Raw genomic sequence first — 243,793 nt, 5'->3', positions numbered from 1 at the left:
AGAAAATCCTGTAAATTCTGCGATGTTTTAAAGTATCGTAAATTAATCTGTTGTAGGTTTGGAATTAGTGTCATCTCTGCATTGTTTTGAGATAAATCAGACATATAAGATATACAGCAACCTGGCGAATACATAACAGGGTCTTTGTTAATGCCTCATCTGAAAGGCAGCACCTCCAACAGTGCAGCACTCCATTATTACTCTACTGGAATGTCAGCGAGATCTTGTACCTGGAATGAGGCTTGAATGTACAACTTTCGTACTTAGAGTGAATAATGAATTACTGTATAAACGTTAGCTAGGTCAATGTTGTAACTCCCAGTATGGAAAAAAAGTGACTTCTAAAAACAGGTACCAGACTGAAATGAAAGGGATGGCTTGCCATGTACAATTTGTCAAAACCAGGCCTCTGTGGAGAAATCGGTGTGTCAGCACCAATAATGATTGATACCTCAATTTTACTATTCTTGAAAAGTTGGAGCTAGAAGATAAATGGAATCAATCAACAGGACACAACACAGAATGGGCCTAGGACAGTCATGCATAGTTTACTGAAATCATTGGCATATGTAGCAGCATTAAAAAAAAACACGATCTTATCATGTATAACCAGTGGAATGGTGCATAATTCCCAGGAAGTAGGAATGAACTTGTAAAAACAATGATCAGGCTGACCTGCTGGTATCATTACTGGAATTAGCAAGAATATAATGAGGGTAAATTAAAGTTGATTATGTGTACGCTAAGTAGAAGAATGCTTAGAGCAGATCTTACTGAGATTTTCAGGAATCTAAGAGATGTGGATAAATTAAACTTTAATGAGCGGGATTTTCAGAGGCCAATGGGTGAGAACAGAGGTGGGCAGGCATGTAATTTCAGGTTGCTGGTTGGTATGTCAGTTTGCTGGCAGCAAGATGTGGATAGCTAACTAAAGTAATTAAGGGCCTATTAAGGTCCCTCTCCCTTTCCAGTCTACAGCCAGGCTCCACACAGCAGCTGAAACATGGCTAGTTAAGAAAGTCAGCCTTTGGCATGGGGTAAAGGGCCACATTTTATCCTGTTAGGGATCCTACCTGCACTCGCATAGCTGTCAGGCCCACAACTACAGCCACTGACCATCCAGTGGAGGAATTGCCTCTCTGTGATCACAGCCAGGCAGCTATGGCCTCCGTTAAATTAAATATTTTGATCTGGCCTTCAGATGATGCCTCCGTTGTGATGTGCTGTCTCTCTCTGCAGGCATCAGCAGCTCACATGCTGGACAGTTGGCACCAAGAATGCCTTCTGGCCACTAATTGTCCAAACCAACCAAAATCAATGTCAGGTTACTGTTTCTGGCATGGTGCGGAGTCGAGATCTGCATTTGATCTCAAAGTCCAGGTCCCAACCCAAAACACAAAATCCTGCCCAACATAGTAAATATAATCACTAATTCTACATCAAAGAGACATGGACTGAAACTATGAAGAAAGAGTTTGATGGGTGGCAATAATACCCTCAATCAAGTACTTGTTTTTTTATGTGCATGCTGCTTTTGCCATTTATGCCATTTTCTAGAGGGTTCTTTTCCATCTGTGTTGGAATTACAGGATTGCAGACATAATAGGTTGTGCTGAAATAAATCTATCTTCACTATAACTTATTGTTTTTTCAAAATGGAATGCAAATGAAATGTACAACATCAGAATGAGAATAATGAAATTGTAAAGTTAATTCTCAGCTTGAACTTTATATACAATGGTTTTAATCTACATTTATTTTTAATATGGGCACACAAATTTCCTGGTGAGTTCCTAGTCCATAATAATGCTACAGTCTGTCATTTTACAAATAATTTTGCTCAATCAGTAAGCTTTAAAACTTGATTGCAAGTCTTATAATGATTAGATGCAAAGCAGCAGAGTTGGTCTTTAAAAAGTAAAAATGTAACTGTCGTGGTCTGGAATTGCAGTGTAGTATTGAAAGCAGGATTCAGTTAAGAAGCAACTGCTTGTTGACACATATCCCTTTCAGGTGCTCGACCCGCAATTGAGTATTTGATCCCAGCTGGTTGTTATTGGACGCTAGCCAAAGATTCAGTTGCTCTTCTCGTTTTTCCCTGAAAATATACAGATTATCACAAATTAGCACTGCTGGGAATAAACATGGTGGGGTAGAATTTTTGCAGGTGTTCCCTGACTTCCCACATTAACTTTGGTGCAAAATCTGTGGAAAACCTGAGGAAATGGTTTCTCTGGGGTTTCTGCTGATTGTCCGCCAGAGTTGCTGTGGAAGATCGGAAGATCTTCTAGGGTGATGTCACTTTAACATTAGTAACTTACAATTAATAGCATTCCAATGGAATGAGTTAAGAAAATATTGAACTTATTAGCTGCAAAATTCATTTGCTTCTAACTTCTAGCGGCATTGTGCAGGCCCACCTGCAGGAGGCACCACTGGCCACAGTATGAGCCAACTAGAGTGACACATGCAGGGGACAGACCCATGTATGCCCAAAGAGATAGAGATCATGTCGGCAAGCTGATGTCATGCACAAATACTAAAAGCAACCAAATAATGTGAAGGGAAATGTCTTCCTTATTCACTCCTGAAATAACGAGCATATGCAGCAAGATGGCCCTGTTCTGAGCCTATGCAAAGGGCGACTCAACAGATTGCACCAGAGATGGTCTTACAGCTCAGGCAATGTTAGTAGAAGCACTGTGGTGAGTTGCTGGATGAGATGCTGACCAAAGAGAAGCAGAGAATTACACTGTCTAGTATAAGTATGGGGGCAAAGACTGCACTACCACACATTCTGCAAATTGAGCAGAACAGGCAGAGAAGGAGGCAGAGAGGGGAATCTTCACGTGGGGGGAAGAGAAGGAGGACTCTCTTTAGAAGGTTGTATGCTGAGAGGGCATCCACTTCTATGTTGGGATTAAGAAAGAACAATGGGTGGAATTTTCCATGCCCACTGGCACGGGCGCTTTCAGTGGAGTGAGCGGACAATAGGGCAAGAAGGCCAAAAATCAGTTTCACGATGTCCTGAAACCAGTTTGCAATCATCCACTCTGCTCATCAATGGCGATCCATGTTTCCCACCGTCAGATGTCGGGAACCTCATCGCAAAACATCAGCATATTGTTATAAGGGCAGCCCACCTGAAACATCCTCCCATGCTGGATCGTCTGCCCACATTGGTGGGAAAACATGCCGGTTCAGAACACGTCTTGACAAGAGTGATGTGCAGAAGTTGGGCCTTACCACCAGGGCCTTGCTCACATTGTGGATATCCGAGGAGCAGAAGGTGATGGAGCCCGACGATAATGGGACCCTGGAGGAATGTCCATGGCATGCTGGGTGATTTATCATGGACATGGCTCCACTGCGAAGCAGCTTGCAGAAGGTGGAAAGTCACCGTTGAGGGTCTGCTCACAATGGATGATGGTCGAGGGGGTGGAGAGGAAGGTCCAGCAGTGTTTGGGAGAGGAAGATGTACCGGGAAGAGGGAGAGGAAAGTCTAGGATTGACTGGGAGAGGAACAGCTGTCAAGAGGATGAGGTTGGGAGGGGGAAATGGAGGTGTCGGGGGGTGAGGTTGGGAGGGAGAAAACAAAGGTGACGGAGCTGGGAGGGAGAGAACAAAGGTGACAAGAGAGGGGGGTGATGTTGGGAGGGGAGGGAGGGACTATGGTAAGGAGGGGGTAATGGGGGAAAAGACGGCAACTGGGGAGGTAGGTGTAAGGGGGTGGAAGGTGTAAGGGAAGATGTTCGGAAGGGGGAAGGAGTCCAGAGAGTGGAAGGAATCCAGGGAATGGAAGGAGTCCAGGGGATGGAAGGAGTTCAGGGGAGGAAGGAGTGCAGAGGAAGGAAGGAGTGTGGATGGAGGAAGGAGTGCGGAGAGGGGAGTGAGTAAAGGTGGAGGAAGAAGTAAGGGTGGAGTAAGGAGGTGGGAATGGGGAAGGGGTAAGGCTGGAGGAAGAAGGGTGTCTGAAGGAGTCAGGAAGGGGGAAGGACTAAGTGGAAGGCGGGAACAGAATAAGGGGGAGGCTGTCAGTGGGAGGAAGTAGTTCTGAAGATCCAAGGGGGGAAGTAGTTCCAAGTGAGGAAGGAGTCCTGAGGGGGCATGTCCTGGCAAACATGCAAGGGAGGGCTCTGATGAATCCATGACTGCCTCCTGGGGAGTGAGCTGAGAGTGGGCGTGATGCAAGGGAATGGTGAGAATGACCAAGGGTGGAGTGAGGCGGTAAGGTGGGAGGGTGAGGGTACGATGGTATCGATAGAACGGACAGTAAGGATGGTTAGTGGGGACTCGGAGGCAGACACAGACCCAAGGTGTGGAAAGGAGGAAATTGGGGAAGTTAATGTGGATGGGGGTGCAATTTTCGGGAAGGAAGTTCACCAGGACATCCCCGAAAGAAAAGGGTTTTGGCAGGTTGTGGAGAGAAGGTGGAAAGTGATGCTTAAGGGGTCCTCAGTGATGACAGAAAGGAAATGGATGATTGGGGGAGTTCAAAGGATGGCAAGCAAAAGAAAAACTGTAGCACTACCATGCTGGCTAAATTGAAAGTGAAGCGAGAGTCGTGGTGGGCGAGATCAGGTGCTGCATGGGAGTGTGATGAATGGGTGGGCAGAGATGCAGGTTAGCTCAGATGGTCAAATGAAAGCGAACCCCAGCAGGCAGCACTGAAAATGTTCAGGACATTGAGATGAGTGTGATATGGGAAGAATCCACATGCATGGGAGAGTGCTTGTACGAGACTCCGAAAGCCCTGCCACACACACTTCTCCCTCCAGAATCACTATATGTTATATATGTTATATATCCAGACACCATTATATGTTATTTAGTGCAAGTGAATATATTGAACATATTTCCAGATTGCAAAGGGACAAAATATGTTCACCCAGGCAATCAACTGTGATCAGAATTTCTTAACTTTTAAACTCCTTAGGCTGCTAGTTGCTGCCCTGACATCTACAGCAGGGATGGAGAGAGCCTGTAAAATGGTTGGCCCTGCTGCCTCTGATGCCTTCGGCATGGGTCCTCTGGAGAGGCGAGGCCTTGGGAGCCCGGCTTGCTTTGGCTGTCCTCCTGTGCACCAGCTGCTTCCTCTGTGATGACAGAGGACGAAGTTGAGGGGGTCACAGGCAAAGGGGACTTGGATGGAGTGGGCAGCCTCTGAGATTCCTGTGTGGATGACGCAGGGGTGTCCAGCTGCCCAGTTTCCCTCTTGTATCGCCACTGCAGGATCTCACCCATGGCTACCATGATGGAATGCAGGTCTGCACATATTTCCGCGTTCTGCTGGACCAGGATCTCCATGGTATCAGCCATCCTTCTCATGGAGACCTCTATACATGCACATGTGGGCACCACTTCATCAGAGAGCAGGCGGATATACACTTCTCACTTGTGTGCCACTCTGTTGAAGGCTTCAAATACCTCTGTGTGATGTTCCCCTGCCTTCTACTGACTCTCCACAATGAGTGTGAAGGCCAAATCCAGAGGCTGGTCATCTGACTCAGACCACACAGATGCCTCTTCCCCAGCAGTCCTACGAGTTCTGGGGAGCTCGGCTAAACCCGCCTCCTCCTCCACCACCACTCTGGGACCTCTCCCTGCTGTTGTAAGCAGGCTTATCCTGTACGATATATGGCACTGTGTGGAATGTTTGTGTGGTGAGTGGAGATAAGGACAGGTTGAGGATGCGGGTTCCAGAGGATATAAGCCTGAGGAAGATGTGAGTGTGTGTGTGAGAGTTAGTGGTGTTGTCCCTTGAGGTGTTCCCTGTGGGTGTGTGATGGGTTTGTGAGTGTGAGAGTTGAGAGTGATGAGAAGAGTGAGTTACCCTGGCAGAATTGATGAGACCATTCATCCTGTTGCAGCACTGGGTGGCTGTCCTCTTTTGCAGGGCACTGCTGCTGACCACCGCTGCCACCGCCTCCCATTCTGGATTAGTGATGCTGCTGCCCATCCTGCAACCAGAGCGGAGGTAGAGGACATCACAGAGGGCCTCCACTAAATCCAAAAGGCACTCGAGAGGTGCGTCATTAAACTGGGAGTCTGCAGTCTTCTTGCCTTTTCGGGGCCACATCTTCTTTGCAGCAGTCGTGTGCTGGAAACACTGGGAAGTGTGTGCATGGCTGCATTTTAAATATGGCGTCTGGCGTGATGAAGCGGCGAGGTGATTGCATGGTGGGCGAATGAGAGCCTGCCCGTGATTGAATTGGTGTGTTTCCTGGGAATGGATAATCAATGCTGTGGGATTAGGGTGATATGGCATGGGAAGCCACTATTACGAGTGGCAGGTAAAACGTCGTTTCTCTCGTCCGCTACCGCATGTACTACATATTTGGGACGATTTTGCCCAATGTCTCCGGAGGCTTTGCTTCAGTAAAGGGGTAATGATGGTGTCGTGTCATCTCCTTCATGAAGATCTGGAGCCTCAAATCAGGGTGAGGACAACCCAGTGATTATGAAGATAACTGTCAGCCTTTCATTCTTCACAGAGATAAAAACAAAAACAAAAAACTGCGGATGCTGGAAATACCAAACAAAAACAGAATTACCTGGAAAAACTCAGCAGGTCTGGCAGCATCAATGATGCTGCCAGACCTGCTGAGTTTTTCCAGGTAATTCTGTTTTTGTTTTTCATTCTTCACAACTGGTTCTTTCTAGGGGCTGGCAATCCGCTGTCCACAGTAGTATCTGAGAGGTGGCAGAGGCGCTCTATAGGAGGAGAGGGGACTTTATCCTCTTCTACCTGAGCAGGTAAAACCAGAATGAAAGGGCATGTTTATTTGCTAGGATAGCAAGCTTCCTAATGGTGCAGGACAGCACTGACTGCATGCAGTTGGCTTTGCAGGCCCTCGTCAAAGGGAAACAATACTGTAACAGCAGGGGATACCACTCAGTCAATGTGCAGTTTGTGTGAGACCACACAAAGAAATTCATTTTGCTGAATGCTCGCTATACTGGCAGCACGCATAATGCTTTAATTCTGTGGCAGTCAGCAATTCATAGCATCTTTGGGCTCCAAAATAGACAAGAGGTTGGCTATTTGGAGACAAGGGTTACCCACTCCACACATGGCTTATGGCTCCCTGGACATGGGGGTTACACATGAATTAAGTGGAGTCCTGAAGCAGAGATTTTGTTGCTTGAATTGCTTGGGGAATCTCTGCAGTACATGCCAGAGATGGTCTCCATGCTTGGTCTAGTGCTGCTATGCAGTGTTAGTCCAGTGGCTGCAGCAGAGCTGGTGGAAAGCTGCTGACTTTCAATACAAAAACAGAATTACCTGGAAAAACTCAGCAGGTCTGGCAGCATCGGCGGAGAAGAAAAGAGTTGACGTTTCGAGTCCTCACGACCCTTCCACAGAACTGAGTGAATATAAGGAGAAATCACCCCTCTCCTTATATTCACTCAGTTCTGTGGAAGGGTCGTGAGGACCCGAAACGTCAACTCTTTTCTTCTCCGCCGATGCTGCCAGACCTGCTGAGTTTTTCCAGGTAATTCTGTTTTTGTTTTGGATTTTCAGCATCCGCAGTTTTTTGTTTTTAATTAGCTACACACTGCTTGCGGGTGAGTAGCCATTCCACCCCTGACCTGGCCTTCCTCAGAACATCCTGTGGTGATGGCGCTGGTAAATTGGCACGCAGCCGATGTGCAAAGTTACGAGCATGCCCGCTGCCTGCCGGCCTCCATTCTTACTCATATATCAGAGTAAAAACTCGGCTCATAATGCATTCATTCACCTTGATCACCCGGGTGAGGTCCTGAAACTTTAATGGCACTGCTGTCAGATTCATGGTGTCACGCTCCGGTCATTCAAGACCCTCTCTATCTGCACTCTCCCTTCATTGGGTTAGTTTGTAGGGCTTCCTGCTCCTTGCCAGAAACATGGCCTCCTTTCTGACCAGGTGAGTACAGGATGGGATTTCAAAATCTGGCTGCCCTCTCCTTCCCCTCCTTCTTACTGGCATTGCTTCTCCATGAATGGCCACAAACAATGGACTGGATTTTACATGGAGCCGTAATACCTGCATGTCCCCATCCCTCACCCCGGCTAAAACATCAGTCTGCCCACAGTTCTAACAGCTGTCTTTCAGCAATTGAATGCTGGCAGCAGGGTTAATTGCTTTACGGCTAGACTCTTGGTAGGGTAACCCACCTTCGAGAGTTGCCAGACAATCAGAATACAGACAGCTCTGTCGTCCCAGCAGCACCACTGGGAGTGGTGCCACTGCTGGGACAATAGGCAGTCCCACCATACAGAGGAACAGAGGTAAGACTGGGGTTGGGGGTCTCACCTAAGCCTGCCAACACGTCCTGGTGAGAGGGTGAGATGGATGGGGAGCTGGGTTCAAGAGACCGGGGTGGGGGGCGGGGGGTGGGGGGGGGGGGGGGGGGGGGGGGGGGGGGGGGGGTGGGTGCTGAGCATTAAAGGAAGACAGTGGTTGGCCTCCGATGGGCCCAGGGGGCCCAAAAAGGAGGTTCCCCCCCCCAATCCTTGCCCGACACCAGACCACACTGCTAAAGCTGCCGGGTTTCCCGCATGGCCACTTAAGGGCCTCAATAGGGCCTAGGGTGTGGGCTGCCTGACACCTCCCCTGTCCCCTGTAAAATTTTGGACAGTTCGAGGGTGGGCGGATAGCTGGTGGGAAAGCCACGAGCTAGATTTTACGAGCTCTTATCCAACCTTAAAACCCATCGGTGAGGTAGTGTCAAATCCGGCCCAATTCTCCAGCAGCTTGCAGCGCATTGCTGCAACTTCCCTTTGATAGGGGCTGTGCCTTCAAAAAGGAAAGGCAGCCTGGTTTCTGAAAATGCTATTCAATCCCTCGGATTGTTCAGAGGAGATTTGCACAGGAATGGAGACTGGGTCTGCAGTGGAACCCCTCACTGGCACGTATATCATGGAAATGAGGTGCGTGGACAAATTTTGTGCCTTACCCACTCTTTTCAACAAGCATGGGCTTGAATCAGGCCCCATGCCCAAATATCAGAGCACAAAAAAAATTCATGCCCATTATTGTTCAGCAGACAAAGCTGAGTTCATAACAACAATGTTGGAGACAGAAAACAGTCCTGAATTTTATCACTGGGAGATCTTTTCCATTTTCAAAAGCACAATCACTATTTAAAACATTTTATCACCAATTTGAAGAGCAATATTATTAAATAATGGATCTTGTTTGACACCCTTCATCCACAAAAGAGCCATGCTAGAAGCAGAACAAATACTCCGCAGCAGCAATTTATGTGCCAGTAACTTTCACAAGATTTATCATGATCTGTATCTTTGGCAGAAACCCCAGAGGAACAGTGTTCATGATTGTTTACATATTTTTTCCAGGGTTTCTGCTGATCTTCATCTAAACATATGATGGGAGATGTGAAACCTCTGGGACGACTCAGTTTTCATTGTTGCGCTGGTTAAAAATTTGTAGAAAAATACAAAACAAACTGCTGTATGAAGTTATTAGATATTTTAGACAAAGGACAGTTAATTACCAACTGTTTATGCAATAATTACCTTGGAATGGGTTCAACAGCAGAAAATATTTCTAAAGGTTTAGTCTTTGAGAGCTCACTGAAAGAAAATGAAACAAATCAGTGATTAATATTCTTTCGAATACTTTTTGAAGAATTGCAATTTCCTGCTTTTTGTTTTGTTTTGAACCTGTCCTCCCAAGTCAGGAAGCAAATGAATGTATTACTTCAATATGCAGAAAGATTTCTAAAATTAGGTTACAATGAATAAAGGAATGAGAGCAATGAGTTACTAAAACACAAATTTGTGATTACTAAAGATACAATCCATGTAAAGGTGCACTATTCTTTTATTACTGTCAGATGGCACTAATTTTATGAATCTGCTGCTGGTGGGAAGTCAATATGTCAACAAGGTGGGGTTCCCCAATCGGAAATAAAATTACCTAATGTCACTTGCAGATAAAAGCTTTCTAATATTGATTGCTGGAGTCGGTATTGCACAAACTTAAATGAAAGAGAACAATTGTGCAATATAGGGGAGAATTTTCTGGTCAGTGAGCGGGAGCGGGGCCCGTTCGCCGACACATAAAATGATGCGTGGTGAGATCGGGCGGGTGTACCAACGTCACTGCGCTCATTTAGATTTTCAGTTCGGTGGGCGCGCAGCTAATTTAGCTGCACAGCCGCCGAACTGTCAAAGGCCTATTAAGGCCTGTTAAAAACTAATTGATATAATTAAATGAGCTTGCCCGTCCAACCTTAAGGTTGGCGAGCAGGCGAAGAGCCCGGCGGCCTTTGCATTTTTTTTCATGGAACCTCATCCACAGGCGGGATGAGGTTTCATGACATGTTTAAAAGTTCAATTAAAATTATTTTAAGAATTCATTGACATGTCCCAGCTCATGTGACACTGTCACATGGGGGACATGTTTTAAAAGTTTTTAATTACTTTATTCAGATGTTTAAAACTTAAACAAATATCCCTGAGGCAGCTCTGTACCTCAGGAAGATTTCTGTGCTCTTTCGCGCATGCACAAAAGAGTGCAGGCCCAGACTCAGGGAATCCCCCCCCACCCACCCCCCAATGCCTGCATAGGGAGCACTCAGCACTTCTAGGTGAGCGTCACGTTGGGCAGGCCTTAATTAGCCCGCCCACATAAAATGGCGGCACGGACCCGATCGTGGGCGCTGATCGGGTTCGCACTCGCTCCCGTCCGCCCCCGCACAACCCCCCCCCACAATGGGGGGAAAAGTCAGCCCATAAAGTAATCCTCCTCCAATTTATATAATCCTAAAATATAGTGGGAACATTCCCTACTTAACTGCAAAGAAACAATTGCTCTGTGGTGTTTCTGTGGCCTAAGACCCTTTAAGATAAGGAAGCAAAAAATCCAGATCAATGTCACATCAGAATCTTTGGCTGGCTGGAATTTTCCAGCACCACCCCCCCACCCCCCACCCCCCACCAACCCCACCCCGCGGCAGTCTCTCCCGCAGCGGGGCTGGCGAGCCGTTGAAATCTCCATTCATATCGGTGGGTCTACAAGACCCTGCTGGCATGAGAGGCTGAAAAATTCTGGCCTTTATTTCTAAATGTAACCCCAAGTACAGGAATCTATTTTTAATCGTGTATTAACATAGCACTTGGAAAATCACAACATAATTAAGCAGAGTCAACAAGGCTTTATGAAAGGGAAATCATGCTTGACAAATTAGAGTGTTTTAGATGGGGGTGTAGCTAGCAGGGTGGATAAGGGGGAAGCAGTGGGTGTACTATATTCAGATTTTCAGAAGGGATTCGATAAGGTGCCATGCAAGAGGTTTTTAGCCAAGATTAGGGATCAGTGAAGGCCCTTGTGCACTCTGTAGCTGAGTACTGTGCACTGTAATGGACCAGAAGAAGCCACAATTGACTTGCTGATGTCCAACTAAACACTGAAATGCAGTGCATGGACCGGACCCTTCATGTCAACCCCAACACTTTGGCTAACCGTGCTATTGTACATGATCCACCTCCCAACTCCCCCACCTTGTCAACCATTCACTTCAAAGGTGTAATCTTCCAGCAAAATTAATATCTCCCCATCCACCAGTACTTATGGTCCTTAATGGCTCTTGAAGTCATAGGTGGGGGTTGAGGAGTAGGGGGTGATGGAGGAGTGGACCAAGGTGTCACGGAGGGAACGATCCCTACAGAATGCCGCCGGGGGGGGTGAAGGGAAGATGTGTTTGGTGGTTCGCCAACTCCAGCATGATGCCACCACCAAACACATCTTCCCTTCATCCCCACCGGCGGCATTCCATAGGGATCGTTCCCTCTGTGACACCCTGGTCCACTCCTCCATCACCCCCTACACCTCAACCCCCGCCTACAGGACCTCCCCATGCAAACGCAAAATATGCAACCCTTACCCCTTCACTTCCTCTCTCCTCATTGTCCAAGGGCCCAAACACTCCTTTCAAGTGAAGCAGCATTTCACTTGCATTTCCCCCAACTTAGTCTACTGCATTCGTTGTTCCCAATGCGGTTTCCTCTACACTGGAGAGACCAAACGCAGACTGGGTGACCACTTTGCAGAACACCTTCGGTCTGTCCACAAGCATTACCCAGAACTCCCTGTCGCTTGCCATTTTAACACTCCGCCCTGCTGTCTTGCCCACATGTCTGTCCTTGGCTTGCTGCATTGTTCCAGTGAAGCTCAATGCAAACTGGAGGAACAGCACCTCATCTTCCGACTAGGCACTTTACAGCCTTCTGGACTGAATATTGAGTTTAACAACTTTAGATCTTGAACTCCCTCCTCCATCCCCACCCCCTTTCTGTTTCTTCCCCCTCCCTTTTTTTTTTCCAGTCATTTATATAGATTTTTCTTTTCCCACCTCTTTCCATTATTTTTAAATGTATTCCATCCATCGTTTATTTCACCCCACCCCCACTAGAGCTACCTTGCTTGTCCTGCTCTCAACTCTTAATTAGCACATTCTTTTAGATAATATCACCACCTTCAACAACTCTTTGTTCTTTTGTCTGTGACATCTTTTGGTTATCTCCTCCTATCACTGCTTGCTTGTCCCAACAATCCCCCCATCTTAAACCAGCTTATATTTCACCCCTTTCCTATTTCTACTTAGTTCTGTTGAAGGGTCATGAGGACTCGAAACGTCAACTTTGCTCTTCTCCGCCGATGCTGCCAGACCTGCTGAGTTTTTCCAGGTATTTCTGTTTTTGTTTATAATTATGTCGCTTAACCACCTCCATGTAAATTTATCGTTGTTGCTCTACCTCAGCTATAAGAAAGAGAGCGAAGGCTGATAGGATCGAGTATGATAAACAGGTTATTTTCAGAATGGCAGGTTGTAATTTGTGAAGTGCCACAAGGATCAATGTGAGAAGGACACAAAGAGGCTGCAAAGAGATATAGAGGTCTTAAGTGATTGGGCAAGACGATGGAGTATAATGTGAGAAAGTGTGAAATTACCCACTTTCACAGGAATAATGGAAGAGCAGATTATTTTTAAAAGGTGAGCGACTGGTAGATGTTGAAAACCAGAAGGGTTTAGGGGTCCTTATACATGAATCACAGAAAGTTAACATGCAGGAAATGCAAGGAATTAGAAAAGCAAATGGTTTGTTAGCCTTTACTGCAAAGTGGTTGGTGCATAAGAATGAATGGATTAAAAATTGTTTCATGCTGTTTTTTGGGCATGTGGGTCACAATTCGCAACCTACCCTACACCTGTTGAAGTTTTATGCTGCCACCTCATTTAACAGGTTGCAGTGTAGGGCTGCACTGTTGGCTGCCCCTGTACTCAGTAGGGAGCTAAGCAGTGCATGCCAATAGCAAGACGTGCAGCCAGCCTTCTGTTCTTAAAGGCAGTCTGTTCCTCTTAGAGGTAAGCTGCATTGAGCTAAAGAAGGCTGCTGCTGAATACTATTGCTACAATTCTAAACCAGAGCAATGGAACACCAGGGCAGAGATAGGGTTCCAGGGTCACGGACAGGAGGAGAAATATTGTGTTCCTTTGGAGGTGGGGGGGAGTGGAATGGAGGGAGGGCACGTGGCCCTCTAGGCACACCCTCAGAAGGAATTTAGAGTAGGTGGCCAGGGAAGGCAATTCCCGGTGTCTGGCCCTAAGGACCTGACACCAATGCCACAAGAAGTGTAATGATGTGTATGGTCAGTGAAAACATCTCAGATGACATTTCCTATCCATTGCTTGGCCAGACTACTTGATGCATTATACCTCCATAACTCACCCAGTATCAGTCCCTAGCACTCAGGACTCTTACCTGGCAACCAATATTCCACCTCACCCTCACATATTTACCGATGCTGTCAACCTCACCCACCTCTCGCTGCCTCCACATACTTCCAGCTATTCAGCTGTGGCAGGCACATCACTCAAACACAGTGCTATAATTACTGACATTCTTCCCTCCCTGTTGCAGGACAAAGTGGCACACATTAGAAAGATGCAGAGCAGAACTGATGGAGGGCAAGGATGCCTGTACCTCCTGAGCCCTGCAGTGGAGATAGTTCTCTGCATCATGAGATGAGCAGCGACAAAGTCCGTATCATCTGGCATTGCTGAGAACATTGATGAAGACAGTATGTTCCTGCCTAATGCCCCCTCTCCACTCCCAGCATACCTTCCCGCTATCTGGCATGATGACCAAGCTGCGGATGGTATGAACTTGGTCCTCTTGCTTCCTGTCCTCATAACAACCTTTCCCTTCTTAATCTCTGCTTTCAGACATCTAAGAACTGATGCTTGTCCAAACACAACAGCCTCAGGAGGAAAGACAGCAACAGTACAGGACTGATAAATAGGCCCAGTCAGTGTGCAGTGCACACTGTAGGAGGACGTTCAGTTCAGTGCTGGAGATGGTGCATCGGATCTGTATTTTATGCCCACGGTGTTTTGGTTCAACTGTGTAGAACTTCAGTGAGACCACACCTGGAATGCTATGTACAGTTTTGGTCTCTATATCTAAGGAGGGATATACTTGCCTTGGAGGGAGTACAATGAAGTTCATCAGACTGATTTCCTGGGTGAGAGGCCTGAGCTCTGAGGAAAGATTGATTAGAATAGGCCTATATTCTCAGAAGAATGAGAGGTGATCTCATAGAAATGTTTAAAATTCTTAGAGGGCATGACAGAATAGCTGTTGCTTCCCCTGGTCTATAGTCTCTGGATAAAGTGTCAGGCATTTAGGACTGAGATGTAGGGAAATTTCTTCACTCAGAGGGTGCTCTCAATGAATTTTCCCCAGTTAATTATTACATTCAAAACTGAGATTGATAGATCTTTGTGCACTAATGGAATCAAGGAATATGGCATAGGCAAGCACAACAGTGTATTTACATACAGCAAGGTCTCAGAGACTGCAACTGAATTATCTAATTTATTTTTGATTGTGATGGGCAAGGAAGAAATTTAACCTGGAGAATTCCATATTCTTCTTTAAATAGTGCCATGGAATCTTAAACAGACAGACAGCACCATATGAAAGTATGGCCCTTCAACAACGCAGTACTCCCTCAGTAATGCACTGAAATATCAGCTTTAGATAATGTGCTCAAATCTACAGTAGAGCTTGAACCCGCAATCTCTTTTCTCTCTCCACAGGTGCTGCTGGACCTGCTGAGTATTTTTGACATCCTTTATTTTCATTTCAGAATTTCAGCATCCTCAGTACTTTTGTTTTGGACCCACAATCTTATGACTCAGAGCCTAGAGTGCTACCAACGGAACCCATATCATTATAATTATTAAACCTGTCTTTAATAAATAGTTAGGCAGCTCTTATATAATCAGAGTTTATTAATTCATTGTCATTCGTGGGTTCATACTCAAGGGGTAGATTATTACTTTCGGGTGGCTAACTGATGAAGTGCACTGGTCAGCTGCTAATTCCTTTGGTGAAGAGGCTTCTGTCATTTCAAGGCGTCATTTTTATTTGGTAGACGAATTATAATGTGCCACACAAATGTCCTGATTCAGCTCGCCAGATTGAAGCTTGAAAAGTGGACTGGAGCTGATAACAGCCAGGTAATTTATAGGGTGGGGCAAGGTGGGGCTTTCATTTGGGGAGAGCTCACGAAGGCAGTGGTGCTCATTATTTAATTGAAGACTGATCTTTTGAGGGCCTCATCTCTTCTATCCCCTATGGAACTGAACGAGACCTAAACTAAGCAAGCTTCAACCAGTTCCTACCTAAAATGGCAATCAGGGCGCTATTGATGTGATATCACAGGATCTTGATTTCTAGAGCAAAAAAAGACTGGCAATACCCTATTAACATCAGGCGATTACACACAAAAATCCACCCAAGCTTTCCACAGAGCTATGGGCAAACTGGGCTACTAGCTACTTCATCATAAATATCTGGTATTTGCTTCCCAATTTAATGAGTGTGTGTTTACTATGTTTTTAGGCTTATTTTAATGATGCAAATTTTAACTGACTCAGCCCCACAACACTTCATGCCATGATCAGAACAGGCTGGTTGATCCAGAGGAGTTCGGATGAAAAGGTCATTGACCAGAAACGTTAACTCTATTTCTCCCTTCACAGATGCTGCCAGACCTGCTGAGTATTTCTAGCAGTTTCTGATTTTATTATAAGTACAAGGTTGGGATTCTTGATGTAGTTAGGGCTCCAAGACCTGTTGTGTTTAACATAAAGCTATGTCAGGTTTGAGCCCTAAAAGTGAGGTTAGGCTACTTATTAAAATATTGAAGGAGCCTAATGCCTTTTTTAGGGACAGTGGGTGAAAAATAGATGCAATGAGGTCCAATTTTATCCCCACCAACTATAATTTTCAATATCTCCATTTGGTCTCTCCCCAACTTCTCTGTTATAGTGAAGAGACTCCCAGTTTTTCTAATATCTCTCATAACTGAAGCATCCTCCCTGGCATAGTCTTAGTAAATCTCTTTCATTGTCTCTCTCTCTCTCTTTGGATTACTTACAGTACAATTTGTCCTATCATGGAAGAAGAACAACCCTATATCCCAGATGTGCTGACATTATTAACAGGTTTTTATGATTGCTGCACATAATGACTAGAGGAATTTTTTCCTATGAAATTCTACTCAAGTTCAAAATCCTCTATGAAATCACAGCTAAAACTTTCCAGGAGATAATGAGGTTAAATTCATCGACAGTATCAGATCAGCTGTCCACTATACATGCTGCTTGATTTTCCTTTCCATTAACATGGGTGAATAATAGGAGATCCATCCAATACCACCACACTTTTTCTGTCTCTGCCTAAATTGAATGTTACTCCAAACAATTCTTCCAATTTGAAGGATGTGAGAATTCCCCTCATCTCAGACAATATACATGTGGTATAAAATACTTACCCATTCACTTTTACTGTTTCATCCTTTGGACCCTCTGGTACTGGGAATGAACTTTGAATCATTCTGAACTCAGCTTCCAACATTTCTGGTGTTAGCATTACTTCTCCAGAGCTATGATGCAAACAACAACAATTATTGCAAATACCATGGGCTGCATCTTACCTATATTGGGCGGGCTGAGTGGGAGTGGACAGGGGTGGGCGCAGAGCCGATTGCAGCCCGTGATCGGCTGTGCACTGCCATTTAACATGGGTAGGCCGATTAAAGCCTGCCCAGCGTAACGTGTGGCTAGTAGCGCTCAGTGCTATCTGTGTAGGCCAGGGGAGGAGGGAGAGTTGGGGCGTGCACTCTTTCGCACATGCGCAGCAATTTCCCTGAAGCATGGAGCTGCCTCAGGGAGATTAATTTGATAGTAAAACTTTTTAATAAAAGGAGGAACAAAATTATTTAAACATGTCCAACAATGTGACAGTGTCATTTAAGCTGGGACATGTTTGTGAATTTAGCAAATTTTAATTCATTATTTTATAAAACAGTCAGGAAACATCATCCCGCCTGTGGATGAGGTTTCCTGAAAAACACAAAGGCCGTTTGGGCTCTTTGCCTGCTCGCCAGCCTTAAGGACAGGCAGCGTTGCAAACAACTTTAGTTTTTTTAATGGCCTTAACTGGCCGTTGACAGTTCAGCGGGCACACAGCCGCCTCTGGTGTGTGCCTGCCAAATGAAATGTCTAAATGATGCACGATGATGTCGGGATGCACGCCCGACATCATTTTGCGCGTCAGCGTGTTGGGCCCGCTCCCGCAAGTCGACGGCAATATTCTGCCCCATATTTTTAATGCAACAAAGGTCTAATTTTGTTCAGTTTGTATTTTTATTTCTATGTTTTGTATTTTGTCTATACTATTGCTTTCAGGCCACAGGTTAGACATTTCATCTGAAGGTCATTATTTTGATTACATGATATACTAAGGGTTTCACTGCTTCTGATACTCCACTTTTCTGTATTATGCAAGATTTTTCAATGCATTCTTTCAATGCAGGAATGACTGATATTTATATAATTTATAACTAAATTTCTTTGATTTATGAATCAAAACTAAAATCATCTGTTTTTTGCGAGGCAGGCAAAGTAAAGTAATATATTTTATAAACAGATGTATCATTCTTTGAATGAAGGATTAGATCAAAATTACTTGGGGCTTACACTTCAAAGCTCAATCGAACATATGAGTCTGGGTCAACAGCTTGAGCACAGAACATATTCCGTGAATTATACCATAAGATAGAATTTTAAACATGGAAATAGGCAGTTTGATTCAACTAATTGAAGTTTATTTGAGAAAGGTAAATGAGATCATTAATTTTACTGATATATTTAAAAATACATATTGATTTAAGTAACTGAATTGGGTGGGGGTGGGGTGGAGTTGGGGAAAGACTTCCAATTCCACAGTACGAAGAGGTGCAAAGGCAGGAGAAGATAAGAACTGAAGAGTAAATATCTAGGGTAAAGAGGTGACAACTTAGAACCTAGTATTTTATTAATAAAAGTTGAAAGACTAAATAAAATAATGTTATGCCTGAAAGTTTCCCCTCACCTTAACAAAGTCCTTAACTGTTCGAGATTTCCTTCACAACACAAGTAACCTACTTATTTTCTGCAATCAGCCAACTTCAATAAGTTACAAGCATTCAGAAAACAAAACTCAGAAGCTATTTACTTTCCATAACAATATTCATCAAAGCTGTTAACAATTCAATTCAATAAATATGTTTTAAAACCATGCTAACTATGTTATCTAAGCTTTGTGCCAGATAACTTACTTGCTTCTACTCTAGCTTCTAATCTTCTACTTCTATGAGGTACAGCCTGAGTGAGATCATGCTGAGAAGATACTCCTGGTGATTTAGTGGCTTGTGGTGCCTCTAGTTTCAATGAAATAGCTGACCCAGCAGGACCAGCTTCTGGCAATCTTTTTCTTGCTCTAACATGGATAGCAGGCCCATTTTCTCATCCACCAGTGATAGAAGCAATCCTAAAGATTCATAGCCTCATCCCCAGAGAGGTGGCAACATTTATGACACTCCTTGTCGCCCACTGGCATGGGGCACAAGCTCTGAGATACTAGTGGTCAGTGTGGATCTAGACAAATAGTGTAAATCAGATCTTCCACAGCCTGTGCAAATATCATGCTCAGGTTCAGCCTCAAATGATCTTTTGGAGCAGTGTAAACTGCCACTCGAGAAAAGTAGGTAGTGTCCCTAGAAATACATGCTCCCCCTTTAGTAGCTAAAGGGATCCTACACAGCATAAGACCCAGATTTAGATATTTTGATAAGGTTCCAAATGTTCTTTTTAGTATGAACAAGGTAGTAGGCAGACAAAAATGGCCATAGTAGACACTTGCTCAGTGAGGGTATGTACTGGTTCTCAGAAGGAAACAACATTTCTACCAATTGAAGCCTGAACTGGCATTAATTGGTGCTAATCTGGTCTCAGCTTGATTTTAATGGAAGTAACGAATAAACTGGCAATTCTACTGGAGCCTTTGGAAATCAAGTAGGAGCTTCCAGATTCTGAGTGGTTGCCAGTTGAGGCACCAGTACTTCTCAGCCAGTTTGTACCCGCTGTCAATTCACTGAACACCAGTGAATGCCTCTCTCTTATCCCTCTTTATTCAATCACTGACTTTGTAATTCCGGCAAGAAGTCCTTACCTTGCCCCTCCCCCCTCACCCCCTCCCCCTTCCACCCTCACCCCCTTCCCCCTTTGCCCCCTCCACCTCTTCCCTCCCCCTTCCTGACCTCCCCTTCCCATCCCTTCCTACCCGCCCTTTTTCCCTCCCCCTGCTCTCCCCACTCCCCTGCTACATTACCACCCTGCCCCCACACTCCCCCTCCACCTGGCACCTCCACACTCAGAAAAACACACAATCAGCAACATGATAACAACCAGATAATCTTTTCCTTTTGTGATGTTGATTGAGAGATAAATATTGGCCAGAACCCAGGAATAGTTACATGCTCTTATATGAAATAGTTCCATGGGATCTTTTACATCCACCCACATAGATGGATGAGGCCTCAGTTTAACATCTCAGAAAGATAGCACTTCCAACAGGGATGGCAGCCTTGATGCTTATGCTTAAGCTTGGAGTGGGACTTGAACCCAGAACTATGAGGCTCATAGGCAAGAGTACTATCAACTGAGCCATGGCTGACACAAATGCATTTGCAAATTTCCTTTAATCGGCTCATGCTATTTATTCTTGTGTTTGCTAATTATGAAGATAACCAAATATGAATTTTCCCATTTTGCTCTTGATACATATGTAGGTCTAACAGGTGTTTGCTCATCCATAGACAATGTACAGAAAATCTTTTCCAGTGAGTAATGGGCTAGTCTCTTCAGCCATCAACAAAAGTGCACCATTTGAAGATATCCCATCAGGATCTAATTTACTGCACTTCCATCATCTTATGTAATTGGAAGGATATGGCTAATATAATGTAAAGATAGATACTTTTACCATACCTTTCCATGGTTATGTTTTCCTTGTCTTTATCTGACAGGCTATCCAATTGCAAAGGAGCATCAACAGGAAGCATATCAGATGCAAATCGATCATGCCTAGGGAAACAGAAATGTCTAATAACCATAAATGCTTAAATATAAGCAATGCATACATTATCTGATTAATTTCTAATGCAGTATTTGCTTCCTTTTAGAAGCAACACTGAACACTAGTAAATCAGTTGGATGACAACTTGTCTCAACGCCCCCCCCCCGCCCCGGCAGAGAAAGTGAAAGTAAAAATCAGTCAGGGTTCCTACTTTCGATTGCTATCTAGTAGCTAATGATGGACTTGGGCCTGTGTAGTTGCCTTCCATGTAAATTAGCAATTAATTCTGATAGTTTGAAGTCATTTTTTTATTTTCAGTTGGTAATATAAATAGCATAGAAATGTGGAAATTTTGCATTCAAAAGTATTTGAATGATCAGTTAATTTGAATTAGGTAGGTGGCTTAGTTAAGAGGAACAGAATTTGCTCCCCATTTAGGCTCATGTAGGATAAAAGTCAGTTGGATGAGATAGTGCAACTATATCCCAGCATCCATCAACACCATCAGTTGAGGCAGGAGTAAAAAAAAAGGAAACAAAATAATAAGTGGCTGACTTTCATTTCTGCGCTACTTTTCTTGTACTCTTGTAACATGCCTAATTGACTATTATTCATGTGAGTCTTAGCAACAAATGTTCACAGACCATATGTCTAAGGTTGATTCCACCTTTTTTCAATATCTACACACATACATTTCCAATAGAAGCTACTGGATAATAATCAGAATTGGGAACCTTGGCTCCTCTCCCCCTCTCCAACATGGGTGCTGAAGCCAACTGTTAGAACCTTACCCCTGCCTTGATTAAGATCAGCTAACTGGGGAAGGGTCAAACCCAGTGCTTAAAGTTCTTATTCAAATTGTAATGTAATGTAAAATGTGTCAGAAACCCAATTAAAATCTGAAAATACTGCCAATGAGAGGCATGGTTTCAAGTAATTATCAGATATATCTGATTGTAACTTTTTAAAACATTGCTAAATTGAATTGATAAATGCTATAAACAGTATTATCTTCATTGTTAGGATATCTGTACTTTTTAAATCCAGTGCAATAGTTTCCTGACATATTTAAGCCAAAGAAAATAACGGGCTTAAACTTGGTAAAATAGTACATGTCTTCAAATAACCTCATCTCCCAAGAACACAAGTGAGAATGCTCTCAACCAAACACTGCTTCAAAACATCTTTGAGCATAGCTTGTCCTGGTTATCCAAAAAGGCTACTTTGCAAATAATCCCACAGCAAGATAAAAAGAAACCATTAAAGCAATGCAAACATTCTTTATAAGTAACCTATTTTTGTTTAAATCAAAGCATTGGAATTATCTTACAAACAGAACTGTAAGCAGACAAAGTAAAACGGCTTGAATTCCTAAGTGGGGAAACTTAGAACCGAAAGTTAAGTTAATACACAACTTCATACTCTGAAGATAGAAATTGTTAGGCATTTTATTATTTCTTAAATTTTGCGAACTATCCTAAAGTGTACCATTCAATAGTAGTAAAAGAAGTTAAAAGTGACTTCAGGGCCTGAATTTTATGATCCCCCACCAACGGTTTTTAGGTGGGGGTGGGGGGGCGAGGGGGGCTGCTTGAAATTGAACAGTGGGATTCCCTCCGGGTTCCCGCCCGTCCCGAACACAAGCGATTCTACGTGGGGACGGGCAAGGCCTTGGACAGGAAGGCTGCCCTTGCCCCATTTGAGGCCCTTAAGTAGCTAATTAATAGCCGTTGCCCCCCGAGACTTAATTTTTAGGCTGGCGAGAAGAGTGAACCTCCACAGGGGAAGCCCGAAATACAACAAAGTTACATCGCGGGCGGGAAGGGGAGGTACCTCCATCAGAAGTCCCCTTCTGAAATTGGATGCCCGCCCCACCCCCTTTAAGGCCTGGTGGCCTCCGGACATTCATGCAGCCCCCATCCTCTCCCCAGAGACCCCGATTGCCCCCCTCACGCACCCGACCCCCCAACCCCCAGGCCTTCTCTACCCTCCCATCCTGGGACCCCTTCAACTTACCTGGGCTTCTGGTTCCCGGACTTAGTCTCCAATGTCTTCTTGAACTTCCTCTTCTGTCCATTGCATGGACTGGAGAACTGCCGGCCAGTAAGATTGGCCGGCAGCTCTCTAAGGCGGGACTTCCTCCGGAGTGAGGGACAAAAGTCCCACCTTCTGCCAATTAACATGTAAATTGGCTGTGGGGCAGTTGGAGTCGGCAGGGATGTGTTCCTTGCCGACTCTTCAGCTGGTGAGAACGAACACCCCGCCATCTGAAAAATTCAGGCCCAGATTTTAAGCCCTTACTTGTCTGGACAGGATATTTGTCATCTGAATTTCAACATTGATAAAATCAATCATTTGCATTTATATGGTACTTTGAATGTAAAAACAAACCCCAATGCTATTTTAATCCCAGTATATTAAAGTCCCAATTTTGCTGGTCAATCATTGGAGTTGAACTGATCTCTGGTGTAGGCTGTGTTGGGAGGTTAGAAGCTAAGCCAGGCAAATGTTTGTGTTGATTATCTGCTTATCTCTTTCTAGTTAGACTATTTTTCATGTAAAGTTTGTCCAGATAGATTGGTCTATAACACACACGGTTGAGAAACATAAATCTGGCCAGTTTTGCAGCTAACTATTAAAGGGGAATTGTGATGGCAGAAAAGTTAACTACTTGGGGCAACACTGCTCCACAAGTCATTATGCTGAAATGTTGGGAGTTCCTGCTGTAGAAAATTGACCAAATTATTGAAGGTTACCCTCCAGTAAAAGCACAGTAGGAAAGACAACTGCAGAATCTTTGTGAAGACAAAGTCCTGTCTTGAGGATACCCTTCCATTGTGCTGTATGGCACTGCCACCATGCAAAGTGGGATAGATTCAGATCAGATCTAGCAGCTCAAAACTAAGTATCAATGAGGCACTGTGGACCATCAGAAACAGCAGAATTGCATTCGACCACAACCTGTGACCTCATGACCTGGCATATCCCTCACACTACCATTTTCATCAAGCCAAGGGATCAACCCTGGTTCAATGAAGATTGCAGGAGGGCGTGCCAGGAGCAGCACCTGCAGGCATCTACCTAGTGAATATACAACACAGGACTACTTGCATGCCAAACAGCTGAATCAGCATGTGATAGACAGAGCTAAGCGATCCCACAACCGATAGATCAGATCAAAACTCTTCAGTCTTGCGACATCCTGTCGTGAATGGTGGTTGGACAATTAAATAACCAACCAGAAGAGTTGGCTCCACATATATCCTCATCCTTAAATGATGAGGGAGCCCAGCACAACAGTGCAAAAAAGAAAACTGAAGCATTTGCAAGTATCTTCAGCCAGAAGTGCCAAGTGGATGATCCATCTCTGCCTCCTCCTGAGATGCCCACCATCACAGTTGCCAGTCTTCAGCTAATACGATTCAATACACGTGATATCAAGACACGGCTGAAGGCGCTGGACATTGCAAAGGCTATGGGCCCTGTCAGCATCCCAGCAATAGTACTGAAAACGTGTGCTCCTAAACTACCTGGTCCCCTGTCCAAGGTGTTCTAGTACAGCTTTAACACTGGCATCTACCCGACAATGTGGAAAATTGTCCAAGTATGTACTGTCCACAAAAAGCAGGACAAATCCAATCTGGTGAATTACCACCCCATCTGACTGCTCTCGATCATCAGAAAAGGGATGCAAGGTGTCACCAAGAGTGCTATCAAGCAACACTTCTACAGCAATAACCTGCTCCCTGATGCTCAGTTTGGGTTCTACCAGTGCCTCACAGATTCTGATCACATCATAGCTTTGGTCCAAACATGGACAAAAGAGTTGAATTCACAGAATTGTTACAGTGCAGAAGGAGGTCATTTGACTCAATATGTCTGCACCAGCTCTCCGAATGAGCATTATGACTCAGTGCCATTTTCCTGCCTTATTCCCATAACCCTGCACATTATTTCTATTTAAATAATCATCTAATACCGTCTTGAATGTCTCGATTGAACCTGTCTCCACCACACTTCCAGGCAGTGTATTTCAGACCCGAATGACTCGATGTGTGAAAAAGCTTTTTCTTATGTCGCATTTGCTTCTTTTGCAAATCACTTTAAATCTGTGCCCTCTTGTCCTCGATCTGGAGCGGGAATAGTTTCTCCCTATCTACTCTGTCCAGCCCTCTCATGATTTTGAACACCTCTATCAAATTTCCTCTTAGTCTTCTCCTCTCCAAAGAGAACGGTTCCAACTTCTCCAATCCATATTCATAACTGAAGTTTCTCATCCCTGGGACCATTTTTGTAAACATCGGGCTGAATTTTGAGATTGGCAGGCAGGCAGGCGCAGTAAGTGGGACCGGGAACGGCCAGGAAATGGCCCACTGCTCACGATCGGCCCCTGACTGGGATTTCACTCTGGCGGGCCAATTAAGGCCAACCCAATATGGTATGCGGCTCTTCGCTGGTTGGGAAGAGCCGAGAGGGGGCAGGGGCCTGTCAGCCGCTAGGTCCATTGGTGACCCAGCAGTCGGATTAAAAACAGTCCAGGCAGCCGCCGAATGGCTCTGTGCTGCATTGTTTTGAAGAAGTTGAGTGTGGCTGGAGATGCCAGATGGGAGGGCAGTTTAGGTGGGCACTTGGCCCCCAGCTTTCCGGATGAGTGCCTCGCAATCCTGCTGGAGGAGGTGGCTGACAGGAGGCACACCCCTGTCTCAAGAGATGGGAGGAGGCCACCGCACCTCAAAAAGAAGGCATGGGGAAAGGTGGCAGCACTGGTGAGCAGCCATGATGTGGTGTGGAGCACATGGATGCAGTGCCGGAAGCGGTTCAATAACCGGCTGCGCTGAGGAAGGGTGAGTACTGTGTTGGCATGGGTCAGTGTGCAGAAATGAAAAGATGTGGCCGTCCCCTCCTTAGGGGCGTTAGAGTATGAGTGCCTGCTGTCAATGACGCTGGAGCCGGTCAAAGGGGTGAGCCCTGGCTGCTTGGATTGAGTGCCTTGTGGTTCAAGGGCCACAACTCAGATGTGCCCTGCGAGGTGTTCCTCAGCTGGGGTTAGCCAGGCTGCAACGGTGCTGCAGGTAGAGAGTGGGCTAACCAATGCTCCTCTGTCATTTCAGGAGAAGACAAGCCATAAGCAAGCAGAGAGGTCACGTACTGGCAAAGGTCTGCCTAACCTGCTGCTGCTCACCAGATTTGAGGGGGACACCCTAGAGTTTGAGAGCTCCCTGTGCAACCGGGAGTGTAGAGTCGGGGGTGCCAGATGAAGGTAAGAGGGCAGTGCACAGAGGTGAGAGTTTCAGATTGTGCAACCATTCTTGTGTAGTCTCTTCATTGATGGGAGCCTTGAATCTAGAGTCCCCATTGATCATTCAAAGACGATGGCACTATGATGCAGATCTCCTTTGTCTTATCAGGGTGCCTGGCATGCACAGTGACAGTGTGGTGACTCTAACTAATGACATGTCCTTGTTCTCCCCTTTAAGTTCACCAGCACGCACTCGGTTTATGGACCCAAAGGGCCATCCCCGACGCCGGAGGAGCACCGGGCTTCATTTGCACCTGCATCACACACGCTGTCTGAAGTAGGCACCAGTGCAGAAACCAGCACCTTGGTGGGCATTAGATCAGTGGCTAGAATGTTGTAGCACATTGGTGAGGGCACTTTACACTTGCTTGAGGTGGAGACAAAGGCAGAGTGCGCCCAGGGCGTCAGCAGTCTGAGGGCTGCTGGGGATCAGGACAATGCTCAGTCAAAGGCAGATGATGAGCCTCTGGCGTTGTCCATTGGGTGCATATGCTGGATGTCCAGCAGGATATGCGGGAGGATCTGGCAGAGATTCATGAGGGTGTGTGTGCCATGGTGTCTGTTGTGGAGGAGTCCATGTGGAGCATGAGCACTGCGTTGACCCTCATGGCTGAGCGCACTGTGCCTCCTCCATTGAAAATGGACAGGCAGCTTCAGGGACAGAGTTAGGGGTCCCTGGGGTTGCGCTCAGACCTGCAAGCCCTTACACAGGCCTCAGGTGGTCAGTGCCAATGTGGGAAATGGATGAGGCACCTGGTATCCCAGCTAGGCGCCCAACCATCAGTAGTGAGCAGGGAGGTCCAGAATGACCTCACGTTGGCACACAAGCTGCTTGTCATTTCTGCGGGCTCCCCTCAGGGCACTCTGGGTGACAGCAGCAACTCCTCCGCCCCTTGGCCAGTGACCGCCACGGTCAGATATGACGATACCACATCTGATGAAGCAGCGATGACTATGGAGATGCCAGATGTGCTACTGGCTGCTCCCTCCCAGGCGGGGCCAGCACAGGCTCCACTGGCCAGAGAACGACTGCCAAGGTCACCTGTCCTGCCACCTTTAATGACTTATGCACATATACACCCAGGTCCCTCTGCTCCTGCACACTTTTAGTGTTGTTTCCCTTATTTTATATTGTCCCTCCATGTTCTCCATACCAAAATGAATCACCTCACACTTCTCTGCAATGAAATTCATCTATCACCTATCTGCCCACTCCACCAACTTGTCTATGTCCTTTTGAAGTTCTATACTGTCGTCCTCACAGTTTGCAATGTTTCCAAGTTTTGCATCATCCGCAAACTTTGAAATTGACCCCTGCACACCAGGATCTAGATCATTAATATATTTCAGGAAAAACAAGTGTCCCATACCGATCCCTGGGGAACTCCACTACAAACCTTCCACCAGCCGGAAAAATATCCATGAACCATTAATCGCTGTTTTCTATTACTCATCCAATTTTGCATTGACATTGTTACTGTCCCTTTCATTCAAGTTTAGAGATGAAAGTGACTGCCCTTGACATCAACAGAGCATTTCCCTGAATGTGGTATCAAGGAGCCTGAGTAAAATTGAAGTTACTTGGAATCGAGGGGAAACTCTCTGCTAGTTGGATCATACCTAGTAGACAAGAAAATGGTTGTGGTTCTTGGAGGCCAATCATCTCAGTTCCAGGGCATCGCTGCAGGAGTTCTTCAGGGTAGTGTCCTGGGGTCAACCATCTTCAGCTGCTTAATCAATGACCTTCCTTCCATCATAAGCTCAGAAGTGGGGTTGCTCGCTGATGATTGCACTATGTTCACCATTTGCGACTCTTCAGATACTAGAGTCCGTGTCCATATGCAGCAAGACTCAGACAACATTCAGGCTTTGGCTGATGCGTGTCTAGTAGCACTATATCTATGCCCCACAAGTGCCAGGCAATGATCATCTCCAACAAGAGAGAATCTAACCATCTCTCCTTGACATTCATCGGCATCACCATCGCTTAAATACCCACCAACATCTTGGGTGTTACCATTGATCAGAATTTGAACTACACTAACCATTTAGACTGTGGCTACAAGAGCAGTCAGATGCTGGGAATTCTGCAGTTGGTAACTCACCTCCTTACTCCCCAAAGCTGTCCTCCACTCACAAGGCATAAGTCAGGAATGTGATGGAATACACTCCACTTGCCTGGATGAGTGTGGCTCCAACAACATTCAAGAAGAACAAAGCAGCCAAACTGATCACCACCCTATCCACCAACTTAACATTGACTTCCTTCACCTCTGGCATACGGTGGCAGCAGTGTGTACCATCAACATGATGCGCTGCACCAACTCACCAAGGCTCCTTCAATAATACCTTCCAAACCTGCAACATCTAGCACCTAGTAGGATAAGGGCAACAGATGCATGGGAACACCACACACCATCTCAACTTGGAACAATATCACCATTCCTTCACTACCACTGGATTAAAATCCTGGAACCCCCTTCTTCACAACACTGTGGGTCTACCTATACCTCATGGACTGCAGCAGCTCAAGAAGGCAGTAAAGCTTCTCAAGGGCAATTAGGGATGGGTAACAAATGCTGGCCTGGCCAGCAACGTCCACATCCCACGAAATTATAAAATAGACAAGAGAAAGGTCAGCGATCCAGTCAATATAGTCAACCAGGTTCCTTCTGCTTGGATGCAAATGAGGAAGATGTTTTCTGGTTTAAAAAGGGGGACACAGGCCAGTGTGCTCCTCACTTTTGCTCAAGAGGATGACACAACCCTTAGTTGGGAATGATCACATCTTTGAAAAATTCAATTTTAGGCAATGTTCACACCGTTGTCTTTACACATAAACTCTTTCAATATGTCAAAACTGAACGGAACACTTTCCTGTAACAGGTGATCACAACAATATATCAGCACACAAATTCTTGTTATTCTAGTTCAAGCCATTCATCTGCTGTTAGGAATTCCAACACTGAGGTCAACAGTCATGGGTACAGAAATTAACCTTAGTGTCCAAAAAACCCACCCCATTGTATCTTCTCTGTCTAAAACGTCAGCATATCTGAACTGCTGTACAATAAAACATGAGGGCGGCTTCCTGGATAGCAGCCATTGACATGAATAATTAACTTTTTTCTGTGATTAATTATTGCCTTAATATTGAGTGCAATCTCTCAGGGTTGGATTTTGCCATTCCGACTCGGCAAATCTGAGTCAGATGGGAGGAGAAAGAGGTGGAGCAACCTGATTCCAAGATTCTTGGTGGAGGGGTTGAGGGAGCATGGAGAATGAATGCTGGGTGAGGCGGCGGCGGGGTGGGGGTGGGGGGCGGGGCGCAGTTGTCAGTGGTGAGGAGTGAGGGGCTAGGGTGCTAAACACTCATGTACGGTATGAGCCGATGTCCCAGCAAATGGAGGAGGGCCTTCTAGCCTGCCTGCCTTGGTATCTGCCTGCCTTCCCACCTCGGGAGGTGGTGGCCCTGACTCCAGCCTGTCCCTGCCAACCCACCACGAAAATATCTTGGGAGGGCACTGCCAGGCAGGAGGCAAGATCGCAATGTCACAAAATCTTTGGACTCGTGGGGCTGAATTTTGCCGTCGGTGAGCAGAGTACGGGGCTCGCTCGCCGACATGCAAAATAACATGGGATGACATCGGAGGTTCCCCCCGACGTCATCCTGCCCCATTTAAATCTTCAGGAAGGCGGGGGCACAGTGAAATCAGCTGTGGGCCCACTGACCTGTCAATGGCCAATTGAGGCCATTGACAGGATAATTAAAAGAATTAAAGGACCTGCCCGCCCAACCTTAAGGTTGGCGGGCAGACCAGGAGCCCCAGCGGGCTTCTGAAAAAACATGAAACCTCATCCACTGGCGGGATGAGCTTTCATGAAGGGCTTGAAAAAATTTCATAAAGTTTTAGTGAAATTTATTAACATGTCCCATCTCGTATGACATTGTCACACGAGGGGGACATGCTAAGGATTTTAAAATTTTTCTATTTTTAATCTTTGCACAACTTTCAGCGATCTCGCTGAGGCAGCACTTAGCTGCAGGGAGATGTGCACTCTTTTGTGCGCATGCATAGTGCTTCCCACCAGGCATCATGCTAGGTGGGCCTTAATTGGCCAGCACACTTAAAATGGTGGCGGGGCCCGCTTCTTCGGCGGGATCGGCTCCCCACCCGCCGGAGATTGGGTTGGGCCCACCTGCCCGGTGGGCAGAAAACTCTGCCCATGATTCCCAGTTCAAAGGAGAAAATCTGGTCCCTGATGTCCATGTGGGTCATGGCGTTGATTTCAGCACCTGAACAACAACAACTTATATTTATATAGCACCTTTAGCATAATAAATTATCTCTAGGCGCTTCACAGGAGCATTATAAAACAAAATATGACACTGAACCACAGAAGGAGATGTTAGGTCAGATTACCAAATTTGGTCAAGGAGGTAAGTTTTAAGAAGTGTGTTAAAGGACACAAGTGAGGTAGAGAAGCAGCGAGGTGTAGGGAGGGAATTCCAGAGATTGCGGTGTGGGTGACTGAAGACATTTCCACCAATGGTGGAGCAATTATAATTGGAAATGCACAAGATGCTAAAATTAGAGGAGCACAGATGGCTCGAAGGATTGTGGGGCTAGAGAGGATTATACAGATAGGGAGTGTTAAGGTCATGGAGGAAATTCAAAACAAAGATAAGAATTTTACAGTCAAGATGTTGCGTGACCAGGAGTCAAAGTAAGTCAGCAAGCACAGGGATCATAGGTGAACGGGCCTTGCTGGAAGTTAAGACATGAGAAGCTGAGTTTTTGATTACCTCATGTTTACAGAGGGGAAAATATGGGAGACCAGGAGGACTGTGTTGGAATAGTTGCTTTTAGAGGTAAGGAAACCACGAATGAGAGTTTCAACAGTAGATGAGCTGAGACAGAGGCAAAGTCCGCCGATATTACGGAGGTGGAAACAAGTGGTCTTAGTGATGGCATGAGTATGTGGTCAGAAGCTCCTTGAAGGAACCCTACAGTTGGTGAACAGCTTAACTTCCAGAGGTGCAGTAGAGTAGGACCACTTGACTTTGATTGTTAAAGATGTTGACCCTGTCCCAAATGGCAGTGACAGGTCATTTACTGTCACTGGGTCAAAATCCTGGAAATCCCTTCCTAACAGCACTGTGGGCGTACCTACACTACATAGACTGTAGCAGTTCAAGAAGGCAGCTCACCACCACCTTCTCAAATTTAACTAGGGATGGGCAATAAATGCTGGCCCAGCCAGCAAAGCCCACATCCCATGAACGAATAAAAAAATAAATTGGGCTAGGCAGCCTGTATTTGCACTGACACAATAGAGGCACTATTCCTAACTGCTGGGTGAAAAATTGGGAGTGGCATCCTGTTCCCCCAATGGGGTACCAGTATCTTTTATTGAGCTGACCAGGTACATTTTAGCAATCTTGATGGTCACTGGCAGCGCCGTCCTCACCCTGCTCTGCAGTTGTAGGTTCAATTAGAGAAGTTCAGTGACAACTTTCTTGGTGAATTAAAGCAGCCTCAGATACTGATCCTGGCTGAGATGTAGATAGAAATGCTCTCCAAATACTCTAAATGCTAGGTGAGTATGGTCTTCTGCTGGGAGCCCTCCTTTGCCTCCCTTTGTGCACAGCAAACCCTCTATTCCGACTGTGTTCCATTTCCCTGTTGTGCTGCTGCCCAAAGGAATACAGTGTATAGGTCCCAGGAGAGCAAGCTTTCAGAAGTGTTCAAACTCTACTGAACATCTTCCAAGGATCCAGCATCACTTCCTTCAGACGCCAACAACTTGTGAGAGCTCTGCCAACAATGTAGTACACAGTACTTCTATCCACTAACTCTGCAGAAGCAAAGGAAGTCAAAATAGCTTCACTTGAAAGTCCCATGCTGATCTCTTTAAATAGCACTAGTGATGGTGGTGGTTGGTGGGGGAGGGGCACGTGATGGGGTGCAGCATGGGTGGCAGTGGTGAAAGTGGGGGCGGGGGGTGGGGGGGGAGGGGGGGGGTGGCGACAAAATCACTCATGCACCTGAACACATGCTTAGTTGTTTGTGCTTAAGAGAAGGCACTAACAGGACCTGAGAGGTCCAAAATAGCAGGTCATGCACCAAATCACTTTGCATCTTTCTGGTGCATGCATTACAGCCCACGCTACCGCCCTCCCAAGCATAGTAATCAGCACAGGCAGCATTATTTTTAGCCTCACCATCCTCCGGTGCCACTAAAGCCATGGCATTACAAGGTCTAATTTTGTGATTCATAACTTATACACCACCAAATAAATTTTAATCTTTTTACTTCCCTATTTTATGCACAATGTTTACTGAGTTGGCTGTCAAGTGTTAAATACAGGGAGGGAGCAGCAACAAGGCAGTTCAGCCATTGTTCAGGAATTGTGTTGTCTTTGGGTGCAGCAAAGGGTGGAGTTTCATAAGTGTCACAATGTGGATTGGTGATAGCTTGGCATTTGGAAATAATTATTTCCCATAGGGCTTCTTCCGAATATCCCTACATTGACATTGCCTCTCTTGGTGTCACATTTCTTCTGCCATTGTTAGGCCATATTTCCCAAGGTTCTATTGGCCAGCTACATGTTCAGTCCTCCTATGAATATAAATTTGTGAAGCATAGGATTTCATAGGATGTATGGCCAAAAAAAATGTAACAGATGGTATTGATCATGGAGACTTTGGCTGAAGCTGTAGTGTAGTATCCTGCTTGGGTGGTTCAAACTACAAACTTCAGTAACATTGACCTCATTTTATTTCCTGTTTTTCCTTAGTTCTGTTGAAGAGTCATACGGACTTGAAATGTTAACTGTGTTCCTCTCCACAGATGCTGTCAGACCTGCTGAGTTTTTCCACATATTTTTATTTTTGTTTTGGATTTCCAGCATCTGCAGTTTTTTGCTTTTATCTCATTCTATTTTTGTTCTGCTTTTTAGGTATTCTAAATAAGAATCTCATGGAACAGAAGGAGGGCATTTGTTCCATTATGCCTCTCCCAGCTCTTGGAAACAGATATCCAATTACTCCCATTCCTTACTCCTTCCTCATATGCCTGCAACTTTTTCCTTTTTTAAGGTGTTACAGTCCCTGTAGAGACCATACACTTTAAAAAAGGGATGAATTTCCTGATGACGGACGATGCCATGCCAGCTCGAAACTCCCAGTATCCTTTGACAATCATTCCACTCCATATGAGTGTTCCAGGATATAATTATCATCAGCAAGGCACGTTTGCCTGGTCATTAACACACAACAGTACTCCCTGTTTTTCCACAGCAGTAGGTTTTTCTGAAATGTGTTGAAAGATGTTAAAACTGTCACTCGATACCTCAGTGAGTTTTTGTTTGAGTTTATCTCCCTGTGGCAACTGGATCACATGGGCATTTCTCTGAACTGAGGTGTTTAATGGGGACATTTAAAAGCATAGTTATCCTGTAAAGTTCACCATTCATGACAATGTTTATATCCCATATGAAAATTAATATTGAATCAGCTTCCACTACCCTGTCAGTTTGTGCATTCCAGATCCTAACAACTCACTGTTTAAAAGTATTTCTTCTCATCTCTCCCTTGGTTCTTTAACCAATCTCTTAAAATCTATGCTCTTTAATTATTGACCCTCCTGCCAGTGGAGATGGTTTCTCCTTGAGTACTCTAACAAGTCCTATCACAATTTTGAACACTTTGACCACATCTCAGTTTAACTTTCTCTGGTCTGAGAACAATCGTAACTCCTCTGATATCTCTACATCATTGAAGTCCCTCAGCATAGGCTGCTCCAAATGGAAGGTCAGAAAGCTGCAATCCTGGCTCTGGGATTTAATTGTGACAGGGGCCTCCAAAGAGTGCTAAACAGCCAGCTGGATCAGACTGCTGCAGCCAAGAGTGAGATCCACAAACTGCAGCCTGACCTTCAAGATCCAGAGCTGCTTGAGATCATCTAATACAGCCATCTGAAGTGTACTCAAAGGAAGTTCTGTAGTTTTCCATCTTCCAAGCTGCAGCCACTGAGGAAACTGTTCATAGGAACTCTTGGAAAGGAGTATGCAAAACAGGCACTAAGAGCTGGCAGAAGGAAGATTCTTCATTATTTTTCGTAACTACTGGATAGAAATGTAATTGAGCTGATGGACAAATTTGTTTTTTGTTCTGGAGCTGGTGTTGGTAATTTTGTCCGATAATATTCCTGTGAAGCACCTGGGAGTAATTTTACTACATTGGTGTCGCTTTATAAATTAAAAGCATTGTAGTTAGTAGTGAAGTGAGGGCAAAAACCATAAGCCTGGACTGAAGGAAGGCAATTGGATGGTGCTAGTAAGGACAGTAGGAAGAATTGTGGGACAGTTGGCATATTGGTGTTAGAATGGCTGATTTCAAGAAGTATTCCTAGATTTGTCTGCTGGGGACACCGACGGCTGCTGCTTCTCTTTTTCCTGCTCCTTTTTTTACTTGTTGCTGCCCAGGTGGTGGTAAGAGTTGGTTTCTCAAGGTGGTGAAGTGGGCAGCAGTTGGGAATGAATCTGCATACCACCTCAGGATGTGCTGCAAAGCTCCTCTGGAAGGGTGCAGCCAACAGCAAAATTGCTTGACCTTGCTGATCGATTTGCTCAATAATGTTTCCTGTGGTGCCATGGCTTTTGTTGTAGATCAAATGTGCCTGGGATCCTGACATGCCTGGAGGGATTGCCCTTGTCATTAATTAGCCAGCCTGCAAGTTGCCCATATGGTTGAAGTAAAGGTGACTCAGAGGATGGAAATGATAATCAACAATGAGCCGTTAAGATGGCTTTCATTGAGTGCCACATATATTACCATTTCTCAAAACTCCAAATCCTACCTTTAAAGTAGCCATGCCCAAAATACCTGTTCCTGTCATTCATTCTCAGTTTTTAAAATGCCATCTATTTCTGTCTTATGATTGGCTCCACTCTTACCTTAATAGGTGACAAATAAAATGATTAAATCAACTATAGTGCACTTATTTTATCCATTGTGTGATGCGTGAATATTGCCAGCTTTATTTAACATGGTGCCGCCTCTTTGTAAAGGAAGACCTTGCATTTAATCAGCTAACCTTATTTAAAATGCTTCAAAATAGTTTAGAGCCAATTAATTACTTTTTGAAGTATATTGACCATTTTTATGTGGGCAATCAATTTGCAAAGCCCCACAATGTCAAATATAGGAATTACCAGGTGGTAAAAAAGCAGAAAGTGATGGAAATACTCAGTAAGTCTGGCAGTATATATGGAAAGAGAAACAGAGTTAAGATTTCAAGTTGAATATGACTTTTCTTCAGGCCTATTTCTCCACAGATGTTGCTGGACCTGCTGAGTATTTCTATCACTTTCGGTTTTGCTTTCAAATTTCCAGCATCTGCAGTATTTTGCTTTTAATTACCAGGTGATGTTAGTTGCAGAGACAAGCTTGAGCAGGACAACATGGGAACACCCTGCTGTTCTTTGACTTGTGACATAGGATCTTTTATGCCCATTTGAGTAGGCAAATGGGTTTTGGTTAAATCATTAAAAGAATTCTTTGTAACTAAACTGGAAATTTGCATGACTAAATAAGGAGTCTATTTGAAGCATGCATTTATTTTTGGTGTTGCTTCTTGTAAATGGTTAAAAGTAAAATTAGAAGTTCCAGCAAATGCCTAGACCTAAAGTTTTATTAATACATACCATCGTGGCACCCACGTACTAGTTAGAAAGTCGGAGCTGGATAAGGATGAAAGAACAGCAGAAGGAAACTTCTTCCAAGTCATTAGACCTTTCATTATTTCCTGTTTGATCAAGAACAATACGATTAGTAGGTTTGGTAATACGTCACATTCTCTACCTGCCGGGAACCCACTCACATTATGCCAAAGAAGTTGACGCTTCAAAATCAGGTGGGGCTAGCAAATTAACAATCTGGCAAATGCTCAACTATGTTCAATTAAAGGCCATATAGAAAATCTAGCCAAGTGAGTTTTGGCAGGCTATTCAAAGGTACTTTCATTACAGCTGAGACTGAACCTACTTTCACCTTTCTTCCACACTTTGTCACATAACTCATGGGCCAGGATGTTTCCCTTGTGGGGGGGCTTGGCGGGAGCGGTTGGGAAGCCGACCACCGCCTGTGATAAGGGCCCCGACTGCGATTTCATGCTGAGCAGGCTAATTAATGCCTGCCCAGCATGAAATGCGCACTGCATGGCTCAGCACTGCCTGTTGTGGGGTGGGTGGAGGAGGGTGAGTTCACGCAAAAAGTTCCTTGAGGAGCAGAGCTGCCTCAGGGAGGTGAAGAGTTTGAAAAATAAAAAAGGATTTTAAAAATGTTCACAACACGTCCCCTCATGAGCAGAGACATGTTAGAAATTAGTTTGAACATTTTTTATTTTATTTTAACGACAGATAGAAACCTCATCCCACCCATGGTTTTGCAAAAAATCCAAAGGCCGCTTGGCTTTTTCACCTGCCCACCAAATGGGCAGCGAAACATTTAATTCAATTAGATCTTTAATGGCCTTAATAGGCCTGTTAATTGTTGGCGGGCGCGCTGCTGACTCCCAACCGAGATATCGCCTGAGTGTGTGACGACATCAGGATGCTCGTGTGACGTCATTGTGCGTCATTTTATGCTCATTCAGGTCGGGTGCGTGCCCAAAATTCTGCCCATGAATAACAAGTAGTGGTTAGAGAGGCTGCTTGATGTTCTTTTTTTTTCTCCATAGCCTAATTCAGCAGAATAATGTTAACTAAAAGTAATGCAACACTACAACAGAAATTCATATAAAATTAATAAACTTATAAAAAATAAATCACCACAGGGCCTTACATCTCGATCAAGAAATTTCTTCTGTGTGCTGTCAACATTGGTTCCTTCTATGTGATATCTTGGTAGAGGACAAAGGTAATATTCTAGGTCTGTTTCAGCATATGAAAAAGACCTCTTATGTGCATAAAGATCAGGAGCAGCGTTCTAGCAAAAGACAAGAATAAACATTTTGAACATTGCTGAGTGAAATATAGGCTTAATTTTCTTTATGTTTATTCGCATATCTATTTTTAATATATCTTTATGCAAATATGTGTCTAGTATTTAACCAACTGAAGTTTCATGGTAGGTTTTCTGATCACTTCAGCCAATCCAATGCTACTAGAAATGTTTTTCTTCACCCACAGCACAACAAACGAAATGTAAGTTACAAATTGTAACTTATCACATATTAATGTTCATCAGCATATTGCAGACCTCTTTGTCACCAGTATTGTCCGTGCTCCCTCAGTGAGTAGTTCCACTATCAACCTGCATTTTCCTTACTACTGGTTACTCTTTGTCTTGGGCTCTGTAATGGGTCTTGGGGAAAAATAATCCGCCATTGGGGGGGGAAGTGCGGGAGCATGCACACGAAGGAGCGCACAGATCTCCTTGAGGCTAAGTGATGCCTCAGGGAGATCAGTTCCGATTTAAAACTTCCAGCATTTGTTGCCCATCCCTAATTGCCCTTGAGAAGGTGGTGGTGAACTGCCTTTTTGAACCACTGCTGTCCTTTCAACTTATTTGAAGTGGTTTGGTAGGCCATTTCAGAGGGCAGTTGCATTGCTGTGGGTCTGGAGTTACATGTAGCCAGATCAAGTAAGGATGACAGATTTTCTTCCCTGAAGGGCATTAATAAACCAGATGGGTTTTTACAACAGTCGATGGGTGAAATTCAATAACCTGCCCTGTGGTGACTTTTATGGGAAAGGCATTTAATCAGGCAGGTGTTTAATGGGTAGGAAACCCGCCATCTTTCCACTTCCACTCAGATTAAGTACTTGATGGGAAGGCTGGAGGACAGACTTCCTGCCCCGCCACCAATTGAGTCCCTTAAGGGGCCTCCATTAATGTCCGCTTAAGATCCTTATCCTGCCGTCGCTGGTTTTAACATAACAGCAAGCGGTAGGCTCACCATGTGGGGACTATGACAAGCAAACCCTGGCCAGAGGGGTCCTGTGTTCAAAGGCACGCAGTACCTGATTGAGGGACCTGGCATTGGGAAAGAGGTGGCCCACGGAGAGCCCTTGCTGCTGACCCCCCCAACCCTCCTCCCCTATGAACCCCATCTTGCCATCACTCACCTGTGCCTCGGTCCCACTTCGATCCTTGGGCTCAGGTGGGTGTGGTACTGACAGCAGCCATTGCCTCCCTGGTGGCGGCCTCGCTCAATAGAGCTGACAGCCTCTGATTGATTGGCAGCTTTCCCCTTAGCGTCCTTGATCTCAGGAGACTCCGCCACTGGCCTGTCACGTGTCTGAGTGCCACTTAATTCAGTGGGCTTTCCCTAAGGGAGGTGACAAGGGGTCTCACGGGGCAAGACATCTGCTGCCTCAATTAAATACCACGTGATGATAGTTTACCATTAATGAGACTAGCTTTCAATTCCATAATTTTTTGAAAAGAATGAATTGAATTTAAATCCCAACAGCTGCCACAGTAGGATTTGAACCCATGCTCCTAGAGCATTAACCTGGGTTTGGGATTCCTAGCCCAGTGACATTACCACTAGGCCACCATCCCCCTGGATAGGTAGTGATATCTACTTTAATATACATTCAACAAAAGGCTTCCACTTGATGCTTTCCTTTTTAAACCAGTGCAAAGGCTGCTTGATCTACCACTGAGGACACTTCAGTTGGCCAATGTGGGTCATCTTGGGCAGCTTTGGCCCTTGAGGACCTTGCATTAAACCTAACACTTAAAAGCAACTTTTATTTCAAATCATTTATATGGAATAAAGGTAAAACAAAATGCTGAAATATCATAGACAACTTCCTCTGAAAGCAAGGGCCTAATTGGCTGGATGGAAGTTGTACAGAGACTGGGTGCAGTTTCTCAGGTTTATAGAAAGAGGTTTTCTGGTGACAATAGGAGGGCCAAAATAAGTGTGCCCACCTTGTACACACTGAGACTGTAATTCCACATGTGGAACTGATCCACATGGCAGAACTCGAGCAGGCTGTGTCCTAAGTGCATCTCTGCATGAAGACTCTAACCCCATGCAACTCAAAAGGATGGGGTCAACATATTCAGAGAGTTTCTGGTACCTGCTGATGTGTTTCAGGGGTATTTTTTCATTTCCATCCGAAGCTGCAGATGCCTACAGCCATTGTGCTCGAGGCCTTTATTGTGCCAAAGGAAAAATAGCAGCCAATAAATATATGATGCAGCTAGTTTGTATTGGAAAGCCAATGTGCAAAGCCCTTTTAGGATTTTTTGTGAGAGATGAGTTCACCATCTTCCATTTTGTTACAGATTCGGTGGGTACTTATGGCAGTATTTACCTGGCTTCCAGTTTCTGCCAGGTTTTGCAGTACACTCCGTCCTTCGAAAAGGATGCCTGCGATGTCAAAGAAAACTTACCTCCTTGCATCTGTTTTATGCAGCAGCACATCCACTTCGTTATCTAAGGGGTAAATTGATTTCTGCACCATATGATTAATCATCAAGACAGCAGGAGTTGTCTTTGCAAGATGAACATTTTTTTCACTTATTAAAAAGCCACTTGTCTTAAAATGACTGCTTCCCTTCAAAGAGCTGTAGCATTGATGAAATTCCACCTCCAAGCAGTAACCTGCTGTGCAGGTGGCAAACCTATGAATATGTAATGAGATCCAAGCTCAGTAGTTCAGACAGGCACAGAACAGTGCAGTACATTGAACCGATGTTCAGGTGTGCACTACTCCAGTTTCAGGTGTGCACATTGTAGAAATTTTACTCTTAATTCATGAAGTTTACATTAAATAGTATCTTTCTAAGCATTTTAAAACAGTTATTTATTTTATGTAATATTCAATGAATCAACTCAACTTCCTCAGTACTGGCTTACCAAAAGGTTTGGCAGGGATTGCTTCTATGGCAAATGTTATTCTGAAGGGTGAGCTTCCATCATTGCAAGGGTTTCTTTATTTATGTCGAAAATCCCAAGCAGATCGATAGGGTTAATAAAAGAGCTGGGGCTTCTAAGTGAGCCACCTGTCTGAAAATAAAATTGGTGCCTATTCTACATATCTGGCTATTGTTACAGTCTTGGTAAAGACCAGTAACTTTAACCTGCCCAAAACAAAAATTGGTCTCAATTCTACATATCTGGCCATGGTTACGGTCTTGGTAAAGACCAGTAACTTTTTTTAAAGTGGGCAAAATTCAAAATCCCAGTTATTCCCTAAAAGAATAAAGCCACAAGATTCCACAGTTTAAAACAGAAGAACTTTCACTGCAGAAGAGTCAACAAAGTAAACACTAAATAGTATCTATACTATACTCTAACATCCAGAATTAACATGAGGTAAACATGATTTAACAGGTAAGTCATAGATGAATATAAACTATAAATTGCAACTTAGATGGCAAATACATCCAAGACAGATCTTACGAATTGGCTCAACGGTCCACTCAGATCTTACCGATCAGAGTGAATCACAAAGTCCTTCAAGCTCTGTCATCCTCATGCAGAATTTTAGCTCCTCTCCTTTAAAGCTGTAGCCTCTGATTACCATTCAACAGCAGCTCCGATTTAGCCTGGAGGCTCTTTTGCTTCTTCTACTTGCAAGTAGTTGTCAGGCAACAGGACTCAAACTCAGAATGCCCCAGTGACTACTTGCCACCCAACTGCTCAATCACTTCTTCCGAGATTGCGTCCCATTGGTTTGGCCAGGCTGCGATCCAGCGTCTATCCACAGGCATGGCACCAACTGCGCTAAGCTAACAATTTCTCATGGCAAAACAGCCCACCTGATTTAAAAGTTGAATCGCATGAGCAATTTTTCCATACCATCCCCCCAACACAGACGCACTGCTGCCTCTGGCTGAGCCTGTACTGATCGCCATCCTTTCACATCCTTCAACCAGGGCTCATACAAATTAAATTAAAAAATATTGATTCCCTCACACTATGGGCAGAATCATCCCACATTTGCACTAAGTGTGGTAGCGGGCAGGTAAAACGACGTTGCTGGCCGTGGTTTTTCACACCATATTGTCCCAAACCCGCCGTATTAATTATGCCTTCCTGGGAAACACACCGTTTCCATGGCAGGTGGGCTCTCATTCGCCCACCATGCCATCACCTCACTCCTTCATCACGACAGGTGCCATATTTGAAGTCCAGCCATGCACACACCTCTCAGTGCTTCCAGCCCAGGACTGCTGCACAGAAGACAGGATGGCACTGAAAGGCAAAAGACTGCAGCCCCCAGGTTTAGTGATGTGTCCCTCGAGTGCCTCACCATGGAGGCCCACCATCATGTCCTCCAATCCCGCTCTGGCCGCAAGAGGGGCAGCGGCATCAAAAATCCAGCATGGGAGGCGGTAGCAGCAGTGGTCAGCACCAATGCCCTGCAAAAGTGGGCAGCCACCCAGTGCTACAGGATGAATGATCTCATCCATTCGCCAAGATGACTCACTCTTCTCATCACTCTAAACTTACACACTCTCAAACCCATCACACATCCACAGGGTTCTCACACCTCAAGGGACAACACCACTAACTTTCATGCACATTCTCACATCTCCATCAGGCTCATATCCTCTTGAGCTCATGTCCTCATCCTGTCCATGGCTCACTCACCACACAAACATTCCATGCAGTCCCATGTGTCCTGCTCACACTCTCTCCATCTGTTTCCATGCAGGAGAAGCCTGCTCATATCAGCAAGGAGAGCCCCAGACCTGGGATGGAGTGGCCCACATTAGGCCCCTCATTCATTTTGAGGAGCATGTGATCACGCTGACTGGTGAGGACGTGCACCCTGTCTGCGGCGACAGTGAGGTCAGTGGCAAACACCCACCTGAGGATCCTGCACCACATCATCCCTCTCTCAATGCAACTGAGTGCACTCTCTGCTGCTTTTGACTCTGCTGCCATGCACTAATTATCTCTACTTCGGTTCACAGGGAGTTCTGCCAAGTAACCGACACCCTTGGCCAGCCAGTCCCTCAGCTCCATCCATGTCCTCACCTCAGGCTCTAATGAGGTCTGGAGCCAAGTTGCCCTGGTGGAACATAAACTGAACACTGGTGAGGAGGCAATGAGCTGGTGGGTAAGTACCACTTGATAGTACTATTGACAAGTCTTTCTATCACATTGCTCATGATTGAGCGTAAACTGTTGGGGCAGTAATTTATTGCATTGGATTTGATCTGCTTTTTGTGGACAGGATACATCTGGACAATAGTCCACTTTGTCAGGTAGATGCCAATGTTACAGTTGTACTGGGACAGCTTGGTGAGGGGTTGGGCTAGTTTTGGAGCACAGGATTTCAGTACTCCAAATGGGGTGTTGTTGGGATCTTGTCTAATTGAAGCAAATCTTTTACATTGAAAAATCATGGTTAGTGTCAACTTTACCGAACATTAAATGGTTTGCCGACACTAGCCCACCCTTTGGCCATTTTCCTGGAGGAGGGATGGGGACCAGCTGAGCTCTACTTGCCCACAAGTGGTAGGTTAATAATTAAGGGAAATGAAAAGCCTTAAGTCCTATTGCCAGAGGTCGACTGGAATTTTTCAGTTGGCCTCTGACACCTTGACACACTGGGGACCAGGCCACTATATGGAGGCAAACTCCTTACGGCAGACTGTGGGGCCAGTGTTCTAGGCAGGCTTTGAAGCTCTATCTTCCTACCCGGCCACTAGCTGTCCTGTGAAGAGGTTTCCCTCTACAATGGTGTCCCATCTGCTGACTCCATTTTTAAACTTAAAACATTTAAAAATTGGAGAGAGGGTGCCAGAAGATGGAAGTACCCCCTCTGTCTTATCTGAAAAGCCAGACTGCTGTGTCTTCTTTGCTGCGATGGCTCCTATTGACCCTCCAGCTTCGAGAGCCCACTTGCTGTCCTTAATTGGATGGCTAGCCTGTCCTCTGGCCTCTAATAGGCCAATTCAGCAAAAATCATTACCGGGTGACTGTTTCTTGCACTGTCAGTGTTGTGACCTACATTTGACCCTGATATCTGGGTCCCAGCCCAAAACCTAGTGAGGAGACCGCATTTTATAAGTTTGCTTGACTTTTACATTGAGAGCAGACACTCTAATTATATGTCCACTTTTCCAGTTGATGTGCACTCAAAACTGCTTTGCGTAAATTGCAACTTTATATTCTATAAAGTGCTTGCATATATTTAAAGTAGGGCAGGAACATAAAGAGGAAATAGTCCTGTGACAAGATATAAAGTTATTTTTGCAAGTACTACTTACAAATACATGTAGTGGATGATAGTCAGGCTGTTTGAATAACGCTTGGGGGGGCAATAAGGTTAAGGGGCCAACTTCTGTTTTTGTCTGTTTTTCTGAGCCTTCAAGGTGCTGATCCATCACAGGCTGCTCATCAAAATGTGTTTCAATTTTCATGTCTTTTTTCTCATTTGGTGTGACTAAGAAGTACTCATCCTGTATAATGAACATTAAGAATAAAATAATAAAAAAATTTGTATTAGTAAATGTCACATACATTGGCTGTGAATAATTGTGAGAGCATCAGCGATCATCATTATTACCAGGGAAAACTGACAGTAATGTCTGTTGTCTGTGCCTGTGCAGTTAAACCTGGAAATCTGGAAGTTGCTGTGAGAGGTGCCCTGCTTCTCAGATTGTGCTGTTACAGCCTTTGCACATAAAATCAATCTACAAATCACCAAATTATTGTGAATTTAAACTAAGTATCCACTGTTCTCATTGACTAAAAAGTAAAGTCTTATTCAGTCAGAAATGACAGAGTTTTCAATAAGTCAACAGCTTCACATGTGGTGCTTAAAGAAGAGCCCTAGAGGTAAGCTGGGTGGAGAAAAGAATTAACAAAGAAATACTGAATGAGGCTGGAAGAACAAGAGAACTCTTAAATAATATCAAAAAAAGACAAATGGAGTTCATTGAACATGCTATCTGTGAAAAGGGTTGTTGTGCCTGGCAACCAGGTCAGCCAGGCAACTGTCTGAGGCTGAACCAGACTGTTCATGGTATTGGTGTCATACTTGAACTTGACGTGAGTTTCCAACCATATATTTGTACCATCACTAAGACTGCCTCTTTCCACCTCCCTAACATTGCCTAACTCCGCCCCTGCCTTGGCTCATCTGCTGCCAAAACCCTCATCCATGCTTTTGTTACCTCTATACTTGGCCCTTGGTCAAACTCTCACATTCTGCCCTATCCTAGATTTTAATTTCTCCACCCTCCTGCCTTCAGTTACCAAGGCCCCAAGCTCTGGAATTCTCTCCCTTTCCTCCTTTAAGAAACTCCTTAAAATCTACTTGTTTGACCAACCTTTTGGCTATTTGCCTTATGTGGATAGTTGTCAGATTTTGCTCATAATGCTCTTGTGAATGTTGTAATATGCCTTTAAGGGATAGCAGCATGCCATCACTAAAAAGGTGTGTTATATGATCCAGTCTCAGTTTTCACTTTGGCCTATGAGCAGAACACAGCACACACATCCCTGCTGCTGATGTCTTCAAGCTTTCTATCTATCGACATATATTCTCATGTGCCTAGTTTAAATAAGTGAATCCACAATGTGTCTACACAATTCCTTATGAGTGATTGGTACCTTTATATCATTATAAAAACATAACATGAAGCACCTTGGGAAGTTTTATTATGTTAAAAGTGCGATGTAAATACAACTTGCTGTTGTTGACAGACTTCTTCTAGGACTGCAGTGTGTATCATTCTTTTGATGCTGACTGTAAAATCTGGGCCATTAAGTTTAATTTTATATAAAAATAGCCCGATGAAGCACTTTAGCACGAAAGGGGCTGTGTAAATGTAAGCTGTTATTGTGGCAGATGAAATAGTAGTTAATGCATATGGAGGGATTAGACTTGCCAACTCTTGTTGGAGACTTTGCTGGAGGTTTGATCATGTGATGGTCTGTGCTCTTGTCATCTTACCATGCAACATGTGGTCGCGCGTCCCCTGCAAATGTTATTGCATTTGTCTCATAGATTTAGTTGTGCTAAAGGCTATTGTGTGAGAAGCTTCGAGAACCACAAAGCAACAGGTAAAGGAGAGAAACCTAGGCAGAGGAAGATGGGAAACAAAAGGTTGAGAAAGGATTCACAGTAGAGAAGACAGAACTGCAAGGAACTTTGATTCCACCAGTATCTAACAGTAATTCACTGAAATTTCACTGAATTAATTGTAATACCAGTAATAAACGGATTCCCCTCGTAACCAACATGAATGCACCTCACTGATGATCGATATATAACAAGAACTTGCATTTATATAGCACATTTAATCTAGAGAAATATCCCAAGTAATATGTGTAATGCCCAAAATCTCATTTGTAAATCGTGTTAACCAATTAACCTGCTGATATTTACCCAGAAAATACAACCAGAATTTTCCTGCTCTGTACAAACAGGCTCCCCAGTTGATGCCACTTTTAACAGGCCCCATCTTTCTCCTTATCTCCTTGGATCTCAGTATGAAGGTGTTCATCTGTATCTGGACTTTTCACATCAACATCTGTCAGCACAGATCGACCTGAACCAAACTGAGAGATCATAAAAATGGCAACGAGCTTGGTGTCCAGCTCATATCTCCCTAAACTCAGTCAGCGTTAGCTGAAGGTGCGTTTTCACACAATGCTATAAATTACAGCACGGAAGGATGCCATTTGGCCCACAAAGCCTTTGATGGTACTGGTTGTCTCTTAGATCTATTTATTTTCTCCACAGATCCTTTTATTTCTCTCCTTTTCCTTCACCCCATTAGCAACTGTACCATCAACCATCTAGGCACTAATGCCTGGAATTTCCTCCACCTTTCTGTCCTCGCTTCTTAAAAGTCGTTTCTCAAAATCTACCTTTTTGATCAATTTTATTGTCAACTGCGCTAATATCTTTGGTTTTAGCTTGGTGTTAACATTACGCTCCCTTGAAGAGCATTGAGATATTCATTATATTAAAGGTGTCATATAAAGGTAGGCTGTTGTTGCTTTCAAATATTTATCTTATTCCCATCTTTATCAAGTTGTTTTGAAAGTTACTATTGAATCTGTTTCCAATGCCCTTTCAGGCAGATCATCATAAGTCAGTGCATTAAAAATAATTCCGAATTTCACCCACTGAATTTTTTGCCAATTATCTTAAACCCATGTTCTCAGGCCTTGCCACTAGAAACAGTTTCCGCCTGTTTATTCTTATCCAAACCCCTCATAGCCTTGTGCAATTTGCTCAAAATTTGAATGCCTTATAAACAATTTTGGAGAATTAATTACAAGTATGAAAGAATAAAACTCAAAATTGTAGAAATGTGAAACAGCAGGATACACAGGAAATACACAAAGAGGTCTCAGCAAATGACCTTCCTTCCATCATAAGGTCAGCAGTGGGAATGTTCGCTGATGATTGCACAATGTTCAGCAGCATTTGCGATTCCTCAGGTACTGAAGCAGTCCATGTCCAAATGCAGCAAGACCTGGACAATATTCAGGCTTGGGCTGACAAATGACAAGTAACATTCGTGCCACACAAGTGCCAGACAATGACCATCTCCAACAAGAGAGAATCCAACCATCACCCCTTGATGTTCAATGGCATTACCATCACTGAATCCCCCACTATCAACACCCTTGGGAGGGGGTTTACCATTGACCAGAAACTGAACAGGACTCGCCATATAAATACTGTGGCTTCAAGAGCAAGTCAGAGTCTAGGAATCCTGTGATGAGTAACTCACCTCCTGACTCCCCAAAGGCTGTCCATCATCTATAAGTCACAAGTCAGGAATGTGATGGAATACTCTCCACTTTCCTAGATGATGCAGTTCCAACAACATTGAAGAAGCTTGACACATCTAAGACAAAGCATTCACAAACATCCACTCCCTCCACCACTGATGCACAGTAGCAGCAGTGTGTACCATCTACAAGATGCACTGCAGGAACTCACCAAGGCTCCTTAGACAGCACCTTCCAAACCCATGACCACTAACGCCTAGAAGGACAAAGGCAGCGGATAGATGGGAACACCACCACCTGGAAGTCACCCACTATCCTGACTTGGAAATATATCACTGTTCCTTCACTTTCACTGGGTCAAAATCCTGGAACTCTCTTAACAGCACTGTGGGTGTAACTACACCACATGGACTGCAGCGGTTCAAGAAGGCAGCTCATCACCACCTTCTCAAGGGCAACTAGGGATGGACAATAAATACTGGGCCAGCTAGCGAAGCCTACATCCCGTGAACGAATAATAAAAAAGAAGACTTCAACTGGTGAATTAAGGGAAATAAAGCACTGATGAATGGGGAGATGGTGGCACATTGGTAACATCACTGGACTAGTAATCCAGAGGCCCAGTCTAACGCTCTGCGGACCTGGGTTCAAATCCCACCATGCAGCTGGCGGAATTTAAATTCAGTGAATAAATCTGGAATTAGAAAAGTACTCTCGTTAATGGTGACCATGACAACTATCTTTGATCGCTGTAAAAGCCCACGTGGTTCACTAGTGTCCTTTAAGGAAGGAAATCTGGCATCCTTATCTGGTCTGGCCTACATGTGACTCCAGACCTAAACAATATGGTTGACTCTTAACTGCCCTCTGAAATGGCCTAGCAAACTACTTAGTTTGAGGGCAATTAGCGATGGGCAACAAATGCTGGAGATTCACTGCTCAATACTAAAGGGAACCCAGCCATCAACTATGAGCTGTGTGTGGGGTTGATAAAGAATATTAGGAAAGTAGGGAGATTATGTTGGAGTTGTATAGAATCTTAGTGAGGCCACAGCTCGGGTACTGTGTGCAGTTCTGGTCGCCTTATTATAGGAAGGATGTGATTGCACTGCAGACGGTGCAGAGGAGATTCACCAGGATGTTGCCTGGGATGAAACATTTATGTTATGAAGAGAGGTTGGATAGACTTGGGTTGTTTTTGTTGGAGCAGAGAAGACTGAGGGGTTAAAAAACAATAAGCACACAAAAGATGTAACACCTGCCCCTTCACTTCCTCTCTCCTCACCGTCCAAGAGCCCAAACACTCCTTTCAAGTGATGCAGCATTTCACTTGCATTTCCCCCAACTTAATCTATTGTATTCGTTGCTCCCAATGCGGTCTCCTCTACATTGGAGAGACCAAACGTAAACTGGGCGACCGCTTTGCAGAACACCTGCGGTCTGTCTGCAAGAATGACCCAAACCTCCCTGTCGCTTGCCATTTTAACATTCCACCCTGCTCTCTTGGCCACATGTCAGTCCTTGTCTTGAGGCATTGTTCCAGTGAAGCCCAACGCAAAGTGGAGGAACAGCACCTCATCTTCCGACTAGACACTTTACAGCCTTCCGGACTGAATATTGAATTCAACAACTTTAGGTCTTGACCTCCCTCCTCCATCCCCACCCCCTTTCTGTTTCTTCCCCCTTCCTTTTGTTTTTTCCAATAAATTATATAGATTTTTCTTTTCCCACCTATTTCCATTATTTTAAAGTATTTTTAAATCTTTTATGCTCCCCCCACCCCCACTAGAGCTATACCTTGAGTGCCCTACCATCCATTCTTAATTAGCACATTCATTTAGATAATATCACCAACTTCAACACCTATATGTTCTTTTGTCTGTGACATCTTTTGATGATCTGCTTCTATCACTGCTTGCTTGTCCCTACAACAACACCACCCCCCTCCATTTCTTTCCCCCCACCCCCACCACCTTAAACCAGCTTATATTTCACCCCTTCCTTGGATTCACCTAGTTCTGTTGAAGGGTCATGAGGACTCGAAACATTAACTCTTTTCTTCTCCGCCGATGCTGCCAGACTTGCTGAGTTTTTCCAGGTAATTCTGTTTTTGTTTTGGATTTCCAGCATCCGCAGTTTTTTGTTTTTAAGACTGAGGGGTGGCCTGATCGAGCTGTACAAGATTGAGGGGCATGGACAGGGTGGATAGGGAGCAGCTGTTCCCCTTAGTTGAAGGGTCAGTCGTGAGGGGACATAAATTCAAGGTGAGGGGCAGGAGGTTTAGGGGGGATGTGAGGAAAAATCTTTTACCGAGAGGGTGGTGACAGTCTGGAATGCACTGCTTGGGAGGGTGGTGGAAGCTGGTTGTCTCACATCCTTTAAAAAGTACCTGGATGAGCACTTGGCACATCATAACATTCAAGGCTATGGGCCAAGGGCTGGTAAATGGGATTAGGTAGGTAGGTCAGGTGTTTCTCACGTGTTGGTGCAGACTTGATGGGCCGAAGGGTCTCTTCTGCACTGTGAGATTCTGTGAACTCCCGTTTTAAAATTATTTTATAGCCTCTACCTCAGCAACCACTTATGGTGAAGCATTCAGGAGCTAAGAGCTCTCAGTTGAAGAACATTCCTACTCCCTTGATACTCAGTCTCTACCATCTTGCATCCATCTGCCCACTGGTGGAATCCCATATCTAATTTACCCATTTACTGGCTGCTCCTCTCACAGCATTGTTTCCACTCAGTACATATCTGCAGAAAATGCTGATCTCCATGACATCATTCACGTTGCTACTGTCTCTTATATTCCATGAGTTATAATCTTTCTCATAAGTCTGTTGTGTGGCACTGTATTGACTGCCTTTTGGAAGTCCATATACGCCACATCAAGAGCATTACACTCATCAACCCTTTCTGTTACCCCTTTAAAAAACACCAGCCCGATGGTTAAACATGATTTTCCCTTAAGAAATCTATGCTTCCTAATCAACCCCCATTTTTCCATGTGATTATTAATTCTATCCCGAATAACTGTTTCTCGAAACTTCCCCACTACCGACATTATACTGACTGGTCTCTAATTGCTGGGCTTATCCTGACAACCTTTTTAGAACAAAGGCATAGGCCTGAATCTTTGGCTCGGCGAGCGGGAGCGGGGTAAAATGACATGCGGTGACGTCAGAAGGGCGTCTCAACGTCAATGCACATCATTTGGATTTTAAGCTCGGCGGGTGTGCAGCCAAACTGTCAAAAGCCTATTAAATCCATTTAAATATCAATTAAACTAATAAACTGAGCTGCCTGTTCAACCTTAAGGTTGGCGGGCAGGTGAAGAGCCCAGGCAGCCTTTGCATTTTCATGGAACTTCATCCACAGGTGGGATGAGGTTTCATGACGGGTTCATAAATTAAATAAATTTTTTCACTAATGTTCATTGACGTGTCCCAGCTCATGTGACACTGTCACCATAAAGGACATGTCTTAAAATTTTTTCTTTTCTTCATTAAAATTTTTAAACCTTAAACTAATCTCCCTGATGCACCTTTGTGCCTCAGGGAGATTTCTGAGCTCTTTCATGCACAGGCAGGATACAGCGCAGGCCCAGACTCAGGGAACAACACCACCACCACCACCCCCCCCATCCCCCCCCACCCCAGCCCGCACAGGGAGTGCTCAACGTTTCTGGGCGCACGTCATACTGGGCGGACCTTAATTGGCCCACCCATGTAAAATAGCAGCGCAGACCCGATCAGGGGCGCTGGTCAGGTCCACACCCGCCCCCGAACGTCCCCACACGACCCCCCCACTGGGGGGGGTGAAAATTTTCCCCATAATGTTTGCAATTCTCCAGTCCTCTCACATCTCTCCTGAGTCTAGGGAAAATTGAAAGATTATGGCAAGTACCCCTGCAATTTCCACTCTCACTTTCTTTAAAACTCTTGGGTGCATCTCAATTTTGAGTACCTCCTCCTTATCAATTTTGAACCCTTGTAGTGACAGAGTTTCCTCCTGACACTGTAGCCTGGGTAGCATCTGCTTCCTTGGTAAAGACAGATGCGAAGTATTAATTTAACACCTCAGCCATGCCCCCTGCCTTCATGTGTAAATCTCCTTTTTGGTCCATAATTGGCCCTACTCCTCCTTTTACCACACATTTACTATGTATGTGCCTATAGAATACTTTGGGATTCTTCTTTATGTTGGCTGCCAGTCTTTTCTCATAATCCCTCTTCACTTCTCTTATTTGCTTCTTCACCTCTCCTCTGAACCTTCTGTATTCAGCTTGGTTCTTAATTGTATTTTCTACCTGACACCTGTCAAAAGCACACTTTTTTTCTTCATCTTAATTTCTATCTCCCTTTTTATCCAGGGAGCTCTGGGTTTGTTTGCCCTACCTTTCCCTTTTGAGTTTTTCTGCCAATCTTTGGCTCCAGTCCGACCCAGTTCCATTCTTGCCCCTTTGAAGTCGGCTCTCCCCAGTTAATTGTTCTTACCCTGGATTGCCCATTGTCCTTTTATATCATCATCCTAAATCTTCTATTTCACCCTCAGCACTTAAATGCTGAAAGTCTCAGCTAAGGCTTTCAATGGGTGATTTGCCACAGATGACATTCATCTTCTCTGGAGCTGCCACTGCAACATCAACTGGATTATGCTTGGCCTAAATAGCCAAGTGGTTATGGTACTGGGTTTGTAACCCTAAGATTAAGAGATCAAGAGTTCAAATCTCACAATGGCAAACTATGAAACAATGTAACTTCATCTGAAACAGATGGAAACAGGTTTACTCAAAAGAGTATCAACTGGATTATTCTTGGAACCACTGATTAAACTTATCAGGAGCTCGTTGTGGATGCTAAATGACCCTTGACCTAGGAAACTGATTGAATGTAATGGTGGAGTTGATGCAGCAGGATCAAGTCTCATTCTGACCCTGTAGCAGCCATTAGATTTAAATCCTTAAAAGACGTGGGTCTTCACTATTAAACTCCTGCGCTGACTTAATAGCTGAACAGATGTTTAAATATGATGATAGACAAAAAATTTGGTGAGGTTGATCCCTGCCTGATTTCCTCCCTCGTTCCATCCCTCATCCCAATGTCCATTCCAATTAAACATGCTGCAGCTACCCTGATGTGAACCAATGGAAGGTCAGTTCACCTGAACCTCTGCATCATCTTTCAACTCGTTACTCTTCCAAGCGTTTATGAGGAAGTATGTGCATTAGTAATCGGTGGTAATATTACCTTTGTTTCTGTTAACACTGGTAATGCCAGAGACTTTCAGTAAATTAGTTTTGATAAGTTCAAATCCATATTTTCAGGGAATCTGCTAAAATATCAAGTCTAGTCACACCCATTGGATATAATACGATTGTGTTCTTATATTTTGGACAGTTATGGTAGCTTTACTATTTAGGTACAAATTTCCAGATCAACAATGTCTCATTTAGGGACATAAGAACATAGGAGCAGGAGTAGGCCATTCAGCCCATCAAGCCTGCTCTGCCATTCAATATAATTATGGCTGATCATCCACTTCAATGCCTTTTTCCCCACAGTGCCTCCATATCCCTTTACATCATTGCCATTTAGAAATCTATCTATCACTGCTTTAAACATACTCAAAGACTGAGCTTCCACAGCCCTCTGGGGTAGAGAATTCCAAAAGCTCTCAAGCCTCTGAGTAAAAATAAAATTCTCCTCATCCCAGATTTAAGTGGCTCCTCCCTTATTTTGAAATTGTGTCCACTGGTTCTGGACTCCCCAACCAGGGGAAACACCTTACCTGCATCTACCCTGCCTATCCCTTTAAGTATTTTGTAGGTTTCAATGAGATTTATAACAAGAAAAGTAGATCAGGGAAATGGATAGTCACTGAAGATGCAACATCTTACAAAGATGTTCTCCTTTTGAAATGGAACTGTCAAGTGTACAGGATAACAAAGATTCTTATTTAGCATAGAATATTTAATGACCATCTCAGTCTTCTAAATTTAGATCATAAATCCATTTTTGAAAACAAATAACAGCTCTCAGATTTATATTTGAAGATAGTATACTAAATTAGATAAGATTAATTACCTCTGCTCCTGTCCTAATGGGTCTTGACAATGTTAATGGAAGATAACTGGATGAAGCATATTGAGTAGAGAATGGTTTATATTCCATTTGCTTGTAACGTTGATATACCTGTAAAATTTATAACTTACATAAAGTAAAATGTTACATTAAAGAAGAGACCTAAAAATAACTGAAGATCATTTTAACATAAGAAATGCAAGACACAAAAATGAATAGTTTCAGGCATTATTGTTTCACACATTATCTTTTAGCACTACTTCGGATGAATTAAAGACATAATTCTGACACTCTGGGCTGGATTTTCAAATGGGTTGGGGTTAGGACTGGAGGTGGGTGGGTGTCAAATTCACACTGCTGTCCTCCTTACCAGTTTGCCACCATGATCCTGACTCCAAGCTATTTTCAATGAGGGTGGCTTACGGATGGATTGGCTGCCCGCCTGCCAGCAAGTGGTGGGCAAGCAATTAAAATAAGGCCAATTATTTTAAATAATAGGATTAAGGCTCCTATTATGCTAACATGGTGGGCTAAGGGCAGAAGGGGGTGCAATGAAAAATCAAGCAAGGGACCGCCACCCACCCACGCCAGACCCATAACAGCCATTGGGCCACAGCTCTGGCCACTGGCTGTCGCCTGGAGGGACTGCGACTCTAGGATCATGACCAAGCAGCTGTGGCATTTTGAAAACTTACCTGGGTTTGTCTCTAACAATCTCCATGCTCAGACTGGCAGTTCTCACTTCAGCCGGTAGGGCTGCGAATCCCTGAGACCTGTTGAATTCATTTAAGGCTGGGATAGACAGATTTTTGGTCCCACAGGGAACTAGGGTATATGGGGAGCAGGCAGGAAAATAGAGTTGAAGTCCAAGATCAACCATGATTGTACTTAAAGGTGGAACAAGTTCGACGGGCCAAATGGTCTACTCCTGCTCCTATTTCTTGTGTTCTTGATGGACAAATTTTCATTGGTCCTCCAGTTTCGGGAGTACGCCCACCACTCTGATTGGACAGCAAGCCCACTCCTTGGTCTTTGATTGCCTGGAACATTGAAAATTGCAGTCGGCATGCTTGGGGTTGGAACCCAGAACTAGCTCCCTTTTCCAATTCCCGACCGCTGATTGAAAATCCAGCCCATTGAGAGTGACATAAGAACTGGAACTTAAAATATGTAACCTTTAGATTGAAGAATGGTACTATTTGACCGATTACTACTTTTGAAGGCTTGACAGACACGGGTCCGAGTGCATCAGCGGCCTAAAAAAAAAAATGTAGATGTTTATTCATTAGGCATGGTGTGCTATTTTGAATACTTGTTCGATTGGTATTTAAGTTCTTACGCTGGGTTAATTTTAAACTGACCTCCATCAGTAATGATACATTTCATTATTACAGCCATCAGCCAAGATGCTAAGACATTATGCTGCCAGAAAGTGTGTGAGCTTTTGTTATTGCTAAATTAAACTAAATTAAAAGCTAGCATTAAATACTGATAACATAACATATCTTTTTATCCAGCATATTTGCCAAATGTCAATCTACATTTAAATGTAGAAAAGCCCATGTGCTAATCTATATGCTTATGCTAGACAGAAAATATCAGCCAAAGCAACAGAAACATACAGAGCAAATAGTGACATTAGTAAAATGACAAATACAGCAGCACTCCGAAATTCATCCTTTTGCCCTCAGTTCCCCCAAGAAAATGGGTATAACAAGGACCAATTTCTATCCCTAAAGGTGACACTTAAATTCAAGTTATTGTTGTTGATGCAAATTAGGCCTTTAAAACTTGTCCTTGGACCCGACCCAAATCTGTCCTGTGTAATGGAGGCAAAAACTCTGATGTTATTCAAGAAACAATTGAATTTTCTGCAGAGGTTTACTGGTTGATTGAGTTTAGTTGGGCCAAATTACATTCTCCATCAATGTCTGTCTTATCATCTTGAATCTAATTTCATTGTTCCTTACCATTTGACCTGCATTTTAACCTACAGAACATTACCTGACTGTACTGTCTCCAAGACAAATGCTAAATTCATGCTACATGTTGTAATTCCCCTCTACAGTAGACTGCCAACAAACATAATAATCATCAACCAGGAACATTGGGTGGAATTTAATTAAAGCATTGGGGGTCCCGCCGGTGGAAAACCAGTGAGAACCCTATCCAAGGGAGGCCCAAAGCTATTTAAGTACAAACAGGCATTTAGCTGGACAGCATCAGGCTTCCCACTCAGTCAAGGCCCCAGCAAGATGGAATTCCATCCCCAAGAGCTGCCCGCCAATCAGAGGGCAACAGCTCTTCAGTACTGGCAGTGACCCCAGGGGTGGTGGCTGTTGCTGGTAATGCACTGAGACCCTCACCAGGGGTTGTCACTAGGTCCCTGGAGAGAGTTAAGTGGGATGGGGGTCATGGGGAGGGGAGGGAGGGGGGGGTTTTGATCTAAGGGAGGGAGCTTTAAGCGTCCACCCTTTCCCCAATGCTGGGTCCCTCGATCAGACACTGAGTGCTTGTTAAAAGAGGTCCCTACGCTCACCACCATCACACACACCTCTGCAACTCCCAACAAGGCTGCAGCCAAACCCAACAGGGTTTGCTGGGCGGTTTTCAGGAGGTACGGGAGACTCATGCAAGTCCATTTAAATCCAAGGTACAATTAAATCCCAGTGGGCTCAGAGATAAGTGGTCTTGAAGGACTTGTTAACAAGCCTAATAGCCTTCCTGTACCAACGAGTGGGATTCCTATGTCGGGCCCTTCCCGTTCTTCCATTAAATGCAGGACAGTTTTCTGGGAACTAGAAATTGGACACATGACCTTCTGCCCAATTTTTCTGGCACCACCCCCCCCACAACGCCTTCATGCCTGTTCCATCGGGCTTCATTAAATTCTGCCCATTAACTCCGTTTCTCCACAGTTGCTGCATGAGCATTTCCAGCATTTCTGTTTTTGTGTCAATAAACAAGATACTTGCTATGAAGAACACTAGGTAGTCAATATAAGTGAGCTAACAGAACTGCTTTGTTGTTGTTTTAACTAGGTGATGAATATATTAAAAATGCATACATTTAAATCTTGATTTGATTATCATTAAATATGAATAATTCAAATTCCCAAAACATTTATATTTTACTTACTAATGCATCCCTCCAGTCAGGAGAGACATAATAAGGGAACATAAAAGGCTGAATGTCTCCCATTGCAAAATCCACACGGCATTTTTCTTCACTTTCCTGAACCGTCCCATCAACGGAAAATATGCTGCTTTCTGTCAAGAAGGAAGAATAACCAAAAACATTTTAGTACAGAAAAGTGCAAATTTGTTAATTTTTTTGGTCAATGTTGATCCACAGGATCCAATGTTCTGCTTCAGTTCAATAGTGGAGAGAATAGATATGCAAGTAGAAACTGGAACTTGGGACTGGACTGGAATTTTGGGCTAGACCTTCTTTTCATCAGGGTTCCTTCCTATTCAAAATTCTGTCTTAAATTCTGGTGGAACAGAACTACCATAGGCCTACTGATGTCAGTCAGTGGGGCAGATTAAGCGGGTCTTCTGCTCTCCAATGCCATATCAAAAGGACAAGTCAGAGAAAATTGCTGGAATGTCCAGGGAACTTCATCCAGTTTGCTCTTACAAAGGGATCATGGAATTCTCCCCAGCTGAACGTTGGAGACAATTCTTTGGAGGCTGCAGGAATGGCTTCAGACCTTGCCCAGACATGTAAATGATCACTGAGGAGACTGATTACCTTATAATTGACATCTAAAGGCTTGCTTAAAGTTGAAGATATCTTTAACTTTTTAAATCTGCAATCAGTAATAGCCCTAGTAATCTCTAAGTAGCACAGCTTTGGGCTGTTCTCTCTGCCAACAGATTATAACATGAACTCCTGATGCACGCTTATGGGCACAGAACATCTACCTGGCCTAATTACCCTGTCCTCAAATTTGGATGGGGTCTGAATTGGCTGACGTCGGTGGATTTATGGTTATTCTGCTGCATCTCTGCAGGGTTAGTGTTAAGGCCTATCATTTGTCTTCTCAAATGATTGGTGATCCTTATTAAACACTAGACTGCACACAGGAAATACAATATTTGTCCTTGACAGCATAGACTGAAACACACACACCTACAAGTTAAGAATCAGTCAAAAAACAATTACTTAAAAGTAGCACACTGCTGAAACTTAACCGCATTGCTAGTTCTTAAACCATAATGGCAACGACACAGGTAAGTCCTCATAATGTTACATACATGCTGATCTGAATTCCTAATTGGAACAAATTTTGCTATTTTACCAAGATTCTGTTCAGATAAGTTACAATGATGCATAATTTGCCTTTTCTTTTAAATAAAGACATATAATTACTAACTGATTTTGAATATTTCAGAAATATAATTTAATAACAAAATTAATAATTAATGTGAAGTACTCACTGTCTAAAGTGAGTGAAAGCATAAAATATTATTCAATTATAAATATATAGCTACTGGTATATATTGTATTAAAATGTTTATAGAATCCTTTAAAAAAAAACAAATGCATACCTTTTAAACTGAGCCCACTTTCTGTTTGTCTTTTATAGTTTCTAACAAGTTTATGCAACAAACTCAATCTATGGTTTACTCGGCATTGTATGATAACCTAAGATTAAAAGAGACATTAGCCATTAAAATGTTGGTAGAAAAGAATGATGCTGGACTTTGCTAAATATGTTGAAAATATCGAAGATAGTGACAGATTATGAACTAAAATGTTCCAGAGGAGAGTTCCAGAGGTCTATAATGTAGGCAACATAATTACTAGTAGGTACCATAGATTAGGCAGGAATTTAAAACTGATCAGTAATTAGAAAATGAATTGCAGATTTCATAACTTTAAGAGCAATAGGTGAGAGTTTGAACACTAAATAGAATCAGTCTCCAATAGAATAGAAATAAATTAACAGGGAGGAAGAAAGGTCGAATAAAAACAGAAAATGCTGGAAAACTCGGCAGGTCTGACAGCATCTGTGGAGAGAGAAGCAGAGTTAACGTTTCGAGTCTGTATGATACTTCTTCAGAGAAAAAGTGGATTTTGTTGTAATAAAGTTTATAGAGAAGACATTATATGCTTGTTTAAAAAGGGGGAAAGGAATAAGTTGAGTAATTACAGGCTAGTCATGGGTGGTGGGAAGATTATTGGAAAAAGTGCTCAGGAACAGCATTAATTATCATTTAAAAAGGTATGAATTTTCAAGAGCAGTCAGCTTGGATTAGTTAAGGAAAGGTCAAGTCTGAATAACTTGATCAATTTTTTTGAGAAGGTAATGGAGGGTCAATGAGGGTAGTGCATATAGTCTACATGGATTTTGCAAGGCTTTTGACAAGTTTCCACATGGCAAATTGGTCAGAAAAGTAAAATCCCATAGAGTCCAAGGGAAAGTGGCAAGTTGGATTCAAAATTGGCTTACTGAAAGGAAGCAAAGGGTAATGGTTGCCAGGTGTTTTGCGACTGGCAGGCTGTTTCCAGAGGGAGTTTGCAAGGCTCAGTACTTGGTCCCTTGCTTTTCGTGGTATACTATCAATGATTCAGACTTAAATGTGGGGGGTTTGACTAAAATATTTGCAGATTATACCAAAATTGGTTTTAGTTGATAGTGAGGAAGAAAGCTATAGACCGCAGGAAGATATCAATGAACTGGTTAAGTGGGCAGAAAAATGGCAAATGGAATTCAATCCGGAGAAATGTGAGGTAATTCACAGGGGGAGAGTAAACAGGATGAGGGAATACACAGTAAATGGTGGGATACTGAGAAGTGTAGAGGTTCAGAAGGATGTTGAGTGTAAGTCCACAGACCCCTGAAAGTAATAGTACAGGTAGATAGGTAGTTAAGAATGCTACACAATACTTTTCTTTGTTACATGAGACATAGAATATATGAGACATAGAATATAAGAGCAAGGAATTTGTTAGAAATCTATAAAACATTAATTAGACCACAGTTAGAGAACTGCATACAGTTTTTATCACCACATTACAGGAAGGATGTGATTTGACCAAAGAAAGTACAGGAGGAGATTTCTGAATTGAAGTTCTGCCTGAACTTGAGAACTTTAGCTGTGAGGAAAGATCATTTATACTAGGGCTGTCTTCTTTGGAACAGAGGATGGTGAGGGGAGATTCAATTGGAAATGTATAAAATTGAAGGGCCGAGGTAGAGTGGATGGAGAGGACCTATCTCCCTTAGCAGAGTGGTCAATAACCAGAGGGAAAAGATTTAAAGTAACTAGAGGGGAGTTGACAAGAACTTTTTTTTCACTCAGAGGGTTGTGGATATTTGGAACTCACTGCCTGAAAGGGTGATAGAGGCAAAAACACTTGTGGCATTTAAAAAGTACTTGAATGTGCGCTTGAAGTAATGTAACCTACAAGGCCAAGAGCTGCAAAATGGGAGTAGGATGGATAGTTCATTTTCTGCTGGTACAGACATAATGAGTCAAAGAGCCTCTTTCTGTGCCATAAATTTCAGTGATTCTATGATTCCAGGTAAAATGTAAGTTTTAGGATGATGGAAGAGATACCATCAAAATCACAAGGTGAATTATTTAGTGTAGGTCACAAATCATTCAACAGAATAGAGCAGGGGAAAGAGTGTCTCTACCAAGCTTACTGAATGTAAAGTTGGAGAAGAAAAGCACGACATCAAGATCAACTTTCTCCTTAGGATAGATGGGAACTGGATGGTCAACATGGAAGACTGATGGGAAGGATTATTCACAAAAGAGCAAAGTGATGCCTTTGGCAAGGGATCTAAGAGTAGCTGTTGAGGAGCAGGAGATGCTTGTTTTTAGGTTAAATTTGACAATATAACAATGGAAATCATGAGCAAAAATAAAGTTGACTTTGGATACTTCAGACTGATGAAAACTGGTCACTGGAACAGGAATGGCCTTCTGTGGGGGGTTGGTTTTCAAGCAATGGAAATCCTACATTTCCAATCTTGTTCCCATCTTCAAAATAGACAGTAGTGAGTGAGAAGGAAGTAAGAAGGTCAGTAAAATGTTTTCTATTTTTCAATAAGGGTTAGAGAATAGGTTGTACAGAGAAAATAGACTAATATACTCAAAATTGTGAGAAAATGAGAAAGAGAGAATATAATTGAGAGGGACAAAGCAGAATTATAAGTTTTATTTGTAATTAAAATTGTGTTTTAATTACTTATGTAATTCAGTAATGGTTAATAGTAAATTTGACATTTGAGTAACTTTACCACTGTAACAGTTTCTTTTGGCAGCTCAACATATGAACTGCAATGATACCACATGAGTCATCCCAAGAGACAGGAACTTACTGCTCCTGCCAACAGTCAAAATGTCATACAATGCAAGAACGTCTACTAGTTACAAGCTGTTTAAAAGATGTTTGAGCTACTCACTCTGAAATCATGACATATATTTTTCATCACTTTAACTATCAAGTGTAAGCATTTTATTATTTCCAAATTTCACCTGTACGCCAGGCTTCTAAAAGTGTTACCGAGCTCACATAGCAAGCACTACTCCCAATAAACTTTGCATGTAAATAAAGGAATATTAAGTAATTTCATGTTTCTCTGACTTTTTAAAACATGTTTGCGTTGCTGACAACTGCTTAAAGTTTTTAGCTTATTCTTTATTTTAAACATTTTCTTCTTCCTCATATCAAGCAGTCATTTTAAGCATTTAATCTGTTTATGTAGATACCTAAAAATGAGAGTAAATATCCAAAAATAAATTACCTGTGTGACGATATTTGCATGTGCAATCTGATCACTTAACTCAGTATACTATAAAGTCATAATCTAATTATTTTCAGTGCATATGTTGGGTATTTATCATATATTAAAACAGTAGGTACTCAACTTGCTACTTTTAGTGGGGCAGGAGGAACCTCCAGATGGGTCACAGACAGTGATTAAAATGATACAGAACCCTGCAGTATAATATTGTATGTCTTCAGGAAATAGAGCTGTTCCCAGCAGTATCCTCTAGCTGGCAGTCGATCAGGAGAAGAAAATGAAATTAAGAGAGGAGCTCAAGCAAAGGAAGAGAGCAACAGAAGTGGGGGAGAGAAAGAGTGGAACTATGGAGAGAAAGAGAGAATGAAAAACAAATTTAGAGGAGGCATCTTCGGATTTATCTGTACCAACATCTAAAGCTGGCTGGTTGCAACAGTTATGAAAACATTTTGGTGGAACCTAACCAGAAACCATTTGAGGAATTGGGGCCCTACCTAAACTAATTTCAGAATCATTGTGTAAAATACCTCATTACTATGAAACAAGAAGTGAAAATACTTCAATATGTTCCATTTTAGTGGTGGCCCTTTGGATCAAAAAGAATTCATAAATGTACCTCAGCATATCATCGTTATTACAGGTAACATAGTGGTCATGTTATTGGACCTCTAATCCATGGGCCTGGACTAATAATCCAAACTCACGAGTTTGGATCATACCATGGCAGCTGGAAAATTTTTCAATTAATTAAATAAAATCTGGAATAAAAAGCTAGCATCAGTAATGAAGAGCATGAATCTACAAGTCACTGTAGTCCCAGAGGACCATAGGCTGCTGTCTCATTAGAGAAAGATGACTGATGGTGAGTTTAACCTGGGGCTCACCACACCTCAGGTGAGAGGTGAGGTTGAGAAGGCCATAGATGGCCTCAGCTGGTACAGGAATTGAACCTGTGCTGTTCGCGTCACTCCGCATCACAAACAGCTGTCCAGCCAACTGAGCTAGCTGACCCCCAGTGAAACTATTGAATTGTTGTAAAAAACACATCTTGTTCATTAATGTCCTTTAGAGAAGTAAACATGCCATCTTAACCTGTCTCAATTATATGTCATTCCAGACCCACAGCAATGTGGTTGACTGCCTCCTGATATGCCCTAGCAAGGCACTCATGGGCTATTAGGGATGGGCTGGCAAAACAGAGCTGGTGCAAAATGAGACAGCACCAAAGACAATGGCTTATTACCTCATGATACCAACCTCCGAAAATAACAATGCAGTATGCCAAGACTGAAGCAGAACAAGGGGACTTGGTAGCACAGTCAACCATTACTGTCACAGTCAACTCTATGGTACATATTAACTGCAGATGGCAAAGCTCTGTTTCTGGTTGTGCTGACCCAGAACTGTGTAGATATTACTGCATGGTTATTGTCAATTAAGTACACCCAATTAGATCAGAGGCTAGGAATCCTGTGGTGAGTAACTCACCTCCTGACTCCCCAAAGCCTGTCAACCATCTACAAGGCAAAAGTCCCCTCACTGGGAGGGTTCTGCTTCCTGTTAGCCAGCCAATCTTCTATCCGTGCCAATATGTTACCCCCTATACCATGAGCTTCTATTTTCCACAATAACCTTTGATTGGTACTTTATCAAATGCCTTCTGGAAATCTGAGTACAGTCCATCCACCGGTTCCCCTTTATACATAGCACATGTCACTTCCTCAAAGAACTGCAATGGTTAAACATGATTTCCCTTTCACAAAACCACGGGCAGAATTTTATGTCCCGTGGGCGGGTGCAAGCTAGACCTGAACGGATGTGAAATAACTAGTGATGATGTTGGGCGAGCATCCTGATGCCATCACATGATATTTTCTTGGCGGGTTCACACAGCTGTTCGAAGTGCGCCCACCAACAATTAAGCGGGCAATTAAGCCCATTAACAATGTAATTAATATCAACTTTACGTGGCTTGTTCACATTTATGGTTGGCGGACAGGACATTCTCCCAGGCAGCATTCACATTTTTGCTCAAACCTTGATCCAGGGTGGGATGAAATCTCCGTGGGGAAATAAAATAAGAGATTTCTGGGGGCTGTTTTTTTTTTGATGAGATATGCTTTCAGGTATTTGACGTGCTGAATGGACATATTTTGCAGCATTTTTGTCATTTCCTTTATTCTGTGGAGGTCTGCAGCTCCCTAGGGCAGCTGTCTGCCTTCAGGGAGCTTACTAGAAGCCTTCACCCACACCCTCAGTTAGTTTGGCACCCGACCTCTTCCCAAACCCCACCCCAGCAGCACTGAGCATTTCTCAGTGTGTGTTTCAGGGCTGGCCATTAATTGGCCAGCCAGTGTGAAATCGTAGTCAGGGGCTGATCGTGGCCAGTGGCCCTTTTCCCGTCTGCTTCTGGGCCCGCTAATCATGCGTGCCTGACAAAAAATTCAGGCCCATGTTGACTCTGCCAAATTACCTTGAACTCATCCAAGTGCCCTGCTATAGCTTCTTCAATAATAGCTTCTAACACTTTCCCTGTGGCAGATGTTAAGCTAACTGGCCTGTAGTTTCCCGCTTTCTGTCTCCCTCCCATTTGTTACTTTCTAATCTAGTAGAACCTTTCCCAAATCTAGGGAGTTTTGGAAAATTAAAACCAATGCACCAACTATCTCACTTCAGGACCGGGCACTTGTCAGCCCACAGCTCCAACAATTTACTCAGTACCACTTCACTGGTTTTTGTAATTTTCCTGAGTTCCTCCCTTCCTTCCATTTCCTGATTTATAGCTGCTTCTGGGAAGTTATTTGTATCTTCTATAGTGAAGACCGATGCAAAATATCTGTTCAATTCATCTACCATTTCCTTGTTTGACATTATTAGTTCTCTAGACTCACTTTCTGTAGGACCAATGCTCACTTTGTTAACTCGGTTCTTTCAAAAATATTTATAGAAACTCTTATTATCTGTTCTATATTTCTGGCTAGCTTTCTCTCAGAGTCTAACTTTTCCTTTCTTATTAATCCTCTAGTCATCCTTTGCTGTTCCTTATATTCTGTCCAATTTTCTGGTCTTCCACTTATCTTTGTCACAATTATATACTTTTTCTTTCAGTTTGATTCTATATTTAACCTTTCTAGTTAACCACAGATGGTGTGTCTGTCCCTTGGACTTTTTCTTACTTGTTGGAATGTATCTATTCTGTGTATTCTGAAATATTTCCTTAAATGTTTGTCAGAGCATCTCTGTTGAACTATCCCTTAACCTAATTTGCCAATTCACTTAGCCAGCTCTGCTTTCATGCCCTCATAATTGACTTTATTTAAGTTTAAAAACAGTCTCGGACCCACTCCTCTTTCCTTCAAACTGAATATAAAATTCAAGCATATTATGGTTGCTGCTATCTAGGGGCGCCTTCACTATGAGATCATTAATTAATCCCAGCTTGTTGCACAATATCAGGACCAGTGTAGCCTGCTCGCTGGTTGGCTCCAGAACATCCTGTTCTAAGAAACTATCCCAGAAACATTCTATGAACTCCTCATCTAGGCTACCTTTGCCCATCTGACTTTTCCACTCTATATGTAGATTAAAATCTCCCATGGTTATCACCATGCCTTTCTGACAAACTCTCTTTGTTTCTGAAGAAGAGCCATATGGACTCGAAACGTTTTAACTCTGTCTTTCTCTCCACAGATGCTGTCAGTCCTGCTGAGTTTTTCCAGCATTTTTTTGTTTTTGTTTCAGATTTCCAGCATCTGCAGTATTTTGCCTTTATCCCTTTATTTCTTCCTTTTTGCTCCATTCTATCATGTGGTTACCATTAGGGGGCCTGTACACGACTCCCACAAGTGACTTCATATAGTAAATGCCTTTGTTCATGTGGCTGAGTGGAAATAAAGGCGATTCACTGTGATGAGATTGAGTGAGACTTAATGACAATGAGGAACAAGATGGGAGATACTTGGCTGGAGTGTTGCAGGACCGGGGGGTGGGGGTGTGTGCTGGGGTGTCTTCATTTTGCACCCTTGGCTGAACCTGAGGCTTGCACATAACATCGAATAGACTCAATACCTGAAACTTGGAGAGGGATAAATGTGAAAGATATCCGCACAATAGTGCAGATTATGCACAGTGATCAAATCCCTGTGCCACTATTGTGCATTCAAATTTTCTTAATTTTCCTAACTCTGCTATGACCTGTTGTCTGAGTTGACATTGGCGGGACTCCTGGCCTCGGCCTGCTAAGGATGTCCTACTCTGGGGCAGTTGCACCTTCCTCAGCCTGAACTGCTGGAGTTGGTGGGGGTCACAGGCAGTAAGGATTTAGAGTGACAGAACACCCTTAGAGTGTTCTAAGTGGATGTCCCTGGGATGTTTGGCTGGTGCTCCTCCTCCCTTTGGATGTCTGAAGGCCCCTCTCCGATTCCTTCAGGAGAAGGGGCACCTGGAGCAAGGTTGTGATGACTCATCCTCCTCTCACCTAGCCACTGCTGGAACGCACCAATGGCTAGAGCAATGGTGTGAAGGTCTGAGCACAAATCCGGCAGAAAATGATGGACCTGGATCTGTAAGGCAGCCACCACGCTTCCCACTGAGACTTCGATGCATTCGCATGCCGGAGCCATGACATCAGACAGAATGCAGATGCTTCCCCCATCCTTTGCTCCACTCTGGTGATGGCCTCTGGCAATGCTTTCTGATGTTCCTCTGCCTGTCTCTGCATCTCCGACATTTCTCTCCATGCCAACTGCACAGGGTCTTCATCAGACTTGGACTCTGCAGGGACGTAGTCTTCAGCAGTCTTTTGAGTGTCAGAGGTCTCAGCTGTCGCTGCCTCACCTGCTGTGGGCACGTGCCCATGAGGTGATCAGTAGATTGGGACACCAAGCCTACTCTAGAACTAGGGCCTAATGAGGTACATGTATCTGCGCTGGTGGAGGGCGCTGGTGAACACAGTGACTGGTCTTCACCTGGTGCTCCCTCTGCCTCCTCATCTGAGGTGCTCTGGGGGAAGGGGCCCAGGCGCTTGCTTGGTGCCTTCCTCTGCCTTTTCTTGTTAGTGGCTGGAATAGAGAGAAGGGATAATTAGCGATTGGTTAGGCAGGCTTCTACATTGTAGGTCACTCACAGTCATTGTGTGCATGCGGCTGACGTATACTGCATGGAGCCACACAGGCTTGTTGGGGGAGGCCGATCTCCCCATTTCACAGGAGCGATCTCTGTCTTTGCTAGCAAGCTCTGCTGCTTGCTTCTCGTGGCAGGAGAGTGTCCTTAGTATCCCCTCCGTCTGCACTCTCTCCAGTCGGTTATGGGCAATCTCATCCTGCATAAAGACTGATGGAATGACTGTGAGCACTATGGATGAAAGGGGATTTCAGAAGCATGTATGCCTGTTGTGCATGCAGAATCCTCCCCAGTAAGGGATTAAGAGGCTGTCTGTGCAAGAACTTACATGAGATGGTGAGTTTCAAGTGACTGCAACACATTCAGTACTGATGACCCATCTGCTGGCCATGTGTGACATCCCTGTTGACCCCAACCCTTAGACAGTCTGGTGCAAACTCCAAACTCATATTTTGCCATTTTATAATCTGAAAGCATATTTATTTTCACTGAATAAAGTGTAATGTTTCAGCTTCATTGACAGGCTTTGTGAGCCCTCCCAATACAACCCCCCAAGTAGCAGTTCAGCTGCATGTAGCCAGGCCACGAGTGATTCTGGAGTGAGAGATGTGTGTGTGGCAGGGTATCTTGGAGCCTCGTGTAAGCACTCTCCCATGCACCATGCACACAGAGCCTTCATCCATCAAACTGATCTTACTGTCCTGAGCATTTTCAAGGCTGCCTGCTGGGGTTATCTTTCAGTTGTCCATCTGAGCTGAAAGCATTTCCGCCCACCCAATGATTGCACTCCCATGCAGCACCTTAACCCATCCAACACGAGGCTCCGCTCACTTTCGATTTGTGGGAAATGGTTGTAGTTAAGTTTTTGATTAGTTCCTCATCCTTTCTCCTCCCCTAACCACCCTTGTACTTTCCCCCATTACAGTCCACTCCCCTGGCATCACCTTCCACCTCCCCACTGTTACCCTACAGCCCAAACCCTTGTCATTCCAGGACTTCCACATGAACATGGACATTCCCTACCTTCCTGAAAATCCCATCCTCCACACTGACCTTCTCGACATCCTCCTTCTTACCCGTCAGGTTTCCCCAGCAACAGCTCTCGCCACCCCTTCTACTGGTACTGACATACACTCACCCTTCCACCTTACTGGCTTCCTTTGTCCCCTCTCACACTCAGCATTCCATCCTACCACACTCACCCACCCACCCTGGGTTCGCTCACCAGGAGGCAGTCATTGACTCCCCAGACTTCTCTTTTGCATGTTGTCATAAAGAGAGATTAATGTTTATAATGTTATTGAAAATAATTTTAAATTGGACTTGTAGTAGGCTCAGTGTCTGTGGGAGCAAGTGTGTGTGCCTTGATTGGATTAAAGCCAGCTAGTCTGGGTGCTTTGATGTATAGTAGTTTTGAGATGTTAAACAGTAAGGTAGAGGGTACATTTGCATTTTGTTGAATAAACATTTCAAAGACTGGGGGCAAAAATCTTGCATCTAGCTAGGAGATACCAAGTTATATGTTTATATTACTAATAAAATTGGTACAATGAAAGATGTTTTATTGTTAGAAGAGGTGGAGTTCAAAGGGCCTGGTGATATAATGTAAATTTATATTCAAAGGGAAGGCTAGGTGTATACAGAATAAGGGTTTTGTGTATGAATCAGAGGCACGTGAGGTCTAAGCAGCCTTTGTAAACCATACCATTGTGTCGGCGAAGGAACAATGTGTAAAGAACCTCATTTTGAATACGTAAGATAAAATGTGCTTTGCCTGGTGTCTGTTTAAGTCTATTGGTTATTGTTGGCCTTGGGGAAGAATACCTGGGAGTGATTAATTTGGGGATTTGTTTAATAATTATTATGGTAGTAATTTGTAGATATGTGTATATGTTTAATGCCTTGTTAAATTAATAACTGTTTAATTTAATTTATATAAAAAACCTCTCGAGGCCTGTTGGTTTTATTCATGAATTCCGAGCTGCATCTCAAACATACCAATTGAAGATATTAGTTATGACAGTTGTTTACCAACTGCTGTATCATAACAATTGGGAGTTCTTGGCCCGACAAAATTTTTAATTCCTTGATTGGCTTGGGCTTGGTGAATCTTAAGGTTACAAGTGCGAGAAACACTCTCAATTCAGGAGTTGGTGAGGTTTTTTTCGAAGTGGTGTGATTGCAAGATGGCTTTTGCAATTGCTAAGACTTGTCTGGGAGTAGAAGATATAACTCTGATTGGGTTGCAAAAAATAATCAAGAATAAGTTAACAGAGTTGGCAGATAAGTTTGGGATTACCTGTTAGGAAAGCAAATATAATTAAAAGAATAACACAGAGTCTACAGTTGGAAGTGATACCTGACGCCAGTGAGTCACAGCTAGAGGTAGTGAGACTTCAATTTGAAATGATGAAGCTTGAATTTGAACAAGCAAATGAACTGAAAAAACTTGAATTAGAAGCAAAAGAAGGAGAAATGACATTTAAAAGGGAGCAAGTAGAAAGGCAGGAGAAAGAAAGGAAGCTGGAATCGGACTTTCAGAAAAGAGAGAAAGAGAAAAAGAGAATACCTGCTTAAAAGGCTGGAAGTTAAAAAAGAATTTACGGATTCTGAGGAGAGTTCTGATGATGAAAAAACTTTAACCTAAAACCCAGTGAGGAGATGTTTAGATTTGTACAAGCTCTTCTAAAGTTTGAGGAAAAAGATGTTGAAGTATTCTTTATTTAATTTGAGAAGATAGCTAAACAGATGAAATGGCCACAGGGGTACTGGACGTTATTATTACAGTCTAAATTGCTGGGTAGTGCACATGAGGTATATGCTTCGCTGTCTGAAGAGGTATTGGTGAATTATGATGTGGTGAAATATACTATTTTGAGTGCCAATGAGTTGGTTCCTGAAACATACAGGCAGAAATTTAGGAATATGAGAAAACAGCCTGGACCATGTTATATTGAGTTTGAGAGAATAACACAAAGGAATTTTGACCGGTGGATACGGGCATAAAAATAGAGATAATATATGCAGCTCTTAGGGGAGTAATTCTTTTGGAAGAACTTAAAGACTCAATTCCTTCGGTAGTGAGAATTCATGTGGAGGAACAGAGGGTTCAAACTGTAAGACTAACAGCAGAGATAGCTGATGATTATGTGTTAGTTCATAGAGCTGAACCTTTTTTTTGTCACCCTTTCAAATCGGAAAAGGATAGAAAGTGGGAAGGTGGAAGGAAGGTAGGTAGTCAGGGAAGAGAGGGAGTGGCTCAGAATTCCCAGCAAGTTTTTTTCTCAGAATAAAAAGGAAGATGCTGAGGGTAGGAGTGATATTTGAAAATTGAGGTGTTTTCATTGTAATAAAGTGGGGCACACGATGTCTGTGTATTGGAAATTGCAGGAAAAATCTGTTGGAATTATTGGGGCACAGAAAAGTTCAGGAAGTAACAGTGCTGTGGGTTCTGAGGTTCAAGCACAGGAAAAAACAGTGGTTTGTGTACAATGAACAGGGAAACCACAAGCAGGGATTAAGCAGACGGTTAACCCCAATACCAGCACCGGAAGAGCCTTTCACTTGGGTCATGATTGATTGTGTAGGATCCCTCTCTAAGACTAAAAGTGGAAATCAGTACTTACTGACAATAATGGGTGTGTCTACCAGGTTTCCCGAAGCGATGCCTTTAAGAAATATTACAACCAAGAAGGTTGTGGAAGAGTTAATTAAATTTTTTACAAGACATGGTTTACCTAAGGAAATACAATTAAATCAGGGGTCAAATTTCATGTCACAGCTGTTTAAGGAAACAATGAACAGTTTGGGGATAAAACAGATTAAGTCAACAACTTATCATCTGGAGTCACAAGGAGCTTTGGAAAGATGGCATCAAACTTTAAAAACTATGATGAGATCGTACTGTCAGGATTATTCACGGGATTGGGTTGGAGGAATTCCATTCTTGTTATTTGCTATTAGAGACGCTCCTAATGCATCGACTGGTTTTAGCCCTTATGAACTAGTTTATGGTCATGAGGTAAGGGGACCACTGAAATTAATTCATGAGAAATTGATGGGTCAAAATTCAGAAACTATTCTCTCGGATTACGTATCAACTTTCAGGGGAAAATTGAACAGAGCATGTGAGCTGGCTAGGGAACATTTAAAAATATCACAGCAAGTGATATAAGTGAAGGGAGTTAAGAAAGCTAAAGCTTGCAGTTTTGGTTCTGGAGAGAAAGTATTAGTTTTGTTATCAGTACTAGAGATTCATTAAATGCAAGATTTAGTAGGCCTTACAGGATTGAAAAGAAATTGAGTGAAGTAAATTATGTAATAAATACTCCAAATAGAAAAAGGAGAGGGTGTGTCATGTAAATATGCTTAAAAAGTACTTTGACAGGGAAGAGGAACAAAAATAGGTATTAGAAATGGTGGATGATGAGAAAGAGGTAGGAGTGCAGGACTCTGAAATTGATTTTCCTCTGATCAAATTGGGTATTGAGGGGGTGATTGAAACTTTAAATGAAATATTGAGTTATCTTCCAAGCAAGTGTCAAAGTGATTTGGAAAAGCTATTGTAGTCACACAAACCTATTTATGGGAATAAATTGGGAAAGACACATTTAGCCATACATGATGTCTCTCTACAGGTTTCATTTTCAATAAAGCAACATCCTTGTAGATCAAATCCGGCAAATTTATCACAAGTACAAAAATAAATTGATTTCATGCTTCAAAATGATCATTGAGTCTAGTTGAATTAACTGGAGTTTGCCTATTGCGCGGGTACTGAAACCGGATGGAACACAAAGGCCAGGATTTTCCTTTGGTCAGGTGAGCTCGGCAGGACTGGCCGTGGAGCTGACTGCCACCCGCAATCAGCTCTGCACCACGATTTCACGCAGGTAGGCCAATTAAGGCCCGCCCAGTGCGGATTGTAAATGGTAGCACTGAGTGCTACCTGTGCGGGCGGGGGGAGGAGGGAGAGCTGGACCTAGCATGCAGTTTGCGCATGCACACAAACGAGTGCTTCAATCTTCCTGAGGCAGGGAGATTGAAGTGCTTTATGAAAAAATTAATAAAGAGCAGAAAAATTCAATGAAACATGTCTCCTCATTTGACTATGTTACATGAGATGGGACATGTTTTTAAGTTCAAATGAAACTTTTAACTTAATTTTCAATAGCTTCAGGAAACCTCATCCCGCTTGTGGATGAGGCTTCATAAAAAACGTAAAGGCTGCTTGGCCTTTTCGCCTGCCTGCCAACCGTAAAACTCAGGTTAATTACCTGGTTAATGGCCTTAGTAGGTCTATCAATTATCGGTGTGCGTGCGTGCCAGATATCACGTGTCTTCGCGATGACGTCAGGACACGCACCCAGCGTCATCGTGCATCATTTTACGTTCCGGTATGTCGGGTGTGCAAAATCCTGTCCAAAGACTGTGTATGGACTATTGAAAGGTGAATATGGTGACAAACATGGATACATCTCCTATACTATGGTTAGAAGATTACAGTGAGAAAGCGGGACAATCGAAATTTATCACCAAGATTGACTTGTTAAAAGGATACTGGCAAGTACCATTGTCGGAGAGAGCAAAGGAGATATCGGCTTTTGTAACGCCAAGTGGACGACATCAGTTTAAAGTCATGCCATTTGGTATGAAGAATGCACCTATGACATTTCAAAGACTGACAAAGAAAGTAATTGCAGGCCTAAGCAATTGTGCTGTTTATATTGATGATCTAATCATTTTCAGTCCCATGTGGGAGGAGCATTTACAGCATCTGGAAGGATTATTTTCTCAATTACAAGAAGCTAATTTGGTGATGAACTTGGCTAAAAATGAAGTTGTGAAAGTGCAAGTTATGTATCTAGGCCATACCATTGAACATGGTAAGGTGGCTCCAAGAGACCCGAAAGTTAAGGCTATTGTGGATTTCCCAATGCCTACAGCAAAATGAGAAGTTTTGAAATTTCTGGTCATGTTGATTTTATTGGAAGTTTGTACCAAATTTTAGCCATGTGGTTGCTCCATTGACTGAACTATTTAAAAAAAACAAGGGGTAGAATCTTTGGCTTGGCAAGTGGGGGCGAAGCCCGCTCGCCGAGGCGTAAAATAACGCACAGTGTCGTTGGGCATGCATCCCGACATCACCGGGTGTCATTTAGATTTTCAGTTTGGTGGGCGTGCAGCCGAACTGACAAAGGCCTATTAAGGTCTTTTAAAAAGCCAATAAAGCAATTAGCTGAGCTGCCCGTCCAGCCTTAAGGTTGGCGGGTGGGCGAAGAGCCAAGGCAGCCTTCGCATTTTTCATGGAACCTCATACACAGGTGGGACGAGGTTTCATGAAGGTTTTTAAAAGTGTTTGAAAAATTTTTGATAAAATTAATGGACATGTCTTAGCTCATGTGACAGTTTCACATGAAGGGACATGTCCTTAAATATTTTTTTTACCTTTATTCAATGCTTTATAAGTGAAAGTAATTAGGTGCCTTAGAGAGATTTCTGTGTTCTTTCGTGCGTATGTGCGAAAGAACGCACTCCCCTACACTCAGCACCCCCTCACCTCCCCGATGGGGAGAAAATTCTCCCCAAGAAGTTTCAATGGACTCTGGAGTGTCAGAAGTGATTTGATAGTTTGAAAACTGTATTAACTACGACACCAGTTTTGGCAGCATCCAATTATGCCAAGCAATTCAAGTTGCCCTGGTGTCTGTTTAAGTCTATAGGTTATTGTTGCCTTGGGGAAGATTACCTGGGATCATTAATTTGGGGATTTGTTTAATAGTTATTATGATAGTGATTTATAGATATGTATCTGTATTTAATACCTTGTTAAACTAATAAATGTTTAATTTAATTTATATAAAAAACTTCTGGAGGTTTGGTGTTTTCATGTCTGAATTCAAAGATGCATCTCAAACATACCAATTAAAAATATAGGTTATGACAGTTATTCAAAGTTTCCCTCTGGGATTTTAAATGACTCAGCCTTTACCAACTGCTGTGTCATAACACGTGTTCACCTGGACATTCCAACCCCCTCCTAATCCTTCCTACATGCTTACTCCCTCCTGCCCCCATATTCCCTCCCACCTCCGGACACCTTCCCCCCTCCAAACTCCCTACCTTACACCTTTCTCCTCCCTTACACTTACCTCCCACTTGCACCATTCTCGCCAGTTACGCCCTCCTTCTCCCCATACTTTCTCCTCCCCTGTATTCCCTCCACTACCCAACAGCCTCCTTCTCCCCCACCCTCCTAACTTCACCCTGCGACACCTTCACCCACCTCCTACTCCAACCTCACCTCTCCCTCCTGGTACACCTTCCTCTCCCACTCACATGTAGATCTTCCTCAGCCACCGTCCATCCACTTCACTGATCATCTGTACCAGCCCATGGTGAAGCCCATGAAGTTCCGTAGCATCTATGGAGACCATGGAAGATGGTGTGAGCCCATGGTGAAGTCTGTGAAGATCCAAAGCCTCAGCGAAGTTTAAGCTGCTGCATGGAGACTTCCCATCTTCCAAGAGCTACTTCACAGCAGAGCCAAGTGCATGAGGATCCACCCAGGATACTATGCATGCGTTTCTCCAAGGTCTGGTTGCAGTAGGGCTCCAGTATCTTCTGCTCCTTGGATGTCTGTGATCTTAGCAAGGCCCTAAAGACAAGTACTGACTTCTGCATGTCACGCTTGCCCAGACATGTTCTGGGCTGGCATGTTTTCCCAGTGGCGTAATGGTAAATCGGGCATGGAGGGACGATTCCGGTCAGGCCTTACTTTGCAGTCCATTAGCGGAAAGCAAGTCAGCACGCCGGCCTCTAGTAGGATTCCCGATCCGCCATGGCAGACACCATCAGGTGATCCTGCTGTGGTTTCACAACGGCGTGAAACCGGTTTCTGCCCCTCCTGCCCGCCATGACACCCGCCACCAACAGGAATGGAAAATTCTGGCCAAAGTCTCCAGAATGAAAAATCCACCGGTAGGAACAGAGGAACATAGGACTTAGGAGTAGAACTAGGCCATTTGGCCCTTTGAGCCTGCTCCGCCATTTGATAAGATCATGACTCATCTGGTTGTGGTCTCAACTCCACCTTATGCCTGTCCCCAATAACAGCACCAATGCATGGCAGTACCTTGCATATGCACATAGTTATGGGTTAACATTAAACTGCCTATGTTTAACCATACAAGTCTCCAGACCTCTCCGTGAAATACAAAACAATCTTTATAACACTTGACTTCATTGTCTATCAAAAATCCAATTCAGCCTTGAATAAATTCAATGATCCAGCCTCCACTGCTTCCTGGGAAGAGAATTCCATAGATTAAGAAAAAAATGATCATCTCCGCTTAAGAGGGAGATCTCATATTCTTATACTGTGTACCCTAGTTCACATTTTCCTCACAAGAGGAAATATTCTCCCGCTATCCTCCCTATTAAATCCCCTTAGGATCTTATATTTGATGCAATATGATCACCATTCTTTTAAACTCCAATGGACATAGGCCCAAACTGTTCAACCTTTCTTCACAAGATAAGCCTTTCATCCCTGGAATAAATCGAGTGAACCTTCTCTGAACTCCTTCTAATGCAACTCTTTTTCAAATAAGGAGGTCAAAACTGTACACTGTATTCCAAATATGATCTCATCAAGACCCTGTACAACAGCAGTAAAACTTTCCTACTTTTATATTCGATTCCTCTCGTAATAAAATTATCCTGCAGGCAACTGGATATTCCAGGCATTTTTGTTACACAAATACCTTTGCAAAGGCTGAACAATGCATTACAATATTGTAACTTATGTAATTGTTACCAGCATTTTTACTTACTCATGTGGCCAATTACTACATCCTATTAAATTTACCCTTTAATCCTTACAAGCAATCTGTCATTGGAAGAAAATCACTCATAAACAGCCCTAACGAGCTGCTCATAGGCAATTTCCACATCTCCAGTGGACTCAAAAGCTGCAGCCCAACATGGGTCATGAAGTCACCCATTTTACGTAAATGAATGACCCCACAAGAACAGATGGGACCAGCACACTAATAGATTGCACTGATTGCTTGTTCAGAGCCTCAGTTGAAAAACTACCCTCCTGTGGACTATAGGTCTTACTGTCTGGGTCACATAAGGTCAACTATGTTTCTTTAAGAAACAATTAAAGCTATCCTTGCAATTACTAGAAATTGTTATTTCCTCAGAGCTCTTGCATTATTATAACTACCCAGCTATGGCTATAAAGCCAGCCAGCAATAGAAAAAATAATAAGAAAAAAATACAATATAATTCATTAGCACCTTTTAAGTAGAACATCACTCTCTTGTTTTGCGAGAAAAGCTAATACAGAATTTATTAATTGATGTATTCGGATATAATTTTGTACCTTTCGTCCAGCTTGCTGAAAGAGTTTGAGAGCCTTATGACGAACTTCCCAAGGATCATTAGAATAAAGGTCAAATCTTGGCGTGCATCTTGGAAACTAGAAGCCATAAAACAAGAAGTCGGATAACATATTTAGCCACTTTCATTGCTGATGACTGTAACCAAGCCGATTCTTCTGTGAAATTTAATTTATATACCATTATCCTACAAGAGCATTGTTTCATCACCTTAGTTTAATTAACGTTGAAGATGATGATTATCTCTCCTGCAACTACTTAATTCGGTATTTTTGCAAAGTATCTTCATAATATATAAATAATTACTACATAGAAGTTAATTTTAGTAAAGCTATTAAATATATATATATACATAAATGAAATAAATATAACATGTTTTTTTTTTTCTTTTTTTAACCTGCACAATAAATATTATTTTCAACAGAACACAGGACGTGTACAAAATTATTAAGGGTTGGGGGACTTCAATGTCCACCATCAAGGGTTGCTTAGCAGCACAATTACAGACCAAGCTAGCCAAATCCTGAAGAACACAACTGCCAGACTGGGCCTGCGACAGGTGGTGAGAGAACCAACACAAAGACAAAACTACTTGACCACAATCTCACCAATCTGCCTGTTACAGATGCATCTGTCCATGACAATATTGGTAACGGTAACCATCGCACAGCCCTCATTCATGTTGTCTGGCATCACCATTGTGCTCAATGATATAGATTCAGAACAGATATAGCAGCTCAAAACTGAGTCATCAATAATAGAAGAATTTTATTCTACCACAATTTGTACGTTCATGGTGTTATGATCCCCATAAGAGACCAATAACTTTTAAAAAGAGATTTTAATTCCCAGTAACTGATTCAAAGGATCACACAACTAGATTGCACATTTTAAAACTTTTACTGTAACAAACAAAAATAAACATCAACTAAACAATATCTAATAAGCAAAGAAAACACTAGACTACAGAAAAAAAACACCCCCTTTAGTTCCCAACAGAGCTGATAATCGCACACTGTGTTTATACATTACACTGCACTCTTTATAAAATTGTAGTCCTTACAGGAACCAGTCCAAAGTTACTCCCAGCTTCCAACAGGCTTGTTTCTCCCTATTTTGCTGAGCCATAAAGTTCAGTATTCATCAAAAGTAATTCCCCTCAGTCTTCTGAGAATTCTCAAACCCACTTTCAGCAACAAGGCCGACTCCAATGACTCCTTCCCTCGGCCACATGAGAGCAAATTTTCCAATGTCCTTAAATCAGTATAGGTTCTGTCTCTTCTACCAGAGAATGAGCTCCCACCAGCATTCTGCCAGGTGTCTAACAGAGAACAGCCTTTTCCCCTGCTGTACATGCTAGCTGCTGTTTCCCTGTCTCTCTCGCTTCAGGAATCTCTCTATTTCTCTGTTCAGGTTCTCTGAATCAGTTTGCATGAGGTCTTAGAGTTTCGAATCTCTTGGAAAAGATAGTTTACTACTGGTAGCTTCAGTTTCTGTCACCTGTTGCAGCAAATCTGCTTTTCCATTTTGCATAGTTTGTACAGCTTTTCTATATCCTGTGTTAGAAAATTGTACTCATGGTGGTCTAGTTAACTTTGTCAAAAGCAACATTACTGGGGTTTATTGTCAGAAATCAGCACATTTCTTGGGGAACACCACTCGTGATAGACAAGTGGAGAAGTTCCTTTTACCCCTACTGTCTGATTCCTATCTCACAATTACCAACCCAAGTTACAAGTTTAATTTCATGCACTTTCATTTTTGCTAAGAATTTTTTTTATGGTGAATCATCTCAAATGCCTTCTGTAAATCCATAAAGATAATTTCCATGGATACTCCACATGGAGAGATTATTCAATTAGATTAGCCAAACATGATCCACCCTTACAACTACATGAGGACTGTTATGGAGATTGGGTGATATACTTAATGGGCTGGATTTAATGGGTTGCCAGAGTCCCCGCACCACCTGCCCCTGTCCAGCTGGAAAACAAATCCTACCTCAGAGAGCAGCAGGCCAGAGGTTAGCACCTCCCCAGTATTAGTAGCGCCAGCGGGAGCTGTGGCCACTGCCAGCACTGCACTTGGGCACAAGGACACATTCAGCAATGGACCTGGACTTCGTAAGGCTTTGGGGGTCTCACCAGGGCCATGATGGCAGGTCATGGTGAGGGGCTGGGGTGCTGAGGTTTGAAAGGCCATGGTAAGGAGGGGAATCTGGAGAGATAACACTTGGATGAGATCTTCTGCATCAAGGAGGGACCCACTGCCACCCCACCCCCACCAGTTTATGCCGGGAAACCTTGGATGCTTGGTGTGGGCCACTCCTGCTGTTGGTTAAATCTCAGTAGTGGTTGCATGAGGCCCTTATGTAGGCATTAAATGTCCATTTAAGGGCCCGAATTGGCCCACTGATGGTGGTCTACATGATGTCATCCCCGCTTCTGGTAATATTCCGGTGGGGTAGGGGGCAGCCGCCCCTGGATTTAACATGCCCCCATCTTCAAATATGTCAGCAAGGGAACTTAAATCCAGCCTCATACAAATCAGGAGCAGGATTAGACCACTTGGCCCCTTGAGCCTGCTTCACCATTCGATAAGGTCATGGCTGATCTAATTGTAACCTCAACTCAACATTCCATCCTACCCCTGATAACCTTTCACTGCCTTGTTTAAAAAGGGCAGAATTTTCCCATTGGCGGGTGGTGGGGGGCCCTGCATGCACACGTGTAAAATGACGTGCAGTGATGCCGGGTGAGCGTCCTGACATCACCGCGCGCCATCATGATATTTCGTTGGGTGGGCGCACGATGCTCTCTGACACGCGCCCGCCATTAACGGGCCACTTAAGGCCCTTGAGGCGCCAATCGATGGCGATTTTTCGGCAACTGTGCAATCTTCGAGTCGGCGCATGGGCGCAACGCGGAGGCGGGTAGGACACATTTGTATAAACCTCATCCAGGCGTGGGATAAGAGTGGGTTGCAAGTGCGCTCTGTCAAATATTGACGTTTCAAAGTTACTGACACTCGCCTGTGTGATCTGCAGTACTTTAAAACACATACCAGCTGCTTGGTCTGGGCTCACAACCTTCAGGTAAGCACTCTGCAGTGAGGAATCTTTTTTGGGCCTGCATGTTTCAGGAAGCCTTCCCTTAGCCTGGGAATGGGAGCTGAACTCTCCACCGGAGGCACCTCCTCTGAGGAGAAAGGGAGGGCTAGAAGGGGAGGAAGCCAGAAGTGCACATGCAGCCTCCAGGGGAGTCACCTTTGGGAGGTCATGCGCAGGCACAAGGGGTGCAGGGCCAAGAGGTAGTCCAAGGCAGAAGGGGCCACAGAAGATGCCATTATCCTCTTGCCAGGGTATACAGGCGCAAAGCAGCTACTTCAATCTGTCTGAGGTGCAGTGCCAAAGGAGGCTCCGTTTCTCAAGGGGGTCATCTATATCTGTCAGATGATTGGGCCTGAGATCTCTGTGAGCTGTGTGGGTGGACACCCAATGCCAGTGGCTCCAAAGGTCACAGCTGCCCTCAACGTCTATGACTCTGGCTCTTTCTAGAGCTTGGTGGATGATCTTTGTAGTGTCTCCCAATCAGCTGTCCAAACTTGTGTCAAGCAGGTTACAGATGCTCTGTACAGGCTTGCATTGACCTTCATCCCCTACCGTTGGGACCAGGCAAGCTAGAGACAGCGAGCCAGAGGCTTTGCAGCCATTGCTGGCTTCCCCCGCGTCCAGGGTGCAATAGACTGTACACATGTGGCCATCAAGGCACCAGCAGGTGAGCCTGGTGCCTTCGTCAGCAGGAAGGGCTTCCACTCCATGAACGTGCAGATAGTGTGTGATCACAGGATGCTGATTCTTCAAGTCTGTACATGGTACCCAGGCATCTCCCACAATGCCTATATCCTCAGACATTCCCAGGTGCCGGGGCTGTTCAGTGCTCCATCCTAGCTGGATGGATGGTTGCTGGGTGACAAGGGCTATCCCCTCAGAAGGTGGCTCATGACACCTCTCTGCTATCCAAAAACAGAAGTCGTCCCCTGGTTAGTGAAGTCTGTACTAGTCCCGCCTGGGAGGGAGCTGCCAGTTCCACAGCATGCATCTCCCCAGATGATACAGTCACTGGTAGAGGGGCGGAGGAGCTGCTGCCCTCATCTGGAGTACCCTGAGAGGAGCCCGCAGAGACAACTGGCAGCTACTGGGCCGATGCGAGGTCGCTTCGAACCTCCCTGCTCACTGTGGGTGGATGGGCACTGAGCTGGAAACTTGGTGCCCAGACCATCTCTCATACTGGCATTGAGGGCTTGCTGGTCTGAGTGCATCCCCAGGAAGCCCTGATGGGTCTCCTGGAGGAGGCTCTCCATGAGAGTCACCATTCTCTCCATTGAGGATGCATGGCATTCGGACATGAAGCTCTGCTTCAGTGATAGTCTGCGTAGACTCCTCCACCACGAACACCAAGCCAAGCAAAGGCTCATTTATCTCTCATAGCAAGGAGGCACAAGCACCTTCCATAGCAAGGAGGCACAAGCAGGTGGAGTGCAGAGGGTAGCAGATCAATTGGTGCCATGCCACCTTGAGTCTCCCCTCCCAGCATGTCATCACCTTGATTTTGACATGTCCTGGAGTTCCAGCACTGCACCTAGGTGCAGCTCCTCCAGGTTGCCCACAAAACAGTAATGTAGTTCTCAGTGTACCACTTGCTGCGGGGGTAGAACCCATCTCTTCACCACCCTCTCAGGGTGACCTCGGCATGGGCAATATCTGCTGGCCCACTCAGTTAAGGACACATGCCGTCAATGATTCAATGCAGTCATTATACTCAGACTTGGGGGGCGGGGGCAGCACCAGGGAGGAAAGCCTACCTGCTGGGTTAAGTGACCAATGCCAACATTGTCCTCACCCTTCCTTAGCGCAACAAGTCATTGAAGCGCTTGCGACACTGGACCCAGGTGCGCCACACCACATCATGGGAGCTCACCACCTCTGCCACCAGGCCCGTTTGGTCATGTGAGGGGGCCTCCTCCTCCTGTCCTGGGGAACCAGGACCTCCAACCGTGCTGCCACCTCCTCAAGGAGGGCAGCAAGGCAATCATCAGAAAAATGAGGGGCACAGTGCCCTACCCTCCTGCCTGGCCTGCTCATCAGCAGTGCTCTGGGAATCCCTTCCACTGGCCATAATTTGCAGCCTTGGAAAGGCTGTAGCAATGTTTTAAAACAGGTTGCCGGGCCGACATTGGGCCCGGAGGTCATTGCAGACCCACCGCTGCCCGCCCATTCCCGCTGTCTTCAAGAGCCGCGAATCATGCTGGGTGGGCCTTAATTGAGCCGCCTGCATAAATTGGTGGTGTGGGCACAATCGAGGGCAGCGATCGGGTCCATGCCCGCTCCACCCTCACGCCAGCCAGAAAATTCAGCCTCAAGGATCTATCTAGCTCTGACTTAAAAATGTTCAAAGACTCTGCTTCCACCTCCTTTTGAGGAAAAGCGTTCCAATGACTCACAACCCTCTGAGAGAAAATAAATCTCCTCAGCTCTGTCATAAATGGGTGACTCCTTATTTTTAAACAGTGACCCCTAGTTATAGATTCTCTCACAAAAGGAAACATCCTCTCCACATCCACCCTGTCAAGACCCCTCAGGATCTTAAAAGTTTCAATGAAGTTGCCTCTTACTCATCTAAACTCCAGTGCATATAAGCCTAGCCTGTCTAACTTTTCCTCACAAGACAACATGCCCATCCTAGATATTACCTAGTTATATTAGTCATATTCTCTGTGATCTTTTGGAACATGCTTTATTTGACTTTGGAGGGCAGAGAAATATTTCCCAGAATTCTTTTCCCCCAAAGTGGCCCAGGGTTTTATTAATCATTTTCTTTTGCTTCTGCCAGGTGATTAGGTGGCTGCTGATGAATGGGATTATTTGGCTTGATGAAGCTTAACTGCAGAATTAATTATTTAACAAAAATGATAAAAAGTCATTGACCTAAAAAAAAATTGGGCAGAATCTTGTCAAATTAGTTCCTTTTTGCACTATTTTTGGGTTTGGAACTTCACCCCTCAACGTGTGCGCTTTGTGCTTGCTCCTTACCAGAGCAAACGAACTCACAGCCTATCTCCGGGTTCCCCGATCAATTAGAGGCAGATGCAGGATGGCACATTGATTCTGTCAAAGGAAGGATTTCTAATTAAAGAGAAGACAGCATGTTTCAAAGAAGCTCACCAGCGCTTAGATTTTTCAGGCTGCAGGAACTACAGGATGCGGATGAGGCCACAGCTAAGGAGAAGGCAGCTGGTGCTATTGCTGGTGTTGCTCCTCCTGCACCTGTTGGCCATGGTCTGATGTTGGCTCATGTGGAGCTGCTCCCATTCTGTTATGATGGATGGCAGCAGGGAAGTGCAGCATTAGACAGGTGAAGTGCCTTCCAAGCTGCTGACAATTACCTGTCAAGCAGTAAAAGCACCATCTGAGAAAAGGAATGCTTTGAATAGCGGTTGCAATGGTCTTGGCTGGAGCTATTCAGTTCAACTGATCAAAGTCTTCAAAGCTTGTCAGTTGCACTGAAGAAGCTCTTCCTGCTGTCGGTGACCATGGTGTGTTGCTAACAGTTGGGAAACAGGTTTCATGGATGGGAAATTCAGGATTCAGTGTTAAAACAGCTAAGGGCAAAATTGTCCCGTTGGTGTGAGGGGGCAGGCCCCGCACACACGTGCGTAAAATGATGTGTGGTGATGTCAGGCGAGTGTCCCGACGTTGTCACACACCATCACAATATTTGGTTGGGTGGGCGCGCGATGATCTCCGATGCACATCTGCCATTAATTAATGGGCCACTTAAGGCCCTTGAGGCACAAATCAATGGTGATTTTTCAGCGCCCGTGAAATCTTCAGGTCGGCGCAACAGGCAGGTGGGTGGGACACATTTGTATAAACCTCATCCACGGTCAGGATAAGAGGGCTCAGTGGGGTCACGAGTGTACTCTGTCAAATATTGATTTGCTAAAGTTACTGACACTTGCCTGTGTGATCTGCAATATTTCAAAATGCATTCAAGCTGCTTGGTCTGGACTCACAACCTTCAGGTCAGCACTCTGCAGTGAAGAATCGTTTTGGGACCTGCAGGTTTCAGGAAGCCTTTCCTTAGCCTGGGAATGGGAGCTGAACTGTCCACTGGAGGCACCTCCCCTGAGGAGGAAGGGAGGGCTAGAATGAGGAGGCGGCCAGGAGTGCACATTCAGCCTCCAGGGGAGCCACCTTTGGGAGGCCAGGTGCAGGCATAAAGGGGCGCAGGTCCAAGAGGTAGTTCAAGGCAGAAGGGGCAGCAGAGGACGCCACTATCCTGCTGCCAGGGTACACAGGTAGCGAAGCAGCTACCTCAATATGTCTGAGGTGCAGTGCCAAAGGAGGCTCCGTCTCTCAAGGGAGACAGTCAACTATATCTGTCAGATAATAATGCCTGAGATAACTCTTAACTGTGTGGGTGGACATCCAATGCCAGTGGCTCTAAAGGTCACAGCTGCCCTCAACCTTTATGCCTCTGGCTCCTTCCCTGGCTCGGTGGGTGATCTTTGCAGTGTCTCCCAATCAGCTGTCCACACTTGTGTCAAGCAGGTTCCAGATGCTGTTCAGACATGCGTTGACCTTCATCCTCTACCATTGGGACCAGGCGAGCCAGACACAGCGAGCCAAAGGCCTCGCGGCCATTGCTGGCTTCCCCCGCATCCAGGGTGCACATGTACACATCTGGCCATCAAGGCGCCAGCAGGTGAGCCTGGTGCCTTTGTCAACAGGAAGGGCTTCCACGCCATAAACGTGCAGATAGTGTGTGATCACAGGATGCTGATTCTTCAAGTTTGTGCAAGGTACCCGGCAGATCCCACAACACCTACATCCTGAGACACTCCCGGGTGCCAGGGCTCTTCAGTGCTCTGGCTCGGCTTGATGGATGGCTGCTGGGTGACCTCAGAAGGTAGCTCATGACGCCTCTCCACCATCCAAGAACAGAAGCTGAGCAGTGGTACAATAGGAGCTACGCCTCCATAAGGGCTGTGGTGGAGAGAGCCATTGGTCTTCTCAAGATGTGCTTCCAATGCCTGGACCGCTCAGTACCCCCAGATCGTGTCTCGGTGATAGTGGTAGGATGTTGTGCTCTCCACAATTTTGCGCTGGAAAATGGGGGTGCTGTGGACGATGAAGATGTGGACGCATTGGCTGAGGCTGCACGTGATGAGTCCAGCAGTGAGTCCGAGGATGAGCATGCCCATGGAAGTGCTGAGGGGGTAGGCACTGACCCGGGCATACTCCAGGAAGGCAGAACACCCGGGAGGATTTGATGCAACGAACCTTCAGCTAGCACACCACATATGGACCTCCAGGACAAAACTGCTCCATATTCGAGACCAAATTGCAAAATCTGCCTGGTTAGGAACATTAACTTGTTAAAAAAGCTGAATGTCTCACAAAGCACTCGTTACATCATTGGAAACCATCCATCTGCAGAACAAAAGAGGCAACCTCAGCTATGGTGACATGTCTGAATTTAATATTGCAACCAAAGAAACTTAATGAAACAAAATGAAAACGGTGTTAAAAATCACACCAAGCCTTAAAAACCTCATTGTGGGCCAATACCAAAGCACCACTGATAAACCTGTGCTGTGCCTAAGGGGCCTTATGTTTACATTTTCGGGTGCTACGTCTTGGTGCTGACCCCTTGCTGGGAGTGGCATCTGAGACAGCCTGCTGACTCTGCTGTCCTGTTGGCCTTGATGACCTTGGTGGTCATTCTCTGGCCAATGGAGCCTGTGCTGGCTACACCTGGGAGGGAGCTGCCTGTTCCACAGCTGGCATTTCCCCAGTTGTTGCAGCCTCATCGGATGCAACGGTCACTGGCAGAGGGGCGGAGGAGCTGCCGCCCTCTGCTGAAGCGCCCTGAGAGGAGCCCGCAGAGACAACAGGCAGCTGCTGCGCCGACGTGAGGTCGCTTCGGACCACCCTGCTCACTGTGGATGGATGGGCACCGAGCTGGGAAACTTGGTGCCCAGACCATTGCCCACACTGGCTCTGATTAGCTGAGGTCAATACCAATGTGAGGGCTTGCTGGTCTGAGCGCATCCCCAGGAAGCCTTGATGGGTCTCCTGGAGGAGCTTCTTCACAAGAGCCGCCACTCTCTCCAAGGAGGACGCATGACGCTCGGACATGAGGCTCATTGCTTCGATGATAGTCTGGGTAGACTCCTCCACCACGGACACCAAGCCAAGCATAGCCTCATGTATCTCTCCAAGATGCTCCCACACACCCGGCAGTATTTCCTGCACTTGCTGCGTCGCGGGCCGCTCCATAGGCACATCATCAGGCAATGACTGAGCATGTGCCTAATCCCCTGCAGTCCTCCGATTGATGGCGCCATGGGCACTCTCTATCTCTGCCAGCTCCTCCAGCAACTGTGAAGTGCCCTCACCGCTGTGCCGTGGGATATTAGCTGATGTTCTAATTCCCACCTAGGTGCTGGTATCTGAGCTGCTGCCTGCCTGGCAGAGATGGTGTGATGCTGGTGAGACTTCTGGGCCCTCAGGTGTGATAGGAGGCCCTGTTGCTCCACCGCCTGGCTCTGCTGATGCTGAAAGGAAGAACAAAGACATTGGATCAGTTAACTTGGAGACAATGTCAATGTGCATCCCTGTCCTCCGGATCAGTAAGCGCTCATCCTTCCATAAGCAATAGTCAAGCCATGTTGCAAACTTCAATCACTGAACATTCAGCACTGCCAGGGCTGCTGAGAGAACAACGGTGACCTCACTACTGGTCATACATATCTGCCCGTGGCACCCCAGCCTCACTGACACCAGTGGACCTGGGTGCATGGCCCCTCTCCAAATTTAGGGCCTCCTGCTTGAAGCGGCTTGAGAATCGCTAACTGTGCAGGCCCGCTACCGCTACTCAGCTGCATTATGTGCATTCTTCTACTGAAAAGGAGAGAAGAGCATTGATTAGCGTTACTTGTACCTGGACTCTCTTCACGGATGGCCCACTTCAACCAGAGTGGGACACTGCAGGGCTCCAGTGTCTCCTTACCCCGCTGCTGCTGAACACTCACACAAAGATGCCAGTCCTGTACCACGCACCTCCCCCCCACCCCTGCCAAATGCTGCCTACATTTAGGCACCACATGGTCTAACCTTCCATAGCAAGGAGGCACAAGCACGTGGAGTGCAGAGGACAGCAGATCGATTGCTGACACGCCACCTTGAATCTCTCATCCCAGCATGTCATCACCCTGACTTTCACATGTCCTGGAGTTCCATCACTGCTCCTCGGTGCTGCTCCTCCAGGTTGCCCCTAGAACAGTAATGTGGGTCTCAGTGTACCACATGCTGCAGGGGCAAAACCCATCTCTTCACCACCCTCTCAGGGCGACCTCGGCATGAGGTCAATGAGTCAATGCAGTCACTACACTCAGCCCTTTAAAGGCTGCAGCAGCTTTTTAAAACAGGCCGCCGGGTCGCCACTGGACCCAACAGTCATTGCAGTCCCGCCGCCGCCCGCCCACTCCCGCTGTCCTTGGGAGTCATGATTCACACTGGGCGGGCCTTAATTGGCCAGCTTGCATGAAATGCCCACCCATGCCCACTCCAACTCCGCCCACCACCCGCCCCCCCCCCACCCCCACCAACACCCTCCCACCAACAGCTAGAAAATTCTGCCTAATAATTGGCTTCTGAATGACCTCAACCACTTCTTAAATATTTAGTTGACAGATCAAAGAGGATTCCCCGCTCTCCCTGAATCTTATCCTGGAAAAAACTAGCACAGGGTTGAAATCACATCAGGAACCCTATCTGACCTTGGTTTCTGGAACTTACTAATGCTGCTTGTCCCTAAATCTGCTACCAACGGCTTGGGAAAATTCCCACGATTCTGTTTCTCTCCCCACTGATGCTTGCCAGTCTTGCTGAACTTCCAGCATTTTCAGTTTTATTTCAAATAAATATCCACTTTTTTGAAAGCTTTTGTAATGTTAACATTCTAAGACATCCATCTTGCCCGCATCCTTTCAGTTAAAAAGGCAAACATCTGCATGGATGTACTTTCTCTGCCAGCAAATTCCACTATTTTTCTGTAAATTTTGATCTTCTCATAATCTACCACATTTTCTGACTAAATTGTAATCAAAGAATCTCTGTCTCTGCCTTTATAGGACCAGGAATCTAATTTCCACCATTTTGTAATATTTAACCATGAGTATTGCTCTCTTTTATGATTGGTTTCTATTTTTTTGGGGGGTTCTATTGATTTATTTAATGCAAATGTCAGATGGCATTCTTTTTTCCTCAAAACTGATTAACCATCTGCCCAAAATGCACTTCTGCTTACCAGTTGGGGAAAAAAAACAAATAAAAAATATTGGAATATTTTGTATGATGTTTTTGTATGGAAAAACATAACTCACCTGACTAACGGCTCGCAGAACACGGTTGGATGAAGCCTCTGTTTTCTGTCTTTGACATTCTTTTTCTAGTATGGGGTAATCTAGATACATCTATAAAGTAAAAACATTAATGATATTATGCATGTTGGACATCCTAGGCCATGGAGAAACAAATTTCAGATTAATTCTGAACGGAGCCATCACATGGATGCATAACGAAAACACAAATAGTCAATTTTCTTTCTGTACTGACAGCGTCTACAACTTTTCAAATTTGGCAACGTAGTCTAGTTATTCAGATACATTTTTCTATTTAGGATTGTCATGAAAGTATAACAATTTTCATAATATTTTTCTGGTTTATTGTGAAATCTGTTTATCGGGTTAAGTATAGTTGGGTCTGTGTGTGATTTAATTACGTTTGGAGTCAAGTAGACGGGAAGCTTTAATTCATCAAAAGAAGCTGTGTGCTTGACAAGCTAATGAGTACACACAGATGCTGCTTTAGCATGTAAGGTACGAAGGAAATTTGCATTTTTATGCAGATGAAGAGAGATTTGGATTACAAAGGCATTTTAGTATGTTTACAACTAGCCAGATAAGCAAGGCTAAGGAATGTGTTTATTTTTCTCAAAGGTTACTGGCAATAAATAGTAGCAACATGAAAGTTTTTATATTGTGAGGAAGATACAGTTTCAAAAAAATGAAACCGTAGAATTTACGTATTAAAAGAGAGAAACATATTTAAAGGAGAATTAGGCTATGTGTCAGGAGGAGGCCATGTGAGATCTAACAGAAGTGTGTGAAATAGCCTTAATGAAGCCTCTAGAATTTGTGCATAAGTCTGCTGCTTACCAAAACTGAAGCTGGAGCAAAGCCATTTGGAATTCCATTGTCCAGGGTATTGTGTTAATTTGCTGATCTGTTTAAAATCTAAAATCTATATTTGGACTGTTGCCTTAAAAGGGGTGTAACTGAGAGACATGTAAATTAGGAATTTAAGGAGATATTACAGTAGAAATTTGTAGTTTTATGCATGTGCTTGAAATCTTTGGTTAATAAATATTTTAATTAAATTTTTTAAAAAATCTCTAAAAGTCTGGGTGGACTTATTACTTCTGAATTCAGTGTACGCATCTCGAAATAAATACGAATTGTAAAACTGCTGTCATAGTGCAACCAAGTTTCTTTCATAGATTTGGTCTGCCTGGCACACATCATCTGCCACGTCATAATAGGATCCTCATCATAACAGATACTCATATCGCCATATGACTATAGTAGGATATTAATCCGACAATTAAAAGGAATGCAACATCCTAGATCTAGTAGATATCATAAAATATGGTGGGAAAAGTTCTTACATGTGCCACCGATAAAATTATAAACTTATTTATTTTAAAATGAAAGAAGATTCTTCATTCTTAACAGCACTTTGTAATGATGGCTTTGATACTGATTTACAATATTGTGTCTTCTAATGTTAATAATAACTGGACTTCTGTATAAAGATCTCCAGTAACCTTGTCCATAAGCTGTTTATAAAATATCCTTTATTAGAGAAAAAAAAAATTCTTTCCATTTTCCTTCCTTCACCTGAAAGCACTAACGTGTGTTGGAGTATGGTTCTTCAGATACTAACAGCCCTATCTTACGCCAGTGATCATTCCTCATGTATGAACCAAGGACGTTATCAGATTATTTTGCTATGGTTGAAGAATGAATCTGATCTTCCCTTCACACATCCACATGTATGTTTTATTACAAGGGGTTACCTTTAACATTAGGAATCAGAATGTTGGCTACCTTTTCACTTACTATCCTGGAGGAAATAAAGCCAGTTGTAGCAACACTGCTGTCAATGCAGTTGGAATTACCTACTTCTATACAAACTAGGGATTGAATGCCAACATTTTTAATCATATGGTTTAGTACACTAACATTTAACCCTAACAGTACTCTGGATCCACCTACACCACACAGACAGCAGCAATTCAAGAAGTTCACCAATACCTTCTCAATGACAATGAGGAATGGGCAATAAATGCTGGCCTTGCCAGTGACACACACATCCCATAAATGAATACAAAAAAAAGTACTCTCTGAGTTATCATGATGCCCTTAGAAATTGAAATAAAAATATCCCAATATGGACCTACTGAGCAAGAACAGAGCCTGCTTCCTCCTGGATTGTGCCCCATACGAAATAGGCAGATTCTGGCCCTGTTGTCCAGGATTCAAACACGTCTTCTACATGAGACTGTATTTTATTTATCTTTCCTCTATTTTAATATACCATGCTGTCTGCTTACTGTGCAGTCTCCTCAAAAATGTACTTGGGGAGGATGATTTGGGAAGTCAAATTCGAATTAAGTGATCATTTTGCTGGACACTTGTGTTCTGTCTAAATTACTTGTGGTTTGCCTTTTAATTTTCCCTTCATCCCCATTTTGGCCTCACGATCATTTTTCCTTGTAGCGTTCTAAAGGTGCTCAACTCAACCTTCATGAACAGTTACTCCTATCACTCCAATGCACCCTGCAAATCCCTGCTGTGAACACTGACTTCAATAATTTTAAGCTTTAGCTTTTTTAAAATTTTCAAACCTGTTTTAATGTCATATGGGCTCCCATCTCTTCCATCTTTTTGCATTCATCTCAGATCACTCACTCTTAAACATTCAGACATCCTTTGGTTCTTTAATGTCTGAATACTTCAATTACTGTACTTGATCCAGATGATATGTTCTATCATTCCGCAGAAAAATGTTAAGTCCCATACTGTTGTCTAGGACACAAACATTCTTATGGGAGACAGCAATTTATATGCACTCCATTGAAAATGGTATATTGTATTATCTGTTTTTTTCTGTGTATTGATGTCTACTTGTTTTGTTTAAATATAAATGTTCCCTCTCTTTTTTTCTAATGGTATTAATAAACCTTACCCACTCTTATTTTTCAGTTTTTAGTAAAACTTAAAAGACACACATTTTATAAAACACCTTTCAGAATGCCTTCCAGGACATCCAAAAGTGCCAAATTTATAGCCACTGAAGCTCTTTTGGTAGGGGCCAGTAAGCTCAGTTGGCTAGAATGTGGTGCAAATGGTGACAATGGCAAGGGTTCAGTCCCTGCTCCAGCTGAGTCTTGGGGCCTGCTTCTTCTCTGCTTCAGAGAGATATCATGGCACACAGAAGTGTGGAAAGCCATGGGGCTGAATTTTCCCAGAATTGCGCTAAGTGCGGTAGTGGGTGGGTAAAATGGAGTCCTAAACGTTGATGAAAATGGTGGGTTTTCACGCCTTATCTTCCCAAACCCGCCTCAGTATATATTCACTCACAGAAAACATGCCGTTGCCATGGTGAGTGAGCTCTCATTGCCATCACCCCGCTGTTGCATCACGCCGGCCGCCATCTTTAAAAGTAAGCCACCAGCAAATTGCTCATCGCCACCAGCTCACCACCACTGCCTGGGAGACATGGCCAGAAAAAGAAAAAAGGCTGCAGCCCCCCGCTCCAATGACAGGTCTCCCGAGCAACTGCTGGATGTTGTGGAGGCCTGCTGGGATGTGCACTATCCCTGCTGTGGACACAGGATAGGTAGCAATGTCACCAACCTGGCTTGGGAGGCAGTGGCAGCGGTAGTCAGCGCCAACGCCCTTCAGAAGAGGACAGCCACCCAGTGCCGCAAAAGGATAAATGATCTCCTCCATTCCGCCTGGGTAAGTCACTCTTTTCATCACTCCCAGCTCACACACTCAGAAATCCATCACACATCCACAAGGCTCTCACTCACTGCCATTCACCATTCACTCTTTCACACACTTTGCCGTTGTCCTCATCCCAACCATGGGACCACTCACCAGGCATACTTATCATCTGGCTCGGCAGGCATCCTGATACACTCTCCCCATCTCTAAACATGCGGGACAAACTGGCTCACAACAGGCGGTAAAGGTCACAGATAGGTTGGGGGATGCCAGAATTCAAAGTTCTCAGAAAATTTGAAAACAGAGCCAACCAGCTGGCTAGCGATCACCAGGACTGTTCCTGAGCCGACGGTGAGTTCGATGCTGCTCTACCAAGTGAGGATCCAGCAGTGCAACATCCATCAGATAACCATGCCTTAAGTGATGCGTCCTCTTTCAAAGGCCACTGTCATGCACTAACTATCTCCCCTTGCTTTTGCAGGCACATCTAGGAAGCAGCAGACAGAGTTCACGACCCAGGGCCTCCAATCAAACTCTGAAGAATCCGCCGAAGAATCTGAAGGCACCCTCCCTGAAGACCCGTCACAGCGCTCACCCACACCCTCCACCAGCGCAGAGACACACACCTCTGTGGGACCTAGGTTTACAGTAGCCTTGGGACCACAATTTGGATGAGCTCATCACACTGTCTGATCCACAGCAGGCGATGGCAGGGACTTCCCAGGTCCCCGGCACTCGGAGGACTGCTGAAGGCCAGAACGTTGCTGAGTCCGAGTCAGATGACGAGCTTCTAGATTGGGTCTTGTCACAGTTGCTGAAGCTGCAAAAGCATGCTAGGGAACATCAGGAAAGGTTGACCACTGCTGTCCTCAGATTGCAAGGCACAATGGAGGAGTCCGTCAGTCTTCAGGCTGAGGTGATAATGCCAGCATTGCAATACTGCTAGGATGGCGGCTGCCATGGAGACCTTGGTCCAGGATGTCACTCCTGCACTGCTGCACAGGTTTAACTCCATCGCTGATGCCATAGTTGGCCTCCAACAGTGTGTACATAAGAGGGGTGCTGGGCAGCTCGATCTCATCCAGCTACCCCTTCCATTCACAGAGTCAGCTAGGAGTCCTCAGGTGCCCATAGGGAGGAGGATCACCAGGTGCACGCTCCGAGGCCATCCACCCAGGTGAATCTGGGAGTGACTGGCCCATCTGACTCCCCTCTTCCTGTGAACCTCTGCAGATCCAGCTTCACAGGCTGAGGAGGGTGCCACTGCCTCACAATAAACCACCCCAGTCCCGCAGTGCCCACGGAGCACAGAAAGCCTTGGCAGTGCCGGGAGACAGCGTATGCTCCTTCTCCAGGGTCACCCGGGCACGAACGTAGCTGCGGAAGTGGGGCAGACAGTCAGGTCGGACGATCCCCTCAATCGCCCACTGCCTGGACCTGTTAATGGCTAACTTGGCCAAGCCCAGGAGCAGGTTCACAAGGAGATTCTCCTCCCTCCCAGCCCCCACTCCGCACTGGGTGCAGTTAAGGAGAATTAATTGCACAGCCTGGGCACAGGTGTAAATCACTTGTACATAATGTTCACTATTGTCAATAAACTCCTAAGAATGTCAGCCTGCCTGTGACTCCTTGTTCTGATGAGCAGTGTTCTTGTCACTCAGATGTGAAACTTTTCTGCACAAGATAAAAGGTAGGTGTCTCAGTCCAGGGCCTCTTCCCTGTGCTTTGTGCAGCCTTCAGGCCACAGTGATGATCCAGCCTCACACTCCCTGGCAACATTACTGCTGTCTGTACCTCAGCATTGCTGCCAGAATGTAGTGGGCTGGCACCACAGAGTTCTCTCATACTCTCTCTGTGCTCTCAGCACATTTAAGGTGGGGCTGGCCCCCATCACACCAGCATGTGTGACCAGTGATGCTGTGCACCAGCTCCTGAAGGGCTCAGTTGCTGAAGGTGGACATAGCATCAGATGCATCTAAAGTTTTATGCTTGCGTCTCTGAGATGGCCCTGATCATGGAGGGCAAGCCATGACTTGAGTCAGACATTCTCAGAGGCCATGTGAAGATCTATGGAGCGTTCTCACTGCATGTTGTCATCATCCTCCTGTGATCGAGAGACTATTAGGGCCTCCACTACATCTCCATGAAAGGAGCATTCTCACAGAAGGTATTGGTGCTAAGATAAGCCAGACTGAATTCAATCGTTCCCAACTGTGATGTGAGGATCTACGGGGAAACCTCGCTGCATGTCGTCATCATCCACCAGCTACATCAGCTATGAGGGACTCCCTAGTGCACCTGCTTCATCTAGCCAGTGCGAGAACCTGATCCCCATTGTTGTCACCATCAACGACCCCCTCACCTTCAACCCTGTCAGTGTCCTCCTCATCAGAGGAGATATACAGCTCCTCCATCTCCTCTTCAGCCAGCACCTCACCCCGTTGCAGCTCCACCAGACCGGTCCTGGCACCGGAACCACATCTTCAGCATCCTGATGGTCTGCTCCACCACGTTGTGAGCTGCTGCATGAGCCTCATTATTGTGTTGCTCTGCTGCAGTCTGAGGCTGCTGCATGGGTGTCACCAGCCATGGCCTTTGTCCCCAAGGAGCCAAACCTGCAGCCTCTGTGGACCCTGGGAGACTGCAGGGATCTGCGAGTGACTCAGGATGTAGGTGTCGTGCACACTCCATGGAAATTGTGCGCATACCTGCAGGATGTGTTTCTAGTGGTCACATGCCAGTTGCACGTTCAGTGCGTGGAAGCCCTTGTGGTTGATGAAGTCCACTGAGTGTAGCGACGGAGAACTGAGTGCCACATGAATGCAGTCAATCGCACCCTGCACCTATGGGAATCCCGAGATCAGGGTGAATCCAATGGCCATTGCATCCTGGCTGTCCCGGTCCCGGGCGAAATGCACAAAGTTGTGTGCCAATGGAGAAGATGGCATCCGTGACCTCATGGATACATCTGTGGGTGGTGGATTGTGAAATCCCACAGAGGTCATCTGTGGAGCCCTGAAAGGAGCCACTGGCACAGAAATTGAGCGCTGCAGTCACCTTCACAGCCACTGGCAGTGGATGCCCTCCATGTTCCCTTGGCGCCGAGTTCTGCATTAAGTGGCAGATGTGAGTCACCAGGTCCCAAGACATGCACAGTCGTCGGTGACACTGGTTCTCAGGAATGGCAGGCGGTGTCTACAGGCCCTGGGTGTCACTAGGCGCCGACCAGCCATGGCTCATTGCCGCTCCTGGGCAGCGTGTACAGGAGCCCCTGCTGCCCCTTCTTCATGAGGTTGCTGCTCCTGCCTTTGCATGGCCAGGACCCTCAGTTGCTCTCTCCTCTATTACGTCCATGATCCTGATGTGGTCCTCCTGCAGCAGGAAAGAGAGAGAGAGAGGTGTGGTTATCATGGCTGTACTTAGCACCTTTCCTGTGTGACTGCCCCTTAATGCTTCCCAGAGAGTGCTGGTCACCCTTCGGATGGCCAGAGATGAGTGTGCTGCATGGCTGCCCAGTCAACCTGCGACATGGGGGACACTGGTCCAAATCAGAATGCTGAGATTGCAAGGGGCTGTGAGTGCCTCCAGCAGTGACTGCTACATGGCCAGCATTGGCGAGGAGATTGTACAACCTGTGCAGTCCAACTGCTCTGCAGTCCAATAAAGTGGCGGTGGACTCGAAGCCTGTGCTGGGGTGGGGGGGTAAGATATGGAGTGCTTGGTGGCCCTTTGGTGCCTCCGCAACGCTTGCATGGGCGGGCAGGCTAGGAGCCCGACCCCAATCATATCACTGTAGTCTTTGTCTGATCTGTCTTAACTTGCAGAGGCATGGTCACTTTATGCAGGTGTCCCTAATGAGTGGCCATTTCCCTTGCTTATCCTGCCCCCCACCTCGATTGCCTGTGCACGGGATGCAGCGCCAAGGCAGCACTTGACCCCCCCCCCCGCCCCCTCAGTAGTCATCTCCGAGGCTGGCCAGCACTTGCCCCAGGTCACCCCACGCCCCTCAGCAGTTGCCTCCGAGGCTGGCCAGGGCTTGCCCCCAGACACTCCCTCCCCTCAGCGGTCACCTCCGTGGCTGGGCATCAGTTTCCCCTGCCCCCTGGTGCCCCTGAGGCCTGTAAACAACAGGTGAGCTGTGGTGAACGCTGCTGTTCACTCACCTCAGTTCCCCAAAGTGAAGGCCGCCAAGTGCAAAGCACCTGCGTGCTGTTGTGAAACACGTCGGTGTGCTTTCCCACCAATGTGGACGGAAGATACGGCAGGGTTCCAAGAGCCTGGCGGGATGGCCTTTTAATTATATGCTAATATATTACAATTGACCGATGGCAGGAAATGCGGCCCATCAGTTGGCGGGCTGAGCAGAAGATCGCGACCTGCCTTTGCGTCATTGTGAAGTGGGTCCCGCCCATATTTTCCATGCACGCCACCTATCATGCCCGCCAACAGTGGGCTCAGAAAATTCCACCCATGATTAGCAACCCTCGATCAATAAGGACGCTACATGAAAAAAGAGAAAAATATTTCTGAAGCTTATTGATTGTTGTGATGAGAGAAATGTACATGGCAACAAATTTGCACACAACAGCTCCCACAAATAGCAATATGATAATGACCAGATAGAATCCTAGAATAGAATCATGGAATATTTACAGCACAATCCCTGGAGCTTGTGGCTGCTCCCTGCAGGAGTAATTTAACTAGCTTCACTCCTCTGCTCTTTCCTAACAGCCCTACAAATCCTTTTCTCTTCAGGTGCCTATCGAATTCCCTTTTGAAAGCCACATTTGAATCTGCCACCACCACGGTTTCAGGCAATGCATTCCAGATCCTAACCACTCACTGTGTCACCATTGGTTATTTTGCCAATCACTTTAAATCTCTGTCTCCTGGTTCTTGACCCTTCTACCATGGGGGCAGTTTCTCTCCATTTATTCTACTTAGACCTGTCATGATTTTAAACACCTCTATCAAATTTCCTTTCAACCTTCTCTAAGGAGTACAGCCCTAGCTTATTCAATTTATCCATGCAACTGAGGTCCCTTATACATGGAGCTATTCTGGTAAATCTATTCTGCATATCTCTAAAGCATCCTTCCTAAAATGCAGTGCCCAGAATTGAACACAATATTCCAGCTGAAGGCGGAGGGGCATGTTAGTGGGGTGGTGAAAAAGGCATATGGGACACTTGCCTTTCTCAATCGAGGCATAGATTACAAAAGTAGGGAGCTCATGTTGGAGTTGTATAGAACCTTGGTGAGGCCACAGCTGGAGTACTGTGTGCAGTTCTGGTCGCCACACTATAGGAAGGATGTGATTGCACTGAAGGGGGTGCAGAGGAGATTCACCAGGATGTTGCCTGGGATGAAACATTTAAGTTATGAAGATTGGATAGACTTGGGTTGTTTTCGTTGGAGCAGAGAAGACTGAGGGGTGGCCTGATTGAGGTGTACAAGATTGAGGGGCATGGACAGGGTGGATAGGGAGCAGCTGTTCCCTTTAGTTGAAGGGTCAGTTGCGAGGGGGCACAAGTTCAAGATGAGAGGCAGGAGGTTTAGGGGGGATATGAGGAAAATCCTTTTTTGCCCAGAGGGTGGTGATAGTCTGGAATGCGCTATCTCGGAGGGTGGTGGAGATGGGTTGCCTTACATCTTTTAAAAAGTACCTGGATGAGGACTTGGCATGTCATAACATTCAAGTGCTGGTAAATGGGATTAGGTAGGTAGGTCAGGTGTTTCTGACGTGTCGGTGCAGACTCGATGGGCCGAAGGGCCTCTTCTGCACTGTGTGATTCTGTGATTCTGAGGCCAAATAACAGTTTTATAAAAATTCATTGTAACTTCCTTGCTTTTGTACTCTATGCCTCTATTCATAAAGTCCAGGATCCCAAATGGCTTTTTAATCACTATCTCAATTTGCCCTACCACTTTAAACAAGTTAAACACATATATCCCCAAATCTATTTCAGCATGTCCTTTAGAACTATAGCCTTTATTTTATATTATCTCTCCTTGTTTTTAGTGCCAAAATGTATCACATTGCACTAGTTCGTGCTAAAATTCATCTGTCATATATCCGGCCACTTCATGAAATTGTCTATGATCTCTTGAAGTCTATCACTTTTCCTCTCACTGTTCACTATAACTTCAAATTGATTTTTCAGAAACTGGAGGGCTATTCACTGGTGATCTTAGTGCGCAGATAGCTCTGGTTGTATCTCCTCTGTGCCTTTGTCTTGGACTCTTAATAAGGTGGCGGGGTGGAGGGGGGATAGGCATCTCTTCAAGGGATATCCCTTATCCCCTAGAATCCATCCACGGATTTCGGGGGGGTGGGGTGGAATGAAGAGTTTCAGCAGCTGGCAGAGCACGAAGGAGTCATGGCAGTTGCCAGGTAAGTGAGCACAAACATGTAGGAAGCTCTTGTTGTCGTTGCAGACCAGCTGAACATTGAGGGAGTGGAGGCCCTTCCTGTTGATAAATCTCACTGGGTGGTCAGTCAGTGTCTTGATGGTCACTTGGGTGCAACAGGTATTCTCCGCACCTCGTGGAATTCAGCAGTAGCATCAATAACCAATGCCCTCTGTGCTTGTGAGGCCACATCTGTATGGAAATGAGTGTACTGGCCAGCTCTCGCAAATAGGGCATTAGTGCCCTGTTAGATGCAGTGCTGTTCGCAGCAATTTGTGAGATGGCACCAAGGTCCACAGTTGATCCTTGGAAGGAGACAGAAGCAAAGAAGTTCAAGGCCACAATCTGATACTACTGGCAATGCGTGGTGACCAGTGTAATAAGGGCACAGATGTCTGTGAACATCTGCCTAGGGAGTTGCAGACTGCTGCGCAGCATTGGTTCCTGGTCATTTCCAGGCAGCTCCATTTTTATCACTAGAACCTTTTTGGGGATATGACCCCGATTGCCTTCCTGTCCCTCATCCCTCCCCTCTGCCTTCCTGATGCCTGGGTTCTGCCCTTCTTGAGGAGGGTGTTGCTCCTTATTGCCACTAGGCCCAAAATCTAAGAGATGTGCCTCTATTGCCATCTGCAACCTTTCTTGTGCTCATGTGGCCCCACAATGTTATTTGGCAATCTTGCCCCATGATGCCATGAGGGCGATGACCCCTTGCACTGGCCGCTTACTTCCCACTTTCCCCATCAATGGCACCTGTGTCTGAATGAGGCACTCGCACACATTTGATACTGGGCCCCACCCCACATTCGCTTCTCCAGGCCCCGCCCCACATTTGATCCTGGCCCCGCTGCACATTCGCTTCCTTGGGTGCTGGGCCCCGCTGCACGTTCGCTTCCCCAGGCCCCGCCACACATTCGCTTCCCCAGGCCCCGCCCCACATTCGCTTCCCCAGGCCCCGCCACACATTCGCTTCCCCAGGCCCCGCCACACATTCGGTTCCACAGGCCCCACCACACATTCGCTTCCCCAGGCCCCGCCCCACATTCGCTTCCCCAGGCCCCGCCCCACATTCGGTTCCACAGGCCCCGCCCCACTTTAGCTTCCCTGGGCCCCGCCACACATTCGCTTACTCAGGCCCCGCCACACATTCGCTTCCCCAGGCCCCGCCACACATTCGCTTCCCCAGGCCCCGCCGCACATTCGCTTCCCCAGGCCCCGCCCCACATTCGCTTCCCCAGGCCCCGTCACACATTCGCTTCCCCAGGCCCCGCCACACATTCGCTTCCCCAGGCCCCGCCCCACATTCGCTTCCCCAGGCCCCGCCCCACATTCGCTTCCCCAGGCCCTGCCACACATTCGCTTCCCCAGGCCCCGCCACACATTCACTTCCCCAGGCCCCACCACACATTCGCTTCCCCAGGCCCCGCCACACATTCGCTTCCCCAGGCCCCGCCACACATTCGCTTCCCCAGGCCCCGCCACACTTTAGCTTCCCTGGGCCCCAGCCCCACCACACCTTTGCCAGTTGGACAAGCCTATTTTAAGGCTACTTAAGAGGGCAGAAGGAAAGCAGGCGAAGAGGTTCAATGTCTAATCTGAAAGAATGCACAGTGCACTTAGTACTCCAGTCCAGAAATTTATTATTCGGAAATATCAGTTGGTTGGAAATTTTCTGAGCAGACTCGAGCAACACATGGCATAATTTTAATACAGCAGTTTGGGACGGAAACATGGAAAACACAGTATTCAGATAAGTAAAACAATTTTGATTATTGCTTTTCAATGTTTTATCACTGTTTTATGCTTCAGGTAAATATTTATATCTACAGTGTTTTCTGTCGTGCACAATTGTGGTTAGGCATTCCAAAGTCACTCTGCAACCCAGGAAATTTCAAAACCCAGAAATGACTTTGTTCCATGCATTTGTTCTGGAGTGGTTACAGTGTACCGTACTGTACTGTCAGCTTAGATTTGTGCAAGGATAGGCCAGTGCCTTATGCATAGCTGAAGCAGTTAGTAAAGAGCTGAGTAGATTAGAAAGAAGAGGCAATAACAAACATACAAAATAGGAGCAGAAGTAGGCCATTCGGCTCCTTGAGCCTGCTCCACCATTCAATAAGATCATGACCTGTTTGCATTTTGAATTTCACATTCCCATCTATCCCTGCTAACCTTTGATTCCTTTACATACAAGAATCTATCTACCTCTGCCTTAAAAATATTCAATGACCCACCTCCACTGCCTTGGGAGGCAGAGAGTTCCAAAGTCACACAATCCTCTGAGAGAAAAAAATTCTTGTCATCTCTGTCCTAAAAGGGCAACCCCTAATTTTAAAACAATGCCCTCTAGTTCTGGACTCACCCACCAGAGGAAACATCCTTCAATCAAGTCACCCTTCACTCTTCTAAACAAGCCCAGTCTGTCTAAACTTTCCTCATAAGACAATCCGCTCATTCCAGGTATTAATCTAGTAAACCACCTCTGAACCGCCTCCAACGCATTATGAAGGTGAAGAGCAGTGAATGGGGCACATCCTTTGTGGTAGTTCAAAAAGCCGACAAATCTATTTGGATTTCTGGAGATTATAAAGTAAATGGTAAATAAGGTGCTTGATAATGATACTTAACCAGCGGAGATTTGTTTTTTAATTTAGCAAATGGAAAGATGTTCAGTTAGATGGATGTCAAATGCATATTTGCAGTTAGAATTACCTGACAAGAGCAAGAAACTGCCTACTATTCATACACACAAAGATTGTACCAGTACGGAAGGCTACCTCTTGGGGTGTCTACTGCTCCTGCAATGTTCCAGAGCTTCTACTAAGTGGGATGAAAGGAGTGTGCTGCTTCTTAGATGATATTCTAATTCACAGTAAAACAGAGAAAGAGCACTTTGCAAGGTTGAAGGAAGTCCTCAAGAGTATGGTATTAAAGCTAAAAGTGTTGCTTCATGCAGCTGAATTTACTTCCTGTGGGCAGGCATGTGCCTGACTCGATCAAGTGTAAAATCGTAAGATATTTTGCTTGGCGGGCGCACACAAAAGTCAGAGGCACGTCCGCTGACAATTAAGGGGGCAATTAAGACAATTAACATCATAATTGTCTACGATTTTTCGTGGCCCGGCCAACCTTATGGTTGACGGAAGGGTGAATTGGCCAGGCAGCCTTTACATTGTTCATCAAACCTCATCCAAGGGGGGGATGAAATTTCCGTGATGAAACAAAATAATGGTAAATATCTGTGGACTGCATTTTTATCAGCTATATTTTCAGGTTCTTGATTGTGATGCATGGACATCTTTTTACAGCCTTTTAAACCTTTATTTAATCATTTGCAGGTCTGCAGCTCCCTGTGGCAGCTGTCTGCCTTCAGGGAGCTCTCTTGCAGCGTTCACCCGCGCCCACAGGAACGTCATCGCACGCCCTCTTCCCACCCCCATCCTGGCAGCGCTGAGCTTTTCCATGCACGTTTCACGGTGGCTGACCGTTAATTGGCCAGCCAGTGTGATGTCGCAGTCAGGGTCCCGTTTCCTGACCGCTCTCGGTCACGCCGATTGCGCGCACCCACCAAAGGTAAAATTCAAGCCATGGTGTCAAGTGTAATGCATCTGGGCCATCAAATAGATGGTGAAGGTATCCACATCCACTCGACGCAAGAGAAGTTTGAGGGGATTTTGAAAGCAAGGAGCTTTTTTTGGCATCCAAAGGTAAATTGAGATATTGAAGAATCGGTGGAAAGTTGCAAAGTGTGTCTCAGAATGAGAAATGATCCAATAAACACTCCTTTCATTCTATGGTCAAACACAAGGAAACTGTGGAAATGAGTACATGTCAATTTCTTTGAAGTGGAAGGGAAAGAATACTTTGGACAGGATTTTATGCCCCTGCCCGGGCGCGTGCCCGACCTGATCAGGAATAAAATCACACGAGATGACGGTAGGCGAGTGTCCTGATATCATCGCGCTATATTTTGCTCGGCGAGCGTATGTAAAAGTCGGAAGCGTGGCTGCCAACATTTAAGAGAGCAATTAAGTCTATTAACGGCGCAATTGTCTTCGATTTTTCGTGGCCTGTCCAACCTTACGGTTGGTGAACGGGCAAATCGGCCAGGAGGACTGCATTTTTCATCAAAGCTCATCCAAGGGCGGGATGAAATCTCCGTTATGAAATAAAATAAAAATAAATATCTGTGGACAGCATTTTTATTCGGTATATTTTCAGGTGGTTGATTGTGATGTGTGGACATTTTTTGGCAGCCTTTTAATGCTTTATTTAAAAATTTGGAGGTCTGCAGCTCCCTGAGGCAGCGGTCTGCCTTCAGGGGGCTGTCTCACAGGACTCACCTGCGCCCACAGAAAAGTCATCACCTGCCCTCTTCCCGACTCCACCCCGGCAGCACTCAACATTTCAGTGCGTGTTTCACGCTGGCTGGCCGTTAATTGGTCAACCAGCGTGGAATTGTGTTTGAGAGCCGATCTCAAACATCCTGACTGGTCCGGGGCCTGCCGATTGCACACGCTGGCAAATGTAAAATTCAGGCCTTTGTTTTGGTCAATAGCTACAGCAAGTGGATAAATGTTGAGTCTATGCCTAATAGCACAAGTGCTGAAACTATTGAGGTTTTGAGAAGTTGGTTTGCAATTTATGGGCTGCCAAAGGTTTTGGTTTTGGTCCATGGTTTATGTCAGAAGAGATTGAAATATTTCAGAGTAAGAATGGAGTCAAATGCACTTTAATACCGCCATATCACCTAGCATCAAATAGTGCTGCAGAAAGATGTGTTCAGATTGTGAAGAGGTCTTTGCTGGGTGACATTGGCTAGGTGATTTTCTGTTCTCTTACAGGATGACCCCAAAGTCCACAACAGATTGCTCACCTTATGAGTTAGTGTATAAATATGCTTCTAGGGACAAGGTTTGGTTTGCTTAAGCCTATCATCAATAGAATAGTAGGAGGAAAGCAAGACAAAGTGAAGATGAGTCATGATACATGAGGCATGAAACTCAGAGGTTCACTGCTGGTCAGAAGGTCATGGTGAAAAACCACCGAGCTGATAAGGCAATATTGATGCTCGTGGCAGATAAAAAGTAAATCCTTGCGGGAAAGCATGTTATATTATGTGGAAGTAAGGGTTCCACTAAGATGAACACCATTATTAAATTGATTTTTAAAGATATGTATTAACAAAGACATTGAGATGCATATTATGTAAAATATTACATAAATATTCTAAGATGATTCTGTGACCGTCTTATGGATTATATCTTTAAACATTTGCAGAGAAATTCTAAATTGAAATAATACTTTTCTAGATACATGAAAAAAGTTTGCAAACAACTTATAATATCTGCACTTATTCCAACATCCTTACCTACATGCTAACTTCAGAACAAGAATATTTTTAAATAAGCACAAAGGCACTCTGTACCACATTTTCACATGCGGTTCGTACGCATCTGGAGTAAGCACTTTTGTACATGTCCCATTTCATTTCAAAGAAAATGATTAATTTATCTTATTTGATACCATAATGACCTTTCTAAATTCACAGATTTCACTGCCTTGTACACTAACAATTTGCAACTCTGTAAATAGAGTCAATCTGACTAATGTGGTAATTTGCACACATAAACTAGCTATGCATTATCCAAATTAGATAGACCAAAGCTTTTAGATGACTCTTTATGTCTGTCCCTTCCTCACTGTCCTCACTGAAGGAATTAAGCAACTTCCATCAAAAATAATTTAAATTTTATGGCTGATTTTCTGTGCTTATCAAAACAATAAAATGCTTATCCACTCCTAGTACACAGTGTCAACATCAAGCAGTCCAACATCAAATACAAAATGTACCAAATAAACGGTTAAGTTCTCTGTACTGTTTTCGAACAGCATGCTCTAGCTCTAACTTCTGTATAGCATCCTACCAGCACATATCTGAAGTATTTCACACCAGCATATTATTCTGCCTGAGTGTATCTGCCAAATAATGCCAATCTATCTGTTGGCATTAAGATCCATTTTCTATAAAGCAGCAGCTCAACAAAGAATAATTTTCGTCTACTCTGAATCAACAAGATGCCTTTGCTTAAACTCAAACTCTTACAACAATTTCCATTCAACAGCAACAACAACTTGCATAAAGCCTTTAATGTAATGAAACGTCCCAAGGCATTTCACAGGAACATTTTTTTTATTTATTCACAGGATGTGGGCATCACTGGCTAGGCCAGCTTTTATTGCCCATTCCTAATCGCCCTTGAGAAGTGAGTCACCTTCTTGAACCGCTGCAGTCCATGTGGTGTAAGTACACCCAAAGTGCTGTTAGGAAGGGAGCTCCAGGATTTTGACCCAGTGACAGCGAAGTAATGGTGATATAGTACCAAGTCAGGATGGTATGTGGCTTGGAGGGGAACTTCCAGGCGGTGGTGATCCCCATGCATTCTATAGATGGTACACACTGCTGCAACTGTGCATCAATGGTGGAGGGAGTGAATGTTTAAGTTGATCAATGGGGTGCCAATGAAGCAGACTGCTTACTACAAAAGCATTACAAAACAAAGTATGATGAATTGCATAAGGACCATAGGTAAGATAATCAAAAGGTTGGTCAAAGAGGTATGTTGTAAGGAGAGTTTTAAGAGAGGAAAATGAGCTGGAAAGCAGTGTCACCAGCCACCTTGGATTTTATGGGCTCATCCTCTAATCAAGGCTATTGACCCATGTCCTAGGTTGTAGCTTGCTGAAATGCCTTATCTCATATATCTCAGTCACTGAAAATTTGCATTGCTCCCGGCTGCCCAATTGGACAGGTTTGGAACCAGCCCCCCAACCCATTCTACTCTGACACCAGCACCTTCTGCCCCCATGCTAAAGTGTCCCTTAACTTTTTGCATGAGAATTGGTTATCCTGATAGAGAGGCAGAGAGATGTAGGAAGGCTTAGGGCTTAGAACCTAGTCAAGCAAAGGCACAGCCACCTGGTGAAATGATTAAAATTGAGGATGCACAAGAGGCTAGATTAAAGCAGTACAGGTATGAGAGATAAGAGGGGCAAGGTCTATGGAAGGATTTACCACACTAGCCAACCTTGTAGTGAGATTGCCAAGCTAGAATGAAATAAGAGGACCCAATTTATGCCATGGGCCCACATTAGGTTGAGAATGCCCAAATTCATAATTAGGAAGCAAAAAGAACTTTAATTCTTTTATTCTGTGCTACAGACCTGGTGAAAGGCTACAATGTTATTTCATTGTACATCCAGCCCTGCAATGTTTAATTGTCATACATATTGTTGAAAAGCTATAGGATGGAAGTTACTCTAAATCTTAAACAAAAACAGAATTACCTGGAAAAACTCAGCAGGTCTGGCAGCATCGGCGGAGAAGAAAAGAGTTGACGTTTCGAGTCCTCATGACCCTTCGACAGAACTTCTAAATCTTATTTATTTGCAGTGAGATTTCGTTATAAGAATATACCACTATTAAAAGCACAGTAATTTATAAGACCATAAGATGTAGGAGTAGAAGTAGGCCATTTGGCCCATCGAATCTGCTCCGCTATTCAGTGAGATCATGGCTGATCTGATAATCGATAATTTCAACTCCACTTTTCTGCCTTTTCCCCATAACCCTTGACTCCCTTACTGATTAAAAATCTGCCTAACTCAGCCTTGAATATACTTAACGACCCAGCCTCTACAGCCCTCTGTGGTAAAGGATTCCACAGATTGACTTCACTCTGAGAGAAGAAATTCCTTTCCCCCCCCAACCCTTACTCTGAGATTATGCCCTCTGGTCCTAGACTCTCCCACAAGGGGAAACAACCTCTCAGCATCTACCCTGTCAAACCCCCCAAGAATCTTATATGTTTCAATAAGGTCACCTCTCATTCTTCCAAATTCCAATGTGTAGGCCCAAGCTATTCAACCTCTCCTCATAAGGAAATCCCTCCATACCCAGGATCAACTGTGAAACTTCTTTGGACTGCCTCCAATGCCTGTAAATCTTTCCGTAGATAAGGGGACCAAAATAGTTCACAGTATTCTAGGTGTGGTCTAAATTTGTGCTGTTCTTAATTTGTATTCTCTCCTCTCCATATGGAATATCCTTTCATTTAGCATATATTACCAGCCAATTGCTGGAATCATTGTTATACCCAGCATCTTATAACGTGCTTCCATCTTACTTTGTAAAAGGAATTGGCAACTTTATCACAAAGTTACCAGTGTATATTAGAACTGTTGATAACTCTTGTATTTTCTTTTACTTTTTTCTATTTCTGAAGCATTGTTTGTTAGAAATGAACTATAATCCAGTATCCTTTAAAAGATGGTCAAAATTGCTATCACGACAACCGCAGTTTTATCTTGACAAGCTTGTTATAAGATAAGCAAGATAAGCTTGTTATGGACAAAGAAATAGACAAGTTGCAAAAAAATGTTTTGGATTGGGGGAGAGTGGAATTTGGTAAAATAAGGCAGGATCTGGCCGAGTTAGACTGGGAACAGCTACTTGTGGGAAAATCTACAGAAGAGCAGTGGTGGGGGGTGTTCAAAAAGGAAATGAAGAGGGTACAGGCTCAACACGTTCCCTCTATGGTGATAGGAAGGAGTAACAAGCCCAGAGAACCATGGATGACTATAGATATTCAGGATACGATGAGAAGGAAAATAAAGGCTTTTAGCAGGTACAGGGGGAGCAAATCAGCGGAGGCATTAGTGGAGTACAGAAAGTGCAGGCGGAGCTTAAGAAAGCAATTAGGAGGGCAAAGAGAGGATATGAAAAAGCTCTGGCTGGTAAAAGTAGAGAAAATCCCAAGATATTCTATAAATATACCATTGGAAAGAGGATAACCAGGGAAAGAGTAGGGCCCATCAGGGACCAAAGGGGCAATCTATGGGTGGAGCCAGAGGACATCGGTAGAGTGTTGAACGAATACTTCACATCCATCTTCATCCAAGAGAATGAGGATGAAGGCATCGAACTTGGGGAGAGAGACTGTGAGTTTCTTGAGCAAATTCATAAAGGGAGTGTCAAGGTATTGGAGGTGTTGGCAGACTTAAAAGTGGACAAAACTCAAGGTCCGGATGATGTGTCCCAGACTGCTGAGGGAGCCAAGGGAAGAGATCGCAGGGGCTCTAACCCAAATTTTTAATTCCTCTCTGGCCATGGGACAGAGGACTGGAGAACAGCTAATGTGATTCTGCTATTTAAGGAGGGTTGTAGAGATAAGCCAGGGAACTACAGGCCAGTGAGTCTCACGTCAGTGGTAGGGAAACTACTGGAGAAAGTTCTGAAGGAGAGAATCTATCTCCACTTGGAGAGGCAAGATTTGATCAGGGATAGTCAGCATGACTTTGTCAGAGGGAGGTCATGCCTAACAAATTTGAATTTTTTGAGGGGGTGACAAGGTGTGTAGGTGAGGGTAGTGGAGTTGATGTAGTTTATATGGATTTCAGCAAAGCTTTTGACCTGGTCCCACATGGGAGACTTATAAAGAAGGCAAATGCACATGGGATACAGGGTAATTTGATAAGGTGGATTCAAAATTGGCTTAGTTCTAGGAGACAGAGGGTGATGACAGAAGGCTGCTTTAGTGACTGGAAGCCAGTATCCAGTGGTGTACCAAAGGGATCTGTGCTGGGTCCCCTATTATTCGTCATTTATATAAACAACATAGATGACTATGTGGGGGGTAGGATTAGTAGGTTTGCAGATGACACAAAGATTGGCCGGGTGGTTAACAGTGAGGTTGAGTGTCTTGGGCTACAGGAAGATATAGGAGGGAGGGTCAAATGGGCAGATAAGTGGCAGATAGAATTTAACCCTGAAAAGTGTGAGGTGATACACTTTGGAAGCAGTAATTTGACAAAGAAGTATTCAATGAACAGCATGACACTAGGAAGTTCTGAGGAACAAAGGGACCTTGGCTTGTGCGTCCATAGGTCTCTGAAGGTGGAGGGGCATGTTAATGGGCTGGTGAAAAAGGCATATGGGATACTTGCCTTTATTAATCGAGGCATAGGTTACAAAAGTAGGGAGGTCATGTTGGAATTGTATAGGACCTTGGTGAGGCCACAGCTGGAGCACTGTGTGCAGTTCTGGTCGCCACATTATAGGAAGGATGTGAGTGCACTTGAGGGGGTGCAGAGGAGATTCACCAGGATATTGCCTGGGATGAAACATTTAAGTTATGAATAGAGGTTGGATAGACTTGGGTTGTTTTCGCTGGAGCAGAGAAATTGAGGGGCGACCTGATCGAGATGTACAAGATTATGAGGGGCATGGACAGGGTGGATAGGGAGCAGCTGTTCCCCTTAGTTGAAGGGTCAGTCACGAGGGGACATAAGTTCAGGGTGAGGGGCAGGAGGTTTGGTGGGGACATGAGGAAAAACCTTTTTTACCCAGAGGGTGGTAATGGTCTGGAATGCGCTGCTTGGGAGGGTGGTGGAGGCGGGTTGCCTCACATCCTTTAAAAAGTATCTGGATGAGCACTTAGCACGTCATAACATTCAAGGCTATGGGCCAAGTGCTGGTAAATGGGATTAGGTAAGTAGGTCAGGTTTTTCTCATGTGTCAGTGCAGACTCGATGGGCCGAAGGGCCTCTTCTGCACTGTGTGATTCTGTGACACAATATTTGAGGCAATCTTGTGACCAAGCATTGACATCATGTCCAACCTGTAACTTTTTAAAGGGGTTGTTAAAGGGATCCTCTGCATTATCATGTCCCCTAATCAGTTTTGGTCTATGCCATTCAGAAAAAGGTAACTGAATAACTTGTGACAAAATCATTTCATCAGGTGAGCTGATCATCTTGGCAATTTTTTTCAAGTCTTTTAGTGAGTAGTGCAGAAATCTGTGAAATGTGCAGAAAATAAATCTGGACTTAAACTGTCTCAGTCAACTGTAAAGCAGATTTTTCTTTTTGCAATATAAAGTCATGTGAATAACTTACAGATTAATTTTTATCAAAGGATATTGGATGAGTAATTGGCAGAGCATGAATATTCATTTTTTAAAAATAATGAAGAAGCTCAATAATATGTAATCATTCTTTGCAATGCTGTACTAGAATAGCATAGAAATTGGTTGATGCCTCTTTCATCTTCTATTGTGCCACAGGATCATATTATTTTATTATGGAAAGTTACATAAATACACAACCCAGGTGGTTTACATAAAAAGTCATACAAATTAGTAAAATAATCAATACATTTTAGAAGAACATTGAAATTATGCAGTTATCCTACTCAGGTTAGTAACACACACTTAGCAAAAGAGCATGATTTATTGATATAAAATTAATAGTACGGGAAATATAAAGTGGGCTTGTTGGGTACATTTTCTCCATCACAGCTGTCCTTGATATTTTAATGCATACTGATGGGGGAGGGGACAGGATTGAGAAAACTAAGCTGATAAGACACAGATTCTGCTCATAGTTCATAGCCTATAGCTAAAGTTCAGCATTTATGCACAAAATTTAAAATTGGATTTAGATTCAAAATTAATATCATTTTTGAAATCTGCCCTAACTCCCAATTGTTGCCAATCTTTTCTGTGGTCTTGGTTGCCTTCCACCAGCAAGAAGCCAACTACTTGTGCCTCTAATATTTGCATCACTATTTACGTATTAGTCGCAGCCACAGCTAAATAACTCAAGGCAGAATAATACACCTAAAATTATTATATAACTTCAGGAAATTTTATACATATTCTTAGTTCACATGCTATTTGATAAAATATATTTATATCTTATATATTTAAATTTGACTCCAGAAATGTCATTTTTAAAGATTATGGTTTTTGGTATTAAAATTCAAAATATATATTTGTATTCCTGGTTGAAAAGCTTACAGTTAAACATCTAAACCTGCAACGAGAACTGTATTAGAAAACGTATATTGTTATTATTCTACAGAGCATTATGTTGAGTTCTTAAATTCTCCCAGAAAAGTATGACACTAATTGATCCAGAAAGTGCAAATTTCTACCGTCACAAGAAAGAAATACCATAAGTAGGATTTGGCTAATTATAAATAATAGGATAACTGGATATATAATTTATTTTAATTAGCCAACTACTTGTCTCAGTATTTAATATCTTCAGTAACTCAGGAATTTAAATGCAAATTACCATTTAACTCACCACCCAATCTAACCCAGTCAATTAATGCTCTACCACCCTACTTTTAATCATCAGCAAAGTAATGGAAAGAGTCATCAAACTAACAGGCAGCACCTACTCACCAATAACCTAGAATTAAAATTCATAGAATGATGTAGCACCAAAGGAGGCTATCTGGTTTATGTCATTCTGGTTGGGCTATCAGATTAAGTCCATTATCCTGATTTTTTTTCCACTTTCATGCATTTAGCCAATGTTTAGTGTATTCCAAATCACAACAACTTGATGTAGATACAAAATATCTTTTTCATGCATTTTCTGGTTCCTTTGCCAATCACTAAATTTGTGCCTTTCTGTCACTGCTAAGTTTAAAATAAGTTCCTTATTTACCCTATCAAAACCCTATCATGATTTTATGCACCTCGAAAATTTCTTTTAATCTGCTCTATTCTAAGGAGATCAACCCAGCTTCTCTAGTCTCTCCACACAAGTCCCTCATCCCTGGTACCATTCTGGTAAATTTATTCTGCACTCTCTCCGATCTTGACATCCTTCCTAAAGTGTGGTGGCCAGAATTCTCTTGTTTAGCTCAACTCCATCGCTGACGCCACAATTAGCCTCCAACAGTGTCAATGTGAGATGGGTGCAGGGCAGCTCGATCTCATTCATTTCCCCTTCTCGTCAAAGAGTCAGCTCGGGGCTCTCGGGCACCCATAGGGAGGAGGACCAGCAGGTGCACAACCCGGGGTTGTCCACCGAGGTGCCTCCGGGAGTATCCAAATCCCCTCCTCCTGTGACCCCAGAATCTCCAGCTCCATAGGCTTAGGCCGGTGCCACTGCCACACAGCAGGACCCTGAAAGCAGGCCAGGGCCCTCCAGGTCTCAGCCCTCCAAGGTCATCACAGATCAGGCGAAGCAGTCAGCAGGCTACCTCCACCTCTGCTGTGGATGTCGGGGGAGCACCAAGACATAGCGGCAGGATTAGGAAGGTTAAAAAGATGTAATTACACTAGGCCTAAGCAGTACTTTATAAAGATTTAGCATAACTTGCTTGTTTTTGTGATCTATTCCTCTAATAACGTCAATAATCCCATTTGCTTTTTAAACAGCCTTCTTAATTTTTCCTGCCACTTTCAAGGATTTGTCTACATTACACCACCACCACCCCCCACCCCTAGGTCTCTCTGTTACTGCACCTCTTTTAAAATTGTACGATTTAGTGCATTTTGCTTTTCCTCATCCTTCTTACCAAAATGTTTCACCACATTTCTGTGTTAAATTTCATCTGTCCTTTGTCTGCTTATTTCACTAGTCTATGTTCTTCTGACGTCAGCTATTTTTCTTCACGGCTTACATTTTCAAAGTTTAGTATTAGTTACAAAGTTTGAAGTTATGTCCTGTAGATCTAAATCCAGGTCATTTATATACATGCATATCAAAATGGGCAATGGTCCTAATATTGAACCCGGGGATCAGTTGCCACCAGTCTCAAAAAACAACTGTTCATCGCTACTCTTTGCTTTATGGCCCTTAGGCAATTTTGTACCCATGCTGCCACTTTGTCTTTAATCCTATGCGTTTTAGGTTTGCTGACAAATCTATAATATCGTACTTTGTCGAAGGCCCTTTGAAAATCCATATACACAACTTCAATCGTAGTCTCTCACGAACTCTTTCCGTTAGTTTATTAAAGGAGGTGATCAAGTCAAATACAATTTAAATTTTACTGGGTAACATTCCTACTTTGATTACTAGCAACCTATTAAGTACCTCATTATTATTGTCCTATCAAATATCACTACTACCTCCTTCTCTGCTGCTACATAGGCAGCATGAAAAGTATTCATTTAATATTCCAATAAAGCCCTTTACCTCCGGAAGGATAACTTGTTGCGCAAATCTAGTTAATAATTTATATGTTTTAGAACATAAGTTTTAGTTTTAGGAATTAAAATCAAGAAAACCAATCAGCACTCCTTTCTCCTGTAGTACAAATTGCTGTGATGGTTTTAAATTTAGTATTCTTGCATTTGTCCGAATGAGTTCAAGATGAACTGTTTCAGCTACATGTTTCTCTTTTCAGCAAAATTTGGTTACTAAAATTATGGTGAGTTGTGGGATGGGTGTTGTTTTCCCACAGAAGAGCATGACCATCTAAATGATTGTCCTCATGGAGGTTGGAAACATATGCTCGGGTAAGATGAGTGGGCTTAGTTTAAAATGATGATCAATGTGGAGGAGGATGGGTGGGTTAGGGGAGTGTTACTCTGGGCTGGATTTTGACTACTAAGGGTGGGTAGCTTGAATCATGAAATTTCCCAACTTGTTGGACCTGTCTTGATTAAAAGTGCCCCCAATTGTGAGATTTTCACACCGGGTGGGGGCTGTTGTGGGATAAAGTTGGTTCTGCCGACCACAGAAGCAGATTCTAGGAGAACACAAGGGCAGGTAAGTGCTGAGACAGGCTGATTAGAAGGCCAGTTTTGGTTCCCTGGGATTTTTCCCAGTTGTTTTAGAAGATTTTAGGTCCTCAATCCCTCACCCCCATGGCTCCTCATACGCCCCCATGCCAATTCACCCAGCATCTATCATGGTAGACCTCAGGAGCCACATTAAGATTAAAGAAAACAATACATTTATATAAAAATCTTATACAGCTTTCACTATACAGACTTGATAAAAAAAACTCCCATCAATGTTTTTAAATCTCAAATGGGTAATCTCTTATAAAAAAATTTTTTGTTCATACCCCTAATATTTTAATAGGCTCCTTAAGCTGTCAATCAGACTGTGAACTCAGTATCCATGCTGAGCTAATTGTAACATTTGAAACTCAGCCAAGCATTCATAATGAACAGTCCACAAAGAATTCTATTGAAGTTACTCAAACAGATGCTACATCAGCTGGCCTTTCGATCAAAGTAGTCCAGCAGAGTTTTTTTTACATCCACGGTTAGCACCAGCCTTATTTTTTCAGTTTAAATAGCAGGGGTATTTAAAAAAAAACTTCAGATCCTGACAGTTAAACAGACCCGACCTGCTCTTTAAGAGTGTTCATGTTTTCTTCATAAATTTGTGATTCCCACACTGCATGTTAACATCATTGCAAAAGCCAAAGCAGAGTCTGTTTGAACTCAGCACTAAGTTCAAATTGCCTTGCTGAGTTTGGGTTCCCCTTCTGTATGAATCACACCCTTCCCCTTTCTCCTACCAGCAAAAATGGGCTCTGTTGGAAATGGAGGTGGGGCTTCCACACATCTGGGTCCTGTCTGCCATTTTTAAAGGTCCATGGAGTCTTCTTGACTCTGCAAACATCTAGCCCCTTACCTCTGCTTAGTGCAGAGAGGTGCCATGTATGGGCTGGGAAGGCCTCTTCCAAATATCTATGTTCACTGGGGCAGGAAATGCCAGTAAGAGATAATTATTCAGTAGGTGATGAATGGAATTCTGTGTGGGGAGATAGGGGTATTGAAGATCTGGGCCAATATGTTTGTATGTGTATGTGAATTAGTCCTTTCCTTTCACTTGTGAAATAAATACTGTTGATCTTTCTTTCCTTCAGAAAATATCATGTTAAACTAAACACCTGAGCCAATAATTTATCAGTGGTAAAGTAAGAATTGCCCTTTTGATTTTCTTATTTTAAATTCATTCATGGGATGTGGGCATCACTGAAGGCCAACATTTATTGTCCATCTTTAATTGCCCTTGAGAAAGTGTTGGTGAGCTAAGTTCTTGAACCACTGCAGTCCATGTGGCGTAGGTACACCCACAGTGCTGTTAGTGAAGGAGTTCCAGGATCTTGACCCAGCGACAGTGACAAAAGGGTGATAATATTTCCAAGTCAAGATGGAGTTTGACTTGGAGAGGGAACTTGCAAGTGGTGGTTGTTAATGTCTTGCCAATTACATTGTTAAGGTTTGTTAATGTCATGTCAATTACATTTTTAAGGTTAAGAGAAGCAGATGAGGGTATTAATTGTCTTTGAGCACAAATAAATCGGAGATAGCTGGTACACTGGGTTGTGTAGGAAAACAGCTGTGAGATTGTACAAGTCAATAAACTCTCAATAAAGAAAAGCCTTGTGTCTTGGTTTCAACTTCACCAATTGGCTTGGATCCTATTAATAGCGGTGTTCCCGTGCAACTGCTGCCCTTATTCTTCCAGGTGGTAGAAATTGCAGGTTTGGAAGCTGTTGTTGAAGGAGCCTTGGCAAGTTGCTGCAGTGCACCTTGTAGACTGTACACTCTGCTGCCACTGTTCAATGGTGGTGGAGGGAATAAATGTTTAAGTGGATGGGGTGCCAATCAATTGGCTGCTTTATCCTAGACAGTGTTGAGCTTTTTCAGTGGTGTTCTACGAAGCTCTGTCTATTTTATTTTTAGAATTTTTAATATGAATTCAATTAGTAATATTTATTGCTATGAGTGGGTACTTTGCATGAGCTAGCTGCAAATGAATAGTTACTCTAAAAATGTAATTTTGCTCAAAAAGTTTTATTTCAACAAAATTGAAGACCCTGCCTTTTCAGTGCTCCCAAATTCCTCCCAAATGCAATCCTCCTGATTTCTTTTCAGGATACAGCATTTTTTTTACCCCGTTGTCCTGCCTTACACTATGTGATCACGCCCTTTTACACATCTAGCTATCCCCATAGCCTAGCTGACCACTGGACTTGTCCCCTATTCATTTGTCAAAACCTTTCAGAATTTTAAATGCTCCATTTGTTCTCAGAAAAGTAATTTACCCTTTCTGACAAAATTTGATGAAGCTAAGCTATATGTTCTCTATGTCTTTAATGTCCTTCATGTAATGTGTTGTCCAAAACTACACACAATACTATATAGCTCCACCATTGCTTTCTACAGATTTGTCTTTATCTCTACTCTTTACCTCAATGCTACTGGTAATTGTATATATAGCTGCACTTAAGCTTTCAGGAAATTTGAATTCCCAAGTTCCTCTGTTTGTGGACGTCCCTTAATGTTCCATAGAATGTATCCTTGAAACCCTCGTTCTTCTTCACAAGATATATTACCTCACACTTAAATCATTACAGTTCTGAAAATCATACTCCCAAACATTAATGGCACCGAGGCATATTATACACAGAGAGGACAAAAAAACCAGAGCATTGAATCTGCATCCAGTTTACACTGGCTGCAGGTTTTTTGCAGAGCTTGGGTTGGAGCCAAAGAGATGTTTGGTCAAATGACCACTGTTAAATTTATATATATGGTATTAAATTACTTCAAACCTTGTATTCTTCTTCTGCCAGCTCTCTTATTTCCAGAACCAATTGTTTAGCTTCAGCAGATATTGGATCTCTACCAAGGTGTGTCTGCCTAAAGAATGATAGAAAGACATGTTTAGTGTGATCACCAAACAAATTATAAAACAGAATGCTTACCTGGAGACTTCGATGAATAGACCTTAGTTTGTTAAAACAGAATACTTCCAAGTTAATTTATCTAGCAGATGGTATTTTTGTGTCAATAGGAAATTTTAAAAGATTAAAATTACACACAGAGAGCACTTTACCTTGCAAAAGTAAAAATACAAAATGCACTATTGCTATTTTATCTTTTGCTTACCATCGTAGTTGGTTAGCCTGTTCTGACATAACATCTTTTTTGACTTTTTGATTAAACACTGCTTCCTTTGCCTGTCTGCTTTTTGATGCTCCTTGAATACTACTTAATACTTAAAAAGAAAATAAAGGATTAAGGTGATAATATTTGGAAAAATATTGTAAATGTCATAAATATCATGCTTATGCCACATTTAATCATTTATCAATGCTTCAGACTGGACATTAGTGCATGTGTAAGAGTGCTTGTTAGCATTATTTACCAAGGAATCAAACAAGAAGACGCACCAACAACTTGCAGAAGCTTTATAATAGCACTAAAAACACAACTGGGTATTGATAAAACTTGTCTTAAGTTTTAAATGATGAGACCTATTTGGTAAATGTAACAGAACAGTGTTAAAATATTAATTATTTTTACAAAAACACATAAATATTATTTCACAGAGCTAATAGTAATATAATAAAAGCTTTTGAGAGGTTTAAATTTGAGCCAATGTAGTGGGTCAGTGAGGATTATGATGATAGGTGAGCAGGATTTAGTATTGGATAGGATATGGGCAGCAGGATTTTGGATAAACTGCAGTTTACAGAAGAATGATTAAGAACACATAATCTACTAAATGAGCATGATTGGAAGACTCTTTGAACAATTAGGCTGCCCTGCCACATCAAATCCATAGCAGCTCCTTATTTCCATTCAGTAGATAGAGGATTGAGGTATGCTACTCACAACAAAATAATTACTTTTATTTGTACTTAAAGAGGTAAATATCACATATAGTAATGTTTCTGAATGAATTACCCTTTCGCAAATCTTTAATTCGTAGTTTGCCGGGTTGCTGATTTAACACAACAGCCACAGCATGTGGACTGGATAAACTAACTGGATTTTTCTTGTTCTGGTAAAGAAAGAAATAATTTGCATTTATATACATTTCACAATCTAAGGATATCGTCATAGTCAATTAAGTGCTTTTGGGTTGTAGCCACTGTCATGCAAGGAGATGTAGCAGGTCGCTTTGTACACACGAGGTAGGATGTTCACTGTGGGCTTCTGAACCATGCCAATAGTCTCAAATGGGGGTAGAAGCCCGCACCATTTGGGAAACAGACTGGTCAATTAAGGGTAGTGGGCAGGTTCCTGAAGCTGGAGAACAATCAGAGGACTTCCAGTTTCAAGGCAGCAGGAAGATACAACGGAAAGCAAATGAGGGAAAGGGAGTTTCAGAATGCAACCTTCTCTTCAACTTTTTAATAGTTTAAGTAAAAAAATATAGCTTTTGCAGCCAGGCCACCAAGGTGGGGCAGGGGCAGTTGGGGGTGGGGGCAAACCCTTCCACAGAATGGCCTGCAGTTGCTGCTGCACTCTGGCAGGCAGTGAGAGCCTCTGAACCTGCCTGAAGTGCTGTTTCCTTAGTCTGCAGCTAGAAGATTGTCTCCATGAGGTTAAACTGGCCTCTGCCACCTCCCAAAACCTGAAGGTCAATGAGAAAATCCCATTCACCATCATTAAACTGGCCTTAAGTGTCCCTTAATGAGCTGGATCGGCTACCTGCTAAGCGCAGGTGGGTAGCTCGGCCACCGCATCATTCTACCTCCACAAAAATGGTTCAGGGGCTGGGATGGAGCTGGGGAACTGGCAAGCAGGTCAGCAGCGATATTTTAAGTGGCTGCCCATTTGTGCTCTCAGACCTGACAGAGGCTAATATCAATCCCATGATCCCACCAATATTAATGAAACAAATAACGGATTAATTTGATTTTACTAGTTGTGGGATAACAGTTCGGCAAAACACTAGGAGAACTCCCGTGCTCTTCAAAAACCATCATGGGATCTTTTACATTCAGGGGGGGAGGCAGATGCGACCTTGATTGGAACATCACATTCTAAAGAAGACATTTTTAACAGTGCCAGTCCTGCACTGAGGTGTCAACCTGGACTATCTGCTTAAGTCTTTGAAGTTGGGTTTGAATCCATGGCGTTCTGAGTCAGTGTGGAGAGTGCCACACTGAGCCAAGGCTGGCACCCTGGTGCTCATTCTCCTGTATAATATATTTAAAAGATTTGTGATTTTAGCGGCATTTTACTGAACACTCATAAATGTAAATTACTTTTAGCCACAATGGTCTTTTGCTGTATTAGATCAGTTTAAACAGTTGCAGCCCCTATCAGTGAAATGCAGATGAACAGGAAACAAATACAAAAGTAGTAATGAGTAAGCACCCCACAAAAGATTTTGTGCAGGGTTAAAGCAATTTAAATGCAACTTTTATTTATATAAAACACTTTCTTAATATCTTCTTCATTAGAACTCCTACATAATAACAGTTTTTCATATAATATGTTTTTCAATATAGCAAAACTACAGAAAATAAAATACTTGCTCCCTCAACTGAGTTTGTAAAATAACACGCACTAATTCTCTGAATTCCAATAGAAATTAAATATATGTTTCAGAAATTATAGGGGATTGCGATCTTACTTTGTGAAAAATGTGACCTGCTCTCTACCGCTTAACATACTACATTAACCAATGTTGCTGGACCATTGACTTATCAAGCAAGACTAAGTTAAAACTATTCACATTAAAAGGAAAAATGGCACAGGTAATGGAACTAAAGACTTTTAAACAAATAATAAAGGATTTAAATAGAGTGAATATTGTGAGGTCTACTTGTGTATAGTTAGATCAGGAGTAACAAGGAATAATGTCTTCACCAACATTCCTTTTTTTTTGGAGTGTATGAGTGATTTATTTAAGTGCATGGCCCCTTTAATTTTTTTTGCATGGCCATGCATGTACAATAGCTAAAGGACCGAAGTTGTGTACAAAGTGCACAGGAACTTCTGGGTTGCTGCATGGCTGCACAGGGAACATTGGTCTTTGAGTTGTTGAATACAAGAATAATTTATCTATTGTTGCAAATATGAACCCTATAAAATAGTTTAAATGGAATTGGATTCCCTGCTTTAGCAAAAAATTAAAAGAGTGTGATTTGGAGACAAGTAAACAATGTAAAAAAATTGAAAAGAGAAACAGAGTTAACGGTTCAAGTCTGTATGGCCCTTCAGCAGAGGCTCTAAAGAAGGGTCATGAGGACTCGAAACGTTAACTCTGTTTCTCTCTCCACGATTGCTGTTAGACCTGTACAGTTTTTCCAGCATTTTCTGTTTTTGTTTCAGATTTCCAGCATCTGCAGTATTTTGTAATGTAAAAACATTGTTAGCTTTGAGCTTGAGAAAGGCTCCAATTGATAACAAACTGGATGAGCAGAACAGACATTTTTTCTTACCGCTTTCCTTCAGTAGGAAAATTCATGTTTTACTGGGGCTGGGTTTAAGAACATAGACAGTGGGATAGATGACTTAACAAAAGGAGAAAATAAAGGACCTATACTTGCTAAACATACTGAAAAAATTATAAAACGAATAGGAAGTCGATCATCAGAAAGGAAACCATAGAATCATAGAATGGTTACAGCACAGAAGGAGGCCGTTTGGCCCATCATGTCCAAGCTGGCTCTCAGCAAGAGCAACACACCTAATCTCATTCCCCACTTTTTCCTAGTAGCCCTGCAAACTTTTTCACTTCAGATAATTATCTAACTCTCTTGTGAAGGCCTCAATTGAATCTGCCTCAACCAGATTCCTAGACAGTGCATTCCAGATCCTAATCACTCATTGTAAAGAAAAGCTTTTCTTCATGCTTCTTTTACTAATCACCTTAACTCATTGTCCTCTTGTTCTTGATCCTACCACCAACGGAAACATTTGCTCCCTATCTGCCTTATCCAGACTTGATTTTGAATACCTTTAGCAAATCTCCTCTTAATCTTCCCTTTTCCAAGCAGAACTGCCCCAGTTTCTTCAATCTATCCATGAAAATGAAGTTCCCCGTTCCTGGAACCTTCTCTAATGTTTTTGCATCTTTCCTAATGTTTGGTGCCCAGAACTGGACACAATACCACAGTTGAGGCTGAACCAGTGTTTTATATAAGTTTATCGTAACTTCCTTGCTTTTGTACTCTATGCCCTTTATATATAAAGCCCATGATCTCCTATGCTTTATGAACCATTTTCTCAGCGGCTCTGCCCTGTTTACATACATCTTCAGGTCTCTCTGCTTTTGCACCCCTTATAGAATTGTGTCCTTTATTTTATATTGCCTCTTCTCATTCTTCTTACCAAAATGAATCATACCATGCTTCTCTGTATTCAATTTTATCTACTTGCTCGCCCATTCCACCAGTCTGTCTATGTCCTTTGAAAGTTTACCACTATCCTCCTATTAGTTCGCAATACTTCCAACTGGAGTTTTGTGATTACTTCTGAAAAAGGTTTCAGATAACCAGACAGTAGTGTAATCTGTCTACAATGCCATTTCAGCCTCCACTGACAGAGCTAGCTTGGCTATGGACTGGGTTACTACACTGTCAGGAAAATACCAGACACATTCTGCTGCAGCTATTCTGTCTCCCTGGCCTCACTTGGCTCCTTTGAGACTAATGGAGATGCTACTATTTTTGATCCTGCCAGGTCATTGCCAATGAGCAGGTCGACCCCATCTATAGGCAAACTGGAGGCGGCTCCCATTGTCACCGATCCTGAAACAAGGTCGCACGCCAGGTGGGCCTAGTATTTACTGCACTCTCTGGTGGAAAGGTCAGGCCTTTTTCCAGCAGGAGAGTTTGGCTGGCCCCTGTATCCCTCAGTATCACTACTGGCTTACTTGCCTCACCCTGGGGAAATGTGGCCACTCATCCCTCTGATACAAAATCCTTGTAACTCTCAGAGGTTCATTTAAACTCATCCACACCCTCAGTAGTGCGTTTATAGGGACTTGCTGCTGCAGTCAGAGCCATAGCCTGGTCTGCCATGTTCTCTGACTGACACCCATTCTCTGCGTGAGGTTTATGTGCCCTGATAAATCCAATGGGTTTTTCCTGTAGACTCCAGTAATCAGCATGGAGATGCCCTACCTTTCGGCAGTTAAAACACATAAGCTTCCTGACCTCGATTTTCCTCTCAACACCATCATTTCTGGCCTGAGGAGGGCCCCCTGCATTTCCAGCTGTCTCTTCCCTCCCATTGGTGCTCAGTTTCCTATCACTCTCCTGCCTTCTATCCTTTTCAGTCGGTTGGGGGTGACTAGGGATGAGGGTAAGTGGATCAGCTCATAATCATCAGACAGCATTGATGCTTGCCCGGCTGCCTTTGTCTCTCCTTTCAGTTCAGAGTCTTCTTTGGAAAGCTTTCTCTGTTTCCCTTTCTATTTCCTCTCTTTTTTCCCTGATGCCTGGAGTTCTAACTCTTTTCATCTCTGTTCTAGCTATATTTTGGACAACTCTATTTCTTTTCTTACCCTTGTCTTAGGTTTGCAACCAAATTCCCTGGCCATGCGTTTTATCATCATACCTATTAAGGCTTTTGGGTGAAGCTCCAATTCTAAGTGTCTGGCTATCGCTTATAGCTCTTCAAGGGACAGAACTTTTAAATCCTCAAAAGTAACTTGCCCCTCTTCTAGAAAAGCACTGGCATCAAATGTGAACATTTTCACACTTTAGTATTACAGACTCAAGAAAGCATTTTTGCAGTTTTAAAATTTTTTTTCGAAGGAACAATTTACCTTCCCTACTCTAATTCTTTTATTAGTCTGTAGAACAAAGCCCGGACCAGCCCCCAATTTTATTACGACTGGGTGAGGAGTCACGAACTGGCCCCTCTTTTATTCAGCCTCCTCGGTTGGTCGCAACAAAGGTTTTTTAAAATGTATTTTCCCCATAAATGCTTTTTACAATCCAAATGTAATTACTTTTTAATAAGGAGCCAATCAAACCAGGTTTTATTGGGTGAGAAAAGAGTAAGTTTCTTACTCACTAAACCCGAGAAATAATAATAAAGATGTGACAACACACACACACACATATCTCAGAAATAAGAAAGTTAGAATCCAATAAAAGCTGAAAGAATATACAATTATGTCCTTTGCTTGTCTTTGAGGCATGGCCATTTGAAGTTAGGTGGCTTCCTGTAGAATTCTGGTGTTGACTTTGTTCAGGTCCGCACTCTGCTGAAGGCACTCTTTTAGTTTCCAGAGAGAGGGAGATCTTTCCTGATCTTTTCCAGCAGTGTTTCAGATGATTGTTATGTTTCTTTTCTCCTCCTGCTTGTTCTTTTTCTGATTCTGTTTGGCAGAACCAGTTTTTAAAACTCCTCTCTGTACATTCACGTGTCTTCAATTCATTGTTGTAAATCAAGTAATCCCATTTTCCACCATTTTGTCCCAGATTATTTTTAAAGGCTTTTCCACTACCAAGCGTCACGACGCCAGGAAACTGACTGAGTGAGAGCTACCTACAACTTTACCAGCCAACCACAGATATATTGAGTTGACGTTTCGAGTCCTCATGACCCTTCAACAGAACTGCTTACCTTCCCTACTTCTGTTCTTTTGAAGGGTCATGAGGACTCGAAACGTCAACTTTTTTCTTCTCCGCTGATGCTGCCAGACCTGCTGAATTTTTCCAGGTAATTCCGTTTTTGTTTTGGATTTCCAGCATTCCCAGTTTTTTGTTTTTATCACAGATATATTGAACAGTTTAAAGAGTACCTTTTTTTAAAAAATACAAGAAAAGACACTGATGAAAAATGGCTGCCATGAGTCACCTGCTGGCTGATACTGTAAAGTTGACCGCTGCTCTGGAAAGTCTATATGAGTTGCACTGCAGACCTGTTACATGGACACCATATGCTACAAACCCTCATCCCAAAAAAAAGTAGTGAACTGTTGCTTTTCACATTGCTGGAAGGCATACCTTCCCCAGGGGTCAGTATTAGGAACACTGGTTTTCAAAATATGTAATCAATGCCCTAGTTGTGGGTGTGTTATAGTTTACTCAGGGAGTCTGGCTGTAGCAAATGAGCTTTTATTTGTGCGCTGTATTCTGGAGCTTTGAATAATGACGTTAGAGGCTCCAACATTTTTTCCATCAAATGGTTGATCAGGAATCTCTCCCACTCTTACTGCCTGTCATTGGGGTGTGTTGGAAGGATTTTCAGATTGATAGTCAATCTGTTTGGCCACATTCTGATTGCACCTTCCTTATCCATCAAGTCCTTGGGTAGAAATCGAACCTGGAGCTTCTGGCTCAAGAGGCAGTGACATTACCTGCTGCAAATTTGTAGATGACACAAAACTTGGAATTATTGTAAAAGGGACCGTGAAAGATTTCAAGAGGATACAGACAGGTCAGTGGAATGGGCGGACATGTGGCATGAAATTTGGGGCAATATTAAATAAAGGGTACAATTCTAAAGGGGATATAGAGGCAGAGAGATGTACTGGTATGTATGCACAAATTGTTGAAAGTGGCATGTCAGGTTGAGAAAGAGGTTAAAAAGGCATACACATTCCTGGGCTTTATAAATAGGGGCATAGGGTGCAAAGGCAAGAAGTTATGGTGTACTTTTAAAAATAAACTGGTTCAGCCTCAATGGAGTACTGTGTGCAATTCTAGCCCCCTCACATTAGTAAGGCTGTGAATACTTTAGAGAAGGTGCAGAGAAGATTTTTGAGAATGGTGAACAGAAGGTTGAGAGGAGATTTAGTAGAGAAATTCAAAATCATGAGTGATCTAGGCATAGTGAATAGAGAAAAATTGTTCCCTTTTGCAGAAGGATCGAGAACCAGAGGACACAAATTTAAGGTGACTGACGAAAGAACTAAGGGCATCATAAGGAAAACATTTTTAGGCAGCAATTTGTTATGATCTGGAATGTACTGTCTAGAATAGTGGTGGAGGCAGATTCAGTTATAAAAGAGAATTGGATAGGCACCTGATGGGAAAAATATGGAGGGTCTATGGGGAAGGGCAGGGGACTGGGACTAGCACAATTGTTTTTGCAGAGAGCCAGCAAGGGCTTGATGGACCCAGTGGCCTCTTTCTGTACTGTAACCATTCTATGATTTCACATCTTTACGTATAAAAGGTGATATAACAGTAAAAAGGAGGGAGAACATTGGGGCTCAACAGGAAGGAGTGACTGAAATCATTACAAGGTCAGAAGTGGGGATTTCCAGCATAAGGTCAGAAGTGAGGATGTTCACTGATGATTGCATCATTCATCACCATTCGTGACTCCTTAGATACTGAAGCAGTCCTTGTCCATATGCAGCAATACCTGGACAACATTCAGGCTTAGATTGGTAAGTGGCAAGTAATATCTGCACCACACAAGAGCCAAGCAATGACCATCTCCAATAAGGGAGAATCTAACCATCTCCCCCCGACATTCAACGGCATTACCATCACTGAATCCCATACCTTCATCATCATGGGAGTTACCATTGACCAGAGAATGACTGGACCAGCCATAAAAATCCTACGGCAGGTCAGAGGCTAGGAATTCTGTGATGAATAACTCACCTTTTGACTTCCCAAATCTTGTCGACCACTTACAAGGAGCAAGTTAAGAGTGTGATGGAATACTCTCCATTTGCCTGGATGAGTGCAGCTCCAACAACACTCAAGAAGATCAACACCATTCTCGACAAAGCAGCCTGTTTGATTTGCCCCATCAATCACCTTAAACATTCACTCTCTCCACCACCAACGCAAGATGCACTTCAGCAACTCGCCAAGGCTCATTTGACAATGACCTCTACCACCTAGAAGAACAAGAGCAGCAGATGCATGGGAACACCACCATCTGCAAGTTCCCCTCCAGGCCACACACCATCCAGACTTGAAACTATATCTCTATTCTTTCACTGTTGCTGGACCAAAATCCTGGAGCTCCCTACCTCATAGCACTGTGCATGTATCTACACTGCGTAAACAACAGCGGTTCAGTAAGGCAGCTCACCACCACCTTCTCAAAGTCAATTAAGTATGGGCAATAAATGAGACCTAGTCCACATCTGTGAATGAATAATAAAAAGAAATGGTTTGGTCAGGTACACCAAGGATTGGCCCTTGCTTGTTGCTCCTTATGAGTTATAGAGCCTTAGGGCAACAGGTAAAACAGAAGAGGAAATATTGAAAACAAACTGAAGAATACCATAACATTGTAGTGTTGTTATTATTAGGGATTTTAACTATCCTACTTTGAGTAGTCTGGTATGAAGCATCTGAATGTGGGGGAAACCAAGAGGAATTCCTTGTTGATTCTTTTAATGACTGTTTCATTACTCAGTATGTTATGGGAGAATACCTCAAATGATAAGTTATCAGGTTTAGTACTTAGTAATGTTTTGGAGATAACAACTGATCTCTATGTGAAGAAGTAACTGAGCAATAATCATCATTACCTTGTTAGATTTCAGTTGCAGTGATGAATTAACACCATTGTCTTTTGGGCTTAATTTTAGGAAGGTTTAATTTTCTATTTAGAAGAACAATTTGGAAAAGGTCCATCAAGTTTTGGTTTTCCAACATGGATATCATCAGCTGATAGCGTGTCACTGATCTTGATTCCCCACCTCTCATGCTGGATAAGCGAGGCTTTGAAAATAACTTAACTTTGATGTTTATTGATTTTATCAAGTACCGTAACAAAAAAACAGATGAAAATGACATCAGTATTTACAATTAATTCTGCAGAAACATAAAATTGTTACCACACGCCAAGCAAATTGACAATATATTTGTAATAATTTACCTTCAATATTCCAGGGCTATGATCCAATAACATTTTCTGACGTCGCTTTTTTCTTGAAATTTGCATTGGTGAGAGGCTTTGAGGATCCAGCAACTTCTTTGTGGAGATAGCTTCAGTTTTTTCATCTTCATCTTGGGACCTGAGATACATAAAGTACATATAAAGAAATCTGTGCTTCTATTAAATGGAGTACTATAATTTCAAATTAGAGGCAAAAAACCATGTCATCTTTCAGGGGGGGAAGGTAGCATTGTGGTGATGTTACTGGTCTAATAATCCAGAACTCCAGAGACATGAGTTCAAATCCCACTAAACCTGGACCAAACTGCTAGTCTCATTAATAATGAATGTGAAGCCAACAGATTGTTGTAAAAACACATCTAGTTTACTAATGACCTTTGGGGAGGAAATCTGCCATCTTCACCCAAGTCTGGCCTATGCATGACTCTAGATGCAGAGCAATGTGTTTGACTCTTAACTGCAGTTTGAAATGGTGTGGGAAGCCATTCAGTTATCAAACCACTGCATAGCACTATGGGTGTACCTTAAATCACACTGACTGAGCAAATGGAGAAACCAGCTATGTTCTCAAGGGAAATTAGGGGTGAATAATAAATGTTGGCCTTCTCAGCAAAGCTCGCAGCCCAGGAACAAATAAAAGGAAAAGGCACTGTACATTGATACTTACTGGACTAAGAAATGGGTTTTCATCCAGAATCAACCACACTTTGAGTTTGTGATATTGAATGTATTGGAGTCGATTTTAAACATATGCTGAAAAGTCAGCAATATGTCCACTGTACCTGTTTGAACTCTTCACTAGGGTGGGGTTGGTGGTGGGGTGGAAATTACTCAGGGGGTGGAAATGGGCTGTAGAATTTTTATCATATCTGCTCTTCCAGGACCCACAAAAAATTTCCTAAAACATCTTCGAGGTCATTGTTGGCACAGCTCCAATGGTTACTTTAAGGATAGGGCCTGCTACTAGTTAGACCGCTCATTTGCCTCGAAATTCCATTCCACTGAACTTAACTTACACCTAAGTGTCCAATAAGGCAGGTGTTCCGCAACAGAAGAATCCCAGCCACCAGGCTGGGTCAGGCTGTTCAAGGCACTAGGTTCATCGTATATGCAAATCTGGGATCAAATGTTTGTTCCAGACCAATTTGAGAAATTGTTTTCTAATAGATTGCACTAGTCCTTAGACACTCAGCAGCTAAAGCAATGCTCTTAAAAGGGGCTACTGGACGCTGTCATCCATGTAGTAGAAGGGACTTGCACACATAGGGTTAATGTGGGACTGAGTACAGTACCGACCACATAGTGATGTAAGAGAGCACACGACTCAAACCCCAAAGTCAGTCCAGTGTTTGACAGAGCCATGTGTCCCAACACGTATGGAGACAGCTTCTAGCTTGTACCCTTTACTGTGTGTTTGTAAATTGTTCTAAGAGTAAATAAAGACTTACAGGTAACCTACATATGACAAAGAAGACCTCTTCAGACCTACCGAAACGTAACCAACACCTACAACATGCAGCTTGTGGAAAAACCCAAGATCTCATAGAAAATGCAGAGAAAATCTAAATTGTTGGAAGACTGCAAAATATTCCAGTAAAGCTGAAAAGAAGCTGCAGAAGCAGAGGAAAAATTGCCAGGGAAAAGTTCCTAAGAAAGACTTGGAAGCTGAGGGCAGAAATTTAAAATTCCTTACTGCAACAGAAGACTCCACTGAATCTCCTTTAGAAGTCCAGCTTCTAAAGCCCAGAGTATAGAGTCAGCAGACCTATCTCGGGTGAACGAAACCTTTTAAAACTCCAGGCTACAGCAAGTCCTGAGAAATCTATAAATAATTCAGAGTCGAAAGTGTAGTTTGAGAAAACCTGTTGCTCAAACCCAATCCCCCAGTCGGTGCTCGCTCCGAAATGAAAAAAATAATTAATTAAGTAATCCAGGAGAATCGTGACTTCTAAACTCAGCTAAGAAAAGCAAAAGAAAAGTAAAATGCTGAACAAGAGAACTCTGGAGGCAGCCAATCCTGGCAGCAATTGTTTAATTTTTTTCAAGCTGAGCGTGATCAACACTGTAGTGGAATCCACCAAAACCAGCAAGTGCAGGAAATCCCTTGTTGTTAAGTGAATAGCAACACCATCTTGAAATTTAGGAAGTTCTTAAAGCAGATCCTTCTCTTTAAAAAATTTAACCATGGATCAGAATTCCACACTTCCAAATCAATTCAGACTAATCCAAGGCCCAGATCAATCACATAATTGGGGACTTTGGAGGACAAGATACAGCATCGTTTCAGGTTTAGACAAAAAGTCAGTACTGTTTTACTCGGTACGTCTGATTGCGAACGATGTTATTACAAGACAGGGAATTAATGAATCATCTGCTAAATTTGAAGAAGTACTAAAATCTTTCAATGTTTATTTCAATCTAAGAAGCAATAAAATACTCAAAAGAGGTAATTTAATAAGTGAGTCCAGCAGCCAGGAAAACCTGTTGATTCATTCATCAATAATCTATACAGGAAAGCAGAAGGGTGCGAATACAGAGGCTTAAAATCTGAACTCATCGGAGACAGAATAGTGGTAGTAGTGACCAAAGCGATCTCTGACCTCATGCAAGCATAGGGAGATCTAACCTTGGAAAAGGCAATTCAGATAGTTAGACAGTCAGACCTCTGTGAGCAGCACAGAAACATTTTAAGGGGAGAAAATAAGCTGTGGTGCAGATGCTAACCCATAATTCAGCTAATGAAGCAACAGAGACCTTTTAATCTTGTTCAAATAAACATTGAGACATTGACAAAGAGATAACAGAAAGAACAATTTATTATAACCACTTAAAGATGTCAATCATCAAAGTCAACAGAAAGAGTTCTCACCTAAGGATCGGGGCTCCAGAGATGCTTCTCAGGGGATTGCTTACAGTGGCCACTGTTCCCGGTGGTGCTGCTGGGACTGGAGAGCTGCTGGCCATCTGATTGGCTGGCAGGTCTCAGAAGCAGGACTTTCCCTCAGAGCCAGGACTCTCCCCAGAGGCAGGACATCCCTTCAGATGCAGGGGGAAGCCATGAATTGAGCCAATTAACAGCCTAATGGGGTTACAATCAAGATGGGGCTTCCTGGACCCACAGACATGGGCTGGCCTGCAACATTTCAGCAGGGGAAGCTGGCCACTGCCACCACAAAATATTCTGGCTGCAGAGTACATTGGCTGGTCTGCCGGACAGCATCCTGTCAGTGTCAAGTAGCATGAAGGAATTCTGCTCCAAGTTGGCAAAGTGCATCACACAGAGCTTTTCCTCTCCGCAGCCTCTACACCATTTTCCAGTTATGTTGCAGATCCAGAGGCACCGCAATGCAGGCACCAGATGTACTGCAACCTTTGTGTGGACAGGCCATTCCTTCACTGCCACTGGACCAAAATCCTGGAACTCACTTCCTAACAGCACTGTGTGTGTACCTGCACCACATGGACTGCAGCAGTTCAAGAAGGCAGCCCATCGCCACCATCTCAAGGGCAACTAGGGATGGGCAATAAATACTGGCCCACCCAGTGAATGAATAAAAAAAAGGACACCTACCCATCTACTCTCCTTGTGAATATACAGTAACGGTATGTTCCAAATGCAGGAACTCACCACAACACCTTCAAAAACACTTCAGAGCACTTTCAGATACTTTGCAATGTCAGAATTAACGTTGCCTTATCTGCAATTTGGGCGCCTGATCCATTAACTAACACAATGCTGGGAACCGTTTGCAGCTGTTTGCTTGATCTTTGAGCAACATATAAATTTGTTCAAATTTGGAAAACGTGATGTCATGACATTAACATGCAGTTCAGTTGCTTTTGGTGCTCACAAGGGACAGCCACACGAGCTCCCTTCTGAAAATAGTGCGCTGTGTGGATGGTACCGGAAACAGATGGTGGCACAGCACACACCCCCAGAAGGGTGAGTAGTTTTTCTAGTGCCACCTACAGAATTGAGTTTCATGCCCAAGGTGTTTAAAGCCCCAAGGTCCAGAATTAGTCTGGAAACAGAATGAAAAAAAAACAAGAAATTGATATGTTGGGAATTCCAAATGCAAACCTATATCATATTATTTTGTAGTACAGCACATTGACCCAGATGTTATAGTCAGCAACAAAGTGGCAACGCTCATCACTGACTGCACTGGAAAATGCAAACTTAGCTGGTTTGTTGGGGTGTAGCAAGAACTTCAATTTCTTGCTCCAGCTTGGTCCATCAACAATATGATCTGCGAGGCCAAGCAACAAGGCACCTCCCAGTGAAGTCACACCCTCTACTGATGTCACAGATGAAGGCACACCCCTGAGGATAGCCTTTAGCTCAAAGGCAGGTGAACGTTTTATAATGCTTTTAAATATTAAGTGCTTTTTACATACTTTAAAATATTTTTTCAAGCTTATATAAACTTGTAAACACTTCTAAATACTTGTAACAAATGTTGACTGCCCAGAACTTTCAGCTTAACTCACAATTTTCTCCCCTGCTTTCTGCAGTTTTACCAACTCAGTTTATTTGTGCTTATCTTTTTGCCTATGAGACTAGATAAAAATGGTATTTTGTATTTTTGCTTATCCATGAGATTTTTACATCATTTAATATTAATCCCTTTTACCTCCCATGTCTTTTTCAGCATTTCAGCCCAAGTAGCCTTTGCAAATTTCCCATGGAATTTATACTTTCTCCTACTCACCTTTGCCCAGCCTCTTGCCCCTTCTCCATTGTGGAGCTGATTGAGCTGTTGGTTCTGAAAGTTGGCAAGCAGCCAGGCAAGTCTCTGAACCCCGGCAACAGTAGGTTAATCTATCACTTCTCAGGATTGAAGAGAATCAATGCCATGAGGATCAGTCCTAGGACCCGATCATTGAGCGTGCAGAACTGGAGCAAGGTCGCCAATCACGAGACGAAGAATCAGCTGTTGCTGCTGTTAGAACAGGAGTTGAGGCTTACCAAGTGACGGGGGAAGAACAAAAATTCAGTCCTTGCATCCAGATTCAGTCCAGCCATCAGTTGTGGCTTCCTCCAACTCTCAACAGCGACAAATGTCTCAGCGTTCATCAATATTGGAACCACAAAATCCAGGCCATTACTCTCAGTCATTTGCTCATCACCATCTCACTTAGGAATGTTCACATCAGACTATTTCTTTTTGAATGATTGGACATGTAGGTACTTCAGGTAGTTATGTAGTACATAAATTCATATACTTATGCCCAACTATCAGCACTGCTATTCTGATACACAACGTTCCACTGACGTTATTGGCATCCGTCTATCTTGGGAGATGATGGATTGCACCCCAAGTATGTCCCTTATGTATTGAACATTGTCTGTTATGGCTGTAGAGACAAAAGGCAATCCCTTCCACAGCTGGTACAGATGAATAACGTTGGCCCAAGGTCAACCGATGTTTTTCCCTTGCGGCGAGCTCTCTTTTCCGCCATCTGGTCATTTCTTTTGTCCTCTGCTTTCTCCATGCCCTTCCTAACTGCTTGTCTCTAGGCACTCTGGTCAGCAGCAAGGACTTCCCATGTATTGACTCTGGTTGCGGTCAACTTGAAGTCTCACTTGCAGACATCCTTGTATTGCAGACGTGAGTGACTTGCTGGTCTTGTGCTGATAGCAAGCTTGCCATAGAGCATATCTTTGGGGATGCAGTTATCATGTACTCAGCTCACATGACCCAGCCAACTGAGTTGCTGCTGATTCAGGAGGGAAAACATGTTGGGGATCCTTGCAAGCTGGTGTACTTCCATGTTCTGCACTCTATCTTCTCAGGAGATGCCCAACTTTTTGTCTGTGACAGTGTGGATATGGAAAGCTTTCAGCTGCTTTTCTTGGCTTGCATAAATTGTCCATGCCTCACTTACTCTAAAGGAGGATGCTGAGACACATAGAGCTTTTAATTTTTGGTTAATTTATTGCTGGCCCATATTCAACTTCACGTGAATGAATAAAGGTCACAGTAGTCCCAGAGGACCTTAGGCTGCTTTCTCATTAGAGAGAGAGACAACTGGTGGTGAGTTTAACCTGAGGGTCACCACACCTCAGGCAAGGGGCGAGGTTGAGAAGGCAGGGCATTCGTGGATGACCTCAGCCGGTACGGGAATTGAACCCACGCTGTTGGCGTCACTCGGTATCACAAACTAGCCATCCATCCAACTGAGCTAACTGACCCCCATGACAGCTGCAGCTTTGGCAATCCTAGTGTTGATTTCAGCATCAAGGGATAGGTTGCTGGTAATTGTTGATCTAACGTATTTGAAGCTGTCGACAACCACAAGAGTGAGGTTGTCAATGTTGACAGAAGATGGAGTCTCTATGTCCTGGCCCATAACTGGTCTTCCTGATGCTGATTGTCAGTCTAAACTCTTCATAGGCCCAGAAGAACCAAAATACAAGCTGTTGCATGTGAACTTCAGTATAACTTACGAGCACAAAATCATCAGGAAACAGCAGATGCCTCAGTAATTTGTGCAGTCACTGCGACCCCCTTTGTTTTTGTATAAGGTTACTATTTTTGTATCATTCATGTCTTGAGGCACAAATCTTTGCTTCCAGCAGGGACACAAAAGTTCATGAAGATGCTGCAACAGTGCTGGTTTTCAACTTTTGATGATTTCAGGTGGAATGCCATCGTTCCCTGAGGATTCACCTCAAGACGTTCAATGGCTTTGTTAACTCAACTATGGTGGGCTTGCTGTCCAGCTCCTTCATGACAGGAAATTCTGGAATGGCACTGAGAGCTTCTTCAGTGACAATGTTTTCCGTTGCACAGAGTTTGAGATGATGCTCCACCCACCTTTCTATCTGTTTGCTAGGTTCAATGATGATCATCCCTGTCTTTGTCTGCAAGGAGGTTGATTTTGTTGCTGCTGGGCCTGTTAGTTTCTTGATTCCTCCACACATTCCCCAAGCATCCCCAGATTCAGCAGCAGATTGTATGCTGTTACAGAGCTTCAACCAGTATTGATTGGTGCAGTGCTGAACAGTCAGCTGAGACTTAATGCTGGCAGCTTAGAGAGCATGTAGACTTTGTTTGCTTGGGACTTGCTTGTAGTTCATGAGGGCTCTCTGCCTGTTGCAGTAGCTGGCTCCATTTCAGTCCAGTAAGCATCAAACCAATCAACATTCCTCTGCTCTGTTTTCCCGTACAGTGAGTGCAGAGTTATAGATGGTGTTGTGCAGATGATCCCACTTTCACACCACACTCTGGCCTTGGGCATTGTTGTCCAAAAGAACCTGATTGAGGATGTTTAGAAACTCCTAGATCCTTTCAGGGTCAGTGGTATGGCAAATGTTGATCCGAGGATGACCCTTCTTCTTGAGTTACAAAGTTTCCTTCGCTGAAGTCTGATCTTGCTACACACCAGGTCAGTGTCAGAGTCAGTGCTGTAGTAGTTATGAGTGATCAGGGCACTGTTGAAGATGGAATGTCTGGTGATGTTGCAATTTAGCTGATGCCAGTGTGTGATCTCCTATGTCTCCAGGACACCTTGTGTTATGACTTAATTTGGAAATAGCTGTTTGTCACACAGAGCCATAGTAACACCATAGCTTCAGCAACCTGTTCATTTTCTTTTATCTTGCCCTATACATGTTGGCCAAATTGTGTAACTCTTTCGAGTACAAACCCATTTCCATCTGTTTCAGATGAAGTTACATTGTTTCATAGTCTGCCATTGTGAGATTTGAACTCTTGATCCAGGGGTTGCAAGCCCAGTACCATAACCACTTGGCTATTTAGGCCAAGCCCAAATTGTGTAGTCAGTACCTACCATTATGTTGAAACCCTCTTGAACGTAAAGTCCCTCAGTACTGGAAATTCTGTTGATGGCAGCATCAAGTGCCTCATAGAATAGATCCTCGACATCCATGATGAAAGTGAGTGTTGGGGCATAGATGCACATTAGGTTAACTGGGCCCATGTTTATTGACAAGTGAAGTGTAAAAAGTCTCTCTGAGCTTTCTGTGGAGGAGTACAGTGTGTTTTACTGCAAAACCCACTCTTGAGTTTTCCCCTACCAGAAAAAAATGTAGTGTTTCACTTCAAGGGATCCACTTTGTGCGAGCCTGGTTTGTTGCAGTGCAGCAATATCCACTTTGAGCCTTGTAAGTTCTTTGTCGATCACAGGTGTCTTACGAGCGTCAGCAGCCTGCAGAAACTTGTTGGTAAGACCAGGACTCATAGTCCTTGTGTTCCAGCTTGTGATGCAAAAGACTCGTGTCTTTTTTGTTGAGTTTGTCTTGCCAGGTGCATAGATGGCTCTCTAAGCTCCAAGCACCCATTGAAGCAAGCAGGCAATGCGGGGGACAGCACCTAACTGACTGGGGCTGCCCAGCTTGAAGCAGGCAGTAGGTATCCAATGAGAAGTGATGATTTCATCCACCTTTGGAAGTAACACCTGGTGCTCATGTTTTACGCCAATTGAGTGAGAGCTTATAACCAGTAAATGTGTCTTCCTGTGTTGTGCCAACGTAAACCATGGAGCTGGAATGTCCTCTCCAGGGCACAGGCCTGGGCAAATAGTATGGAGATCTTGAGTCATTTCATTTGACTGTCTTAATTTAACACCATCAATCATATACTTCAAATTACTCAGATTTATCAAGTCATTGAACAGGAATGTAAAAGGCAGAAATTATAGACCAAATATTTGAAAATCAACTCTGTAGACTTGTCAAACAGTCATCAAGTAGTAGGAAATTTATGAGGATGTTGACAGGAATTGAAATTTTAGCCAAGAGAAGTATTGGATAGGCTGGGATTGTTTTCTTTGGAACAGAGGAGGTTATGGGGAGACTTAATTGAGGTATATAAAATTATGAGGGATCAGATAGAGTGGATGGGAAGGACCTATTCTCTTAGTTAAGACATCAGTAACTAGACAGCATGGATTTAAAGTAAGTGGCAGAAGGATTAAAGGAGAATTCAGGAGAAATATTTTCATTCAAAGGCTGGCGGCAGTCTGGAACTCACAGCCTGAAAGGTGGCAGAGGCAGAAATCTTCCTTGTATTCACAAAATACTTGGAAATGCTTTTGAAAAGCCATAATCTACGGGGTTATGGACAGAGGGTTAGAAAGTGGGATTAGGTGGGATAGTTTTTTATAGCTGGCACAGACACAATGGATTGAATGGTCTCATACTGTGCCATAAATTTTCTATGTTTCAATGCTTTCTTTGGCATATATTGACCATAAAAGGCACAAGAAAACCTTTTTTGTTTAGCAATCATTCCATTAAGGATCAGTGTAGAAAAGACGGGAGGAATTTTCCACAAATAAGACTAAATGCGTTGGCAGGTAGTTTCAGCAGCGCCCGTCCCGCTGTCCGGAATAGCGGCAACTCGCACCCGGTTCTGCACTTGGAGCATCATTAATTATGCAAAGACGCGTATCGATCTGATTCACCTGGCGGGTCGGGAGTTGATTCGCTCGGCTGCCATCAGCTGGCAGGTTAGATGGTCCGGGCACTATATTTAAAGGTCAGTTTAACACACAATCTCACTCTCTCCAGCCCACTAGAGATGCCTGGCAGCCAGAATAGGAAGGCCAAGAGCCTGAAGAAGGCAGCACCCTGCTTCATGGACCAGGCCCCCAGGCCTTAATCAGAGGGGACCAGGTGCAAAGGCACGGGCTCTATCCCAGGTGTGGCTGCAGGAAGCACAGCAGCCTCACCTCTCTGGCCTGTGAAGCCATCCAAGAGCAAGTCAGTGTGGCTGGCAACCATGCCCGAAATGCCACCCAGTGCAGGAAGGGAACGAATGATCTCATCCACTCTGCCAGGGTAAGCCACTTGTTTAGTCCGAGTCAGATGATGAGCCTCTGGAAGAGGCCGCCAAATCTATGCTGGTGATGCAATGACAGGTGGTGGAACATCAGGCAGAGATTTGACAGTCACTCAGCAGATTGCGTTCTGTCTGATGTCATGGCTCCGACATATGAGTGCCTCGTGGTCACCATGGAAAGGCTGGCAACCACCATGGAGACCTTGGTCCAGCACATCTTGCCAGATTTGCGCTCAACCCTGCACTCCATGGCCACACAACCAGGTGGGCGCCATCAGGATGTTGGTGACATGGGGACGAGGCACTTCAACCTCCAACCAGGTGCACCATCTTCTGCAGGTGTCAGGGTGGGGCCCTCAGGCACCTGCAGGGAGGATGAGCATCAGCCGGACACTCCAAGGGTGTGCAGCCACTCACAGTCTCCTCTGCCTGCGACCCCATGCACTGCAGCTTCTCAGGCTGCCGAAGGCGCTTCTACCCCTGAGCAGGTGACCCTTATCAGGCCGGGGCCCTCCAGCCTTGGGCCACCAGAGGACATCCGCCAAGGTCATCACTGACATAGCAGTCAGCAGGCTGCCTCCACCTCTGTTGCTAATGTCAGGGCTGCACCCAGTGATAGAGTTCAGAAAGTTAAGAAAAATTGATGTCACTTTTGGGTCGCATGTGTGCTAGACATGTAAACGAATTGCACTTTTGTTAATACATTTGATGGTTATGTGAATGTTCCTGTCAACTGAAGGCATTGTGACCTTGTACTTTGGAATCTACTTATTTTGAAGTTGAGCCATCCTTCCACTCAGTGACAGTGTCCCACTGTGAGATACGCATTCCTGTGATGTCAACCTCAGTTGAACTAGTCTCCGCATCCTTGTGTGATGTTAGGGAGATGTGTTTAAGTCTTTTTTAGAAATGTGTGATGTAAGCATTTCTAACCCTTCTTCCTCAAGGAACGCCATTAAGTGGGGGCAGCTCACCAGCATTGATATTCCAGTGGCATTTGTGTCTCCTCAGTGGTAGTGACAGAAGGAAAGACATGTGTGAGAGGAGGTGATCCCTAGGCATGTCCACATCTCAGTGCAGCAGTGTTTGCTTCATTAGACAGTGGCGAAGGCTTCAAGCCTTCTCTCGCATCCCTCTTGTTCCTAAGTGGATTCTCAGTTCCCAGAGTGAGCTCACACAGGGTCCCATGGACCAAAGCAAAGATCATGGCCTGGCGATTCATGAAGTCAGAACGCGCAAGTGTGAATGCAGGACTCATTCTCACTGCAAGTGGGTGGACATCCCCTGAGTTGAAAGTAAATGGCATTGAGGGCTAGGAGAGATGTGGCCATAATCCCTCACTTAACCTTACTCCTCCACCAATTATCGTATCATGCATGTCTCCCATGTCATCCTTCCTCCATAGCGTGATCACACTCATTCTGACCCTCAGCAGCCTCATGAGGTTCTTGGGCCTCTGGATCTTCTTCCTTCGATGAGCTCTCATCCTCCTCCAGGTCATCCTCTGGCAGGGGTTCACCTCTTTGCATTGCCGGATTGTGAAGGGCACAACACACTACGATGATGTGGGAAACCCTGTCAGGAGTGTATTGTAGTGAGCTGAATGAGCAGTCCAAGCATCTGAAGTGCATCTTCAGAAGCTCTATCGTCTGCTCTATAAGGGAGCATGTGGAGCTATGAGTAGTGTTTTACCTCTCCTTGGAACAACTCTGAGGGCGATGTGCCAGTGTCATCAGCCAGCATTTCAGTGGTATCCCTTATCCCAATGCAACCATCCCTGCAGACATAATCGCCCCTTGAAAATCTCGGGCACTTGGGAGTGACTCAGGATGTAAGAGTCATGGCAACTCCCAGGGTACTGTGCACAAACATGCAGTATGTGCTTCCAGTGACCACATATCAATTGTACATTGATGGAATGATGGCCTTTGCAGTTTATAAACATTAGGGCCTGCTGCCATGGAGCCCATATAACCACAATGCTGCAGTCGATTGCACCCTGCACTCTTGGAAAGCCTGAGATGGTGGTGAAACCAGTGAATCTTACAGCCTGACTCTCTTCGTCCAGAGTAAACCTGACATAATGATGGGCCTTCTTGTAAAGGGCATCTGTGACTCCTTTATGCATCGATGTGTTGTCGCACAGGTCCCCTATTGATCCTTGGAAAGAACCAAAGGCCAAGAGATTGTGTGCTGAGGTCATCTTCAGAGCCATTAGCAGAGGATACGTTCCAACTCCACGTGGCGTCAGGTCTTCACGAGGAATGTGGCACATGTGATGTACCAAATCTCGGGACAAGCTCAGACATGTATGGCATTGCCTCTCACTCATTTGTAAATAGGAAATGCACGGAGTTGCCTTTCCCTCCTTCGCCTCCTCCATTGCAGTAAGACCTTGACAAAGGCATTATTGAGCCCTGGAGCCATATCTGCTTTTGCCTTCTCTCTGAAAGGAAACATTGAAGATATTAATGATTCAAGGGGCAAGAAATTGAAGCTCAGAAGATGGCACATTTGAAACCTGTAAGGGTCTTTAATTTTTCCTGCCCTATTTGCATGATGGCTGATGTCACCTTGTCCCTGAGACACTAGCACACACGTCAAGGTGACAAAGATGGCATCACATATATGTAACATATTGAGCCCTGTGTGGTACGCTAAAGTTTCAATGAGATGAGTGACCCAACCTAGCTCTGTGCTCAAATCTGTGATGTGGCATATTAATGAAAAATCAGTTGCTCATGGTCAATGAGTGGATTCCCTTTAGCCCATTAGGAGTGTCAATTCTAGTGAACATGTGACAGTTCTTCACATATGATACAGCTATACCTTCTTCACAATTGCTTGCATTCCCAAATTCTACATTCGTACGTGTTACTCTTGAGATGCAGCAACTGTAATGTGAAGCCAAAGTTCTGAGTAGCCCTTTAACAGTGCTAATGAAGTCATTGGCTTTCAGGGGCTTTTATCGCAAGGAGTTGTTCCTCCTTTCTTTCTAAGCAGACTCCTGCTCACTCCTACAGCAACAAGAGGTTAGAGGGCCACTCCAGAAAGTCCCCCCTCGTGTTCACCTTCCCCCTCACTGCCATTCCACATCCTTCCCACCCCGTTGCCCCGATCGTGTTCGCCCTTCCCCCTCACTGCCAAGCCACAGCCTTCCCTCCCCGTTGCCCCCATCATGTTCACCCTTCCCTCTCGCTGCCACTCCACAGCCTTCCCTCCCGTTGCCCCCTTGTGTTCATAACCCCACCCTTGCATCACAGCCCACGTCCTACTGAAATGCTAGTTTCTGAAAGTGGAGGCCTGCATGAGTGCCGCAGCACAGTGGTGTTCTTAGGGACAATGTAGGGAAAGACCAGGAGCAGACAAACCCTACAGCTCCAGCAGAGTGCCATTCATTGCAACAAGGCCAGCGCAGCACTACAATAGGTGGGCTATATATGTTGCACTCACCTCAAAGTTACCGGTGAACTGAGGTCCAACTTGTGCACTCCAATTTGAGACCGACGTAATTTCCCACTTGCATGACGGCAAGATTGGAAGGCCTGGCAAGATGGCGGTGAGCAGTTGTCTTAATGAGCATTCAGGACATGTTAATGAATGCAACTGGCGTTTGCGGCACTAGTTGGCAGGATAACCAACCGACCATAAACACACCATAGGGAGAATTGAAACCTATTTTTATGACAGCAGATTTGCGACTTTTTGCCTGTTGCTGGATTCGCCGCTCGCACCCGCCACAAAACACGCCGTGGGCAGGATGGGGAAATTCTGCCCTTGGTTTCCAAAGTATTTTGTACAAGAAAATAAGTTAGTTCTTCCATCTGTTCTACATCTCTGTAATGCCAAGTTCTTTGCTATATAACATGAATATAGAAAGCTTGATCTTTAGATCAATATATGGGGGAAGAAAGTTTGGCATGATAAGGTGAAAAAGAAAAAGCACTTTTGAAACTTGGTAAAGACTAATGATGTAGAAGGCAAATGGGATTCCACATCTGAAATTAATTACTTTGATTAGCAGAACTTAAATTACTGAATTAGTCAGAAGAGGAGAAAACATTTGCGAGGAGAATTTCTTTAGCGTTTCTTTCAATCTATCTCCCTAACATTCGCAGAAAATTGGCAGAAACCTCAAGGAAATAGCATAAAAATTCACACATTGTTTCCAAAGTTTTTGCAGATAATCCACCAAAGTTATTGTGGTAGGTTAGAAGAACTCCACCCTTGGAAATCTACGCCTTTATATCTTTCTTCTATTGGCATATACACTGCAATTTTGAACATTTTATGACAAGATAAGAAAATATAGACCAAGAACAAGAGCTATTGGTGTATTAAGCCTATTTTTGCCGTAGAACAATTTGCATTATCATTTCCTATTACATAATTTTATTTAAATAAATAGAACTAAATTCCTATTTGTCTCTAGACAATTTTAGCTGGACATGTCTTTGTTGCATTTCCTCCTAAACTCCTAAATAATCGAGTAAAGCTCTGCTATATCAGACCAACATTACAATGTATATTGTCAATTCTGAACATACATTGAATAGATGCACATGCATTTCCCAACAGTAGAAAAGCTATAATTTTTTTTAAATTTAAATAATGGATCCCCAATGTTTATGGCCCAGATTTTCCAATCTCCAGATCGTTGGAGACCGGGCGGACTGTCCAAGATGCGGTTCAGGATCCCACCAAAGTCCCAATGCACAGACTCTGTCGGAACTGCCCAGGAAATCTGAACTTCCAATGGGCAATTCCCTTGCTCCCCAGGATCCTCCAAAAAGTATCCGATTCTAAGCTAGAGTCGGAGACTTTGGACAGTTCCAATTTACTTACCTAAATAGTTACCCAGAAAATGTTAGACAGAAAAGTCCTTGTCTAAGTCCTGGGTACAACCTATTGCTTTATTTATTTCAAAATCATGTTGTAAAAAAAACCAGAAAGCTCATCTGTTCCATAAGTATTACAAATGTATTAAGGACATTGTCTTCCCTCCCTCAAATATTCATGTACTATTGTGAAATTAGACGTACTCCTTATCATTCTGGCTAGTTTGAATCAGGATAATCTGAATCGATTATTACTTTCCATAAATCATTCCTACAGCAGTGGATGAAATTTTGTTGTAGCAGGGTATCTAATGGAGCCTGCCATGAGTTAGACATGCCCTTGCATGTTTAGGTTATTAAAACTTTTGTGTGGCATGTTGTTGAAAATGCAATGTCTTCTGTTTGATATGACTGTGAGCTCTTGTAACTCTTTCGAGTACAAACACGTTTCCATCTGTTTCATAATGAAGTTACATTATTTCATAGTTTGCCATTGTGAGATTTGAACTTTTGATCTTGGGGTTACAAACCCAGTACCATAACCACTTGGCCATTTAGGCCAAGCCTTTGTTGAAAATGCAAGCTGAAAGAATGTGACTGGCAGGTTGATTGGCAGTAATTAATGCTTACCACACCAATAAAAGGGTACTTAATTTGGAATGACCAAAACTTTGTGTGGTGAGTTTAGCCCATATCCACTGCATAAATACAGCAACTTCACACCATACAATGCATTTTGGTGGTGAGCCATTGAAATGTCATTTATAACAAGCTAATTGCAGAACAGCACAACTCAAACAGCAGCCTTTGGATATTTGAGTTTAACTCACCCACCTTTCACTTGAAATTTCTATATCATTTTCACATAAATAACGGTGAGTGCCATTAGTCTCATCTTTTTTTTGGCAGAAAAATCTGGGCCTTTATGTTTCCCCTGAACATTTTTTGTTATGTTGAAAAATTATGAATATTATGGAAGATCCTTGTTTTACTGATTAGTTTGGGTTGGAAAAGAATTATTACCCCTTGAAGTATTACGTTGTAAAATGTTCCACAGGATAAACTTAAAAGAATCAATATCTTTCTCATCTAGATTTACACAACAACTCTAGATCATTTTGACCTAGATCTAATTAAATAGTCAAAAACAAAAACAGAATTACCTGGAAAAACTCAGCAGGTCTGGCAGCATCGGCGGAGAAGAAAAGAGTTGACGTTTTGAGTCCTCATGACCCTTCGACAGAACTGCCAGACCTGCTGAGTTTTTCCAGGTAATTCTGTTTTTGTTTTGGATTTCCAGCATCCGCAGTTTTTTTGTTTTTATCTAATTAAATAGTCGCTTGGTAGTACAGAACTTGAGTATTGTTGAAAAAAGACATTTTGTCGAAGCTCTTCATCTTGCACTCATCAGGACAATTGCAAGAATACCAATGCCAGGGGAAGCAACAACTTTATACTTAATGAGAAGAGAGCGCTGATTGATTGACAAGTGGACACTGATTGCCATGAAGGATGCACCAGTTAATTATGAGATGCAAGCTTACCTTCACAAGTCAATACATGCTTTGGGATTCTTACAGTTCCGTGCACTATAAGATTGGCCTTATCAGCAACCTTGTAAATAGGACTCAAAGCATTTGCTCACCTTGCAAGTTTGATGCTGAAATAGGGCACATCAAAGACATCCTGTGGGATAACGGCTACCCTGATCAGATCATGTTGCGTTGTATATCATGCAAACTCATGAATGGGCCCGAGGCCATCACTTTCTGCCCTGTCAAGTGCCCAGTCTACCTCAGATTAGCCTGGAAGGGCAAGATATCTCAATAATTTGAGCAACAGTTGAAGCTAGCTGTTTCACGCTGCTACTATGCAGTAGCAAATGAATGGTATTCACCACTAACACGATGCTGCTATCAAGCCAAAAAGATGTTCTGCCTATCACACAAATGAATAACGTGGTATATGAATTTCAGTGCCAGTGTGATGCTACATATGTAGGCCGTACGTCCCAAAGACCAGCGGATCGTATCAAACAGCATGTCTCTTCCGCTGTTCGCAACAAGCAGGGTACAGACTGTACCTAACCAGCCCATGCTTGCAAAACTCAAAACAGTGTCCAACATTAGATGTGATTCCACGATTGGACAATATTTGCTAAATAATCCTCAATGTGCTAAACATTACACTGACAACCAACTTAAGATTGTGAGTCAGGCTCATAGTGTGGCGCATTTGCACGTACTGGAAGCTAAATATTAATCCACAGGGCCCCGTTCGTTGCAGACAGAAAGAACATGTACACATATTGGGCAGAATTTTCTGCCTACCGGGCGGGTGGGCCCGACCCAATCTCTGACGGGCGGGGAGCTGATCCCTGTCAGAGAAGCAGGCCCTGCCACCATTTTAAGTGGGCGGGCCAATTAAACCCGCCCGGCATGATGCCTGGTGGGAAGCGCTATGCGCTTCCTGTGCGGGCGGAGGGGATTCCACAAATGCAAAAGTGCACTCTTTCGCGCATGTACATGAAAGAGCACACATCTCCCTGAGGCTAAGTGCTGCCTCAGGAGATCACTGAAAGTTGTATAAACATTAAAAACAGAAGAAAAAAATCCTTAACATGTCCCCCTCATGTAACAATGTCCCATGAGATGGGACATGTTAGTAAATTTATTAAACTTTTTTAAACCCTACATTCCCCCCAATATCATCCTGCGTCATGTTGCGCGTCGGTGAACAGGCCCCGCCCCCTGCTCGCCAAAGGCAAAATTCAGTCCATTGTGTCTGTTTCAGCTAAGCAAAATAAGTGACAACCATTCACTGGTCCATTCCTCAGGGCAATGCCTTGACCAATCAGTGTCAATTTGTCTGGTTTAAAATTTCAAACAATGCTTGGCAATTAATTGTCAGTCACCATTAACTGGTGCATTCTCCATGGCAATGCCTCCAGCAATCAAAGTCCACTTGCCAACCAATCAGCACTCTCTTCTCACACAGTATAAAAATGTTGCTTCCCTGACATTGGTGTTCTCGTGATTGTCCTGGCAAGTGCAAGACAAAATGCTTTGGCAAAATGTCTTTTTTCAGCAATACTCAATATCTAATTATTTGAAATTGGGATGGATATTGGAAATCTATATTTGTGAAGTATTGCACTCAGTTTTGGTTTCTAATTAGAAGTATAACATAACACCATATGATATTTATCACAGATTTTATATGTATACTGCAATGTTCTGAAACACTGGTCAACTGTTCAAGTCTTGTTTTATTTCATCAAGCAACATTTACCAGCTAGTGCTATATGCTTCTGAGTGGGAGGGTGTGGAAAAGGGAGATAAGCAGACTTTCACTGTGGTTGACTTGGTTTGAAGATGACAAGCCTGGTGAAGAGAGATTGCAAATAAATATATTCAATATGGTAAACACAGATACACAATACCTGAGACATGCAGATTCACAATATCCCAAGATGCAGTTGTTGTTTGCCCAGTCAACTTGGCTTAATAATGAGACCTGGAGAGATCAATTTGTCATTGAAAGCTGAGGTTCTTTCCATTTGGCTCCAGTTAATCATACAAGGCAAAGGATAGACTAATCTTATCCGGACAAACTGAAGGAAGTTACCAATATTCTGTGCTGCTAAGATGTAAGGGTTTAGCTGGATAACTTGCAGCATTAGACACACACTGGGTTTCCATAAGCCTTAACTTATAGCAATCTGCACCCAAGTGTTTTAGATTAAGGTAAATGGTGTGTATTCCTATGGGAAGAAAGTGCATATTCCATTTCAGGAAAATGAAAACCCAAAACTTCGTGGATTTCCCAGTTGCTTGAATTTCAAATGGTTCAGCAAATAGGTTTTTATATGATCAAAAAGATCAAGCAACATGAGATAAACGTTGAAACATTTGGACTATAGTGGGAAAAGCCTAAATTATTTTTAATTGGTTTAACCTTTTGCTTGGATGCATATTATGTGGTTGGTAATTTCGCTATATCAACAATAAACATTGAATGCCATTGATAAGTTTTTGTCTGTTACTGGTGTGGTTGTCAAATATATATTTACTAACAGAACAATTTCACTATGTGAAATATTAGAGGAAATTAACATAGAGAGGAGGTACTAATGGGTTTAGCAGCCTTAAAAATGGACAAATCCTCAGGCTCGGATGAATTATATCCCAGGCTGTTGAGGGAGGCAAGGGAAGAGATGTCAGGGGCCCTGGCAGTAATTTTCAAATTCTCTCTGGCCACAGGTGAGGTGCCAGAGGACTGGAGGACTGCTAACATCGACCCATTATTTAACAAGGGAGGAAGGGATAGACTAAGAAATTACAGGCCAGTCAGTCTAACTTCGGTGGTGGGGAAGTTCTAGAAAGAATTTTGAGGTACAGAATATATCTGCACTTGGAGAGATGCAGATTAATCAGGTATGGTCAGCTTGGACTTGTTAAGGGAAGGTCGTGTTTGATAAATTTGATCAAATTTTTTAAGGAGGTAGCCGGGAGTGTTGATGAGGGTAATGCATTTGATGTGATCTACATAGACTTTATCAAGGCTTTTGATGAGGTCCCTCATGGCAGACTGGTCAAGAAAGTAAGAGCCCATGGGATCCAAGGCAAAGTGGCAGGTTGGATCCAAAATTGGTTAAGAGGCAGGAAGCAGAGGGTGATGGTAGAGGGGTGTTTCTGTGATTGGAAGTCTGTTTCCAGTGGGGTTCTGCAGGGCTCTGTGCTGGGGCCCTTGCTGTTTGTGGTGTACATAAGTGATTTGGAATTAAATGTAGGGGGTATGATCAAGAAGTTCGCAGATGATACAAAAATTGGTAGGATGGTAAACAGTGAGGAGGTTAGCCATAAAACGTAGGAGGATATCAATGGACTGGACAGGTGGGCAGAGCAATGGGAAATGGAATTCAACCTGGAAAAGTGTGAGGTAATGCACTTGAGGAGGGCTAACAAGGCAAGGGGTTACACGATGAATGGTAGGACCCCGGAAACTACTGAAAGTCAGAAGGACCTTGGTGTGTATATCCACAGATCCCTGAAGGTAGGAGGTCAAGTAGATCAGGTGGTTAAGAAGGCATATGAGATACTTGCCTTTATTAGCTAAGGCACAGAATACAAGAGCAGGGAGGTTATACTGGAACTGTATAACTGTATAAAACGATGGAGTACTGAGTGCAGTTCTGGTCACCATATTATAGGAAGGATGTGATTACACCGAAGAGGGTTCAGAGGAGACTTACCAGGATGCTGCCTGGGCTGGAGGGTCTGAGCTATGAGGAAAGATTGGATAGGCTGGGGTTGTTTTCCTTGGAGCAATGAAGATTGTGAGGGGACCTGATAAAGGCGTATAAGTTTACGAGGGGCAAAGATACGGTAGATAGGAAGGCATTTTTTCCATTAGTAGCGGGATCAATAACCAAGGGGCATAGATTTAAGGTAAGAGGTAGAAGGCTAAGAGGGGAGTTGAGGAGAATTTTTTGTACCTAAAGTGTGATGGGAGTCTGGAACTCACTGCCTGAAAGGGTGTTGAGTCAGAAACTCTCGTAACATTTAAGAAGTATTTAGAAATTCACTTGCATTGCCATAGCCTCCAGGGCTATGGGCCACATGCTGGAAAATGGGACTAGTGTCGTCAGATCTTTGTTGACCGGCACTGACACGATGGGCTGAATGGACTCCTTCTGTGCTGTAAACATCTATGACTCTATAACTTCTGTGGCATTTGCTCAGGATAATTCAAATCATAGGATATTTTATAATATTATACCATGGAACGTGCAGTGTGTTACACTACTTCTGTAGTGTAGCTGTAATTACCTCTTGTCAGTTGCCTTAAGGCCACAATGTACAATTGCTGCAATAGGCATAATTAAAGGAAAACCACTGTTGGAAAACAAAGTATGCACTTTGAATGCCAAACAGTGATTATACTCTTTTTGGTTTAGAATAATAATGCAAATTAGCATTAATCACTCATTAAATCATAATGAGGTTATGCCAATCATTACATGTGTTACAAAATATTTTATAGTATCAATTTAAGAAATTTGTTTATACAGGATTGCAATTTTCATGTTTTACTAGACAATTCTCATGATGCAAATGATGTATAAATTTTATTGGGCTTAAATCAGTTTAATGTTTTTCTTTGAATGCTACATTTCCCTTAACGTACATTAGCCTGCATTGTATGGTGTACTTAAATATACAATTTGTTTTCAACTCCTCCCATTAACTAGATATTACTCCACACATGAATGCAGACATGCAATAATACCCCTACTCAGAGAGCCAAGATATGTTGAGCTAAATTACCACCTTCTATGCTATAATATTCTGATTTCACAAAAACACTGGCAAGAATGAGTGAATAACAAAAGAATACTATCTCAGTTGGAAAAAAAATAAAATTCAAGAACAAAATAAGACAATAGGAGGAACAGAAAGATGAATAAAAAATGTGGTCACAAATAACTTGATTTCATAATTTGCTTTATAAACTGGGTGATGTGCACTGAGTGGGTGATGTCTATCATTAAAACCTACCAATATCTTGCAAACAGTAATAAAGCAGCCCTCACCCGAATTGCTGATAAGATTTCAACTGCCTGAATAAAAGACTCAATGGGCAGAATCTTCCAGTAGCAACGAGGTTGTCAGTGGCGTGACAGGAGTGCATAACACTTGTGTGTGTAGGTGGGACTATTAGCCATGTGTGAGCACATGGTGGACAGCCAATTACTTCCTCATAGTTGAAGAGTGTGGCGAATCTTGCGGAGGGCCTGGCAGGAATTCGATGCTCTGCTTTTACCTCATGGTAGGTTCGGGCACCTTACTTAAAGAGCAGCTTTACAGAACTGCAACTGCAGCCATTCCCTCTCCAACTGCATCCCTGGAGCTGCTACTACCCCATACCAAAGTGAGAAACATCCGTGCGTGGCAGACAAGTGGCCCCATGTTTCCGCGATTGCTCCCTGCAGATTCTTCTCCAGGCCGAATGGCGGGATGTCCTGTTTCCTGGGGATGGCAGCAGAAGGCCCTCCTGTCTGACCAAGGCAGCCTGGATGAAGGTCACAGTGGAGGTCAGTGGCCGTGGGGTCCATACAAGAACTTAGGCTCAACTCAGGAAAAGGATGAACGATTTTCTGTACTCCATAGGGGTAAATGGCACCATGTAGTTACTGCAAAGCGGCACTCATAAGGGCATCAAGCAATATAAATGAGCAAGTGAGAGAAATGCCAGACAGGATTTGGGTTACAGGCCTCATCATTAGATAGGACTGTGGACTGAATGTCTGGGAGCCACTTCATGCTCTGAAAGTTGTACCAGTTGCAGGAGTGTGTGTGTGTGTGTGTGTGTGTGTTTCTAGGGAGGGCACAGGAGCTGTCATAGACATCAATGCTCATAAAGCAGTTGTGTAACCATTGGAATAACATGCAATCCTTTTGTCTGCCTGCAGGAAAAAAGAGCTCATAACCGCAGGAAGCGCTCTAAGACTGGTGGTGGTGTCCTGGACATTCGCATATCGACCCCCACTGAAGAGGAGAGGTTGAAATTGGATGGGGAAGATCATGAGCGATTGTGCACAGATGGAGAGGCTGCCATTTCAAGGAATTTGAGTAAGGATGCTTCCAGTCTGGTGTTGACAATTAGACATATGAAGTAATACCTGAAACATTGATGCAAAAAGCAATTGTGCTTAACTGTGAGCTAATTCTTTGTGTTCTCCATGCAGATCTTCACAGCAAAACCAAGAGGATGAGGCAGCCTTTCCCCACCTCCACTTCCACATGTCCCTTGCAGAGCCTTGGAAAGACCCGCAGACATAAAAATTCAAGTCGTGGTGACTTCTAAAGCTATTAGTATTGCCTCCCAATCCACAAGGACGTAGGTCCTCCTGAAGGAGCTGACATAAGTGAGTGACAGAAGTCCACGATATTCTCATCTGTCTCCAACATTGCCTCTCTGACATTTGCAGGTAATTACACCACCTGCAATATATTCGATTGCGTACAATGCTCAACATTGCACTGATCCCTGGTTGCTAGCGTCCTGAGCAGCCTGATCCTTTGCTGGCACTCCTTATTGGTGTTCTGGCCTGGGTCACTCTCTGCCAGCCCCTCTGCAGCTGCACCAGAGTACTGAGTGCACTTGTTTTTATTATTCGTTCACAGGATATAGGCTTCACTGGCTGGGCCAGCATTTATTGCCCATCCCTTGTTGGCCTTGAGAAGTTGGTGGTGACAACTTAGTGACTTGCTAGGCCATTTCAGAGGGCATATTTAAGAATAGGTTTCAGTCTATTTCTACTATGGGAAAGAATTAACATTGCTATGGGCCTGGAGTCACATGCAGGCCAGGCCAGACCAGGTAAGGACAAGAGATTCCCTTCCCTAAAGGACATTAAATTGGTTTTTACAACAATCGACTGCTTGGAATCTTAGGGTTCATATCTATGATAGCGCCATAGAAGTTCAATACCATGCACTTATCAAATATTTTATATTAGCTTGAAATTGCTTAATTCAAAATAACTTTGCCCTAATTTTGTGGCGATAAATGGGCCAATTGAAAATCTTCACAAAACAGCAAATGATTCAATTTTTTGTTTCTTGAGCCACCACTTACCTAAAGTCCAGTCCTGGAGGAGAAGTCCCAGTAATAGTACAGATGCAAGGCTTTGAGTTGAACTGTGAAATGAGGATTTGCACCTTAATTTGAGCCGTAGCACGATCAGAGGGTGTGTACGTGACAACAATGTCAACTTGTCCATCAGCTGGTATTATTCCTATGCAATAAATTAAGACATTCATCATACATTTACATTTATAAAAACATTACATTACTTATAATATGTATGATCTTTCGTATTGTTTGAACACAAATAACGGGAATTTTCTGAGGCATTCTCCATATTAGCCTCCGTAACTTTGGGTAGATGCAAGGATCATGGGAGAAAATTAATTCTAGGGCCTCCTCCATTGTTGCTGGTCCTGGCTGGCTGCAGTATTAGCAATGGCCACTGTTCCCGGTGGTACAGCTGGGACTAAAGAGTTTCCAACCCACTGATTGGCTGGCAGCTCTTGGAGGCTGGATCTTCACTCCTAAAGGGCTGAACGCCCTGTTGCTAATCAGTTAATTGCCTGAAGTGCATTGAATTGCTTTGGGGCTTGAGAAATGCTCGTGGTGGGGCTGCCCCGGCTTTCCAGCCTGCCTTTGGGGCCACTACCATTAAATTCAGCCCAGTATTTCTGTTGAACCAGCTGCCACAGTTACCATAGCCAATTTGGAGAATCCCCTAGGAAACTTCACAGGATCACGGAATTTACAGTGCAGGGGGAGGCCATTCGGCCCATCTTGTCTGTACCAGCTCTCTGAATGAGCAATTTTCTTAGTCCATTCTCCTCCTCTTCCCCATAACTCTGCACATTCTTCCTTTTCAAATAACAGTCTAATTCCATTTTGAATGCCTTGATTGAATCTGCCTCCACCACACTCCCAGGCAGTGCACTCCAGACCTCAACCACTCGCTGTGCGAGAAAGCCCCCTCCCACCCCATATCGCCCTTGCTTCCTCCACAAGCCCTCCAAATCTGTGCCATCTCATTCATGATCCCTTCATGAGTAGGAATAGTTTCTCCCTATCCACTCTAACCAAACCCCTCATGATTCTGAACACTCCCATCAAATCTCCTCCCAGCCCTCTTTTTTCCTATGGAAAACAGACTCAGCCTCTCCAATCCATCCTCACATCCAAAGTTTCTCATCCCTGAAACCATCTTTGCAAATCCCTTCTGCACCCTCTCCAATGCTTTCACACCTTATATTTCCATTGTCACACAGAAGACATTCACCAGCTACACTAAGCTTTCAAAACATTTGTGCTCTAAGCGGTCAGATGATCTACCATGGAACTGACACCTATCGTGGAGGAACACTGAAACATAACAGGAAATGATAAAGGAAGCTCCAAGCTGAAAAAAGACCACTAAGAAATGCAAAGGGTAAGCCACAGGTGAATTTTGTATGTGCAAACATAAAATTATTTTAATAAAGTTAGAAAAATGATGGTTTTGATACATTGATGATTCCTCATTACTTTAACCTCTAAATGTGAAGTACTAAATTAACAAAGAAATTGGTAGAGGTTTCTGAGGATCCATATCAACAGGTCAGCTTGCAGTAGGTACAGTTGCCTATGAATTGATTTGAATCAAAACAGTCTTAAAGTCTGTTGAAAAGGAAGGAAACTTGGGTTATAAAGTACATGAGTGTCTAAAGATCCACCACCAGTACCAAAAAGCCAAATCAAAAGCTGTTAAGAGTATTAGGAATAATAATGCAGTCAATTCAATATAAAATAGAAAAAAATAATGCTATTGCATAAGACTTTATTTAATCCCATTGAGATGCTGTGTAGAGATCATGTTGCCTCATATTATAGAGATGGCGAGCTCTGGAAAGGTTTAGAGCAGGTTGATAATTAATTAAAAAACCCATTGGCATCACAGTAAGTTCAGGAATCTGGATCTTCAGCCTATAAAAGCATAAACATCGAGGAGCCTTGATCGAAGTATTTAAAATAATGATGAGACTGTATACAAGTGTTTAGATTAATTGAATTAGATGGGGAGTATAAGGGGGCATGTCTACAGGTTATGTAAGCATAAATCCATGTTCGTTGTCACAAAGTTTTATTTTTCCAAGCGGATCATTGACCTCTGGAATAGGTTGCTAACTTCTGGAGTGGAGGCAGATTTGCAACAAAAATCAAAAGGGAGCTGAATGAGTTCCTACAGGAGACTGATACGAATGCATACTACGTTTGACAGGATGTTTGGTAATGCAATGTTATCTCCTGGAACTGGTTTCTGTTCATCTTTGGGGGCCGGTGAAGAATTTTTCATAATTCCAATTACCCCTGTATTGTCCTGAAATTTCTTTTTCTGTGTTTGTCTGCCTCCCGCAGAAGATTGCATGCATGTTGCTGGATGACGAGTATTGAGGCTATGTTATCTGATCACAGCCGAACAGAATGGGACAGGCTTGATAGATAAGAGGTTATTTTTCTGTCCTATTTTGGTATGTTTGCATGAAATAAAAAATCAATTGCTGTTATTGTAAACCTATTTCACTGCATTGTATACACAGTATTTCTGACAGCTGAAATTAAATGAAGGAAGAAAATCTGAACATGTAAAAGTAAGTAGCCTTATATTTAAAATGCATTTTTAAATCAGAAATATTTATGAATCCTTTAATGATTCTGTTCATTTTTTCAAACACATACATTGAAGATGAATTAACAAGCAATTAGAACTTGTTGAAAGGTGTGCACTCGACCGGATATTGAGCAGTATATGAAATCAACATTTTGCATGGTTAGTTAACTTAGTTCTCCAACAATAAATTGTTGACTTGAATCGTTATTTGCAAGCTTACTTTCCTAGTTCCTGTACATTTGTTAAAAGAATATTGAATATATTCAGGGAAAATAATGAATAATTTTTATTTCTTTTAAATTTAAGGAAGAAGAACTCCAAATCTAGAGTTTCAACAACAGTTTTACCTAAGATTTCCAGCCAGTACAAAAAAAAAAACATTTACTTAGTTTGGTGTATTGAGTACAGGGTGTGGATCAGCAATAATTACTTGTATAAAATGCGAAAATAACATTGGAAGTTCTCTCACACCTGCTGTTGGCTGAATTGTGAATGCATGATGAGTTTGTAGAAAATTTAACTGGAACTCAAAATCAACTGGACAGCTGCAGCACAAAGGGATGGTGATTTCCTTGCTGCAAAGTTTGGAAAAATAATACAATTAACATCTGTAGTCAAATACAGGTTGTGTTATACATGTAAAGGCAAACAAATAGGTCAATCTCTATAGCTATCTGATACAAAGATCATTCAGAACTATAAAATATGTTAAAATACAAGTAAATTCAGCTATCTAGCAATAACATGAGGTCCTTCAAATGTGTTATGTGTATTATTTAAAACGTGCTGCATAAAAAGATACCAAAGCTATTGAATTTTGTAAAAAGAAAAACAGGGATGCACTTTCACACTAAATTCTGAAAGTTATGGAAATATCCTCTTCCATATATAGTCATTAAACTTCAATATTGAGTTTTATGCAGGACAAAATATCTGGCAGATAAAATTGAAAGAGAAGAACAGTTGAGAAAAACCGAGAGAAGGAGGTTTATAGAAGAGTTCATAAAAGAAGTTCCATATCAGGATATTTTCAGAAAACAAATGTTAGTTATTAAGAATTATAATGTTTTTTTGATTCTTCCATCCCCAACAGCATTACTAAGGGCACTGGTTTAGATCGAGTAGTCTAAATTTCTGATTGGGTCTGTCCAATTTGCAGATGTAAATTAGCAGACCTAATCCAAAAACTGGGCAAGGTTCTGTGACCTTGGATCTTTGTCCTTTTTTTGCCAGCCTCATGTCATTTCAGGTAGTTGCATGTAGTGCAGTTCCATGGAAATGAAGTGAAATTGATGCCATGCTCTCATGCACCTCAGTCTTATTTGACCTGTTTCACCTCTTGCCCTATTAAAACAGGTATTGAGGATTGCTGAGCAGAAGATACATGAGAATTTAAAGAACCCAGTACAATATTGATTGCATCAGCTTAAAGTTTACTTCTGCTTATTTTTGCTTCTGTCAATTACTTTGATAACTGCCTTTTTACCACTTCCTTTGTAGCTGGTGTTTATTCCCTGTTCTTAAGGCCAAGGACAATGGGTTTCCCAATGTGTATTTCCCTGTACTCTAGCTTTCTTTTTTATTCATTTATGGAATGTGGGTGTTGCTGGCTAGGCCAGTATGAGAGTGAATAACTAGGAAACTCTGGGGTGTGTGTCTCTGAGCTGCTGGAGGGTGCAGGTGAACTCAGTGATGGCCTTCTCCTAATGGCTCCTCAGCTTCCTCATCTGATATAGCATGGAGGCTGGGGCTTATGTTGGACCGAAAGGTATGTCTGGGCCTGCTGGTGCCTTTAAGAGAGAGCGAATAGATTTAGTTCACGAACAGACTGAATACAACATTGCAACTCGCTGAGAATGTCAAGATGTGACCAACTCATGGAGGACTCATCCATTCTGGTTTGTGGGAGAGGCCGATCTCACCTTCCCTTCTTCACCCGCCAGCTCGGCGGCATCCTCCTCGAATTTGGTTAGCTCCACGATGTCGGCCCTCCCTCCTCCGGTCTGGGCTCTCTCCTTCTTGTTGTGGGCAAGCTTGGCTAGGATGGAGACAAATGGATGAAATATGTTGAGAAGGGATGGAACAGAGGTTGGGAAGCATGCATGCCTACTGTGTGTGCTGAGCCCTCCCCAGTAAGGGGTGAGGATGCAGTTTGTGCAGCATGATAGATAAGATGTTGGAGATGTTAAACTGCCCTTGAGACAATCATTGGTGATGTGTCCTCCACTAATATTGTGTGAGATCACTGAGCAGTGTAACCCTTTGAGTGCATGATGCCATTATGAGAGTATGAACCTAAGGTTGACTTATCCTGGCAGAGTGGATGAGATTCTTGATCCTCTTCCTATGGTGATTCTTGGGTGGGTGCCTGATACGCTGACTATCTTTGCAATAGCCTCCAGGCTAGCGAGGTGAGGTTGTTGGTTGGGCTTCCTGGAGACATCCCTGGGGTAGAGGACATCCCAGTGTTGCCACACACCATTGATGAGTGCCTCTAGTGAGTCATTATTAAATTTCTGGGCAGCTCTCTTTTTCACGCAGCCATCTGGAAACGTCTTCTTCTCAAAACTGGGCTGGAGAGAGTGAACTTCACCTCCATCAGGTGACGGTGGGTCGGATTAATCAGTTCCCGACCCGTCATGTGATTTGAAGAGAAACTCATCTATGCTTAATTAACGAGCTTCCAAGTGCGAAATCGGCCACAAATTTCCTACCATGTTGCCCAGCCTAATACCACACTTGGTCTCCAGAATGGAAAATTCCATCCTAAATTTGGTAACTAGCCAGTTTGTGAATGGGGGTCATGTGATGAGCAAGCTAACCTTTTGTATTTCAAGAAACTGCTTTTCCAGGGGGCCAGATCAGAAAGACCTTAGTTTCCACCTATCCCTATCCCTATCCCTGATCTTCTATTTTACTCCATCTGCTTCACCCCCTCTTAGACAGTATAAAATCCATCACATTTCTACTTCTCTTTAGCTCTGAAGAAAAGTCATATGGACTTGAAATGTTAACTCTGTTTCTCTCTCCAAATATGCTGCCAGACCTGCTGAGTTTGTCCAGCATTTTCTGTTTTTATTATATTAAAAAGAACATGGGCTGAATTTTCTGGCTGATATATGGGAGCCCGCATGTCAGCGCTTAAAATGTAGCGTGAGCGCCCCGACGTCAGTGCATGGCATCGCGATGTTTAGGTTGGTGGGCGCGCTATGCAGCGCAACGCGTGCCCACCATTAATTAAAGGCCTTGTTAAGACTCGTAAGTCACCAATTGATGAAGATTCTGAGAAGCCCGTGCGAACTTCGGCTCGGCGCACGGGCCCAATGGGCAGGCGGGTAAGTGATTTTTTAACAACCACTGGCGGGATGAGATTTGATTTCGGATTTTAAAAAGTTTAATAAAGTTTTTGTGTACTTTATTAACATGTCCCATCTCGTGTGACAGTTTCACATGAGGGGGACAGGTGAATGATTTTTTTTATTGTTTATTGTTCTATTTTTAATATTTCACAGCCTTTCAGCGATCTCCCTGAGGCATCACTTAGCCTCAGGGAGATGTGTTCACTTTCACACGTGTGCTCGAAAGAGCACACTCTTGCAGTTGAGGAATTCCCCCCATCCGTGGCAGTGATCGGCTGCCCGCTTGCTACCGAGTCAGTCAGGCCTGCCCGCCCATCAAGGGCAAAATTCAGTCCCACGGGTTAGTAACAGCAACCTCTCTCTCCCTCTCCAGCCGTTCTGTAAGCTTTGCCCTGCCTGTATCTGACCATCCAAACACCACAAGTGGTTTCTTCAATGTGAACCAAGCAGCTGCTGACTACAACGGAAAAGACAGAGATCATCAGTTTCTGTGATGCAGAATCCGGAAAAAAAACACTTAATACGGCTTGAAACCATCCAACAAATGAATTTACATAACCCATATATGATTGACTTTCTTTTTACAACACTTTTAAATAATTTAACTACCCTCACTCCTTTTAACTTACTTATGTGTGTGTGTGATTCTCTTGAATGCATGTGTGAATGTGAGTTGGAGTGTTTATTATTTTTACATATTGCGTGTTAAATACAATAAATAAATACTATTTCTTTTTCTTTTAAAACTAAGAATAAAACCTGTCTGCGCATGTCTTTTACAGTTGCAGCACTTAAAAAAAGTTAAACATTCACTGAATTGGTAAGCAAATTCTAGTAACCAAGTGTTGGAAAAAGAGAGAGGAGCCATTCTACTAATCCTCATATAGCCATAACAGTAAGAGAATTCCTAAATACTACTATCTTATTAAGCGATTAGCCCTGGCTAAGTTCAGAGGAAGCATGTAATTAAACAATTTGCTGTCCTATAGAGATACTCAACAAGTCAAGAAAGCCTCAATGTCAGGTCTCCCTTCATAGCTGAGGCAGGACAGTCATAATGGGGAGAATACCAGACACAATGAGCCAAATGGCCTCCTTCTGTGCTGTAACAATTCTGTGATTCTCTATGATCCTGTGGTGGCTGGACCACAGAATAGCTGAAATTTTGCTGGTAAGGATGAAGTCCTGCTGCCAGGGCCAAAACCAGGAGGCATCTCTGCTTCAGAAGGTGGTGGGCTGTACCCAAAAGCTGCTGACCCAGAGAGCTGGTACCTCAACAGTGTCACTGCTGGAAGTGGCAACCAGGAGAGGAGGCCTCAATGGCTGGGATCTTTTGAAGAGTATTGAGGCAAGACTGGGGAAACTAGGACCAGGCAGTGGCAACTGAGGGGTGGGGGCTCATGATGCTCCTCTGACACCATTACCATGAGGGCAGCCATTGCCACCAGGGAGCCCCTCCATGGGCCATGGAGTGCCCATAAAGAAGGGCCATATGCAATATGCCATGGGGATGGGAAGATAGTGGGCTCCCTTCCCACTTATTTCCCCCACCACTTTGTCAGCCCTCCCACCTCCCAGATGGCCTGGAAAATTCCGGTCGCAAGTATCGCTTTATTTTTGAGGCCGGAAAGAGTATATCACTCCTCCAGCCTCCGCACAACCAGCCTGATCTGATGCCAGTTTAGTTTTCAGTCCTCCTGAGATTACTGGAAGGCCACCACCCACCAAAAAGCTGCCTTCCTCTGGCCTGGTGGTCAGCTTGATTGCCTGATTTTGCAGCAATCCAGTGCCAGAGAATTGTCCCAGGAGCACTGATTTCGACCTGCATGTCGGCAGTCCAATGCTAATAAGAGCTGTCTCTTAAAATTGATCAAGTCTCAGGCTGGGAGCACCAACATGTCAACTGGCTCTTCCAAAGACAGCTGCCTGAAGTCTGCTCAGGGTGAAATTTATCCATGGGTTGTCTGTATCCAGGAAAGGAAGCTACGTATATTGGAATTTTTAAATAACTGGCACTAGATTAGTAATTTCACTTAGAAATGATACTGGATAGCAGATGTGGGAAAGGAAAAATTATTGCACTGGTATAGTCAAGCCACTCATCTGAGGCTGGGCTTGAGGCACTTTGCTGAAGGCACAGCAAAAGGACCTTTACTTTGCATCTAAACATGCCATGTTTAACCAATTGGATCATGCACCTGAAACAAATATGTTCCTTTGTCCCTCACTTTGACAAGCGCACCATAATAAATAACAAAAGTAATTTTCTGCACCTTAATTTGAATATTATAATAATCACATGCACAAGCAAGAAAAAACTAAAAGTCATGTGTTAGGTTTATTATATTTAACTGACTTCTGGAAACAGTAACCACCCCCCTTAAACGGTATAAATTTCATCACATTTTTACTTCTCTTTAGCTCTGAAGAAGAGTCATACAGACTCGAAATGTTAACTCTGTTTCTCTCCTCCGGCTGGCTGAACTTGTTCTCTCACTGAACAATTTCTCATTAAGCTTGTCTCAATTCCTCCAAATAAAAGGTGTGGCTATGGGTACCCGCATGGGCCCCAGTTATGCCTGTCTCTTTATGGGGTATATGGAACATTCTTTGTTCCAGTCCTACTCAGGCCCCCTCCCATAACTCTTTTTTCGGTACTTTGATGACCGTCTCAGTGCTGCTTCATGCTCTCTTCTGGACCTTGAAAAATTTATCAATTTTGCTTCAAATTTCCACCCCTCCATCACCTTCACATGGTTCATCTCCGACACTTCTCTTCCCTTCCTTGACCTCTCTGTCTCAATTTCTGGTGATAGACTGTTCACCAATATTCATCAGAAGCCCACCAACTCCCACAGCTACCTCGACTACAGCTCCTCACACCCTGCTTCCTGTAAGGACTCCATCCCATTCTCTCAGTTCCTTCACCTCCGTCGCATCTGTTCTGATGATGTCACTGTCCAAAGTGACACTTCTGACATGTCTTCCTTCTTCATTAACCGAGGTTTCCCACCTACGGTGGTTGACAGGGCCCTCAACCGTGTCCGACCCATCTCCCACGTCTCTGCCCTCACACCTTCCTCTCCCTCCCAGAACCATGATAGGGACCCCTTGTCCTCACTTTTCACCCCATCAGCCTCCGCATTCAAAAGATCATCCTCTGTCATTTCCGCCAACTCCAGCATGATGCCACCACCAAACACATCTTCCTCTCACCCACCCCTGAGGGCAACCCCTCCACAGCACCTTCCCATGCAATCGCAGAAGGTGCAACACCTGCCCCTTCACCTCCGTCCTCCTCACCGTCCAAGGGCCCAAACACTCCTTTCAGGTGAAGCAGTGCTTCACTTGCACCTCCTTCAATTTGGTCTACTGCATTCGCTGCTCCCAATGTGGTCTCCTCTACATTGGAGAGACCAAACGTAGATTGGGTGACCACCTTGCGGAACACCTTTGGTCTGTCTGAAAGCATAACCATTCCTGTCGCTTGCCATTTTAACACCCCATCCTGCTCTCATTCCTACATGTCCATCCTTGGCCTGCTGTAATGTTCCAGTGAAGCCCAGTGTAAACTGGAGGAACAGTACCTCATCTTCTGATTAGGCACTTCTGGACTTAATATTGAGTTCAATAACTTCAGACCATGAACTCTCTCCTCAACCCTTTTGAACCCCCTTTTTTTCAATATTCATTTTTATTTATTTTTTATCCATGTATTTTTATTTATTTTCATTTTTGTTCATTTATTAATTGTTTTATCCCCACCTTTTATCCTATTTTCAATCTTTTTTCCACCCCACCATCCCCTCCCCCTACCGCACCACCACAAGGGCCATCTGTCACTTGTTCATGTTGTTTTTTTCAGAGCGCTTACCCTTGTCTGGCTATTATCACATTCTGCTTTCTTGCCTTAATGCTGCTATCAGCAGCTCCTTTAATTCTTACCACGACCATTAACACCCATTTGTCCTTTTGTTCACAACACCTTTGTCAATCTCTCCTTTGCCCCCACCTATTGTTGGCCTTCTATCCAGCTTCACCCGCTCCAGACCCCCTTAAACAGTATAAATTTCATCACAGTTTTACTTCTCCTTGGCTCTGAAGAAAAGTCATATGGACTCGAAACGTTAACTCTGTTTTTTCTCTCCACAGATGCTGTTAGACCTGCTGAGTTTTTCCAGCATTTTTCTGTTTTTGTTTCTGTAAACAGCAATGTCTATTTTTAATATCTGAGCAACACGATGCATGACTGCTAATACATAAATAAAGTCTGCTTAAAGTTTAGATGGTTTAACTTTATCTCAGAAACTCATAATGGTGCTGCATTAAAATATTATGGGTAGAATTTTACAGCCCCATCGTGGCAGGGGCAGTGCTTTAAATGCAGCAAATCATTCAAAACCCCATTGACTTTGGTGGGACCACAAATCTCACCAGTGTAAAATTCCGCCCTCTAGTTTATTCGCTTCTTGATGGGAAACTGTATCATAGTTAGGTCTTACAGTTAGAAAAATTTATATGTCATTTAGTGTTACAACAACCTCAACCATTTATATTTCTATGACACTTTTAACGTAATAAAACGTTCCTAGATGCTTCACAGGAGCACTTAAAAACAAAATGAAATAAAACAGAGCCTAATAAGGAGATATTAGGGCAAATGACCAAACGCTTGGTCAGAGAGAAGTGTCTTAAAGGATCAATGTGGGATAGAGATGCAGAGAGAAGTAGGGCAGGAACTCTAGAGCTTACAGCTTAGGCAACTGAAGATACGGCTACCAATGGTGGAGCGACTAGAATTGGAAATGCTCAAGAATCCGGAATTATATGAATTCAGAAATCTTGGAGTGTTGTGGTATTACAGAGATAGGGAGGGAGAGAGGGATGATGCGACTGAGAAATTTGAAAACAAGGATGAGAATTTTAAAATCAAGATGTTGCTTGAACAATGTAATCAGCGAGCACAAAAGTGATAGGTGAGTGGAATTTAGAAACACAGAAAATAAGATCAGGAGTAGGTCATTTGGCCCTTCGAGTCTGCACCGCCAATCAATATGATCATGGCTGATTCTCTATCTGAACGCCATACTCCTGCTCTCTCCCCATACCCCTTGATGCTTTTAGAGTCTAGAAATCTATTTCCTTAGTAAATATATTCAGTGATTTCCACAGGTTCACCAGCCTCTGAAGGAGTTTCTCCTCATCTGAGTCCTAACTGGCCTACCCTGTACCCTGAAACTATGACCCTTGTTCTAGACCCCCACAGCCAGTAGAAATATCATCCCTGCATCCAGTCTGTCCAGCTGTCAGAATCTTATATGTTTCAAGAGATCCCCCCTCATTCTTCTAAGCTCCAGTGAATACAGGCCTAGTCAGCCCAATCTCTCCTCATATGACAATCCTGCAATCCCAGGAATCAGTCTGTTGAACCTTTGCTGCACTCCCTCTATGGGAAGTATATCCTTTCTTAGGCAAGGAGACCAAAACTGCATGCAAACATCAGGTGTGGTCTCACCAGGGCTCTGGACAGCTGCAGTAAGACATCCTTGCTCCTATATTCAAGTCTTCTCGCAATGAAGGCTAACATACCATTTGTCTTCTTAACTGCTGGCTGCACCTGCATGCTTGTTTTCAGTGATTGGTGTACAAGGGCACTCAGGTCTCTTTGTACATCAACATTTCCTAAACTATCACAATTTAAATAATACTCTGCCATTGTTTTTCCTAACAAAGTGGTTAACTTCACACTTATCCATGTTATGCTGCATTCGCCATGTATTTACCCACTCACTCAACCTGTCTACATTGCCTTGAAGTCTCTTAACAACCTCCTCATCACTCACATTCCCACCAAGTTTCATGTTGTCAGCAAACTTGGAAATATTATATTTGTTTCCCGCATCTAAATCATTGATATATTGTGAATAGCTGTGGCCCAAGCACTGATCCCTGTGGTACCCCACTAGTCACTGACTGCCCCTCCAAAAAAGTCCCATTTATTCCTATTCTGTTTCCTATCTGCTAACGAATTCTCAATCCATGTCAATATATTACCCCCAATTCCATGTGCTTTAATTTTGTACACTAAGCTTTTATGTGGGACTTTATCAAAAGCTTTCTGAAAACCCAAATACACCACATCCACTGGTTCTCCCTTATGTAATCTGCTAGGCATGTCCTTGAAAAACACCAGTAAGTTTGTCAAACATGATCTACCTTTCATAAATCCATATTGACTTTGTCTAAGCCCACTGATCTTTTTTAAGTGTGTCCTGTTATCACATCCTTTAGTATAGACTCTAGCATTTCCCCTACTACTGATATTAGGCTAACCGATCTGTAATTCGCTGTTTTCTCCCTCCCTCCTTTTTTAATTAGTGCGGTTACATTTGCCACCATCCAATCTGCCAGGACTATTCCAGGATCTACAGAATTTTGGAAATGACAACCAATGCATCGATTATTTCCATGGCCACCTCCTTTAGTACCGTGGGATGTAGATTATCAAGCCCTGGGGATTTATCAGTTTACAGCCCCATTAATTTCTCCATCACTTTCTTTTAGTAATACTAATTTCCTTCAATCCCTCCTTCTCACTAGACCCTTGGTTACCTGGCATTTCTGAGAAGTTATTTGTGTCTTCTTCTGTGAAGACAGAACTAAAGTAGTTGTTTAATAGTTCTGCCATTTCCTTGTTCTCTATTATAAATTCTCCTGTTTCGGACTATATGGGACCACCTACATTTATCTTTACTAATCTTTTTCTTTTTACTTATTTATAGAAGCTTTTATAGTTCAATTTTATGTTCCTTGCAAGTTTACTCTCATAGTCTATTTTTCCCCTCTTAATCAATCTCTTGGTCCACCTTTGCTGAATTCTAAACTGTTTCCAATACTCAGACTTGTTACTTTTTCTAGCAACGTTATATGACTCCTCTTTGGATCTAATACAATCCTTAATTTATTTTGTTAGCCATGGTTGGGCCACTTTTCTTGTTGCGTTTTTGCACCGAAAGGAATGTATAACTGTTACAATGCATACATTCATTCCTTAAATATTAGCCATTGCCTATCCACACAATTTCTTCCCAATCTATCTTAGCTAATTCACGCCTCATAACCTTTGCAGTTTTCTTTGTTTAGACTTAGAGCCCTAGGTTCGATCTGACTACTTTACTTTTCATCCTGCTGAAGAATTCTATCATGTTATGGTAACTGTTCCCTAAAGGACCCACACAACAAGATTACTAATTAATCCCTTCTCATTACACAATACCAAATCCAGGATAGCTGGTTCCCTAGTTAGCTTCTCGGTGGGTACTAGTCTAAAAAAAGATCTCGTACACGCTCCAGGAATTCATCCTGAATGTAAGTGTAAAGACACTCGCTTCCTGGATACATCAAGTTTTCATCTCGATGAAGCTGCTGTGTTTCCAAACACTCAGGAAACCTGGATATTAACAGTTAAATTCCAAAAGGAGAATGACAATAACGCTCACAATCTCATTATTATATTCCAAGTTCCAACGCGCTTCCTTGGAGTTGGTTGGCTCCCCGACCACTTCATGGATTCAGTTAAAGACGCCAGTTGGAGGTGGATTTGGATTAGGAAACAGGTCACTCAGACTTTAATCTCACCCCACCCAATAAACTCCCCCACTTTTTAAAAAAATTAAAATCCTCCCATCTCTCGCAATCATTACATATCCTCGTCGATCATCATTGTTCTCCTTGTCCGTATTTAACAAATAGAAACATTGGAAGATGAGAAACAATTCCTCGAGCTTGTCTGGCTGATCTGCAGCTCAATACCATTTATCCACCTTTGCTTCATATCCCTTGGTACCTTACCCGAACAAAAAGTTGTCTATCTCAGTCTTGAAAGTTCCAGTTGTCCTAGCATCTGGAATGTTTAAGAGGACAGTGTTCCAGATTGCATGAAAAGTGCCTCTTGATTTTCTTCCTAAAGACTTAGCTCAAACTTTAAGATTATGGTTTCTCTGTATCCACCCTTTTAACATTTTAAATACCTTGATCAGATCAACCCAAATCTTCCATTCTCAATGGAACACAAGCCAAGTTTATGCAACCTGTCTTCACAATTAAACTCTGTAAGCCCAGTATCATTCTGGTGAGTCTGTACTTCATTTCCTCCAAAGCCAAAATATGCTTCTTGAGGTGCGGTGTTCAAAATTGAATGCAGTACTCCAAATAGGATCTGATCAAAGCTCTATACAACTGATGCATAAGTTTTTCCCCTTTGTAATTCAGCTACCTTGAGATAAAGGCAAACACTCCATAAACCTTTTCCATTTCTTTTTACACCGGTTCAGTAGCTTTTAAAGATTTATCGACATGGATTCTCAAATCTTTTTGCTCCTCTCCAGAGCCTAGATTTCATCCTTTAGAAAATACTCTGGCTTAACGTAGATCAAGGCATAAAAGTCGATCTTTGAAGCCTTGAAAAATCCTTTCAAAAACCAACGTTGACTTGTATGCCGAGTAAGAATGTGAACCACTGGTGTTGCTGTAGGTGGTTGCTATTTAGAAATATGAAAAACAATAACACCAGTATTTCAAATTAAATCAATGTGACATGTTTTCCTGAATGAAGGATACCTTTAACCACCTTTAACCACAATGAAAAACCAGCAAATTTATCAATTTGGGCATCCAACACAAAGAGTTCATCAAGTGGGGCTGCATGTATAATTCCGCTCTTTGTGAAGGTTTTTTCTCTGCCAACCATCTGGCTATTCCACTTGACACAAACATGCGGCAGAATTTTGCTGTCGGCGAGCAGGGGGCAGGCCCGCTCACCAACACGTAAAATGACGCGGGATGACGTCGGGGGGAATCCGCCCCATTTAAATTTTCAGGAAGGTGAGCCCACAGCTAAATCAGCTGTGTGCTCGCCGATCTGTCAATGGCCAATTGAGGCCATTGACAGAGTCATTTAAACAATTAAAGGACCTAGGTTGGCGGGCAGGCCAGGAGCCATGGTGGACAATAGAAAAAACATGAAACCTCATCCACCAGCGGGATGAAGTTTCATGTAGGGATTTAAAAAGTTTAATAAACTTATAATGTAAATTATGAACATGTCCCATCTCATGTCACATGAGGGGGACATGTTAGGGAATTTTTTATTTTCTAATGTTCATATTCTTAGAAGTGTAAGCGATCTCTCTGAGGCAGCACTTAGCCTCAGGGAGATGTGCGCCCTTTCGTGCGCATGCGTGAAAGAGCGTACTCTCACTTTTGGGGAATCACCTCCCACCCGCACAGGAAGCACATAGCACTTCCCGCCGGGTGTCACGCTGGGTGGGCCTTAATTGGCCCGGCCAAGTAAAATGGCGACGGGGCCTGCTTCTCCAGCAGGGATCGGCTCCCCGCCCGCCGGAAATTGGGTTGGGCCCACCCACCCAGCAGGCAGAAAATTCTGCCCATGATCCTTGAATGGCTTGTTGAGACACACATCCAAAGAGGGAAGCATGAATGTTTGAATCCTTGGTATAACTGCAATTTGGGTGTTAGTTTTTTGCAAGACACCTTCTGATCGTATCAGTTATATGGGATCTAAGTATGTTTCACACAAATAAGCTGCTTTCTTTGCGTAGGCCACTGGGACACCTATTCCATACATTATCAATCCACAACTTCACTCTATCCTCATCTATGCAACTTTTGTCATGGATGTGCACAAAAACTCCTGCAGGGAACTTGATTTTCGGCATGGTTTTATGTTTAAAAATTGCCATAACCTTTAATTTTGTTTCACCAGCCATGCAGGCTAGTACCACTGTGAATCTAGTCTTCTCATGTCCTGCGGTTTTCACTAGAACTGTTTTCAAACTTTTTCACTCCACAGTTTGGCTGCTATGTATATCAAAATTCATCTATGCTGCCGATGTAACATCATGGGTACTCCTGTTTTTTTGCCGCTGTCTGATGAACTACTACTGGAAACTGATAATTTTGGCGTTGAGGTCTTTTGGTAGTCTCAGAGTGATCTTGGTCCTCTGCTGAGATACATTCTTGTTTCATAAAGTGGCTACACCAAATAGCTGTGGCTCTGATATCTTTGCTGGCCTCAAGATTTGATTTAGCCCACTTGTGTATATACGCATTCCATTTCTGGTGACCATAACCATTCTGACAATTTTCGATGACCCAATCCAATACATGTTCCTCAAAATCAGGCCAATGGCAGGTCCCTATTCTGATGGTGCATTTGGTCTTGGGCGTCTTTGTCAGGGTGGATTCCTTCTTCTTCCATTCTCACACCAGTTTCTCACTAACACTGAATTCCCTCACTTGCAGCACAGTTATGTGACGAGTTAGCAAATATTATAACCTTTAACTTGAAACCAAATCCGTACTTCATTCTTTTTGTCAGAGGACCTATTTCTCTTCATCATTCATCACACATGGTTTGTTCTCTGTGGGCACGTCTTAAACTCCTGTGCATCTTCTAAGAAACACAGCCTGTATCGCCTGCTTGATCCCATGCATTGACTTATAAGGTGAATAAAACATGCATTTCTGAGGTGAAAAATTGAGGCCAACTCTGAATGGAAGTATACCATTCTTAACAGGAAAGGGGGATTGACTTATACACCAAGTACAGGCCTAAACATGATTTTTGACACTGAAAACATGTGGCTGTCTTATACGCCGGGTTGAATACACCATGATCTACGGTGTCTTTCTTGGGTCCAGAATGGATGATCTCATGCTTACGCAGAATTACATAATATGTATGAATTACATAGTATGGAGTTTAGAAGAATGAGAGGTAATTTTATTGAAACATATAAGATTCTGAGGGAGTTTGACAGGGTGGATGCTGAGAGGATGTTTCCTCTCATGAGTAATCCAGAACTAGGGGGCACAGTTTCAAAATAAGTGATTTCCCATTTAAGACGAGGAGGAATTTCTTCTCTCAGAGGGTCGTTAGTGTTTGGAATTCTCTTCTCCGGAAAGCAGTGGAGGCTGGGTCATTGAATATATTCAAGGCTGAGTTACAGATTTGTGATTCACAAAGCTATCAGGGGTCATGGGGGCAGGCAGGAAAGTGGAGTTAAGAGTACAATTAGATCAGCCATAGTCTTATAGAGTGGCAAAGCAGACTCAAGGGGCCAAATGGCCTATTCCTGCCACTATTTCTTATGTTCTTTTGTTCTTATGTACAGTTCAGAAACAGGACATTCAGCCCAACAGGTCAGTACTGATGTTTATGCTCCACTCAAGACTCCTCCCACTTCTTCCCATCTAATTCAATTACGTAACCTTTTAGTCTCTTCTCCTTCATGTGTTTGTCTACCTTCCTCTTAAATACATCTATACTATTTGCCCTTAACTACACCTTGTGTTAGAAATTTTCAGCGTTCATAACTTATTGTAGCTTCATTCAGTTCAATCTTGTTCAATATAACTGTTCTGTTTAATTCTTATAACAGCACCTTTTGGGCAGTAAATGTCTTGTCGAGTCACCATAAACAATTGCTTTGCTGACATCTCTGGACAAACACAACTGGAAACAGATCTTGTTGTGAGGGTTGTTTGGTGCCTTACAGAGAGGTCTGGAGGTTTGTATGGTTGAACAGTAAGTATTTTTTTAACAACTCATAACTATATAGATCTCCAAGGTATAGCCCTGCATGGATGCTGTCTCTATGCTTGCTACTTCCACACTCTTCTACACACATTCTACTATCATGTGACTCTCTACATAACTATGTAGTGGTACTGTTTCCCAGTCCCACATTAACCCTGGCTCGGCCCCAAACACCCTTATACTACAGATCTTATCTTGGAGGTGAGGAGGGAGCTGTGCACGTGGAGATGGGATGTGGCAATGGAGGCTGCAGTTATGAGGTCAGCAAACTTGGAAGATGCTAGGGGCCCTGGCAACATTCTGGCAGTAGTGCTGAAGACATGTGCTCCAGAACTAACTGTGTCCCTGGCCAAGTTATTCCAGCACAGCTACAACACTGGCAACTAACTGACAAAGTTGAAAATTGCCCAGGTGTATCCAGATCACAAAAAGCAGAACAAATCCAATTCAGTCAATTAACACCCCATCAGTCTACTATTAATCATCAGTAAATTTATGGAAGGTATCACCAACAGTGCTATCAAGTGGCACTTACCCACCAATAGCCTGCTTACAGTTTGGTTTTTGTCTGCCAGGTGTTGTGATGCGGCAGATGATGTGTGCCAGGTGGATCAAATCCACGAGGGAAACTTCATCACACAGTCACAACAATTTTGCAATTTGAATTTTATTTCCAGATGCGTGCCCTGAATTCAGTAGTAATAAGTTCACCAAGATTCTAGAGTTTTTTTAACCAAATTAAACATTTCCAACAAAGGAAAAGATTCCAAGCACATACACAGATCTACAATAACTCCTAAAATCCCTAACTAACATGGCTTCCAGTTACGCCCCTGTAAAAAAATAGATTTAAACAGATCCGGGCAAGTCAAACACAATACTCTGGACAGTAGAATTTCCTGGCTTTTCCCAGCTTCGGCTTCTGTAGATAGCAGCTTAACTCACAAATGCTGGAGACTTTTCACACTTCTGGTAGATCTTACAATGCCTTTCTTAACATAGCCTCTTCTCCTTTACACATGTTTCTCCCTTTTAATGCAAATTCCATTGTTCCCGTATGTCTTTGGAACTTTACTTTTTTCATAATATAAATTATGTGGCTCTATGGTGCTCATATTATCAGTAACCTTTGGGAAAAATAAACACACTGCTTGGCCTAGATTCTCTGGCTAGGTGTAACAGCCAACCGTCTCTTTGAAATTAAAACTATCCTGATTTATCTAAAAATGCAAATTCTCCTCACCTCACAATCTAACATGTTTACGGATTTAGCATTTCAAACCTAGCTTCCTTTTGATGAGTCAAAGCTTCCAGGCCAGCTGTCTCCAACTCAATTAAATCACCCCCATACACACAAACACACAGAGAAACTATCCAAAACCCACTATTAACTTATTTTTACAATAAATCACAATAATATTATGAGAATTATTATTCGGCTCCTGTCCTCATTACAACTTTGATCCAAACATGGGCAAAAGAGTTGAATTCAAAAGGTGAGATGAGAATGACTGCCCTTGACATCAAGGCAGCATTTGACCAAGAGTGACATCAAGGACCCCTAGCAAAATAGAAGTCAATGGGGTTAGGGGGGAACTGTCCATTGATTGGAGTCATTCCTAGCAAAAAGGAAGGTGGTTGTTGGAAGCCTATCATAATCAACCCACAAAAGTACTGCAGGAGCTTCCCAGGGTAGGCCCAACCTTCCTTTGTTGCTTCATCGATGACCGTCCCACCAACACAAAATTAGAAGTAGGGATGTTTGTTGATGGTTTCACAGTGTTCATTTCCATTTGCAACTTCCAGATACTAAAGCAGTCTGTGCCTGCAGCCTGCAAGCATCAAGACCTAGATATCATTCAGCCAAGGGCTGGTAAGTGGCAAGTAACATTTGCATCACACATGTGCTAGGCTATGACCATCTCCGACAAATAAGAGTCTATCACCTTCATGCAATGATATTACAATAATTGAATTTTCGATCATAAATATCCTGGAGATCACTACTGATCAGGCTATTAACTGGTCGAACTACATAAATACTGTAATAAATCAGAATACATCAGAGATTGAGTATTCAGTGGTGAGAAACTCATCTCCTGATTCTCCAATGTTTTTCTACTATCCTTACGTCGTTATCACCTTTATAGAGTCAGCCATGGCTCAGTTAGTAGCATTTTCACTTTGAGTCACAAGGTTCAGGATTGAAGTCCAAAACCTGGACTTGAGCAAAAAATCCATGCTGTCACTCTGAGGGAGTGCTGCACTGTTGGAGGTTCCGTCTTTCAGATGAGGCATTAAACTGAGGCCCCATCTGCCTGCTTGGGTGGATGTAAAAAATCCCAGGGGCAGAATTTTGCCCTCATCAGGCGGGCTCGACAGTGGCGGGCAGGAGCAGTCAGGAAGCCTACTGCCGCCCAGCGTGAAACCCGTGCTTCAGCGTTCAACACAGCCTATGTAAGGGGGGGCGGAGTGAGGGGAGGAGGGCGAGAGCACAAGTTTGCACATAGCTGCCTCAGTGAAATGATGAGTTTTGAAAATTAAAAATAAAGATTTTTAAAATGTTAAAAAACATGTCCCCTTATATCCCCTCACTCTCACCTTCTCAAGGGTAATTAGGTGTGATGGCCACAACCCATGAATGAATAAAAGTTTAGGCCTTCGGGCAATTCTTGGGACAGAGGGAAAATGGGATTCTGGAGAAAGGAGGAATTCAGAGGCAGATCAGAGGCCAGAATGCAGATTGGAGGCAGGGTCGAAGGAGATCAGAATTCAAAACCACCAGGGGAAGATTGGAAGGGTCAGGGAGTGGAGATTGGAAAGATCGGGGATATGTCTGATCTTGGGGAGTGATGAAGCAGGGAAGCTGAATCCAGTAGGTAGATGGAAAAACACTTGGTTCCTGGACCCAGCCATTCCAGCCTCCCTACAGTCATCTGATTCCCACGGCTGAAAAACTTCAGCCGGCCAGGGTTAAATTTAAAATATAGACAAAATATGAGGCACAAATCCTCCTTGTGATATTTAAGTGATCAATTTGATTCCTGGGAGCAGATTGGTAGCCTACACCCTGACCCACTTCTACTAAAACCAGAAAGTAGCTGTTTGGAGGTTGGGGTCAGGATTCAGATTTTTAACATTTTTACATTCCGCTCAATCCAAACCCACCTGTTTTTATGAGTTAAAATTCTTCCCATTCTACATCTTACTTGGTTTCACTAATTGTGAGAAATAATCATTTGCAGCTCAAGTAACCACATAAAAAACATAGGGCAGAATTTTGCCCTTGGCAGGTGGGCGCCCGCAATTAGCACGGAGCTGCCTCAGGGAGGTGAAGAGATATATAAAAAATAAAGAAAATAGAAATGTAAAAAACATGTCTCCTCATGTGACTCTGTCACATGAGCAGGGACATGTCATAAATGAAAAGCTAAAGTTTTTATTTTGTTTTTATTTCCTTTTCGAAACCTCATTCCGCCAGTGGATGAGGTTTCCAAAAAAAGATGCAAAGGCTGCTTGACCTTTTCGCCTGCCTGCCAACCTTTAGGGACGGGCAGCAAAAAATTTACATTAATTGATTACTTAATGGCCTTAACAGGCCTTTTAATTGCCGGAGGGTTTGCTGCTGCCTCCGGTGCATGCCCGCCGACCGTGCTATCACACAACTGCGCATTGATGTCGGCACGTTCAGCCAACGTCAACCTGCATCATTTCACGCTCGAGCAGGTTGGGCGTGCATCCGCCCACCGAGTGAAAATTTCTGCCCATAATCTTAAATATCACTTATTGTGTGGCAGACTGGAGTATAGTTATCTCCTTAGTTCTGTCAGCATTGGAGAAGACAGCAGTTACTTTCACAATTACTTTTGTGAACCCTTCGACCTGGAAGCAGTACAGTAAGTAAAATTTGTAATTCTTTAAAAGTTCTGTGGAATCTGTAATTCCTATAAGAATGTCGTAAAAGGAACTTTTAATAATTTGCATCAATTGTAAAAGGATCAGTTGTAATTTTCTTGGATAATAATACTCAGCCCTGTGACCTGGTGGCCCTTGACCTGGAAGTAGTACCAACAGGAAGGAAGTTAAGGTACAGGTGCCATGTGGTCAAAAGCAAAGGAGAGCTGCAGACACAAGGAGAGCTACAAGCAGAGAAGCTGGACAGTGAAGGCACAAAAAGAAAGCAGACTGAGATATACAGAGGAACACACTGAATTCTTGGGAGGAGGAAAAACAAATCCCTATCAGGAAAATATCAGTTTTTCTGTTTGGCTGAAAAGACAGCAGGAGCTCTTGGAGGCATTGACAAATCTGGCTAAAAGGGTCTAAAATCTGGAAAGTTGTGTAAAGAGTGTTTTACCAGAAGTGGCCAAACTGTGACCTGGGGTATTGTTGGTTAGTAAGTTGAAAAGGAACTTTGGGAAGCTACACCATCAGGACTGTCATGACCTGAAGGAGAGAGGTTTCATAGAAGTGTGCCTTGCTGATGATAATCAAACGCATAAAACTTGGAGGCGAAAGCGGTTGTCGAAAAAAACTCCTGACCTTCTCTGCATGAATAAAGAACAGCATATGGTGGAACTCGAGCTATGGAATGCCATAAATGCTTGTGGTTGTGTAAGATGTATCTTTGCTGCATTGACTATTTAAAGTGAAATTTACCTTTACATTTTAAGTATCATTTTCCTGTTAATTCATATTTAATTTACATTGGTTCTGATTTGTGTTAAAGTAAAAGCTATAAAAAGTGAAATTTTCTTTATCTAGGGGTCATTTCATAAATTTAGCTATCTTGGTTTATGGTTACCCCGTGGAGATCATTACAAAATGTAGAATATAATCCAAGTTCAACTAAAGTATGTGTGTCATTTAATAATTAGCAAAACACTTCAAATATGACAAAAAAAATGATGCCCATCAAACTCCATTTGCCTTGGTTTTGCATGTTCACTAATGGCCCAGATCTCCCGTTCACTGTCGATTCTGCAAGCATTGCCACTGCCCGTGTAGATTTCTGTGACCCGCACATATTGCATTACTTCAGTCGGGACTTCCGCTCCTGGCTGAAGCAGCAATGGGTCAGCACAGGCAACCAAGGGGAAGACCAGCAAATGCAAGGAAAGACAAGTGGAAAGAGGACACAACCCCTTTTCACAACATCATCTGTCAAATTCAGGTAAATTTTTAAAGGTCTCAAGTTTTTCAGTGGGTTTAGTGAGTGGGTGACTGGGTGGGTGCATAGGTGGGTGAGTCAGTGAGTGAGTGGGTGAGTGATTGGGTGGGTGGCTGAGTAGGTGAGTGAGTGAATGAGTGAGTGAGTGAGGGTTGAGTAGGTGAATGAGTGGGTGGATGGGTGATTGGGTGGGTGAGAAAGTAAGTGAGTGAGTGGGTGGGTGGGTAAGTGAGTAGGTGAATGAAAGGGTGAGTGAGTGCTCGGGGGTTGGTGGTGGAAAAGAGGGTTAAATCAGGTCGGGGGGGGATGTTCAGCTCATGTCGATGGAATGTTGGTGGCAGAGACAGTCTGGTCAGATTGGTGGGAGGTAGTTGGGTTGGGTGGAGAATCGTGGTGGTAGTGGGAGACAGGGTCAGGTCGGGGGGGGATATTCTCAGGTCATGTCAGGGATGTAGTCGGGTTGAGTCTTGGGAGGGTGTGGTGGTGAAAAGAGAGTCTGGTTGGGTTGGGTTGTGGGAATAGTCGGATTTGGAGTAGTAACCAAGATGGGTTAGGAGCTGATGGAGACGAAGTGATGGATTGGTTGGTTACGTTGAGTTATGCTGGCCAACCACTGAGTTAGGTCGGCCAACCACTGAGTTAGGCCAGGTATTGGCCAGCAAAACACTTCCAGGGTAATTATCCAGGTAAGTCCCATGTGGCTGGTCCAAGTTCCTGACACTGAGCACAGGATGAGAGACATTTGCAGAGGGTCCCGGGCAGTGTAAATCAACCCATTGGAAGTTTGAATTTCCCAGGCAATTTCAGTGCATGTGGTGTGTGTGTGCGTGTCAGGACTGTCACAGAGCCCTGACACTTCCCAGCTTGTGCCCTTGGGAGAATTTTCCCATGTCGGGAAGGCTGAGCGTGAGCAGGCACGGGCGAGCAAGGACCCGATCGCCACCCGTGATCGGGTCTGTGCTGTCATTTTACGCAGGTGGGCCAATTAGGCCCACACAGCGTACTTCACGACTCCCGTGTATATTGGGAGTGGGCCGGCGGTGGTGGGCGCGCTCAGCCCACCGGGTCCAATGGCGACCCGGTGGCCTGTATAAAGAAAGGCTTGGCAGCCTTGGAAAGGCTGCTCGTGATGGCTGGGCGAAGGACTCTGCAGGAGGCAATGGAGGTCCAGAAGGTTGGCCATCAGGGCAGGCCAGGCCGGAGGGTAGGCCAGTGGGGCAGTGTGCCCCTTGTTTTTCAGACGAGTGCCTAGTTGCCCTCCTGGAGGAGGTGGCAGCATGGTGGGAGGTCCTTCTTCCGAGGGACTGAAGGCGGAGCCCCCCCCCACCTGACCAAATGTGCATGGGAGGAGATGACTGAGAGTGTTAGCTCCCATGATGTGGTGCGGTGCATATGGCTCCAGTGCCGCAAAAGGTTCAATGATCTCCTGCTCTCGGGAAGGGTGAGTACCATATTGCATCAAGTTACTTAACGCAGCCGTCAACCTTTCCCGCCAACCCCCCACCTCTATGCTCCACATGTTTCTGCCTCCTTGCTTAGCAAAGTGGTACCCTGTGGTGCCACATGTAAAGGAGGCAGCATTTGACCAGTGTGGGGGGGTCAGCCCTGGCTTGTGCGGCAACTGCGGGGTGACGAAGTATTGAAATCCTGCAATTTCCAAGTCTGGCTGTGTTGGCAGGGATGCGATGGGAACTCGGGTGCAGGCTGAAATAATCAATGCTCCTCTCTTTTTTTCAGGAAAAGGCTGCGCACAATGCAACGGAACAAATGGCGGAGGGCAGGCCCAGTTGGCCATCCTTATGCCTTTCGAACAGCAGGCCATGGACCTTGAGAGGCGCCATGCTCCCATGTCCACAGGTGGCGGTGAGGCTGTGATGCCACAGGGAGGTATGTTTGGTGAGCAGTCAAGTCACCACCGATGTCACAGAAGCCATGGCACTGTTGGATGCTCCGTGATTGAACTTAGCAACATGGGTTTATCCTTGACTATTGAAAGATGAGCACATAATGATCTGAGGGTGCGGTAAGTTGACATTGTCTGCACTGTGATCAATCAAATGTCCTTTTCTTTCCTTTCAACATCACTGGAGCAGGGCCAGGAGGAGGAGACAGAGGGCCCACCTCTTTACCCCTGAAGTCCCCGAGCAAATGCATTCCCCAGCGTCATACAATCTCAGGCAGGCACCAGCGCAGATACCAGCACCTCGGTGGGAATTAGATCTTCAGCTAGTGTCCTGGGGCACAGCGATGAGGGCACTTCACACCTGCTTGAGGTGCGAGAGAGAGTGTCCAGGACGCCGGCAATCGAAGGACTGCTGGGGACCAGGTACTTGCTAGGTCGGTGGCAGATGATGTGTCCCTGGAGTCATCCATGAGACTGCGAATGCTGGAAGTGTAGCAGGGTATGTGGGACGATCTGGCGGAGATACATTAGGTTATGCGTGACATGGTGCCCGTGCTGGAGGAGTCCATGTGGAGCATCACTGATGCAAGGAGCCTCATGGCTGCCTCATGAGCGCCATGCTTCCTCCATGGAGAGAGTGGTGACTCTCGTGGAGAGGCACCTCCAGGAGAACAATCAGGTCCTCCTGGGGTTGTGCTCAGACCTGCAAACCCTCATAGCAGCACTGGCCACAGCTGGTCAGTGCCAGTGTGGGAGATGGTCTGGGTACCAAGTTTCCCAGCTTGGTGCCCATCCATCCATGGAGAGCAGGGAGGTCTGAAATGACCTCACATCAGCGCAGCAGCTGCCTGTGTCTCTGCGGGCTCCTCTCAGGGCACTCTAGATGACGGCAGCAGCACCTCCGCCCCTCTGCCAGTGACCATGTCAACCAGTGAGGCTGCAGCGACCGGGGAGAAGCCAGCTGTGAAGCTGGTCTCCCCCTCCGAGGCGGGGCCTGCATAGGCTCCATGGGCCAGAGGATGTCCGTCAAGGTCATTGAGGCCAACAGGGCAGCACAGTGAGCAGGCTGTCCCAGTGCCAGCAAAGGGACCAGCACCTAGACAAAGCACCCATAAGCGTAAATTTAAGACACCTTAGGCACACCACGGGTTTCTCACTGGTGCTTTTATGTTGGTCCATCGTACTTAGTCAAAGACGCGGTGTGATGTCCAACACCGTTTTTGTTTTGCCTTATGAATTAACTTTTGTTTGCTCAATAAATCTTGACATGTTGCCATACCTCAGGGTGATTCCTTACTTCTGCAAGTGGATGGGAACCCATGATGTTATGAGTGAGTTGTTTGACATTGAGTTTTATTGACAAAGGCCTTAGTTAATGTTATTATCCAGGCTGATTTAGCTCTCAGGTATCAAGTGTGGAGCCCGCAGCCCTGGCGTGTGTTGAAGGTGTGCTAGCTGAAGGCTCTTTGGATTAAAGCCTCTCGGGTGTCCCTGCCTCCCTGGAGTATGCCCGGGTCAGCATCTACCCACTCAGCGTTCTCCTGTGCGTGCTCATCCTCAGACTCACTACTGGACTCATCGTGCGCATCCGGAGCAACTGCGTCCACATTTTCCTCGTCCACTATGTCGCCCCTTTCCAGCGCCAGATTGTGGAGAGTGCAGCATGCAACCGCCATCAGCAACACACGGTCCGGGGGGTATTGGAGTGCACCCCGAGTGGTCCAGGCATCGGAAGCGCATCTTGAGAAGACTGATGGTTCTCTCCACCACAGCCCTTGTGGAGGCGTGGCTCCTATTGTACCGCTCAGCCTCTGTTCTTGGATGGCGGAGAGGCGTCATGAGCCACCTTCTGAAGGGATAGCCCTTGTCACCCAGCAGCCAGCCATCCAGCCGGGCTGGAGCACTGAAGAGCCTTGGCACCTGGGAGTGTCTGAGGATGTAAGTCCCATGGGAGCTGCCTGGGTACCTTGCACAGACTTGTAGAATCAGCATCCTGTGCTGACACTATCTGCACGTTCATGGAGTGGAAGCCCTTCTTGTTGACGAAGGCACCGGGCTCACCTGCTGGCACCTTGATGGCCACATGTGTACAGTCTATTGCACCCTGGATGCAGGGGAAGCCAGCAATGGCCGCAAAGCTTCTGGCTCGCTGTGTCTGTGGCATCGTCACAGCAGTAGCGGATGAAGGTCAATGCACGCCTGAATAGAGTGTCTGTCATCTGCTTGACATAAGTGTGGACAGCTGATTGGGAGACTCCACAGAGATCACCCACTGACCCCTGGACAAAGCCAGAGGCATAGAAGTTGAGGGCAGCTGTGACCTTTAGAGCCACGGGCATGGGGTGCCCACCCACTCGGTTTGTGGAGATCTCAGGGCTTATCATCTGACAGATGGAGGTGACTGTGTCCCTTGATAGACAGAGCCTTCTTCGGCACTGGACCGCAGACATATTGAGGTAGCTGCTTTGCTGCCTGTAAACCCTGGCAGCAGGATATTGGCGTCTTCTGCAGCCCCTTCCACCTTGCACTTCCTGTTGGCCCTGCACCCCTTGTGCCTGCGCCTCTCCTCCCAAAGATGGCTCCCCTGGAGCCAGGAATGTGGACTCCTGGCCTCCTTCCCCTTCTGGCCCTCCCTTCCTCCTCAGAAGAAGTGCCTCCAGTGGATAGCACAACTCCCATTCCCAGGCTAAGGGAAGGCTTCCTGAAAGCTGCAGGCCCCAGAAATGATTTCTACTGTAGAGTCCTGACCAAGGCTTTTACTGCTGTACTAGAAGCTGGTATGAGTGTTGAAGTCTTCCTGCTCACTCAGGCAAGTGAAAGTTACTTTCACACTTAAATCCCTCAAACATCACATTCACGACCCCGCTCACTCCTCTTATCCCACCTGTGGATGAGGTTTAGATAAATGTCTCCTACCCGCCTGCCTGTTGCACCCGTACGACGTCCTGAAGATCGCACGGGCTGTGAAAAATTGAGATCGGTTGCAGCCTCAAGGGCCTTAACTGGCCTGTTAATTGATGGCGGGCGCTCGCCCGACGTCACCACGCATCATTTTACGTATGGGTGGGGCCCACGGGTGGGGGTGGGGCCCATGGGCCCACCCCCATACGCCAACAGGAAAATTCTGGCCCATGTCTCTGATGATCTGCATACCAGAAGATTTGGGCCAATCTGTCTATGTCCATTTGTAACTTCTCCATCCTATCTTCACTTCTACAGTTTCTCCTAACTAATCTGTAAACTTGGATATGCACCTCCCTATTCCTTCATCCACCTCATAAATAAACATGGATGGCCATTGCCCATCCTAAATCCACAAAATCTCCACAGGCTTTGTCCTCTGATTTTGTCCCCCTTTCCATTAGTCTTTTCCACTTGTTATGCTATGAAAAGCAAAGTCTTCATGCATGTATTTTTGAGCAAGTTTTCAGTCACCACTACTAAATTTTCTGACTCTGTTGCATACATTCTCCCCTTGGAATTAAATCATCTGGATTCAAGCCCACTCCATGAAAGACTGGACTTAGACTCAAGCTCAACACGGAGGGAGTGCTTCATGATCAGAAATGTTGTGTTTCAGATCAGATCCTGTATCAGATCAAATAAAATCCTGTAGCTCATTCCCACAGGAGACCTCCTGATACTATTCAAAGAAGAACAGTGAGCTTTCTTTGTATCTTGGCCATCATTACATTCTCAGCTTACACATCATTTTAGTTACTATTTCTGCTGTGTTGAAATTGGTTACCATGTTTGCCTTAAGAACAAAGGTATTTGATGTACTTGACAATTCAAAGACATGATCACGTTGGTTAGAATTAAGGAGCAATTGTGGCACTCTAACACCACTGAGTGTACACTAAAGGACAACAAATAGTTGGAAGGAGATAAATGAGCAAATTTGTAGGCAAATTGCAGGAAGATGCAAAGATATTTAGATTAATAGCAATGGCGGACCTCAGTTATCCTAATATAGACTAGGAAAATAACAGTGTAAAGGGAGAAGAGGCGAAATAAGACCAAAAGTAGCTGGACAAACTCAGCAGGTCAGGCAGCATCTTCGGAGAGAAAAGGAGTTAACGTTTCAAGCCGATGATCTTTCATTAGAATTGAACAAGAAATTCCTGAAATATGTATAAAAGAACTCTCTTAATCAGCATGTTTCCAGCTCAATGAGGAAGGAAGCAGTGTCAGATCTAGATTTCCGCAATGAAGTGGGGCAAGTAGAGCATATTATTGCTTTTGGAGAGCGTTTAGGAAACAGGGATCTCCATATCATTAGATTCAGAATAGCTGTGAAAAATTGCAAGGAAGTCAAATGTGAAAATATTCAACTAGTGGAGCGCTAATTTAAGAGAATTGAAAAGTGAATCTGGCCCAGACAGATTGGAATCAAAGATTGGCAGGCACAACAGCAAATGAGCAACGAAAGGCATTCAAATATTAGACAGTTTTTGTACAAACTAGACAGATTCCCACAAAGGGAAAGGAAGGGCAGCCAATGCCAGAGATTCTTGAATGACTGAAGATACAGAGGTTAAAATGAAACAGGAAATGGAAGTTTATAATAAATATCGGGCTCTTCATTCAGTAGAAAACCAAGCTGAATACAAAAAGTACAGGGGAGAGCTGAAACAGGAAATAAGCTAAACAGAGAGATTGTAGGAGAATGGATTAGTGGATTACATAAAAAGAAAACTGAAAGTCTTTTATAAACATAAACACAGTAAAAGAAAGGATCTGGACAATGAGGGACCAAAATGATCTTCTTGTGGAGGCAGAGGTCTGGCAGCAGTACTAAATAAGCATATTGCATTTCTTCCCTAAAGAAGAGGATACTGCCAATGTCATGGTAAAGAAGAGGTAGTAGAGAAATTGAATAGGTTACAACTAGGTAAAGTGGCCTTAAAGTTTGGTAGTACTCAAAGTAGAAAGATCACCCTGTCAGGGTGGGTGTACTCAAGATTGCTGAGGAAAGTAAAGATGAAAACTGCGGAGGCTCTAGCCACAATATTGTAATCTTTGTTGGATATGCGGGGTACCAGAGGATTCAAGGATAGCTAATGTTACATCCTTGTTCAAAAAGAATTAAACTCAGCAACTTTAGGCCAGTCAGTCCAACACTAGTGGTGGGCCAACATTTAGAGACATTAATCTGGAACAAAATTAATTGGTGCTTGAAAAAATATGGATTAATAAATGAAAGCCAGCATGACTTTGTTAATGGCCAATCTTGTTTGACTAACTTCATTGAATCCATTAATGGAGTATTGGAGAGAGTAGCTGAGGGTAGTGCAGTTTATGCTGTACATAATTTCAGCAAAATAGGTCCCTGTAGAACCATGGTTTTGAAACCATGGGTGCTATTTTGGTATTAAAATACCGTCCACACCATGTGTGCACACATTTCTGACATATGGGCTGTTTGTATGGCTTTAAGAATGTGTGCCTTAAGTATACAAAGTGGGCAGATTGTGGCTTTAGTCAGCATGTAACACTGATTTGACAGCAGCGCTGCCATTTTCAAACTTACCGCTCCAGCTAAGCCCTCTCTTAAACATGAACAGGTGAACATGAGATCAGCAGCAAGAAGAGCTCACTAACATTATTTAAGGGAATCATCAATAATGAGTAGGCTATCTGCTGATTAAATTTTACTGGCTCTATTAGAGTTTTTAAGAAATGCTTGGTGGGTTGACGAGTTGGTGAAGCTGAGAAGGAGCGAAGCTGCTCATGGGGAAGGCCTTTGATGTGACTTCAAGGATTCTGGTCAAGCCAATTGTAAGCGATCGTGCTTATCACAATTATCATCCACCATGGACGGCGGCATGAGTGAAAAGTGGGAACAGAGGTAGAAAAGAAGAGGACAAGCTGCTCTCAGAGGGAGGGGATGACAGAGGCCTCTCAGCAACCTTTATTTTTAAAAATTTGTTCATGGAATGTGGGCGTCGCTGGCTAGGCCAGTATTTATTGCTCATCTGTAATTGCCCTTGTTCAGATGGCATTTAAGATTCAGCCACAATGTTGTGTGTCTGGAGTCACATGTAGGCCAGGCCAGGTAAGGACAGCAGATTTCCTTCCCTAAAGTGATTAGTGAACCAGGTGGGTTTTACGACAATCAGCACTGGTTTTGTTGTCATCATTAAACTTTTAATTCCAGATTTTTAAAATTGAATTCAAATTTCACCATCTGCTGTGGTGGGATTCGAACCGGGATCGCCAGAGCATTACCCTGGGTCTCTGGTTGGATTGTGGGTGGGTTAGCTCAGTTGGCTGAATGGTTGGTTTGTGATGCAGAGTGACGCCAACAGCACAGGTTCAGTTCCCGTACTGGCTGAGGTCATCCATGAAGGCTCCGCCTTCTCAATCCCACCTCTCACCTGAGGCGTGGTGACCTTCAGGTTAAGCTCATCACCAGTTGTTTCTCTGTAATGAGAGAGCAACCTATGGCCCTCTGGGATTACAGTGACTTTCACATTTCCAGTGACAATATCACTATGCTACTGTCTCTCTTAGGATCTTCTGAGATCACTTCTTCCTATCTTCATCTAAGCCAGGAGCAGCGTGTGTGCGTGTTATTGGCATTTTACAAAGGACATGCTAAAAGAACTTTGTACCCTCTTGCAATCAGGTTTGCAACCTCGGAGGAGGGCAAGGATACCACAGCCAGAGGCTGCGAAGGTCACTATGGCACTCAATTTCTTTGTGTCCGGATCCTTCCAAGTTGGAGCTTGGCAACATTTATAAGATCTTCCAGTTTGCAATGTTTTGCTGCAGTGAGAGGTGTCAGACACTCTTAATGCCAGAAGAGGGGAGCTCATCATGTTCGCTCTGATAATGGAGAAGCAATCAGGGCATATACTTGGCTTTGCCAGGATAGAGGAATTGAAAGATGCCATCAGCTGTACACACATGGCTCTGTGGTTGCTGTATCTAAAGAGGTACCAGAATCACAAAGATTACCACCTCACTAAATGTGCAGTTAGTGTGCGACTGTGCTCAGCACATCATGCTACTGAATGTCTCCTATCCTGGCAGCAGAAATTATGCTTTCATTCTGGACCACCCTGCTGTTCTCTCAGTATTTGAGCCACCACATCAAACCAGAGGATGTCTCTGTTTTAGACCTGGCTCATGACTTCACTCCACAACCCAACCACAGGTGATCAACATGCATAAAATCAGAGCCATGCTGCCATATGAAACATCATTGAGCAAACCATTGTAGTACTGAAACAACAGTTCCACTGCCTGGACCCTCTAGTATTTGTCAGAATACGTGATGATTCAATGTCCTGTTGTATCCTTCGATACTTGACCATCATGAGGGCACAGCCCTTGTCACCAAGGACAGGACAAGCAGCTCAGGACCCAGAGGTTATATATTAATCATCTGTATTTGGGTACACAGGATATAATTTCAAAGCTTGTCAAAGACACAAAATTCAATATTGTAAGTAAATGAGGATAGTAAAAGACTTTAGGAGGATATAGGCAGACTAGTGAAATGGATAGATACATGACAGATTTAATCCAACACAGAGAAGTGTTAAAGACTCATTTCTGTAGGACGAATGAGAAGAGGCAATATAAATTAAATGATACAATTTTAAAGGGGTGTAGGAACAACGAGCCCTGGGACATACGCACACAAGTTTTGGAAAGTGACAGGGCAAGTTGAGAAGGCTGTTAAAAAGGCATAGTAGGTCCTCAGCTTTTTAAACAGAGAACAAAAGTAAGGAAATTATACTTAACCATTACAATATATTGGCTATTCCGCAACTAGAATATTGTAACCAATTCTAGGCACCACACATTATGAAGTATGTCAAGGCCTTGGAGAGGTGTAGGAGAGAATTCCTAAAATGGCACCAGGAAAGAAAGACTTCGGAGACCTCAGAAACTGGGATTATTCTCCTCAAAGAAGGTTAAGGGGAGATTTATCAGAGGTGTTCAAAATCATGAAGGCTTAGATAATGCAAATAAGGAGAAACTATTTCCAGCAGCAGAAGGATCAGTAACCAGATGACACAGATTAAGGTGACTGACAAAAGAACCAGAGGCAACATGGGGAAAACAATCTTTACAAAACAAGTTGTTATGATTTGGAATACACTGCCTGAGTGAGTGGTGAAAGCAGATTCAATAATAACTTTCAAAAGTGAATTGGATAAATACTGGAAGAGGGAAAAATGCAGGGCTATGTGGGAAGAGCAGAAAAGTAGGGCTAATCGGAGCAAAAGTAGAAATAGCTGGAAAAACTCAGCAGGTCTGACAGCATCTGCGGAGGGGAGGACAGTCAACGTTTCAAGTGAGCTGTTTTAAACAGCCAGCACAGGAAAATGCGTTGAATGTCCTCCTTCTGTGCTATATCATTCTTTAATTCCAAAAGATTAGAAGTGAAGCATTTTGCGACATTTTGTGGACATGACAGTAACATTATACAAATGGAATAAATTTGTTTCTACTGCTCAGGGTTCATCTCTTTTTTAAATATCTTCCAGAGGACAAGAATGAAAATGAAAAAGGTGAAAAAGAGAAGGGGAACATTATACCTAACATGGTTACAATAAGGTATCTATGTTTCAAAATTTGAGATTGTGATGGTCCATGAGACCAATTGCTATTCCTCTGTTGTTATCTTAGTTGAGATCAGCACAGATCAGGGACCTTTTCTTGGTTAAATCAATCAGAAAGGAACAAATGTTATCAATTCTAGGTTCTCAATTTAAAAGGAAATGAATAGCTATACACTATTTTGTACAATATAGTACATAATTTACATTCCTAATGGCCAATTTATATAACTATTTAGCTATTTCATGTGCCACTAATATGTATTATTAATAAATATTAATGAATGTTATTTCAAACTTAAGAATTCTAAAACTGTTTAAAAGTAGTTTGTAGCCAGTTGAGTTAATCATATTTCTGTTTAATCTAGTGATGTGCAAACATTAAAGACTGTACACTTGTTTCTTCACTAAGTTACATATGAAAACAATGTAATGGTACTGTTACAGATGTGATGGCCTCCTTCTGTGCTATAATTTTTATGATAATGGGGACACATTTCCTAATGTTGGTCAGGTCTATTAACACCCAGAAACAATGGGGCAAAATATTTGGATTGGATTTTTCATTTTCTACCAAAAATGATTTTGTATAACTATTAGCAAAGCAGCATTTAACAGTATAAAGTGTTGGGTGATCCTATTCTCTTGAAGATCACTATCATTCATTTTTTTTCCATTGCCGTCAGTTCAATTGTGTGTGGTTGATTAACATGCAAAAGCCAAAGAACTATACCCAACTTCCAGCAGTCGTGAAATCATTGTTTTAATGCATCACAGCCTCATCCATTTTCATACAAATGTTGAGTAAAATTTGGAAAGACATAAATAATTCTACACCACTGCTGATTTCCCAAACAGAGAAATCCTAAATTTCATCACTGCTTCTTGTAATGCTTTCCACGAGCAGGCTCAAAAAGCAATATGGGTTGGAATTTTCCATGCCCGCTGGCAGTAGGCATGATAGGTGGCATGCATGGACAATATGGCATGATCAGTTTAACGACGGCGAGTATGCAGGTCACGATCTTCCGCTCAGCCCACCAACGGCAGGCCACGTTTCCCACCAATGGTCGTTGGGGAGCTCTTTGTAATACATCAGCATCTCATTAAAAGGTCACCCCGCTAGGGACCCTGCTGGATCAGCCATCCATGTTGGTGTGAAAACATGCCGAGGTGTTTCACAACAGCACATGGGCAACGTGCACTTGGCGGCCTGCACTTTGGGGGAACTGAGGTGAGTGAACAGCATCGTTTTCCACAGCTCGCCAGGGTTGCCTGTTGCTTTGCAGGCTTCAGGGGCACTGGGGGGCCTGCGTGAAGTGGCACCCTGCCACGGAGGCGACTGTTTTCGAGGGGTGAGGGGGTGGATGTCAGGGGGCAACTGCTGCCCTGCCACAGAGGCGACTGTTGTTGTTGAGGGTGGGTGGCAACTGCTGCCCTGGCTTCAGATCCCACGCACAAGAAATCAAGGTGGGGGGCAGGGTAGGTGAGGGAAGTGGCCACGCAGTAGGGACACCTGTACAAACTGACCATTCCTCTGCAACTGAGACAGCTCAGGCGCAGCCACAGCGGTATGGTTGGGGTCGGACTCCTAGCCTGCCCACCTATGCAAACAATGCGGAGGCATCAAAGTGGCACCAAGCGCTCCAGACCTTACCACTGCCCCCACCGCAACAACCCGCCCTCCAGCACAGACTGTGAGTCCGCGACCACTTTACTGGACCATGGAGCAGTTGAACTGCACACGTTGTACTATCGCCTCGCCAACACTGGCCATGGGTGCTGGAGGTGCTCACAGCCCCTTGCAATCTCAGCATCCTGGTTAGGAGCTGTCTCCTCTATGTCACAAGCTAACAGGGCAGCCATGCAGCGCACTCATCTCTGGCCACCCGAGGGGTGGCCAGCACTCTCCAGTCACACAGGGCCAGGAAAGGTGCTAAGTTCACCTATACTAACCATGTCTCTCTCTCTCTTTCATGTTGCAGGGGGACCACATCAAGGGAAAGGAGCCTGGTGACCTAGCTGCATGCCTGATGGCCCACAGAGAACAAAGGAGACAGAGGAGAGAGCTACTGAGGCGCTGGGTCATGCAAAGGCAGGAGCAGCAATCTCAGGAAGAGGCGGCTGCTGGAGCTCCTGCACACGCTGCTCAGGAGCGATCGTGAGCCATGGCTGGTCAGCGCCTAGCGACACCCAGGGTCTATAGATGCCATCTGTCATTCCTGCAAATGACCGAGAACCAGTATCGCCAACGACTATGCATGCCTAGGGACCTGGTCGCTCACATCTGCCACTTACTACAAGGACTTGGCACCAAGGGGACATGGAGGGCATCCAGTGCCAGTGGCTGTAAAAGTGACCGTGGCACTCAATTTCTATGTCAGTGGTTCCTTTCAGGGCTCCACAGGTGAACTCTGTGGGATATCACAAGCCACCACCCACAGATGCATGTGGTCAAGGATGCCATCTTCTCGAGGGCTCACAACTTTGTGTATTTTGCCCGGGACTGGGACAATCAGGATGCAAGGACCATTGGATTCACCCAGATCTCGGGGTTCCCACAGGTGCAGGGTGCAACCAACTGCATCCATGTGGCGCTCAGGTCTCTGTCACTGCACACGATGGACTACATCAACTGCAAGGGATTCCACTCGCTGAATGTACAGCTGGTATGCAATCACCAGAAACACATCCTGCAGGTCTGCACACGGTGTCCAGGGAGTGTGCATGATTCCTACATCCTCAGTCAGATACAGATCCCTTGAGTCTTCCAGGGACAAGCTGCAGGGATGGCTCCTCAGGGACAAGGGCTATCCACAGAGGCCATGGCTGATGACACCCGTGCGGCGGCCTCAGACTGCAGCAGAATGACGGTGTAATAAGGCTTATCCTGCAACTTGCAACTTGGTGGAGCAGAACATCGGGATGCTGAAGATGCAATTCCAGTACCTGGATCAGTCTGGTGAAGCCTTGCAATACAGTGCACAGAGGGTGTCACGCATCGTCGTCTGCTATGCCCTTTACAACTTGCCACTCCAACAGGGAGATGAACTGGCTGAGGAGGAGATGGAGGAGCTGCATGTCTCCTCTGATGAGGACGCTACCGATGAGGATCAGGAAGAGGAGGTCCTCAGCAGCGACAATGATGGGGATGAGACCGTCGCACTGGCTAGACGAGGCAGGCACTCAGGGGCCCTCAAAGCTGCTAGATTTGTGGAGGATGATGATGACTTGCAGTGAGGTGACCCCATAGATCCTCACATCACATTTGATTCCAGTCTGGCTTATGGCAGCGCGAATACCCTTTTGGGAATGCTCCTGTCATGGAGATGCAGTGGAGGCCCTAATAGTAACTCGATTGCAGGAGGATGATGACGACATGCAGTGAGGACACTCCATAAATCTTCACATGGCCTCCGAGAATGTCTTGACTCCTGTCTGGCTGACAGCAGCTCACTTACGCTCTGTCATCAGGGTCATATCATAGAGATGCAGCCAAGAAACTTTAGAAACATCTGATGCTTTGTCTGCCTTCAGTACCAGAGCCTTTCAGGAGCTGGTGCGCAGCATCAGCGGTCACAGATGCTGAAGAGATGGGGGCCAGCCCCTCCTTAAAGGTGCTGAGAGCACACACAGAGAATGAGAGAACTGTGCAGCGTCTGCCCATTACATTCTGATAGCAATGACGAGCACCGCCAAGGTGCAGGCATCAGTAATGTTTCCAGAGAATGTCCGGCTGGATCATCACTTTGGTCTGAAGATTGTAAAGAGCACAGGGGAGAGGCCCTGGACTGAGACACCTGCCTTTATCTTGTGCAGAAAGTTTTCACATCTGAGTGACAAGAACACTGCTCATCAGAACAAGGAGCCATAGGCAGGGTGACATTTTTGAGAGTTTATTGGCAATAATGAACAGTATGTACAAATGATTAACACCCATGTACAGGCTGTACAATTAATTCTCTTTAATTTTCCTAACCTTGCCTCTTCACCTTGGTGCTCCCCGGACATCTACAGGAGAGGTACAGGCGGCCTGATGACTGCGACGCTCTGTCTGTAATGACTTAAGCGGGCATCCTATGGAGGGCCGAGGCTTACAGGGCCCCGGACTGCTTTCGGGGTCCTGCTGTGTGGCAGTGGCACTCTTGTCGGCCTATGAAGCTGGAGCTGCTAAGGTCACAGGAAGTGGGGATTCGGATGGTCCGGACACTTCCAGAGTCACCTGGATGAATGGGTCCGGAGTGTGCACCTGCTGATCCTCCTCCCTATGGGTGTCCGTGGGCCCCTGGTTAACTCCTTGAGGGGAAGGGGTAGCTGGAATGAGACCAAGCTGCCCTGCACCCTTCTTGCATACAAACTTTTGTAGGCCAACTATGGTGTCACTGATGGAGTTCAGCCCATGCAGCAGTGCAGGAGCGACGTTCTGGACCAAGGTCTCCAGTGTGGCCACCATTCTACCCGTGTTGACCTCGGTGCGTTGGCATGCCGGTGCTAACACCTCAGTCTGAAGGAAAATCGATTCCTCCATTGTGCCTTGCAATCTGAAGAGTGCAGCAGACATCCCTTCCTGATGTTCCCGAGCTTGCCTTTGCAGCTGCAGCAACTGTGACATGACCAAGTCTAGAGGCTCGTCATCTGACTCGGAGTCAGCAAATTTCTGGCCGCCAGCAGTCCTCTGAATACCAGGGACCTGGGAAGTCCCTGCTGTTGCCTGTTGTGGATCAGACTGTGCGATGTGCTTATCAAATTGTGATCCCGTGTCTATTCTAGAGCTCCGTCCCACCGAGATGTGTGTGGAGGGTGTGGGTTAGCGCTGTGAAGGAACTTCAAGGAGGGTGCCTTCAGATTCCCCTTTGGAGGTTTCCTTGGGGCTTGATTGGAGGCCCTTGGCCATGGACTCTGTTCGTTGTTTGGCAGACGTGCCTGTGAATGCAAGGAGAGATAATCAGTGCATGGCAGTTTCCTGTGAAAGAGGACATATCACTCATGGCGTGGTTGTCTGATGGATGTTGCTCTGCTGGATCCTCACTTGGTAGAGCAGCGCTGACCTCACCATCAGCACAGGACCAGTCGAGATTCTCATCGGCCAGCTGGATGGCACCTTTTTCAAAGTCTGTGAGGACCTTGATTTCAGGCATCCTGCCACCAGAATGCAACCTCTCTCTCTTGTTGTGTGCCAGCTTGTCCTGCATGGTTACAGGTGGAGAAATTGTAAGCAGGATGCCTGCCGGGCCAGGTGAAAAACATGCCTGGCCTGTGCGGGTGGTGAGCGGTCCCATAGACGGGCTGAGGACAATGAAGGTGTGTGTGAGAGAGTGAATGGTGATGTCCCTTGAACTGGTAGTGAGGGCCCTGTGGATGTGTGCTGGGTTTGCGAGTGTGAATTGAGAGTGATGGAGAGTGACTTACGCTGGTGGAACTCAGGAGATCATTCATCCTCTTGCGACACTGGGTGCCTGTCCTCTTCTGAAGGGCGTTGGCACTGACCACCGCTGCTGCCACCTCCCAAGCCAGATTGGTCACGTTACTGCCCGTCCTGCAGCCAGACATCCCGGCAGGCCTCCAAGGCATCCAGCAGTGGCTCGAGGGACCCGTTATTAAACCGTGGGGGGGACTGTAGTCTTTTTTCCTTTGCTGGCCATGTCTCTTGGGCAGTGGTGCTGAGCTAGTAATGATGAGTGGTGTGTTGGCCGCTGCCTTTTAAACACGGCGGTCGGCGTGATGCAACATCTGGCTGATGGCGGAAGGGTGAATGAGAGCCCACTGCCATGGAAATGGTGTGTTTCCCGGGAATGCATAAATAATGAGGCGGATTTGGGACGATACGGCATGAAAACCCACCATCGCAGCTGGTGGGTAAAACATCATTTTACCCACCCGCTACTGCACTTAATGCAAATCTGGGAATATTCTGCCAACGGTCTATTCCTGCTCCCATATTTTGCATTCATTTGTTAGCAACACACTATGTAAACATATTTTTCCTCTGTATCTTCCTTCTTTTGTGAATTATCTTAAAGTGTTGCCCTTGAGTTCCCAACTCAGAGAATGATGGAAATACTTTTCCCTATTTACCTCATCAAAATCGTTCATAATTTTGGACATGTGAAGATAAGCACATCATAGGCGATAAAAGCAGAACAAATCTGCTCATGTGTAGGAGGACAGCAATGGAGGTCAAACATTTTGCATATGAATGTACTATAAATAAGATCAATATGTGATTCTTTCATCCTTTCTCATAGCTGCTTGCAACAGTTGGATATGAACATGAGAAATGAGAATGCGAGATATCAGCTATAAAAGCACAACTTCGTATAGCCTGCTGACATCAGAACACAACTGTAACAAAACAATTAAGATGACATACTCCAAATTTGATAATGAAGGGGTGCAGTGTAAGCCAACCACAGTATATACAATGGCACATAATTACTTCACCAAGAAGGGATGCCACTTTTAAATAAATGAGGAACACACCCATGTCATTGTTCCAGGTGCCAGTGATAGCCAACTCAAAAAGCAGAAAATTTAGTTCAACTGTGAAGATTTTATAATATTATAAATTTACCTTTGCCCAAGAGGGACATCTTTTACAGTTAGGTAAGTGGGAAAATCCACTATATTTGCAACTGGATAAGCATGCACAGGAACAAGTAAAGTGTCACCTTCCTGCAAAAAATACAGTAATTATTGTTTAGTTACACTGTATGTTATATTTTAGCATGAAGACTAAAAGATAAAATGAGGAAACTAAAAAGGTGTCACAGTCTCCAATAATTGGTAACCAATGAGAGTGCCTGCTGTGGTTTAAGCTAGGGATATGCTAATATTCCATCACCTGTTTTGCAGGTGAAAGAATCTGCTGCAAGTTTCAAGTTATGGTAGTTAATATGATTTTCATTGCATTAATCATTACATTTGTCCTTTGATTTTTTTGCTTCAATTTGCCAGAGAGAAGGGAGAAAAATAAATTAGTAATAGAGTTACTTTGAGGTAACTGTACAACAGTCACAGCTCTCAGGATGGTTCCTCATATCCATAACATGCTGCTACTAGATCCAAGGTTCTCCACCAGCTTCCCATAATACTCTGTGCAAAGACAATGAAACGATGAACGTCTGTTTTCACACATGCATAGGATTGTCCCTCTACTAACATTGACAATGAATTTGAATACATTATAAAGCAGTCCATGGGGCATCAAAGTACCTCTTCAACTTGACTTTCTAGCAGATGCAAATGATGTGAAACCCAAGTGCATAAGACTACCTGCTAAAAGGGTTCACAAACCTTTGTCATGATGTAGTTAGATTAATGACTTGATTCTTGATCACATCATGGCCTTTGCATCCATTTGCTCCCAATACCATTCTATGCTGAAATAAACCTGGTAGTGTTACTGACCTATAATGCATAGCTTTTGGTGGGCAGCGCAGAATGGAAAATGGGACCAGTTGCAAGAGGTCAGTGAGACCAGATGTCATGCAGGAAGTAGCAGAGGCGGGTAAGAATAAAAAGACCACATAGTCACAGAAAGGTTTTCATTTCTTCAAATTTTAGTTCTGGTTTATAATCTGTTATATATTGCATCATGTTATCATCCCAGCTGATGTTAATACTGGACATGTAAGATTCCAGAGTGAAACCTAGCTTGGTAGATTCTAACTTTATTTGATTAGAAACTGTGGAGGTCAGTTACAGAACACCTTCACAAGAGGCTGCCAGAATACTGTTAACACAGAGAATAAAATGTTTAGTTTACAAGAAAAAATGAACGATATTATGTTATGACACGGCAGATGATGTGTGCCAGGCAGACCAAATCCACAAAGGAAATTTGCCCAGGCTATCACAACGGTTTTGCAATTTGTATTTATTGTGTACAATTGTATTTTATTGTATTTACAATTTATTGTATTTGTGTACTGAATTCAGAAGTAATGAGTCCGCTAACACCTTTAGAGATTTTAAAAAATTAAATTAAAACATTTAACAAAATAAAATATTTCAAGCACATACATAAGATTACAGTTACTTACTATTATGACAAATCCCAAAATTCCTAAGTAAACTGACTCCCAATTACACACCACCTTTAAAACAACAGTCCAAAATGGATTTTAAATTTAAATAGCAAGCCAGCAAGTTTACGACAGCAAACCACTCGACAGTAAATTCCAAAGGCTTTTCTCCAACTTTAGTTACTGGACACAGCAGACGTTTGCAAAAATGGCTGGAGGCTTCTCAAAGGCTGTTTCACACACTTCTTTTACATCTTACATGGTCCCCCAACATAGCCTTCTATGTTTCTCTCGGTTTAATCTGTAAATTCCATTGTTCTATATGTCTTTGGAAATGTACTTTTCCCATAATATAAAAATCTTTCATGTTGGCAATTTTTTTTGCATTAATTCGTGGGATGAGGGCTTCACTGGCTGGGCCAGCGTTTATTACCCATCCCTAGTTGCCCTTGAGAAGATGGTGGTGAGCTGCGTTCTTGAACCGCTGCAGTCCATGTATTGTGGGTACACCCACAGTGCTGTTAGGAAGGGGGTTCTAGGATTTTGACCCTGCGACATTGAAGGAACAGTGATATATTTCCAAGACAGGATGGTGACTGACTTGGAGGGATCTTCTAGGTGGTGGTGTTCCCATCTATCTGCTGCCCTTGTCCTTCTAGATGGTAATGGTCATGGGTTTGGAAGGTGCTGTCTAAGCAGCCTTGGTAAATTCCTGAAGTTCATCTTGTAGATGGTACACACTGCTGTTACTATGCGTCAATGGTGGAGGGAGTGAATGTTTGTGGATGTGGTGCCAATCAAGTGAGCTGTTTTGTCCTGGATGGTGTCGAGCTTCTTGAGCGTTGTGGGAGCTGCACTCATCCAGGCAAATGGCAGTATTCCATCGCATTCCTGATTTGTGCCTTGTAGATGGTGGACAGGCTTTGGGGAGTCAGGAGGTGAGTTACCTGTCACAGGATTCCTAGCCTCTGACCTGCTCCTGTAGGCACAGTATTTATATGGCTAGTCCAGTTCAGTTTCTGGTCAATGGTAACCTCCAGGATGTTGATAATGGGGGGACTCAGTGATGGTAATGCCATTGAACAACAAGGGGCAATGGTTCGATTCTCTCTTGTTGGAGTTGGTCATTGTGTGACACTTGTATGGTGTGAATGTTACTTGCCACTTGTCAGCCCAGCCTGGATATTGTCCAGGTCTTGCTGCATTGGACATAGACTGCTTCAGTATCTAAGGAGTTGCAAGTGGTGCAGAACATTGTGCAATCATCAGTGAACGTCCTCACTTCTGACCTTATAATGGAAGGAAGGTTATTGATGAAGCAGCTGAAGATGGTTGGGCCGAGGACACTACCCTGAGGAACTCCTGTGGTGATGTCCTGGAGATGTGATGACTGACCTCCAACATCCACAATCATCTTCCTTTGTGCCACGTATGACTCCAACCAGCGGGGAGTTTCCCCCCAACCTGATTCCCATTGACTTCAGGCTTGCTAGGACTCCTTGATGTCATACTCTGCCAAATGCTGCCTTGACGTCAAGGGCAGTCACTCTCATCTCACCTCGGGAGTTCAACTCTTTTGTCCATGTTTAAACCAAGACTATTAAGAGGTCAGGTGCTGAGTGGCCCTGGCGGAACCCAAACTGGGCATCAGTGAGCAGGTTATTGCAAGCAAGTGCTGCTTGATAGCACTGTTGATGACCCCTTCCATTACTTTACTGATGATCGAGAGTAGACTGATGGGGTGGTAATTGGCCGGGTTGGATTTGTCCTCCTTTTTGTGTATAGGACATACCTTGGTAGATGCCAGTGTTGTAGCTGTACTGGAACAGCTTGGCTAGGGATGCAGCAAGTTCTGGAGCATGAGTCTTCAGTACTATAGACGGAATATTGTCAGGGCCCATAGCCTTTGCAGTATCCAATACTACAGCTGTTTCTTGATACCACATGGAGTGAGTCGAATTGGTTGAAGTCTGGCATCTGTGATGCTGGGGACCTCCGCAAGAGGCCAAGATGGATCATCCACTCATCAATATCTTTGGGGAAAAATAAACACTCTGCCTGGCCTTGTTTATCTTGTTAGTTGAAAACATCCTATCATCCCTTTGAAACCTAAACAACCCCTTCACTGACCTAAAAATGAAAATTTCCTTCACTGTATATGCTGAGACATCATCCATGTTTAGTCATTAGCATTTCAAATGCCTTTTACCCATAACTTCTTTTGATAATTTCAAGTTTGCAGCCTATCCGACTCTAATTTAATTCAATCACACAGTCAGAACCATTTACACTCACACCTATATACCTACTTTACAATAAACCACAATAATATTAAGAAAATGCTTATAGTTTCATGACAATTACATTAGCCTAAAAGGCTGGAGACTTTTAATACAGATACTAGAAAATGATTCAAACACACACTAGTCTTTTTTTCTTAGCAACCCTTACAGACTCAAAGCCCCAATGAAGATTTACCACTGTTTCAGCACCAAGGTTTCTTCTTTTTTTATTCATTCAGAGGAAGTGGGTTCGCTGGCTGGGCCAGCATCCCTGGTTGCCCTTGAGAAGGTGGTGGTGAACCGCCTTCTTGAACTACTGCAGTCCATGTGGTGTAGGTAAACCCACAGTGCTTTTAGGGGGTTCCAGGATTCCGACCCTGCGACAACGAAGGAACAGCGATATATTTCCAAGTCAGGATGGTGAGTGACTTGGAAACAAATTTCCAGGTGATGGTGTTCCCCATCTATCTGCTGCCCTTGTCCTTTTAGATGGTATTGGTCGTGGAGTTCAGAAGGTGCTGTCTAAGGAGTCTTGGTGAATTCCTGAAGTGTATCTCGTAGATGATACACGCAGCTGTTACTGTGCGTCGGTGGTGGAGGGAATGAAGGCTTGCGGATGTGGTGCCAATCAATTGGGCTACTTTGTCCTGGACGGTGTCAAGCTTCTCAAGTGTTGTGGGAGCTGCACTCATCCAGGCAAGTGGGGAGTATTCCATCACACTCCTGGCTTGTGCCTTGTAAATGGAGTACAGGCTTTGGGGAGTCAGGTGAGTTAGCCGTCACAGAATTCCTAGCATCTGACCTGCTCATGTAGCCACAGTATTTATATGGCTTGTCCAGTGGAGTTTCTGGTCAATGGTAATACCAGGATGTTGATAGTGAGGGGGATTTAGTGATGGTAATGCCATTGGATCTTATTGGGCAGAGGTTCGATTCTCTCTTGTTGGAGATTGCCTGGCACTTGTGTGGCTCAAATGTTACTTGCAACTTGTCAGCCCAAGCCTGGATATTGTCCACGTCTTGCTGCATTTGGATATCAGCTGCTTCAGTATCTGAGGAGTCACGAATGTGCAGAACATTGTGCAATCATCAGCGAACATCCCCACTCCTGACTTTATGATGGAAGGAAAGTCATTGATGAAGCAGCTGAAGATGGTTGGGCTGAGGACACTACGCTGAGGAACTCTTGCAGTGATGTCCTGGAGTTGAGGTGATTGACTTCTAACAACTACAACCATCTTTCTTTGTGCTAGGTATGACTCCAACCAGTGGAGAGTTTTCCCCCTGATTCCCATTGACTTCAGTTTTGCTAGGGCTCCTTGATGCCACACTCAGACAAATGCGCCCTTGATGTCAAGGGCAGTCACTCTTACTTTACCTTGGGAGTTCAGCTCTTCTGTCCATGTTTGAACAAAGGCTGTAATGAGATCAGGACCTGAGTGGCTGAGTGGCTGTCAGTGAGCAGGCTATTGCTAAGGAAGTGCTGCTTTATAGCAATGTTTTATGAGCCCCTCCCATTACTTTACTGATGATTGAGAATAGACTGATGGGGTGGTAATTGGCCGGGTTGGATTTGTCCTGCTTTTTCTGTACTGGACATACCTGGGCAATTTTCCACATAGCTGATAGATGCCAGTGTTGTAACTGTACCGAAATAGATTGGCTGGGGCACAACAAGTTCTGGTGCACAAGTCTTCAGTACTATTGCCGGAATATTGTCAGGGCTCAAAGCCTTTGCATTATCCAGTGCCTTCACCCGTTTCTTGATATCACATGGAGTGAATCCACTTGGCTGAAGACTGGTATCTGTGATGCTGAAGACCTCCGGAGGAGGCCAAGATAGATCATCCACTTCTTGCTTGGGTTAGCTCAGTTTCAAACAGTTTTCTTCCGGCGCACTGCTGAGTATTCACTAGATGATTTTCTTCGGCTCATATCTCTCCCTGAGATATCCAAAAACCACCATCACTATTAATTAAACTTCAAAGCAAACACATGAGTATCCTATAACCAGTTCCCCAGCAGGCTTGCAGGTTTTACACTCTCTCGTATACACACACTAACTAACCTTCTGTATTTCCCTGTCTGTCTGTATGTCTCTGGATCCCTGTTGCTCAGCAACAGCACAGTTTTTTCTACTTTATGTTTTTTTTTTAACTTCACTAAACTACTAACCCCTTGGTAGCCCATCTCTTCACTTCAAGAGTTGTAAAACCTCACTAAAAATGCATTTATACAAAGAGGACCCTGGACGTTTCAGCACCCAGTTCACCAAAATTACTAAATGAACCTAAAACCAGATTTCACTTTCTTAACACCCAAATCGCAAATACAAAATATAAATTAAACTCAAAGCTATACATTGTTTCTAACAGTCATTTTAACTTTAAAAGCTGCCTAATTCTACCAAACATCATCTAAATGATCAAGGCATGTATATTTTCAATTTATTTTCAATAGACAAAGATAACCAAATAGATTCATGGGCATTTTTGTATTGAGTCCTCGTAAAGTTGTCAAACCAGTAAAAGTTAAAACAAGATTAGACTAACATTAGCTTCCGGATGTGGACTAAAACAAAACTCACCTTATACAATAGACACCAGTGGAAAAGAACTTAAAGACTCACCTTGCAATGAATGCGAATACTGTCATAGTAATATCGCCATTCATTTGGACAGAAATCAACTGTTACATTAAATGACATTCCAGGGACCAAGTGATTCTGTGAGATAAATTACAAGACATTAAATATCCAAAAAATATAAAATATGTTTGTAACACAATATAACAAAGCAGCTTTATTGTTCAATATTTGTTTATATTGAATGTATAAAATGAAAATCAGAAGGTACTATATTTCATAATACACAGTATTATGGCGAATTTAGGGCAGACAGAACAAAGTTTTGTAGCTAATGTCTGCGCATCCATTTTTCCGTTTTAGGATAACATTTTAGATTCCCTCACCATGGCTCCTACTTGGTTTCCTTTTCTAAAATACATCCCCCACCTTAACCACCAAGTTGCAACATAGCAGTCATCACCAAATCCAACCTCAGTTTTTCCATCTGTTCCTCAAACTCCTCCACCACATTCAAAAATCAACACATCTCCACGCCTCCCAGTTTTCTTCAAGGACATAATAAATTATTCATTTCAGATCTTTTTCCTCATCAGATTCTTCTCACTTGTCTTCCCTTTCAATCTCTGCCACATTTCCAATGATTCCAGTTTGCAACTGAATCTACTCTGCCCCATTAGTCAATTTCCTTGTCTTCTTTGCTTTTGTTAAGCTCACTCTCTACATTTTCCTCCCTGCATCACCATTTTTCTGTGGAATGAATCCCTACTACAGATCTCAACCATCACTGTCCATCCTTGGAAAAAACAGTTATACAAACCTCTCCAATTCTCACATAATACCATGCTCCAACCATCTCCCCCACAAAAAGTTGCCCTCCACTTAGGAAAGTATTAACACTTCTGTTGATCTCTAACAAGTTCCTACCTTTCTCATATATAATTCCCTTGTCCTCATCCAATTCCAGATAGTTGTGAATCCCCACTCCTCCCAATAGTCATTTCTGGTGCCTCAATTCCGTTAGCTGCAGGCTGCAGCAGAATTCGCAAATAAGGTCTATTCTATTGACTTGATTATTTCAAGGATGACTATTGTTCCCTTTCATTATTTCATTAAAGGATTGATAGGTTATTTCATTACAGGATCAATAATAAAGAAAATAGATTATAGACTACTGCCATAATGTTGCTCCCGTAGATGAATTATTAAGATAATAAATGCAAAATTGGACTGTGCATCTCAAATAGATCATACAGGGGTTCAATGGGAGGAAGAAAATTAATTTTTCCTCCAATACTTTTCTACTGATAAGCAAAAAAGATACACTGTAAACATACAATCTAATAAAACTAAAAACTAAAAGCAATAGTTACCTTTTTGGTATATTTGATTTGGAAGTACTGTGTCTGTGGTGGTAGAATGTGAACATTTGTCATTGTTGAAGAAATGTTGATCAATTTCTGTAAAGAAACAATTATTTAAGAATTTTTGCATTTAAGATTTTTATAACTATTTCAATGCACAGTACAATATCCATATTATTATTTATTGAATTGGCATACAATAACTGATTTCCATTTCAGTAAAAAAACGATACACACATTTAAAATCATTCATTTAGCATTGACAGTTTGCAAACAGTGGAAAGAAACCATTCCTTGTCATTGATCGATTGTTCATAATTAGTAATTACATTGCTGTATGCTTTGTTACAATTTACCTTAAACAATTCACTTTGCAATTTTCAAAACAAGTCTAATGAGCTCAATAAAGGTTGCAGAATTGTATTTTCTTAATACTTTTGCTTTTTGAGTTTCCAGTTATTTGTAGTGTTGGAAATAACAAAATACTGTACAAAATATATCTTTACTGAGGGTAAAAATTTTATTAGAACATCAATACAGTACATCTAAATAGTAGACAGCAAATATTGAAGAGGGTGTGTTAATGAGCTTTAATAGATTAGTTTTTGAATCTACATACTTCATTATTCAAAATAATACCAGAACATCAATTCCTTTACAACTCTATTTCAGAGCTATTATGTATTCCAGTGAATAATTTAATAATATTCTACAGTAACATTCTGTAATCTTACAGTCTTTAATGACTGTTGTTTCAGTAGCACATTTAATTCTCATAAGCATTGTTTAAATACACTAGTCGATCTTCTGTGATGCTGCACATGGTAAGTCATCTCGCTTTTGCCCTTATTCTCTCTTCTTTTTGATTCCACGTCCTCTTCTGCTTCTTTCTTCTTTCTTTTCCTTTTGCTATTTTAGAGGTGCATTCTGTTGTCGGGTGTTGGTTATCTTTTGGCAGGTCTCAATGAAGTCTTCGTCATCTTAAGAAGGTTAACTGTATGTATTTATTAACTACAAGAACTATCTACATACAGTAAAGGGTTCAAGCCAGCAGCTGTCGTTGTGCTTTCTTGCACACATGGCTCTGTCCAACACGACTGACTCCTAGGGATGGGTCACATGTTCTCTTACATCACTGTGTCGGCGGTACTGTGTTCAGTCCCACATTAACCTTATATGTTCCGACCCTGTTACTACACAATCTAAATGAAATTTATTGTTGTGGAAGAAAAATTGATAGAAGAGGTTTTGGAATAGGGTTGGTATCTGTACTTAGAATTATTTGCTTGCATGGTGGGTAAATGCTAACATGGATTAGTTGGGCTGAATGGTCTATTCCTATCTTGTGATTTCTAGCATTTTCTCAGAAGACCACAGCCCCACCTCAAAAACCTGAGCTGGGATGTGATGGAACAGAAATGCAGATGTGCAGTGCTTATTTGTCAGTGCTAACAAGCTTCCTTTCACCTTTATTACTAGTTTAGAAAGCTTATGGTCAATAGTTTATAGATTATTAGTTTATATTATTAAAATTTCCTTTATTTTACATGAGCAGACATTTTTTAATAAGTTGATTATCTGTGGCAATGCATAGAGATCTATCTGGATCAGCCTCATATCTCACCATAGGGGCATTGTTGGACCTGAGCAGAAGTGGAGTTCTTGTCCTCGTTCAGCTTTTCTGCTTTAAAATCCTTTTTCTCCGTCCATCAACTTATTCCTTGTCCTAATTCTCTCTCTCTTTCCGTCTTGCTTAAACACAGATATATATCCCTTATGTTATTATTTTAGTTCACGATTCCTTTCCCACTTCACAGTTTCCGATTTTGTGAATATTTTGGTATGTTTGTTGTGTGATTGATTTTATTTTTAATTAAATATTGTCACTTTCTCAGGGAATGTGTTACTGGGTTTTGATTAGGAAGGTTTTTTTCGGAAAGAATGTGACTGGAGAGGAAATTTGAATCAGGGAGAAACGTTTTTGCAGAAATTGATTGGTTAACCATAGAAGCAGAACACACTAAATTACATAAAAAATTGTAGACAACTAAAAAGGAAAAAAGCTAGAAAACTAGCTAATGTTTTGACGCAGATAACAGACTCAAAATTTCACAGGCACGGCTTAGATAACATATTCAATTCACACATGAAAAAGTATTATAAAAATAAACATATTAAATGTTTCCCTGAACCAGCTGTCATCTGTTTTTAAATGAATAAATGTCTTCTTTTCTTGTATTCTTCTTACAATGCATTTATTTCTGCACCAATAATTAGTGTTAGCTTCATAATATTCTACATAAGGTCCATCACTTACTTGAAGCAAGTCCTAAAATTTTGAGTTAAGTAAGATCCAGGCTGCATGCTGCAGTATAGCCCAACACTTAATTCTCTGATTATTCATGTTTCTCTAAATAATTTGGAGAAATATAAAACTGACACACTAGATTTGTTCAAGCTACTATTGCTGATGGCTCTAATGGTCTAGTTGTACAGAAAAGAAACAACCCAACGTTAAAGATTTTCAAAGAAAGCCTCCAAAGATTAATGATGTATGCTCATTTATTGTGTAAATACAGAACCAAAATATTCCTATTGATGAGTCTGTATTACCATTACGTTTAGCAACATTACTTACTGTCACCAATAATTAGGGTCATTAGAATTCCAGTATTCAATCATTAAAGGCATAAATATTTGTAAAATTAGAAAAATATATTGTACAGTTGCACATTATTTCTCATCTACATATTGATAAAGGAGTCAAAAGCATAGAGTTGGGTTCATTAGGAATATCATTAGAAAGTGTCTCACTTTTATTGTCAGCTTACCAGAATCTGTTGGTGATGTTTTCCAATCTCATAACCTCCAAAATGCAACACAGCAGGGAGAGCCTGAATCACATTGTTTCTCTGTAATGTAGCAAAAACCTCTGCAATGAAGTTTGAAAGAATATAAAATAACAGAGTTCCCAGAAGAGTAAATTACTCTTACTTCTAGAAACAGGCAACATCACATCAAAACAATATTTGCAAGTTGCAACCCTTCTAATGCACGCAGGATAAGTAAATGCCACCTATGCAATCTATCTTTCAGCATATAGGACCGGATTTTTTGTGGAATCTAGGTGACTCCAGAAGCTTTTAAAAATAGTGGGTGGCACCCAGATGCCAAAGCCCAGTCCCCATGTCCAGCAGATCCCATTTTTGCTGGCAGGGGATAGGGGAGGGGGGCGTGAATCACAGATACCGGAAACATGAACTCAGAAAGGCCTTTTGACATTAATGGTGAATTCAAACAGACCTCATTTTGCCTGTTTCAAGGGCCTTAACCTACAGTGTGAGAATCACGTATTGACGGAGGAGAAGTAAACACTCTTGAAGGGTGGATAAGGTCTGTTAAGTGTCATGATCTCAAGTTTTTAAATTCTCCAACCCCTAAAACATGAAAAGAAAAACGGCAACTATCAGTTAGAATTAAAAACACAAACACGCACTGCTTGAGTGCACTGATTGACAGGCCATCTGGTGTAGCTTAGGAAAAACTATTAGTATCTGTTTCCACAGTTTCTATAGATTCCATTGTTAACATTTCCTAAAGGTTATTATTAATACAGCTGAGCCCATCATGAATGCTTGGCTGAATTACAAAAACTCCAAAACCACTCAGTAGAGGGCTGAGTTCACATTTTGATTTACAGTTTTAAGAGGCTATTAAAGGATTAGCGTCTTTGATATTTGAATATAAGTTTGTTTTTTTTTAATAACAGATTGACCACTTAAAGGGATTTAAAAGGTTTGAATGGATTTCATGAATAAGAGCTTTTTCTGCATCAAGTGTGTTTGAGTGAGAACTCTCTTAGATTGTCAGAATTTTTTTTTTCATCTCCACATGTCTCCTGTGGTCTGCCTATAGTGGATACTGGTTGAGTAATAGTATGTGGTGGCATGGAAATGGCATGGTGTATGAAGTGGAATGGAGATGCCATGAGGATATGAGGTGACAAGGAGGTGGCAAGGTAGGTATGTTGCATAGAGTATTGCATGGCGGTATGAGGCAGCATAGTGGATGGGTCGGAGGTGTGAGGGGATGTAGGGAGTTGGGGGGATGGGTGAAGGGGTGAGGGCTAGAGGGTGTAACAAACTTTTATAAAATTGGTCCAAAGTCTCAGAGAACCGAGGCAGGCCTTCTAATCAGCCTTCCTCAGCACTCACCTGCCTCGGTGACTGCCTCCAAACTGCCTCATGTGTATGGGGTTATTTCCATGGAGATGGATCTGTCAAGCCAGGAGATTTCTTGGCTCAAGCTTCCCAACTCCATGGCACAAGTCCAGCTAACAGTCTTTCATTATCATCTGAATTATAACATAACTAAAATAAAACAGTTGATCCTTATTGGAGTAGATTGAACTATCCTACTAAAACATATGCTATTTAGATGAAAGTTACACAGTTTGAAATGTTTGTTTTCAAAAGAAGCAAGTTTAAACCATTTTTTCATTTATTCTTTATGACCGAAAGTGACACCTATCAAACTTTGTTGCATAAATAGGTGCATATTTAAATTTCTATATGTTCTATCAAGTTTATTTATTCTACCTTATTTCATCATCATTATAGTCTACGGTTTGAAATTCCTACTTTAATGAAAGGTTTAGTTAATAATTTGCAAATATCGCAGTTATAGTTTTGCATATTCAAATACATTTCTTTCTGAAGGGGCATGGGGTGAACTAACTCGTGACCTATTGTTATGACCACAGCTGGTGTTGATTGCTGTGCAAATCAAATCCCAGAGGGAAACTAGGCCATACTCTTTTATTAATTCTGAAAATGAGAAGAAGATGCACCGATCTTAGCAGTAAGAGGTCCAATAACACTTTTGGGGATTTTAAAAATTAAAAGTAAAAGTTTTATTAACCAAAACAACAGATCTTAAGCACACAAGATTACAGTTACACAATTAAGGTTAGTCTGACAGAGCATTCCCCCAAAAACTCTCTACTTGGTCAAACCCACAATTAAACACCTTCTAGGCAACATTCCCTTAGAGATGTCTAGTATGAAATCCAGTAATATTACACAAGGCAAACTGCTGTAGCTTCAATAAAATCAAACCACATGACCTTTAACCTCTTCCACTCTGCAGTGGAATCTACTTCAGAATAAACCTGCTTGGTGCAGTCCAAGACTTTTCTCGCTTGACTGGATGGGTGATTCAAACTACATCCTCTCCCCCAGAGCCCCAGCTATAGCTCAACAGCTCAAACAGCTCCAGCTATCTCCACCTATTTCCATAGCTCCAGATCAACATCAACTCTAAAATACTGGTCTTTGCTTTCGGGTCAATAAAATACAACATCCCCACTACTATACCTATGGAGCTACTGCAAGATACAAACATGTTTCTTGGTACTTCTGACTCCCCTTTGATATTCAAACAAGCTCTCAGCTTATCTAAAAATGTGAATGTTAGATCTAACATATTTACTTGTACCTCAATCTTAACACCACTATCCTTTTCATGTTTCCAAACCTCCAGACAACCTGACTCCTATCAATCTCTTGCCCAGCTTAATTAAATCATTCATACACACACAGACACCCAGTCTATTTTACAGAATAACACAATATTGCCGAAAATATTTTTAAAACCCATTCTCACACCCATTCATTTTTATATACCTTCTAGTAACTGTAGGACTCCTACAATTAAAACTGCAGCCCTGATTATAAGTGGGAATTGGGCAGATAGAAACATAGGAGCAGGAGTAGGCCATTTGTCACTTCAAAGCCTGCTCTGCCATTCATTAAGATCATGGCTGAACTGGCTGGAGGCCAAACTGCTTTCTCTATTAAAGGTTTGGCCACCAACATATGCAATTCTCTTCTACTCAATAGAGTTAGGACATAAGTATGCTCCCCAGTTAGCTGTTTACTGCACCGTCCTTTCCACCTGTGTCTCATCCTGCTCACTGCACATGGTAAGAAGCATAATTAGTGATGGCAGCATTCCTGTTGCATTTAATTGACCTGATTTCACACTGATGGTTCCAGGCTGGCAAAATACATTCCATGGCCGAATCTTCCGGGGCTGCCAGCAGCAGGAAGCTTGACGGTTGGGGAACTTTTGGTGTGAGGCCAAAAATTAGTTTCCTGATGGTGGGATGAAGCTTTGCAATTATGTCTCAGGACTATATAGGCTGGTTGGGCTTCCCGACGAACAGTGTCGTGAAGCTCTTTTGCATACATTTATGTGTCATGCATGCTCACTAAAAGGCCAGCTCACCATAATTAAGCTCCCCTCCAAATTAAAATCCCCGCCAGTCAGAAATTAGAATGTTCACATTTACAACTGTATATAAGTGGCCGGCACCTTGTTAGCTTGACTTCCTCCACGACTTTGAAATGAGTCGCCACTGCTTTGGCCTTCTTGGTGACCGCTCACAAATATCAGCCTCTTGATTGAGATCAGGTGCCAGTAGGCCAAGCAGCGTGGAGGCTAAACATGGAAGGCAGTGCAGGCAGGGAAGAAGGCAGCGGAGGCTGGATAGGGGAGGCAGGCTAAGGGGGGAAAGGGTGGAGTGGAGGCAGAACAGAGGGGGGAACACCAGCGGGGAAAGGTGAAGTGGAGGCAGCACAAGGGAGGGACCAACAGGGCAGGGAGGGATGCTCTGCGGGGAAGGAAGACGGACTGTCTGGGAGAAGGGAAGGACTCTGTCCAGGACGGAAGAAAGACTGTCTGGGAAAGGATTGGAGGCCAGCGAGAGAATGCAAGAGTGCAGAGACATGGGGTGGAGGGAAGGGCCTTGCTTGTTGAGTCTGGGGGTCCTATGGATGTGATGGTCATAGAGGGTGGGGTAGGTGCTGGGTGTTGAATTCAGAGTATTCAGCAGTGGAGCGAACAGTCATAGCGAGAGGGGGCAATGGGATGCAGTAGGGCGGCTGGCCCAGGGTAATAGTCAGGTAGGTGAAGGTTTCATGGAGGGGTTTCACGGAAACAGATGAAACACATAACTCGGAGATGGGAGGGGTTAGGGTCAGGGTGGGGATGGGGATGCTAACCAATGGGATGAAGTTAGCGGGTGACAGGGGGAGGGTAGAAGGTGGATCAACATGTCTGGAAGATCACATACACCATTTTTTCAAGGCTCTTCCTCACAACACAGTTGTTCTGCACGTGTGAATCCTCAAAGTGGGAGGAAGATATTTTCAGTAGGTGGAGTTGAAGGTGAGCACAATTGGCTGACTAAAGGGACACTCTAATGATCATGAAGCAACTGGATGAGAACAAAAGCACTTCCTCAAAAACTTCAATCAAATTTGTTAGGCATGACCTCCCTCTGACAAAGCCATGCTGACTATCGCTAATCAAACCTTGCTTCTCCAAGTGGAGATAGATTCTCTCCTTCAGAACTTTCTCCAATAGTTTCCCTACCAACTGACGTGAGACTCACAGGTCTGTCTTATCTCTACAACCCTTCTTAAATAGCAGAATCACATTAGCTGTTCTCCAGTCCTCTGGCACCTCCCCCTTGGCCAGAGAGGAATTAAAAATTTGGGTCAGAGCCCCTGCGATCTCCTCCCTTGCCTCCCTCAGCAGCCTGGGACACAACTCATCGGACATGGAGATTTGTCCACTTTTAAGCCCGCCAATACCTCCAATACCTTGTCACTCCCTATGTCAATTTGCTCAAGAACCTCACAGTCTCTCTCCCCAAGTTCAATACCTTCATCCTCATTCTCTTGGGTGAAGATGGATGTGAAGTATTCGTTCAACATGAGCACGGATGTGAAGTATTTGTTCAACTTTGCAGTTGCTTTGCAGTGAGTAGGCAATGCCACTTACGCTGGTTGAGTGCAGCAGATCATTCATCCTTTTCCTACATTGCTAGGCAGTTCTCCTGTGGGCCTCACAGGCACTAACCTCTGCTGTAACCTTTGCCCAGGCTGGCATGGTCAGATGGCAGAGCCACCTGCTGCGTTCCTTGGGAAACAGCAGCTCCTGCCTTTCCTGGATTGCCTGGAGGGGAATCTCCAGGGAGACATCGTTGAACCGTGGAGCCACACATTGTATGCTCTGGGACATACTGTCTGTGGAGAGTCCGGAGCTCCTGGCTTGCAGTGAATGAATGGCTGTCCATGTGTCCTTTAAATGTGGCGCCTGGACCTTCGACTCCAAATGGTAACGGCAGGGACAGCGATTTCCTGCCTGCCCCCAGCACAAGAATCGGCAAGCTCCTCACAGATACATGTGTAATGAGCTGAACAGCACAAGATCGCACATGGATCTTGCTCCCCTCAGACAGTCTCCTCCCCAACCCCACAGTGGAAATCACTCTCTCTTCTGTGCCTGCAACCTAACCTAGACTCCAGAGCAGAAGATTCTGGACCATATGAAAATTGATCTTGCTATATCATAAAAAAAACTTTTGGCAAAAATCTGCAATACACTTGGTATATGTGCATATAGTTTACTTCCCTTCATTCAAAGCCACTTAATTCAAATGAACTGATAATGCAAAGTTTTAAAAGTAATTACCCCCACCCTGGAACGTGTTCGTTAACTGCTAACTAATTTAACTTATTTGATAATGCTAAATGTTTTTAGTTCAAAAACATCTGAATGACTAGGAGCTGAGTGTACATGCAAAAAGACATTAATACACATTATGCATTTATTGATTAAAGCCCAAATTGTTATTCATAAGACAGAAAAAAATATACTTATGAGTTGCATTAAAATTTTATTTCTGTATCTGCTATTTATCAAGGTTGGGATTATACTCAGCTGTTAATTATATTAGCTGCTTCTATTATTTTCCCATGGCAATCTTACTTGTTTCCAGTAAATGATTTGGCACATGCCTATGCTTGGGCTCCTCCACCAGTCTGTCTTTAGGAAGAACTGTCTGCCTCTTAAAGGTATGACCATGGTTGCTGAGCTGCAAAGCAGCAAATTTCTCCACCTCCATAATAATATTTTATTCAAATAACCTGCAAAATAGAAACACGCAAAAGAAAAGTTACTTCTGAGGACTTAAGGCTAAAGGTTCAAAATTATAAAAATACATTTTAGCTAACGTGATGCATTAGAACATAAAACATATTCTGAAGCAAATAAGAAGTGATGTCCAATGTAATTTTCTGCACATGTTGAGGAAGATTGATTGCCACATGTACTGCAGGCTGCCTGTATCTGTAGGTGAAGGGGAATGGCCCAGATTTTATCAGCAGTGAAGTGATGGCACTCACCACTGCCCTTAAAGAAAGCTTCCCATAGAGATCTAGTGAGCTCTGTGGCATGGATTTCACCTTTCCTGACGTCAATTTCATTCTGGCACTAGCCATAGAGGAGCTCTAGCAACTGATGTCATGAAGCAAGCTAAGCAGCCAATCACATTGAAGAACTCAGACAGTAAAACCAGGGAGCAACGAGCAGATTTTATCATTTACTTTTTATAATTTTACAGTAAACGAAATAAAGATTAAGGCAAACATATTGGATTAAAGTAGAAGCTGACATATAAACTAACATCTTTAAAAAATATTATTTTAAATATCTATGGAATTTTTCATCGTGCAATGGAGAAATTTAACACTTCCCAAATAAAGAATTACATTTTTCAGGGGTTATTCAGCAGTAATAATAAATTGGTCAGCATCAAAAACCCAATTATACCTCATTCATCAAGTGTCACTTCTTCAAGTTTTTACAACAAAAAATAATAGTGTTATAAGTGGAAGTTTGCATCCACTCAATGGGCAGAATTTTTAGGGTGTGTGCCCGACACGTCCGAGAGAGAAATAAAGTGTGTTGATGTCGGCCGAGCATGCCAACATCAACGCACACTCTCATGGTATTTCACTAGGCAGGCCCGCCGTTAATTAAGTGGCCAGGTAAGGCTCTTGAGTCACCAACTCAGAGTTTACATGGCTCATGCACTTTTCAGGCCATCGCACGGACTAAATGGGCAGGTGGGCAGGCCACATTTTCAAAAACCTCATCCACGGGTGGGATAAGAGGGGTCAGTGGGCTTTTAAATGCGAGTAGTTTGTAGTTTAGAATGTAACTTGCTGCTGCTTGCTTGTGTGAACAGGACATCTTCATTTCGCTTCATTTCTGCTTGGGCAGAAATAAGAGGCTTCAGTTCAAGACTCAGTGTTGTTTTCCAGGCCCCCGGAGGATTCATACCACTTGGAGCCTTCCAGGTATCAGGGGATTGTGGTGTCCGTTAGAGGGACCTATTCTGAGGAGGAAGAGAGGGCCAGAAGGGCTAGGTGTCCCAATGCAGCTTCCAGGGGAGAGATCTTTGGGAGGAGTGGCACAGGTACAAGGGGTGCAGGGCCAGCAGGAAGTCCAAGGCAGAAGGGGCCACAGAAGACACCACTATCCTTCTGCCAGGGTTTACAGATGGCGATGCAGTTACCTCAATATGTCTGAGGTGCAATGGCAAAGGAGGCTCCGCCTCTCAAGGGAGACATCTGTCAGAAGATCAGCCCTGAGATCAAATCCGACTGTGTGGGTGTACACTCCATGCCAGTGGCGCAGAAAGTCACAGTGGCTCTCAACTTCTATGTCTCCGGCTCTTTCCAGGGGTCAGTGGGAGATCTTTGTGGAGTTTGCCAATCAACTGTCCATAGTTGCATTAAGCTTGTGGAAGACGCCCTATTCAGGCATGCACTGACTTTCACTCACAACCGTACGGATGAGGACAGTCAAGCAGAGCGAGCCAGAGGGTTCACAGTGATTGCTGGCTTCCCCCCATCCAGGATGCAATTGACTGCACACATATGGCCATCAAGGTGCCAGTGGGTGAGCCGAGAGCTTTCGTCAACAGGAAGGGATACCATTCCATGAATATGCAGATAGTGTGTGACCACAGGATGCAGATTCTACAAGTCTGTGCAAGGTACCATGGCAGCTCTCATGATGCTTACATCCTGAGAAACCCCCAGTTGCCGAGGTTCTTCAGTGCTCCAGCCCGACTGGATGGATGGCTGCTGGGTGACAAGGGCTTTCCCCTCAAAAGGTGGCTCATGGCACCTCTCCGCCACCCAAGAACAGAGGCCGAGCAGCAGTACAACAAGAGCCATTGCTCCACAAAGGCGGTGGTATAGAGAGCCACAGCTCTTCTCAAGATGCGCCACCAAGGCCTGGACCGTTCAAGAGGCGTACTCCAATACCCCCTAGGTCGTGTGATGCTGACAGTGGTTGCATACTGCGCTCTCGACTATCTGGCACTGGAAAGGGGATTTGCAGTCAAGGAAGAAGATCTTGACACAGCTGCACAGGCAACAGACAATGAGTCCAGTAGTGAGTTCGAGGACAAGCATGGTCAGGAGAACACTGAGGGCATAGACACTAATCTGGGCAACCTCCAGGGAGGCAGGGACACCTGGGACAATTTGATCCAATGCTCCTTCAGCTAGTCTACCAAATGAGAACCACCACTACATGCCAGGGCTTCAGTCTCCATACTCAATCACTGGCAGGGCCATTTGCATGGTCAACAACATGCACTACGTGCCATTTCAATGAAGTATAATGAGAAACAAGTCAATCATAACATCATGGCTTACTCTGCACCTACAGAACCAATGAACCATTCAGAGGCTTGTTGTACAAAAACACATTTAATGAAATGGTGCCTAGCATACATTCTACAAATTAACATTGACAGGTGCTATCCATCACACCAATAAACAATGAACATAAAAGTTGGGGAAACAAATATCACCCATTATCAGGCCATGTTGTGATTAAGGTGCTTTAAGTTTGTGCTTCTGGGTGCTACATCTAGGAGCTCCCCCTTCACTGGCACCAGCATTGGAGACATCCAGCTCACTCTGCTGTCCTGTTGGCCTTAATGGCTGGCCCCGCCTGGGAGGGAGCAGCTAGTGCCATGGCTGGCATCTTCCCAGTCGCTGCAGCCTCGTTGGATGCCACGGTCACTGGCAGAGGGGTGGAGGAGCTGCTACCCTCATCTGGAGTGCCCTGAGAGGAGCCCACAGATATGACAGGCAGCTCATGCATCAATGTGAGGTCACTCTGGACCTCCCTGCTCACCACTGATAAACAGGCACCTAGCTGGGATACTGGGTGCCCAATCCATATCCCACACTGACAGTGACCACCTGAGATCATTGCTGCTCCCTGGGAACCATTGATTCAACTCCTGGAGGAGCCTCTCCATGGAGGAGGTATTACGCTCGGCCAGGAGGGTCAATGCATTGCTCCGCAAGGACTCCTCCATTACGGAGACCATGGCACACACCCCCTCATGTATCGCCGCCAGATCCTGCCGCACACCCTGCTGGATGTCCAGCATCTGCTGCCTCATGGACGACTCCAGAGGCACATCATCAGCCACCAAGTGAGCACTGTCCTGGTCCCCAGCACTCCTCCAACTGCCAGTGCCCTGGGCACACTCTGCCTCCACCTGAGTGACGAGTGTGAAATGCCCTCACCAATGTGCACTGAGGTAGTAGCTGGTGATCCAATGCCCACCGAGGTGCTGGTATCTGTGCTGCTGTCTGCTTAGCAGAGAGGGTGTGACGCAGGTGCGTTCTGTTGGCTGTTGTTCTCAGAGGTCAGGGGTGAGCCTTCTGGCTCCTCATCCCGATGCGCTGCTGGTAAGCCTGAAAGGAAAAACAAGGACATGTCATTAGTTGAAGTCACTGCACTGTTATTGTGCATGCCTGGCACCCAGATGAGACAGAGATATGCATCAGGGTGCCCTCATCTTTCCATTATCAATGGGGATTCCAGGTTGAAGGCTCACATCAATATAGGAACTACAGTGGAATTGTTGCAATTACAGACATTCTCACCGCAGTGCACTGCACTCTTACCTCCCTGTGGCACCCCAACCTCACGGTGGCCGGTTGATCTAGGCGTATGGGCCTCTCCAGTTCCAGGGCCTCTTGCTCATGTTGAATAAGAAAAGGTTCATAGTTTTCTTCCTGCGACCATCTGTTAAATATTTATTACAGTTATAAATACCAAGCTGTTCCCAGTTTTTTTTTTCAAATATATAGTTTCCACAAATACAATTTTTAAAAAACCTACAAACTTTGTGTTCTAATACTGTAAGTTCGAGTTAAGATAATGTGTTGCATGACACCATGAAAGATAATTTTCAGAAGTTGTTCATTTTGTTTCTGAAATTCTACCTACCTCAATCCAGTTATCTAGAAATCATTAGAATGCATTTTATAGCATGTAACTTCACAACAATCAAGATTAAATATATATTTATATTCTAAACATCATAACCAAGCTGAGAAGGTAGATAGTTAACATGTATCCAGATCCATGCCACTGCAGAAATTGTTCTTTCTGAAAACATTTATAATTGTCTTGTCTTGCTTCCACTTTTTAGCAATAGACTTGTGTTAGAAATAGTCTTATTGATGTCAATGACTTCTGACTTACAAAATCATTTTCACCATCTATTGATTAACCACCAAACTGATATAATATTACATTCAGGATAATCTGGTTCTTAACTTCCTCTGTGATGCAAATTGACTAATTGCTTAGACCTAATCAATTGACAGGATAAGCATATGCTTGACACATTTAGTGCATATACCAGATTGCACAGGCATTTTTTTTATAGGAACATAAATGAATTGTTCAAACATGCAACGCTGGATCTTTTCTGCCAGGAGTTAAGTCCCTTGGTTGGCACCAATTGTAGGTCCCGAACCCATGTGGGAGGATAGTGGGACTGCAGATGCAATCCTTCTGGTAGCAGTCAATTCAAGACAGTGGGTTGTTTCTCCATGCTGCTGTCTCAACCAGCAGTTTTGCATCTTTACGGCGTCAGCATTACCACCGATAGGGATAGCTGCTGTTCAGGTTGCAAGGAAAAAAGAAGGTGCCTCCATATTGAGGCGTCGTCAAAGGGAAGGTTGGTAATGGTCTTGTTGTATGGTGCAAGGAAGGCAAGCCCAATGAGTGGAGGGCAGTAGTGGTGTTGGGCCACCACGTCAGCAGTTGCCACTGGGCCTCATCTTTGGGGCAAGAAGCCTCTGAAAACGAAGGCCAACAACACCCCACCTGCCCTCCGCCCCCCCGCCCCCCCCACCCCTCCCCTCCCTCCCATGCATGGGTACACCATCACCTCCAGCTTCCCCTCCAAGTTAAACATGATTTGGACACATATCACTGTCTCTTTATTATAACTTTCCCACATGGACTGCAGCAGATCAAGAAGAAGGCTCACCCCCACTTTCCCAAGAGCAATTAGGAACAGGCAATAAAGGGTGGCCTTGCCAGTGGTGCAACAACCCAAAAAGTCTAAGCAAAAAAAAAAATCTATCAGTGAAAAGAGCAAACATGTTTGGTTAGCTTAGTCTTTTGAAGAACTATGCACAGGTTTCTGGGCCCATCCTATTAGCTTTATTATGTCTAATTGGTGTACAATCAAAATGAATCAATTTATGTTACTGTAAGGCAAGTCACCTCACTGTCAAATATAACTGCAATTGCAACATCTACTATCATCAATAAGATTGGCAGTAGTCAAGAAATGCCACTGAAAAATTGTTGTTTCCACATGCATTTACAATAGACCAAAAACAGGGTATTCAAATTTTAAACTTAAAAGTCAATTATCAGTAGCAAATAGCAGCATTATGTTAGGTACAGATTGCAGTCAGATAGAATTAACCTGATAACCTGAAAAAATGTGTAAATTGATTAAAACTATTTAGACTGGAGGCTTGAAAGAAGTGTCATCCGCATAAAAGTGGCAACACAGTTGCAAAGAGACCCAATGCTGACGTGATTTACACAGGTTCAGCAACCCACCTGCCTCGCTGAAAATATCAAACTCCAGGAAATACAAAATTGAAGTAGGTAATAACATGGAAGTCTCAATGTCCATTTGTGTGGGTGCCACTCACAAGCCACCATGTTTCTCAATCAAAAAGACAGCTAGTAGGAATCAGGTGGCAATTTTAGAGTTCCGGTCCCCCCTCCATTTCCCCCTACCCAACCCAGGTTTGACCCATGTTGGGATGGCCCTCAATGTCTAAAGCATACAACCAGAAGTTTATAGTAGCTATAGGGAATCAATTAAAAAACAAGGGGTTCTTGGAAGTTATAGACTTGATTTTACAGACAGGTTTCTCATAAGAAACAGTAAACTTTATTTTACTATGACACAACCAATGGTAAAGGCTGAGTTGTTCAAATTCCAGAGGGAAACTTGAAACAACTGTCATAATCCATTTTTGCAATTTGTAATTTCGAGATGCAGAATTTGAATTCAGTAGGAATAAGACCACGGAGTCTCGTGGTTTTTATTTAAAACTAAATTAAATATTTATTAATTTAACAACAAATTAAACACATACACATGGCTACAAATTACTACTATAATAACTTTTTAACAAATCCCCAAATTAATCATGCCCAGGTAAATCTCCACTAAGGCAACAGTACCCCATAGACTTTAAATAGACATCAGGCAAAGTACATTTGACCTTACGAATTCAAAATGAGTTCCTTTGCAAGTTGGTTGGAGGCATACAGGCTGGTTAGGTCTTAAATACCTCTACCTTACACACACAAACTCTTTTTTTTATATAACCAACTTTCCCTTTGAATGTAAATTTTCTTTTGTATCACTCAGCCTTTTGAACTTCAGCTCTTCTCAGAATAAAACCCCTTTCATAGCACCAATTTTATTAGTAAGCTGAAAAAATAAACACACTGTTTGGCTTCTTCTAGCTAGGCGCAAGATTTTACCCTCACTCTTGAATGGTTTATTCAACAAATGCAAATGCACATTTTACCTTCCTGTTCACCCAATTAACATTTCAAAACTAATATACATCAAAGCACCCAGACCAGCTGGCTTCAATCCAATTAAGACACACATAGATGCACACCTAGACACAGAGCCCAGATAGAATTGTATTTTTAAAAATAATTTCCAATAATATTATACATGTTAATATCTCTTCATAATAATTAACAGGGCTTCAGTAGCAGTTACATGATTCCATCAAGATCCACAACTAAACAAAAACTCAACGGGCTGAATTTTGCTGTCAGCGAGCAGGGGACGGAACCCACTTGTCAACGCATAAAACGTCATCCCGCCCTATTTAGATTTTCAGGAAGGCAGGCCCGCAACAAAATCAGCTGCGGGCTGGCTGACCTGTCAATGGTCAATTAAGGCCATTGACAGGATCATTGAAACAATTAAAGGATCTGCCCATCCAATCTTAAGGTTGGTGAGCAGGCCAGGAGCCCCAGCAACAAATAGAAAAAACATGAAACCTCATCCACCGGAAAGATGAGGTTTCATGCAGGGATTTAAAAAGTTTAATAAAGTTTTAGTGTAATTTATGAATATGTCCCATCTCATGTGACATTGTCACATGAGGAGGACATGTTAAGGATTTATTTTTCTATTTTTAATGTTTTTAAAGCGTCAGCGATCTCCCTGAGGCAGCACTTAGCCTCAGAGAGATGTGTGCTCTTTCGTGCGTATGTCCTCCACCTTTAATTATTTCTTACAATTTGTATTTACAACAATTACGTTAATGACATTACAAATATATACACGGGTTATAAAATTATAAATTCAGTCTCTCAGATGGTTTCCTGATCCAGGTGGAATGTCGTAGCTCCACAACTTTAAATCTCTTACTGAATCTTCATTTTCTGGAACTGCAACAACATCAGGTACCTCCTGAGGCACAGGGAGCTCAGTGTTATCCACTCCAACCAAGACATCTTGTATGTCTATCCTTGGTTGATCAACCACAACGGGGACCACAGGTTCTACAATGGTTACAGGAAGAACATCGGTTTGATGGGGTATCTCCCTTCTTCTCAAATGATCCATGTGTTTTCGGGTGATCCTACTCTCCACTTCTACGTGGTCACAGGAACTATTACACCAGGTAACCAACTTGATCCACCACCAAGTTTCGTACAAATATTGTCTCACCGACACTAAATTCTCACTCTCGATAATGCAAATCATGAGTCAATTTTTGATTCCCTGGACTGTTCTCTACCTTCCCCTCCAAATTGCGAAGTACCAGGCTTAATCTCATATGAAGCCGGCACTTCATAAGTAATTCTGAAGGTGTTAAACCTGTGTGGGGTTCTATAGCCAAACAGGAAGCATAGAAGTTTTTTATGACGCTCTTTTATGGTGGGCTCGGCGGGGGCAGACTGGATCGCAATCAGGGACAGACCGCGATTTCACACTCACGTGCCAATTAAGGCCTGCCCAGCATGAAATGCATGTGGCAGTGCTCAGCGCTGCCTGTGTGTGTGGGTGTGTGAGTGTGTGTGTGTGTGTGTGTGTGTGTGTGTGTGTGTGTGAGAGTGGGTGGGGGTGGAGGGTGAGAGCGCAGGTTTGCGCAGCGCGCGGGGTGCACGCTGGAAAAGCTGCCTATGGCACAGAGCTGCCTCACGGAGATGAAGAGTTTAAAACATTAAAAATAAAGATTTTAAAATGTTATAAAACATGTCCCCTCATTGCGTTGCCTGAGCAGGGACATGTTATTAATGAAGTGTTTTAATATTTATGTAATTTTTAATAGCTGTTGGAAACCTCATCCTGCCCGTGGACAAGGTTTCCTAAAAGATGCAAAGTCTGTTTGGCCTTTTTACCTGTCCGCCAACCATAAGATTGGACGGGCAGTGAAAAATTTATTTGAATTACCTTTTTAATGGTCTTAATAGGTCTTTTCATTGTCGGCAGGTGCGCTTCCAACTCCGGCGCACGCCTGCCGACCGAAATATCGTGCAAGTGCGCGATGACGTTGGGACGCTCATCTGACATCATCGCGCATCACTTTACGCTCGGCTGGGTGGGCTTGTGCCTGCCCGAAGAGCTAAAAATTCTGGCCATGGAATTTTTTAACTCCAAAAATAATCAATAAGCCTTCTTTCTCAATTTGTGAATAACCCTTCTCAGACGTAGAGAGGATTCTGGATAGATAATCATTTGGCCTTTCTCAACCATCATCCATCTTGTGAGATAGTATTGCTCCAATGCCATAAGGGGATGCATCTCAAGTTAGCACCAATTTTTTAGTCAGGTCGTAGTGTACTAACAGGTTTGAAGAGTGCAAGAGCTGTTTAGCTTTCATGAAGAATTTTTTTTAGGTTACTTCCAAGACCAATGTTGTTTTTTCTTTAATAATGTGTACAGGGGCTAGGATCATTGATAAGTTGGGTAGGAATTGACCATAGTAATTTACCATACCCGAGAATGACTTGCGTCTAAGACATTTGTAGGCGAGGGTGCCTCCTTAATAGCTTTAACTTTTTCTTCCACCGGGTGTAACCCTTGGACATCCACCTGGTGGTCCAAGTAAATGACTTCACTTGCCTGAAAGATACACTTTTCCTTTTCAAGCGTACCTCTGCTTCAAAGAATTGTTTTAAGACTTCTTCCAAGTTAGCCAAGTTTTCCGCTTCTGTTAGCCCAGTTATTAAGACGTCATCCGGGTAGACCATGACTTGAGGTAGTCCCTGCAGCAAGCTCTCCATCATCCTCTGGAATGTCACACAGGCTGAAGAAACACTGAAAGGCAGGCGCGTGTGTTCATAAACCTATTTGTGTGTGTTTATGGTTACAAATCCTCTGGACGTATCATCCAATTCCAGCTGCTAATATGCTAATATGCATGACTCATATCTAATTTAGTCTAAGTTCTCCCTCCTGCTAATTTGGCATATACATCATCAATCCTGGGGATAGGTTACTTGTCCAATTTGGCAGCCTTGTTTACTGTTAACTTGTAATCCCCACAGATACGGATGGTCTGATCCGGTTTCAAGACAGGGACTATGGGTGCTGCTCATCCTGAAAATTGGACTGGCTGAATAATACCCAGCTTCTCTAAATGGTTTAATCTGGTGTCAACATTCTCTCTCAGGGCATAAGGCACTGGCCTGGTTTTAAAATAAATAAGGAGGTGCTTCAGAGTCAACATAGATCTTGGCCTGTAGGCCCTTCATTTTCATCAGTTCTGCTCGAAAGACCTTGTCATATTCCTTTAACAGATCTGGCTGTCCTCCAGCTCTCAACTGGAAACTTTCAGACCAATTCAGTTTAATTTTCTTTAACAAATCATGACCTAGGAGGCTTGGTCCTTCACCTTCCACGACAATCACAGGGAGCTGTGCTGCCTGGTGCTTGTAATAAACAAGTACAGTGGGTAATACCTTTCATTTGTATGGATTCACCACTATACATTTTCAGTTTGCTTGAAGTCTGCTCCATATTCAATTGTTGAGTACCCTTGTTTAAATATTTGAATGTGTGCTCCCCCACAACAGTGGTTGATGCATCGGTATCCACTTCCATAATCAAAGGGTTGCCATTAACCTACAGAATAATAGTGATTGGCTCTCTTTTCCCTACTTTCACATTAAATAGAGAATAAACATTGGAATTAGTGGTTTCTGGTTCTTCCACATTATGTACTTCAATCAGTTTAGTTTGCTGCCTGGGAGTCTGTCTCAATCTTGCTTTACATTGCTTTAGTATGTGTCCTCTTTTACGACAATAATATCATTTCACCTCCTTAAAATGGTAAATTTCAGGGATTATGGTTACTTTCACATCGGTAACAATGAATTTTCAGATTTGTTGCTGAGCTGCCTTCTGTATATTTTATAAGTTTTCAGGTAGCAGGGACTGTCTTCCACTTTGCAGCTGACTCCCTGGCATCATTTTGTCCACCCTGTAAGTCCGTGTATGTTTTTCTTCCGTGGTCACTGTCTGCGCCTAAGACTCATGCAACTCACTTGTTAGATCCTCATTTTATTTCTTAGAAGTTTCCTTATCTGTTTTCAAAGTCTGAATTTTCTCATCCACACTGAACATCTCCTCTTTCGTGTTTTTCAGAATCTGCACCCACAGAACCAATGAAGCATCCAGAGGCTTGTTGTACAAAAACACATTTAATGAAATGGTGCCTGGCATACATTCTACAAATTAACATTGACAGGTGCTATCCATCACACCAATAAACAATGAACATAAGAGTTGGGGAAACAAATATCACCCATGATCAGGCCACGTTGTGATTAAGTTGCTTTAAGTTTGCGCTTGTGGGTGCTACACCTAGGCGCTCCCCCCTCACTGGCACTGGCATTGGAGACAGCCTGCTCAATCTGCTGTCCTGTTGGCCTTGATGGCTTTGGCAGATGTCCTCTGGCTCATGGAGCCTGTGCTGGCCCCGCCTCGGAGGGAGCAGCTAGTGCCATGGCTGGCATCTTCCCGGTCACCGCAGCCTCATTAGATGCCACAGTCACTGGCAAAGGGGTGGAGGAGCTGCTGCCCTCATCTGGAGTGCCCTGAGAGGAGCCCACAGATACGACAGGCAGCTCATGCATCAACGTGAGGTCACTCTGGACCTCCCTGCTCACCACTGATAAACAGGCACCTAGCTGGGATACTGGGTGCCCAATCCATATCCCACACTGACAGTGACCACCTGAGATCATTGCTGCTTCCTGGAAACCCCTGATTCAACTCCTGGAGGAGCCTCTCCATGGAGGAGGTATTACACTCAGACACGAGGGTCAATGCATTGCTTACGCTCTGCAAGGACTCCTTCACTACGGAGACCATGGCACACACCTATTCATGTTTCTCTGCCAGATCCTGCCGCACACCCTGCTGGATGTCCAGCATCTGCTGCCTCATGGACGACTCCAGACACATCATCAGCCACCAACTGAGCATTGTCCTGGTCCCCAGCACTCCTCCAACTGCCAGTGCCCTGGGCACACTCTGCCTCCACCTGTGTGACGAGTGTGAAGTGCCCTCACCAATGTGCAATGAGATGGTAGCTGGTGATCCAATGCCCACCAAGGTGCTGGTATCTGTGCTGCTGTCTGCTTAGCAGAGACGGTGTGACGCAGGTGCGTTCTGTTGGCTGCTGTCCTCAGGGGTTAGGAGTGAGCCTTCTGGCTCCTCATCTTCATGGGCTGCTGGTGAGCTTGAAAGGAAAAACAAGGACATGTCATTAGTTGAAGTCATTGCACTGTTATTGTGCATGCCTGGCACCCAGATGAGACAGAGATATGCATCAGGGTGCCCTCATCTTTCCATTATCAATGGGGATTCCAGGTTGAAGGCTTGCATCAATATAGGAACTACAGTGGAATTGTTGCAATTACAGACATTCTCACCTCAGTGCACTGCACTCTTACCTCCCTGTGGCACCCCAACCTCACGGTGGCCGGTTGATCTAGGCGTATGGGCCTCTCCAGCTCCAGGGCCTCTTGCTCATATTGAATAAGAAAAGGTTATTTCCTCTGGTTCAGAGAATCCTCTAGGAAAACATTAAATAGGAATTTCTAACCATAGAGAGTTGTTCAGAGCATATAATGCTTTACCTCAATTTGAGGCATAAACACCACTTTTTAAGGGAAATTTGGATAAATGTTTGAAGCAGATGAAGATAGAAGTTTATGGGAAGACAGGAGAGCAATGGGATTAGATCTTGGATTGCTTTCACAATTGTTGCTAAATTATCAGACTGCTATCCGACATCCAGAACAAGCTCCCTCTGTGCCATTCACCCTTAGTTCTTAATGAGCTCTTCACCAGTTTATTTGGCCTTAATTGTGGAATGGGTGAGATTGCAGGGCCGCCCTCCCCCGCCACGACCTGGTGAAAACGGCTGATGCAGGGAACGGCCTGAGGAAATCTGCACAACAGCCAATACAGGTTTTTTGACACCTGCCTGCCTCTGTCCTTGCTCCCAGTGGGACCCGAAAATTCAGCCTGTTGTTTAACCATCCTTGTCAGTGAACTAGTCTGGGGTCACTGGAAGGAAGGAGATGTTAAACTAACTGTGAAAACTGACATGCAGCAACTATCTCTCATTTTACTCTTACGAGTTTTGCATAAGATCTTTCCTGGAGGTTTCTTCACCCATTTTAATTCACTTAATTTATTTAATAATTTTTAATTCATCTCTATCAATTAATTGAAAATAAAATAAAATATTGAACATAAGACTATTAAGATAGCAAGGACACTTATTTAAATTTTAAAAGTCAATCAAGTATTGTATTGTTCTACTAACATTCTTAAAATTGACTGTTAAACAGCACAAAGCTCTCAGATAGAAAAAAATTCTCGAGCTGTAATGACTCGATTTTCATAGCATGTAAGTTTTGTTAATAAATAGTTTTCTTCCTGCGACCATCTGTTAAATATTTATTACAGTTATAAATACCAAGCTGTTCCCAGTTTTTTTTTCAAATATATAGTTTCCACAAGTACAATTTTTAAAAAATCTACAAACTTTGTGTTCTAATACTGTAAGCTCGAGTTAAGATAATGTATTGCGTGACACCATGAAAGATAATTTTCAGAAGTTGTTCATTTTGTTTCTGAAATTCTACCTATCTGAATCCAGTTATTTAGAAATCATTAGAATGCATTTTATAGCATGTAACTTCACAACAATCAAGATTAAATATATATTTATATTCTAAATATCATAATCAAGCTGAGAAGGTAGATAGTTAACATGTATCCAGATCCATGCCACTGCAGAAATTGTTCTTTCTGAAAACATTTATAATTGTCTTGTTTTGCTTCCACTTTTTAGCAATAGACTTGTATTAGAAATACTCTTATTGATGTCAACGAGTTCTGACTTACAAAATAATTTTCACCATCTATTGATTAACCACCAAACTGATATAATATTACATTCAGGATAATTTGGTTCTAAACTTCCTCTGTGATGCAAATTGACTAATTGCTTAGACCTAATCAATTGACAGGATAAGCACATGCTTGACACATTTAGTGCATATACCAGATTGCACAGGCATTTTTTTTTTATAGGAACATAACTGAATTGTTCAAACATCCAACTCTGGAACTTTTCTGCCAGGAGGTAAGTCCCTTGGTTGGCACCAATTGTGGGTCCCGAACCCATGTAGGAGGACAGTGGGACTGCAGCAGCAATCCTTCTGGTAGCAGTCAATTCAGGACAGTGGGTTGCTTCTCCATGCTGCTGTCTCAACCAGAAGTTTGGCATCTTTACAGCGTCAGCATTACCACCGTTAGGGGTAGCTGCTGTTCAGGTTGCAAGGAAAAAAGAAGGTGCCTCCATATTGAGGCATCGTCAAAGGGAAGATTGGTAATGGTCTTGTTGTACGGTGCAAGGAAGGCAAGCCCAATGAGTGGAGGGCAGTAGTGGTGTTGGGGCCACCAGGTGCGCAGTTGCCACTGGGCCTCATCTTTGGGGCAAGAAGCTTTCGAAAAAGAAGGCCAACAACACCCAACCTGCCCAACGCCACCCCTGCCCCACCCCCCCACTCCCCTCCTTCCCATGCATGGGTACACCATCACCTCCAGCTTCCCCTCCAAGTTAAATATGATTTGGACACATATCACTGTCTCTTTATTATAACTTTCCTACATGGACTGCAGCAGATCAAGAAGAAGGCTCACCCCCACTTTCCCAAGAGCAATTAGGAACAGGCAATAAAAGGTGGCCTTGCCAATGGTGCAACAACCCAAGAAGTCTAAGCAAAAAAAAAAATCTATCAGTGAAAAGGGCAAACATGTTTGGTTAGCTTAGTCTTTTCAAGAACCATGCACAGGTTTCTGGGCCCATCCTATTAGCTTTATTATGCCTAATTGATGTACAATCAAAAGGAACCGGTTTATATTACTGTAAGACAAGTCACCTCACTGTCAAACATAACTGCAATTGCAACATCTACTATATATCATCAATAAGATTGGCAGTAGTCAAGAAATGCCACTGAAAAATTGTTGTTTCCACATGCATCTACAAAAGACCAAAAACAGGGCATTCAAATTTTAAACTTAAATGTCAATTATCAGTAGCAAATAGCAGCATTATGTTAGGTACAGGTTAGAATTAACCTGATATGAAGAGGAAAAGGGGAAAAAAAGATGTGTAAATTGATTAAAACTATTTAGACTGGAGGCTTGAAAGAAGTGTCATCCGCATAAAAGTGGCAGTACAGTTGCAAAGAGACCCAATGCTGATGTGATATACACAGGTTCAGCAACCCACCTGCCTCGCTGAAAATATCGAACTCCAGGAAATACAGAATTGAAGTAGGTAATAACATGGAAGTCTCAATGTCCATTTGTGTGGGCGCCACTCACAACCCACCATGTTTCTCAATCAAAAAGAAAGCTAGTGGGAATCAGGTGGCAATTTTAGAGTTCCGGTCCCCCCTCCATTTCCCCCTACCCAACCCAGGTTTGACCCAGGTTGCGATGGCCCTCAATGTCTAAAGCATACAACCAGAAGTTTATAGTAGCTATAGGGAATCAGTTAAAAAACAAGGTGTTCTTGGATGTTATAGACTTGATTTTACAGACAGGTTTCTCATAAGAAACAGTGAACTTTATTTTACTATGACACAACCAATGGTAAAGGCTGAGTTGTTCAAATTCCAGAGGGAAACTTGAAACAACTGTCATAATCCATTTTTGCAATTTGTAATTTCGAGATGCAGAATTTGAATTCAGTAGGAATAAGACCACGGAGTCTCGTGGTTTTTATTTAAAACTAAATTAAATATTTATTAATTTAACAACAAATTAAACACATACACATGGCTACAAATTACTACTATAATAACTTTTTAACAAATCCCCAAATTAATCATGCCCAGGTAAATCTCCACTAAAGCAACAGTACCCTATAGATTTAAATAGACATCAGGCAAAGTACATTTGACCTTACAAATTCAAAATGAGGTTCCTTTGCAAGTTGGTTCGAGGCATACAAGCTGGTTAGGTCTTAAATACCTCTACCTTACACACACAAACTTTTTTTTTATATAACCAACTTTCCCTTGGAATGTAAATTTTCTTTTGTATCACTCAGTTTTTTGAACTTCAGCTCTTCTCAGAATAAAACCCCTTTCATAGCACCAATTTTATTAGTAAGCTGAAAAAATAAACACACTGTTTGGCTTCTTCTAGCTAGGCACAAGATTTTACCCACACTCTTGAATGGTTTATTCAACAAATGCAAATGAAAATTTCACCTTCCTGTTCACCCAATTAACATTTCAAAACTACTATACATTAAAGCTCCCAGACCAGCTGGCTTCAATCCAATTAAGACACACATAGACGCACAGCTAGACACTGAGCCCCACTAGAATTCTATTTTTAAAAATAATTTCCAATAATATTATAGATGTTAATATCTCTTCATGATAATTAACAGGGCTTCAGTAGCAGTTACATGCTTCCATTAAGATCCACAACTAAACAAAAACTCCACAGGCTGAATTTTGCCATCGGCGAGCAAGGGATGGAGCCCACTCGTCGACACATATAATGACGCGGGATGACGTTGGGGAGCACCTCAGACGTCATCCCGCCCTATTTAAATTTTCAGGACGGCGGGCCGACAACAAAATCAACTATTTGCTGGCCGACTTGTCAATGATCAATTAAGGCCTTTGACAGGATCATTGAAACAACTAAAGGACCTGCCCATCCAATCTTAAGGTTGGCGGGCAGGCCAGGAGCCCCGGCGGCAAATAGAAAAAACACGAAACCTCATCCACCGGCAGGATCAGGTTTCATGCAGGGATTTAAAAAGTTTAATAAAGTTTTAGTGTAATTTATGAATATGTCCCAATTCATGTGACATTGTCACATGAGGAGTACATGTTAAGGATTCTTTTTTTCTATTTTTTTATGTTTTTAAAGTGTCAGTGATCTCCCTGAGGCAGCACTTAGAGAAATATGTGCTCTTTCGTGTGCATGTGCGAAAGAGCACACTCTCACTTTTGTGGAATCCCCCCCCACCTGAACAGGAAGCACACAGCGCTTCCCGGCGGACTTCACACTGGGCGGGCCATAATTGGCCTGCCCACGAAAAATGGCGCTGGGTCCCACTTCTCCAGCAGGGATCAGCTCCCCGCCCGCCGGAGATTGGGTTAGGCCCGACTGCCCGGCAGGCAGAAAATTCTGCCTCACCTCTAAGGTTTGATTCGTTAATACTGTCACACGATACTACACAGACTTAAAGCTACAGTCACTACATTCCTTAAAGTTACAGTTACTACATTTCCTCCACCTTTAATTATTTCTTACAATTTGTATTTACAACAATTACATTAATGACATTACAAATATATACACAGGTTATAAAATTATAAATTCAGTCTCTCAGGTGGTTTCCTGATCCAGGTGGAATGTCGTAGCTCCACAACTTTAAATCTCTTACTGAATCTTCATTTTCTGGAACTGCAACAACATCAGGTACCTCCTGAGGCTCAGGAAGCTCAGTGTTATCCACTCCAACCGAGACATCTGGTATGTCTATCCTTGGTTGATCAACCACAACGGGGACCACAGGTTCTACAATGGTTACAGGAGGAACATCGGTTTGATGGGGTATCTCCCTTCTTCTCAAATGATCCATGTGTTTTTGGGTGATCCTACTCTCCACTTCTACGTGGTACGACAACGGCCCGGTCACAGGAACTATTACACCAGGTAACCAACTTGATCCACCACCAGGTTTCGTACAAATATTGTCTCACCGACACTAAATTCTCACTCTCGATTATGCAAATCATGTGTCACTTTTTGATTCCTGGACTGTTCTCTACCTTCCCCTCCAAATTGCGAAGTACCAGGCTTAATTTCGTATGAAGCCGGCACTTCATAAGTAATTCTGAAGGTGTTGAACCTGTGTGGGGTTCTATAACCAAACAGGAAGCATAGAAGTTTTTTATGATGCTCTTTTATGGTGGGCTCGGTGGGGGCAGGCTGAATCGCAATCAGGGACAGACCGCGATTTCACACTCACGTGCCAATTAAGGCCTGCCCAGCATGAAACGCATGTGGCAGTGCTCAGCGATGCCTGTGTGTGTGTGTGTGTGTGTGTGTGTGTGTGTGTGTGTGGGAGGGGGGAAGGGGGGATTGAGGGTAGGAGCGCAAGTTCGTGCATGCGCACGGGGTGCGTGCTGGAAAAGTTTAAATGTTTAAAACATTTAAAATAAAGATTCTAAAATGTTATAAAACATGTCCCCTCATTCTGTCACATGAGCAGGGACATGTTATTAATGAAGTGTTTTAAAATTTATGTCATTTTTATTAGCCATTGGAAACCTCATCCTGCCCGTAGATGAGGTTTCCTAAAAAATGCAAAGTCGCTTGGCCCTTTTACCTGTCTGCCAACCATAAGATTGGACGGGCAGCGAAAAATTTATTTCAATTACCTTTTTAATGGTCTTAATAGGTCTTTTCATTGTCGGCAGGTGCGCTACCAACTCCGGCGCACGCCTGCCGACCAAAATATCGTGCAAGTGCGTGACGATGTTGGGACGCTCGCCTGACATCATCGCACATCATTTTACGCTCGGCTGGGTGGGCTTCTGCCCGCCCGACGAGCTAAAGAGTCTGGCCATGGAATTTTTTAACTCCAAAAATAACCGATAAGCCTTCTTTCTCAATTTGTGAGTTACCCTTTTCGGCCGTAGAGATGGTTCTGGATACATAATCTATTGGTCTTTCTCAACCATCATCCATCTTGTGAGATAGTACTGCTCCAGTGCCATAATGGGATGCATCTCAAGTTAGCACCAATTCTTTAGTCAGGTCGTAGCGTACTAACAAGTTCGAAGAGTACAAGAGCTGTTTAACTTTCATGAAGAATTCTTTTTGAGGTTACTTCCAAGACCAACGTTGGTTTTTCTTTAATAATGAGTGTAGAGGGGCTAGGACCATTGATAGGTTGGGTAGGAATTGACCATAGTAATTTACCATACCCAAGAATGACTTGAGTTCTGAGACATTTGTAGGTGAGGGTGCCTCCTTAATAGCTTTAACTTTTTCTTCCACCGGGTGTAACCCTTGGACATCCACCCGGTGGCCCAAGTAAATGACTTCACTTGCCTGAGAGGTACACTTATCCTTTTCAAGCGTACCCCTGCTTCCAAGAATTGTTTTTTCCTTTTCAAGCGTACCCCTGCTTCCAAGAATTGTTTTAAGACTTCTTCCAAGTTAGCCACGTATTCCGCTTCTGTTAGCCCAGTTATTAAGACGTCGTCCAGGTAGACCATGACTTGAGGTAGTCCTTGCAGCAAGCTTTCCATCATCCTCTGGAAAGTCACACAGGCTGAAGAAACACTGAAAGGCAGGCGCGTGTGTTCATACACACCTTTGTGTGTGTGTTTATAGTTACAAATCCTCTGGATGTATCATCCAATTCCAGCTGCTAATATGCATGACTCATATCTAATTTAGTCTAAATTCTCCCTCCTGCTAATTTGGCATATACATCATCAATCCTGGGGATAGGGTACTTGTCCAATTTGGCAGCCTTGTTTACTGTTAACTTGTAATTTCCACAGATACGGATGGTCTGATCCGGTTACAAGACAGGGACTATGGGTGCTGCTCATCCTGAAAATTGGACTGGCTGAATAATACCCAGCTTCTCTAAATGGTTTAATTTGGTGTCAACATTCTCTTTCAGGGCATAAGGCACTGGCCTGGTTTTAAAATAAATAAGGAGGTGCTTCAGAGTCAACATGGATCTCGGCCTGCAGGCCCTTCATTTTCCCCAGTTCTGCTCGAAAGACCTTGTCATATTCCTTTAACAGTTCTGGCAGTCCTCCAGCTCTCAACTGGAAACTTTCAGACCAATTCAGTTTAATTTTCTTTAACAAATCATGACCTAGGAGGCTTGGTCCTTCAACTTCCACGACAATCACAGGGAGCTGTGCTGCCTGATGCTTGTAATAAACAAGTACAGTGGGTAATACCTTTCATTTGTATGGATTCACCACTATACATTTTCAGTTTGCTTGAAGTCTGCTCCATATTCAATTGTTGAGTACCCTTGTTTAAATATTTGAATGTGTGCTCCCCCACAACAGTGGTTGATGCATCGGTATCCACTTCCATAATCAAAGGGTTGCCATTAACCTATAGAGTAATAGTGATTGGCTTTCTTTTCCCTACTTTCACATTAAATAGAGAATAAACATTGGAATTAGTGGTTTCTGGTTCTTCCACATTATGTACTTCAGTTTAGTTTGCTGCCTGAGAGTCTGTCTCAATCTTGCTTTACATTGCTTCAGTATGTGTCCTCTTTTACGACAATAATATCACTTCACCTCTTTAAAATGGTAAATTTCAGGGATATGGTTACTTTCACATCGATAACAATTAATTTTCAGATTTGTTGCTGAGCTGTCTCCTGTATATTTTATAAACTTTCAGGTAGCAGGGACTGTCTTCCACTTTGCAGCTGACGCCCTGGCATCATTTTGTCCACCCTGTAAGTCCATGTACGTTTTTCTTCCGTGGTCACTGTCTGCTCCTTATACTCATGCAACTCATTTGTCAGATCCTCATTTTATTTCTTAGAAGTTTCCATATCTGCTTTCAAAGTCTGAATTTTCTCATCCACACTGAACATCTCCTCTTTCGTGTTTTTCAGATTGAATTGAAGTTCAAGGATTTCATCAATTTTGATTCTTAATTTTGCATTCAAGCAACTGGTTTGATTCATCAGCAATTTCTTCTCAACATTCAGCCTGTTTCTTTCAAAGCCGCTGTGTATCTTTTTGACAGCTCAGAAATTTGCTTGTTCAGATCCTGAAAACTTTGGTTCATTGAAGACTTGAATTCATCATGCATTTCCAAAGACACATACTGAACTTGAATCCTGTGTTTCAAATCTTTCAATTCAGCTTTAATATGAACATTTTCCGATCTTATTTCTGTCTTTTCTTTCTCTGCCAGCAGCACAGCTTTGTCCTTGTCATTCATTTTGGTTTTACTGTTGGCCTGGACTGTCTCCAGCAAAGTTTAATTTGTTTCAGTTCAGTAATCGTGCTATTCATGGCTTCACTATCTGCTTGTAGCTTGGAACACACAACTTTCCTGTCGATCATAGTCAGGTGGCTCAGTACTGCCACTTCCTGCTGCAGTTCAGGAAATGCATCGGCATTTTCAAAAAAGTTATTTTCAAGACTTCCAGCTGGTTCTCTGCCTGCTTGGCACCATCAGTTGGTTTCCTTCAGTATTGTCTTTTACCCTTTCATAGCTTTACCTGGGGTGGGGGGAGGGGTGGGTTGCCAGTTGGGGAAGCAGGGCAGAGGTTTTTTTCCCTCTTTTAAAACTCTGCACACTTCACAACTTGAAGATTAAAATATTTGTCAAAGGCTTTTACTACCTCATCAAAAGCTGGTTAAGGATTCATCAATACAATGTATTAGGATTACTTCATCCACAAACTCACCAAACAAATGCAAAAACAGATTGATCTGGACTTCCTCTGCTTTCCTAGTTAGACCTGATGTACTCCAGTAATTAAAACATTTTCCTCTCCTGGACATCCAAATTGGCATCTGAGTTGACCCTTGCAACAGTTCAAATTGGTCTGGTAAAGTTGATATATTATCCATGGTTATTTAAAATTTTTGTGAGTACAGCTTTAAATGCTGTACGGGTTATAAAGATGGCGCCGCAGTAAGCAATTTTTTTCAAAGAATCTTCTCAAGCTTGTCAGTTTTTGGCGGGCTGCTGCTGCAATGGCAGTCCCAACCTCTTTGCCTTTTGTTTTGTGCAGTGATTTTACTTAACTGACTATCCTGAGCCTTCCCCGCAGTATCGGGGAATTTTCGGGTGTTTTAACATCATTGGGATACACCAACAAGTAAAGAACTAGTTTCATCCATTTCCCAAATAGTAGATATACCTTTGCCAAAGTTTGGTGAGAATATCCTACAGGAACAGGTCTGAATGTAGGAAGAGTTTCAGCATCTATACCATTAGTGCCATTATTAAAGAATAATTTGGATATTGAGAAAACTACAACTAACTTACCTGAAGAGGAAACAGCAATGGTTAGAAAAAAGAATACCAATACTAAATCTGAACAGATAGTGAAAGTGGTCACCAATGAGTTGGTAAAGAAGTAGCGAGATTACACATCTGAGCCAGGATTAAAGATTAATCTCCAAGACACTGTTGCGAGCATCCTAAGACAAAAAAATGATTGTGATACTCAAAAAAAGTTTTGTTTTTGCATTTTCTTTAAACACTGTTTATTAAGCATAAAAATATTGGAAATTGGAAAAGAGTTGTTTGACTGGAAATCAAGAATTATCCAGTCTGGTAAGAAGTCTGTTTGCTTTCCAATTGGATGTGACTGCAAGGATGGACGTCAGGTGACCAATGGCAGGAGTGTGGGAATGGGCCACGACGTGAAACCTCAAGGGATACATCAACAAGTGTTGGCAACTCTCGGTTATTCCAATTTGCTTACAGATCTGAGCCTGTTGTTTTAACTCTTAGCAAAGTAGTAGCATGCAGAGTGGCAGTGATTGTCACATAGTATATGGTTGCTGTTAGTGTAAGTTAGATAGGACTGGAAGATATTATAGATATGCAACTCTATTGTAGAATCTTCTTATAGATGCAAAACCTTTTATCAATTGTTATTCAAATCAAGTATTCTAAACTACATTACTTGACTCAAATGTTGCATCCTATACAACTAATCATAATTTGAAAAAAATCAAAAAGAAACCGCATTCAGAACTAAGGATTCAACTGTGTCTTGAAAACCGAGTATACATTTGTAAGGCAAAGAAATTCCACTTTGGGTACAATGGGTGATTTTCCTCAATGTAAATTCTATCAAGATCTAGAACAATCAGATACCATTTTAGAATATTCATTTCTTAAATTATGCATTAGAAATTTTACTTTGATGTATTTAGCCTGGTGCAGCTTTGTTAATAAAATCTAGTCATCTTAATCGGAGTCTGATCCATCATCAGTGAGTAACCAGAATTTAAATAATTGTTTTTAGAATTTAAATAACGGAATGATGTTAAAAAAAACAAACAGAACTGTTTACTGGCTACATCAGTGTACAATGGCAATAAGTTCTTTGGTTTTTTTTTAAAAAAGCTTTTAAAACATGCCTATTGGTGTCCCCATGCCTAAATAAGAGCCTCCTCAAAGAACTACACATGATACCCTTGTGAATTTCTGCTAATTGTAATTAATTCGATCTGAGGGCATGGCTAGTTTCATGGGCGGAACTGACTTTACCAAGCTACTTTTAAGCTAGCACAAAAGATCATGAAAACTTGATTTGCGCTGGTGGTAATCTGTGCTGGTTTTCATCAATTTTGGGTCAATTACACTTAGAAAACATTGCAACCTAGCAGAAATACCTGCCTAACTTCTTTACTCTATAAAATGTTGTCTCTCTGTTTCTTATTAGTGACAAATATTAAGATATGGCATTTGTAACAAAGTCCTGGGAATTACAAATCATTTAATTTTTACTGGATTTGAACCAGTGTAAACATTCTTGTGTTATTGATAATGATGCAAAACAATGCTCTAACAGCCTATCAAACAGTTGCTATTCAAGTAGACACTGCTGTAAGGAACACCCGAAGTACTGCCACTGATGTACAGACCTTTTAAAAAGCTCAGTGTTCATTTTAAAAACATGGCACACTGGACAATGATTTGAGCCCAATTCTAGTATAGCTATTTAAAAAGAATACTGGGGATACTGAGATCAAAGTTGATCATTTTTGATATATTTTAACACTTATACCAAGTATTCAGAGAGCAATATTTTTAAAGAAGGAACTTTAAAATAGCTGAAGGAACAGTTTGTACTGAGTTTTTTTTTTCAATTTCCCTTGCATGGCATTTTTCTGCAACCAATAAACCAAAATGAAATAAGCAAAATACTTCCACTTTGTTCTAGAAACAGATAAATTGTAACATACAAAAATCATCAGCATTGTGCTAAAGATTCTCAATTAATTGATGTTCCAATTGTTAACTGTGTGAAATTGTTGAATATTACAAGTGAAAAACTACACAACTTCAGCAATGACTAAGTCAAAAGTAGAGCAATCAATATACTTCCCTTATGTTCTTATGTCAGTGCAAAACTAGTTAATTTTTACTGAATTCATTCACAAGACTCCCATGGCAAATGCTTAGCAACATCCAAGAAAAAGAAGTGTGCTGTTACTTTCTTCGAATTATCAGCCCAAATCTTCCAGTATCTGTATGATCAAAATCTGGACTTAAGTTGGAAGATGTGCATCAAGACGTACAAACATATGCTCAAATTGCCCAGAAAGTTTAATCTTCCAATGGGCTGATTTCTGCTGCCCGGACCCTCCGGAAAAGTCTCTGACACTGAACTCAGTGTTAGAGACTTGGGCCAGATATGTAGGACTTACCTGGATACTTACCCAGGAAATGTTACACTGGTTAATACCTGGTCTAACTCAGAGATTAGCCAGCGAAACTGAACTGACTATTACAACCAACCTTCCCGCCAATCAACTCCCCGACATAAATCGACTACCCCCTGACCCGACTACCTGACCCGACCCAACCCATCAAACCCCTGGACCCAGCCCACCTACCCCTCGACCCAACCTAGCTATAGCACCCATCCAACAACCACCCTGAGGCAATCCGACTGCCCCCCACCCAACTATTGTCCCACGCAACTTCTCCTCCCACCTGACTACAGAGCCCACCTGAGTTCTCACACACCCACTCATTCACCCACCTCTACCCCAACTTGACTACTCCCCCACCCAGCCACTCCCCCACCGTGCCCACCCATCTATTCACTCATGCACCCACCCACCCACTCACTCACCCACTCACTCACTAACCCACTTAAAACAGCAGCTTAAGTTATAAAAAGGGGCGTGTCCTCTCTTTATGCACCTTCTCTACGCTCGTCAATCTTCCACGGGGATGGCTCCGCTGACCAATCACTGCTGCAGCCGTGATCAGAAGATCCGGTTGAAAGTGCGCAAAAAGGTTGGGTTGCAATACATGCAACATCGATGTTGACTGGAAGATCTGGACCATCAAACTCACTAAAATAGCTTAATGTGAGGCTCAAATTGCTCTTTTCAATAATTATATCCAATTAATAATAATTAATCATTTAATCTATTTACAAAGTTCATTCCAATTAAAATGATCAATAATTTGTTGACATTGTAGTTGCTACTTAGATTACTCATAAATATTCTTAAACAAAAACATTTCTAAGATACATAGTATCTGAGTCTATTTCATTCTCTTATGTCCTCTGATAATTTCCCGCATGCTCCTATAGTGTTTTTTTACTTGCATTTTACATCTTCCATATTTCATCTTTCTTTTACATGTGCTATACTTTGAACAGTTTTTTAATAATACATAAATTATATTTTTCCTCTATTATTTTATGCTTATGTTTGTCCATCAACTATATTACTGTATTTTCACTATAGCATGCATAAATCTGCAGTAAGTTTTTATCACAGACAGTAGCTAGTCCAGGATGAAAGGGAGAGAAATGGGTTAAATTCTAAAATTCATCTTCAATTTTGCCTACTTCAGGTTTAACCAGCGTGTGTTGGGGAGTGGAAAAGTAACCTGCTCTCAGGAGGTGGGTCAGTAATTTAAATATCCTGATTAATCTGTGTGCCTCAGATTTTAAAAGGCTTTACATTTAATTGCTGAAAATTCAATTTCTTAAGGCTTGGGAATCTTGATAACTGAAGGGAGGCAATATTGGCTGGATACAGCAACCAAGTGCTTTTCCAGCACTGCTTGTGGGTCAGGAGGAGCAGGAATGCTTACCCCCAGCCCTCCAGCAAGGCCTGGGTCTGGTGAGATGGCAAAAGGCTCAAACACATGGAAAAGGGGAGAGGGCAAGTGGAAGGTAATGGAGGATCAGCATGATTCAATGAAGCTGGTTAATATAGTTCAGACATTGAAGACCTGACAAGTTTCGTCATCAGAAACTTCAGATGATCGTTCAAGTGTATATTGTGTCTGTAGAGTCTCATCACTCATGTTAGACAGAGCTTATTGTCATTGCATTGATGTGGCAAGGTCTGTGATACCCACTAACCCCCTTACTTATTTCGCTTTGTCACAGGTGACCTCTCTTCAGCTCAGCTCCCCAGTGAGGAGGAGGAAGAACCCTTGGAAGATGCAGTGTCACATCCTCTCTCTGCACCAAGCACCATCGCAGATATTGGCACCTCGGCATAGATTATTGTGTCAGACTGGGGACATGCACAGACTGGTGTGAAGATTTGGTAGGTATATCAGAGTGCTCTGGCCCGGACTGTGAGGGTGTGTATCCAGGCCATATGCACTGTGATCACCCACCCTTTGGAGTGCCAAGCTTCCTGCATGGACAGACCGGCAACTGTCCTGGAGAGGCAAACCAAGCGCATTGCAGACACAATCATTGGTATGCATTCCAACCTGGATACCATTGCCCTGGCTCTGAGCTCAGGGGCCCAGGGTCACGGTGACAGGGGAACTGGGAGCATGGGCACAGACCCAACTCCTGGTATCTCACCAGTTGGCAGGGAGGACCAAACAGTCCTTGTGGCAGAGAATGAGCAGCTGCTGCCAGCTGGAAGTACCTCTCAGGGCACTTCTGAAAGGGGCAGCATCTCCTCTATCCACCATTGACACAGTCCTTGTGCAGTGCCGCACCAACTGAAGGTTCACCTGTGTCTCGGCAGGGGTCTTCTAAAGTGGTGGGCCACTCAAGGCTGTAGCTGCACAGGGCAAGAGAGGTGGCAGATCTGCCACCACTCACCAGTGCAGCAGCAGGCAGCAAGGGGGAGCACTGCACTGGAGCACCTGTAAATGCATCAAAAAAAAAAATTCCACAGCAGCCACCAAGAACGACACAGGGGTGAGTTGCTTATTGTTGTGTTTGTTAATATTCCTTTCACCTTTGTAAATAAACCCATATTTCACTATCAGCACCTTTTTAAGCCCTGTTCACTACCAGTAACACTCCCTTTGTCCTTCAGTTCATGACGTCTTTATCAATCTCTCCTTTGTTCCCATCTATTGCTGGCCTTCTACCCAGCTCCACCTGCTCCACCCCCCTTAAACAGTAGAAATTTCATCACATTTCCACTTCCCTTCAGCTCTGAACAAGGGTCATATGATTCGAGAACGTTAACTCTGTTTCTCTCTCCACAGGTGCTGCTAGACCTGCTGAGTTTTTCCAGTATTTTCTGTTTTTGTTCCATATCTCACATGCAATGTTTTAATCCTGTGCTGTGGCTGTGATACTTGCATCTGGAGGTAGCGCAAAGCTTAATAATGTTGATGCAGGGCAGGAGGACTTGTGTGTTTTTGTTGGGGGAGGGTTAGTGTGTTGACATGACAGTGACAGGACTCGCTCAATACTCACGGGCAAAGGATTGTACACATTGCGACCATGCATCTCTGCTGCCGGGAGTTTTGAGATTATTGAAACCGCTGCTTTATTAATGGATCCCTGGTGACATAGCCATCCATGTGATCATTGCCAGGGCCTTTGACCTGAATATCGCCTCATTTCACAGCCCTCAACTCATCCTCACCCTCATCCTCTGAGGGTTGGTCCCTATCTCCATGCACTCATCCTCCAGAGCATCCCCTCCTGGGATTGCAGGGTTATGGAGGGCACAACACACCATGACCATCAGGGACACATGTGAGGGGAAGTACTGAAATGCCCTTCCATATCTGTCCAGGCATCGGAATCTCATCTTCAAGACACCGATGGTCTGCTCAATGATGGCTGTGGTGCTCCTGTGGCTCTCATTGTACCCCCTCTCTGCCTCTTTTCTGAGCACCCTCATAGGTGCCATTAGCCATCTCTTCAATGGATACCCTTTGTCACCAAGAGCCATTCATAGGATGGAAGGAATCAGGGCCACTGAATAGGTCTGGCACCTGTGAGTTTCAAAGGATGAAGGAGTTGTGGCTGCAGCCCGGGTACCTGGCACAAACCTGCATGATCCATCAATGATGATCACAGACCAGCTGGATGTCCAAAGAATGGGAGCCCTTCCTATTGAAGGTGCAGGCGTGTCCAGCATAAGCCTTTAAGAGAGTGTGAGTACAACCAATGGCTCCCTGCACCCTGGAGAAAACTACAATCGCCGCAAAACCTCTGGCTCTGTCCAGTTGACTCTGGTCATCAATGTGAAGGAAATATAATTCCCTGCCCTTCGAAACATTGCATCACTGAAGACCTTGATACAATGGTGTGCAGCAGGTTGTGTGATGCCACTGAGGTCTCCAATGGCTGTGTGTAAGGAGTCTGTTGCAAAGAAGTTGAGCGATACAGTAACATTCAGAGCGGTGCCCACCCCTACACATTTGGGGGAGACCTCCTTGCAAGCATGTCACAAAGTGATGTGACTGTGGCTCTTGATTGCCTGAGCTTTCTCTTGCAGATAGTTCAATCCCTGTCTGTGGAGGCCTTCTGCGCCTCCACTGAGGATTCCTTATTCTTTTGTGGGATTTCAGAGGGCAGTTAAGAGTCAACACATTGCTGTGGGACTGGAGTAACTTGTGGGCCAGACCAGGTAAGGATGGAAAATTTCCTTCCCTAAAAGACATTAGTGAACTAGATGGTTTTTTTTTTACAACAATCGATGATAGTTCCATGGTCACCATTACTGAGACTAACTTTATATTCCAGATTTATTAACTGAATTCAAATTCCACCAGCTGCCATGGCAGGATTTGAACCCATGTCCTCATGGCATTAGCCTGGGCCTCTGGATTAGTAATCCAGCAACATTACCACTACGGTACCGTCTCCCCCGTCTGACACCTTCATGACCCTCAAGGGTCTGGCACAGCTCTGGCCCCTTCATTCACCACCAGTGATTCCTGGAGCTCCCGCTCTGCCCTTCTTCCTCTAACTCTCCTCCTCCTCCTCACCTTTCTCTCCTCTCCCACCGAGACTACAATGCCCATCTCTCTCAGATACTTCACAGCCCTGGAGATGGCCAGGAACAAAATAAAGCACTCAGCAGCTGAGAAAAGGCCTCTAATGAATATGATTTTGAAATGGAAACTCTGCTCATTCTCAGCAGTTACAGATCTACCAACTGCTAAGCTGAGATTCAGGGCTCAGCTGAAGCTTTTAAACCCACTCTAAAAGGCTTCCCCTTAAAAAAATGGGAACCACACATGGCATGAGTCTGACTCTTTTTTTTTTCGAGCAAAGTTTAAAGGAACCTTACAAACTTTAAACCAAAATGTAATTAAAGGGGTCAATAAAACACCCCAGTCCCCGCGGTGCCCACCTAGCACGGAAGGCCTCGAGAGTGCCAGCAGACACCGCGTGCTCCCTCTCCAGGGACATCCGGCCGCGAACGTAGCCGCGGAAGAGGGACAAACAATCGGGCGGGACTCCCCCGTTGATCGCCCGCTGCCTGGACCTGTTTCTGACTCTTAGGTACACAACCTACAAGGCAGTTAATTGGGTCATTAACAATCTTAAATACTCACTTAAATTAAATTTACATAATGCAGGCAGGCTCCTGATTTTAAGCCTGCTCGCCAGCAGTATTACACAAAACTGGCATGATGAAATGACACCCGCGTTATCACACCCGGTAATACGTCTCTGGATGCAGGGAACACTCCTGATTTGGAAGTGCATTATTCATCCCCTGGAAAAAGTGATCTGGAAATCATCTTTCCTGAACTGATTTTCTTTAATACAAGACACAGTAAGTGTGAATGGAAAAGCTTAATTTTCTGACTATGAGCCAGAATTCCAGATCAGTGTACGATTGGATGAATTACCTAGAATGGTGAGTATTTAAAGCTTCCTATTCTTTAGACTGATGTCCTGCTTAAACTTCAGGTTTTAATTTATTTCCCTGACATTAAGAGTATTGGTTTCTATAGCATGTTTGCAAAAATGAGCTTCCAAATAAAAATGTTAACAGTAGAAGTTATAAAGCATAATAGAATAACCTAGTTTTTAAATGCAAGCTAACACATTTTTATAAAATACTTGATTGTAAAATTTTTGTCCAGTGCTCCTGCATTCATAACTTTTGTCAACTTTTTAATGAAACATATATGATTACATAAGATTTACAGCACTCTACATTCTCTGAATTTCATTAGTCTATTATCAAAGCCCTTTTGAAAATACAGATAAATTACATCAAGTCCATTGCCATTGTCTGCTCTCTCTGTTACCTCCTCAAACAACTCTATAAGTTTGGTCAAACAAGTTTTTCCCTTTTGAAATTCATGCTGACCATTCACTATTATATTTTTTGTTTCTACTATGCCAAAAAATAGGGGAACAAAACCATTTGAATTATTTTGAGTCACTGCCTAAAAGCAAAAATTAAGTTGTATATCTTTTTCTATTAATAAAATGCTGTATATTGAAACTAGCCAAAAAAATGTAATAATTTGTGAGTTTCTCATTCATAACAGTTTGAAATCCTTCATTAGAATTGATTTTGTTTGGCAATCAATTATTAAAGCAAAACAACAAATGTGTTTTCAAGAAATTTTGCTCTAAAAATACTTTAATTTTTGAAGCAAACTTTTTGGGCCTTTTGAAGTATCCGGGAGGAATTTGGCCTACACTATACAATGGGCAGGATTTTGAGGTCGTCGGGCGGACGTGGCGGGTGGGCTAGGAAGCGGCCGGGAAATGGCCCACCGCCTGCGATCAGCCTCTGACCACGATTTCACGCTGGCTGGCCAATTAACAGCCAGCCAGCACGAAACGCACAACGAAAGGCTCAGCTATGCCGGGATGGGGGTGTGAGGTGGGCTGACGTCAGCATGCAATGAAAGCTCCCTGAAGGCAGTGGAGAATTTTAAACCCTTAAATAAAGGTTTTAAAATCCTGGAAAAAATTTCAACCCCTAAGAATCACTCACCTAAGCGTGTTGATGGTAAAAATTCTGCACAAACATTTTTTTTTAAATTAATATCAGAAATGTCATCCCGCAGTTGGACAAGATTTGCTCAAAAATCCAAAGGCCACCTGGTCGATTCGCCTGCTGGCCAACCATAATGTTGGACAGGCAGCAAAAAATCAGTTAATTAATTGATTAATGGCCTTAATAGACCTCTTAATTGTCGGCAGGCACGCTGCTACTCTCACATGCGCCTGTCGATCCAAATATCATGCGAGTGCACAATAACGTTGGCACAGTCCTCTGATGTCATTGTATACTATTTCATGCTCAGAAGTATTGGGCACGGACCTGCATGCCAAGCGGAAAATCCTGCCCAATGAAGCACAACTAACTGCAATTAAACTAACTGTGACAAAGCATGATATTTTGACGCAGATATTGCAAAGCGCACAACAATGGAGCATCATGGCCGGGAACTTCCAGTCCCACTGAAATTCCCACCCAAAGTCAATTGTCTTTTGGCTGCTTCTCTGAGTTTTCTGTCCAGCCCACGAAAATTCCCACCAAGGGCGGGACCAGGTGTTTCCTACTAATATTGGGATGTTGCATTAGGTATAGATAATTGGTTAGTTTTCACTTTATGTTAAGTAGCTTAGATTTAATATGTTATAGGCTATTACAATTGTAAGAAGGAGGATAATGGATTATCCTCTGACATTAGAATACACTGATATAATGTTATTTGTGTAAAAAAGCATTGAATGTATTACAATACATCAGTTAAAGTCTATTCTTTGATACAATAATTTGTTAACTTTGCATATTCTGTTATGTCATTCAAAACTCAATGGAGGCCATTTAACACCCCCCACCGAAGAATGGGTGGTTGAGAGCGTGTAAGAATTTAAAATTTCAAACCCAATCCAACTATTTTCAGTTTGAACCATCTGTCCCAAATTCTACTGTGTCCTCTGACCTCAAACTTTCCCCTTGAGCACAATCTCTGCCTAGCCCACAATCTCTCCCCACACTGACCATGATACTCCCCACGATCTCTACCCCCACCACCACAATCTTTCTATAATCTCTATCAATCCTGTGCAGTCTCCTCCAGCTATCTTCGATATCCCATTGCTATGCTCTCTACTCCCAACAGGATATCTCGCCAAGCACAATCTCACCCCCACGATCACAAGTCAACCTAACCACAATCTTCTCTTGAACCACCACCTCTCTTCCTCCTCAACCATAATTATCTCTTACTCCTCAACCACAATCTCTCCTGTCTCCGATATGATGTCTCCTTTTCTCCCTACCGCGATCTCTCTTTCCTCTCCTCGACCATGATCTCTCTTCCTCCCTGACCACAATCTCTCTTTCCCCCAAAGACCTCTCTTCCCCCTGAAGATCTCTCTGACCATGATCTCTCCTTCCCACCTCAATCACAATCTCTCTTCTTCTCGCCAACCCCTCCCCTGCCAACGAGGTTAAGCTGGAGTTGTTCTCCTTGGAGCAAATGAGATTGAGCAGTGATCTAATAGGTACAATAAGGTAGACAAGGAAAAAATGTTCCCATTAGCTCATGGTACAAGGACAGGGGTCACAGATTTGAGTTTGTGGCAAGAGGTGCATGGAAATGTGTGGAATAACTTTTTTCAGTGAGTGGTGATGAGCTGGGACTCACTGCCCACAAGTGTAATGGAAGCAGAGATAATCAATGATTTCAGAAGGAAACTAGATGGACATTTGAAGGAAATAAACTTTCAGGGCTATGGGGAGAGAGTGGGGGAATGGGGCTGACTGGACTGCTCCACAGAGAACCAGCATAGACTCAATGTGATGAATGGCCTCTTATGTGTCATAAATGACATTATAACACTGGCATGTCATAAATAAGGAAATGTTCTAACAGACCAATTTGTGATTCACTGGCAGCACAATAAACCAATTGGCTCAGTTAAACATCAGCTGAGCCTATAGCTCAATTCTGGATTTTGTTTACATATCAATAAACACAGGGAGGTCTTGTGGCGCAGTGATAGTGTTCTTATGTCTTGGCCAGAAGCTCAGGGTTCATTTCCCACTTCAGGACTTCATGGCCATGGAAGGTACATTAATAATGTGGCCAAACAAAATCCTTCCAATATGCCTGTTGGCAGGTGGTAAGAGTGGGAGAGTTTCCTGATTAGCCATACTCCAGAAGGCAACTGCAATAATTTGCCAAGCATTATCATGGACCAATCCAGTGGAAGCTCATGGTCGCCAATGCCCTCGTAGGGTATGGTATCTGCAGGAGGAGGATCAACGAACACATCTGCAGCTTCGGATATGGAAGTGTTATTCTCTCGCATCCCTTCTCACACTCTGGAATTCTACTTATGATGATCATTAGAATACAGTTTGTTCATTAAATGATCTTATTCATCCTACTGCATGGGTGTTTTTTATTTTGTAAAAATTTTTTAAGGTGAATTCAGAAACATATTTTTGGGTCATGATACATTGCAAGTTACTTATCAATATATCCACTGAGAAGTTTACACATTTCTGTACGTTTTGCACAGAGGGATAAATGTGGCAAAACAGGGAGGGAGTATAAGTTGGGCGATCAGGAAAACTTGTTGGGCTCACACAATGTGTTTACAACACCCAAGAGAGACCAACTGAAATTCTCTTTAAAGAAGTGTAAGTGGGTATACATAATTGCAATGTTACTGCAACATCACCTTGGCAAGGGTTGAAAGATATTCAGATCGTTTATTCATTGCCATGTTCTCCCAGAATTTGAAGGGATCCAGAATGATATTCTTGTTCTTGTCCCACCCAAAACGTGTAGTACCAGTTCTTGACTTATGCACTATTTCCTTCTGTCACTGGCATGACAAATTTGGCGTGCATGCATTTGCTTCATTCATAGTTCTTCAGATTTATTGCCACACAGTCAGCCTAGGAATATCCCATTGAAATCTTAGATAAATTTACATTAATCTTCTATCGTGTCTGCCTTTTCCCGGCATAATTGAATACCGCTGCCTTTATGCTGCCAAATCCTCTGACCCAGAATAAATACTTAGAAAATGTAAAAGTTAAGCTGAGGTGACTTCTTGGCTTTCTCCTCACTTTTCTTTGGCCTTGCCTTAAAGATTGGTTTAGTCAAGATTTATTGGGATATTGAGAAAGCTTGCCAATTCTTTGACACCAATAAACTGTGCTTGAAGTCCAATACTGGAATATAATCTATTTACAGTCACAATTTATCACAACTCTAATTTAACATATTTTGTATCCTGAAAGAGCACGCATGGAACTTTGATGACCCAATCACATTTATAATTCATGGGCACTGTACTGCAAATAGAATTCTAGATTGAGCGATATGTATTCATTTCTGCAGCATCAGATATGCTATACCTCCAAGCAACATAGTCCATTCTTAGCTTAAGTAAATCTATATTAATTATACGACATCTGAACGGCATGTGTAGGAGATTGGTGTTCTACTGTGGCTGTGCAATTGTTACTGCTTTCGATTTCCCTGCCACTTGTGACACGAGGAGAGCTGCGCTTAGAGAAGAAAAGATCCGTCTTCCCGTGTAAAGATAAGGGCTGACGCTGGGTTGAATTTATACCAGGAGAGCATTATCCACTGTCACTGGTGCCTTCGATAAGTGGGGGAGGGGTCGATATATTTTCTGAACCAGCGATCTGCCATCTCTGCTGCTGTCGCTGCCCCACGCCCGTCAAAGGTGCTGGTGGGTCCAAACGTGGTATAAAAACAAACAAAGGTACGAGGGAGGGAGTATCCTTGCTAACAACTGCCCCTTAAATAAACAGCCAACAGCATAGGGAGCCGCAATGTCAGCTAGGATGGCATCTCGCTGCCTGCACCAAATGCATCAAGTAGGAAGAATAAAAGCTGGATTCTCTCTCTGTCTTGTTACACAATAGCTGATTAAGCAAAGCAGGAACTAAACTCGGTGACTTTTTGTAACATATTTGCCCTGAGTGCACTCACCCACACGCGGCTGGGTCACCAATGGCTCCGACCCCTCCGTCCTCCTGGACAATCCCAGTTACCACAGCAACAGAGTCGCCAAAACAAACAGCCACTTCCGGTCAAGTGACTGAAGGCCGCCTGTTCCTTAATGCTTGAGTTTCGCTCATGAGTTCGAGCTTGTTCGTTGTTCCAGCAACAAACATTTAAAGTCTTATTATTACCCAACTGTAACACTTTAATATGGAAAGAGAATTTAATCTCCCTCCTTCCTCCAGCTCTTTAAAGCGATGCTGTCATGATCCCTCGGAGCAGTAAAGGTTAACATAACGATTTAGGACCACAAAGCGATGCCAATTGCATTATACACGCAGATTTGTGAGATTTGACAGATCTGGACAGCAAACAAAAAAAAAACACAACAGATGGCCTCTGCGCCATGCTGGGCAGGATGTTTTGGAGGTTAATAGGCCAGCAGGACTCCAGATACGGGGGAATATTCTGTAAGTTTATTTGGAGATGGAGCATTTAAAACTTTGTTTTACTTTGGTGATTACATTGGTGGGATAGTGCCAAGATAGTGTAGATTATCTATGGTCTGTGGGGAATGAACTTTTCTAATAATGAAGTGTTTTGAGGCAGTTTCAGTTCTCAGGTTCTGTCCATGCGGAATGTCTCCCACGTTGGCTAGTTTGTTAAGTTTGCGTCAATGCTAATCTCCAACTTGTATTTTGAGAGTCTTTACTAGGTTATGTTGGAAACTGTTTATATGCATGTCTTCTCTATGAACAGGCACAGCTTTTATGCAGAAAAAAGCCCACGGCATTTCACGAAGGTGTAGACAGGACACCCATAATATGGGGTGCGGGTAAGGCATCAGATCACCCGTCTGCCCTTAGGCTTGTTGAGGTCCTTAAATGAACAATTAACTGTCACATAAGGACCTAATTCTGCCTCTGCAGTGAGGCAATTTGTGAACACTATGGGAATGCAGGAGCAGACCAAAGGTCTGGGATTCTCAGAGACAACAGGTTTGTTAAGACTAAATGCTTTTAAATGGGTGTAAAGATTGTATCCATTAATGTGCTTGGTATTAAATCTAGTATATGCTGTGTTGCAACCTTGGACTACCTTGCCAAGGTCAAAGCTGACCTGTTGTTTCTGCAGGAGTTTGCGATACTGCACCTCAGCTCCTACAGGCAATGGTCACGATGGTGGTCCCACGGGCCATTGATCTGGTCGGGAGGAAACGACTCTCGTTCCTCCAGCCTGGGTATTCTGCTGCAGGGAGGCAACTTCACCACCTCCGAGGTTAAGGAGGTGGTGGGCGGGCGCCTCCTCGTAGCAGATGTAATGTACAAGAATGCTCCACTCCGGTTAATTAACGTGTACGTCCTGGCACAAAAGGCCGAACGGCAGGCAGTTTTTCAGCAGCTCCCACTGCTGCTGGTGACCTCCAGGCCGGTCATTCTGGGCGGTGACTTCAACTGCATCATCGATGCGGCTGGGCAATCCGGAAGGGCCGACAGCAGATTGGACGCTACGTCCAGATCCCTGATGGAAACAGTTAAGGATGCCAAGCTGTACAACGTCTTCAGCAACCCTGCGGATGGACAGCAGTGTAGTTACATCTGGTCGTGGCCAGACGGATCCATCTGTTCCCGTATAGTCTTCTTGTTTGTGTCCCATGCATTCGCAGTCAGATCCACTGACGTCAAGCCAGTGTTCTTCTCTGACCACTGCCTCCTATTGGCTGACTATCACTCAGAGGAAGACCAGAGGATGGGCAGGGGGGCATGGAAGCTAATCGTGCATCTGCTGACCCCAGAGAACATTTGGGAGCTCAACAGGGATTACAAAGGTTGGAGAACCATGATACCCCTCTTTGAGTCCCTGACACACTGGTGGGAGGCGATCAAGGGGAACATCAAGAGGTTTTTCATCCTCAAAGGCACCCAGAAAGCTAGAAAGGATCAGAGGGAAATGTCCCGACTCCAGAAAAACATGCAGAATTGGCTCTGGCTGCAGTCGACGGGGGTCGATGTCAAGGAGGACCTCCAAGAGGTGAAGAGCCAGCAAGCCTCGCTCTTTGCCTTGGAGGCCTCCAAGATCATCTGCCGGTCCAGAGTCCACTCCTTGGAACAGGATGAGACGTGCTCACGTTTTTCTTCCAAAAGGTACACACAGTGAGCTCTGTGATCAGCAGCCTGAAGGAAGAAGACGGCTCAGTAAAGTCATCGCAGTCCGACATTTTGAGGATCAGCAAATCCTTTTATGCCGGATTGTATGATGTGAAGCCCACAGACAGCACGGCCTCCCAGTCCTTCCTGTCCTCTATCACAGAGGTCTTAGACGAGAGTACACAGGAGAGCCTGGACAAACCGCTAACTCCTGGAAAACTGACTAAGGCCCTTGAGTCCTTCAAGAAGAGTAAAACTTCCGGAAGCGACAGCTTGCCAGCGGAGTTGTATTCGGCTCTGTGGGACTGGACGGGCCCAGATCTGCTAGAAATGTATGAGAGTATACTTCTGGCCGGCAGCATGTCAGAATCCATGAGGAAAGGCATCATCACCCTCATCTACAAGCACAAGGGGGAAAAGGAGGAAATTAGAAATTGGTGACCCATTTCACCGTTGAATGTGGACTATAAGATTCTGTCTAAGGTCATCGCCAATCGGGTCAAGTCTGCTCTGGAATTGGTGATCCATCCTGACCAGACCTGCACTGTGCCGGGCAGGAAGATCTCTGACAGCCACGAGCTGCTCAGGGATACGATTGCCTAAGTGTAGGACAGGGGTGTGGACACCTGCCTCATCACCCCGGATCAGGAGAAGGCCTTTGACAGATTATCGCACACCTACATGGTGGTTGTGCTCTCTAAAATGGGGTTTGGAGAGGGAATTCACAATTGGATCCAACTGCTCTACACTAACATCAGTAGCGCAGCCTCAATCAATGGTTGGGAATCAGATAGCTTTCCTATTAAATCTGGAGTCAGGCAGGGCTGCCCTCTCTCCTCTATCCTTTTTGTGTGTTGCATAGAACCCTTTGCTGAGTCCATCAGGAAGGCTCCGGGCATAAGAGGAGTGACAATCCCAGGCAGTGGAGGCACTCAGGTCAAAGCCTCCCTGTACATAGATGATCTCGCCGTCTTCTGCTCGGATCCACTGTCGGTGCGCAGACTGATCCACATCTGCGACCAGTTTAAACTGGCCTCGGGAGCCAAGGTAAATCGTGGGAAGAGCAAGGCCATGTTCTTTGGGAACTGGGCTGACCGATCCTTTGTCCCCTTCACCGTCAGGGCTAACGGCCTTAAGGTGTTGGGCATATGGTTCGGCGGGACCGGGGCATGTGTTAGAAACTGGAAGGAACAAGTGTCTATGATGAAAAGAAAACTGGGTATGTGGGAGCGACGCTCCCTCTCCATTGCGTTAAGAACCTGGTCGTCAGGTGTGAGGCACTCTTGCTGTTGCTGTATGTGGCGCAGGTCTGGCCCATTCCAGACTCCTGCACGATGGTGATCACCCGAGCCATCTTTCGCTTTATCTGGGGGTCAAAAATGAATCGTGTACACAGGGACACGGTGTACAAGCCTCTAGATAAAGGGGGAAAAAACGTGCCCGACATCACCCTCATATTGATGGCCACTTTTGTGTGTGGCTGCATCAAGCTGTGTGTAGACCCTCGGTACACAACACCAAGTGTCACTACGTGCTGAGGTTCTACCTGTCCCCACTGTTGCGAAGGATGGGTCTGTCCATGCTGCCGCGGAATGCTCCAAGTAGTTGGACCATGCCGTACCACCTGTCCCTTGTGGAAAAATTCATGCAGAGAAACACCTTTGACCACAAGTCTATCAGGCAGTGGTCGGCACATAACGTCTTAGAGGCCCTGCGGGAAAAGGAGAAGGTGAATCCTGTGGGATGGTTCCCCGAGCAGACTGTCAAAGTCATTTGGCAGAATGCCTCATTGCCAGAACTTCCCAACAAGCACCAGGACGTAGCTTGGCTGGTAGTGAGAAAGGCCCTCCCTGTCAGATCCTTCCTACACACCAGGAGTCTCACCTCCTCTCCATGTTGCCCTCGAGGTGGCTGTGGTGGGGACGAGACCGTTGTTCACCTCCTTGTGGATTGTGCCTTTGCAAAGAAGGTCTGGAGAGAGATGCAGTGGTTTCTGTCGAGGTTCATCCCGAGCAGTTCTGTGACACAGGACTCTGCTGTACGGGCTGTTCTCAGGGACACACACCGAGACAAACATCAACTGCAGCTGCAGGATCATCAACTCGATGAAAGACGCTCTTTGGTCTGCCTAAAACTTGTTGGTCTTCCAGCGCAAAGAGTTGTCCCCGACCAAGTGTTGCAGACTGGCATATTCCAAAGTCCAGGACTACGTGTTGAGGGATGCACTAAAGCTTGGGGCAGCCACCGCAAAGGCGCAATGGGGAAGGTTGCTGCCTAAGACCTTTCTGCCACAGTGCACCGAAGGGCTGGGAACTGTTGAGAGCCCCTCGGGCTGTACAGCTCAAAATGAATGTATGCAATGAATACAAAGTGTATTATAATTGTATTGAAGCACCTCAGAGTGCAACATGATGTATGTTGATAACTCCAATGCCTTTGTCTGATTGTCTGCATTGACCATATTGAAATGATTGTAATATTCATTGATTGTATTGATGCACCTTACGATACATGTGTAAAAGTTGAACATGATTGTCCTTTTGTGATGGTGAGTTTGAAATGGTTTGGAATGTTCTTCCAGATATTTTATGAATAAAGTATATTTTTCAAAAAAACCTCATTCTGCCTCTGCCACAGTTTTTCAGTCTACGGAACAAGACAGCAAGGCAGGCAGCCTGGCAGCTTTAACAGTGCAGGCTGCTGTCAGGCAGGAAGGGGTCTTGAAGGGGCATCCCCCTCCTAGATTGCACCCCCTTCGTGTTTCTCCCCGCCCCCACCTCCGCCGCCACCCCCCCCCCCCCCCCCCCCCCCCCCCCCCCCCCAAATGGAAACAGGAGGAGAAACTGTTGCAAGGGCTGTGCTGGTTGCATAGGGACACAAAGGAGTAGAATCATCAAAGGGAAGTTCCATGAAAATGGACCACAGAACAAATGTGATAGCAAAGTATCGAGTGTTCAAGCGGAGCAAGAAGAGATAAGATACTGATTACTGTAGACACCAAATATAAGTAAGCACTTTGATCAGGGTGGTTTCATACCTGTAATTGCCAGAGCCACTTGGCTGCTAAAGTTAAAATACAAGCATGCAGAATGAATCCATGTTCTTCACTCTCTCAACTCCCATGTGTGCTTCTCTGTGCGGTGTTCCTTCTGAATTGCTTTGTGCTTTTTTTGTAGCCCACCTCATGATTTCTTCATGCTTATTTTGTGGTTGACTTTGTTCACTACCTGCAGCCTTCCCACACTGC

At 43.6% G+C, this 243,793-nt stretch overlaps 1 protein-coding gene and 1 long non-coding RNA gene across 5 annotated transcripts; one reads left to right on the top strand and one right to left on the bottom strand.

Annotated features, from left to right (window-relative positions):
* Positions 1-1,712: 1,712 nt before the first annotated feature.
* On the bottom strand, positions 1,713-238,481 carry cfap221 (cilia and flagella associated protein 221). 4 transcript variants are annotated; one of them, XM_041200050.1, is made up of 26 exons: positions 238,388-238,481; positions 207,468-207,588; positions 203,452-203,609; positions 197,445-197,545; positions 194,623-194,709; positions 193,295-193,390; positions 186,931-187,031; positions 150,203-150,306; positions 147,139-147,298; positions 123,828-123,966; positions 114,969-115,065; positions 114,168-114,276; positions 113,831-113,918; positions 86,345-86,434; positions 74,878-74,973; positions 57,154-57,250; positions 55,739-55,869; positions 53,776-53,856; positions 52,604-52,711; positions 43,034-43,225; positions 36,632-36,775; positions 35,494-35,594; positions 20,395-20,490; positions 16,857-16,967; positions 9,524-9,580; positions 1,713-2,098 (listed from the first exon to the last, which is right to left on the bottom strand). In XM_041200050.1, the coding sequence occupies exons 3-26, from the start codon at positions 203,585-203,587 to the stop codon at positions 1,972-1,974; spliced, it is 2,649 nt and encodes an 882-aa protein (XP_041055984.1). In that variant the 5' UTR covers positions 203,588-203,609; positions 207,468-207,588; positions 238,388-238,481; the 3' UTR covers positions 1,713-1,971. The 4 variants fall into 4 exon arrangements, with proteins under 4 accessions (XP_041055984.1, XP_041055986.1, XP_041055987.1 ...); XM_041200052.1 differs by lacking the exon at positions 207,468-207,588 and adding an exon at positions 215,824-215,945 and having other exon boundaries at positions 238,388-238,419; XM_041200053.1 differs by lacking the exon at positions 86,345-86,434.
* On the top strand, positions 148,372-150,811 carry LOC121284580. The gene is made up of 4 exons (XR_005944522.1): positions 148,372-148,513; positions 149,661-149,711; positions 149,807-149,890; positions 150,038-150,811. It is a non-coding gene; the product is annotated as an uncharacterized LOC121284580 (long non-coding RNA).
* Positions 238,482-243,793: the final 5,312 nt, after the last annotated feature.

The sequence above is a fragment of the Carcharodon carcharias genome, chromosome 12 (assembly GCF_017639515.1).
Source record: "Carcharodon carcharias isolate sCarCar2 chromosome 12, sCarCar2.pri, whole genome shotgun sequence".
In the NCBI taxonomy this organism is placed as follows: Eukaryota; Metazoa; Chordata; class Chondrichthyes; order Lamniformes; family Lamnidae; genus Carcharodon; species Carcharodon carcharias.
The sequence above is the reverse complement of the archived record's forward strand: the minus strand, read 5'-3'. Positions and strand labels throughout refer to the sequence as shown.

Bases quoted from the DNA above. Each gene is read 5' to 3' on its own strand.
- cfap221 (XM_041200050.1), bottom strand. From the start codon at position 203,587: ATGGAGGTGGAGAAATTTGCTGCTTTGCAGCTCAGCAACCATGGTCAT. The intron at 187,032-193,294 runs GTGAGTCTTTAA...TATTTTTTGCAG, and splicing joins GTATTCGCATTCATTGCAAG to GAAGGTGACACTTTACTTGT. The intron at 36,776-43,033 runs GTAAGTAGTACT...GTCTTTTGCTAG, and splicing joins ATCATCCACTACATGTATTT to AACGCTGCTCCTGATCTTTA.